The sequence below is a fragment of the Apteryx rowi genome, unplaced genomic scaffold (assembly GCF_003343035.1).
Source record: "Apteryx rowi isolate R43461 unplaced genomic scaffold, aptRow1 scaffold_333, whole genome shotgun sequence".
In the NCBI taxonomy this organism is placed as follows: domain Eukaryota; kingdom Metazoa; phylum Chordata; class Aves; order Apterygiformes; family Apterygidae; genus Apteryx; species Apteryx rowi.
This window is the reverse complement of record NW_020449786.1, coordinates 536,192-824,549: the sequence shown is the minus strand read 5'-3', so window position 1 is coordinate 824,549 and position 288,358 is coordinate 536,192. Positions and strand designations below refer to the sequence as shown.

Genomic DNA, 288,358 nt, shown 5'->3' with positions numbered 1-288,358 from the left:
AATTTGAAGGAAAGTGAATGTGAAGGTGTGAGGGTAGCAGAATAACTGATAGACTTCAAAACAGAAAACTTCAGTAAATACAAGGAAATTGGGAAGTCTTTTTCCCAAAAGGCTGATTTTCCTATCTTACTTCAGTTAGGTGCCATCATCAACAGCAGTGGTGGTGAGTGTGCATGGAGCTGGTTCATACATCTCTGCATCATTCTGGTGCACACACACTCAACTTCAGAAAGTGAGATTGAGTCCAGTGGGAGAGGTTTGAGCCAGCTCTGTAGCAGGTCTAGGAGGAAGTTCTAGGCAACATTGGGGAGGTAGCAGATGCATTCTTAGATGAAGGTGAAAAAGAGACCACAGGATCAGTTCCAGAAAGGAATGAGGAAGCTAAGAAGAACATCATCCTTGAGAGAGTAAAACCTTAGTAGTATCCATGGAAGAAGAAAGCCGTTAAGACTACAGCATATTAATCTCCCTACGTTGAACAGAACTATGTGTGTAGGAGTGTTTTTTGGCCAGGGCAGAATTGAGGTCTGCAGTTTTATTGCTTCATTAAGAATTCAGCACGGAAAAGGAACTTCATGTGCAGTCAKATGTGTCCGGAAGATTAGAATTTGATGTGTGTTTTAGTGAAGAATTTTGCCCTGGTCAGAAGCATGAGTAAGATTATAATCTTTTTTGAATTCTTCTCCACTGTAGTAGTGGTCATACTTTGAGAAGTGTTTAAATGTGTATTTCTTCCATGGCAACCAGACTATGATGTGCATAGTAGTTGAACAAACAGATTCTTAAGAGCATAAGGATTTTCATGCTCTGTTGTCTGTGCTTCCTGGGCAGTGGCTATGCCAATGTTAGATGATGATGTAGTAGATGCTTTGTCTAACTTACAGAATTATAGGCTCAGGCAGTGGCAAAAAGCTGAATGCATGAATGTTGGGGTCAGTCAGCTTACCTGAGGTTGGAAATGGCACTTGCTTCAACTGCCAAGGTAAAGGCACTTGACCTTTTTACTGGTAAAGCCTGGAGAACTTCTTGAAATTCAGGAAGGGGAGGTTTGCAGGGTCACTTGGCCTTGGTTCATGTAGGTGTTGAGTTGCAAGGAGCAGTTAGTTGAGGTTTTATCTCATCTACCATACTGTGCCCTTTAGCTACCCTTATCTGTTGGTGTGAAATTTGGGGTTTTATGGTATTATGCAGGGAGGTATTGGTGCAGGGAGTGTTACAGGAAGTTAGAGGCTGACAAGCATTTGGTAATATGGATAGTTATTTGAAAAGAGTGCTAAGATCGCTTTCTGTTATTCATAGATCCTTCCTGAAATCATTTTTGTTTCATTTATCTTTTTACAGTATTTTAAAACATTTAGGGCAACTTAAATGCGCTGGCAAAGTCATCACGTTAATGGATGTCTGATTTTCATCAGAAAGACTTGACCTCTTTCCCTTGAAGACTTTCAAGAAAAAATGGCAAGGAGCAGTTTTTGCCTGAGGGAGGATCTGGATAGCATTTGCTGGCCAAACTAAGTGTTAGAGAATTTTAGGAAACTTGGATTCAAGCTAAAAATCCATATTTGTGCACAGAATCGGGGATCCACCAACTAGATTCCAGTTTGCTGCAAACCTAAGAAAGTCCCTTCTTCTAATAGTTTAAATACCAGCACCTGTTGCATTTATCTAGAAAAGAGTAGCTACCTCAGTTTCTGCTGCATGGGTAGAGGAAAGACAAATTTGGTTAATTCCATGAGATTTCAGGAGAAAGGCAGGGCAGGGAGAGATTGYAACTTGCTCTAGTAGCATCCTCTGGTGCAAGGGCAATAACAATATAGTCTATAGTGAATTCATGCCACTCTGAATGCTAAGCCCTGAAAGAACCACCGTTGATCTGCCTAATGTCTCCTCCTGTTGCCATCTCCATTTGGCCACACATTGAAAGCTAGTGGATGAGGAAATGGAAGGAGAAATGGAAGTCAATCCATTTATGTCCTCACCATCTCTTTGTATTGTAAGTCTTGAAGTATATGCTCAGATGGCACCACTGGAATGTGATATGAAGCATCAAGAATAGTTACAGACGTACACAGTGGTGTGTGATTGCTTATGTGTGCATAGTCAGATCTTTTCATAGATGACAAAAATTACAAAAGGGATCTAACATTYGGCTGGGTATTAAAATAATATGGCCAGGTTCACAAAGCATGAAGATTTGGACTCGCTGGTCATGTTATATGTGTCATGCTAAAAGTGGCAGCATTCAGTGCAGCTGGATAACGCATGGCCATTCTTCAGAGGCAGAATATCTGATGTCAAGCTGGCATGCTTAATACTGTGCCAAGAACCAGAGGAAAATACCCAGTTCAGGCTGCTAGACCTTTAGTTCAGGAAGGAGCAGAGGACTGCAGCCTCTGCTAGACCAAGCCTCCTCCTCCTTTACCTAACACAGTGTCTGTCAGTACAGAAGGATTTTGAAATCCTCCGACAGTGAATATGTATTAAGTGAGACTTTTATCTGAGCATCAGATGCCTTTTTAATTCCAGCAGAGATATATTTATGGCTGAGGCTATAAATAAAAATAACAGCCTGCTTTTCCATTTTGCTACTTCAGTAGGACTGTCACTCCTTCATTTGTGTCAGTGTTCAAAAGCAATATGGAAAGCATGATGTAGGTCTTGGCTGAAGAAATAAACTTTTTTTGTTGTTTTGAAAAGAGTAGTTTGGAAGAGAGAATAAGTCTTCAAATATATACAGCTTGTTACAGAGGATGGGATAAATTCTTCCAATTGTTTATTTAGCAAAAATGCAGAACTGGCTACTTAGGGTGATTTATTTGTGTGGTTAACAACAGGTTAGTTGGAAGGCAGCAGGGATATTCTAATTAAATTACTTCCTCCCTCACTTTGAGGGATTGAGATAGAGGATGTTTTGAGGTCTTCCAGCTATGTGGTTCTTTAGTTCCTTGAGAATGTGAACTATTATAAAAGTTTTCTGTAACCATTGCTTTATGTAGCTGGTCTCTCTGCTGCTCATATTTAGCAGCAGATAATTAGTCTTCTAGGATAATGAAAAAGAAGGAAGTGAGAGGGAGCAGTGACGGTTGGCTGCTCCTCCTTTGAGGCCATGAGCCGAGCGTGGTAACACAGTCGGCAGGACAGGAGCCTCACCAGCCAGGGACTGTCCCACCACCCCCAGCGAGGGAACAGGACAGGCCCAGAGGAGCTGGGAACAGCCCTGGGTTTGGATCCTCAGGCAAGTCCATGGTGATGAGTCAGGTCTGAGGTCAAACCAAGTAGCTGAGTCAGGATCAGGACCGGTGAAGACAAACAGGGTCAGACACAGTCCAGTGATTGCCAGGCAGGTCTGTAGTGACAAAGCAGGGCTGAGTGACAAAGTAGTAGGAAGATAGTCCACAAGTCAGAGTCCAGATCCGTGAGGTCCATAGCCAGGTACAGCCATGGCTGTGATGGAGCTGGAGACAGTAGTTCTGTGAGGTGGAGACCAGGCCTGAGCTTAAGTTGAGCCCCTGAGCCCACAGGCAGGGGTGTGGGCAGAGGCCCAGGTAAGGCTGCTCAAGGCCATTAAGGCCTATTAGTGCCCCCAGGGCCCTGACAGGAAGTTGGAAATGAATTGTAACAGTAAGGCATGCAACAGTGCCATTAAAAAGCACTTATATTTATAATGTGCCTGTTCATTATGTTATGATTTTTGTCCATCTATTTTTCATTGAATTTGGTGATCTGAGATGTGTTTTTATTTGAACTTATTTTTGTTGTAATGTAGTCTTCTGTTACATTTCCTGTTTCAGCTGGGATTCTATGGAGACAGATGACCCCTCCATTTCATCTTGCACGGTTATTAAATCAGTAGTCTGTGTAAAGATAGTGGAATTTTGCTATCACCTCCTCGGGTTCACTTTTCATCAGGGTAAATAATCAGGGAACGTGTAAAGCAGTGGTGAATTGGCCCCAGTACAAGAAAAGAGGTTGGAATGAGGTTGGAATTAAGTAATGAAGTTAGATGTAGGCTTTGCGTCTTTTAAAAATAGAAGAAAATCATTAACTGCTTAAAAATGTAGAGCACATTTTTGGAAGACTAAGTCCCACTTGACTGATATTCTGTTCTTATGTTCAGGATGGATTTTGGGCAGACCATTCTTGTGAAAAGAAAATTGGCTACATCTGTAAAAGGAAACCCATGTCAGAAGCTCCTGCAGAAGAGGAAACTATTGACATGGGCTGCCAGAGAGTAAGTGACGTATAAGTTGTCTGAGCTGAATAGGCTGCTAAGAATGATTGAGAGAAGAAAATGTCACCTAGATGACTCTGGAAGAACAGAGAATAACAGAAAAATGGGTCTTTGTTGTCATCATCAGAACAGTTGGCCTTCTCATTTCCATGACAGATGTGATACATGTGAATAGTTCTAGGTTCTGACTGTCATTTGGCTCTTGATGCTCCCTTTCCTTTTCCAGAACGTAAACCAAAATTCAAACCTGTAGTTCCTGCAGTAGGCCAATTTTCCTTGCTTTGCAATCAAGCCTTCTTGAGGAATTTGCCTGTGTCAGCAGTTGTTCTTCTGCTGTCTACCATTTTCTTCAACGTTAGTCACAGCAATGAGGCTGCTTGTCTTCATAATGTTCTGCAGGCTGTGCTGTGGCCTCTGGCAGTGCTCCCTATTTTGAAGAATTTGTTATGAGTGCCTAAGCAAAATTAACTGATTGTACTCCTTCTGAACTGCCAAATATCTGTTGCTGATTTTGTAATGCTCACCTTCTGGTAACATAACGCTCAATCATTCTAGAAAACCTCCTACAATTTTTTAGGTTATAGGGAATCTGAGTTTTTTTCTTCCATGAAGTCACTGCCTTTCCTCCAAAGTCTGCTTTATACAGCTGCAGGGAAAGCTTGCCTGGATATTTATTCCTTGTGTTTGAAAAAGAGTACCTGGGAGCCTTACAAATATTCAATTGGTGGAGCAGGTAACACCCATAACACTAGGATTCCTTCATCTTTGCCTAGAGGACTAAGTGCATGCTGGTAGAAAAAGAAGTCTCTCATGGGTGAGAAATTAAAGACCCTCAGAAGGAAATGTATGTGAATTGTGGCTAGTTACAGCAAACTTGGCTAGTTACAAAATATGTAAGCATATTTCCAAGTTAATAGCATTTGATTAGCAAAACACTAGAAGAGAGTCTTAAAGTTAGTTAATAATTAACAAATTTGTCTGAGTTGTCAATCCTTTTCTGAAAAGCCATGCTGAAACTTGCGTCTCAGGAGCGCTCTCATGATTGCGCAATGCCTGTGTGTCAGGTGTAGTCCCATACTGAGCACTGAAGGCTCACAGCAAAGCCACATCTGCCTTTGTAAGTGGGAGACACTGATTAAAAAGTCATTATATGCCAGAAATCATTTCATGAAACAAAGTTTTAAAGAAGTTTTGTTCCTCCCTATATGTATGTAATATATACAACTATATTTATAATGTTAAGCCCAAAGATGTAAAAATCTGTTTATCGATTTGTCTGGTATGTAGAGATGATTCTCAGAGAGCTCAAGTAAAGTGCTTTATTATTTGCCAGCTTTGCCAGGAGATTCATTCTGAGTGCCTACAATAGGAAGTGAAGTCCATTTTTGTTGTCACAAATGTTATCTCAGTTCAGGAGACAAGCAATTCAACCTGACTTCTTTCCCCATCTCTGTATATAGTGAAAGAGGTAGTTGTCACTACTTCTTGTAAGTGGTTTCAACAAGCTTATTCTTCTTTCTGTGGAACCTATAAAAAGCCAAGATCTGGCACTCTGAGTAATCAGCAGTATCACTTGGTCATCTCTGACTTTGAACCACAGTAAGGACATAAGGCTATCATAAGCACTGCAATCCAAGGACCTAAAGTGACCACAGTTAAGTGACCGAACATTTAAGGGTCTGTGTTCTTTCATTACTGTACAGTTTTAATGTACATAGGTAATATATAAATGAATGTACAGTATTTATAACTTCTGCACTTTTAAGACCTTTTGAAGACCTACAGTGCTTTTCTAGAGAACCATATCCAAATTTCCCAGACCATATTTTGCTTTGCTTTCCCATCCAGGGAATGAAATAGCTGGAGTTACTTACTGTTAGATAAGCAGATAGAGAAAAGACAGATTCAAAGCCTGGTACTGACTTTGAAATGGAGGTACCCACAGGAAAATCAGTCATCACCTCAGTATTATACAAAATACTGTTATGTTTTATGTGTTACCTAGTTAAATTATTTTCCCTTCTGGCTCTTTCAGTTTAATTGTTTCTTTGTCTTACAGCTAGGTGATAGAATTATAAATCAGTTTTGGATTTATTTTCTTTCTTTTTTAAAGAAGTTTAGAAAAGCTGCAGCATATGTGATTGCTTAATGTTTATTTTGACAGGGCTGGAAAAGACATGGTTTTTATTGTTACTTCATTGGAAATACATTCGTGTCATTTTCTCAAGCAAATCAAACCTGTGAAAGGCATCAGGCTTTTTTAGCAACTATTGAAGACAGGTATGTAAAAGTCTGCTTGCCTGAGGGGATCACATGAGGGTCTAACATCATCTAAATATCAGAATAAAGATTCTGATCCAGAGCAAAATCAATGAGAAGATAGGTTTGAGAGGACAGCTGTCTGTAGATACTAAACTGCTCAGAGTTTTTGAATATATGTTCAAATCCAGGAATTCGGTTTGTAGTAAAAATAGGTGATGGCTGTGAAATCAATATTGATCTAGACTGTTACACTGAGGAAGAAAATAGATTTACTTTTTTTGTTTCTTAACTGTGCTGGCTTGAGTGAAGGATGAAGAATCCAATTTGATTATTAAATGAAGAGATATGGCTCTGAATTCCACCCAAAAAGTAGTTTCACGTAACAGCTCTTAGAATTGAGCTACGTTTTCAAAGTTTTATGTAAGAAATCAAGCGAAGACAGAAATGCCTTGTACTTGAAAATCCATTACAATTCAGCCATGGTTCAATATATGGTAAATTTCTGAGCAGCTGGTGCACATTATTGAATGTGGCATGTTGGGAAAATGAGAGTTAGGGTTAAAAAGCATGCCTGTGGTTGTCTCAGTGCTTTAGTTTCTCTTGTTTGTTTCTGTAATGTCTAAGTAGAAATGTTCTAGTACTGCAGATGTGATAAAAATGGCTTAACATTAATGTGGTCTTTAGACTATACCATTGTTAAGGGGAGACTTCTTTTATTTGCATTGATTTTGCAAGAACTGCTTCTTAAACACTGTAGTGAACTGTGATAGGCTTCCTCTCTGCATGGGTCTGGCTCTCAAGCATAACTTTTTCCATATGATCATTGACTGATTTGCAGTGCACTTTAGTTTAATAATTCAGTATCAGTACAAATCTGGCCTCTACTTTTCTATATTTCTCCAGTAGTGCTAGAGAATCCTTTTCCAGTTTTGGATTTGTCTGTAACGAAAAGTCATTAAAATACAAGGGTACTAGAAACTCTCAGAAAATGCAATGGTATTCTACTAAAGTCATGTCAGATTTCTTCCTTCCCCATCCTTTTCCAATTTCATGCCAGCCCACCATTATGTCACCTCCTTTATTGGACAGCAGAAGAGAAGATAGAATAATCTTGAATTCAAGTTTACTAAATAACTATTGGATAATGTTTTGTTGTTGGCTTTGTTCAAGTAAATCCATCTAAGCTACTCTTTCAAGAAGGTAAAAAGGTAATTCTGGGAAAGTAGCAAACCATTTAAACTTTTTTTTCTTTTCCAGTATAATTTAACAGTTGTGTTCTTTTGAACAGATATGAACAAGCCTATCTGACTAGCCTGGTTGGGCTAAGAACAGAAAAATACTTTTGGATTGGACTTTCAGATGTAGAAGAAAAGGGAACTTTCAAGTGGACTAATGGCAGATCTGTCTTGTTTACGCACTGGAATTCCGAAATGCCTGGTAGCTATGGCTCTACACTGTGTAATGAGTGCACAGCCCAAAATGCATTGCTCGTTACTTATATATTTTTAACTCATTCTGTAGCCCCTGCTTGGTGGTATAATGACTAACTGTTCTCAAAAGTTTCTGGCTGCTCTCTCAAGCATGCTGTAAGTGCTGTTGCTGACTTCCTGCTTGGTCCTGAAGTGAGTTTTTAATGTGAGCTTGTAAAAAAACTTTAAACTGAAAAAAAGTTTCTGATTTGCTGCTGTTGTGAGGAAGTCTGACTATGTCTGTACTGCTTTAGAAGAGCAGTCTCCGCAGGCATACCATGCCCTGCTTGCAAGTCCTGCCTGTGCAGCCATGTCTCATAGTACATTTGCTCACTGAATGTTTTGAGGTATGTGCATGAAGCCTGCATGAAGCGTCTCCAGTCTTAAAGAAGATCTCAGGGCCGCTTTCAGCAGGGAGTGCTGACATAGCTGCTGAGTGATTAGGAACAGATCTGAGGTGAAAATGATGTGGGTAGCAATTTATGGAGAATGTAATGTAGAAAAATTGTGTCAGTGTGTGGTAGGTGAGGACCTGGAGATGACTCAACAGTCGTTCACTAGGGCCAAAATAGATTGAATGATTCCTGAAGTTATGATCTTGGGCACCCTAAATGTTCACTCCAATTGTTATTATTTTGCAATGTGAAAATATAAAATCTTACTAGCAGTCTGCCTAAGGTCTGTAAGTTTTGTTAAATATCAGATTTATTTCATTTGCTTTAATACTTAACAGCCTTGCAGTGGTTTTGGTTCTGTCTGCTAGGTGCAAGTCATTTTTCTCAGAGGGTCTCAGAAAAAACTTAAAACCTCACTTTTTTCAAACTGCAAGAATGGAAAGGAGGAAGGTTAGTTGCTGCACAGGAGTCACACTTTCATAGAAGGAAGATAGAGTGGAACAGAACAGGCTCATCTCTGAGTCTCCATAGTGCAGGGTAGACATGAGAAAGTAAGAGAGGTGGCAAGCAGGGAAACATTCAACACAACTTTAGATCAGAAGTAGCAGGAGTATCTTTGGAATAGAATATCCTTGTCAAGCCTTGAAGGCAAAGAGAGAAGACAGCTGGAGGGACTCAGAGAGCACTGGGCATTCATTCATACTGAGAAGCTCCTAAGAGTTATTGGACTGAAAAATGGGATTGTAGGAAAGGACAAGAGGGCAAGGGAGTTTTTATTCATCTTTTTTAGTTAATATCTTTCCCAGAAGACTTGTGGTTTCCTTAATTGCTAAGTTTTGTTGATCAAAACTTTTCTAATGTTTTTGTGTTCTAATAAAACATACCTATCAGGGTAGGAAGCCTTTCCATTTCTGACACAATCGCATCACAAGGGGGATGCTCCCAGCTTCCAAGATTCTGGCACGTTGCATTTGCCTTTCAGGAGATCCTCTGATCCTCTTTAACTTTCATGCTTTAGATGCTGATTAGAAAGTGTCAGGTGAGGTGGTAAAGTTATGTAGACCATGAAGCCAACACTAGGTCCATACATAGCAAGCTCATTAGCAAAAATCTTAGTCAAATTAGACAAATTTGAGAACATAGCACTAACCACAGCTTCAGTTCTAGAGAGTTTGTTGGATCACGGGTAATGATGTTGCCAGAGTTAGCTACTAGAGGTGATTTGATGTGAGGTACAGTTCAGCATCTCAGATATGGATGAACCACTGGTTTTTTGGACTGTTTTCTCATGTATTAGAAACATTTTTGACTCTGTACAGACAAAGATTTAATTTCCATCAGGTTAGAATATGGAGTTCCCTAAGTTCTCAGTGACCCCTGAAATGTTGCTTTTGTGCATTCATGTTTACAAACAGGAAGAAAGCTGGGCTGTGTTGCCATGAGAACTGGCATTGCAGGTGGATTATGGGATGTAATAAAATGTGAAGAAAAGGCAAAATTTCTATGCAAAGTGTGGGCAGAAGGAGTGACTCCTCCACCTATTCCTACAACAACTCCTGTTCCCAGGTGTCCAGAAGGCTGGGACTCAAACAGTCGTATTAGTTTCTGTTTCAAAGTAAGTATGCTGCTTAGTTCTGAAGGTAGTCTCTGCTTGTTTGATGCACATAAATATAATAAAAATTTGTTTACTAATGTCTCTTACTGTTTTGTAAGCTTCTTTATGGATTATGTAGAGGTCTTATCCCCTCTTGTTAAAATACTCTTGTTTCTGACATCGTCTTTATTCCCCTAAACTCTGATCTTCAGGTCTTAATTTCCCCTCCCTATTCTTTTAAGATTAAAAGTGCTGTTCTCCTATGTATTGGCTTGCAGCCGATACTGCAGTCTGCTAACTTGGCTCAAATACACTCATATGAAACCTGTTTCACACAGGTGAACACTTAAAAACCCTGTGTACAAAGTTTCTGTAATCCCCACAGAATAAATGAATTGTAAATGGCTTTTTAATAGCTGGTGTTTCTTGATCTTGTGATCTTTATGGTCTATTATATCTGATTGTAAAACATGTTCTCGTTAGCCTTTTTCAAGAGGAGAGCAAAAGAAAACATGGCTTGAATCTCAAGAGTTTTGTCGAGCTATAGGAGGAGATCTGGCCTCCATTAATGGTAAAGAAGAACAGTATGTGATATGGCGTTCTATTGCGTGAGTATCTATAGTGTGGTCATCTGTTCACTTTAATTAGTGTTTTGATCTTTCTGAAGTGTTTGATTTCAGTTGTATGTTTTTACTTCTGCATAAGCCAGTCTGGATTCATTATCAGCATCTGTATCAAACACATAGCAAGAAAGCAGAGGTGATGAGATAGCAGAAGTCGTGTGACTAGTGGCAATTATGCAAGAAGCTAATGCTACAGAGAGATTGGCGAGATAACTTGTTGAGACTACATTTATGATCTGGTGTAAAAAGTTTTACAGTGGATTTGGGGATATTATAAAACTGCCACAGATGTCATTTGGTTCAACTTAAGTACAAATAGGGTAACAATCTTGATATAAATCTAGTCAGTGTATTGTTTGTTCCTCGCTTTTATGAACTAATCAGAGAGCGGAAGCACCTCCAGATTCATTTGTTCTGCGCAGGGAATCTAAATAAGGTTAGTAGGTCCCTGAACTGTAAAAAGTAAGTGAAAGATTTCTGAATGCGATCAAATGCTCTTAAAAAGGCAACACTTGCAACATGACCTGAGTAGACTGGATGCAGTGACCAATTACATGTCTGTCTAACTAGGAAGCCAGACTGTAACATGGCAGCCTTGCAAAATGCTGCAGCCATACTAGAATCCCAGCTACATGCCTATCATGAGGAAGTATCAGATGCTGAATTACAACATATTGACATATGAGTACATTCTGATAAATCCATAAAGCCTGTCTGCTCTCAGACAAGAACTAGTTTAAGGTACAATTTTTTTTTAAATGCAATTCAACTGCAGTAGATAACAAAGGTTAATGCATTTGGAAGCTATAAGTGCCTTTAAAGAGAAAATGGAGAGCTGACAAGTGGAGGAACGACGACTATGGGACCATTGAACAAAAGTATTGAGCCAGCTGACTGGATTTCCAGGAGTAGGATTGGATCTGGATGTTTTCTCTATAAAATGATCGGTATTTCAATCTGTGTTAGTTAATGGATACTATTGACAGCTAGAAATGACTGCATCTTAATTAGCTTGCAAAATTTCCTCAGTGTTTGCAGTTCTTTCTAATAACTTTAAGGATTATCTTTACAGAAGCTTATCAACTGTTGTGAACTGATAGGTTATAAAAATATTTTAATGTCCTTCTTAGCTTTGTTTTTATGCTTTAACTGCTTATAAATGGAATATTTATTTTTTTTGTTTAGGAACAATGGGTACTACCACCAACACTTCTGGATGGGTTTATATTACTTGAATCCTGGTGATGGCTTTGTTTGGAGTGATGGATCTCCAGTGAGTGGTTTAATTTTCACAACTGTTATTTGCATTCCTTGTGTTTCTCAAGTGTGTGTAGTGTATGTGTTTGTGTTTTTTATACTTAATCATAACCCTCTTGTTTCATGCTTTCTTTAGCAAAGCTTATGAATAACAATCTCATGTTGATTTTTGGCTAAAACATACTGATTTTTAATAATGAAAGGTGCATTAAATCAACAAGAAAACTAAATTCATGTTGAGTAAGAGGAAAAAGATTTTTTCGTGTCATTTTTTTGCTTGGCTGTTCTTATAAAATATAAGTTTTTAGAGGAAAATAGTCCGTCTTTAGTATTTATCTTCTTTGCTATTTAGAACTTGATCTGAAATGGCCTACATTCCTACATTCCAATTGTTTTACGCCAGGATGACTTGACTGTACCTCAGACTAAGATATAAAACTGTAGAAACAAAATTGGTTTTGGAGATGTGGATGTATTTTCCTGTAAAGTCGGTCAAAATTTATTTSGTGGAACAGTTTACCATACAGAAAATGGATTTAAACTGAATTTGCAATTTGTACAAGAATATTAAGATTGCAGTAATATTTTTGTGAGGAAAAATGCCAACATTTTTATTGTGTCTCAATAATATCCTAATATTTTGCTAATATAGGATGTTTATTTAATTTAGCATCAACACATAGCATACATTGTTATTGTCATCAGATGAATTTTACAGAATTTACATCCTATAAGAAATGTCAGTATTCTGCCAGTTGTGATTGGAAATAACTGTGATATAAGCTGTGGTCGGGTTGCAATCTGAAAACAAATTTGAAATGCCAGCATTTGCAGGGGGAAGTTCTGGTTTCCTCTCTTTTCAGTTTTTAAACTGATATTAGAAATAGACTGTGGGTCTGCGGTCTAATGCTGTCTCCTCCCTCTCTCTATTATTGTCTTTCTATACAACGGAATCATCACAAAACTTTTTCTATCATAGGTAAGGTACGAAAACTGGGGCTTTGGAGAGCCCAATAATTATCAAGGAATTGAACTTTGTGCAGAGATTAGTGGCGATTCCAGCATGTTATGGAATGACAGGCATTGTGATTATCTGTATGGATGGATTTGTCAGATCAAAAAAGGTAGTATTGCTTCCTCCTATACATACATATAGTAAGAACAGAATCACATTTGATTTTTTTTTCTTAGCTATGAGCACAACAATTTTCAAAGCTGTTCATCAGAATGGTACCCTGTGGATAGTGAAATATCAAAATGGTATAAGGATTTACCTGCCTTTGATATATTCAGAGAAACAGAGCCAAAGGTGCCCTGCTGGGACTTCTCACTGATCTTTATCTCTGATTTCAGAAAAGGAAATGTAATTCCTGAAAAACAGGAAATGGTAGTTTGAATATTCACATTCTGTTCTGACTTTTCATTTAGAGAAGTTCATGCCTTTTCCAATGAATTCTGTTTTGGAATAAATTTTTCTGAGTCAAGTTTCACATTTTTAGCAAATAGTTTGCAAATCAGTTCACATATTTGAGTTTTTAAGTGTCAAAACTTTTCTTTCCTCGCTCCTTTACTTGGCCAGATACTGTTTGATCAACTAGTTGAATCTATAATTGCAAGATGAAGCCTGATTTGGGGATGTTTTATATTGCTTTGGCTGGGTTTTGTATTCATTTGTTGGTTTCTTGCAATATCTTCTTGAGGTCTTTGTATTTTCTGAAGACATCAAGCCAAAGTTTCTAATTTAGGGAAATAGAGTTCCACAAGCAGCGTATCTCCTAACTTTGAGTATTTTAGAAAGTGTTCTGTTAAGTTTTTTACCACAGTCACTTATTGGGTTAGAGGGAAACAAAATGAAGATGCTTTATCAGCTTATTGACAACAAACTACTAGATCTGCTTTATATTGATGAAAGGATTTTTCAGGCACTCAGAGAATTTTTTCTAACATGCCCATATCTGTGAGATTATTATTTTTTAGCACAAAATAAATTGGTAACCCTATAAAGATCTCCAGAGAGATCTTCAGGGAGTGTTTTCCTGAGATACTAATGACAAAGTATCTCCATGATGCTGTAGCCAAAACAAACAGGGGAATTCTTTAGCATGAAGTCTTTTTGTCAGAAAGGAGGAGTTAATTTCTCGGGAGCATATCTGTTCCAGTGAGATTTTATCTAGGGAAATTTTTAAGATCCAGGATAGTAGTTCTTCTCAAAACCGGAGAAAGATGGGAAGAACCTCACTCTGTAGTAGCTGGGGCAGCATGGAAGAAGATAACCCATGCTATTTCTGGTTTAAGCCAGAATTCATGTATAAATGACCTGGGGAAAGGAGCGGGAGGGAGACACAGGGCCTGGCTTAACAGAGTTAGTGCTTTGGGATGTAAGGTATGCTGCATCCAGTGAATGCCAAATGTAACTATTCAGTTCAGTCGGATTTCAAGGTATTTTATAACTCCTTGCTCATTAGGAATAGCTTGGTTTTAGACCCTAAGGGAACAAGAATATGCATTTAAAATTGAAGAGTGCTCCAGAAATTTATTATTTGACCATAATAAATATTTTTTCTTACAGGGGCGAGTGTAAAACCTGAACCAACAGAATCTCCTGCACCCAGTAAGTGTATTTACTATTACTATTTGTGTTTGTGCATTTAAATGCACTTTTAAATTCTGCTAATGAGAGTATCTTGTTCTTAGGAACAATACATTTAGCTTACCCTTTATCTTACAGAGTATAAGACTACCGAGGATGGATGGATTATACATGAAGACAAACATTATTACTTCAGCACAGAAAGTGTTCCTATGGAAGAAGGTCGGGAATTCTGCAAGAAGAACTTTGGAGACCTTGCTGTCATTGAGAGTGAAAGTGAAAGAAAATTCCTCTGGCGATATGTAAGAAAAATCTTTAATGCTATGGAATAAATCATCCAGAATAAGTGAGCATGGGCACAAACCCTTTTCATCCTCATGTTCTCCCTGCTAGTTTTATGACAGTGAAGTTAGTGAAACAGCAGTAGCAGTAAGCCAGATTAGTACGAAGGTCAAATCAAGTCTTTTTGGGATCTTTTCAAAGCTGAGACAGGGACAGTTTTTGTTTGGTATTTTTTATAGTAACAAGCACAGTAAGAATTAAAAAAAACCCACATCTGTTTTTAACTAACTCATCATGGCAGTCACACCACATTACATCTGTATGCAACTGCTAATGCAGTTAACGTAAACCTAGTGTGTAATTTTAATTGATCTGTGGCTTCACTTTAGCAATAAGTATTATTCTCTTGAGCTACTCTGTTTCTGTAAGGTAGGCTGAGCTAACTGCAAGTAAAGGTGCTACAGCATCAACAGATAACAGATAAACTCAAGATATCCTAAGATATGGATCAAAACAGATATTGGCTTACATGCAACACTCAAACATTGGCTTTTGATCTTGTCAGTGTGGTCTGAGATGTGGTCTACCTAGCAGCCTTTTTTTGATCTGATTGACAGTTTCCAAGTTCACACCTTTGCCTCCTTTTCCCTATGGCCTGTAACATAGGGTAAGAAGAATGTGAGTCATGGATTATGCCACCAGAAAGAGCTTTTAGAGTATTATTTCCTAGGTGACTGGGCCTAGTTCCCTGTTTATAGTCTCTTGGAGGCCAGTTTTTTTAAAATCCGGAGTGCGTTTAAAGGTCAGATTTGAGCTACATAGAACTTTCCCCGAGCTGGCTGAAGAGTGGCAGTGAGATAACACGAAAGTCTTGCATTAATTGACATCAAAATTGTAGGAGGGCTTTGCCCTTGCAGGACATTTCTCAGGTGATGTCAGCTGCAGAGACTGTGCAAGAGGTGCTGATTGCAGTGACTTTCAAATAAGACTGTAAGAAATCGTGAGGTAGTAACCACACTTTTTGGCTGACAGTGAAGCTCAACTGAGGACTGACTGGGGCTGCTTTAAAATTTAGCTTTGTAGCTAAAGCATATAACATTTCACAACCTATGTGACTCAGTAGTAGATTACTCACTATTTACAGAATACATTTCTGTTATAAAAAGAGGAAATGTGTAAAATTTTAATTTTTACATTCTAGATCCTGAAAAATGGCAAAGAGGATTCATATTTCATTGGTTTACAACTGAGTGTTGATCAACGGACAAGGTAGGTCACCTAGAGTCATCAAGCTCACATTGTGCTTCAAAATCAAGAACAAATCCACTGAGCAGAGCAAGCACAATGAAGTACTTGAGTGAAATTGTGGTGTCTCAAAGCAGATGAAAATGTTTTTCTTCCAACTTCCTGGAACTAAAATTTCATGCTTAGAATTTTTGATTATGAAGGTAAGGTTGTAAAAATGTGTTCTGTAGTATCTTTACTACTTTACACACTTTATCCTAATATTTAATCCAAATTTTTTTGAATCACATCTGTTGCTAGGGATTCTCACCCCACTAATAATGCTGTTATTCTGTATTTTATTATAGCAGGAAAGAAGCTTGATTTCTATTTTGCCCTCAGCTGTTGTCTGCCTTGTTCATATTCCAACAAAGTATAGCTAATATAAGGAGTTAAAAAGCATTCCCTGTTGATATTGGATGAAATTCTTTATTCATAGAAGACCAACTCCTTTTAAAGTAAATGGCATTCCTCATTGACACCACTGGAAGCTAGAGTAGACTGATAAACCTTAAAATTGGACTTACTCTTTAGCAATATTAAAACATTAGCTTTATTTTTTTAAACTTTTCCGAAGTTGACATCAGCTCTGCTAGACTTGGAAAGTTCTGCTTTACTGTTGTAAGATTTTGTAGCTTGTAGCAAAGAATAAGTTACCTTGAAAGGATCTGGAGTTTCACAGGACATAGCCAGGTTTGAATCTTGATTTAAACATGGTTATATTTTCAAGTGGTTTAAGTCTGTGCTGATTTAGCTCCATGTCTAGATGATCCAAAAGGAATACTGCATGTTTCCTTAATAGTTTTCACCCAAAGCTGGCAGCAAAATTACAATGGAGATAATGTATTTGAGCTTTTATAAAAAAGTTATAATTTCTTTTATTCTCTGATTTATATTTAAAATACAAAYAGATGCCCCCACTCAAAATATGTAAGATATTTGGTACATAAAAACATTCTTCTTTTCCCTCCTTACAATCTGTTGGGAACAGACTGTATTTAAAGGGAAAATGCAACTGCAAGTTAGCAACAAAACTCCTATTTTCTTTTTGTAGAGCAAAGATAACTGCTGCCATTTTATAACTTAAGATGCTTGGTGAGGATAAGCAGGTTTTCTGCAAGCTTTTCTGAATGTCAGTATGCAGCACCATAATTTTTGCATGTGGTTTTTATTTAGGCATGACTTCATTTCACTTCTATTTGGATCTTGAAGTGCCTGGATAGATGCCTAGTAGTYCTTGGTTCTTCTTATAGTCCATGGTGAAAAAGATGCCCCTTCAGAGGATGATTAAGATATTAGCTGGGCCAAATCACCTTCTGAAGAAGAAGAAGAGAGGTGTCTCTCCCATTCCATTGTTTTTGTAGGGACCCTAAGATGAATATGCTTTTAGGTGAAGTGCCTTGCATATGTGCAGGAAGTCATATAGGGTGAGCCTAGGCCCCTCTGTCACTTCTAGTCCAAGAGGAATGTGTCTCCTAATAAATGTTTGGTTGCTTGGCTATGATTTTGTTCTCTGTAGTTTAATCTACATAGATGTACAGCTTTTTCAGTGTTCAGATTTTACCTTATGGTAAAGCACATTGTCAGAGTGATTGCCTTCTAGTTGGTTTGTCAGGCTGTCACAATTTTCCCTGTGCATGAGGGAATGATCAAGCATTTTGCCAGTATTACGACTAAAATCTCTTATCTCTGTAATAGCCACAAGGAATATATGACTTGGGGGAAATGATGAGCATCTCGGTTCTCTCATGCTGAAATGGTGTCTGGCTTTCATGTTGGCCTGAAAGATTATTTTGAATATTGTCCTATCAGCTGCAAAAGCATCAGCATGTTGCATAAATCCAGAGTAAACATAACTTCAACACTTATCTTGTGTCTTTGCAAAGAGAGTAAGTTTAGTGCAATGAGCTAAGCATCTGTTACTCCACACCAATATTCATGATTACATGGATACTATATTCTTTGTTTTTCCCATTCTTGGAAGGGTAGTTACCAGAGGTATTCTAAATTTTCTGGCAATAATCACACTGTCAGGTAAATTACTGGTTTCCTTGTATCTGCAATAGAAAATATTGCGTATGTCTCAGTTTTATGGGGTAATGCATTAATTCCATTAATATCAAAGTTTAAAAAAAAAGAGGAAAAAAGTATTTTCTCAATTAACTCATGTATTGTGGATACCTCTCAATTAGAACTGGTCCAAAAACCTTGTACACCTTAACCTGCAAATGGGCATATTAAACATCTTGCCAAATGACTTCTTGTGATATGAAAGCACTTCTATTTGTATGTTAAAGATGGGTTTTGTTGGATTGTTTCTCTTCAGCTGGATGGATGGGACTCCAGTGAATTATTTGGCATGGGCACCACATGAACCCAACTTTGCAAATAATGATGAAAACTGTGTAGTCATGTATAAGAATTTAGGTAAGTTTTATATGTTTGTTTCTGAATTTTGTTATTTGTGTGTTTGTGTCACAACTTTTTTTCCGAAAGGCACCTCTTTTCACCTTTTTTTTGTTCTTTTACAAACTTGTAGAAGAGGAACTTGATATTATATTCAGGACTTCATAGTTTGTACTCTTGTGTTTATCTTAAATGTAGCATGGAGAAGGTCTGGTAGAGGCCTGTGCTTGTGACTGCTATACAACTCTCATATTTTTTTATTAAAATTGGTCTAATGTGCTACTATAAAAATGAAATTTCTAATACCTGATTTAAATAGTACACTGCTTTTAATATTCCATAATTAAACTGGGTATAAAGTGGCACAGTTCTCATAGTTGCTGATATAAAATGATCCATAAACTAACAGACACTGAGGATTTGATATTCATTTGATCATTGTGTAACAATAATTGAAATTGATTTCTATCTAACCAACGTTGGATATAGTGTCATACAGTTCCCCATTTATCTTGCATTCAGGATTTTGGAATGATATAAACTGTGGTTATCCAAATCCCTACATATGTGAAAGGCACAACAGTTCCATTAATTCAACTGTTCCTCCAACAACATTTTCAACTCCAAGAGGATGTCATCCAACTTGGCTTTCCTTTCAGAATAAGGTACCATAACAAATACATGGCATGTTGCATGCTTGGTGAAGTATTAGACAGAAAGCAAAGGAATTATTTTACTTATTGTTTCTTATTAGAATGATTTTTCCTTTCCAGAGGGCTGGTTGAGGTCTGCACGCTTTTGTTTGTTTGTCCATTCACTATTTTGCAGGAAAAGTGTTTTTTGTTTTTTACACTTCTCATGAAGTGGCATATGAGCCTATCTGGCTGCAGTTTGTGAAAGTCGTTTTCTAGTCATGTCTTCAGGTCTTTTGATATGCATTTCCTAAAGGGTTAGCTGGAGTTTGTGAAATRTTGGTGTATTGATCTTGATGTATTTTAACCGAACCATATGCTCGTCCGGCACTGAGTGCATTTTGCCTTCCTTGACTTTAAAAAATGTGGTATGCTTTATAGAGTCAAATAAAAAAACCAGGCAGACTAGTATCAGTAGTATGTAACTTACCAGCGTTAGTTGACTGTCTACAAAAAGTCAGGTTTTGCTTATTTTTTAGAGATTTCACATCAAAGCTAGCATGTGTCTTGCTGAAGAAAACATTTTCRTGAGAGCTTTAATTTTACATAGAAAATGAATGAGCACAAAAAGCGCTTTTAAGCTGAATGCATTTTTTCAGATAAATGTGCTGTTTTACTGTGCTTTCTCCATCCTGCTTTGCTTAAAGCAGTGCCTTCTGATCTGTAAGAGGTATTGGAGTAAAGATAATATTTGGGAAATTTGTTCTTGTTTCAGTGTTACAAAATATTTGGATCTACAGAAGATGAACGTGTCACTTGGCATGCTGCACGAACAGCTTGCATGAATTTAGGGGGAAACTTGGCTACTGTCCCTAATGAACAAGTGCAAGGTACTATGTATGGTTCTGTAGCAACATTTAATCTTAACAGGCTGGCTGCTATATTTGCATGAATAAGGACATCATTTGAATAAAGACTGCACACCTGATTTTGGTCCTCAGACATATAATATTTAGAAATTTCTAATGAAGTCTGCACCTGAATCTACCAAACTCTAACGTAGGCTTAGACTTATGTCTGTATGTATATGTGTGTGTGTGTATGTATACATATGTGTATGTATGCATATGTATACACACACGTGTATGTATATGTGTTATGCACACACATGTTTGTGTATACATATATATGTATACATACATGTATATATATGTAAATTGTATGTACATGTATATTGTCTTGTTAATCAGTGTAATGCTTTTTCTGCCTATGAATGATGCCAGCTGGACACAGCAAGTTCCAATTAAGTGATGTAGTTTCACTAGGTAGCATTAACTCACTGCATGACTTTCTGTATTATCTCAGCCAAGCACAGTAACTTTGGGATCAGAACTTGCTGTGTCTGGGCACCTTGGGACAGAGGTTTTATGGTTCATACCCCTAGCTATAACTCAGCATGTAGATATACCATTTTCTTCACTAGGAGAGCTTATTATAATGATCACAASAGCTGCATCCCTGACTGGGGTAGATGGGCAGACAGAAATTATCCTGTGTTTGAATAAATATGGGATATGTTCAAATTAAAATTGGGGCAAGATTTTTATAGATGTTAGTAACACCCTCTTTTTAGAAATGCTCTTTTATACTATGTTGTTGAGAAACGAATACTGCACATGTACTGTTTGTGAACTCAAAAGAGCACAGAGAAAAATCAACCATAATGAAACAAATCAGTGTTGTACTCTGATAATTAACTACTTTAAATTCAGACCGCTAACATGAACTTTGCACTACCTGTGTTTTCTGCATGTGAGGAGATGAAGAATCAAACCTTCACTTTTCAAACATAGTTAAATTCTTGCCCAACATAATTTCTACAGTACAGATTTCAGGTGGTTCATGCACAGGGCTTGAATTTCAGTTGAGAGAGAAATGGATATAGAACTATTAGCACACAACTATTATTACTGGCAATGTAGGTATGTAAGGAAAGGCCTGAATTCCTGTAACAGTTTCTGGAAGAACAATGCTAACATTTGATAAAGAAATCTACAGGTTTTGTTCCTGGAAGGATACGTTGCATTCATTTTAAAAGACCAAAGAAAGGTGAACAGGTGATAGAACAGACAGAAAAAGCAGCTGTTGTTTGTAGAGAAGAAGGGTAAGGCCATAGCTATTACTGTAGCAGTTGGTAAAAGCTGTGATATGTTCATTTTATCACAGTGCTTGATATACTGTGGCTTAGTGGATTGTTGATTGCCAGCTGACCTAGCCTGCTCTACTTGTGAGCTAAGACACGCTAGCCTAAACCACCTTCCTTTACTGTGCAAAACTGTGGTAACTGATTTGCCTGTGATGAATAGTTCTACTGAGGATCATTTTAAGTATGTCTCTTCTGCATTCTGCTCCCTGCTGAGAGAGTGTAGGCAGTTGCCAAGGTATTCCAGGGAGAGAGGAAACACTCTTGTAGTTCTGTAAAAGAACAGGTTGGTGCTCCATTGTGTTTTCTGTATGATGCCACTGTAAGGTAACCAGTCTGGTGAGATTATCAAAAATTTATGCAAATTACACAGCTGGATATTTATGAGTCATTTGTAAGAATAGGATTTGAAAAATATCTTGAGAGATTGCATTCCTCTCATGCTTTTGGGATTTGTCCCAGCACCAGGTTAGATGTTTAGGTGAAGTATTCTGAACAAGGGAGAAGTTGTATATCTAGTTCCCTGTTCATTAAACTCAAAACTCACCTCTTTTTTATCTTACCTTTAGTTATTGTAAAATAAATAACTCTGGTGTCTCTGCTTATGTTGTCAACAGTGAAGTGTTCTGTCCTTCAGAGAAATGTATAATTCAACCTAGTCCAGATCTGGATTTATCAGCAGGCTCAGTGAGGCCAGACAGCTGGGTTCAGTTGTCCTTCATTAAAACTATTTCTCTTTTTCTCTTTTTTCACTCTAGCTTTCCTCACCTTTCATATGAAGGATTTTGAGACTGATACATGGATTGGATTAAATGATATAAATCATGAACTGAGGTTCCTTTGGACAGATGGAAAGGGAGTTTACTTTACAAACTGGGCCAAAGGCTTCCCATCAGGACATATGGATTTATACTCATATGATGGCCAGGTGAATAGAAATCACACAATGTTCACTACAATTTGCATTTAGAATGCATTTAGGCATTTGCTGGGTTTTGAGACATGGTACTATTGGATTTACTGCTTTCAGATCTGCAGAATTTAATAACAGCTTTGACTGGGGTTACATCTTGCACTGAGAAAATTGTTAATTACAAACCTTTTTATGCATGTCAAGTATAAATCCAAGTAGAGCGAAGGGCTTTCAGCCCTTTGGAAGTTGCTGTACCAGCTAGCTACAGCATCTGAAGTGCACTCATACAAACATTGGTTTCAGATTTCAGTTTTCTGTGTACATGAAGGCTGCACTGTGTCTGTGTTCATCCTGCCTTCTCTTTTAGGCTCTGGTAAAGAAGATGACCAGGGGACTCMTACCTTACAGCTTTTGCTGCAAAAATGCACTGAATGAGCACATCTTCCTATTCTTGTGACCACAGTTATCCTTGAATTTAGGGGTTTCTCAGTTTGCATGTAGCTTGCAAGGGGCACTTGCAGACAAACATTAYCCTCACACAGCCATATCTTACATGCAAGCACATGGATACGTTGTCAGTCAGATTTGCAGAAAGAACATGTTGCTTCTATAAAAAGCCAGCCATTCAGTTTTTCTGAAAAAAAAAAAATCACTTCCCCTATTTCTCTGTCATACAAACTGGTCTCTAGTGGCACATGCATAGATGGTACTGTGCTATGGAACTACAATACATTATAGGACTCACTGTGTTTACACGGAATACAATTTCCACTGAAAAAACACTTATTTTTGTGTACAATGGTATTTTTCCTCTTTTTGAAAGTAGCATTGCTGAGCTTCTTTTCTCTTATTGAGAGAGAAAATTTGGGAAAATTTGAAGTTATTCAGAAACAGCATGCTTAAAATGTTACTTTTGGGAGGAATAATATATATTTTTCCCTCTTTATGAAAAGTAATAAGGTTTCTATAAAGTCTTCTCTGAAAACTTAAGAAGTCTCTGATTTATAAATCTCAGATTTATTTTTAAATATACTTAACCTCAGCAAAAAATAAGTTGTCAGGGTTAATGCACAATACTGTGCAACTGTTCAGTTAGAAAGATTTAAATCTTAATGCATTTCACTGGCAAATGAAATGTTTCTTTGTGCATCTCCTCCTGGACAGCCAAAATAAATATGTAAGCAGAATAAGCTAAATATGGATGCTTCATTGCAAAAAGATATTTGTAGACATACAGCATTTTGCATTAGTCAATGTTTGTTTACTGTGTGCTCACATAGGTTCTGTCCAATGTGTCTGTCTCAGAGAGGTTGAAATGTCACCATAAGGGTGGCACCTGCAGATTAATGGCTGCCTTTGGGAAGGAGCAGATCTAATTTTGCTGTGTATAATATTATAGCTTGCAAGAATAAATTTGAAGAGGAGAGTGAGATGTCAGAACTGTTGCATTGCCCATTGATTGTCAAGCCATGGCATGAAGGTTTTTTTCTAGGGCAAAGTTAATTGGTGTTTTCTGCAATAGCTGCTTTACTTCTCTTTAAAGTGTCTGTGGCTTTTCTTCTCTCTATTCTGTATGCCTGGAGRTGGGAGGATACCAGCATTTCTTTGGTCTTCCTATCCACCCTGGTGTTGTGCAAGACAGAGCAACATTAAGAAGTTTGCAAAGCACAAGAGGAACAGAACCTCAGCATCATAAAATTGGAGCTACTAAATCTTACAAGGATATGAGAGTAAAACTGCAGTATTACTTGTGTCTGAAGATGTGAAAGGGTGACAAAAGTTTCTTTTTTGCTTTTTCTGGTAATATGTAACTGATCTTGTGTCTTTTTCCTCCTAGGCTGATTGTGTTGTCATGAGAAACAATCCTGTTAAAGAAGCAGGGAAGTGGGCTGATGAGAGTTGTGATAACAACAGAGGTTATATATGCCAAATTAATGCAGGTACTTGTCTTTTCAATTAAAACACAATCAAACCTAATGTATATTCAGGTTTTTGCTTGGGTGTTAAGTTCTGGATTTCAACATCATTTCACTTCCAATAAAGATATATCCACAAATTGTTTTTCAGGCAGGAACACAAGGATCATATGTGTCAAACCAAAGGTCCAGCTAGAGAGACTATCCTCAGCTGACCTTTCCCAGTAACTGTCATGTTACTAACTTCCTGGGCCGGAATTTGTATCTATATCTTTGTCTTTAGTAGGACTCTTGCTCTGATACTTGCTCTGTCATTTTGTCTACTCATTTTTTTCTAATCATTTTCTGAACACATTGGCTTTCAAAACATATTCTGGAAAACACTGGGTTTATACATGTAGCATAAACTATCTGGAGGGCAAATGTAGCTCATCTGCACTGAACTTGAGCTAATTCACCTAGAAAACAAAATTTAAAATCAGTAAAAACCTGCAATTAAATATCAGATTGATTTCTAAGGAGTGGTCTACTACAGAGGTCCTTTTCTCTATCTCTGAGAAATACATTTGACAGAAAAATTCTTTGAAAACAACATGGTCTATACCACACATTTGTTTTGGTGGAAAAGTGTTTCATTAAAGCAGTCGCAACCTACTCTAATCCCAGTTCATTTCAGTAATACTAGCCTGGAGGATTACGCAGAATGTTCCTTTTCGCCTTGTCAAAGGCTGCTTTACGCAGCTCTTTTCCTTTCCACCGCTCTGTAATTGATTTCTGCTACTGATGCTCTCTTAAAGAATAACATACCTAACCTATGCTGGTCAAAAGTCAGGGAATATGAGATGAAGAAAGGAGGCAGGTTGTTTTATCCTGTTTGCTACTGCAGTCAAATCATAAACCCTTTTGAATAACTATATGACATAAGCCTTTCTTCCTCCTTTATTTTATAGAATCTGAGTTTCTCCCTTCTACAAGTACAGTCCCATCCAGCATTATCCGCTATGGTAACAGTAGTTATTTGTTCATCCATACCAAAATGAAATGGGAGGATGCACGAAAAAACTGCAGACGTGATCAATTTGACCTTTCCAGCGTCTTAGACCCCTACAGTCATTCGTTCCTGTGGCTAAAGATATTAAAATATGGGGTGCCGATATGGATTGGTCTTAACAGTAATGTGGTAAGAACATCAAACCAGTTGAAAATGATATTGCTTCTTTTATGGACAAAACAGGAACTAGAAAGCCTTACTATCTCTTTATTGTTAGCTTATTAGTTTACATCTTGGTTCTAAGTGCTTGTATATACCGTCAGTTTTTACAGGTRGGGGTATATACTCTTCCATTACTCGGATTAAATTGTATATCTTTTACACTTATTCTCTGTGACATTCTACTCTGTGCACTTCCAAAGAAGACATTTTAGGCTAGCATTTTGAAATATCTCTTCATGTAGACAGTGTTTGCTTTGGGATAAAATTCTTAAGCAATACCTGATTTTCAGAAATAGAATAAAGTGCTGTTGAAATGACTTTTGGAACATTCTGAGGATAGTTGGCCGAGCAATTAGTTTGTTTACTTCATTTTTTTAATGTATTATTTGTTTCCCCTCTCCCCACTCTCTGATATTTTAATACTTTCCAAATATTAAAGTATACCACTCTTTCTTCTTGGCATAGGCACTTATCCTGAATTCCCTTCATTTGACTAAGCACACGAAAGAAATACAAACGAATGAATGTAAAACACATCTTCCAAAAAAAAAATTTTTCCTCAAACCTAACCAACAGGATGATCCATTGAGTTCATAAACTGTGGTGGGAGAATATTCAGTTTTAAGTACACTTTAAGTTAAAATAATCTGCACTTCTTGAAACTTGAAGAAAATTAGTACAAAAATTAAGCATCAGATATTCACTCCTACAAACTATATTTAGTGAAATTTTTATTTCCGAGTTTTATTTAACAGTTTTGTCAAGTCCAAAATGTATTCAATGTCACTTACTTTGCATTTCCTTTTGATGAAAAGTATTTGTTGCCCCACTGTACTTCTCAATGAACGGCTGCTGGTCACAACATAAATTTAAAAGATTGGCCCATTTGCATTTGTTATTGATTTCTAATGAAAACTTCTGGCATAAGCTGCTAGACAGACAGACATTTGACTCACAAAGCAATGGTTAATGCTTAGGGTTTAATCATTCCTGTTTATTCTGTGCTTAGACCAATGGGCGTTATGAGTGGATTGATAACTGGAGAATGAAGTACACTAAGTGGGCTGAAGGGGAACCAAAGCAGAAAATAGGTTGTGTCTATCTAGACATTGCTGGAGCCTGGAAGACAGGATCCTGTAATGAAAGTTACTTCTCTGTTTGCAAAAAGCCTGATGGTAAGAACTTGAATCAAACTGTTGCAATTATGATGATTTTCCTTTTATAGTTCATTGTCCTGAATGGTCTGCTGATATGTACTTAAATGCTGCTTTTTATATCAAGAACTAAATAGATAAAATATTTAAAATTCAATTGGATTGAAGTAGAGAGTTGATCTGAACTTAATAATGTGTTTGAAGAAAAAAAAATGCTTGGGTTCTTTGCTGAATTAGATTTCTTGAGTGTGATGCACAGCTGCAGTATGTTTTGTTCACCGGTTTCAGACTTTTTTCTATTATTGTGTTATAGTAAGCAGTGCAGATTACCAAGATTACATTTTGTTTAAGACTTATTTCAAGTGAATTTTCCGATGTTCAGTGAGAATAACCTATTCATGATAAAAGAATGTATAAGGAGTTGTGTCTTTAAACTGTGCCCTTTCTATTTTTTAAACCAGTTCAAGCTCCCACTGAGCCCCCCCAACTTCCAGGAAAGTGCCCTGAATCAGAAGATCACAAGTCTTGGATCCCTTTCCGAGGTCATTGCTACTACATTGAATCTTCATCTACAAGAAACTGGGCCCAAGCATCTTTAGAATGTCTCCGACTAGGTGAGTATCCTCCTTAATCAAAGATCACATCTTCCTGACTTGTTTTTTCTATCTGTGAAAAACTGAGCATGTGCTATATATTTTTGTAATTTCAAGGGTGGTACAAGGGGTGTTCTCTAGGACAGTTGCATCCAAATGCTGCCTTAATTTTGGAGGAGATGGAGAATAGCTGTCTACCAATGGCACACACTAACTCTTTCATGAGTGTGGGGCCAGGCATTGGAAGAGCTGTGTAGTATGGAATGGAGATGACAGAAGTGGAACCTTTGTCCTTTGACTCTGATAGGAGGTAGTCAACCTCATCCACAGCAGTTTTAATGGCTTTCCATATCATTTGCATTCCTGATCTGATTTACTTCTTGGTTATTCCAGTTTTATGCCACTGAAATGAAGAAGTTACAGCTGTCTAGGATGGATAATATATTAGTAAACTAGGGGTGTTGTTTCATTCTTGCAGCTTACTTCTCTGGGCAAGTAAAGTAAGATTCATCTTGCCAAACTTTGTATCTACAGTGTTGGTGGCTATATGCAACCTAGGTATCTAAGTTCCCATTAGAGTGCACAGAGACCTTGTTCATGCAGTCAGTGGAGCTGACTACTGATTTGACTTCACCAGAAATATACACTGACATTTGGTCAGGTGAATTGCAGCCTCAACTCCACTGACTATAAACCTACCACTGAAACCCATGTCACATGTAGACACCTAGAGCTGAGTGAGATGAATCTCACCCTTTCTGCCAGCAGTCAGGTTTGTTCTTGGGTTCTCAAGAGCTAGTACATWGACAGCTAAGAGAGCTTTTAGGATTTCTGAGGGAATGTTCAAGTTTTGCTATATGTTCTTTAAATCTTACTATATTCATTAAGGTTTGCATAATATTTAGATAGAGATTCTCGATTGTTTACTTTTAAATACAGAAATGTCTCAGAAATACAACTCTCTTGCTRTAGCTCAATCTTTAAGACTGTGAGAGTTGTCACAGTGTGACCCAATTCCATGGGTCTTCTGAGTTCTTTTGTTGGCATGGCAGATGCTTAGTCTTTGGAAGCTGCAATGTTTGTTCTTCTGCATACTCAAAAAGATCTTGGCAGCTGTGCAAATATCAGGAAAATTTGTTCTTTGCTTTAAGTGTTAGGATTATGATTTTGAACGGCTTATGCTAGAAATTAAAGAACACTTTTTTGTCTTCAGAAGTCTAAGTTTCTGAAACAGCCTTTGATTAAGAAGAGTGGGGCAAAGAAATGAAAGAGTCTTAAGGTGAAGTTTGAAAGGAATTGAGTGATGATGTTGCCTGTGATAGCAGGTGGCTCAGTTTAGTCCCCAGCTGCCCTACATCTTTGTTGTTGGAATCTGCAGTTACATCAAAATTGCTTTTTTGTGTTAGACTAAGATTCCTGAATAAAGGGACTGACCATTTCAGCCTGTGTGGTAAAAGACTGTCATTAAGTGCAGTTTAAAAGTTGCAGGGGATTATACACAGACTTCACAGCACTGACTTCCCCTTCAATGTTACCCTTAATCTTTGATGCAACCAAACATCTGACACCATTCAGCAAAAGAGGAACAATTAGAAAAACATAAAGACTGCTGCAAAAAAGAGGAACTTTCCATGCTCTGCTGTCCCTACTTGCACTCTGAGTTTTCTGTTTGCAGTTAGGCATTTTCTAATTACATCTCACCCATAGTGGAATTCTGAACCATAGTAGAATTTAGCACTAGCTCAGTAGTAATCCAAATGACTTCTATATTTTCATTCTCTGTAACTGTCTTCCTTACCTGAGGAAAAACACCTTCAAAAATTCAGCAGCCTAATCAAAACAGTGAAATGCCAGGCATAGCTATTGCTACATATCTGTTGACTGGATTCCAACCCCGCACAGAAAGAGAACAGAAGATGCACTTTATCAATTGTTTAATAACACTCCATACAAAGTCTCATTTGCTCTGCTGGTGCATTACAGGCCCCGTGCCACAACTTCTTGACCTTGCTAGAATGAATCATTATGGCAGAATGCCTAGTGTTGCAGTTGGATGATACACTAACTGGGCAACAGATGACCAAGATGATAAATACAGAAGACAGGGAAGAACAGTGCAAATATTGTCACCCCACAGTAAAAACTCAGGCTTCATGAAAATCTTTTTCCAATTTTCTCTGAGTGGAGCTAAATTCCCTGCACTTCTTCCATCACCAGGGGAGAAAGAGATTCTTTTAGAAGGTAATTCAGAGCAGGAACCTAATTTAGGTGCTATGAATCATGCTGTGGAAAATCTTTCTCTGTTGACTACAAAGAAAATGTGTGGAAGTAAACCTGGTTAAAGAGCATGCTTATGACTGTACCCCAGAAAATCAGCAAAGACTGTGCTATAGGCGAGTTATACAAAGGCTCAGAAAACATTTAATCATTAATGTATGAAGTTACATTGTGCATAGATTGAAGTTATGGCATTTTTTATTAAAAACTTGTAGGTGTTTTTGTTACTTGTTTTTTATTAATAACATATCAGTAGAAGTTTATATCGGATCACATATTTACCTGTTATATTTTGCCTTGAGTCATTGTTCAGTTGTGTTGCTATTTTCTAGTGGATGAGGAAACAAAATGCTAGTGCACTGTGATGGAAATGCTGAGAAATATATCAACAACAATGCAAGAGCCCTTCATAAGAAATTATCCAGAGTTTTTGTTTTTCATGTTTGCTGTGAAACTTGTGTCTCTAAGACATTTTCTTTTCCTTATGTTTTTCAGGGGCCTCTTTGGTGTCAGTTGAAGACTCAGCTGAAGCCAACTTCCTGGCATACACCATTGAACCACTTGAAAGGAAAATATCAACTTTTTGGACAGGAATGTACAGAAATGTAGATGGTAAATTCTTTACTTTTTGTAAAACATTTTTTCTGGTGAAGAATTGTCACAGGGTGTTTGATATGGGTGTTGAAAATTTTATGTGGTACTTGGTAATACATAAAAGTGAAATTTGGAAAGGTAATATAGTCTCATCATGGGGGAAGCTGTAATTCAATGGTAATCAAGCAATAACTGATAATATATAAAAGAAAGACCAGGCCCAGCAAGTTCATCTTGAAGCAAGAAAAGGAATTCAGGATGCAGTAAGGCATAGGGTGCATATAGCAGAATACAAACTGGATCATGTTGGTAGTTGAGAAGAGCCAAAGTCAAATGGTTCTTCTCAGATCTGGAGAGGCCACTGGGTTGATGTGCTTTTCACTGAGATACTCTAATTTTTATGCTAGAGAATAATGTGATTAACATTACATCTAGTCTCACCATCCTGAATGACCTATCTTTAGCTTCAACTGCCCCTCAGAACAAATTCACTTTGAAGTTGGAATTCATGTCTTTGGAATAATGCATCATAACTTTTTCTATTTTCTGCCTCATTGTGAGGAAGGAAAAGAAAGAGAAACAGGCAATAGGCTTATTTAATTAAATCTCACTTTGCTGATTATTGCTTATTCATTAATAAAATTAATATTCAGTTAAATAGTTATTTCTGTCTTAATAGACCTAACGGCTACTTCAGGTTTGTGCTGCTCAAACTAAAAACTCCAGTTTAATAATGTCAGAGGCAGGGCTGCAGAATAGTTCAGGGGACTTAGGTCAATTTTCTGGAGTTTTCGAAGATTTTTCCTATCACTGCCTGCCAGTTGAGGAGAAGACAAATACTCGATTATTTTACTTGAATCTTGGGAAAAAAAAGAAAGAAAAGGAAAGGTCTTCCATATAGGAGAAAAGAATTTGAATAGATTAATGATTTATAAACATAATACATATCAAGAAAAGCTGAGGTTTACCCATGTGGTTAATTGACACGCAAAAATGGTTTCTAAAATTAGTTCTAGGGCAGTTGAAGAACAATACAATTTTTACAGTAATCATCAACATGAAGCTGATTCAGCAAGTAGATGCCGTTGTATCACTAGATAATGATTATCATGATTTCAGCATAACTAAATTTTGTACTTTTGGAAAAGTGGTATYAAAATGTCATGCACTGACACGAATAGGGACAGGTATTAAAAAAATAACAAGTTAAAATATGAGGCATCTTGTAATAAAACATTAACTTTCAAGCTGAGTATAAGAATTTTCTTGTCTGAGTACAACTTAAGAGTCACAAGGGGCACATTTATTCTAAATAAATAACACTATTAAAAGAAAGAAAAAAAAAGGAACAGGAAGAAAGAGACAGAAAGTCCCAGCATTGTTAAACAACAATGATCACAAGATTTTTGAAGCAGATCTTCAGAAATGAAAATCAAAGTATGTAAGGTCAGTGGGAAGGAGCAGAAACTGAAAAATAAAGGGAATTAGAAAGACTTAAGGGGGGATTTTAAAAGAGTAGTAACCCCTAACCCCCTACAAATTACTTAGATAAAGAGCATTCTGTTGAAGATAAATTATGTGTTGACATCAATCGTTTCTATAACTGACTAAGTAATTGACATCATATCAATGCAGCAAGTTGTATGGGCAATACTTCTTTAAACTTTCTCTCCTTAATAACTTTACAAGTCAGACTGGCCCGCCATTTTCCAAAATTTGATGTTATCTCATTGACATAAAAACTTAAGGGCAGCCATAACGTGTCAGACCAAAAGTCCAAACAGTCTAATGGCCACAAAAGTGGCCACAGGTAAATTCCTTGGGAAGGCAATAAATGCAGAGCAGCTGTCAACAGGAAAATGAACACTATCTTGTTTTACCATATTCAATGTTTTTCCAATTAGGAGAATGGTTGTGGCTAGACAACACTGCAGTGAATTTTGTCAACTGGAATGTAGGAGAACCTTCACCTCAACAAAATGAGCACTGTGTTGAAATGTATGCAAACTCCGGGTACTGGAATAATATTTTTTGCAGTTCCTATAAAGGCTATGTTTGTAAAAAACCAAAAAGTAAGTGCTATGTTTATTAATTTATTTTATGTATGGAGAGAAAGTGCTTCTTTTTTGCTTAGTATTAATAGATAGCAGCCATACACAGTGCGTTTGAGATGGGTATTTTGTGGTTTTATAAATGGGAGGGGATGCACGTTTGCATGCCAACAAAAAGAGAGAATAACTCTGTCAGAAAGTAGTAGTTCTGACCTGTGCTCCAGAAATGGATGTCCCTCAGAGCTGTTTTGAAAAGTATCTGTAACTGTACCTAGTGTATACACTTGATAAATTTGCCTGTCCTGTATCAATAATTGTCCAGTAATCACACTGGTAGTGCTGCGTTTTGCACACGTGAGTTAGTCTCATCTCTTTGAAAATGTGTTACTCAGGGAATCTCCTCTGCTAAATCCAGGGAATCCTCTTTGCATATTTCCCTCTGGCAGGCTCACGTGTGTGCACTTTCTGAGTATGCAGTAGCACTTCTGTGAATGAAATATTTATGGATTGTGAATTAATGAACCCTTTCGGACCTTTTGTCTCTGTGTTGTCTGTTTTGAGAGGATGAATAAATGAAAAGCAAAGCAAATAACAGAATTTGAATGTACTAAAGAGAAAGTGTCCTGAAATAACTGAATGTGCAAATTTGGCAGCAAGTACATCTAGTGCATACATGTTTCTAAACGTCATCCTAAGCGTTTCTTCTAGCTTGTATTACTAACATTTACGAGAAGAGTGAAATACATTTAATAGCTGAATTATGCCTACTTCCTCCAGAAGATTGGAAATGGGAGAAATTCTGCTATCCTTTCTAAAAATCTGCTCTCAAATGCAAAATTATCCTGACTCACTCAGATGCTTGTAATGATGACTGTACATTGTACAGGAAATATTGCAGAACTGTCAGATATAACTATCCATTCAGAGTCTATTTCTCTGTCCTTTTACACTGTGATTGACAAATGAAAATGCCCTTTATTTTCCATTTTCTATCATCGGAAATAGTCGTAGATATACGTAAGAAGTATTACAATCAATGGCCATCCTATTTAGTTGCACTTGTGCAACTGCACCAGTTTGCTCCTTTCTGAAGAAGCTGCAAAACTCAAAGCTGGGAGTGAAGTCTTCCTGTAAAATATACCTTACTTTCCACTCCACTTGTTCACGTAATTTTCACCTTAGCGATTTGAAATTCTATAACAGGTCTATTCCATAAAAAATCTGACTTTTTTCCATAAACAAAGGTACTCAAAAGAAATGTTCAGCAGTTCAATAGGTGCTTGTTGATTGTGCTACAAATACTGGCCAGGAATATCATGGTCAAGGGTTCTCACTCTCAGTTTTCAGGAATGGTATCTGTAAATATAGTACTTGTCTAAAATGTAGGTGGTCTTAGCATATAGTCATCTTTCAGTAAAAAACAACAGTACATGGTAACCATGATCAGTGCTATACTAAGCCCTGGCAGTCAACACTTTCTGTGAGAAGCAAGGAAATGCCTCCGTATTCCAAAAATTTTCCTATCAAATTAAGCAATGCAGCCAGAAGATTGTTTTCAGAATTTGCATAATATAAATTATTTCCTTGTATTGTTTGTTACATTTGTGAGATTGTTTTTACGGGGTGCTTTTGGACATAAAATAGCATTGTTAGAGAATGTGGAGTGCCTCTAGCAGGCACTTCGGAAGCTTGTAAACAGAGAAGGCTCCCAGTTTCCCTGTTTCCCATGGATTTACGTACTGGTGTAATGCAAACAAGTAACAAGCTGCTTTTTATTGTCAGCAGTATTAATGGATGCTTATCTTGATAAAAGCTCTTGGAAGCATCCAAATAAACATGTTTCGTTTTACTTTGAAGAGCTAGAAATTGAATAATATTTGTCTCTAAATGTAAAACTAGCAGGACTGACAGAAGCAAGGATTATTGGATCATTAATGAAGTCAGGCAGCATAAGTTGGAGGAGTTGGTAAAATTATTTCATTTTCTGAGCTCACTTTCATCAAAATAAAAGATGATGGTTCAGGATTTACTATCGACTGATTTATGTCCACACAGCAAAATGTGGATTTTCATCTTAAATGATAGCCCCAACAAGCCTGACTTCATGGTCCAGATCTTAAATCTTAAATGAGCTGCAAACATCTTAGTTTGGATGTGGTCTCTACTAAGGAACTTTGATGTTCAGGACTGGGTTCAGTTATCTGTGTAGGGAGGGCTATTAAGGCCCCTTAGCAAACCCAATGTGTTTACACTCACTGTGATTATATAGAATACCAGCTACTGCAAGAATTTGTAATTATAGTCAGGATTATGTTTGAAGATCTCTGTCCTGCAAGATGCTCTGTAGACTTTCTTGTGGCTTTACACTGGTGTGGGGTCTGTCTCCATGGAGCTCGTTGATGGTCCTTTTTCTCTCTTGGAGTTTTTGCATCTGCTAGCATATGTACATATCTACTAGTATAAGGACCATTGTGCTGTGCCATTTGATAGGTGTATAAAGCTTTGTATGGACTAAACCAAGGTGTTTTAAGTATTTAGCGGTACGTATAACTGTACATTTCTTGGAATATAATTTTTATTATGCCCAAAAAACATTATTATTATAATATATAAATAGCAGAAATATAATAATAACATAATTCTTTTTCAATGTGTTTGAATGCCAGCAGCTGAAACACCACCAGCAGCTGAAATGCCACCAGCTGAAATGCCTACAAAGGGTAAGAATATTTTCTTTCAAGTGGATGAAAATAATCCCATGTAAGATCATAAACACAATGCATCATATTCTGTATTATGTATCTTAAATTTTCAGATATACCTGAACATCTGTTTCCTACAAGCATATTATTTCCTAGTAGAATATAATATACTCCATTCAGTGTTCAAATGCAGGTGTTTTAGAAAAAGTTTTGTGACATGACACGTAGTGTTAACCTTTAAAAATCAATTAATTTTATGTTACTACCTTTGTCACTCATTATCTGAAGCAAATGGAACATGTTTACTTAAAAACAGTGCTTTCTAAAGAAACTGCTTCCAGTAATCAGATAAGAAGTATGTATCATTGTCTTGATTTCTTTGTGTTTGTTTTCAGCAATGACAAAGGACGAGAAGGCTCCTAATCTAAACCGTGGTAAAACAGGAGTTGTAGTTATTGTTGTGATCCTCATCCTAGTAGGAACTGGCYTTGCAGGCTATCTCTTCTACAAAAGAAGAAAGAATCGCTTGTCAACAAATGACAACTTTGAGAACAATTTGTATTTTAATAGTGATGCAGTTCCTGGAACTAGTGACACAAAGGATCTTGTGACCAACATAGAACCGAATGAACATGCAACACTCTAATAAAATAAAATTTAATGTAATATGTAATGTAAAATGTAGTAAAATGTGCCTTGTTTTAATAAAATTATGCAACTAGAATTAAGCCAAAGCTATTTTCTCATGTGCAAGTACTGTAGTAGCCATTTTTCAGTGTGTGCATAGTATTACATACAGCAGTTACTTTATTTCATAAGCATTCCATATTATGTAAGATTTCAGATCTTATGATCTGAAGGCCCACACTGATGAGTGTGGGTCTTAAGAAAAGAGATAATACTGACTGATTATTAAATAGAACAATGGAAATGGATACAAAATAGGAAATAAAATGTAAGATAGATCTTACAAAGAGAAATGCTTCCAAGATTTGAAGTTTCTGCCCCAGATTTATTTTAAACCATGCTAATGCACAGATTCTCCAGCTATTTGACAAACATCTCTGTAATTCTATCAGCTTTCGAGTATTCCTTCTTAGCTACAGCAGTGTTGTAGTTGCTAGATGACAAGCTTGTATTTAAAGCACATCCTTTTTGAACCATGTGGAAAAATAAATCCCTTTATTTTATAATTTCAGTTCCCATAATTTCACGCACATAGAAAAGTAAGTATTCAGTTCTTGTAGCATATCTATTCTAGGATTTAATTAGGTAAAATGTGGGGGCAGGCCTCTGGAATGGAAAGGTGTAGTTGGCGTTCCCTCCCGGTATTCTGACTGGCCACAAGTGGGCTTGTCTGGGAGAGGTGGTACGGATGAGCGCAAGGCAAAACCTCCTGCTGTAGCAGGACAACAGTGACTGAGGAGGGGGAGGAACATTACCTATGCATATCCTGAAGGTTTGTGGGAGCACTGGATGGCTCTGATGGTGATCACATGTTGTAACTGCTCACCTGTACCCTTTCAATAAGTATCATAGCTTGTGCAGTGTGTGCTGGAAGTCAAGAAGGCTTGATCAGTTATATCAGTTACTGCTGATTTTATTTCCTTTCTACAATGGCTAGGTGTCGTGAAAGGAGTAATGTACTTCACTCCTAAGAGGGAAGCAGCTCTACGTTTATTGCAGTAAGACAGCGACTTAACAGAGCTCAATCATGAATAAGAATGATTTAACAAGGTTCAATTGGCAAGGTTCACTCAGTTATTTACTGCCTGAAGGACAGGGTCAGATGCGTGCGCAACGGAGACCCTCCCATTGAGTCACGAGGTTCAGACTGGACCCCCTTGCTTTCTAAATTCCTTCGGAGAGGAACCTAGGTGTGGCTGAATCCAGTCCTAGTCCCAGACTTGGTCAACAGTTTATGTCTAAAGGGGTGTGTGCAAAGGAGACCCTCCTGTTGAGTCACGAGGTTCAGACTGGACCCCCTTGCTTATAAACTCCTTTGGAGAGGAGCCTAGGTGCGGCTGAATCCAGTCCTAGTCCCAGACTTGGTCAACGGTTTATGTCTAAGGAATTATGTGCGCAATTAATCAGAGATATAACTCAGCAAAGTTTCGAGAAGTTCGCAGAAGTTCAGCATGCTATTAATCACTTATCGAGGATCTGTCGCAGGTAAGGAATCTCTCAGCCTCAAGGAGTAACCTTGAGAGGCGTCCCTGCTCAAGAGGAGGTTCTGCAGTGCAGCCCGCTGCTGTGCAGGAGAGCTCAATGGGCTCTGGGCTGCCCCCTATTTATGGGGGGGAGATGATTGACTCATATTTGCATACTAGACAGGCTTTAGTTGGTGCATGCTCAACTAGCCCCTACATATGTGCTGTTTACAGGGAGGTCATGTTGAGGGGGAGAGAAAACATCAGTGGGGGGGAAAGGAGCACACCGTCACACTAGGTCAGTTACCATTTCTGGAAATCTTAAATTCCCAAATGCAGAATTTATAATCCTAATTTTTGTAAATCTTGTAAAATGTAAATCATGTGTGAGTTCGATTCCTTACATAAAGGTGTGCAAGGTTTGGTTTGTAGTTTCAGATTTTGTTCTGTGAAATAAACAATAACTAGTTTTGATTTTTTAAAATAGTTTTGCATTTGTATAGTCTTGTCTATGTAAGGGTCTGTAATAAGTCAAAGTTAAAAAGGAGATTATATAGCCATATTCCATCTTGAACTGTGATGAAATAATATATATTGACCATATTTTCTTGTGTCTGTCCATGCATTATCTGCTTAAAACTGAGAGAAAAATGCCAGCTAAGTGATTTAGCAACAATCTGAGTTATTCATTCTCTCAGATAAGGGGAAATTTATTCTGGAATCCCATTCCTCCTCTGGCTCTGCTCCCTTTCTCCCAGTCCTTGACTCTGTTCCTGCTGCTCTTTCCTTTTTTAGTGACATCTTTACAGTTGTTTGAGCATTCTTTTCAAGGTGTAGTACTTTTAATGGTGATTCACCTCACCTCACGTGGCTTATAGGCAGCATCAAATTCACAAAGCAGAGGAAAATGGATGTGCTGCTACCATTTGCTTCTACTTTTGTCTTCTATTACAAAGAGGCCATTGAGTTCTTAGAAAAAATCTTTTCCAGGCAGTGTCAAGATTCATGAAGTGAAGAAGGCCTGTAAAATGAGAGCAGTAGGCAGCACAGATCAGAAAACCTCCTGACTGAGTCTGACTAATCGTGTTTACTAAAGAGATGTCGTCACTGGTTTCAAAAGTATGGAGAAAATCTTCTGTAGGAAGTGGTGCTGGCTAGAAGGTGAAAGGGATAGGGAAATCAGCGATGTCAAGAGGCCCTGACTGGAGTCCCAGCCTCATTGTGCTGGCTGGTGTGCAAACCACAAAGAGGTGCGGTTAGGTGCAGTTTCTGTGCAAAAGAAATTCAGTCCTGTTTGGAGGCCCTGCACAGCTTTAAGGCTGTGCATACTGAGTGATTCTTCCAGACAACATTTCATCACATGTATATGTGCAAAGTATTGTTGGAAAGAAAATAAAGGATGAGGAGATGTCTTATTTCCTGGTGCTTTGCCAAAATTAGCAGGTACAACTCTACCGCTAATGTGGGTCAGTGAGAAAACCCACCTCCTGGACCTTGGATTGTCCTGAACTCATTTACTCATTTTACACTGTCTAAAATCCAGCATCATCTTCAAGTTGAAGAGCATTAAAAATTCCATGCCATCAATAGCTAGTAGTAGGTGTAGCTGCTTCTGTGAAATATTCCATCTGTTCTGCTCTCCTGGCCAAATGGATACAGCAAAAGTAGAGAAAGTTCCAAGTCTGAAACTATGTTCTTAGTCTAAATATGGATTTAAATCCTTTGCCTGCTCTTTTTAGAAAGAGTGTAAATAAAGATATGAAAGAGATTCAGAAGAGGAAATTTAAGCTGCATGATTTACTATCCCTCTAATTGCAATGCAATGGAATTGAAGCAAATTTCTCATTTAAAAAGAGCAAACATGGAAGCAGTAGCATGTATGGCACAGGAAATCAGTAAGTTTCCATTTACTAAGCTTAAGATAAATTCCAATACTTAAGCACCAGTACAGACTCTAACAGCAGATTTCAAATGGAAGGTAGAGAAACCAGCAGACTTGAACACTGTAACCGGTATCTAATTAACGTGGGATTAAATAGAAGACTTCTCCATGAGGGCTTGTAATCGTAAAAATGGACATTATGGAATTTCTTCTTCTTCCTTTTTTTTTTTCAGCTAGTATCTTGCAGTGATAGAGACTCATTCATTAGGCATCTGAATACAAGAATCCAAAGTTTTTAACAACGTTATTCCTTTGGTCAAACTTGTAACAAAACTGGTCATACATTTTCAAGAACGGTTGATAGAGTAGTTCCAAAACTACTGTTCTCTTTCCATAGCCTAATGTTATTTCCATCTTCCCTGGACACAGTTGTAATGAAATGGTTTTACCTAACATCACTTGGTGATCTGGCATTATGTCCTGTTCTCCTGCTGTTAAATTATAATGTTCCTGAGAAGTAATTGCTACATAAAAAAATGTTTCTAAGATTGGGATGAGGACATTATCCTTGTTGCTCTATTTGATTGAATATTGGCAATGTTTCATACTCATATGGATGCCATATAATTTGTTACTTAATGTATTTTGATCCATCACCAATTCTTTCAGCTGTTTTTTCCTACCAGCTGCTATTCTTGCTTGGATCGGTCAATCATCTTAGAACTATCGTGTTGCTCTCATGGTCTCTTATTTTGTTTCCTCAATGGATGCCGCCACTTATGGAAGGTTTAAACCTGTATGTTGTATAAATAAACATTCACAAAGGAATTTGGATCTTGCTTTTTTGAAATTTTCTTGCTGTAAAAAGAAACAAAAATAATTCTTGATGAACAAGATGAAATGGAAGGGCTGGGTAGAAAAGCAAAGGAAACTTTTGACTGACCACTATAATTCATATCCATAATCCCCTGATTCTGCCAAGATTTCTTGTATTTGTTCTTGGCAGCTTAAATAAAAGAAAAGAAGAAAAAAAAGTTGATGGTGTAGTATGAAAATACAGCATGAAAGTGCAAGCTGCCTTACGATGCTCTTTCAATCTGTTTGGAGCCTATCTAGAAGAATAAAAAAAGATAGTTTGCTCACTTTGTTTATTTAGCCAGGAACATTATTACTCAGTTTTCCAGCAGTGTCTTTTGAAAAGAATTTTGTGTTCAGTTGGCAACTTTGTGATTGTGCTATATATGGGGATTCTGGGTTGAAATTTTGTGTCAAGTTATATCAGGATAAATAATCATAATAGTCCTTTCTGGATTTAATATCAGTGTTTTGTGAAAATGAATTGTTTAACTTCTGTAGGGAAGCATCTACTAGAACCTGGACTGGAACTACCAATTTATTTCTGTGGGCAGCTGGAGAATGCCATGATGGTGATGGGCTACAGCATGTGAAGATTTGTCTGTTTGCGCATTGCTATGCCTCTTGATAAAATCAAGCTTAATTTTCATTTCCCCTTTTCTCCAGAAGAGTTCAGACTTCAGAGAAAAGGTGGTGAATTGGCACACTGTGAGTGTAATTTCCTGCCTGAGAAGCAGAGATTGGCAAAGGAACAATGCTGAATCAGCATTAGACCCTGCAGCCTTTCTTCCTCACCACTTCTGGGCTTGCAGGCTGTGCCTTGCTAAGTGGAAGATGCTAGAGTACATCTCTGCAGTCCTCAGGTTTCCTTTCCCATTTTCTAGTCTGTGATGGGATCTGCTCAGACAAATGTACAAACACTAAGGTGAAGCTGACCATAGTATGTTTTGCTCTTTTCAACCTCTCTCAGCAGGTCATTGATAGCAGTCCTTCACCAAATACCAGCCTTTCTTCAGAACAGGACTAGATTCTCTTTCCCTGTTGTAATTGTATTTGTTCCCTCCCTGCAGCTTTCAAGATGCTGGGACATTGTGTATCCTGTCTGCATAGCAGAAACACTAGACATTATGTTTCTCCTGACAAATTAATAAATAAAAGTATTTTCTCCATCCTCACATCCGAAGGTCCCCCAAAAAGGATAGCAAGAATTGCGTTAATGGAAGGTTGAAGTTGCATAGTCAAGCATTCCCATGCTGCTGAATACCAGAACTTTTTACTCCAGACTGGATGTAGTCATCTTTGCATATGTGTAACAATACACTCAGTAATTGTCCATCTGTTTCTTTGTCAAGACAGTCCTAGCTTTTCTTTCAGTTTCCTCAGCTCTCAGTGTCTTTCCTAGGCTCCTTCTCTTTCCTAGTTTTTGGTCCAGCTCTACCTGCTGGCTTTCAATTTTTTTCCTCCTACTGCTCTAATTCTTATTCTACTCTAGTTCCTTGTGTACCTTTTYATACCCTGTAAGTTATCCATCTGCATCTGAGTCAGAGCAGTAGTAGAGGTGGGATCCCTGATCTTTATGTAGGTGTCCAGTGTTCCTGTTGCCTACAACAGCAGCAATTTTCAGGGAAAGTCCTGTTTGGCTTCCCTAGCTTATAAAGGACCTTAAAGGGTGCTCACTGCAAACTGCATATTGGGAAAATTAGTCCAAACCAGCCTCTCCTGAATCTGTAGAAACTGAGATTTTTCGAAGGCCTTTCATTTGACCATACTCAAGAATACAAAAACCTACCGTAGGAGTACTTCTTCTCCACCCCCACCCTCTCCATGTTTCTGATTTTTCTACATATCATAAAGGTGAGAGTTTTGTCAAAGAAAATATCAGAATTTTGTCATGTATGGCTGAAGAATGTGCACTTTAGGGGATGCTAACTTTCRTAGAGCAGAGATTATAAATGTAGGCACTAATGTTTATCAGTCTTGTTTTCCACTGTAGCAATAGTTGAAAATCTCTCAGTTTTCCAGTTATAATTTATTTTTGTCATAGAACTATGTGGCTTCTTTGCAGGGTTTTGCCAATTGCTGCTTTCAATCTGGGTACGTAGCTGTTGCATATAGCCAGAGATAGATCCAAAGAAGGGACAGATGCCTCCTTAAGAAGGCAGGCCCTTTTTCTACAGCTTTTCTCTTCTCTATGGAATTGCAGATGTGCGAAATTTTCATTCTTTCTAATTCCAAGGTCAGAGCTACTTGATTTGCAATTTTGTCCCAGCCAGTATTTCACAGTACTGCATTGCACTCTGCCTTTTTTCTTATTGACATGCAAAGCTTCCCCTTCTTTTCACCTTTTCCTTTATTTCCAATAAAGAGACATTCATGTCAAATTCTTCCTAAAAGTAATGATCCTGAATTGTAAGGCATATTTCCAGAAATCCACACTGAAATGTGACCTCTTGGATCTAGTATTTCCAAGGAAGAAAAGACACGTATATACAGTTGAGAAACCAGCTTAGAAAGCAAAGCTTATTCATTAAGGTATTATTTCAAAATTACTCATGTGACAAGATACACTTCCTTATTTACAGCCCAGAACTTCCCTGTATCTTTCAAGCCTTAAAAACCGAAAAGGATTTGCTAATCTGCTTCAGTGCAGAAAGGTTTTCCTGCAAGGCACAAATTTAGTCTTCAGCATCAGTTTGAGGTGAAGGAGAGAAGGAAGTGAAACATGCGGTAATGGCTGTCTACCTGCTCCTGATTTTTCTCTTTCCCTTTAGTACATGTCTTCAAGCGTCTGGTAAGTCTTTGTCTTCTGCTGACTATGGAGATTTGCAAGTGCTCTTTCTTCTGCCTTCCTGACGTTCTTTTTGGTGGAGAATGAATGTAGTTTTGATCTGTTTGTGGCATGTAATTTGAAACAGTTTCATTCAACTCTTAAATTTGGTAATACCTGTATAGGCATTGTATATCCTTAATCCCAAAAGCTAGTTTTCAAGGAAGGATATGAGTGAAAGAAATGTGCAGATAGAGGCGTAACCTATAAAATATTGATTCTTGAAAATCAGCTAGCTGAATGTGGACAAAAACTGGTCTAAAATTACTCTATTGGAAGTTAAAACAACTCAGATGTACAAGGCAGTGTCCTCTCATGATGCACAGAACCACTGGTTGATGTGGTGCATTGAATTTCTCAGACAGCACATGTAAACTATGGCATACTGATAGTTGCATGTTGTAATCCTTTTCCAAGCTGAAGGCTTTAAGAAGGACGTTAAAAGTTGCTGTCTGCTAGATTTCATATGCTCCTACTGCTGAGAGGAAAGAAATGCTACCATGTCTGCTGCAACTCTCTCCCTCAGGAAACTCCCAGCTAGAGAACCAGTGGGAGTCTGGTGCTATCACTTGATCAGGAGCTCACCAACACTGCTGATCTAATCCAGCGAAGAAGAATTTCTTCTGGGCACATTTCTGGGCAAGACCAAGCTGGCTTTAACTCATCCTCTGCCAACCTTGTGAAGCACTGCTACAGCAGGAGAGCTGTGCTGGGGGGATGTGATCTAGCTTGGGTGGTRGCTCTGCAGCCTTTCAGTGAGATGACACCAAGGACGTTCTAACACTCCTGGCACCCCTGAGATCTAAGGGGTTATGAAGCCACATTTAACTGTTTCACTTGCCCTTGGCAAGAAACCTTGGCAGCAATACAGCTCAATAGGAGATAAAAGCGAGCTGTAAGATGTTACTGTCATTTAGAGTGGGACCTAAGGAATACAAGGCCATCTGCAAAAATGGTCAAGGATTAGAACAGGCTGTAGTTAATGTAGTCCTCCTTTTTTTGAAGTTGGTCATAAGAAACAATCGTCTTAACTCTTTTGTGCAATGCCTCACATTTCTATTTAAAAGTGTTGCTATAAATGGCACTTTGGATACTTAGTGAGCTTAACTGCTCAGAACTGAACTGATGGTACTGGAAGTTGTGGTTTCCCTCCTAAGAAAATCACAAGTTGAACTCTGTGAACAGTTTATTCACAGTTGCTGAAAACTTCCAAACTAATTAATTAAAAATGAAAAATGCTGCACTTGTTCAAAGAGCTGAAAAACACAATGTGATTTTGGTCAAGTATAACAGTGATTGCATTTTGAGCATGTAAAATATTTTTTAATAACTCAAAAGCAAAAAGCACTTTTACTTGCAAAATTAAAGCCTGTTTAATGTGCTGTGTGATGGTGAAAATTTGAAGAACTCATGAAATTTAGTAGAGGTCATTTTTGAATGACATTTTGAGAACAGTGTGCTTTAAAGAGGAATCTGAAGAAGAACAATTTCCCTTGAATTAGCTATATTTTCAGTTTGTGCATGTATGCATCTTAAGAACATTTTGATCAATATTTGTAATAGTGGTGATAAATCTCCCTTGATTTCTTTCTTTATAGACTCTAAATATTCACTTTTTGATGTAGAAAACTGTCAAATAGCTAGTAACCAACCTATCTCCTATTTGATTTCTCCTCAAATATTTGAATTTTCATTTTATTTTATAGATAGCGGAATATTTTCAATATATAATGAAGATAGCAAGCTCTGTGCCCAAGCTCAAAACTCTAGCTCAGTCATAACTGCCACGTGTGAGCAGCACAATGAGTTCCAGAAGTTCAGGTGGATTTCTGCCACTCAGCTGCTGAGCATGGCGCTGAAGCTGTGCTTGGGAGTGCTCTCCCAGGATGACAACGCTGCAATCACTTTGGAAGCCTGTAACAAGACAGATCCATTTCAGTGGTGGGAATGTAGAAATGACACACTTGCAACCCAAGGCAAGGATTTATTTTTCAACTATGGCAAAGGAAAGGGAAAGAAAATTAGGCTGTCTGAAGGATCAGGCAAAGGGAGCAAGTGGAAAATCTATGGAACCACAGACAGTGTGTGCTCTCAGCGCTATGAAGGTGAGTTCTGAAAATCAATCTCTACATTTCAAAGTAATTTAGCTGCCTCTAATTTTAAAACATTCTACTACCTGCTTGTCATCCAGCAGTCCCTCTTTGACAGTGACCTCAGTAGCAGAGATGACTACAAATAAGAAAGTAGAAATGCAAAGCAAATATGACTTAATAAATTTGTGCCTAACATAAAGAGTGCAGTTCTGTCAAATAAAAGTATAAAAAGACAGAGGCCTCTGTTGTAATCTGATTGGGGAATGGGAATTCTGTTGGTACAGCAACACCAGGAGGAGATCTATGACTCTTTCAAAATCTATCTATCTATCTGATCTGTTTGTGGAAGGAGTGGGGAATTCTGTTATATTTAAATATTGATTGTTGAATGACTTGCTTTGACCATGCACTGTTTCTAAAAAGTTATGTTCTAGTTAATATAAATGTGATCCAGTTCTAACAGTGTTTACCTGGAGTTCCTCAGGCCCAGCAAGAAAAAAAAGTAATTCAGCATATGATCATTATTTAGTCATCATTTGGCCTTTAGATGAGAAAACTACGTTCAAAGATAAAAGGAAATTAATTTTATCAAAACTACAGTGGAAAGAATATCATTTAAACCTTGAGAAAAGATGCAAACTTTACTGTCCAGAAACTTGTCCCCGAGTGGATTCGGTAAATGTGAATGCTGTCTCAGAAAGCATACTCCTGTTCATGTAATAGGCTGCTAAAACCAGCAAGAGACTTTTGTTGTGCTCCTTCCTCTGTTTTCCAGGTACAAATTTTGGTTAAGCCTGGATTATCTGTGAAAAATATTGTTATAGTTCTTGTCATTAATTTAAAAGTTGAAATTATTTCAAAAATCTCTTTAGTATTAGCAATGAGATAGATATTCACAGCTATGCAGGTCAAAACTGAGGTTACACCTAAAAACATAACTTTTAATATGTGCTGTCCTTAACTACCCTCTGATAATAATCGAAGAATAGTGCTTTAATGGTTTAGAGTGCGATAAAGCCTAACATGCAGACAGAGGAGCACTAGAGAGTCAGATCTCTCTTTTCCTACATTGCTATCCTTCTTGGGTTATGTAGACTTGGCATCTAAGCTCAAGCATTTAATTTTCTTTCTACAGTGACTCTGGTAGGGTGGGAAGTTAAATAACAAGGGATGAAATGTTGGGCCTGCCCTACAACAGTTCTAGCTGGAATTAAGTTTGTCATAATTTGCTTCAGATAACAACAAATTACACTGCCTAGGGATGGGAGAGTCAATTCCCAGCAGAGTCACTTCCAAATTTAAGATGTAACTCCTCAAGAAGACTAACAAAAATATTCTGTTACATCCTCTCCAAGCCTCCTCAAATATACAAGAAAAAAAAAGACCCAAACATCATCCAAAAACAGGATTATGTATGCAATGGGAGAAGCTGAGTCATGAGCACTTCTGGAACACTGCTTCAGATAGCATCATAGCAAAATTAACTGGACAGAAATTATTCTGAGGGCCAAGTGAAGGTTGTTTAATTCTGGGCCTTTATTCTGAATATCTTGCCCTAGTCATATTTGATTGGTGCAACAGCCTTGGAAGACTTTATAGTAATTAGGTAATGACATGTTTTTTCCACATAAGCTCTTTCATAACTCAGCTCCGTGTAGCTGGAGATCTAGGGAGCACTAGGAAGCGCTGTCTATAAGCAGACACTGTGATCAACATTTGATACCAACTGACTGCTGTCGCTCCTCATTTCTGTCCTTAGATATGTTTACTCTGGGAGGAAATGCCTTTGGCGCACCTTGTGTATTCCCGTTCAAGCTCAATGGTAAATGGCATGCTGAATGCATACCTCGGAGTGATGATGCAGGCTCTCTCTGGTGTGCAACATCTTCAGATTTTGATAAAGACAAACTTTTTGGAAATTGTCCATTAAAAGGTAATTTAGTCATAAAAATTTCAGGAAAGGCATTAAGCAAAAGTTTCATCCCTTTTCATTGTCAAAATCTGCTCAGGACATGGAAGTAGTATTGGACAGCAAGCTGGATTCAGGCTAGTCTAGTTTACTGGTGAGCTGTGTAGTGAGAAAAGGGGGTATCTGCTATTGACTTTCACTCTTTCTCTCTGCAACTGAGATGAGGAGTACTCCTGCAGTACTCCAGACAGAGACCAATAGATTTGGGGAGCATGGGAAGAGCCATCACCATCAGATGGGATGGTATTGAAACCAATAGGACAAGGAAGAGAAAATCCTTAGGAGCAGGGGAGAAGAAAAGCAGGGCAAATGAGAGGCAGAAGGAAGTGCACTGGATAAGGAAGATATGATGTAGGGGAGTCAGAGGACAGTAATATATCATAGTATGGAGCAGCAAATGGGAGGGCTGGCATGAATGACAGGGCACAGGACACAGCCTTGGGGACCCCAGTGCTTGGGGACACCTGCAAACCACTGAAGAGAGCTTTTCAGTGAGAAAAGAGCAACCCCAGCAGAAAGACCCAAACCCTTCCCCCTGCTTCCCAGTTGACTGGAAATGGTTGTTTCTGTGATGTTGGCAGACAGGGAGAGTATAAGAGGGGGGCCTGAGGTAAGGTATCAAATGTGCAGACTGAGATTTTCTATATGGGAACTAGGGAAATGTGTGTGTACGGGTAGAATATATCAGTGAATGGGTTAATGTGGACTGAAGTGTGAGAGAAGTAGATGAGTTATGTAAATGAAAAGACCTGGAACAGAGTGAATGTAGAATAATCAGGTTTGTAAGGAGAAATAGTTCCTTAGATTATTAATAATAATATTGAACAAATAGAGTATATATAAATGGGTTAAACTGTGTGTGAAAGTTTAGAAAATCATACAGCTACATAGTTTTAGTCTGCATTGAAGATTTTGTTTTCCTTGTTTCCATGCAAGTATGACTATCTTGTCAAATTGCTGTTACCATATTTTATAGACACCATCCACAATGATGTTTGGAAAACAAATCCTTTGACAGAAACCTATTATCAGATAAAYTCAGAGTCACTTTTGACATGGCACCAAGCGAGGAAAAGCTGCCAGCAGCAGAACGCAGAATTACTAAGTGTCACAGACCTTCATGAAGAAATGTATTTATTAGGTAAAGTAAAAAACAAAACAAAACTGTGTTTGGTTAAAATGTAGGTCCAACCCAAGAGCATTCACATGGATACTTATAAATATTTATAAAGGTAAATACCTTGTGAAAATAGGTCTTAGCGGCATTCTTAAAAAGCTTGCCACTTTCTCACAAAATGTATTAAAATAGCAGAAAAATATATAAAACAGATATCTATTATGACACTGACCTTTTCCACATTTTAAAATTTCATTTCAAGTCTTCTTCAGTAACTTACAGAATCAGATGCATTTAATAATTTGCCTGCTCATTTCTTTTGAACACTTAGGACTCACTACTGACCTGGGTGTTAATGCTAAGCTGTGGATTGGTCTTTTTGGTGCACTTGACAGTGGCTGGCAGTGGACTGGGGGTAATCCTTTCAGATATCTAAACTGGGCTCCAGGTAAGTGCACTTTTCTGAAATGATGATCTGTATCTGGGCCAAAATTCTCTTCTGTTGTCCAAATTTCTGTTACCTAATTTCTTCAGTTTCATAGAATTGTCATAGGTGCTGGGAGAAGAGGGAAAACTAGGGTATTACAGTAATACAGATTGCACCAGAGATGGATTGTCATTAATTCTGAATTTCCCGTAAAAAGCAGATAGCTCATCCAAGAAAACATTTCAACATATGCATTTGCACCTCCTTCAGTGTTTGATTTTCCACCCACAATTTTATCATCAGGCATATTATTCAATTCAAAGAAAAAACTCAGGAACAATGAAATATGTTCTGAAGAGAAACATCTCATAAAATACATTTTCAAATTTTCTCCTCAGTTATTATTTATGATGTTTACTTGATGAACTTTGATATCTTAATAGGTTTCTGCTATTTTCTTAGCATCTTACTCACCATCTTACATATTTTCATAGTAGCTGTTGTGACTACAGGGAAAATCCAAAGCACAAACATTCCCATGGAGTTACATTTTTATCTCAGTTTCAATGTCTCAGTAAAGCAGGTTTAGTTGCTTGCAATACTACCACCCCATAGGAATTGTGTCTTAGCTGATCTTTTATGAAGTGTTTTTCTGTATGCTGCAGTGTTCCAGACACACTGAATTTCTCCTCAAGAAGTGCATGGGAGAAGAGGGGGAAATGTCTGAGCTGTCAGCTCTGTGGGCTGACTCAGGGATTCTCCCTCAACCCCTCTCTTAGGAATTCTCATTCTGAGAAATAATGCGACAAGGGCTTTGTGGGTACAAGAGACTTGCACATTTGTTCCTGTGGTGACATAAAAATTAACAACATTAACATAGGGATTGTCTGTATTTTGTGCCTTTTTCCTAAAGGAAATCCCTCTGTGGAATCTGGAAGAATATGTGGGACCTTCCAAGGTAGGAATGGCAAATGGGAAAACCAAGAGTGTAATCGGAAACTGGGATATATCTGCCAAAAGAGAAACGCCTCTTTAGATTCCTCCACTATTGCCTCAAGTAAGTTGATCAAAAATAAGACTGGTTTTGCAGTGAGTGAGAAATAATGGGAAGATGCCATTATTGCATATTTGAAATGACACTACATATAGCCTTCTGTCTTGTGTGTTGTCAAAAGCRTTACACTTGTTGACCTTGGTCAACATTCAGAAGACTTTCATTATCTTGTTCATTTTAAAGATGATATCTAGATATCGTTCAACTAAGGGCCATTTTGAAAAGATTCCAGGGTACTGAAGAAGGCAGGATTATTTGTTTAGTCATATGAACCAGATCATGAAATACTGATGAATATTCTGTGGTCTGCAAAACACTCTAGAGCTGTGCCCTGCAAAAAGGTGCAATCCAGAGTTCCTGCTCCACCTGCTCTCCCCAGCCCCTTCTGCTCTGTTCTGGAAGGACAGTTCCAGAATATGGGCACCTTTTCCCATTTGAGTTCCCTTTGGACCTGAGGCAGACTCACATCACATCTACATGAAGAAAATAGTGTGCAGTTAGTTCACATGGGAATTCCCAGCATGCTAGCAACTCTGCAGTAACTCCCTCAGCCACATCTATACTAATAAATAAGATTATTCTCTGGCTCCTAGGATGAATGGTATGTCATAGCAAGAATCCCTATACTCTTGCCCTCACAGATTGGCTGCATCCAAAACTGCTTACTGGGAATGGTTTCTGACCCATATTAACCTCCAAACCATGCCTGGACATTTTCTAGGGGAATGCAAGTTTGCGAAGGTCAAAACTATGTCTAGGGAGCGTGATAATGACTGAACAATGTAGAYGGTCACATGCCAATGCTTGGGCCCACCTCCTGCCCTCTTCAGTTTGCTAGTACAGGTGTAGATCATATGAGCATTCATCAAAGTGCAAGATGGCTGACCATACTAAATTCACACTGAGAAATAGCCACAGAAGGACGTGTGCAGCTGGTATTTCTTACACTTCTGATGCAACATGAATGTGCCTGGGCTCTCTGGATGTATGATCTAGGCAGCGCAGGAGCTCCAGTTGGCTGTCAACAGCTGATGTTTCCAGAGAAAAACACTGAAAATCTTCAAAATTCAGAGATAAAGTTCCTGGTAGGAATAGAGGCCCCATTCTGAAAAACATGGCTGTACCCCTCGCTGAAAAGGATTGAGCACAAAGTGGTGCCCTGCTATGCTGCATGCCAAATTACTTTGTATTTATTTCCTTCTGTGAAAGAGTTCTTGGGTAGCTGGTAGTGAAAAATAAGTGTGACAATACTGTGCTGAAAGGAAAATCTGTTTTGTATTCTTCATGATACTCACACATTTGTTTTTCTTCTCTACCGGTATGTGCTCCAATATTTCAAATACTTGTCAATACCAGTCATTTTCTTTTTGATTATCACAAAACACTGAGCAGGATTGCTCATTAATTGTTTGAAATAACTCTTTTTAGGTGACTTAAAGTCTATTAAATGCCCCAGGGAATGGGTGGCCTACGCAGGTCATTGCTATATAATTTACAGAACACCGAAAATATGGAAAGAAGCCCAGTCTTCCTGTAGAAAAGAAGGTGGAGAGCTGGCGAGTATTCATAATATCGAGGAGTACAGTTTTGCAGTGTCTCAGCTTGGGTACAGTGAGTATTCCTGCAGGCCATTCTTTCACCTGAAATTACAATGTCACTATTATTGATTTAATTGTAACCATGATCTTAAGGATCTTTAAAAAATATGATGGGAATCAGCTTTCTCGCTCATTCAGTTCTCATGGGTGTGAGATGTGGATGTTCCCTTTTAAGACATAACCACACCTACAATTACGTTTGTGTTCCCAGAGCCTGATGATGAGCTGTGGATTGGTCTAAATGATTTCAGGGTTCAAATGTATTTTGAATGGAGTGATGGGACACCTGTGACATACACCAAGTGGCATCAAGGGGAGCCAAACCACACACACAATAAGGCAGACTGCATCATTATGAAGGGAGAGGTAAAATTTTGTCGCACTCTTTCATGTTTTTGTCCATTGGGCCCTCAAAAAGGGAATAGTCAGTGAAAAAAAATCAAGAAAAGATTCCAGACTCTATTTTTAGGTTTTTAAGAACTTGATTTGATTCAGAATATCTTAGAGTGGAGGGAACCTGGAGACTAGATACAGGAAGATGTATGGTAGAGCACAAGAAGCAATGCACTGCACTGAGACTTGCTCTGCTCTGTAAAAATTATAACAAATCTCCCATCTGAAACTGATTGAAGTAACTCATCACCCCCACACAACATGGCTGATCATAGTTGCATAATATGATTCTTGGTGCAAGGACATTCATATGTTTCCCCAAACCACCTAACACATACGTTTATTAGAGCCAATTTGGAAGCTGATATTACTGGAGGCACAAAAAATTAGGTACAAAAAAATCTATCTTGTTTTATGCACAGTTTAAAATGACGTATCATAATACTATGGAGAAAGGCTTAAATAATGTATGCTTCGTATTTTATGTTTAATTTATCCAACATTTCCTTTCTAGTGTCTCACTACACTAGTGAGAAAGAATGGAGCAGAGTATTTCCTTACTGTTCTCATCAGCCACTGAACCTTTATTGCATGCTACACTAATTCTGAGATCTCTGAGGAAATGTTACCCCCACTGTATTGTATTCCCTACTTGGGGGCATTGGAGACAGTAGCAAGGCAAAGAGAAGAGCTGAAATGACCTCAGCCAAATGTAGAGAGATTTGGGTTCTCTCTGGGTTTGGTAAATGTTCATATTGGATCTGGATTTTCTTCAGACTTCTCTTTGTGCTCTCTTCTTACCATGCTCAGGATGGCTTCTGGGCTGACAGTGCATGTGAAAAGAAACTTGGTTACATCTGTAAAAGGAAACCTTTGGCAGAAGAATCAGAGGAAGCTGAGGTTACTTACCCAGGCTGCCAGAAAGTAAGTGTAAAACAAAAGCAGTGATTTATTCAGGTATTGCATCTCACTTTCACTCCCATGAAGGTTAAGCTGTATCTCAGAAGTCATTTACTTTGACTGCACTTGGTAGAGTCCTAGAAAATTGTTAATTTGTATGTACTGACACTTTTCAGACTAAAGGGGAAAATTTTATTATTTAAATAAAATTTAGGATGACTTCTTTTCTTCATTCCCTCATGTGCTCACTTCATCCAGTTCTCTTCCCTAAACAGAGCTGGTCACTTCAGGTCCCATAAAAACTACTCTCTGCAGAGCATGTCATTATTTTTTCGTGCTGTATCCCACAGGTTGCAGGTTGCACAGTACACTTCTCAGTTCAGTCTATCTACCACAGAAGGCCAGGGATATTTGCACAAATTATTTTGTAGGTTGTYTGTAATACAGCTTGTTGCAAAAGGTAGGGAGAAAAATGATAGTGCCACTAGAGTTACACAATGCAAAAGCAGACCAGGTTTTACACGAGGATCTGCAAAGCGCTCCTGAACATGCATTCCAGCTCCAAATCATAACCAAGGCCCATCGCTCATGAAGACCAACGATTTTTGGTCTTGTGTGTCCTTTATCAAGTAGGAAGAAACAGTTTTATGGTTACAAAGGCCATTTGATTATCCTCTTCATTTTTTCTCATGGCTTCTGAGATTAATTTTGACTTAGGATGTAGCATTAATGTAGCTTTTAGAAGTGCATAGCACTGTGCAATTTTACAAAACTTCCTGTGCGTTTCTGCTGTTTACATTGACAGGGCTGGACAAAGCATGGTTTTTACTGTTATTCCATGGGACAGGTACCAGCAACATTTTCAGAAGCAAAACAAGTCTGTGAAGTAAACAAAGGCTATCTGGCTACTGTGAAAGACAGGTAAGGAAACATAATTCTTGTCCTTTCACATGTGCAACCAGGATGGAAGGGCCAAAAACCATCATCACCTCCCAGTCTGCAGTTAGTAACAGTGTCTAATGTGACACTATTCCTTTCGCAGGAATATATATGGTAGAACTGAAGCAGGGGCTTTTTGTCATCAATACAAATGTTCAACACCCTGCTACTACACATCTATACTATTGCTGACCCCAGGAATTAAAAAATGGAGTCAACCTCCTCTCCCGCTCAGAATTGCTAGATTGTTTTAAAACTCATGGAATTAAAAATAAACAAATAAATGTGAAACTATTTATTTCTTCTGGTGTTGAGCTTTTTGGCTTTTTCTTTGCAACAGGGAGATCTGGAAACTTACCCTTTTTTGGAATAAAAGTAGAATTTTTCCTAGAGTAACAAGATTCAAATATCTAGATCTTATCACAAACCTCAGTAAAACACTGAATCACTTATTTTTATAGAGTAAATAACACAAATGCATTAACTCAAGTATTCTCTGGCTTATGCTGTTCATTGTAGAGTACAAAAGGAGAACAGAATCTCTCTAAATTATAAACATAACTTACATTATAAAATTATAATAAAAAAATTTACACAATAAATAGAATTTTAAGGGTAAGATAATTGCTCTTGTTTCTATCTATGCTATTTTTTTCACATATTAAGAAATCACTTTAACTTTACCAAATTTGGTATTATGAATTGTTTGAAGAAATGGACAAATTATGATAAAATTTTAGTACAACATAATTTTGGAACTTATTCTTCACAGATATGAACAAGCATTTTTGACTTCTGTAATTGGATTCAATCCAGCAAAATATTTCTGGATTGCTCTCTCAGATGTGGAGGAGCAAGGGACTTTCAAATGGGCTGATGGCGAAGCTGTTACATTCACTAACTGGAACTCAGGAATGCCAGGTACACGCTGTGGAAATGGGACTGAAGAATTTCTAGTCTGGGGCCCAAGAAGTTAGGTTTTCAAAACTAAAGTGCTGTTTTGAAACTATTCTGGCATAAAGCTGTAGAAATGAAAGTACATCTCTCCATTTGCACTAAAGAGAAAGGGGATGGTGGAACAGGCCATCCCCAATTCCCGATTGGCCGCCTGGGATTGAGTGTGTTTGTTGGTATCATTTTCTCTTTGTTATTTGCTCATTTGATATTTTGGTGCTTCATAGTGTAATATAAGAGGAATGTGATAAAGCTTCTTTATGACTTAATTGAAATGCATACGAGCTATTGGTGTCCAGACACAGTGGGGTCAAGCAAATTTCAAGTAGATAGAAAATGCTTTGAGAAGATGCAGATCTTTATCAATTAGGTTTGTAAATCTTATGTTTCATGAAGGAAGAGAGTCAGGCTGTGTGGCCATGAGAACAGGAACTTCAGCTGGATTATGGAATATTTTGAACTGTGAGGAGAAAAACATGTTTCTCTGCAAGCAACTGGTTCAGGGAGTGACCCCCCCCCCTCCTCCAACAACGACTCCTCTTCCGTCGTGCCCAGAGGGGTGGAAATCAGTTCCTCAGAGTAGCTCATGCTTCAAAGTAAGTATTTATCTTCTGAATGCAAATGCTTGAGATTTAAAATGTGAATAAAAACCATAAATGTATGAAAGATAGATTTTACCCTATTTACCTAATAGTTATTCTGCGGTAGCATGTTTCCAGCCAACCCCAGGGTGGTGTGGCAAGACCTAAAGGAGAGTGCCATATGTAGATGAAATTGCAGAATGGAGTCACAGGGACACAGAGATGACAGGCAATACAAAGTTGCAATGACCAAATTTGATAGATGACCACTGGCTTTGGTGGCACAGTTAAATGGTAAGTGATGAAACCACAGAGCAGGGGACCAGGAGAAAGAGAAGCTTTCTGAATTTCTGAATGTTTCTGAATTTCTGTAATACCTGACATAGGAATTAACTGTCCACTTTTTGCAGCTTTTCCAGAGGGGAAGGGAGAAAATGCAAACATGGTTTGGTGCAAGAGATTTTTGCAGAGCCATTGGAGGAGATCTGGCCAGTATTCATAGTGAAGATGAACAAAGTCTAATATCTGGCTTGTGAGTATCCACAAAACCCGTTGTTTAAATATAGGAGATAAAACATTAAAAAAGCTACCTTTCTAAAAGACATAAAAGATTTCAGATGATCAGTTTCTACTCTGCAAAGGTAATGTATATCTTTGCAAAGAAGTAAACAGGTAGAAAGAGGCGAGCAAAAGGGTTTCTTAGCAGGTCTTTGGGGAAGGGGTACTCTGTGTTGAAGCATCAGGGACATGTATAAAGAGAAAAGAAGGAACATCAAAACTGGTTTCAATGGAGTTTATTTCAAAAAGATAAACTTTATCTTTTTAGCTCACTTGTAGTTGATCAGTGGATGAAACACTCTTGATTAAAGGAATACTTTCCGTTGTAAAAGGTTCCTTTCCTTCCGTAATTAACAGGAAAAATTTGGAGACTAAGCAAAGCCTGACTTATTGATGCACTTATACATACGTTTAGCTCAAGCATATGAGTACAGSCAGGTCTGCATTCAGATGCCTAAGCTCCCTCATGGGACCAAGGACTTAAAAATATATTTTCATTTGATTTAATATTTGTGGTATCATGATACTTGTGATCCTTCCCATGAAGCACTGTTTCACTGCTTCCTATTACTTTCTATGACTCTGTTAAGTGATACTTCAAGTGCCACAACACTGAGAATGTAATGATATATAGCCTTCTTCTCTATTTTCCACTGTGTCTGATTGTCTATATTTGTGTGTAATCATTCAGAGACAGAAGTTATCTTCGCTCATCTTACTGGATGGGTTTAAATGCCCTGGACTCTGACAGAGGATTTATATGGAGTGATGGCTCACCAGTGAGTAAATAATTTCTTGTTCTAGCAGTTTGTCTAATTCTCCATATATATCTTGTCACACAACCTCTCCTATATCAGCCACAAATGCCTTTAAGTCTTTACTTCTCAATCCCACTCTAGGAATTAGTTTTTATTTTTTGATTGTTCATAATTATATGTAACAGTATGACATTTTGAATATATGCAATATCATCAAAGGTGATTAAATACTCGTCTCTCTTACTTAAGCAAGTCTTGTTCATACCAATCTCTATATCCCCATATTTCATTTACTGTTGGAAATAATTGTATATGTCTAGTTAAGCTAAGCTCTGTTGCCCTCACCCTCTTTAATATATCAAGGTCTGCAAGGCCCAAGTTAGTCTAGCAGCACATATGGATAGTCTCAAGTTGAAACATTAGAGCAGGATAATCAACCCAGCAGTCAGAGGATGGTACTTGGATGCTTCTTCTCAAAGCTTGACAGGACAACTTCATCTCTCCTGATAACAAGGAGGGCCACAATTTCTTAGCTTGTTAATGTCTTATAAATACATAGAAGAATCATTACTCTATACAAGGGCCATGTCTTTCTCCTTACAAGGTCTGGCACCAAAACATAAGACTGACCTTGAAATCAAGTGAAATGCATTCTCCTCTAACAGGACAGTATAAGACAATAGTTTTGATTTAAAAAAATTAGTAACAGAGCTATGTTTCCACTATAGGTAAATTTTGAAAAATGGGCAGGTGGAGAACCAAACAATTATGATGGGAATGAAAAATGTGGAGTGTTTAACAGCTACAATAATATGAAATGGAATGATTTATTTTGTGAACATATGAATGACTATGTTTGTCACATAAAGAAAGGTAAGGTGACTTTCTTCCTTAAAAAACTTGTAGAGACAAATAAGAACATCCTTTTCAGGTCAAATCACACCATCTGCATGTATGAAAGCCAGCTGTATCACCAAGCACACTGAAGCGCTTGACACTTTTCAGTTTAAATAAAAGTAGTCAAAAACTATGAATTTTGTCCGTGGGATATGTATGTGAGTTTAGGAGCTATATGGTGCATGATGAAGAAGTCAAACTGAGTAATCTGAAGTTATGCATAGTTTCTGTGGGCTTAACTTGTGATCACCTATGACGTGGTATTTTGCTGAGTGTAACATATTTTTTAACATATTCTGAAAAACTCTATGACAAAAATAAACCTACTGAATTATTCCTACAATTCATTTTATTCTTGGGAGTTAAAATGCTAATAATTATAAAAGTATATTTAACTGAGAGAGGACATCTGAGAGACATAATAAAGTCAGATATTGATTTATATTGCAGGAGCATCGTTGAAACCAGAACCTACTTCCACATTCAGTAAGTCTTGTTCTTTCAGTACCAGAAAGAAATTATCATATAATGATGCTAATTTCTTTTACGGATACTCTGCTTAATGTTTTACTTTGCAGATTATGAATATGAAGTTAGTGAAGATGATTGGATAATATATCGTCATAAGGAATACTACTTCAGCAAGGAACCAATGCCTATGGAAAAAGCCAGGGATTTTTGCAGGAAGAATGGTGGTGATCTTGCTGTCATTGAGGGTGAAAGTGAAAAAAACTTTCTTTGGAAATATGTAAGAAAAATGTTTTACATCAAAAATGCATTGTTCTGTGCAGCACTGAGGCACCTTTGTCAGCTGGCTTCTGATATGTTAGAAGGTGCTCCCTGTCATTAAAAAAATCAGTGCCACCTTTAATGGACTTATCTATTAAGAACTTTACCATAATTATTATTTTGATTATTTGCCACGTGTAGGCAAATCCTGAGCTTCTTTGCTAGAACACTCTGAGTGCAACTTTCAAAACCTCTTTCCTACTTAGATGCAAATTACAGTCACTGAGTATACTTTTTTTGTTTTCCACCTCATTCTTTTTACAAAATTCAAGGAAAGCTCTTTCCCTCTTTTATAAACTGCTGGTATTTTTCAGGTTTTCAGTAAAAAGTTTAAGTCAGAGTACTTTCTAAGAGGAGGTGAATAGCCTGATAATTATACATTCCTTTGGAAAAAGTTTTTATATTATTCAAAACAAATATGACTCCTTCCTTCCTCCCACATGAATAAGTACTAAAAAACAACATTTACTAGTAGTTCTTCAGAAATTCTCACTACGTTTTCCCAAAACTCTTAAAAATATTCCTTTATTTCATAGCCTGCCTAAGAGGTGTTTTTATTTTCTGAACATAGATTTTCCCTCCAGTCTGCTTTTCTTTTTACTTAAATACTGGAAATCAGATGAAAGTTTTGCATTTTGCAGATCAGGCACATAATCCCAGCAAYGTTACATACTATGCAAATTGTACAACTGAAACTAAACCAGTTTTGAGAGCTTCCTTATTTTATTCAAWAACTTTTTTCTTACATTTCCTTAAAATCTTTTTTTTTGTGTTTTAGAGTTTCTATAAAGACTGGGGCAATAACTTTTATATTGGCTTAAGTGTGAGCCTTGATAAAACATTCCGGTAAGTAAAAAAAATAAAAATAAAATCATATATTAAATGCAAATATTCAGTATGGCTGTCTGTAAGAGACCATTGAAGTTCAATGACTGACAAAACTTGTCTATAGCTGTATCTTGGCATAAAGCTTTAAAATAAGATTGTGATCCTTAGGGTAACACTCCTCCCATGATATTTGCACTCTCTGTTTCCCCTTCTCTTTGGTTCTAGGCTCTGCTTTTGTATTGGTGGGGCTGAGATGCTTGCTGGCACTCATTGCAGTGTCATCCACTTTTCCATGTTAGATGAGAGAAAAAATAGGTTCATGGTCTCTAGGGATGTTCCAGATGGCAGTATCACCTCACTTGCAGACATTATCAAGTATTGAAATGGTCAAAAACCAAACCAAACCAAACAAACAAAACAACCCCCCCAAGCCTGCAGTGAGGTATCATGGTGTTTTTTTAGAAGCTAAACATCAGTATGGGAGAGCTCATAGCCCTTACGTGGAAGGTAATTTCCAGATGGCTGTAATGTCAGATTCCAGGGCAAGACAGCTTCAGGCTAAGCGGAGTCATTGCTCTTCTATAAATGTCTTCAGAAATAAAGTGTTCTGGGAACACCCCAAATATCCATGGAGCCGTAGGTGAATTACAGACATGCTTCCCTTGCATCTGCAATGGTCACCCCCACTTTTCTCCCTTTCTTTAGTGCTGCCTCCTGGGATTTCAAGCTTGGTCAGATGATTCTCAGCCTCTTCGTCTCAACCTTTCTCCTGTCCTTTCAGGGTGTCTGTCCTGGCTGCAAGCCACAGAGAATGGATAGCCTCATCTCCTGGAACTACTGCTTCCTACACCACATCCACTGCTCAGAAAATCTGTTTTGTCCAGTTTTCTCTGCTTCCTCCTTAATTTCTCCCTTATCTCTGCTGGATGATGGTGCCACTAATTGTCTTTGTATTATTCCCAGTTTATTACACACTGTTTATTCCTATTTGGCTCAGTAGGAAGATTTGCAAGTGGAAACAGTTGGGCCCCACCTGTTGTATTCCTTATTTGTATTTTACTTGTAGAAATACGCATACGGTTGCTTAGTCTCCAAAACTGGAAACCCATTGAGCTGAAATTGTCTGAAAGCCCTTACCCTCAGCAGATTCCCCACATGGTTATCCTCCCCTGCAGCACACTGAGGCTTTTTTTTCACTTTGTTCTTGCTATTTTTTGAGAATAAATGTATGAATCATTAAAGTAGGAAGTATTTGTTGCAGAACTGAAAGCAACAGTTACACAATATTAAAGATTATCTTTGTTTAACAAAATGGCTCCCAGTGATCCCCTGCATGTGGTTCAAGGATCTTGCCTACCATAAAAGGTCTTAAACTACTGCTGGTGGTTCCAGAAAGTTACTAAGCTAACCTCAGGTTTCTGTTGCTGTGCTCCAGGGAAAGGCAAGTCCAGTATTGCACTGGTGGTTTTTTTTGTTTTTGTTTTTTTTAGTTATCAATGCTCAGGGACCAAGAAAGTTTGGAGCCACCAGTTGAGATTATTAGTGTAGACCTGGTCCAGGTCAACAGACTAGGCAGTTGACATAAAGATATTTTTTATTGATTCTAAGTGGGTGACCTTGTTTTTCTTTTACTAGAGAACAAAAAGTGTTTGTTAGCTAATTTTAAAATTGTATTTAAAATAAAAAGCTCTAATGTGTCCTTTAAAAAGAAATATTAACTTATTTACTAACAACTACTATTTCACAACATGATTTCTTTCAGATGGATGGATGGAAGCCCTGTGAACTATGTTGCTTGGGCACCAAATGAACCCAATTTTGCAAATGATGATGAAAACTGTGTGGTCATGTATGCCCAAACAGGTGGATACTATAACAACATTCTATCTACATGGTGTGATATAGGCTTGGGAGGCCGTGTGTGCACTACTGGGTAATAATGAGCAAAGTGATGACAGATAGAGGGTTTAAAAAGCTTAGGCAATAAATCATGTTGTCTTCTTTCATTTATGCCCTTTTAAAAAATTCGACTCTGTGTAATTACACATGATGGATTACATCTGCAATTTGATTCCTAGCTTTGTCAAAAATTTTCAACATGAACAAATCAGTTAAGTGTCAAACCATCTGCGGGTAGAGTCAATATTATTTTCTGCTCTAACTCCATTTTATTACTATTTCTCTAAGACATCCACTATCTGTTATCATTTGTGCAGTTCCTAACAATATAGGGTTTGGACATGACTGTGATTATTACTATGCAATCCTATACAGTATTTTAATGAAAAAAAAAAAGAGTGCAAGTATGCAAGTATTTTTTAATACAGGCAGATGGGAAGGATAATTATGCTAATTCTCACCAAGCACTTACTCTCCTTTGGTGCAATTCACCTTTCCTACTTTTAATCATTTGTAGTCTCCACATCTATAGCTGGGATAATCTTCCCAGGCTCTCTTAATGGTCAGTGGAAGGACATAGACACCTTTTGCAGAGTAGATGCTATGTCCTGTTTTAGATATCTTCTTTAAGACAAGAAGAATTATGTCCGTAACTTCATTGAACTGTAATGACAAGATCTCCATTGAACATCAGGTGTGATTATCTCTGCTGTAGATATCTACATAGGAAATATCTACAATTAATAAGGTGAATGCCTTTTTTCTCTCCATTCCTGATCTGTAAAATGGGGCTGGAGATGGTAATGTTATATTTTTACATCACACTCCCATGTGGAGAATAGGTACATGGAAGATTTAAAACTGGGAGAAGCTCAGGTAGTATGGTAACAAAGAGCAAGTACCTTATATAGAGAGACTGAATTTACAGAGAGTGGGTAAATTAAGTAGTTGAACTAAAACTCCCCTTTGGCAATGCCAAGGCTTTTCAATATTGAAATATTTCTCTTCTCAGACAAAATATTTCATATTTTGAATGTTGCTGGAAACCTGAATGTTTATTAGGAGCATATACATAAAAATAACTCATTATTTCTGGGGGAGAAGGGAGAGAAATACAAATACTGCAATCAGTTCTACTTCCTATAATAGATTTTTCTTATAGGAAAGGACATTTGCATCCTAATCTCAGTTTGATTTTTGTTTTTCTTTTATTCTGATTTCCCTTCAGGTACATGGAATGATCTCAGCTGCAGCAGTGTTGAGTCGTTCATCTGTGAAAGGCTCAACAATACTGTTCGTCCAACCATTGTTCCCACTTCACCACCACCAGAGGGTGGTTGTCCAGAAGATTGGGTCCTGTTTAATAACAAGGTGCAGTATGAAAGGCCAGTATATTATATTTTAAAAAGAACAGAATAAAAAACATTGTTGGTTCAGTTTTTCACAGTTGTAGCAGGGATTTGGATTATCACAAAATATGTTCTGACTGGGTATATTAAAGAATCTGAAAATAAACCTCCCTGAAATAGAAATGTTAACCTATATTGGGACCACAGCAGTTATAGGAGAGGTTATGAGCCACACAAGAGTTAAGCTTCATCTTATATTTATGCTATTATTTGGTGTTGCCCAAAATGGTTGAGCAACTTGAGACACAGCTTGAGAGCTGTAGTATGTTTTCTGTCACTGTGCTGAGCTCATCTGGCTGTCACAGGTCCCTTGGACACTTCTTCATCCCGTGGTTGCTATGCTACTGGCTCTTAAGCCACTGAGGCACCTTCTGTTGAGCAAACTTTTAGTTTCTCTACATAACCAAACACTTGTTAAGGTTTTTAAGTAATCCAGTTATAAGCATTGCCACACTTTATTGTATAAGATCACTCTTAGTCAGCCTTCTCAAAAGACAACATTTCAGGATAAGAGAGTATATGTATTTGAAAAGCATAGATTTTCCTCAATAAAATAAAGTTATAAAACAAGTGTGCAGTGCTAAGAATACAGCTAGCAATAAAGATAATCCTTATCTACTTCATTTGTCTCATCTAGCTCCATCTCTCTTTCTTTTGGCTAAGTCTAAATATGATTTCAGTTTGACAGAGCTCCTTTGTTTAAGGTGCCTGGCTGCTATCTTCTCTTTCTTCCCCTCTCTCTCAGTTATGGGGAAAAGAGGCACAAACTCAGAGTTTGTTCCCTTTTATGGTGCTCTCTAAAGCTAAAATGTCTCTCTCTTCCTTCTCCTGAAAGAGGAGCTCCTGGAGTCTCCTTCCTTGACTCCTCTCTGAGTATTTAGACACCACTTCTGACTGTCATGAAGATACCTTTCCTTTGCTGACCTTTTTTCCCCAGGTTGCCAAATTAACTTTTCTGTTGTATAATTTCAACAGCAAATTCCTGTTTTTATGTTGCTTGACTCTGACAGTGCTGTCTAACAACACCTTGATTAAACCTCATAAATCATATTACGAGAAATGGTAAATTCAGTTTTCTTACTAGTGTCAGAATCATTCTCTTTCTGTGGTTATCCTATGAAAACCAAGCATGGTATCACAAACAGGGCAACTGGAAACTGAGATGTTTAGCTGCAATAACATGTCTTATCCTTGTTGCACCTCGTTTGTTTTCTGAGGTCTTGTGCATTTCTCACACAGAAATGCTGAGGAACCATTGCTTTAGATTCATTTCCACTGAAGCTGTTAGACTGACATGTTCCTTCTTTTAAGTGTATGCTAAAATGTGAGGGTTTATACTAGTTTCCTAGGATATATCTTTTCTTTCATAAAGACATTTTCAAGCCAGAAAAGACTGTTAGATCAGCTGATCTCCCCTTTTGTTTAAAATCTCCAGTTTATCTTGGTTGTTACGAACTGAAAAGTTATCACCAGAACCTCTGAAAAGCTGTCTAATTACAGCCTTGGCACACTTCTGTTCTTCAGTGTTTCAGAATGTTTGGCCTTAATGAAAATGATACACTGACATGGCACGCCGCCCGGAACAATTGTAGACATTTCAGAGGAAACCTGGCTACTATATCAAAAAAGGAAACACAAGGTATAATGTACAAATTTTTTCCTACTAGATGAGGCATCAAGTAATTCCTGTGAAACAGGTTAAAACAAATGCTTCTGCAGTATATGTAATTATTTATGCCATAGTAATATCAAGTTATGTTGAATGAGCAAATTTTAAGTTTGAAAAAAAATATTTGCAGAGATATTAGTGTCTTGATTATTTTTTAAGATCATAGCTTTGGGGCTAATATTAGGACTGACATAAGAATTGTTGCTCTTCAGATATTAAGATTTTATACTGGGCCTTATCCTCTAATAAATGTCCCTATATTATTTTTTAAGTTTAAGCGCACAAATAAAATAACACACCACAGGAGTAAATTACTGTAGAACAGAATAAACAGAATAAATTACTGTACAGCTCGCTGCTGATTCAAATGCTGTGGGTGTCAGTGGAGGACGTACCCTCAGGCAGCAGATGGTCCTAATTCCAAAGTCCCAACTTCCCCCTTTTTTCCTTACTCTACTAGACTTGAGCCTGCTGGTCTTGCTGTTCAGCATGTTACAGTTTTTTACTGAGGCCTCATGCTTGCTCAGGAAATGTAACGCCTCAGGACTCCTGAGGACTCTGTGGACCATCATCTGGCTTGTTCCATCAGAGCTTAAGTTTTCTGCTTTTTCTCCACAGCAGAGGAAAGACAGTCTTTTACTGGAAAGTCGAGCTAGGCAAGAGCGAAGAAAAAAAGTATTTGGCCTTCCACCAAGCTGAGGTCTCAGTAACATACACACTTGGTTCTTACATAGTCTTATTTGTATTATGTCTCTTTAGAAACGAAGTTATTAACTCTGTTTAGCAAAGAAGTTACTAAAGAAGAAAATGAAATGCACGGTCTGTAGAACTCATTTTCTATGTGCCAAGTCGCAGTGTACTGAGGCTGTTAATCTATGTGTGTAATACCATCAAAACCATTTTATGTGCTTCCTTAGATGATCAACAACACAGAAGAGTGTGCACACAAATTCCTTAAAAAGATCTAGAGAGCCATTTTATGTTAAAATTTTAAGTTTAAAACTTGCCCATGCTTGAATTAGTAAATATTTTTTCTGATTTTAATATCTGAGGAATATCTATTCTTTTTATTTTATCATGAGATTAACACCTTATTAAAAAAAAAAAAGAGCAAAATAAAATGTACTGTCCTTGTTTCAGGTACCCTAGAATCTGCTGTTTGGGGATAGATGCATTTAGTTTTCCTCCTTGTATAAATTTTCTTTTTTCTTTTAGCTTTCCTCATGTCCCTCTTAAAAGATGCTGCAACTGATGCCTGGATTGGACTCAATGACATAAATCGGGAGCACTCATACTTATGGACCGATGGAAGCCCGGTTCACTACACAAATTGGGCAAAAGGCTCCCCAAGTTATTATAGTAAGGTAAACATTAATTTCTGGTTATCATTTAATCATCATAGCTTTGGTAGATGAATTAAAATGCATGTAGCCACAACTGTATTTTCTATAAGGTTTCCTTTATGAAGTTTTTTATTGATCTTGTTGCTTTTGAAAGCACAGTAATCAYGTTGCAGATCTACCTTCAAGCATTTTTTTTCAAATTCTGTGTTTTGTCATGATTCAGTATGAATCCAGACAGATGGTTGGTTGGAAGCATTGTGCAAAACTCAGACTAGTGAGCAATTTCCTCCGCTTTACCATGACTCAAGAGAGTCAAGAGACTCAAACCATATATGACAGTAACTGTATGATTTTGGGACACAGTGAATGYTATTTAGAATTGATGAAAATATTTGTAGAACTGTGTATATTTATATTTCTTGGCTCTGAACTTATTAAGGTAAATGAATTGAATTATACCACCAGAAGAAGGAGAATCTGGATCCTCCTTTCATATTTTTATCTTTTCCCTCTATGCCATCTATCAAATCTTCCTTGTGAAATATCTCTTCTGCATGCTTTAAAAATTTTATCACTATTATGCCAATTTATATTTAATTGCCAAACAAAATTGAATGTTGTTCAATAGTTTTAAAATGGCTAATGTAGAATACTGGTTGATAGCACCACTCCTGTACATCTGTTTAACTATCCTTGAGAAGTTGTGTTGAAGGGAGACATACTCACAGCTTGATACTGAATAATAAGTTGGTTTTAAATGTTGTTGCTATTTAGAAAATGCCTTAATATACTTTCATCCTACTGAAACAGGAAATAATTCTGTAAGGTCCAACCTCAACTGTCATCTAGGCTAGACCTGGTTTTGGGGATCTCCAACACTTCCCCATTTCAYGCATGCTTTCTGTAGGAGCCTGTGCCCATTTCCTAACATGAGGAGCTCATGTACACCCTCCTTCACTTACAGCCAAGACCTGGGCTACTGCCTTTGAGAAATTTCGGAGATATGATTAGGTTATGTTGATATGAGGGATGGAGAGCTGCTGCCTCCAGCCACAGACAGCTCAGCAGCAGCTTCTCATGCTGGGGAAGGCAAAGCATGAGGGTAAAGGACCCAAATCAAGGTGGAAGTGGTTGTGGGGGGTGAAGGGAGGGGGCCTACCAGATGTCATTTCTGATCTCTACCCCTATGCTGCTTAACTGTGGTGGCAACTTTGGTTCCTGATGCTGGACTGGGGCAGGAAGAGGATTTTAGCTCTTTAGGCAATCATCTTCAGTGCTGATGAATGCTTCCCCATGACCTCCAGGAAAACAGCAACTAAACTGCAATGTGCTGTGGGTCAGACCTAGCACATGCATGTATACACGCATGCACACATGCACGTACAAGCAGAGATGTGCATGTGTACATGGTCCCAGATGCTTGTTTTGTGCTGTACTTTGCAACTTCCTCTGTGCCAGTACAAACTCTTCTAGGGYTGAGTTGTAAATGGTTATAGTCATATTACTGCTTGTGACCATTGCTTGTATGAGTTCATATATATGATCTTCATTTATTCATTTATGCATGTCTGTGTGTGATAGGTGAGTCCGTATATCAAGCAGGAATAGGAATGTTTCTTATTAATTTACATCTTTTTTTGTTAATCTCATTTCCCTTCTAGGATGACTGTGTCTTTATGATGAAGAACCCTACTGAACAGGCAGGGAAATGGAAAGATGAAGAATGTAAAACAAGCAAAAGCTATATATGCCAGAAAAATACTGGTGAGTTCTCTTTCACCAGCTTCTAGTACAGCTGATGATTTGTTGTGGTTATGTCACACTGGTGTTAAAAGTGACTTTCTCATATTCAACCCTATTTTTAGTGAAATTAATTTGATAGTATCATGTGCACTAAGGAACATTTTAACAAGATGAACATGCACTTTATTTTCTGGAGAAAAGCTCTTAATCATTCCTATTTTAAGGACCAGACCAGTAAATTAAAAAACAAAATCTATGGATCACCATGTATTGTACTATTTTTGGTGTTTAGGAAGGAAAGAGATGTATCAGGAAAATATTTTGTCTTTACATGGACAAATTCTTCAAAATAGAACTTTTACTGTTATACTTAAAAGTGTTGCAACTTTTGCTTTGGAAAACTGCCCTGTTTGATTTCGATTACAGTCTTAGACAATTTCTTCAGCAGCAGTTATATCCCTCTCCTTGTTCACAGTGTGCCATTTTTACCCTCAGCTACTTATCTTACCCCATTTCTTGTTAGTAATTCAACTAATGCTAATATATCATGGAAGATATATTAGGGACCAGGCTCTTTTCAGTGGTGCCCAGCAACAGGACGCGAGGCAACGGGCACAAACTGAAACACAGACACTTCCATCTGAACATGAGGAAAAACTTTTTCACTGTGAGGGTGACAGAGCACTGGAACAGGTTGCCCAGAGAGGTTGTGGAGTCTCCTTCTCTGGAGATATTCAAAACACGCCTGGATGCAACCCTGTGCAACGTGTTCTAGGTGACCCTGCTTGAGCAGGGAGGTTGGACTAGATAATCTCCACAGGTCCCTTCCAACCTCAACCATTCTGTGATTCTGTGAAGAAGTGTGGGGGACTGTTCCCTTTAATGCCCTACACAGTTATGTTATACTTTGGGAATGCCTAGCGCGTACAGGCATGTCCCTGGAGGCGCTGTAGGTACTTATGGTAAAAGGCTATCAAAGATCATTCTGACAAAGATTAGAAATTTTTTTCCACAGAATATGGAACCATGACTTTCACCACTGTAGTGATAGTTCTGACACATCTTAATTTGTTATTGCAGCCTCTCAATTACTTGACTACACTAGTACAGTAGATCCTCTTTCGGTGATATGTCTATCCAGTATAAAGCATGTGGCTTTTSTTTGTTTGTTACAGACCCTAAATTGCATAATTCCCAACCCACAATTCCGGTCTTTGGCTTTAATAATTATGGTGATGACCGCTATGCAATCTTCAACAACAAAATGAACTGGGAAGAAGCACAAAAGAACTGCAAAGACCAATTTGCAGAACTTGCCAGCATTTTGGATCCTTACGTTGATTCTTACCTGTGGTTGCAAATGTTACACCATGGGGAGCCTGTATGGATTGGTCTTAACAGCAACACGGTAAGACCATCAAATACTTGTGCCAGTCATACCTGTACTCTAGATCAGAATAGATCTTCCATATTTGTTGGTCAGAGGTTAACAGGATCCAGTACTGAGGGCACTGTTTGCTCCTACATGAGTGCTATGAATCAGATCTGTGAATGAGCTACAGGCATCAAAGTCTTGCCGAGGTACCTAACTACCCTTGCCTTCAGGGGTTTTAAACTTCTAAACATCTGGCCATAGTATAAGAAAGAACTCTACAGCCCCTATTTCAAAGGATGTACCTGCAGTAAATAGTGGCTTCAGTGGTGAAAGCGGCTAAGAAGTTTCCAGTTCCTACGCTGTGGTTTGCCACACACTCATGTGCTAGTACAGTTAATTCAGAGGACACACTGAACACAGGCCACAGAAATAACTGTTTCTTCTTGAGATTATTTTTACTCATATTGTTTCTATTTACTTCCTACAAGTGCTTGAACTGGAACAATTGGGGAAGTGGCAAGGTGCAGCACAGAGGCAGGAAGAGGCATCTGGGAATGGGAATATCTTAGACTGGTAGAAAAATTGGTAAAAATTGTAGACAGCCTCAGTTAGTGAAGAGTGGAAAGCCCTTAAATGGGCACATGGGGAAGCATATATAAAAGGCATATGAAAAAGACATGAAAGAAGATGATGCAGTTGGATATCTGTGGAAATAGACCTGAGAGAAAACCAAAAAGCAGAGGTAGCGCTGGAGCCTGGTGGGAAGTGGGAATGAGAGAGGGCACGGATGCTGAGGAGAGAGGAACTGGAGCTGAAGTGAGAGGCGGCACAAGGAAACCTGGATTAGATGGAAGCTGGGAATAAACCTGCTGAAGGACTTCAAAGGAAAAATGATTGTTAAACTGGTACAAAGAACTGAATGGGAGCCTACATCCAAAGATTGAAAGAAGAAGGGGTCAGGTTGCACAGGACAGACAGGGTGAGAAGAGGAAGTTGTGTCTGTGTCTGTTGTTGATCATCCTCTGCAAATCATGGTGAAATACACTGAAAAATTATGTATGCTCAGCCTGTCTCTTGTAAGAGTCACATCCTTATAAGGGATAGAAACCTATTACAAGTGCTGTGTTCGCATGAGTGAGTGGCAGAGGTCCGTAGTATGTGCCTAAGGGTTCTAGYCCTGAAAATTATGGTCAATATTCCTCTTTAGTGGAACTTCTACTTTTTTTTTTTTTTTTTGCTTTCTAAATACATAGAGAAGCCTCTGTAAAGGGAACACTAACATTAGTTTCTCTGCAATCTTTATTTGATCCCTTTGTGCATATGTGTGGACCCCTGTCATAAAATCTTCAGTTCCATATCCACATTTGTACCACAAGGCCTTCTCCCCATTTACTGCAAAGATTGATGATGTGAATTTAATAATGATGGTTGCATACTGAATGAACGTCTGTAGGATCACTGCCTCATCTGCTGTATAGAGACTGAAAGTCGGACCAGACTGCTAGGTATTCATGACAGAAAACTAGTTAATCTTGCCCAAGAAGCTGTGGTTCTGCCATTTCTTTCTTTTAATCCAGTTCTTGTATGTGAAATAATCTTTATTGTCATTTGCTTTTAGAGTCATGGCCATTACCTATGGTCAGATAGAAGGAGAAGCAGGTATCAAAACTGGGCCCGTGGAGAACCAAATAAGAACACAGCCTGTGTCTATTTAGATCTGGATGGTTTCTGGAAGACAGCATCTTGCAATGAAACGTTTTTCTCTCTCTGTAAACAATCTGATGGTAGGTTGTGAATGGAACAAGTGTCATTAGGGAGCCTGGAATTTATATTTGTGGCTTTATTTCAATTTAGCCATTGCACATATGTAAAGATTGTGATAGACAGTGTGGGTCTTGTGATAAACTATTGCTTTAGTTCAGGAAGAATTCCCAGATCCAGTCTGTTTTACCTGAGTGATTTCCAAAGTTTTGTACATTACATTTCATTTCACAGGCCAGTCAATATATGCATGTCATAAAGTTAACTGCAACATTTCATGCTACAAGCAATTGATCTTTATTTGTACTTGTTTGTCAGAAATTGCAGAACTGGTCCTCTTTAGCCTAGCTAAAGACAGTTGCAGTTAAACTGCTGTAAATCTCCTTTAGCAGATTGGAGATTCAACCTCCACCAGGGTAGTTTATCATTAGTTTACCAACATTAATTTAATGTTTTATCATTATTTACACTATTACATTACATTACATTTATTTATCTATTTTATATTACATTACATTATTATCTCAGGTCTATGGGATGTTCTTTCTATTGGAATCATTGTCACATTGGTAGGGGCTACTTCTGGCACATGCTTCCCTTGACCTTTAAGACCCCATTGAAATCTGTGTCTCTCTAACAGAGTTAATCCCTAGTGAACCACCGCAACTTCCTGGAAAATGTCCTGAACCAAAGCGTGGTAGAGCTTGGATTCCTTTCCGTGGTCATTGCTACTATGTTCACACCACTTCTGAAGAAAGCTGGCCTGATGCTTCCATGACGTGTCTTCAGATGGGTGAGTGTCAGTTTTTATTAAGAGATTTCAAAAACTGTTCATGTCCAAAATAAAGATCCGGGTTGCAATCTAAATCTCATTGTTGTTTTACTTTTCCGTCTTTCCACCATTTCTAGTAAAAACTTAAGAATGTCAGAGATACATAGGCCAAGGGATTAATTCTTTGTGGATTGCCCATTAACACTTTAGGTGGCCTGAAAGCCCCTGCTTGCCTCTCTGAATCTCCTCCTGTTACAACTTATGTCTCTCCACTCACTCCACCGTTCTTTTGCTTTTCCTGTTCACTTTATCCCATCACTTTGATGGCTCTTCTGCTTTTTGTCTTTTCTTCCTCACCAGAAATTCTTAGCTCTGTCCATAGAGGGTCTGTGTTCTTAGYGTCAGTTTGGTGGAGTCTTTATCAGGTTAAAGTCAGGTCATACAAAGTAGAAGTATATAAATACATGCTGAACCTAGGGATCAATCAAATCCTGTGAATTTGGTGCTGAAGTCTGTAAACTTCTTTTATCATTTTTTTCTTTTTTTAAATCCAGAACTAAGAAATAATATATAGATGTGTGTATGTGTATCAATTATAAGCTACAACTAATTTAAAATTATTATCAAGCTTTTTAATAATATGATAAAGCTGATCATCATGAAACATGGCATGATTGCTGAGTGAGATAAATAATTTCTAATGGAAAATCTTTCTGAAATTATATTTAATATTTAATTGATATTTTAGGTGCTTCTCTGGTTTCCATAGAAGATTCAGCTGAAATGAACTTCCTCTTACTTTACTTGTCTTCAATTGCAAGTGACTTCAGAAAGTTTTGGATAGGATTGTTCAAAAATATTGATGGTAATTATTTCACATTGCATCTTGAGATAAAAATACCCAGAAGTAAACAGAGGGAAATCAACCGTTTATATATTAAATAATTAATAGATTTTTCTGCTAAAATACTTAAAAACATAAGCCATCAAGAGGTCTACATTTTTTGTATCTTTACTGTAATTAGAATATATTTCAATCTGAAAAAGGTTCCACCTTAGATCTGCAATAGTTGATTAAATGTTTCCTGTCACATTTTTATGCCAATTGTTGGATATTTAACTGCTGTTAGCCTTTTAAGAAAAATATTGTCTTGCAATTAAAAGCTCAGGAAGCCTTAAACTGAAATTTATTTCTAAACAACACAGAAGAATAGCAATTTATATTAATGGCCTAGCAACATTTCTTAATCTCATTTTTCAGTTTTCTTCCCTAAATTTTCCATGAATTTCATTCATCTATTGGTGGAATATTTTATCCAAATTATGTCAGCTTTTTACTTGTACTTGTGGTTCAAAATTTCCAGTGAAAAATATTGATGTTACTTATTGATATTACTTATTACATATTGATATTACATTTGACACATTCCCATCTGAACATCTCTGACTGTTAAAGAGTGAGAACTGAGTCCTCTGTTATGCTAATGTGCTAATTTAATCAAATAATAAATTCCAAGCCCAGATATAGTAGTGTCTGGTAGACAGAAAATGATTCCCCACTTCATCCACTCAGTAGTTAATACTTTTGATTTTAGGGGAATGGACATGGACAGACAGCAGTGCAGTAGATTTTGTCAACTGGGAGAAAGGAGAACCTACAGCATTTTATGAGGAACACTGTGTTGATATGGATGTTTCAAATGGAGTTTGGAGGAACTATTACTGCTCTGTTGATCACAATTTTATTTGCAAAATCCCAAAGGGTAAGTTCTGCATTCTGTGCACTGGGTTATTTTAGAAGTAATGGTTAATATACCCAGTGCTTATGCTTATGCACTGGGTACTCTTTACATATTAATGCTTATGCATGTGTTCCCTACTTGCATCAAAGCCAAGAGTAACTCTTCCTAAGGACAATGAAAAATAATGTTGGAGAAGAACCTGAAGGTCACTGCTTCCTCTTCTCAGTGCAAAAACATTTATTTCTTGGCACCTGCCTGTACCCCTGGGGCAGCAGAGAACATATCGCTTGGTGAGGGTGTAGGGGAAACCTGAGAGGCATTACGGTTAGGCTGCAAGTGGCAGCAGGTGATGAGCAGATGACCGAACCAGTGCTGAGAGGAAAGGCACACTCCTGATAGCTGAACCAAAAGGGAGCAGTGGAAAGTTATTGAGCTCCTGGAAAGGAATACAGGTGCTGTTGGTGGGATCAGGAGGAGTGTCACATGCCTGGGACCTGCTGGATGGCCAAGCAGAAAGTACAAGATGAAGGTGGGCCCAGTTTGTTTCTCACAGTCTTACTGACATAGGCACATAGGGAGACCTGCAAGGACTAGCAAACAGCCTAGTACATTTGATTTTTAATGTTTATTTATGGCCCTGTATTTTTTTTGTGTTGATCCATGAGAAATCCGAATATGTTACAGACTGGGGTAAAGTCCACTGTGTGCACACAGCAGTGCTGTGTAAGATGTGAGGTATGTAACTCTGCACACATATAGCTAGCGTGAGTCACCCTGCGCACATGGAGTCTCCAGTGTTTGCACAGATCAACTGGGAGACAGCTTGAGATTTGTAACATCCGCCCTGGGCAAACAGATCCACTGCACAACTATAACAGATGAAATGCGGAAGCAATTAAAACTCCTGCTTTTGGATCTCCAGAGGTTGGAAGGTTGGCAAACAAGTCGTCCACGTGCTCTGTAGGGCTGCCCTGCCAGTCCTGTGAGCAATTGACTAGATTGCACTCCCCGAGCAATGGAGGGAGGAAAAGGAAGTTGCCTAAAAATAGCACTTAAATGCTTTCAAGTACAAAAGTGCTTTTCACTTTTGCAAGTGTAAAAAATTGAATTTCTCAGTGTGAAGGCTAGATACCATGGAAGTGTGAAAACTTCTAATGTCTGTCTTCCGCTACCAAAAAAAGAAGTGCCCAAAGCAATTAACAATGAGACAAAAACTTTTTTTTTTTTTTTAAGAAACATTTTAGCAAGCATATTTGATTGATTTAGCCTGAATTGTCAGGAAAAGTATTTTCACATATTTTTCATCTCCATTATTTAAAATACCATAGGAACACAAAATAAAAGTTATGTATGCAATATTATTTACTCTTTGATTGGTTGCTCACAAACTCTATATAATATATATATTTTTTATTTTAAAGTTACTGCAGTTGAACCAACCCATGATTCATCAATCCATAAAGGTAGGTTTGCTTCTTATAAGCACATTAAATAGAAATTTCTATAACTTATAGGTATTTATTATTTACTAATAAAATTGTCTCCAGGTAAGTTTCAGTTAAATTTAACTCAAGCTTTTATTTTAAATTTCTTTAAATGGAGAACTCCTCTCTCAAACTGGTTGCCTTACTGAATTAAGATATTTTTGTTGTTTTCTGAATGAACTGTGGTGAATATAATGCTCCTTTTAAGAGGAACATTGAAGAGACCAAGTCCAATTTTGCATCATCCATCCAGAACTCGCACCAATTTTAATTGCTGTTATCATTGTTCAGTATTTTTACAGTCAAACCAGTTAGTTTACTTAGGGAAATGTTTATTGTATACAATAGCACTCTTTGGCCATTTGCGGTAACTTTTTTTTTCTTTTTAATTTTCACAGTATCAGAAAATGAAGCTACTTCTGCATCTGCGCATGGATTCGGTGGGATGATTGTTGTACTGATTTTTCTTCTTCTAACAGGAAGTGGCCTTACAGTCTATTTTTTCTATAAAAAAAGACGTGATCAGCAAACAATCACAGCCAGTTTTAACAATACCGTGTATTGTGGTGATGCTGAACCTGGAACTCATGAGTCAAACTGTCTTGTGACCAACATTGAACAAAATGAACATGCAACAGTTTAATGAGCAAAGTAAACTTGTGCCTGATTTTGAAAGAAATTAAAGCACAGGAATACAAGAATTTTTAAGGCAAAGTGGTTTTCTCCTATGGAAATTCTAGTCTGTTTTGCAAGGGGTGCTTCTTGTTTTATGTACTAGCAGGAAGAAGTAATCTTGCAAGCTCTGAATCTGCTCACAGACAGTAGTACCTGGAAGGACTGTTGAGTGTATACTTAAACCTGGAACTACACTGCATAAGTGAACATTCAGACAATTCCAGCCTCTACATGGGAACAGCATCACCTTTTGGCCAAGGAGAACTGTGCTCATTACAGGTAACCGTGAGAATAAGCTCCTTAGTCTGCTCCAAAAAACCACATCCCTGTATGTAGGAATCCTGAAAATGTCATGCCCCGAGCTCTAGCACAGACTGTCAGAGCTGTGCAGGCTGGACAGGATCTCTGGAGCTCACCTGGTCCAGGCCCCTGCTCAAAGCAGGAGCAGGCTGCTCAGGGCCTCATCCAGTCAACCTCTCTGGGCAACCTGTTTCAGTCCTTAGCCACATTCTTGGTGAATTTTTTCTCCTTATATCCCATTGGAATTTCCCTTGCCTTCCCAACTTATGACTCTTGCCTCTTGTCCTTTGTTGTGCACCTCTGAGAAATGTTTGGCTCTGTCGTCTCTATAATCCTCCTTTAGGTAGTTGAAGATAGCGATTAGGTTTCCTGTTGACCTAAAATTCTCCCAGATCTCTCAGCCTCTCTTCATATGTCATATACATATACATTGAGGCCCCTACCCCTCTCAGTGGTCCTTGGCTAGATTCACTCCAGTTTGCCAATATCTCTCTTTACCTGGAGGCCCAAAACTGGACAGAGTATGCCAGATGTGGCCTCACAAGTGCTGTGTAGAGGGCAATAATAATCTTGACCTGTTATCTGTGCTCCTGGTAATGCAGCCCTCAGTGCAGCTGGCCTTCATCACCTCATGGGCACAATGCTCACCTATGTTTGACTTTCAGTCCACTGGGACTTCCAGTTCCTTTTCTGTGAAGCCCCCCCAGCTAGCTGTTCCCAGAACATACTGCTTCATAGAGTTATTCCACCTCAGGTGCAGGTGACCACTTCAAATGCACGTGAACTTCATGGAATTATTTCACTTCACGAAACTTTGAACCATTGACCCTTTGAGCCTAGTGGTCCAGCCAGTTTTTTGCCTGCCTTGCAGTCCATTCATCCAGTCCATACCTCTTGAGTTTAGCTGCAGGGAGATGATGCTGAAAGTCTTGCTAAGTCAAGGTAAGGTCTTGCTAAAGTCAAGGTAACTGACATCCACTGCTCTCCTCTTGTCTGCCAAGCAATTCATTTTGTCACAGAAAGTAATCAGTTTGTCCAGGATCGATTGGCTTATGGTAAATCTATTCTGACTCTTCCCAATCACCTTTTTGATCTTTCTGTGCCTGGAAATGGCTTCCAGGAAAACTTGTTCCATAACCTTCCCAGGTTGGCTGAGGTGAGGCTGACTGACCTATAGTTCCTTCATTCGTATTTTAAAGATGAGTGTGATATTTGACTTTTCCAATCTCTGGGTGTCTCCCCCGTTCACTGTGACTTGTCAAAGATGATAGAGAGCAGACTCACAATGACCTCAGCCAACTCCCTGAGCATCCTCTCAAACTCATCCCATCTGGTCCCATGGACTTCTGTGTATCCAGTTTACTTTAGTCCCTAACTCAGTCCTCCTCTACCATGGGTACTCCTTCTCCCCTAAACTCTGCTGCTAGATACAGAGGCTTGGGAGGTTTGAGAGGTGGTTGAGGGCTTTGAATACCTCAACCTTGTGYAGAAGTAGGTAGCCTGCCCCAATCAGCTGTGGGCCTACATCTTCCTCTTGCTACTGAGATACTCCTAGAAGCCCTTCTTGCTGCTTTCCATATCCCTTGCTAGTGTCAACTCCAGCTGAGCTTTGGCTGTCCTCATTCTGTCCTGGTATGCCCAGGAGATACCACTATATAACTGCTGAGTAGTTTGTTGCCTTTCTTACCTTCCATACACTTCTGTTTGAGTCTGAGCTCACTCAGAAGTTCCCTGTGTGGCCAGGCTGGCCTACTGCCTTGCCTACTTCTTTTCTTGCACATCGGGGTAGATCTTTCTTATGCTTTAAGGATGCTTTCCCTGAAGATTAGCAAACTATCCCAGGCTCCTTGGCCTCTTAATCAGCACATTGTCACTGATTTCGTTTTGGATTTCTGTTGTATAAATTCAGGTCAGAAAGCTTCAAAATCCAGAGAGCATGTGTTCTCATACTGGGATTTTCTTTAATTCTACAACACATAACTGTAATGTATGAAAAATACAATATTCAGAGTTTTTCACCTCAAAAATATTATTTAATCTTATTTTTAGATCTTTCTAAAGTTTCAGTCTAAATCTAAAGTAAAGTTTCAGTCATATCTGAATTAACACATTTTCCTCCTCTACTTATGGCTGATAGAAAGGGAAGTGTTAATTGCTTTTCTTCTGCTATATAAGCAGTGAATATAAGCAATGAAAGATCAGGTATATTATGAGATTTGAATGTATTGTGAATAGAAATATTTTATCATTTAAATAATAGAATAGGGACCTCAAAGGATTCTGCCAAAGACAGGATCAAGCAGAATGAATTATACTTAATTCATAGCTGACTAAACCATGTAAAACTTACTCTTGAAATCTCCAATATCAGTGAAGCATTTCATACCTTTTTAGGCCATTAATTCAAAGCCTAAAGAATCTTATAGTGATAAAGGCTTTTCTAATTTCTAATCAAATTCTCCCTGTCCGAGTTTGTTTTAATCCTGCGAATATCCAGTCATTCCAGATTTCCATCATGATCTAGCTGATAGTACTGTGTTTCATATCAGCGCACTGTTGTATCTTCTGGGTTCAGAAAGCCTTAAAATATACAGTGTATTAACATATAGGTCATTTTTACTTTTCCAGTGTATTTTATGCCAAATGTAAACAATGAAATGACTCAAAATTTTTAGTTTCATGAAGGTCCTTATATAATTGGATATCTTAATCTTTTGTCAAATTTTAATCATGTTTAAATTAAAATATTTTACATAGTTATGAGTGGCTGAAATATATATAAATAAGTTCTTTCTTGTTCTACTTTGGTTTCATTAAAAGATTGGTTCTAAGTAAAATTTTGTATGTATTCTTAAATTAACAGTTAACCACCCCACGAAGCAGGGTGTCTCAGTACTTCTTCCTCCCTAACATTTGAAAATTCATCCTAATACATTTCTAATGAAAATGCCTCCTGCTATAATTTAAGACAATTCAAGTACTGTACTGGTCTAATACTTTCTGAGGCAGACTCTTACATATTTGATAGCTATTGTCATGTCTTCCCTCCATATTTTCTGAAAGTAGCACCAATTCTTCCCTTTTTACTTCACTAGCAATGTCTTCTAGATCTCTAATCTGTTTTGCTGTTCCCTTCTAGACCTTTTTGTATGTTATCTAGGTCCTTGCGATAGCACAATGCACTAATGTGGACATGGTATTCCAGGTGAGAGCCTAACAACAGTGAACACACAAAAAGATTAATCCAGCAGTGTGGATTAATCCACAAGTATGGATTTGTCATAATGTATGCTGCTAGTGCACACAAGCATGAGCAGTGGGTTGTATAATTCCGACCACATCCAAAACAGTGGTGGTTTCTATCTGATAATGAAAACCATGACCCTCTGAGGGACCTTCCAAACACCTACCTAGAAGCCACTGGAGTGTCAGCACAGCCCTCTGGGCCTGAGTGTATAGTTGGGATTGGCTCCAAACGTTGCTCCAACCAGGTAACTATGGTTGAATGTGAGTGAGAGTGAACTGTGTGAGTGAAAAGGGGGATGTGTGTTGCGAATAGTTATCTGCTATTTATAAAAACAGCTTGATTCTGTTAGTAACAATAGCTTAGTTGGGGGGGGGAAACTTGTTCTGAGCAATACTTGTGATCTGCATTTCCCTCCCACCTTGATCTCCTATCTGTGAAAAGTGAATTTACAACAAACTCGGTTTGTGCATCCTGCTATGATGCTTTTTATTCTTAAAGTTTTTGTTCAATGTTAAGCTTTTGATTCCTCATCTCTTCCTGCAGAACTGCCTGCTTAGGCAGCTGCCTCCACTTTGTGCTCCTGCGGTGGATGATGCCCTCATAAGTGTAGTGCATTGCAGTTATCCTTACTGAAGTAAGCCCTAAGTATTTCAGAACTTTTCTGCAGCTAATGAAAATTATTTTTAGTGGTAACCCTGTCTTTCTGTACCCACAGCCTTCTGACCCGGGGGGACAATCTGTATTCCTTTTGACTTAATCAAAATACTCACTGCAGTAAGATAAGAAAACGTCTAGCCTTGTTCCTAAGTCATTGGAGCCTGCAGCAGGGTAATTGCTCTCACTGCTGAATGGTACTGCTCCCTGTCCTGCAGCTACATTTCTAAAGGAAAACAGTGGCTGCGGCTGTATTTCATACTGGACCGTAGCTAATAGACCTGCTCTGAGAGTGCTCCTCAGACAAGACAGATGCAGGACTGCCTACTTTAAAGACACTGCTTATACTTAAGGTATGAAATAAATGCTGGACTGCCATGATTTGCCACATTAAAGTGCTTGGGCACATACCCAAAAACAGAAATAGGGGAACTTTAATGTCAGAAAGCAAGCTTTTAACAGTATCTAGGCACCTTCAAGTTTAGACTGCAGTAAAATAGGGACAATAGCACAATTTGCTGTCCAGCTTTCACATAGATTCTGGATTTGGGCTTAGGTGCAACATAATAGCATTTGTAAAATGCTTCTCCATATAGATAGGATGTGGAGACCTACTTTCTCAGCTGCTTACCCTTTCTTTCTTTATATTAGGGTAGTATTTGAGAGAGAATGTCCTGACTTTTCTCAAAATTTCACTGCTTCATACCTGTAACCTACAACTGCAACATGACTGAAAGAATAGTAAATTCTCAACTTGAACTTCTCACTGAGTGTAAAGCAGTAACTTCCTTTAGGGAAGTTCTTCTCTGTGGAAGAATTCACCATAGCAGCTTTCTGTAATGTCGGAAGATGACACAGTTGTGGCAGAGAGATGTACAAAGAAGAAGGGAACATTCCCTTCGTCTCAAAGAATACTAATTTACAGAGAAATTAGATGGTAATATTGATATCAGTAACCTGGAACAGCAAAGAAAATATTAGCTGCAGTTCCTTGTCTAAAGCAGGAACCTTGTCTATCTGAAAAGAAGTTTATGAATGGAAAGTATTTAATTTTGCCATTTCTATTTCTGAAGATAGAAGATTAAAATAGGATGTGAAGAGTAATTTGGAACCAAATGTAAGAAGACCTATAAATAGAAGTAGAATAGATAGACAGATAGTTGTGAAATGAACTGGTGCCCTCAGGCCAGATTCCAGTGGGCAAGAGCCAGATTTTCTGGTGTCAATAGGAAAAGATTGAACTGCTCTGTAAGCATAAAGTTGTCCTGATGTCACTGTATCTGGACACAAGAAAAGTTAGGGTTCAATTTTCTCTCTTCTCAGCTGTGTTCTTATTTGACATATCCAGCTTTCTCCCTTTTGTGACATTCTGCAAAGCACAACCTTTAATTTACTATTTGTTAAATAATGATAGCTAAAGCATTTTAAGAATATGTTTTGCCATTCTTCTGGCAAGAAATATATCTCTTATCTCAGGAGAACGCACACAGTGCAAGTATTATTGTCAATATTGCATTCTTGTCCACACTGTTGATTTAGACAGCTAGATGAAATTCATCTCAGCTACATTTAGAACTAGTTGACATAATTCTCCTTTATAGTAGTTAGGAATATGCATGTGAGGGTGCAATTCACCTGGCCTTGCTTAGATATCTTATAAATGGGATGTAGTTCCTCCTGTTGTGTGTTGCACAAAGGGAACTCAGAAGTGCCACAGGGCAGAGACAAGAGAACAAACCAGCTGAGAGAAACTGGAGTCCCAGGAGCCCAGCAACACAATTCAACCTGAGGAAAGTGTGCATACATCTGTGGAAGGGGGAGTGGCAGAAGATAGAAAATATTTGTATGCTCGTTCCTGATTTGTGTGGGTACTCTGTGGCCTTTTGGAAGGCTGTGACCTCAGGGAAGAAGCCAGGCTATCTCTTTGCCTTGCCCTGGCTCCTAATGTCCTGCACAGGGCAGCACCTTCTGGACAGCACCTTCTAGAGGAGACGGCTTCTTCATTGAGGGCAGTGAGCGTGTACTAGTTTGCAGGGGCACTTTGGAGCACTGAGGAGGAGCAAAGAGGATGGGAGGGAATCTGCAATTTGAGTGGAAACTAGGGTATTCCTAAGAGGAACAAAAAATGGACTCAGGGAAAAGCCTCAGGAGTGATGGAAAGGAGGCGGTTTCTGCTAGAGAAGTATACAGGAACTATATGGAGTGTTTTGCAACTCAAGAAACCACTGAGAGCAAGCTTACAGGCAAGGACTTTCCATGAAAAGAGACCATGGAAAGGGGAGAGATTTGCTTTTAATCCTGTTTTTTGATCTAGCTTTTCTCAGCAGATCTGAATTTTCTGCATTGCACAAGTGTGTCTTTGTTTGTGTTCGGAGAAAACATCCTGTTAGAGAATGAAAACCCTTTTGGTGTTCTGGGATGTACTCAGTTTGAGGAAAATGTGAAGATAATTCCAGTTGCTGGATTTGGCCATCTTGAGGTCTACTTACTAAGGAGAAAGCAAGAAAAACAGGGTAGGAGAAAAGGGGTGCACTGGTATATTGGGTATACCAGGCCTTTGATCAGTGAAGGGAAAGAGGGGGTGAATCAGCTGTGAAGAGGAAGGTGGAATAATAATAAGGATTAATTAGATGTCTTTCATCCCCTCAGAGTTATCTCTTGCACCCCATATTGCAAGAAAATTGCTCTTTGTTACCAGGCAGTGGGAACAGCAGCCTTGTCTCCTGGTGATGGTACTTTTAGTGTGCTACTTCATGGGGTGGTGGTGGTTCTTAGGTTGCTATCTCAAAATAAGATTCTGTTAAAGGCACGGTTTGCTGTGTACTCTGGCCTACTGATGCATTTGAAAACAAACAAAGTTTAGGAACTATTCAGAGTAAAATCTGAAAATTTTTAACAGGAAATGGGAAAATAGAAACGTGCAATCTTTACACATTGCAAAGATAACAAATGTTCTGAAAAGAACAAATGTCTTGCTTCTTGACYGATTATTTGTCAAAGCAGCTACCTCTAGAGCACATAACAGTGAAACTGTTCATACTGAGTTGTATTCGAAATGAAAGGGAATTGATTTTGCCACTAAAATCTGGCTACATTGTAATTACTTTATTAAGATGTGATATTTAGTGATATCAAAACTTAGCATAGTGACACAAAATAAGGAAGGAATTGTAAAAGAATGAGGAAGCTAGAAATGATATAAAAAGGAAGGAAATCCTTAGATATTGTATGAAAGTTATTTGTATTCAGCTAAAGAATCACAAGAGGCAAGCATAATCTGTGAATTGTCTTCCGTTAACTGAATATTTTCCGTTACTTGTTGCACACTTTTATAATTTCTTGGTACCTGCCAGCATTCTTTAAAGCACTTATTTAATAAGTAATTAGAGAAGCTGGGAGATGACTGTTTCTTAGAAAACAGTATATGATGAAATTAGCTTTAACACAGCACATTTTTATACAGTTGAAACTTAGGTGTAGAGTCCTGTTATTGTCAAAACCAGTTATGCTATTTTGTTTTAAACACACTTGAAAGAATCCACAGAAGCAAATCATTCCATTATCCAAAGTAGATGTCTAAATTTTATCCAAGTCTATTGAAGATGTGCACAGACTGTCATCTGCACAGTGGCAAGGAACAGCAGAAGAGGTGATGGAAAGCATATGTTGGACCTGTCTTCTGTGAGCCATTCTCTCCCATGCTGGCAATGTAGAGTCCTGACTGGTCTACACAAAAGTATGGACAGAGCTGTCTACTTGAATTAAGCCAGTAAATTTAGGTTGTACCACAGTTTAAGAGCAACTATACTGGGTCAGATCAAAGGTCCTTCTAGCCCGGTGTCCTATCTCTGATGATGCCCAAAAGAAGGCACCTAACAAAGAGTGTGTTTGGCACACATYGATTGGCAGCTCCTTAGATGTGTCTCCTGACCTCTTATCATTTGCGGCTCAAGCATTTCCTATGCCAGAGGTGGTATATTGTATTCGCCTGTATATAGAAATTAGTTTACAATTAACTTGGGTTTGAATTTTACAGTACTCTAACAACCCTACAGTAAATGCTCCAATAGCCATTTTTAATGTGCAGTAAAAGTGAGGTGACTGCTTTGTGCAACATAAGAAAAAAAAATCCACATAGACAGTTAATACAGGCTAGATAATACATTKTATTCAGTATATTTTGTTCCAAAACTTTCCTATATAAATAAGCCCTCAGAAAGCCAGCAGAGAAAAAATATAGTATTGCAATACTTTTTGTACTTCTATTTAGTATTTCTTCAGTATTTGTATTTCTTTTTTACTTCTTCCTTTTGAACCCTTTTGATACTGAAGTTCTGATACTTCACATGTATCAAGCCAGTTTCTGACAACAGTCCTCCTCATTATGGTTTACTTACCATTTCAGATTTTTCATTTCTTTTCAGATGACCTCATCCTCTTAAATGCCCCACAGGATGAACAGCTTAGGGCAGTGTAGCATAACTTACAGAGTATCAAAATATGGAAAGATTCTCTAACTTTCTGTAAATAAGATGGCAGAGATCTGGTGTCCTTGAATAGAAATATTGTTTTCTCCCTCACAGTTAAAGACATTCCATAAACCTGCTTAGTTCCTGTTTGCATGCCAACATAGCTTGACTCATGTTTTTTTCCACTGGTGATTTCTGGGTGAAAGCATCTTTCAAGAAAACATGTTTTTGTAAGTAGTCTGATGGTAGACTATTTTCATTTAGTTCAGAGTTTAACTTCAGTTTAAAGAACTAAAACCTTGATTTACACCTTTCCATGAAGAAGGTTGGTAGTTATGCATAAGTATTATGCTTTACTATTACTTTCATTAAGGGAAACTTTCTCTGACCAGTCTTTCCTTGCACAAGAATCTTCCAAAGATTTTTGCATTTCATTTCACAAGCCAGCTAGTGCATATTCTTCATGAAGTTTATTCAGCATTTCAATTTGTAAAGAGTGGATGCTTCCTGCAGTCCCTCTGTGCCCTTGTGTTTGTGTTTCAGGAGGAAAAATAACTGCTCAGAAAGTGCAAAATTAGGCCTCTTCTAAATATTTGTGAATATAGCTATTGTATGTTTTTATATTTAATAACAGTGGAAATGAAACAGCCACATCCATGCCAATGTGAGGAACAAATACAGTTACTGATAAAGAATAAGATGCCAGAAATCTTATGTATTTGTCTGTAGATAACATGAGCTAATGATCTGGTAGCACTGGTAAAGCCTTGGAAAAGTCCTGTGCAGTTCAGTGAATTCTGCAATACTATAAAGTGCCAGAGATAGTAGTGAAAGAAATTAATTCTTTAACCTATGTTTTAAAATATTCTTATGATTTTTCCTGAGTTTCCAGGAAAGCTGTCTGTCCATTTAAGTCATTGTCTGCTCTTGATTTTGTGATCAAGGAAGTCAGTGCCACTTTGGTATAACTTTGGGTCTGCCTGTAAGAGCAAGCATGGATATACCAGCCCCTTCTGCCCACAGATGCACAGCCAGAGCCAAGGCATCGCTCACCAGCATCCTTCTTGCTTTTAAAACAGACTAGCTCAGGCACAAGGCGTTGGCTTTCGGACAGGAGCGAGCTGATGCCGAGCGGCTCGGACCGTACAAGGACACAGGGTAGCAATGCTCCCGGTAGAGCTGCCACCCTGAAGGGTTGCAGCATTTCCTCTTACCACTGAGGGGTGTCCTTATCCGGACAGCAGACGTGTGAGGCTTGCCTCCCCGACCGGCCACACAGCCGTCAGCTCCGAGCAGCCTGGCTGCAAACCCAGTGCATAGCATCGCAGCGGGCAGCCCAGGGGCACCAGTTTTTATTGTGAATACAGGCCTCCTTTTTTGGACACCGTTGTCAAATCCATGACAGTGATTTAGTACAGCCACGTTTTTATTTAGCAACTGAGAGGCCTGCTTATAAGAAAATATTGATTTCAAAATAAATGTGTCTTTACCCATTATAGTGTACTGACATTTTCTTCATGGTCATGATTCCTATATTAATCCACTTGGAAGGCTGGGCTGACACTCCCATATATTCAGTTTCTATGGTCAGTTAGATGAGTGAATTTATTAGGATGCAAAAGTTGTGGCTGGTATTCAAAATCAAGGTTCAAATCAGTTGTGAGGCTCCAAGCAATGCCTTCAGGTGATAGATTAGTGTTTCAATGTAAAAAAAAAGTGATTGTGAGAGGAAAGTAGGGAGGTAGGAGTTGAAAGGAACATTTCTCTCTTCTTTGTATTTCAAAGTGACTGTGGATACCAGCTGTTTGTCATCCTGCCGTCACTTATCTTTTTTCTCCCACTACCATCTTCCTTCCCTTCGCTCCTATCTACTTCTYGGTCCTCTGTTTCTCCTTAGTACCTTCACCCCTCTACATTTCTAGCCAATACTCTGATCTCCTCGATAGCTTGACGTGAGATCCCGAATGCGACTGGTGTGCAGACACCCTCAGTGAGCTCTCACGAATCATGCCTCCATGTACCAAGCCAGGAGCAAAGCGAGGGGATACATCCATCCGCTTACCAACTGGATCCTAAAGGYGGGGGTGAGGACAAGGGGCTCCCTGCAGTGAGGCATACAGCTCTTCTGGCTTACCCACCACTTCAAACACAAATAGAGCCATGCACTGTGTCTGGGTGTCAGCTGGGAATTTACTGTCAGGATGAGCAAAGCTGTCCTGAAGTGGGTTTTGATCAGCTCCTGCATGTTCCTGTGTGGAGCCCAGATCTGGTGGTGTTTCTTGGGTGCCAGCACCCTACCTCGATGATGCTAGCTCAGGACCTTCTTGGTTGTCTCCTTCTCTCTGCTGTCCTGCCACTCTTTATAAGCTCCCAGGTGCAGGACTGATTTCTTCTGCCCAGCCAGGGGCTTTGCCATTGCTGCCACAGGCACCAAACCCTACTTCACAGTCCCTCCTGCCCACGGAGTTCAGCAGAGCTGCCCCAGCCCTGGGGCTCTGCACCTCCCTCTGAATCACAATGGCTCTCGCGTGCTCTGTGCAGTCTCTCTGCGATAAGCAGCAAAAGTCTTAGCAGTCTCCATCTGCAGTGAAGTTGGGAGGATGCAGAGTGACAAAGCTGGTGCTGAGGGACAGGAGGGGGCCACAAATAAAGTGGCAGCAGTGGAGAGTTATTAAGTTTCTGGGGAAGAAGGATGGGAGCCATAGGTGGGAAATTTGTAGAAAAAAAGCCATCTGGAAATCAGAGGAAAATCTTAAACAGAAAGGGAGTAATGGAGCAGTTTGCTTTTCTGATTTAATGTCAGATCTGCTGCTCCAGACAAGGGATTTTTCTGCCTATTCCGCAGGACTGTGGACCATCCTGCTATGTAAAAAATAGTCTCCCTTGCAGCTTGGGCAGGGAGTGGGGAGAAGAAACTCTTGAATGCTCTATGTGCCAAGCAGTGCCTAAAAATCCTATTGGATTTTTTAGTATATGCCTGCATCCATTAACAGGATAGACTACTGCTTAATTATGCCTCTTCCTGGGCTCAGTTTAATTTTAATTAATTTGCTGAGTTTTAATAGTTTATTAAGTACTCTTTTTGCCATTATTTAAGCAATTAAGACACACAATAGCATCAAACCTTTCTGTAAAACCCCACTCAGTACACTTTCCAGTTCAGCATACACTGCTAGTGACTGCTCTTTTCTTAGGGCTTGACTATGGTCCTTACTATCTTGTTATCTTCTATTTACTGATGAATAGTGCCATTTTCCTAGTAATTCAGCTCAGTCTGCCTGGTTTGTAATTCCTTGGCTCCTTTTTCTCATACTGTTTGTTCTTTTCCAACAGGCTGAGCCTTTGTCTTTTATCAGTGCTCAATGAAAATTGTAAATCTCTTAGAGTGCTCCAGTAAGTTTCCTAAGTATTAAGACTAGTAAGGTTAACCTTTTTTTTTCTTAAAAAAGATGTGTATAGTAGATGAAGCTAATGTATGGGATTGTCCTGCAACCCAAATATCATATTCAGTTTTGATCTTTAATTCATACTGTTGCTTTATGCAATGTTGTGCAGAACTAAGTAATCAATGTTCATGGTGTAGGAACTCATCTTGTAAATATTTGCTCATCTTCAGTTGTTTATATGCCTCCTAGTGAAGAGGCTGACAAAATGTTACTGAAATGAAAAACATACTTTAAACAATGTATGTATACACTTTGATATGAAGAATTATGTTCATGAATGCAGTGACACTACCCTATGTAAAGTAACAAAGAAAATGTATTCTGCAGTCAAGGTTTTCAGAACAGATTTAAGTTTGATAGACTGTGTTGCTATTAAAAAAAAAAAAGAAAAGAAAAGATTACTACAAATGTGGGCATGAGCCAAACTCATTTTAAATGCATATTGGCTTCACAAATACAGAAACTGAGCACTCTGTATGTGCAGTGATATGAACAGCATCCACAACTGTATATTTTGAATTACTGGTAAGGAGAGATAAACAACAGATGATGTGCCTGCTTAGATGAATGTTTAGAGATAGGTGTCAACTGAAGAAATTATGACATTTGCTGCAGAGGATGCAGCCTTTGATTGACTTGTAGCTGGGGACTGGCTGTGACTTGAGTCTGAAGTTTTGACCAAGGTTTACCAGCTTTTTACAGAGAATTTTTATTTTTTTTCTCATTTCTGAACTTAAGCAGTTTTTAATGCTATGTGTTGTGAAACAAGGCCTTATGTCTGAGGAGCTGAAACCATTTTTATAGACATCAGTTAGACGTTACAACACCCTACTTTTGTGTAAGCGTGTAAATGGGATGTAAGACTTGCTCAGGAGGAAGGAGGACCTGATATGTTGCATCAGGGTAGAGCCTGGAACAGAAACACTAACCTTTAACTTTTCCTTTGTATGAATATGTAGAAATCAGGGCAGCTTTGTGCACTGCAAAATTTTCTTACTCATCGTAGAGAATCTGATTTTGTTCATTGAAATCTGGCTGGAGACTACCAGCTCATTTCACAGCTGCCAGTCAAAAGGATGTTTCTACATATAGTTTGTTCCTGCATTCTTAATTATTTTTCACTTCCTCTTCCATCCTCCTAACATTCATTAGTTGCAGAGGTAGGAATGGCAAGATTCAGCTTTGCAAGTTCTTAGGCTTCCTCTTTCTCAATCTGTGCTTTAGTGAAGAAATTGCTAGGTTTTGGTTACTAGGGCAAAGGAACTAGTGATTTTTTTTCTGCAGTAGATAATTCCCCAGGCTATTGAYATCAGCAGGTGAAATCCAATCTCCCTATTTTAAATGTCCAGATTAAGCACTTTTTTCTCAGAGTTTTAGATGCCTGGGACAGGTTTAGCATAAGTAGTCTGTTGTAGAATTCCTGATAGAGATTGTGAAGAAAGGTGAGTGGCAGCAGTAGGCTCAGAGAGCTGATGGTATACCTGGGTGCTTCTCCCTCTCCTCCCATTTTGCTCAGCTCTCTCGAGAATAGCTCAGTCCCTTTTTGCTAGGTGTTTGCCTCCTCCATGAGAAAGCAGGGACACTATGAAAAGCATTAGATGTCTTCAGTGTTCTGGGATCTGGTCTGCTGATTTCCTCTTTAAGACTGTTGAAGATTGCTGCCTGTCTTGTTTGTAACGATTGAGGTGTTTGTGAAGACCAGCAGCAGTTAAAAGGAGTTGAACCTACACCTCTTCCAGGAGTTCCCTAAATGCTGTGCCTGGCTTGCCTTGAGTAAGGACACTCTCCACCCCTCTTTTAGTGTCTGTGCAACAAGAAGTACATGAGACAGAAAGAGAAGAGGCAAGAGGGAAGCTGGTCTGTCTGAGCGCTCATGGCCTGTGGGTGGCATAAAGCATGGCCAGGTCCCCAGCTCACTGCAGCTCATGTGGTTTGCATTAAGCGAGCACTGTACCAGCTAAACAACAAAACTTGTCCCACAAGCAGGGATCAGAGCCATAAATCCCAACAGTAACCATCACCTCAGTGGCTCTTTTCAGGCTCTTTAGTGGAGCTCAGGTGCTTGGCTGCCTAAACATGGATTGTTTTAGGCAAGAGTTAGATGCCTGTCCCTCCAAAACAGGTAATTCTGCACAAATGGGGATGACCCAAGCTGCATGCCCAGGGAATACTCAGGCAAAGCAAGGCAGTAGCTTCAGGATTAGGTAGTTCTGAGAAGCAGGAATATTGGACTAGTGACTGAGTCTTAGGCAAACCAATTCCTGCTCCTATAGAGTTATAAATTCAAACCCCCCCCCCCCAAAAAAAAAAAAGAAATAAAAGAAGAATAAATTGTATTGCAATGAGATTGTGATGCTCAGACTATGCCTGGAAGAGCTGCGATAGATTTAGATGACCTTCATAACACAGAAATCTGGAAACTATTTGAGATTAAAAGCAGTCCTTAGAGCAACTCAGAGAGGTCCTTTTACTCTATAGGAACTCCTGTGTGCAACTACTCAGAAAAAAGAAACTCAGCTGCACAGATCTTATTACAGTTTTGTAGTTAAAAGATTCCTTTGGTAACCATCCTTGTGAATATCTGCTCTCTCTATCTCCCTCTGTGCTGTTAATTATGAAATTTCCTTCGTCTTTCAAAAAATAAGTCTAATGCAATTGTAATTGGCAGGTGTGTGAGTAGGGGAAGAACTTCACCATCATTCATGTAGGTCAGTGTAAAGAAAATTCAGTAACTACAAATCTCTCATCCCCATAGAAGACTGACAGATAGGTCAGGCCATGAACCAGCTGGGTTCATCCTCCTCCTCCTCATCGCCAGCTGATGTTGCTCATCCTGCTGGTCTGCCTGGCATCATTCTAGTTTTGTGGAGCTAGCATTATGACTTTTTCAGAAGTGTCATATATCCTTGTTACCCGTGTTTAAAATGATGTTCTGAACCCCACCGATCCACAGGGAGTGGAGAAAGGAAATAACCTTAAATGTATCTTCTCTGCCAACCTTCCTGTTTCAGTAAGTTTCTCTTAAATATTCAACTCAAATGCTGCACTTAGATATTGAAGACAATTAGCATAAAGAAAAGGATTAGAAATGAGTAGAATATTGAAGTATTACCCCATGGTAAATATTCTGAAGCATTTCTTTCTGGAAAGTGATAAATATTTTTTATAAGGAAGGAAACACTGATAAAGCAAAGGAAGAAAACAATGACTCATCATAGAGATAATATAAAGAACAGGAATTTTTCCAGTTATTTTTATAACTACACACTGATATCCAGGAAGTACATCTGGACCAGCTTTTTTTTTCTTACAGAAACCATATATTTAAACAACAGTCCAAAGGTGTATGCTGATTAGTTACAATGTTTACTGAGGTTCTGGTAATGAGAAGCAGTTATAGGGTAGTACAAAAGGTTGATGAGTGTATCTCTAAGCCAGCAGTCAGGGAATTTCCATCTTGCACATCAGCCAGAATCATCAGAGGTTCAAATGCTCCCAGATCATCTGGGCTAATGATGTCTGCAGCTGTGACATGTGTGCAATCCTCCCAGACATGGCCCTTCCTGGGATGCAGCATCTGTGGGAACTAGCGCTAGGACCTCCTGAGCTCCTGCTGCTCCCTCTGACTTCTGTCAGGATGGTGATCACGTTAAAGAAAGAGTTTGCTCTCTCATTTTAGCATGTTACTTTCATTTTAACACATTAAAACTGTGGAAAATAAGGAAAGTTTTCAAGCAGTCTGCTGCTTCATCTCTCCAAGAAAAGCTTGGCTAGGTCTCACCCCTCCTTGTGAGCCTGCAACAGATATTGTGGGGTTGACCTACAGATCCCACCAAAGCTTTTTGGCCCTGACCCCCCCCCCTCCTTTTTATGAGGCACCTCAACATATTGAGGAAAAAAGGACCACTTCTAGTGGTTTAGTGTGTGGAAACAGCTCAGTATGGAAGCAGGTAGATTCAGGGATCCCAGGGGACTGGCAGGACGGCACAGCCAGGTGTGGGGCAGCACAGAGGCCGTTGCAGGCGCCGGTAGGCTGACTTGGGCTGTCGGCGAACCCAGCCTAGAGTCTCTCCTCTCCTGGAAGAAAACCCTTCACTTTTTCTCTCTCATGTCACAAAGGGTGGTTGAGTTTTATTTTTCACCAAATTCACCTGCTTTTTAAATTGAGCCTGTGCCCCTTTGGTTAAGTGACTGGGCTGAGGAACTACAGCCCCAAACTTTTCTCCAAGCTGAAGTAATCTTGGTGCCTCAGGGGGCTGGAAAAGCAGCTGCAAGGCAACCACAGTGGATGGGCCTCCGCTGGCCACCGGCAGCTTCTCAGCCACGGTCACTCATCCGGTTATCATGCTCATCCCCATGCTGCGCAGGCACCCCAGGCAACCTGTACCGAAAYGCACATCGATACCCAGGGACCTCCCAGAGCAGCAAACAGAACAGGTGAGATGAAAATCTTGGTCTGTCATGGACACCCAAAATGAGTGACAAGACTGGTTCCAATGAGGAATCACAAATCGAAGTTAGCRTGAATGTTAACGGTTGTACCAGATTAAGATTGCAAATCCATGTCGCAATTATTTTTCTTTTTATAAGGATAAATGAGCCTATCTGAGCGTTGAACTGAAACCTGGAAAATATTTCTCAGTTTCTAGTATTGTGGTTGGAAGGTGGAAGAGGCAAGCAGGCAGGTAAGGAATATTGGGTAGAGGGCACCGATGGGAAGGTGGGAATACTGCAGGAGGACTCAAGGGGAAGTGCAGTCAGATATTTTTAAGTCAAAGTATTTTTTATAAATTGTGACAAAGAAAGCAGCTGTAGTGACATGTGCTGTGTAAGGGACAGAACAACTACAAGTAGTGATAGGAAAGTAAACTGGAAAACTCTGAAGACTGCCCACTGGTGAAGAGAGACAAGTGAGTCTGGTTGATTTCTGACAACTGCTTTCCTATTTTGCTTTTAAAAAACTCTCTCACTAAATAATCTGTCCAACTACTTAATTCTGTTATCAAGAAGTTTTTTTCCTGGCATCTAACCTAATTCTCCCTTGCTAAAATGTTTCCATTGTTTCTCTTCCCGTATTTCTTGTCCTTTCCTTAGTGGATATGTAAAATAATTTATGAGCTTCCTCCACTTAGCAACATTTTAAATCTTTGCAGATTGTTACCGTGTCCTGCTCCAGTCTTCCCTCCTTTGGAATAAATTCTACCAGCATCTCCTCAGAGCTCGTGTAATTCTTTTGCATCTTTCTGGAATTATGGTACCCCTTTGAAGGAGAAAAATAAACAGATTTGACATTACTGGTACTTGAAAAATCTTCTCCCTCTATTGAAAGCTTTTTGTTAGAAGAATAAAACAGTTAGATTGCTAAGAGGTGCAGATAGTAAAGAGTGTTTTTAGTTTGCACAGCAGAGATAAGCATGGGACCTCTGACACAGAAGACCACATATGGTTTTATGATTGGAATAATAAAGTGGTAATGCCATGCTTTGATACGTTAGTTTGGAGTAAGTATAGGCAAGGCATAATGGTGTTCTAGCCTCAGGTGTCCTTACAAATTGTTTATGAAATCAGGCTGAACTGATATTTCAAGAAGTGAGGCTCTGATAACGGTCCAGCAGCTACCTTTATACTAATGTTACTGCTGAATGTGTAAATGTGCATCTCAATCAATAGAATATGTTACTCAAGGCGTATTATGGGGTATGCCACCCTACACTGTTTCAAAGGGAATATATAAATTAGCTAATTCTATGAGATAAAGGAACTTTTTGCTCTGAAACATTTCCTCCACTCCCCCACAAATGAGCTCATTGATATTTGCTATTTAACTGCCAAACCTAAGTTATAAGAATTGTTAAAATTCTTGCTTTAGTAAAATATTTTCTTGAACTGAGCAATAAAGAGTTTCACATTTATGCCTTGTTTGTTCTTGTTGTGCAAGCATAAACTGTATGTTAAGTCTGATAACTTTCCGGTGACTGCTAACAAAATAAGCCTATTAGCTAAGTAGGTAATTAATGAACTTCTAATCATATCAGCCAAAATTCCATGATATTTCTCACGATCTTTTTATCGAAGTTAGGCCGATCCTCATTTTACCCTCTTAAAACATATTTAATTTGTCGTTAAATTTGATTTAGATACATGTAACTGCTGTGTGAAAGGGAGGGACGGAAGGCCCTTCCTTATCTTTGTAATTTACATTTGCCTGCCAGAGCCCCCCTGTTTGAGGACTTTCCCTGAGACAGTTTCACAAAGTAAAAAGAATAAGATTTTATTAAAGCGACAGATACAACAGGTTTGGAATTGCCATTGATAAATGCACTTGCTGCTATAAATTTTCTTTCTATGAGCTCAAACTCACAATTAAGCTCTTTCAATAATGATATATTTTCCCGGTAACGTCCGACGTTTGTCGGAGGCACAAGTCTTACCAAAGAGGCGTCCCTGTTTGGGGGAGGGAGAAGGAGGCTCGCTCGTCAGCAATCTCCAGTGAACAGGTYGGYGGTTCAATTTTCTTCCCTTCCAAAAACTTTRGTGAGCTGTCCTCTCTTTTATAGCTGCTGAAGGTGGGATGTGGAAGTGCGGCAGACRTACTTCATTGGCCAGATTGCCATTTGCGTGGTTGTTGGGGGTATGCCCCCTTATTTACATATCGTTATGCAGCAAAGGGTGTGATTTTTAATATGGTAAGCAGGGATAATGAGGCTGGGGGTACTATAGGTCAACAGTTAGTCTGTGAGCAGCAATTATTTTTTGGGATGCAACCCTTTGCGGTCGGGGCGGACCATGATACCTCCATATCTCTCCCTCCTCGGCTGTGCAGCTGGAACAAGCTGTCTGGCCTTCACCAGCTAGTTTGTTACTCATGTTGTGAAAGGGTGGTGTGCTTTGGCTGCCACGGACTGTTTCTCCTTGGTGCCCCCTTATCTTTCTCCCTGAATTCTCTCCTGATCCCACAGTAACTCTTCTCTAGTACTCTAAGACCTTATACACCTTGCATCATTTTTTGCAGATTATTATTAATGATTTAGAGCTAGTATATGAAAAATTTCAGCCCTCCATTGTGAATATAAACACATAAGGCAAAGCTGATTTAATTTCAGTATGTATCCTTTCCTTGTTCTAATTTCTGTTCTTTCTCAATGTAATTAACACTGCTAACTGTCTATCACAATTAACTTTTTTTGTGAAGATTAAAACAATAAAAACTTAATGTATTTCTGCCTTCTTTACGCCATTCATTCTCACTAATCATTTCCCATTAAATTATGGAGCTATACTTTCTTTGGGTTGTTTTCCTTTTTGTTCTAGTATATTTATAGAACTCATGGCTTTTTCTTAATTTATAACACATTCTAGATGCCAGAACATATGGAGCAAATTACTTCTCCCATCAGAAATATTTATATCATTTTTGTAGACAGTATATGCCAATTGTATGATAATTGGCTTTTCATTACCAAAAAGATCTTGTTGACATTCACAATTTTTTTATTTAGTTAATTTAATGCTTCCTACTATGGATAATAATAAAGTGCAGAATTTGGGAGATGTTTTTTCACTTAAAGTTTCATTTACATTTGTTTGTTGCTAAAAGGACTTTTTAAGACACTGCTGTCCATGTAGTACCCACACACGTAGTCTCTGGCAGTGCAAAATGGCCTTAAGATGTGAAAATATTATAATTATGCTCTTTTGGGACTCTTTGGTAACTACTTATTTATTCAATACCGCTTATTTAGAAGGAATGCATATAAATCCTATTTCATATAAATTTCATAAAGAATTTCATAAATTCTTTAGGAACCATAAGTAAAGAATTTCCTTCCTCAGAAATGTCCAAACCTGTATTTCCCAAGGAAATCTTTCTGTTCTCCCTTTTATGGTGAAGTTCATGATGGTGTTGCCTTTCTGCTTGACTTCTCCTTGCTTCATGATTGCTTTCACCAGAAATGTACAAAAGTTGAGCAAACAAATGCCATAGCCACAGTATTTTCAGTCCATGGAAATGTTTCCCTGAAGTTAGTTCTTATTTTGACCTGTATGTTTAGTGGCCTTGGTGGCTGATATTGTTTGAACTGCTGCTAAATAGAGCAGCTTTAAACTGATGCCTTTATCAACCTGAATGAAAAGTGTTAGGATGGATGTCAGCCAGTACCTGCCCCCTTGCTAGGACCTGACCAGGCTCTATATCGAAATATACAACTTTTTGAGCTAACTGTTCAGGATTTGGCACAGAGGGACAAGTTAATCCTGGAATCCATGAGAGGGTTTGGGTGGGCTGTTGGTGCAGAAGTGCTGCAGCTGCTCTCCACCGCTGTGGCCAAGCGGGTGGCGAGCATTACCCCACTGCCAATTGCTCTTCCTGGCACATAGACCCCAAAGGATCTTTGCTCTTGAAGGATCCCCACGTGCTTTATGGACTCAGCGTATATGTCCATTTATGTCGCTGTAGCTCTCCATGAACCCCTCAGAGGCCACATCATACGGTAGATAATCTGCTACAAAGCTGCTGTTGCGTTTCCCCCCTCCTGTTATTCACTGAGACTTACCAGGTATCCTGATGTACAGGGCGCTATTCATATTGAGCTACTCGTTTTCTGGTAATCTTTGAGTGAGTAAAAGTGTAATGAACACAGTGGGATTTCCAAGGGAACCCTTAGCAAGTCAGCTTTTACGCCATTAAGAGTAATCTCTGCATGGGATTAGTGTCTAGGGCGTAGGTTTAGAAACTAATGCTGCAGCCACCCTGAAAATGCAGTAACAGAGACTAAATTAGTGCCAGGGACTAAGACTTCAGCTCAGCTCCTAACCCTCTAGATCAGGACTGGCCACCCGCACCTCTCCATGGGAGGCAGCTCCCCAGGAGCCCGTGCGCTGCTCCTGTGCTGGGGCACTGCATGCCCCGTAGTGCAACCAGTCCCGTGGCTGCTGGGTGCCCAAGCACCTGGCCAGGGGAAGCTTTTTAGCTCTAAAATCAGCCTGCAACTTGGACAAAGGGATTTCTGTGAAATATTTGTTTTTTCTTCAAGAACCAACACTTGTTTTACTGCTAGACTGTGCCTGGCTCTGAGGTGGTTCAAGGAAGAGGGCAAAATAAAAGGACCGTTCCCTGCTGACATTTTAATATTGCACAATGTCCAAGCAAGAAGAAAGTGGAATCCGTTTTGGCATCTTGTTGTACCAATTCCAAAATAAAACAAGATTTTTAAAACTCCTGATATTATAAATGACAATGTATCTTACACGTACATAGGCCACATGCCAATATGGAAATGCTGTCAGTCTGAGAAATGCCTCAGGCTTACCTCAGGCTGAAGAAAATTTTTGCTCTTTTCAGGTAAGATGTTTGGCTGCTGATTAAAAGGTCTCAGCAAAAAGGTGTTCTAGAAATGTCCGTTCAAGAAAAAGCTGTTGACTTTATAGTCTTCGTTAGCATATTTTATCACCATCTGAAAAGAAAATTGCACTAATTTTGTCGTTAACTTCCTGTACCTAGCAGTTCCTTGTAATTTCTCATTTCACAATTCCATTTCTCCCTTTTATTTTATTCTTGTAAACATTCTCGAGGAGCTAATTCTCTTTTTGCCTTCTCTTTCTGCTGAGTAGCCAAGTAGGAACAAATCCTGTACGTTGGAAATACTGTCATCATGGCATTAAACAGGAGGTGATGCCAAATGTCCTTGCTATCACATTTTCACTACAGGTTCTGAACAAATCTGTTATTGCACTTCAAATAATATTTTCACACCACAAATTCGTTATTCCATTTAACAGTTTTTCTAAACAACACTAAATATTTATATGATAAAAATATTCTGTAATAAAGTCAGGTCTTTATGCAGTTATAGGGACAGTCTATAGTGGTCCGGAGATAACTGCTGTTTCTGTCAGATTTCCACCTATATGTTTGCAAATACACAAAACTTGTGAGTGCTTGCTCTGTAATCTGTGTAAGAAGAGACACACGGCTTTTTGTGAAATTGTGGCTGGCACTTGGGACCACTGTCTGACAGGATTTACCTACTTCACAAGATAAATGGTATTGATTTTAAAATGAGCCATTTTCCAGGTAGTTTGGGGTGTTAGTCTTCTAGTTGCATTTATACAGAGATGAAGGTCAGTAGGACAACAGGAAGCTCATTTAGGAGGAAAGGAACATTTGTAGTGTCCTGCAGAGTGAATTCCACTGAAATGCAGCTCCTCTAAAATTGACTCTTCTCTCATCTCACGCGTGAAAACATGAGGCTTACATGCTTTCCTGATGATGTTGTCTCACTGCGTAATTAAGGTGTAAGATTTGAAAGCTGAGGCTGAGTTTCTATCTTTGATGCTTTGGTGCTGGTTTCACAGAATCACAGAATCACAGAATCACAGAATGGTTGAGGTTGGAAGGGACCTCTGGAGATCATCTAGTCCAACCCCCCTCCTCAAGCAGGGTCACCTAGAGCACGTTGCACAGGATTGCATCCAGGAGGGTTTTGAATATCTCCAGAGAAGGAGACTCCACAACCTCTCTGGGCAACCTGTTCCAGTGCTCTGTCACCCTCACAGTGAAAAAGTTTTTCCTCATGTTCAGATGGAACTGTCTGTGTTTCAGTTTGCCCGTTGCCTCGTGTCCTGTTGCTGGGCACCACTGAAAAGAGTCTGGCTCCATCCTCTCGACGCCCTCCTTTCAGATACTTGTACACGTTAATAAGATCTCCTCTCAGCCTTCTCTTCTCCAGGCTGAATGGGCCCAGCTCTCTCAGCCTTTCCTCATAAGAGAGATGCTCCAGTCCCCTAATCCTCTTTGTAGCCCTTTGCTGGACTTGCTCCAGTAGTGCCACATCCCTCTTGTACTGGGGAGCCCAGAACTGGACGCAGKACTCCAGATGTGGCCTCACCAGGGCTGAGCAGAGGGGGACAATCACTTCCCTCGACCTGCTGGCAACACTCTTCCTGATGCACCCCAGGATACCATTGGCCTTCTTGGCCACAAGGGCACATGGCTGCCTCATGCTTAACTTGGTGTCCACCAGCACTCCCAGGTCCTTCTCGGCAGAGCTGCTTTCCAGCAGGTCAACCCCCAACCTGTACTGGTGCATGGGGTTGCTCCTCCCCAGGTTCAGGACCCTGCACTTGCCTTTGTTGAACTTCATGAGGTTCCTCTCCGCCCACCTCTCCAGCCTGTCCAGGTCTCTCTGAATGGCAGCACAGCCCTCTGGTGTATCGGCCACTCCTCCCAGTTTGGTATCGTCGACAGACTTGCTGGGGGTGCACTCTGTCCCTTCATCCAGGTCATTGATGAAGAAGTTGAACAAGACTGGACCCAGTACTGACCCCTGGGGGACACCACTAGCTACAGGCCTCCAACTAGACTCTGCACCGCTGATGACAACCCCCTGAGCTCTGCCATTCAGCCAGTTCTCAATCCACCTCACTGTCCACTCATCTAGCCCACACTTCCTGAGCTTGTCTATGAGGATGTTATGGGAGACAGTGTCGAAARCCTTGCTGAAGTCAAGGTAGACAACATCCACTGCTCTCCCCTCATCTACCCAGGCAGTCCTTCCATCATAGAAGGCTATCAGATTGGTTAGGCATGATTTCCCCTTGGTGAAGCCATGCTGACTACTCCTGATCACCTTCTTTTCCTCCACATGCTTGGAGATGGCCTCCAGGATGAGCTGCTCCATCACCTTTCCAGGGATGGAGGTGAGGCTGACTGGCCTGTAGTTCCCTGGGTCCTCCTTCTTGCCCTTTTTGAAGACTGGGGTGACATTGGCTTTCTTCCAGTCCTCAGGCACCTCTCCTGTTCTCCATGACCTTTCAAAGATGATGGAGAGTGGCTTAGCAATAATGTCCGCCAGCTCTCTCAGCACTCGTGGGTGCATCCCATCAGGGCCCATGGATTTGTGAGTGTCAAGTTTGCTTAAATGATCTCTAACCCGATCCTATGAGTTCCCCTGATGCTTCTTCAGGGGTGATAGCAGCAAAGTATTGAAATATAACCTGTGTCACCTGCCTTTTTCAGGCAGCACAGTTTGCCCTCAGTTAAGTCATTCATTTCCAAAGGCAAAATTTGTGCTGTGTGGTCCTGTTATTTCAAAACATGACATGTGACAGAATATTTCCTTATTTAACACTCAGAGTTTTCTATCCAACCATCCAGTGTTTGAAAATGAGGAGGACGAGTCACTGTCCTCTCTTCTGAGGGTCTTTTTTGACAGCAACTCTCACCACTCACCTTTTGGCAAAAGGAAGCAAAGAATGAAGCATTTACAATGACACCTTCCAGGCTCTTGCTTGTCCTTTCTCTTGTTCGTGGTGCTTTGCAGCTGGCAGGTAAGTGCCTCCTGCTTCTCTCCTGTAAAGCTGTGCATGAAACCACTTCTKTATCTCATGACATTTGACATGGCTTTATGATTCTGTGGCGATGCCTGACTATATATTATTAGTTTGGGACATAGAGATGGGGAATCTCCTAAAGGAAGGCAACAGGCAGGAGCAGGATCTAGCAGAAGAGAGAAATGGATAGAGAAGGAAGCAAAGACTGAATTCTTAATGATTTTATTCATATAGATTTATAGTGGCGTTATTATTTCAGAAACCCCAGAACATCAGAACTAACAAAATCATAAGATACATTTAAATTTATTTWTTTTTTTTTTACTTCTGTGTTCTGATTTTTGAGCTGTTGGTGTCTGGGTTATGGTTAGCAAAATCAGGCAGGAAAATCTCAGGGGTGGTAAAATACCGAATTATTTGAAGGATGTTAAGATGTTCACAGATGATGGTTGTGCAATCCAGAGAGGCTCAGTGCTTACAAAACGGATTATTTTCATTCTGTTCATATTGTTTTGAACAGATGCTGAATTCATTGGTGCTGATCAGGTGGATGAAGTAAACTTTGTGTGAAATAAAGTTGGATTAAGTATGGAAAAGTTATTGTAGAATTGCACTGACAATATTATTGCTATCTCTTTAGCTGCACTTCTGCTGTAAATGTAAAATAGATGTCCTTTGAAGACCTGTATGTTTAAGGGTAAATCCTTTCAGCTTTGTAATTACTGAGTAGAACTGTTTATTATGGATTGTCTCAGTGCTTCTGCTTTTTTTAGCTGCTCATGGTATCACTGCAGGGACAGAATAGTTAATTTCTGTGTACTGTGTATTACTGACTAAATTGATTTCAACTTTTTTTCAGGCTCTCTATGAAACTTCTTGGGGTTTTTTTTTCTACATTTGTATTATATATGACATCCAGTGCTGACATCCATAAAAACGTGTGGGGGACCAAAATAGATTAGGAATCCCACAAGCTTTAGAGGGAAATAGAACCAGGTGGGTCACAAAGAACACTATAAAGTGGCAGAGCAAATTCGTATGCATGGCTCACTTTTGCCACTCAAAAACTTTTAGGACTGAAATTAGCTCAGCTGCTTCTATTTTACATTGCAATCAATTTTGCAAACCTAATCAAAGAAACTAAGTGGAGTTCTAGGGACTCAATTGCTGTTACAGGTGGACCTTCTGACTTCCATAGGCCTTTCCAAGCGGTGGTCAAATGCCGCTATTATCCAGTACTTGTTTCTTTCTCAGACTCTGCATTTTGTTTCCCAGTGTCATACCTAGTTTTACATCACTATGGTTCTTAGTAGATGCTGCAGGCCTTGTAGGTCAGCAAGGCCAAGGAGCCCAGGGTACCCTCTATGAGGTTCAGCATTCTTCTCCCAGATTTATATAGTGAAAAGGAAGGGAAATCTGGATTTTGGAGGGGGAAGGCAAGTGGCTTAGCAAAGATGACTGTGACCCACCAGGAGACCTGTAAGATCTTGCAGGGTCAGAAAAATTTGCAGAGTTCAGAGGTCTACAAGGTCATGCATCTGAGGACACATAGGAAATGGGGTAATGATCATAACAGTGAGGTTGAGGGAGTTCACATGACTAATATAAATCAATCCAGCAAGCTGTGCTTAGCTCTGTTGATGCTGCTGACTGCCACTAATCTACAGTATGGTGACACATAATAATGCACATATCCTATTGCCTACCTGATTGTTTTTTAATTGATAAAATTGAAATTGTACTTGACTCTATTCAAAAACATCATGTTTGTATCTGACTCCTATTCATTTATGTAAAAGGGAAGTAGAATCATGTCTCTGATGTCCACTATACATATATTACATATCAACAATATACTTTGCATTATTTTGTTCCACAGACAATGAAATATTTCTAATTTACAATAAAGCAAAGAAGCTCTGCCTTCAGGCTTCTGTTGCACAGTCAGAACTGCTACTTGCCATCAAGACAATGAATCACAAAAATTCAGGTGGGTCACCGATCACCAACTTATGAGTGTGAAACTGAACCTATGCTTGGGCATGCTTTCAAAGGAAGATCAGGCTGCGATCACCCTGTATCCATGTAACCAGACAAGTGAGCTCCAGTGGTGGGACTGCAGAAATGAAAGCCTTCTTGCAATCCAAGGAGAAGATTTGTTTTTCAGTCCGGGCAATAGAGAATATAATGTTATGCTAAAGAAGGGGTTGAGAACAAAGAATAATTGGAAAATCTATGGAACTACGGATGTTTTATGTTCCCATGGATATGAAGGTACAATTATGAAAACTGATTCTTTCATCTGTTGCACTATTTTTTTGTGAGGGTTACAGTGTTTTAAGTCTTTGAATATTCTAATTCTTTCAGTGACCATCAGACTTTTGAAAATTGGGATGCTGAGGGAGTTAGTCTTGAATTTGCTTTCATATTTATAGCTGTCATAAGTACTCGCTAAAGTAACTGTTGCTTGCCATGCTATGTCAGTACATTGCTAATAGTATAAATAACGAGAACTATTGTATACAGCAACATAGGGACAAAATTACATCCTCAGGTAAGAGGAACAATGTGGGTGAGCTGGGAGAGGGCTGGAAGTAACACCATAGGTGGAGGAAGTGTGGTTTTTCTACTCAGCAGTTGAGGATGACCACAGCATAATTATTATTAGAGGTGCAGCTATCCTTTGTGATTAGCTGAAGTCTGGTTGTTTCAAAAGGCTTTCTCACATCCAAAACAAATGTTCTGAAAACTATCCTTCAGGATATTTGCAGTATTAATCCTTCAGCCTTACCTATGGAAGCTGCTCCACTATATGTGAAATACTTAAATGGTCACTGCAATAAAGATGCAGAGAAGGGTTGTCCAACCTGATGTTTACTTTTTTTCAACAAGCAGGACATCTAAATATTAGTTCCTTCTATTGCACATATTACATAAATTGTAAAATTGTTTTAAATAGTAGTATCTTAAGGTAGAGCTGTGGGGCTTTATTAACAGTTTCTGAAATCATCTTGGTTAGAACAAAAATCTGGTTGTAGACCTCAGCTATGAAATATTACTTTACATCATAATAACACTGCTCTACAAAATACTACAGCAACTTAAGTTTGAAAAGCCATTGAAATGAGTTTTGCTAGGGTAATGAGAGAGGTAACGTGGAAGGCACTTTGAAGTGCAATTCACTCATTAACACAGACTTCACATTTTTCACAGTTTACATGAATTATTATTATTTTCCATGCTGTCTTTATAATTTTCTCTTCTTAGAGACCTTTACATTGCTAGGAAATGCTTTTGGGGCACCTCGTGTATTCCCTTTCATGTACAATAAGCAGTGGTACTCTGAGTGCACAGACGCTGGCAGGTCAGATGACTGGCTCTGGTGTGGAACAACTGCAGACTATGACACAGACCAGCGATATAGATTTTGCCCATTAAAGGGTAAGTTCTCTGTTCTCACACAGATTCCCTCAATGTGCTATTGGCAAACCAGCACTAGTAGACTATCAGTATCATTATAACAAAGCATCATTTACAAGGTGCAATTTTGCTATCTGATGTATTGCCACATCTGGCAGTGTTCTACACAAGGCAGTAATGCAACATGTTTCAGAAGGATGTGGAGAAAAACGTGATTAGAATAAAATAGCATGCAATTCCCACTAATCGTGGTGGTGTTGCTGAGCAGCACAATAATTTTGAGTTGTTCACTGTTTCCCAAAAAGGATGTGTGCTGTCACCATTGTACAACCCTTTTCTGAGAGACTCCCATTGGGATGTATGTGGGCACAAAAATGAGTGCTATAGGCAGCTTAATGATGAGGTTAACATTTCAGACTGCATGAATCCCATGTGGATCTTTTTTTTTTTTTTTCTTAAAATGGAATGTGTTCTTTCATCTGTCCTATTAAGCCCTCTTGACATCATTTGGAAAGCAGCCTTTCCATCCCTCCAGACGACTGCCTCCCACCCCAGCATTTCTCTACTACTTCAAACACTTTCTGGAAATTGTCTTCCTTTCCTGTGGTCATTTCCCTCTCCATGTCCCTTGATGGCCTTATTCCTGGCAGGTGAGCTTTGCTTTCAAGGTGTTGAAGACTCTTCCTGACATTTCTCAGTTCTCCCCCATCTTCCTTCTCATTGCTCTAGTTCAACATTACATCTTTTATTATTGAAATGCTTTGTTACTCCAGTTGATTCATAATGTGTTTTTGGCATGATTCAAATCCATAGTCAAAAGCTTTCCAGGTTCTTACAAAGATACCTAGGACACTGAGCCTGCATAGCATGTGAAATAAGATCAGTGAACAATTTTCAAAGCTTCTGAAAGCCAGTCCCAGCTCTCAGCTCTTCTTTTAATTCAGCTTCATACTGGCTTTTGTGAATAATCAAATACCTGATTCAGTTTTGTATCACGTTTTATTGAACATACATAGATCTACAGCAGATCAAAGGAAAAAAAAGATAATCTAAAGGAGTGAAATGTGACCTAGTAACATTGCAGTGCCCAGACTCTGAAGCTGCATGACAGACACATTCAGAAACACTTTGCAGGGGGGATTTATCTAAGAACTGTTTGATGCTAAATTCCATTCTAGAAATGATTCTCACAGTCCTCAGTGGGAACTGCTGTCCAGAAAGAGGAGATGTTGCGTATGTTTTCATAGATTTCACCTAGGATTTCTGCTGAAGCACTCCATTCAATATATTTTTCTATGCAATCACTTGCCTTGTAGAGCTGTAGTAATTCCTGAATTATGTATCTTCATATCTTCACTCAACAGGAAGCAATATTTGCCACATATACTTGTGAATTTATGGGCTTTAACTTTATACTTTCCCATGCTGCTCATAACATTTTCAGTTCAGTTCAGTTCAGCTGCTCTGGAAAGAGCAGCACAGTGACATTTAATGAGAATGTCATGTATAATGAGAACCTGTAACTCATTTTTCTCTGACCTAGTTACTGTTACCACAAAAATAATTATTTTCCCCACAGATGAAGACACCACTTGGACTACAGATCTTTTAATAAATGTCCATTATCAGATAAACTTGGAATCAGGTCTCACATGGCATCAAGCAAGGAAAAGCTGACGGCAACAAAATGCAGAATTACTAAGTATCACTGACATTCATGAACAAATATACCTTAAAGGTGAGGAAGTAAGCCAAATCCTGACTAACATCCAGGATCTTTTCAGTGTATCATCACAGCTAGGACTAGCTGATACGATTTTGGCTAAAGTCTATGTGCCTAAATATGAAGAAGCAAAATCTATTAAGATGTTGAAAATTCATATCAAAATCACTGACAAGTTTAAACAAAAATTCAGTGAAAGTACTGCAACATTCTCTAAGTGTAACATTCTAACTTTGTGTTTAGAAAAATTATTTTATTTTGAAGTTCAGTAGCTTTTTTAAAGAGAAAAATATTTTCTGAAAATTAAATGAAAATTTCACTATTGGCTAAAAACAACCTTTAAAACAAATTGAAAATAAGACAAAAGAGATATTTTGTGACAAAATAAAGATATGTTTTCTGTCAAATGCAATTTGACATCTGATTTTTTCAGTTATTTGATGAACTGAAAAATACCAGTTATTCTTAGATTCCCAAATTATGGCTTTACCTATCCATGTATATTTGGAGGAAAGCAGGTCCTTGTTATTTTAATGATGAATCTGACTTCTAAGAGCTTTAGTATGAGCATTTGTGCTTACACTGTGCAGATATTTCCCCTAGAATAATTCCAGTGCTGCTAAAGAATTTAGGCTATTCTACAACATTACTTCCATCCTGAATTTGCTCTGTGATATCTCACCTGTGCTCATTTTGCAATAGATGACATGAAGACTAAGAGGGATTTTTCTGTTTGTGTTCTACATTAATCAAAGCTTTGGCATATATCAATTTATCAGCTATCTCAGTGTCTAAAGATATTTGTAGTATTTTTATTTAAGAAGAATTACAGCAAACTTCCTAGAGACATTAATAGTGACTATTGCTTATAAAAAAGTGATTCATAGAATTACTTATTTTCTTTTGGTTACTTAGCGTTAACAGAAAGTACAGATTCTGCACTGTGGATTGGATTTAACAGACTAGATTTGAGGAGTGGATGGGAATGGATTGGAGGCAGTCCTTTCCGATATTTAAACTGGGCTCCAGGTAGCTATGACTTTCTTTGATTCTCTGTTTCTGAAGACAAAGTATACATACCTTAAATACAGGTTTGAATTCTATTATCAGATTATCTGGATATGACTGGAAGTAGGACTTTAGCATTAAGCCACCAAAACAGTACGTATTTTAGCTATTCTTGGGAGCTGTATTAATATAAACCAGAAACTCTCTGTATTGCAAAAATATTTTATCTTTGAAAGCAAAATTATCCTTCACATAGATATACTGTCTTCTATTTCTGGCCTATAGCAACATAAGCAATATTAAAAGTCAGAAGAATGAATGGGTTACACTTTCATGTCCACTTAAATGACACTATATTTACATGCAGATATGCCCACTACTGGAGATCTCAGTTCTCGCAGAAGCTGGGAAAGACATGGTCTTTGGGGTTGTCAATTCAGCCAGGAATGATTTCTCCTGCCCGTTTCAGAGTTCAGAGCGCTATTTGGTGTTCAGGAGAGTTCACTGTTTTTTTGTACCTTTTGTACCTTTCCCAAAGGAAGTCCCTCTCCAGAACCTGGAAAAATTTGTGCAGTTTTGAATCCTGAAACAAAAGCTAAATGGCAAAACTGGGAATGTGATCAGAAACTTGGCTACATTTGTAAAAGAAGAAACTTCACCTTGGTTCCCTCAGGTGTGTTCATACATGCTGGTATTTAAAAATAAACCTGCTATCTGAATTGTATGGCATTCCAGTTGACAAAGATGAGAAAGATAACTTCATTAGAACTAAAAACTATTTTCAGTCAGGATTTTCATAGAGCACATGCACTTCTTTTTATCTTGTTTGCTTTTTACAACTATTGCACCCTTTGTAGACTGGCTCTTCAGTCCCACAACACACAGAATGAAACAGGTAAAAGGAAAAGAACAGAAAACGTGTCCTGTCCGTCAGTGTTCCTGATAGCCAAGGCTCTCCGTTGCAGTACTAAGCATAAAAAGGGAGAACAAACTAGGAAATTATTTTCAGAAGAGGGAAGGAAGTAAAAATAACAAAAAGTAAAGAAAGAAAGATTGACATATTGCAAAGATAAGGACATTTTAAGTGAGTAACTATTTCCCTGTTGATGTTTCCCTGTCTGTAGATCTAGTTCTAAATAGACCTGGATGTTTCTTGCTCTATTAATATACTTTTTTATTTTAAGACTTCTTAAGCATTCCGTGTTAGCTGCAGATAACTTCTGATGTTCAGTCAAATGACAAATAGGCACTAAAGTAATACAGAAGCTGTTGAGATTAATACGTTAATGTATTTATTAAAGCAGCTTGAACGTATAAAAACCTTACAAGTTGTATTAAATAATATCTCTATTTGAAGGTCTTCATTTTACAAATTAGAAACACCAGCTTTGGAATCGTGTTTATGTTTAATGCATTTTATATCCATTGTCTCATTGTAATGAGAATTTCCAAAGAAAATTCTTAGTCTTAGAGCTTTTGCACAGAATGAGTGAGAATATCATCAGCGTCATTTCCTTAGCATTGCATTTGAAATCCTCTGAAACACTGACATTTATTTCTAGGTGACTTTGGGCCTATCAGTTGCCCAGATGGATGGGTACCATACGTAGATCACTGTTACAAGATCTTCAGGGAGACCAAAGCATGGAAAGAAGCTTTGACCTCCTGTCAAAAGGAAGAGAGTCACTTGGCCAGTATCCATAACCTTGAAGAGCACAGCTTCATAGTGTCTTGGCTTTGGTACASTGAGTATTTCCAGAGGGCCTTCTGCCTACATGTCCACATGCATGAAGTACCAGTTAGCTGGTAGAATTTAGATAAATTTAGATATAACAATTCTATGAATATGAAAGATTGCAGCTAAAGAAACACAAGGACCCAAAGGTTCGTCAGTGTTAGGATGGTGCAGCACTTTCTGTTTCAAAGCTGACACCTCCTCGTGGGCTGCAACTTGCAGACTTACTCTGCAGTTTTGAGATGTACTTTGCCTTGTATGAGTGCAGGAGAACGTCAGTCATCCCGGTAAGAAACTATCTCAGCAAAAGGATTTTGAAATATTGCCTCTGCTTTGAAAGAGCGCTTTTTATGGAAAATAACACAGTTGGACGGCTTTCTGTGCACACTGGGAACTTACCGTGTGGCTCTAAATCATTCCCTGTGTCTTTCTGTCACCCAGCACCCAGATCAGCAAGTTCATGGATCTCTGCAAAAGTGATGGAAGAAACCTATTAAAGAAAAGTTTAGCTCTTTACTCTGGCAAATCACCAAATGGGTGCGATCAGCAAAGCTAGCCAAGGTGATTTACAGGCAGCCAGCTCTGAAATTGCTTGGGCTTTCTGAAGAGCCGTACTCAGGTTACTGGATCTTAGCTGTTACCTTGATCTGACTGTATCCTTTCTAATATCCCTGACAGAAATGTGAGGAGTCTGCAGACACGTTGCTACTTTTTTGGCCCTCTTAACTGTTCTACATTTTTTATGGTTAGAGGTAGTAAAAGCAGTAATTAAATACAAAAAAGTGAAAGATGGTCAAGACAGAAAAAATTTCTTTCTTCAGCAAGAGTAATTTATCTAATTAGTGTCCAACCATCCTCACAAGCAGTTCCCACCAGGAGATACTTTTTGTTTCTTATAATTTTTGGTTCTGGTCTCATATCCTAGTTCAGTGTTTGCTGAGGAAATTGTGAATATCCTTCCAGTTTTTTAATTTTTATCTCTTATCTCTCTATTACATATCTCTTTCTGTCTGTCTGTCTGTCTTTCTGTCTTTTTCTGTCTTTCTGTTTGCCTGTTTTGTCTTCTTGTCTTTCTTGTCTTTCTTGTCTGTCTGTCTGTCTGTCTGTCTTTTTCATTTTGGTTGATTTCTTTTCAGTAAGAATACCTAAAATCAGAGAATCATACCATGATTTAGGCTGGAAGGGACCCCAGTGTTCATCTAGTCCAGCCCCTGCTCAAAGCAGGGCCAGCTTCAAAGTTAGATCAGGTTGATGAGGACCTTCTGCCACTGAGTTTTGGATAGTATTGGAATTTCTGTTTTAACTCTTTACCTACGGAAATGATCTAGGGCTTGAAAGTTGGGCTTAGGGTGTTTCTTAGCTTTTCTCATTTTGCTGAAAGAAATTTAAAACATTCACATCCCAGGTTAGATAAAACAGTATTTTAAAATCTGACCACAGAACCTAAAAGCATACTCTTCACACACTTCTATCGTATCACCATTGTGTATTACCATTAGGCTGGTAATTTTCCCACTGCTATGAGGAAGAGAAGTAAAATTTTTTGATTCAGTACAAGGACTATACTACAACCTAAGTTTCCAACACATACTGTCTTTATTCTAATATGTGGGTGAAAATTTTATCTTATAAAAGAACCATGTAGCCCACTAAATAAGTCTATGCTCATAAATTTATGAATAGGATTATATGTTCTAGAGCTTGAGGTTGCTGGGAAAAGGATTCAATGACATGAGAGGTCTTTTTTAGTTCTATGTTTCCATGTTTTAGAGCCAACAGATAAGTTATGGATTGGACTGAATGATCATAAGGTTCAAATGTATTTTGAATGGAGTGACAGTACTCCTGTGACGTACACAAAATGGCAGCTGGGAGAGCCATCCAGCACAAACAACAGGCCAGAGGATTGTGTACTTATCAAGGGGCAGGTAAAATTATTCAATATATGTTTGACTTTAATGTTGAAATTAACTTCTTAAAAAAAAAAAATAAAAGCCCACTATTTCAGCAGCTAGTTAGGGCCTGAAAAGGGGATATGAAGACACAGAATGAGACTCAATTATCAGCTTTCTTTCTTTTTTTTTTTTTTCTAAAAAGAATGCATTACTGCATTACTGGTGAAATTTTCTCTTTAAATTCAGCTAAAAGTTACCACTGAACTTTCTGGGACTACGAAGAAGGTCTCTGAATGTACTTTGGGTATAAACTCCTAATTTAACAACCATTTTCTTCTGGTGGCAATGGTGGCACATAGGGATCCCTGCTATCCCTTTTGCGCCTGCTCATTGACACTCCTGCTCTGCCCCTTCACTGCATGGCACAACTGGTGCTGTGATGGCCCTGTAAAACCCAGCTGGGACCAGCTTCAGCTGTAAAGAAGCCTGGAAACTCTGCACCCTCATCTCCTCTCAACACTCCTAGGAGTAGCTGTACTACCGTCAGCCACCCTGTCATTTCACTGAATGTGAGGAGACGTATTTTTATTATCAGCTAGGGGGATTGTATAAGGAAAAAAAATTCTGTTTCAAAAATTGAAGGAGAAAGAAAATGAAGTTTTCTTAAAACTATCCCTCTTATCTCATTGCTATTTCTTTCTTTTTCCTGCCACATAGGATGGCTACTGGGCAGACTATGCCTGTGAGAAAAAAGTTGGTTATATTTGTAAAAGAAAACCTATATCACAAACAGCTGGAGAAAAGGAAAGCACTGATGCAGGTTGCAAAAAAGTAAGTATTCAAGAATGGAACATTAATTTTCCAGATCAAATAGAGACTTTTTCTGAGAATCATCTAGAATTATTTGGAGGTCAAGTTATTAAATTTTATCATCAAATTTCTCCTTCTCTCAGTTATTTTAAGCTTTATTAAGACATTTATTATGACATTTACAGAAACTGCTTAGAACGAATCTGTAATTTTACTGCAAAGACTTGCTAATTCATGAATATTCATGATGATTGTACCTCATTCATTTCTAAATTGTATAGCTCACTTAACACATGGTATCACAATTATTTAAAACTCATGTGGAGATCTTACAATCATGTTACAGGGTTGGAGAAGATATGGATCCTACTGCTATTTTATTGGACATGTATGAGCAACATTTTTAGAAGCAAACAAAACCTGTGAAGGGGAAGAAGGTTACTTAGCCACAGTTGAAAGTAGATATGACAATGAATTTTCCTTGGCTTTTAAATAGGTAAAGGTTGCATGTTCTAAAATACTCTTGAATTACTTCTACATTCTAACACAGTGTCAAATAGCAAATTATCTAAATTACAGATAAGTTGAACAAAAAAAGTATCCTTTTTGTTTGATGATTTGTATAGAGTCAGAATTCCATTGCAAGGTCCTTTCCCCTGATCTGAAACAAAAACACAAAAAAGCCTCCGTCATCCATTCTGCCATGGAAAAGGAGAAAGAGATTCCTCATCAGATTAGATAAATACAATCTGGATAAATGATTCTGTTTTCACTTATGCTTATTATGACCCTTTTTACAGATATGAACAAGCTTATTTGACTAGTCTTGTTGGGCTGAGGCCTGAGAAGTATTTCTGGCTCGGTCTTTCTGAAGTGGAGGACCAAGGCACCAAGGTGGGCCAATGGTGAAGCCACCTCCTTCGCACACTGGGATGCAGCAATGCCTGGTAAGTACCAGGACAGTGCGCGGTGGGTGCTCCGAGCCTGCTGTCCTTATTTGGTTTGTATAAGTGATGTTCCCTGAATTTCATTTTTTAGCCTTTCAACATATTTTTTTCAGGAACTGACAGTTCTCAGAACTCATCTTTGAATTTCAAAGGGACAACTTGAATTTCGGTTTTATATTAGGACTTCGATATACTTACCCCATCAGATTAACCTTTTGGCTTGTCTTCACAAAGAGAATCATAATAAGAATATGAGCAATAAAACTTTTCTAAACACATCAAGAAAAGAAAGTCTGCCAGGGAGTCTGCAGTGCTAGAGGATGACCAGAGTGCAAAGGGCACACTTGGAGATCAGTCTGTAACAGTGAAGGAAAATTAATTTTTTCAGCTGTGTTGACTGAGGAAGGAACTGGGCTTTTTGTGCTGGAAACCTTCTTTGCAGGGGTCTGATCACAGAGTTTGTTTCAAGCTGAAATACCAGGAGAATAGATTGTGGAAAAAATAGAGGAGTTGAAGAGCAACAAGTTGTCAGGACTAAGCAAAGCTGTGAAGGAATCCAAGAGCTATAAAGGTTTCATTAAGTAACCTATTAGCCTTAATGTGTAACTACCTGTTGAAAACTGTCTTGACAGCTAAGAGCTGAAAGAAGGCAAATTTGGTGTCAACATTTAATTTGGTGCCATCCAGGGAGATGTGGGGAAATACAGAAAATTAAGTCATGGCTAGATTGGTTGAAACTGTAATAAAGAATAGATAAAGAAGATATATTGGGGAAGATATATAAAATTGTTTTTGTAAAGGGAGGTCATGCCCACAAATCTCTTGGAGTTCCCTGCAGGAGCCAACAAGCATATGGATAAGTAAAATCTAGTTAGTGTGGTCTATCTTAATTATCAAAAGCCTTTCAACAAGTTCCATCAGGCTTTAAAGAAACTAATCTGCTTTGACACAAGAAAGCTCTTAACAAGAATATAAAATTTGGTTAAAGATAGGGAATGCAAGTTAGGAATTAATGGCTAGTTTTTATGGGGGGAGAGTACTCACCATTCGAGTCCCATAATGATCTGGGCCAAAAGCCATGCTGTTCAACATATTTATAGACAATCTGGAAAAGGCTGTGAACAGTGAGGTGACAAAAATTTTCCAGTGATACTAAATTATTTCTGGTAGTGAAGATGTGTCTGTGAGAAATTGCAGGAGGATCTTGGGAGAATGATTGACTGAGAATGTTCAGTAAATGGCAGGGGAAATTTGATGCAGATGAAGTGTTGCTCATAGGAACAAACAACATTGAATTGACATATAAAATAATGGGCTCATAGCTGATCATTTCATTTCAGGAGTGAATTCTTGGCACTACAGTGGACAGTTCCATGTAAACATTGTGTCAGTGCTCAACAGGAGTTAAAAAGTAAATCAAATGTTAAACTAATTAGGAAATGAAGAAAGAACATAACTGTGCCATTGGATAAGTGTGTGTGTGTGTGTGTGTGTGTGTGTGTGTGACTGCATCTTGTGTGGGGTATGCAGCTCTGGTTCCCTCTGAAAGAATAAAGAAGAACTGAAGAGATTCGGAGAAGGAGAAAAAGAGTAATCAAATGTATGGTACAGCTTCTACAAAAGGAAAGGTTAAGTACGCTAAGATTTTTTGACTTGGAAAAGAGACAACAGTTTTAGGCGAGGGAGGTCTGCAAAATCGTGAACAGCATGGAAAAGATAAGTATGAGCTGATTGTTCACAATCTCATTGTGCAAAAGAAACACAGGTGACTGAGTGAAGGTAGCGAGATTCGCAAKATATAAAAGCAGATTTCACGCATCTTCATACAACATGTAGTTAAAGTATGGAGTTCCTTGCCATAGCATAGTGTGCGTATTTAAAGTTTACACATATTCAGGGAAAGAATGGACTAGCTCAAAAAAGGGAAACCTACCGAGGGTCCTTAAACACTTAGAAACCAGTTCTAGTCAGGAGGCTGCTGAACCACGAATGGTTGAAGACTAGGAAATACTCAGAAGAAGACAGCGTATGAGTTCATGAGAATATCATTTGAAAATCTGTTGCTTTCAGTTTCATATGTGGGTAGAATTTTCTGTTCATTCTCCTGGGGAAATTCATACTTATTCAAATTCTTTAGTGTTTCCTTGTTAAAGCAACATCACAGGATGTGCTTTATCACATCTGTGTTGATGCTTGTATACCTGCCCTGCATATGCACTGAAGGTTTGATTATGATTTATATGAAAAGCACTAGTGACTGAGGAAATGTTGCCTCAAGTGGTATAAAGCAGACTTAATGTAAGTGGGAATGAAGTTCTCACTTGTAAACACAGGTTTTCACTATAACAAAATAAGATCTACTTTATATCCATAAAATTTGTTACGAAGGAAACCAAAAATAAAAAAGAAGGATCCCAAACAGCTTGTGACCTCCTCAAACAGAAACTACTAGTCTTCAGCTGTGTGAAAAACATCTAAAATATAATTCTACTATTGAAGTGTCATTGTACTGCAAGAAGGGAAGGGGCACTGTCCAAAGTTTGTAAGTAATTTAGACTCTATAAAATACCCAGCCTGCTTTTTTTTCTTATACAGGAAGGAAGCCAGGATGTGTTGCCATGAGAACTGGACCTGCAGCTGGATTATGGGATGTTCTTGACTGTGAGACAAAGCAAAAATTTATCTGTAAACAGCGGGCAAAGGGTGCAACATCCCCACCTATGCCAACTACAGCTCTCGTCCCCACACGTCCTGAAGGCTGGATATCAAACACCCACAGTAGTTCCTGCTTTAAAGTAAGTACATAAACAGTTAAAGGGGGGGGAAGGCTTTGTAGTGCTTCATTTGAAATTAAAAAAAAGAGAGAAAAAGGAAGGGACTTGTTCATTTTGCAATATCTGAGATTGAAATATAGTAAAAAAAAAGAAAAGAAAAGAAAAGAAATTGCCAGGAATTATTTGTGAGAGGTGAGAATCTAAAGAAGAAAGATGAGATTGAAAGGACTTGACACAGTGGATGGGAGAAGGGGACAGAAAGGAAAATTAAGAAGTTTGTGTGAGGGGATAAAATAAATTGGAGCAGAAAATGGAAAAAGAAGAATATAAATATGCAGTCCCTGGAATGACATGAGGAAAAAAAAAAAGATGAAACAATATTTTCAAAGAGAGTGATGTCAAAATGCTGCATTAAATATCAGAAGCATCAAAGCTTGGCTGTTAGCATGGTTCTTTATATCAGATGTGATCACTAGGTTGTGCAAAGATCCCATATTTAGCTGAGATGCTGTGTGAAAGTTCAGGGAATGAAGTAGAGGAACAGTGAAGTCTGCCACAAGCAGGACAAAGCCTAAGGTTACACATAGAATCACACACAGAATGGTTGAGGTTGGAAGGGACCTCTGGAGATCATCTAGTCCAACACCCCTGCTCAAGCAGGGTCACCTAGAGCACGTTGCACAGGATCACGTCCAGGCAGGTTTTGAATATCTCCAGAGAAGGGGACTCCACAACCTCTCTGGGCAACCTGTTCCAGTGCTCTGTCACCCTCACAGTGAAGAAGTTTTTCCTCATGTTCAGATGGAACTGTCTGTGTTTCAGTTTCAGGTTTCAGGTCGGACCTTTCTACATTCCCACAAAATAACAGATAACACCTCAAATTAAAGGTTAATTAAACCAATATTTATGAAGCACATGAAGCACACTCAGTTATGAGGGCATATGAAGGGACTTTGAACAAGAAGTGCAGGTAATGTGCAAAGATTGATTTGGGATCATACAGAATAAAAAGGTGCTAAATAAATGTGAGATGTTAATATTTTCCATCATGTTATTTGCATTACGGAGTTCTTGTCTTTTTATTATGTTAATTTTTTCATTTCTTTCAAACTCACCTGGAACAATATTTATTTGGGCTCTGTCTTCCCCACCTTTTTATTCCTTCCCCCATCTTTTTATTTCTTTCCAGCCTTGATCAAACTTGTGCTCATTCTCTGTTAAATTAACAAACTGTTAAGACAATCCATTGCAAATGTGAAGAGAGACATGTGAATCACCATGAGATCATTCTTTTGCCTGTATCTTCAGACTCCTCTTATGACATCTTGTCTCTCACCCATAACCATTATCCTTTCCCTCCCTTTGGAGGGCTGTCCTGGGTCCTCCTCCAGATAAAACAAGTTAAAGCTGGTTGTATTCCCATATAACAATTCCTCTGCTTTGTCACCCCTATGGTAACTAGCTAGACCATTCTGTAAGTGTAAAAATGTTATGAGCAGTTAATGGTAATCCATGTTATTTCTCCTATGGACTATTACTTGGATTTTATGAAACCTCATTTATACATAAGAGAGATTATGTTTCTTTATTTTATGAAAACATGCAGAATATATTTTCAAGTATTTTCTCTCTAGTGTTTTCACAGAGCAAATATTAAAAAGAAATCATGGTTTGAAGCTCGACATTTTTGTAGAAAAATAGGAGGGGATTTGGCTACCATTAATAGTCATGAGGAGAAACAGCTAGTGAAAAAAGCAATACGGTAAGTATCTGTTCTGTGTTTATCATAGTAGATTTAAGAGATATTTAATATGAAGTATTATAAATGCTCTTAGATGATTTCTGAAACATATGGATTCCTTAAAGGCAGAAATACTCTGGGTTACTTTGAAATTTTATCTAATGATAAATATTTTTAACTGTTTCACAAAAAAAGGATTGATTATATCCAGGAGCTTCATATGCCAGTGTCATGATTAATCGATATCATTTAGGAAGACATGAAATTGCTGCAGTGGTATTTTTAGTAGGGTAGAAAATATGGCCAATGTATTTACTTTTGACTCACCTTTAAGTAGTTGATGCTTGAACCATTTTCAAAGGCAAGAGCCTCTCTTAATCTGTGAAGGCATTTCCTTTCCTAAGAAAACAGAACATTGCCAGTGCACAGTCAGCAATGGCACAATGTCAGTTGTTCTTACAGCTCCTTTATGGCGTTGATTATCTTATATAATCTTGCTTCCTTAGCCCCCCAATTACTAATACATTTTTAAAGACATCTGTTACATTTCTAAGTTAGTACAATAGTCTTTCCACAGTTCATGATCCAGAGCCAAAGCTTTGCAATTGGGTGCACTGCCAATGATGTGTTGCATCTGCACATTCAAACTGGGGATCCTAGCAGGTGTAAGCACTTGCAAAGTCCAGTGAATGCTGCCAGACTACATCAAACAGGCAGGTGAGGTGGGTAAGAGGGAGATAAGCATTAGATATTTCTATGAAGAGCTTTTACATCTGCACAGACTTCACCCAAAGCTAACTCGAGTCAAATGGGATAATTATTACAGCTTCACTGTGCTTTAGAATGTGCTCTACCACATTTAATGATATATTTCTAGATGTCATTTGCATTGATGTTTACACACTGCTCTGTCTTGTAATTCATGTTAGTGGCACTTGCTGTACCTTTGAAAAGATTTGGCTTGGTATGTTTTCCTTGAATCCAGATGAAGGATTTGCCTGGAGTGATGGTTCTCCAGTGAGTATTTTAATTTTTAAATCAAGTTTGTTTGTTCAAGATGTTTTGGGGCTTGTACATGTGCTTTTTGATTTCTTTTACTGTTCTCCTCTTCAAAGACAACACTAGTCCTGCAAGCATTTACATGGCTGTTAACCTTTACTATCATGAGTAAAACAACATCAATACATTTGAACTCATGGAAATCATCTGCAGCTCACCATCACTTAGTTTGGATCTGTATCTGTAGCTTTCTGCACACCACTCCAGCATATTTTCTTTTCCAAGAATATAATATGAACACACAAGAATATAAAACTTGGTCATATCAGATCTTGTATGCTGTCTTTGACAGTGGCCAGAAACATCTTAAGAAGTAAGCATACAGCAAGTCTATAAGATACTTTCCTAGTATAGCCCTGTGGCCCCCCCACCCCAGTAAATGATGGCTCAGATTCTTACAGAACCAGAGGTCTGATCTTTATACTTAATGTATTTTTTCTATGAATGTATCCAGTCACGTCTTGAACCCATGTAAATATCCACAAATGTGTGAAATGTTCCTGCAATTTATTACCCTGCATTTACTCCCACGCTCTGTTTCCTATTTCTTAAGCCATGAAAGGCCTTTTCCTCTTATCCTGTAGTACATTAGTTTCCTTAAAACTTTCTGGAGGGAGATCTTATCTTTTTGAAAATCCTAGTGGATTATATCAAATAGATCTCCCTTATCACATGCATGCTAGTTCCTTCAGAGGTAACCCCATTAGATTTATAAGACACGACTTCCCTTGCAAAAGCCATGCTGACTTTTTCATTTGACGTAGTTCCCCTTTTTGAAGCTTAGGGAATGGAAGCTGTGAATGTGGAATGGATGCGCCATATGGTCACAGCCACCGGATGGCTTCTTGACGGTATCATTTTGAACCAGGTCACAGTCAATTAAATGAACCTTACCTTGTTGATGCAGGAGCAGCATGAGGGGTGAAATTCTTAGCGACATGAAGAAGTCCATTAGAAACAGTCCGTTTGCCTGTTCCTATTCTGACTGCCACTGGGGGCTAAGGCGTGAACAAGAGCAAAAGCCCTCCATGGCAAGTGAGCCTGATTCCCTGACCATTGACATCATTGCTCCACTATAAAATTTCTTACGCTTTTGGTTTTCCCTGTATTTTCACCTCTTTTTAGTGAGAATTTCTCAAGCAAATCCAGTTTGTTCTTGTTTGCCAGTGGTGAATGTAACTGCTGAAACTGTCATTGAGATGAAAAGAGAAACGAAGATGATTTCTTCCATAGGTTTGGTACACAAAATGGGACAATAGTCCAAGAGATTCAGGAGGAGACAAATCCTGTGGCTTATTCGGTGGCGGATATCTTTCTGGTAAATGGTTTATTTGGCATTGTGAAGCACAGCATGACTGGATTTGTCAAATAAAAAAAGATAATTCATTCCTTTGAAGTAGGAAGCTTAAATAAAATAGAATTTTAAGTAGTTGTTTTCTAATGAGTAACAGGAAAAAGATACAAAATTTTGAAAGCTATACTTTTTGCAAGTGCAGGCAAAAAGAACTAGAGAACATAATGTGGGCCAGGATTTTTCAGTGTTAGATGATGAAATTAAATAAATGTATTTTTTCATGTAAATTAGGTTTATAAATAATCTGTGTGTTTTCCAGGGCCTCACAGATTGTAAACTTTTGTATAGTAAGAAGCTTTACTTTGTGTGCTTTTGTCATAGGAAGCACAAGCTGTGTATTCCTTACAATACTAGTATTTATACCTACATGGATAGGGCTAAAAAAAAAAAAAGAATAAAAAGAAAAAAAGTTTCAGAAAAAGTGTACACCAAATATATTTTTGCCTTGAGATTTGACTGGATTTACTATAAATTATCAGCAGTCAAAAGGAGTTAGAGGAGGTGGTGGGAGATGGAGAGAAGCAGAAGGTTTTGCTTTGCCTTCCAGCCCACTTATTGATGCACCATAGCCCTGTCGGCCCCCCTGGAAAGGTACTGAGGAGTCAGCTAGCTTGGGTATGTCTCTTGTTAAGCAGCCCAGACAGCCACTAACAGGAGGCATGGAGAGCTGCACAGCCATGGGACACCACCTTTTCTGCCTGAAATCCACCAAAGCTTTGGAGAGTATTAAAACATTTGTGTGGGATATTTTGGTTCTACCAGATCAGATGTTTTTCCAAAGGAAAATAGTTCTAATAGAAAATTTTCTACTGCCTCTAGACATTGTTATAATGGTCTGATCAGGAAATCATTTCATACAAGAAAAGTTTCCAGGCTCACTGMTGTTTTCATATGTTAGGCAGTTGTTGCCTAGGCTCGTCACAGCTATGGTGGTATGGTTAAGAACATATCTCATTTTGCTTATGAATATTTGGAACTGAGAGGTTTTTTTGATGGAGTTGAAGTAAACTTAATGGAAACTTTATCTTTCTTGATAAGAAGATCATGATCTACCCCTTTGGAGGGTTATGATCTGTTTACAGCTGCATCAGTGAAAGAGCTGTAAAACCAAAGCTAAAAATGTTTTAATTAACTCTACTGTTGCTTGCAGAATCTCAGAGCAATTTTCCTTTACATTGCTCTGTGCAGGAATGTAATCCAGGCAAAGCCATGACTTTGCTGGCATGAAATACAGCTTATGATACAAATGTAAATGAGCATGCATATTTCATGTGTAGCTGAAGTACATGGAAAAATGCACTTCTTTTCTAAGCAATAGCAAAGAGTGCAGAATTCTACTCTAGCTGTTTCTCAATCAGTTTTTTGCAGGCAATCATAAGTTATGTAATACATTTCAGAAGCACATCACAAATTCTGTTCTCTTCTGTTTTGCAGGAATGCCTCTAAAGTCTGAACCAAGTGACACATACGGTAGGTTTTTGCATATTCATCTTGTTCATTATTTTTTATTAAAATTGTTTTTCTAAAACAAATTTTTATGTTCTACAGATGAAGAATTTAAGGCTATCTTATTTATCTTCCAGAATATAAAACCACTGCAGATGGATGAGTCAAATATGAAGATAAGCTATACTACATCAGCAAAGACTGTGTGTCCATGGAAAAAGCCCAAGAGTTTTGCAGGAAGAATTCTGCAGATCTGGCAGTTGTTAACAGTAATAGTGAGAGGATGTTCCTAAGGACAACTCTAAAAGAAAATGTAAGAATCAATATAAACTGACAGCCTAAAATAGAAATGCTTTTGACAGTCTGCTCCCCAAAATTGAATTGCCTCAAGGGTAGAGCTGTGAGCATTTTCACTAATGAAATCTGCCTGAGATGAGATCTACGAAATTCCTCCCAAAGTGCCTTGTCCTCTGATATGTCAAACCGGAGTGTTTGTCCACACAGCCCTTTTGGTCCCTCCGGGTTTGTTCTGTCGTYCTCCTGCATGAGGCGTGCTGAGGTTGTAGGGCAGGCCAGCCAGAAGAGCAAAGTGGGAGGATGTCATGCTGGTCTGGGAAGCACTCAGTGTGAGAGAGTGACTCGAGGCTGGAGACAGACAGTGGCACAGTCCTGGAGAGAGGAAAAAAGACATCTACCAGTTTCTTCCTCAAGCTCTACTTCTCTCTTACCCCATCCCATGGGCCCTTAGAGCTGCAGGACTCAGCTCTGATGCTGCAGACAGTGCTCCACAGCTATGGAAAGCTGACTTCTGCTCCTGAATATCTAAACACATGACTGTACTTAATTATAAGCATATGCTTTAGTGTTACCCCTTTAGTGACTGTCTGCTCCATGCACCTAATCAACAGCCAGCACATTTCTGTTTGTTCTACTTCAAAGATTTTTTTTTAATTAAAATGGTGTCTTTCTGTTCTAGGATGAATATTGGAGTAAGTCTACACCATACTTCATTGGTTTAAAAGTGAGTCTTGATAAAAAATTTAGGTAAGTTAACATGAACACTGCAGCTTTTAACACATAGAAACAAATACTGCATTTTATGTAGCTGGAGGTAATAAAAAGTATAATTTTCAAGGACTAAAAGCAGTTGTATGTACTGAGTACAAAGCAGTATGGAATAGTCCTGGAATAGTCCAAAGTCCAACAGTCTTCTCCAAAAGGAAAAAAAGCAAGCAAAAAAGAGCATTTTTTTCTTGAATAATCACTTATCTAAAGAAAGGCTTGGCAGCTGTATTTCTTCGAGTACTCGCTTTCTCAAATCTCTTTCAAAGCTTTGCCTCATAAGCTGGAGGAATACCTTACTACACTGGATTTTATACCTATAAAAACTATAAACACACATGTACAAAATATGTTCCATACTATACAGCCTATCTTTCATATGCTTTTTATCAACATGTAACAGTTTCAGATAGGCCTTCCACAGTTAGGCATATGGTGACAATGAATGCAAAAGCTGTTTCTGATGGAGATTTTTAAGGTAGCCCCTGCATACTTCCATTTCAGGAAAAATATCAGCAGAAGCTTACACTACAGTTAAATTAACAAGTATTGCAAAAAAGAAAAAAAGAAAAAAGAAAAAAGATGAAAAATATGAAAAAATATGAAAAAATATGAAAAAATATGAAAAAAAGAAAGAAACCACCAAAACAAACAAACAAACAAAATCCCACATGCAAATAATCTCAAACCTGGAGTAAAAGCTATGAAACAGCAGGATACTGAAACTTTCTACCTTCCCATCTGATAGTTAGGACACATCTGGGAGGTGAAAGACCATACTTCTAATCCTGACCTGAAACAGGTTTAGAGGACTTTTGAATTTAACCTTTGCATTTTTCAGCCACTCTTTAGTCTCAGTAAATTACTAGCCTTGGAAAGAGCAGAAGAGGAGGCAGGAGGGGCGGGGGGGGGGACGACAACAAGTCTTCAGTCACCAGTGCCAGAATTTTTCTATTTTAAATGGTGTTACTGCTAGTGACTGAGCCAGTGCATGATTCTGACCTCCTGATTTAGGACACTAATTAGGGAGATGGGCCATTGCTTGGTTACAGTGAACATCTCATTTATTTAGATCAGGTGCAACACATCAGCAAGAGACAGAGGAGGAAGCTGAACTTGATTTCCCACTTCCAGATGAGTGACCTCAACTCTGAGCTATTGATTAAAATGCAATGCCAATGTCTTCATCCTACAATAGCAATTTATTTAAATAAAAGGAAGTAAATATAAGGAAAAATGTCAGTTTTGATACTTCAGAAATGGTGGTCCAAAAGCTGAGAGAATGCATATTAGTCTCCACGTGGCACGCTGCGTGAGACATTTGTATAGATCTGGGAGGAAACCTGACTACCATACCAAATGAACAAGTGCAAGGTATGGGCTCTATTGAAACAGATGGGATATTGGTTACCTCTCATAAAGTCAAATGGCAATCTCCTGCTAAGGAAAGTACTATCCTGTCCAGTGTAGATTATAGGATTATCTGCTAAAAATTGTTTATTAGTCAGATTAGTTCATGCTTGGTTTTAACTCCAAAGTATGAAAGGTTAGCTAAATTGTTACACACAAGAAATAAAAAGTGTTGCTAGTTCTTTCAGCATTGCTCAATTTGCATGAAACTATGAAACTTGCAGTCTGTCTTGAGTGATTCCCTCAGTCTAGCAGATATCTGTATTCTTTCTCACTCTTATGGTGATATGGTTATTTAAAATATTATGTGTGCATACATGTTGGGGAAGGGGACATTTTCTCATTTGCTCCAGAGCTTACTCTGACTACTTTTTCAGCCTTAATGCTTGCATAAGATATGTTCCTGTAGGTGCTAATCTAAACATTTGTTAGAAGGCAGATGGGCTCTGTTGTGGGAAATGTTATGTCTTTAATATGGCTCCAGTTCTGGGCATGTGTACAATTTTTCTGTTTTGGGTAAGGCATGATGGGGTTTCCTTAACAAGAAATCTTTGCTTCCCTCCAGCCTTCCTCTTTTATCATTTAAAGGAAGCCACAACTGATGTTTGGATTGGAATGAATGATATCAACGTAGAGTCGACCTTTCTTTGGACAGATGGAAGCACTGTTTCCTACACCAATTGGGTTAATGGTGCACCAGAAGAGAAACAAAATTTCTTTGACTTTTATGACTTCCTCACGTTGATGGACAACACTGTGGAGGTATTGAAAATTTAAGTAACCTAAATATCTTAGGCAGCTAGATTTTTTTAATAGGATAGCAAAGTGCTGAAACAGGTCCTTTCATAAGCAGCATGGGACTTAGCAAATCACCTGATAGCTATTCCAAATATACCAATATATTTGGCAGAGATTCTGAAGAAGAGGGACTTTGTGCTTTCTGTCTGAGCCATTACAAAATATGAATTCTTTAAAATCCAAAGAGGCATATATTACATCAGTTAGATGATGTACAAGAATTACAGGAACTACATTACTGCCAAAATTAAAGCTGCAAAGCTGAACTTAGAAAAGTTACCATAAATCAAAATTAAGGTTGCTGTTGCAACATCAATTTGTCTCTCTATTTATATGTTCCATTCCTGGACAACATGTTCCCATACTGTTATACTAGTTCCTGATGGTATAAAAGGATATCACCAATATAAGGGCTGTCACTCTGCTGAAATTCAATCTCTTTTCCAAAGGAAAGACACTTGCAGTTTCTGAAGAAATGATAATAGAATTTAGTCACTAGAGATTTTTAACATCTACGATCAATCACCTTGCTTATGACTAAAACTTGTTTCAATCAGTATAAGAGAGAAACTTGGATGAAATGCTGAAAGCCTGGCAGGGCCAGTCTTGAAATCAGGAAAGCTATTGGAAGGAAATCTTGAAGCAATTAAAAATAAGGAGCTAAAGGGAAATCTTGTTTTTTACCAAAGGTATCTGATCATGATAACTTGATAATGACTACAAACCATTGGTACAGAGTGCATGGCCCAGCTCGGCTGGGTGTCCCACAGCCGCCTGCCCCGCAGCGGCATGGCATGGCCTGGCTCAGCTGGGCATCCCGCAGCCACTGGTCCGGCCGCCAGGCTTGTGCTAGAAATATGGGAGATAGAAATGCTTCCTCTATGCACGTGCAAGTTGCCCGCCTCACCACCTCCTCATTGCCTCTTCTAGTGACAGTGTATGTCCCCTTTCCTGCAGACAGACTGTGTCTTTGCAATAAGGACAGATGGGAAGCGGAGGGACGATAGTTGCGACAACAAGAGAGGCTATATATGCCAAAAAAATTCACTTGAGTTCCGTTTAACCAGTCTCCTAAATCAGATGAGTACCTCAGTTAAATAAGATGAATATAAAACACATTGTGAACAGATGTGATTTTTTTTAGCTTTGTTTGAGCCTCATTCTGAGTGTCTCAGGCTTTCAGAAATCCACCAATCTTAGGGCAAGACTATTTTAAAAGTACAGTTTGTCCCACAGAGTTTACTAGAGAGGAATCATTATCTTAATTGGGATTTTGTGTCTAAATCATGAATAATACTAGACAATAATAAGTGGAAACAGATTTATTTTCAGTGGAATATGAGGCTTTTTGCATTCTCTTTAAGTGCATTGTAAAACCATGCTCTTAAAGTGATCTTCCCTGGCTATCTCAGAGCATAGCAGATAATCCTTTCTTAACCCTCATCCTGAGTATCTTATAATGTCTATTAAAACGTACAGTCTCTGGGCTATTTCCTCACTGTTGAAGAATATTGAGGTTTTTTACACCAAAATGAGTAATAAATGTTGACTCTCCTGCTGTAAAATTCTCATTACGCAAATCCCTGCAGCCCAGCAGTAGGATGGAAGTGAAGAAGGCAAAGCGCAGATAATGAAACAGTGTTTCTTTGCCTTTCTTGTACCATTAGTAAAGATAACCTGTCTCCTCCCTTTAATCAGCTTGTACAGCCTGCTTACTTTCAACGTAGTTAACTTGCTTTTAAGAAACCCACTGCACAGCAAACATAGGGGTTTAGGAGGGCAGTTGTATTTTCTTTAGTCCCAGCTACTGCTGTTTTTAACATATGACTGATCCCAAGAATAAAAACAGATGCTCAAATGTGGGAAGAACATTCACACCGCCTTTGCAGACAGGCTAATGACTTTGAGTCAAGCAGCGATTGGTAATCAGTTAACATCAAGTATCAAAGGCTCAGGTTGTGATAATATAGTACATGAGTAAATACGCTAAAAGCCTAGCCCACTGTCCTTTCCACCAGTGATCTGAAATATGTGTATACTCAGATATCCAGATTTAGGCTAAATATATTAAAGAACAGGAGATCAAATCTCCAAATTAGGAATAAAAAAATTGTACTAGTCAGGTCTCTAGCAGCTACATTTCAGGGTAGCTAGGATTTCAGTCTGCTTTCTATATTAACAAATTTTGTTCATGCTTTGTAACAAGATTTTGTTCATTAAAAAGTTGTTCATGAACTTAAATAAGATTTTTACTCACTGTTAATACTGTACCTTTTGTATTTTTTAAGAGCCTCTATGTTAGAGATCAGTGGTGTGTTGTAAATTCCTGTGTTCAATTTTCTCTCCGTAGTTACTACACAATCTAAAGTATCAACAACAAATCCATCCCCTGATTTTGCCCATTATGGTGACAGTAGCTATTCAATCATCTCATCTGAAATGCAATGGGAAGAGGCCAGAAAAAACTGCCAAGACAAATCTGCAGAACTTGCCAGCATTTTAGATGCCTACATCCATTCATTCCTGTGGATCCAGATATTGAAATATGGAAAACCTGTATGGATTGGTCTTAACAGCAATGTGGTATGAGTGCTGGATAGACGGGAGGTTTGGGTGCTTGGTGAGCTCTCCTGCTCTTTAGTGGTGTGTTGGTTGCCACAGTCATAGCAGTGATGTAAGAACTGTCCTCTGGATGGATTCGTTGTGCACATGCGTGGGTTTCTAGCGGTCCTGCTAGAATTGCTCAAAGACTACATGCAGCAAATGGAGTGGAAAGAGAGACAGAACAGCTCATGCTGGGAAGCAATACATGCAAACAGAAAGCTACAGAAATGGTAAAAGAAATAAAGGTGAAGCATGTGCAGCTGTTAGTGTGTCGCAATTGTCAGCCAACCTGAAAGTTTAACTCTCTGCCATATCTATGGCTACTTAAAGCTAATATTATATTAATAAAAATATTATGAGTATAGAAGAGATATTTTATAGATGATTTTGAGTTTTTAATGTCAAGTAGTCTTTACTCACCAAATTGGTCACTGACTTAATAAAGCAGAGCAGAGAGGATGAATTCTGTATAACTGCTTCTCTTGATTCAGGATTTGCTAAATGATCTAAGACGGACTTGTCTGAGGGTCTTGCAATGTTCTGGCACAATATAAGGCTGTGCTACTTCCAGCTCCCCCCTTACTCCCACCTAATGCACTGTTGAACACTATTCATACATAATTCTTATGTAACTCATACATTCAGCATACAGTGACATTGCTTAGTACAGTGAATGGTGCTTAAAAAAACACGGCAGTACAAGCCTTTTTGGTGAAAAACTCAAATAAAAATAGGACATTTACAGGACATTTATGTATCAATGCTTTTTCTGTAACAATATTACCAGAACATATTTATTTTCAGACTGGGAGCTATTACAAATGGACTGACAACTGGAAAACTAGGTACACTAAATGGGCAGCGGGAGAGCCAAAGGAGAAAAATACTTGTGTCTATCTAGATCTTGATGGTACCTGGAAAACAGCATCTTGCAACGAAAGTTACTTTTCAGTTTGTAAAATATCAGATGGTAAGCAAAAGAATTTAACCATTTTAATGACACACTTTAATTCCTTTAGTCTGCTTAATCCTGGGGACTTTGCTATGGATTGGGCTAAAACTCTCAGAAGAGTATGCTTCAAGATACTGTCTACTTCCCTGCAAAATTTGGTATTTTGCTATGGGATGATATATGAATGTCAAGGCTATGGCACACGAAAGCCTCTTGTAGTACAAATGGACACAGTTACACTGACTTCGTGGTAGCCATAATCGTGTGCATTAGATGAGTCTCTGTCTTCAAGGTATTTTCTTCTTTCTGAGATGTGAGCATAAATCACACTTGAGACCGTGTGTAGTACAAGTAAGTGCTGGGAACATGCGCTGACTATCTGGACAGCAACAGCTTCCTAAGTTCACACGCAGGTGTCACTAACAGCCAAAATACAGGCACAAGTTTCACTTCCATTCATTGTTACCAAGAGTATTAAGAGATAAAGCAGTTCTGATGTAGGTGCAAGAGCCTTGGGAATGTGAGTGTTACTTTAACTCTTTACAGAGGTATGCCAGAGGTACATTTATCTGTAGATTTTGTAGAAGTGTGTTGTTTTCCCTCCTTGAGGTTTTAAGGCTACAGAATATGTTCTGTTCTTAATGTGGGATTCAAAATAGATTTTATCACTTGAAGATGACTTCTGAGTCAGATTTTCCAACCATATATTTGGTCTGCATGTGCAGTGTAAGAAGTGTGAAACAATAAAAGCAAATAGGAGTTGCACACATGATAAGAATCTCTGATTTGGCACTTGGATGCTATGGTGATGGCTCCTCTGAATAATGTGACCGCATATAGAGTACAGGCAGCCATACAATATGGATTCAGTATCAACAGTTCATTAACCTACAGAAGTCTTCTGTGGTATGAGAATAAAAAATTCTAGCTGTATATCATGTTCAGGATTTGCTTTCCTCACATTATTGTCAAATCAGTTAGGTGTTGCAGGATGTGATTTGTCTCCCTGCCCTGAGAAATGTGGTTGGAGAAATGAGATGTTGCACGGCCTGATTGTCTGTCTCTCCCTACAGTCTCAACTGAGGGCTTGTATGATTAGTCAGGGGTAGAGGTCTAGATAGTTAAAGCTGGGTGAAAGAAATCCGTCTCTATGTGTGTGTTTGTGTGTACATATACATATATATGTATATTCTAGCTCGGGCTAATCATTAAAAAGTAACAATTTCAAACCACATGGCTTCTTAAGTTATAGCCCCTATTGACTCTGCTCAGATGCCTGGAGACTGCCCTGAAGCAGAGGAACTCCGAGCTTGGATTTCTTACCACGGCCACTGCTACTACACTGAATCGTCAGCTAGGACAAGTTGGGCCCTGGCTTCCCTGGAATGTGCCCACTTAGGTGAGAGGCTTTTTTATTGACTGACAAGATTTATAAGAAAGTTTTATATAAAATCACATATAAAAATGTAGAAAAGTTAATAAAAAAATCATTAGGAATACTTCAATTACCTAAAAAGCTATTTTAAAATCAGATGCAATGAAAATAAACTGACATGGGTGGCTTTCTGCAGCACTCTCTCCTCGTCAAGAAGGAGGGACGACCGGATGAGGAGAAGGGCTGTGACCACAGAAAGAGCAGCGGCTCCACATCAGCTGCCTGCTGCTGGGGCAGGGCAACCTGGGGCAGCGGGCTGGGAGCCATCCTTGCCTAGTGCCTGCAGGGCTCTTTTCTTGGTGAGAAGCAATGACGAAACTGGTGAAATGAGCAGAGAAGTGTGCATAAAACTTTCCAAAGCAGTTGTTTTGAAAGACTGTAAAGGACAGGTTGTTCCAGTAGTGGCTCATGCACAATACTGTTATTTGCTTCTTAATGCCTTTCAGGTGCTACCTGGGTTTCAGTAGAAAACGTGGAAGAATCTGACTTTCTAACGCACACAATACAGCTGCTTGGAAACAAAGTAGGGGGTTTCTGGATAGGATTTTACAGAAATGTTGCTGGTAATGTCTTACCTTCAATATTTACTTTAAAATACTTTCAGAAGAAAAGAAAATTAAGGATAACCTTATCTCTTTTTACAAAAAGATAGTGACAGCACCTATTTTTACTTTATTTTAATGCATAACAGTAATATATATAGACAATAGGATGGCCCTCGGTATCCATTACAAAAACCCTATGTTAGAAGTCACCTTAGTTGGCAGATAATTTACGCTAATGATATGAAGTGAACACTATGGAGATGCTTTTGTCTTCAAGTGAACTTCATTGAATACTTTGGGACAAAGTAATGACTTTATGATTCAGCTATGATTCAGAAGGAAAAGAAACATTTTGTCTCTTTGGCACAATCTTCAAGTATTAGTCACCAGACTAGTTCTGAGTTGTGCCCAGCCCAGGATGTCTCTGCCAGGTTGCTAATTCCAGTCCTTCCATCATGAAAAATGTAGATAGTTTAAGAAGACAGTTTCTCATAATTGGGCTGAATCCTCTGGCCGAGCCCCAGATAAAGTTTCTCACAATCAATCACCCTGGAAATGCTAGAACTTCAGACGCAGAATGTGAGTTAAACTCAACCCAATAAAGCCTAAGAGTGCGAAATTGTCACATTAATTGTTGGAAGCTGTCTCTGTCTCCATGAAGAAAGCTAAGATGTTACAAGACTCAAAAAATGCCTATGTGTACCTTCCTGTAACAACACTGTTACTTGACATGGCAATTTTATATGTCCTTGAACAGCAGCGGCCTGTCTTTCCTGAGATAACTGAACAAGTGAAATAGCTATCCAAATTGAGATGATTCAAGGGTCCTCTTGTAAATTCGGTTAATATCTGCATAAATACCTATAAAATATCCCTCTCTCTCTCCTTCTCCCTCTCTCTCTCTCTCTGCCTCTCTAGATATATACGTAATCATACGCTGTGTTGATCTACGATCTCCTTCTAGTGGTGGCCAGTAGTCAAGTGTCTGCGTAGATCCTGGATCCAGCAGCATGGGGCATGAGTGTGGATTTTTTAAAGCACCAAACAGAGCCTGCCTGTGTATTCATAATTTTCTGTCTGGCTGTGCTGGAACATTTCTCATTTAGCCCAGTATCACTCTTATACAGGGTGCTGCATATACTTATGTCACAACTCCTCTTCAATGTATATGAACCCTTCAGGGCATGTGGTAAGGATTTAGAGTGTTTTTGGTGAACTAGTGATAGCCAGATAGACGCTCTGAGTGGAGGGAATCCTGGACTTGGTTAATTAGTAAGTGCTATTACAAACATCAAGGACCTGATCAATAGCAAACAAATATTCCCAAGCAAATTTTATCCAGATACAATTACATAATAAACTTCAAACAGATTTCTAGAAGGAGTATATGGGGAAAAATATTTATTTTACTGTTATGCAGTTTTTTATTGAATAATTTAGCTGTGAAAATAATTAAGCCGATTCTTCTTTCATAGTGATAAATTCTTTCTTCTACAATAATCCACTGTGGTTTTATGAAATCTGTTTTCACAAATCTGAACTCACAATGAGAGCTGCTAGAATTCTAACAGAGTAGCATTTTCAATATCCCATGCTGTGGCATTACTTTTGTAATATGTGCTACCTAAACACTTTCCAGAACTCAAATGCTAAAAAACTTTTTTCAGTTGTAACTTTAACAAAGTCTCTTGTGCTCTGGGATTTCTCACTCTGTCTATAGCTTTCTTGGATGCAATTTAATGAATGATAGTTATACCTATAGTAATTCTGTACAATTTTGGTGTAGCATTTCCTGAAGCACCTTCCTATCACCAGTCTTCTAGGAAGAAAAATTATGTGGTCTCCTACTGGAAATGGATTACTATTGCATGTTTTGAAGCCACATGCTGAGCTAAGGAGTTAAAGTATCTATCCATGAGATAAATTTTAAAATTTGTTGTTCAATATGTTGCTCTTAACTTCAGACCAGTGGTTGTGGCTAGACAGCGCTGCAATGAACTTTGTCAACTGGGCGGAGAAAGAGTCCATTGCGGAGCATCGCTGTGTTGAAATGACTGCACCATCCGGTTATTGGGATAACACTGAATGTTCTTCTGAAAAGGGATTTATTTGCAAAAAACCCAAAGGTAAGTTCTGTGAATAGTGACTGAGCAGATCTGTTTATTAATAGCTGTTATAGCCCTTTTGTTACCATGTGTGCTGTGTAGCATGTAGTATGTGCATGAATAATGCAACATGCATTTGTATGTATGGACACACAGGAATCACTAGGACTCAAAGGGTTGTCTCAAATCTTCTCCAATTGCCCTATACAATCCCTTTCATCATCTTACCAATTTCTATCTTAAAATACTATTCTATTTGTTCTTACTCCCCCTACCTATGATTACACCTTTGCTCTGATGGTTTAAAACCTTTTTCTGACTTCTGTCTTATGACAAGTATATACCATGTTGTGCTTTTCCAGAACTTTCCATGTCTGTATATTTACTTAAACGTCAAGGGGACCCATGAATCTCAAAATTACTCCTCTCTGCACTGACCAACATTGGAAAAGGGAGATCTCCCTCCTTAATCTTAATCTGGGAAGAGCAGTGGAGGAGCAAGGGGATTGTGAGACCCCTGAAATCATTCTAGATACTAAACAAACTTTAAGGTAAAAGTAAGATGAGCTTGTTCTATTGAAGAGTAAAACTTAAGAAAACAGTAACTGTATTTTGAGGTAGCCACAGAGAAGTGGGAAATAACTTGCTTTATGACTTTAATTGGCCTTCATGGTGGTCTTTGCATTCGCTCCAGAGCCTCAGATTGAGCTAAAGCCACAGATATTTTGTATTTTGAAAAAAAACAAAAAACAAAAAACAAAAAACACCCAAAAAACAGAGCATGGACCTGATACTCTTAACTAATTCTGTTTTCAAGCTTTGTCTTCTCTAAAACAAGTGATGGCTTATATCATTTTTACATTCCCCTTGTTCAGGAGGATTTCCAAATTTGGCTCATGGGTTACTACTGAATATAATTTCCCTCTTTTGCCACCTTGCAGCCCTCAGTTCCGGTTCATTCAGTTTGTGACTCAATTTATCTTCTAAGTTAATGGAGTCTCGTCAACCCTCACTGTGAAAAGTTGTTTCTGTGATGTCCCTTTAGTCCCCTTTCTGTTGTGACACCTAAGATTTTGTAACAAATATTGATTAGTTTAGAAGATATTTTTATAAACTGTGTCTGGAAGTGTTTCCTGACAGTTTAGTTTGGCTTATCCCATTTTTCTAAACATTTGTAGTGCCTGTGTTTGTAGGCTCTGAGCTCTTCACAGCACTGTCTTCACTTGTATGTGAACACAATAGCATGCTGTACTCACTCTCGCTTGAGACTGAAGCTTTCAGAAAACTTTTGAATACCTAACACAGGCATAGTATGGCACCCATCAAACACTTGTGCAAATTATGACTTTTCCAGGACCTAAATATTGTCAAAATTATTRTATCCTTGCAAGGAAGAATTAGTCTGAATAATCAAGCTTCCTTTTCCAGCTAGAAATATTCAGAAATTATATTACTGCCCAGTATCAATAACTGGCTTCATATTGGGCCTGATTCGAAGACCTTGAAAGTCAGTAGTGCATCAGGGATACCAAAAGGTCAGCTGTTTGATTTGCAATGATACTATCAGGAGTACTTCCCTATTAAGTGAAAAGTTCATGAAAGTCTCTACAGAACCTGACCCATCAGCATTTCTAGAAATTTTCATGAAATTCTGAATATGCCAGACTATTTTTTCAGAGAAAACTAACACATGTAGTGCCACTTCTTTGATATTCCCAAGTGGAGATACATAAAATATAATTGCCTTAAAGAAAGCACTATCATTCCAGTCTCTGAAGTTAGGGGCTAGAATGAATCTTTTCTAAAAAATGGTAGGTTGAACCATTTCCTTTGTAGTACCTATGAGATCAGGTTTAATTTTCCAGCTTTTGTATTCTACTCTGCTATGGGCATGGTACATAATGCTGCAGGGTCGGTTGTGTCAGTCCCAGTGAAACAAGGGGAACATATCTGTAGTCTTCTATGCTGAAAACCTCTTCTTCTGCATAAAATAAATTTTCAAATTATTTTGTTCAGCTGAGAAGTTGAAAGCACACAATTTCAATACTGAAGACATAGCAAGACATAGTAGTTCTCAGATAAACAGTTGGAAATTTGAGGAAATTTTTAAAATCATTTTGCAAGTATAGTCTTTAATAAAAAAAACAGACTGAAATGTAAACAATGAAACAGCCACCCCCCATATGTTCTTAATTTCCATATTTAAATAAGCACTTGCCCTTGGTATTAAATCAATTTATCTCCATAAGGTATTTACTAAGAACATCTGAACTATATTCCAGAAATTAAGCTATACCTTTCTTAGTTTTGAAATATACTTTTTTTATATGTAAGTTGGTTCTGTATATAAATGGCCAAAAAATTAATGATATGAATAGTTAGCCTCCTAGTTTTTGTGAAGAAATGTAAAATAAATATTATCAGCAAATAAACATTAACTGCATATTTTGCCTAAATAGTACTGAAGCAATAAGGAAGCACTAAAATCCATCTATTGAGCCATCAGATGGTCTAATATATATCTATTTCCTGCCTCTGTAGGGATTGCTGTTGCTTTGTGCTTTTATTTTACATTCTGTTCTGATTTCTTCTTTTCATTTTATATTTTGTTTTGTTAAGTTATGATCTGAGTAGCTACGTTTCCAAACTGTAATGTATAAGAACCAGGAGGAGAACTATTTTCCTGATAACTTTGGAAGTCCTGATTCAGGGTAATTTTTTCTTACTTAATAAGAACATCCTGCATGTTTAATTATACCTCTTTTCAAAATGTGAAACATTTTTTGCACCTCTTGCAGAAGATTTTATAAAAGTCTGGTTTCTCTCTGTCTCTCTGTTATGTTGACAGTAACAGCAGGATCCAGCTGGACATGCAGAACTTCCTAAAACATGCTATGTGAAATTAATCTCCAGTGTTGTATATCACATTCTTAGTAAATTAATATTTGAGGGAAAATTGGGAAAAGGTATTTGTAAATGAACATAAGAAAGATTCAGTATTTGAATGTTGGTTGATATAAAAATAATATGAATATTATAGTCCAGTGATATTAAGTAGGAAGGTAGAGTCTTTTTAACTTGATTTTTGCCTCATTTGTAATTAATGCCACAGTAATCCTTCAGGGTTTTTTGTTCATGTATAATTTTAGTGAAATAGTCAAACTTTTATGGATTCTGATGAAGTGTCATATTATTTCTCTCTGATATTCATTGAAGTTGAGCCAAGTGGGAGTCCTCTACATACGAAAGGTAAGAGTTTTCATAAGAAAGCTAATGAAAATCTAAATACAAAAAAAGCTTAAAATGAATTTTCCTAAACCATTCCCTCTTAGAGAACAAGCCCTGCTGACAGTTACTGGGATGCATGGTTATTAATCACTCAGGGTAAGCCCACACTGTTTTACACATGCATGAGCGCTCCCTCTTCCACATATTTGGTCAGCTGGGTTGCCTCAGGGCTAAACCTGAGCTGATGAGCTCAGCAATGACCTAATTTGTGACTGACTTCAAGAACAGGCACAGAGAGCTTTAACTTCACTGTTAAAACCCATGTAGATCTAGATGGAGGCGTCTCTGCAAATTTGTTCCATAGGTATTATTATTATTGTAAACATTCTGACATGAAAATATTGTAAAACTCTCTTCCAAATAATTAGCATCCCATATCCATGTCTAAAGAACGACTGTTGAAAAGATGGCTCTCGTAAGATCTGCTCTATACGGACCAAAGGTCTTACTTGAGGTTGGAATTTGCCCTGTTTCTTCAATAAGGCAGCAGGAGATACTGCAAACTTTCTTCCTTGTTTTCCATGCATTACATGCTGGCCAAGAACAGCGATAGCCACCAAACTAGGAGAACATGGGAAATTTTCTTATCCAAGCTCCTCAATATTTTGAAAGCTACTAAGATGATGCAAGATTCTTGTTCTCACATTGTTTCACTGTCTTATAAAGGACTGTATATCACGAGACTGGCAGTAGAAACAAACAGGGTATAAAAGAGTGTATGGACTGAGGATGCTCTTTAGCCAGTGTGGGCCAATGGGCAGGAAAGCTCGGTGTGACTCTTTACATAAGCAGAATATTGCCCTTACTTTGATTTCCTAATCACCTCTATTTTTCACCTAGTCAGAAGCAGAAGTAATGCCATGCCATGGAGGTGACCAGTCATGGAGCACAACTGTTGAACAATGAACAAGTCATAGATGGGTACATTATTAATTGAATTCTTATGAACATCCAGTGCATTCATAGATAGCTTTGTATATCACCATAATCCAGGTTCATTGAGACCAAATATATTAGCTTTAGCAAAAGGAACCTGGCTACTAACCAGCAGCCATTCAGAGTTCAGGTCTACACCAAACAGACTCCAAGTTCAGACTGCAGAGAACATCTCCATCTTGTTTCTCATGTCTTCTGTGGAATAAAAAATTAGTAAGGTTTCTTACAGTAATATGCCTTCATTTTCAGACAAGGAAAGGAATGAAGAGACTCATCCATCTGTTCATCTATCTGTTTGGCTACTGGTTTTCTTGGCCATTCTCACTCTTCTTGGAGCTGGCATGTCAATCTACTACTACAAGAAAAAAAGACAAAACCAACTATGAAGAGAGAGTGACAACGAAACACTTTTAAATTGCAGTGTCAGTGATTAAGGAATTGGTGAGAATGGGTCCTGTGGCACATATCAATTCAGAGGAACAAGCTGCTTGCTGAAATTAAAGGATGTACCTGTTAAAAGTTTCCAGTGAGGATACCTGTAATCTTAAATCAAATGCCATTTCTTTTTTGGCAATAGCAGCCTCTTTTGTATCACATTTTACAAAATCAGAATTATTGACTTATGTTATAGTTTTGTAACAGCCAGGTTGTTCTTACATGTCTTAGCAAACATACTAGTGTAAATTACTCGTCAAGAACAAATGAACATAGTGAAAAAGAACTATAACAGTCAACTAGTGAGAAAAAATACTCAGTAAAGTGTGATTCTTATATAGAACTGGATTCCCATGTCCTTGTGAACATTGCAAAGAACTCAAAAAATTCTGCCTAACTCCGTTGCCATCCTGAACTCCTTTTGCCCCACAAGCTTCACTCCAACAATCCACCTGTTTTATTGATTTTTTACAGCTGAATCCTACTAACTTTATTTTAAAAATGTGGCTTCGTATACTAATCTCAGATAACTTTGGCAGATAAAACCTTGCCATTCTCATTTTCTGTTACAGAAAATGCAGTTCACAGCAGCAAAGGATATTAAGTTCAGGCATGTTTTTTTTTCAGTCTGATAATACGATTAACWTTGTAATATGTTCAATGTATGTGAATTAAAATATTGTCATCCTTGCAAAAGTGACAGTCCTTTCTGTTTTACGTACTGTTAGTAGTTACCGAGTGACATACAGCTTCGCGTCCCTGGAAGTAGATGGGTCGTTTCCCAAGCATAACACCCCACAATGTCCCAGTATTTTCCTTTCCCATAGGCCTTGCCTTGCAGCTTTCCATGCGTGTGTGACAGCCATGCCTCTATTTTCATTTTGAACATCAGTTCATTGTGCAGGATAGAGACAACTTTTGTCCCCACTAATCATGTCAGGCACTGGTGGCCAAAGACTTCCCCTGAAAAGTGTTGCAATATTAAATAGAAAATGAAAACAAACAAAAGTGTGTATGAAAATGTGGCAACACTTTAAATATAGGCTCAGCTGTATGTTGCAGAAACTTACCTACAGGCAAAAGCACCAGAACAGTTACTATTACTTTTTATTAGTCATGCAGACTCAGCAGAAAACCACAGCCCAAGGGAGCAGCTAAGCTGCCAAAAAACTGTTGTGCCTGAGAAAAGTTCCTGCAACGCACCTGGAAGGCCATTTGTGAAAAGAGGAAGGGAGGGTGCTCCTGTCTGTGCAGCATCTGTTTGCAAATAACAAGGAGGGCTTCTCTCCCCACGACTCCAAATTCAGCTTTCCATTTTTAAATGCAAAAAGAGGAACTGAAAACTCAGGAATGCAAGCAGACACTGTACTAGGAATCTGCCCAAAGGCAATGTTTAACACATTAGAAAAACAGAGTGAAAAGCAATGCAAACTAGAATTTCGGTGAGATGCAAATACAATTTAGGCACTAATCATTTGGGGGGAATAGCGTTTAGATGATAGCCGCAGCACGCAGCCTGCTTTGTTTAAGCTGCACAAGGGCTCCTGTGCAAGCTGGAAAGTTAATGAAATAAAAATAAAAAAAGGAATAAAGGTTTCATTTTAGGTACTGGACCCCAGGGTTTTTTCCATAAATCATACCAAGAATCTAACACACTGGTGAGACCGGCCTCTTGCACCAGTGAAAATTCAACGTGCAGGACAGTGACCATCCAAGGTCAGTCACCAGCGTTGAGCTCTCCAGTTGTGTGAAATGCGCAGCTGCAAAATGCTGAATTTTCAGTCCTGCTTTAGTCTACCCCTGCCAGCACTAATTCCCGCCCCCCACACACACCCATCGCTCTGCAGCCCTGGGGAGGTGAAACCCCACAAATGTCCACTTATACGAGGGGATCTAAAGCTCGGTTCGGACTGGAGTGCGGATGGCGCTTACCCTTCATTAGGTACAGGCAGGCACTGGGCAGGAATTGTGTCCTCCAGGAATTTTCCACAGGGATTCCCTCCATCAGAGCTGTTGCACTTTGTGATTTCAGATATATTTGAACTACGGTTTTGCTCTTTAGACTCCGCTTCTATTTCTCTCCTACCTCATCATTTTTTGTGGCATCACTCAGTTTTGTTTAAGACTTTGGGTCAACCTTGCACACCTTGCTGACACCCAGCTGTCCCAAAATGTCATCTGCAGAGAGATCTCCAGTTAGCTCTAGTTATTCTTGCATAGCTTTATGCTTTCCTGACCCAGCTTTGCTTTTTCCATACAGCAGCCATCCACAAAGAATGAGAAAAATTTGTTAGCATATTTTAAATAGTTGCGCAGAAGAATTCATGGGCTTACTACAACAAGAGTCATATCACATTTTGTATTTCAAAATTTACTAAAAATGAAATTCTGAGAGTGCTTTCATTTGCATAATTGATAGGAAGGTCTTTTCTTCTTTCTTTTTTAAAGCTACTTCTGGGGGAATTTTGAATTTTACAATTTATAGCACTGTAAAATCTCACCTGAAGCTGGCTGAGGCCTTTAGGAATTATGATAATGTAAATATTGTATAATAACTAGCTATAATTAATGAGTGAAATTGATCACCTCATTAGAAAAAGTTGAGAGGGAAGCAAACTTTTTTTCTTTCTCTTTGAGTACTTTGCTAACAGCCAAGTCAACAGGTTTGGCTAGTTCTTTCAGTAATTTTCTTTACAGCCTTATAAACAGAAGCAGACASAGTTGTTCTTCCTCTGACATCTGCAGTTCAGCTTCTGTACATAATATCTCGCCATGCATAGACTGATTATTACACTTCATGCTTTTTTCCATTTGTATCACAACTTCTTTTAACTGCACTCATAAAAATAAACAGAAGAAATGGTAGGATTTGCCTGCATATGAAAATTTGTCAATAGAGCTATATCAGGACAGTTGCACCAAAATCCCTTGCCAGTGGAAGTCTTCAGGCAAGCACTTTGGTCACAGATTAAGAGGACCTTCTCCAATTTAGCTTACTTTTGGCTTTATCTTAGAACACCTTTGTTAAGAATTTCTCAGGAAGGCAGATACATAATTTTGCTTGACAAACTATTCCAGGCAAAAGTTTAGTTCTTACTCTGTTACAGAGGGGCTTAGCCAGTAGCATCAAACTTCTTCACTTTCAGATTTTTGACCAGTAGTTATAAACAGCCCAGCCTGAAACTGTGATCAAAGCAAGCAGAGTAATTAGCGCAGAACAGAGGCAATTTTAGCCCTCAGAGCAAACAATAATGCATAATGGACCGAATACTGCAGGTTCTGTTAAATACTCTCTTCTGGTGTGGAGCTGCGAGGCTGAAGCAATGTACTGGACCACTGGGGTTTGTCTCCCTCTTTCTTCAAGATATTAAAGCTGAGGTTGAGTTTCTAATCTTTTATATTTCACTGCAGGTTTCTTGTCACCACTTCTCAAGCCACTTTTTTAGAGGTTTGGCCTGTGTGACACCCCAGCAGCTGACCCCCTATGAAGTGTTAGCTAAGTCCCAAGAAAAGATGAGTGTCACCTTTCCACTTATCACCTCTAGTAATAAGGATGGAGACTTGAGTTTTGGAAGTGACTAGCGCTTCAGAGACAGTAGTGTTTGCAATGTGCATTCTACTTATTTCAAAATGCCACATGTGACAGGATACTTCCTTATTTAGAGTACAGAGCTTTATCTATCAACCCTCTTGACACAGAGAAGAACCYGTCACTATCCTCACTCAGAAGAATTTTATGCATTGCAAATCTTATAGTCTGATAAAGGAATGAAAGGAAAGTAACACTGGCAATGACTCCCTCCAGGTTCCTGGGTTTTTTTTCCCTCGTGCATTGTACTTTGCAGTCACTGGGTAAGTTTCCTGCTGTTGATTTTGTGTTAAACTAGATATGAAAATGTTTTGCCTTGGGCAGCTTGACAGTTTTAATGCACAGATTGCCTATTCTGTATATGTTACAAGATTTGATATAGGATATAGAGAATATGTTGGGTATTATTCTGGCAGTTCTGGATACACAGAAATAAAGAGGGGAGATATAAGCTTGCTGGGGGAAAAAAATGAGGTAAGAAGAAGAGGATCTTCACATTGAAATTTCTTTCTTTGGAGATACTAAATCAGATTATTGATGGCACTGTATGGGAGAGCGATGGGAGAAGAGGAAACACGGAGCTCTCTCCATTTACCCTCCCCAGCACACCAGAGGTGCAGTTATCAGTCTCAAGGTTTTAAAGTCATTTTTTCATGTTAACTGTACAAGCTTCCCTTTCTACCGCAAGTTGTAAGGTATGAGAAGAAAGAATTGGCTCCTCCCCTCCAGTCTGACCGAAACAGAAGAGTTCTATTTTAAAGACAGATACCACTCATTGTGTATAGCTGCAGAGAGAGAAATGTTAAAGCAATAACGCATGTAGAACCAAATGGACCAGTGTGTTTGCATGAATGTGGGATTGAGAGCATATATCTGAAATTTCAGGATAAAATGACTCTCCTGCAATGCAGTGATAACTGAAAAAGATGAAGCATTGCTAACCTTGAAGAATGAGTTGAGTGCAAAGCTGCAAGACTGCCAAACCTCAACAAGTGCAGAAATGCGTAACTGAAGACTAACGTTTTTGCTGTCTAATGATGTCTATCACAACCTGATCCGTATTCTCTTTGGTCAGCTATCCTTTTCAGCCATTGTTTTTTTCAAACAGTAAATTTAAAAATAGAATGATAGAATGAACCTATTGAACTACAATGCAGTGAACTCGTTTATGTCTGAGAGCTACTTGTGGGAGCTCTGGCACCAGGAACTGTGATTTATCAGCCGTTTATCATCACAGGTGAGGATTAGACTTTCCTAAAAGGTGTGTACACCCTTCAGTGTTTAGACCATCTCTCTGAACTCTAAATATGGCATTTAAAATCCAAATCTTACTAATATAACATTTTATTGAATATCTCTAGCTACATAAGGGAAAAAATTATAAAAGTGGATTAAAAAAGATGGTGCAACCTCTCAATTTCAGATAGCTAGATGGATTCAGGGATAAATAGATAGATAGATCTATTATTAGAAAATCAGATTTATCATTTTATGATCATTTTCATATGTCTTCTTAACTCTTTCTTCTCCCTAGATACCTTTACATTACAAGGAAATGCCAATGGACAACCTTGTGTATTCCCTTTCAAATATGAAGGTAAACAGTACACTGAGTGCACTGATGCTGGTAGGTCAGATGGCTGGCTGTGGTGTGCAACAACTGCAGACTTTGATGCTGATAAATTGTATGGATTTTGCCCACTAAAAAGTAAGTCCTGCATTTTATTTATTAACTTGTCATGAAACATTGTTGAGAAAACCATCTATTGAGCTATCAGATCCATTATAAGGTTCCAGCTACTCACCCTCATGACAAACCTTGTCAGAGTAGCCCAAATGAAAATCATCTCATTGAAAACTAACCCCAGAACCCAAGTGCTCCCTCTTTAGTGAGTGGAGAAATAAGCACCTTCAGAGTGTGATTTAGTCCACCCAAGTTCTGATTCACCTACCGGAGGTGGCTGTTTCTCTTCACAGACCAGAGAGGTGAAGACGCTATTAGACATCTCATTTATGTGACTAAAGTGCATGGTAAGAACAGCATGCATCAAGGCTACCTTCCTTTCCAAAAATTCCCATTGCTCTTTATTCCTCAGGCCTGTCCTGTAGGTCAATTCACACTTAAATTGTGATATACTGGTTTTTTTTTCCCTTAACATACATTTCCTATTGTGTTCTTGTCTCCTATTGCTTCTATTTTGTCTAAGCAAAAACACTGTTGATAAAATTATCCTCCCCTTTCATCTCTGTACTATCTTCCATGCTGCTTCTATGTCTGGAATTCCACCACCTTGGGACACAGATGATTTCACTTTCCTCACAGACTGCTTTCCCAATAACACAATGGTTTCACAAGTTTTAAGAGTTGTTCTGCAAGCAAAGATTCCAACTGGTCTGAATATCAGTGCTACACGAACTGTTTCTATAGCTCCTCAGGCTGTCAAGGGCCAGGTTCTGAAGTTTTTGGACAAGTTACTTCTCTTGAAGATGAGCTAACAGGCAGTTCCCTGTGAGTATGAACAGCCTCCAGGGTCGTAGTTCATCTACATGCTTGCTTTCTTTCTTTGACTTCAACCAGGAATCTCTTTTTTTTAATAATCACGTATACCTAGTTTACCTAGTACTACTTTTGGTGGATAAAAGCAAATTTTAGATACCCATCCACTCCCCCTACAAACTTAGAAATTTAAAATAATGTTTTTAAGTGTAAAAATTATACATTTAAAAAAATTATTCCTAATCTGATTACAATTTTCTAGGTGCTCATGATACCATGCAGTTAATGCTGTGCATTGTTAGAGATTTTGCATTACAGAATATCACATACTTGTTATATTTTTAGTTGGTGCAATGTCAGTTGCCTAATAACAGTGTTCAATTTTACTTCCCCTTCCAGATGACAAAGAAAGATTTTGGACAGAAGATGTTTCAACTGGCATTCACTATCAGATAAACTCAGAATCAGCTCTAACTTGGCACCAAGCAAGGAAGAGCTGTCAGCAGCAAAATGCAGAACTATTAAGCATCACAGAGATACCTGAGCAAACATATATGGGAGGTAAATGACAGAGCAACAACACCTGAAAATATGCTGGGGAGTTTTCCTACCACAGAGCTTTAGACAACTCGGTTAGCTGCCTTGTCTTCCTACTCACTGAAGAAAGACAAGCAGTCAGCGGGTCATTCGGCAGAAGCCAAAGCGAGGTGCCCCAAACTGCCCTTCCTTTAGCTGTTTTTTTGTTGTTGCTTTTTGTTGATTTTTTTTTTAAGTGAAGGATTGGTCATGAACCTATTCAGGGAGGGAAATGACTTCATCCCACCCGTGTGCTGCAGGTGGAACCTAGGGCATCTTCCACGGCCCATCCTGGGCAAAGGCATCCTTCTCTCGCTTCCCCTGCTGAGTGTTCACATTCAGTGCGCTCTGTTCCTCAAATTAACCTTTTTCCTCTGCATTTCAAGGATTATTAATCTTTCTAGGAGAACATATGATGATGGCTAGCTTTGTCCTAACAAGAGCACAGTGCATGCATAGGCTCCAAACAACTCCAGCGGGTTTCATGATGCAAGGATCATGATATCAGTTTGGTTACAAATGGCAAGAAGGAGGCTTTGAAAACACTAACATAGAAAAAAGCCAGGAAACAGATAATTAGGGCACTGTCTTCGTAATCTTTTTGATGAGTTTACTCCATGAAATCTATTACAGCAACATTTTAGCACAATTCCTTAATGAAAAGAGTGGAGGTTTTTTATATCTCATGTTTTAATGAAATGGGACTTGCTGGCAAAGTGAGAGAAGTGAACTGTTATTCAGGTGGTGAAATAAAATGTTGATTTGCCCTTTCCATGAGCCAGAAGAGATCTCTGCCACCTTTACATTTATTCATTTACATGTTTTACATGTTCAGTCTGTGCACTTCAGTAGCGTGGAAGGAATATTTTTGGACTGGTTTAGACTAAGAAATGTAAATTCCTTATTTCTGGCATTCTACCTTGGTAATAATGAGGATAGTAAGCTACCATTGACTTTCTTTTCTAATTTAGAGCTAATTAAAAAATTCAGTTTTGCTTTCTGGATTGGATTGAACGGTTTGAATTTCAACAGTGGACGGCAATGGGCTGGGGGCAGTCCTTTCAGATATTTAAACTGGTCTCCAGGTAAGAACTAAATCTATTTCTCTAAATAAATTGTAAATCTATTTTACAATCTTTGAATGGATTCTGATAAGATGCCGACTGATAAAAACTACCCTAGGTACTTTTAGTTCAGGGGGCCCATGCTGTTTTGCAATAGCTGAAGATCTAGCCCTTTATTTTTAAAGGTACACTTTTCAAATATCCAAGTTCACTGTGGATATCAGCTGTAGCAGGTTCTTTTTTTTTTTCCTCATATAAGCAAAGAGCTTGTTTATGAAAGGAAAGTATTATTTGGAGTGAAATATTACCCTAGAGATCAGAGATCAGAATTTTTCCATAACATATTATCCAAAAGTACAAATATAAATCAAATCTTTCAAAAGTAGCAAAATATTTAGAAAATAATGGCACTACGTCTTCTGGAAATATTCTGAATATTATTGAGAGCCTTGCAGAGCAGCTCATAATTCCTCGGCAGTGTATGCAAAACTGCCCTGGGCCACCTCAAGGCAGAGAGACAGGGCCAGCCTGTGGCACTCCTCCCGTGGGGAGAGCAACTGCGTGGTGAGGAGGAAGCCTGGCCCCGGGGCCGGTGGCCGCGGGTGGCACAGGCATCTGCTGGCGCCAGGGCAGCGAGGCAGCAGCCTGGCCTCCGGCCGTGGCCCCCCCGCAAGCAGAGGTGCCCCTGGCTCGCCCGCCCGGCTCCCGCGCCACTCGGCAGCCACAGCTCCATCGGCCGAGCGCAAGCACCTTGCCTCCTGCTGCCCTCGCCTACATCTCCAGCGCCCGTCTGCTCGAATAAGTGGTGTTACAGCCAAACCCTCCCTCGTGTTTGCTGGGAGAGAACGGGGCGATGCGTTYGGGCACTGCGTTTACTGCACTCGACGTCAGCACCAGTGCAAATAAAATCATCCTGGCATTTCTTTTCATCTTTTCTTCTTTTGGAGTTCAGTGATTGCACTGTCTACAGCTTTTTGGTTCCCCTGTTTGCTTGTTGGTTTTTCAATTCCATGTTTTCTTTGTGCTACCAGCCTTCCCAGATGCCCCCAGTTTTGAAAAAGTTACAAGGTAGTAAAGAAATAATGCAAGTCTGCTCTAAGTTTTCAAAAATTCTGTATCAGGCAATTTCCTCTGCTGCTTAAACAGGTTCTTTCACACCCCAACAGAAAGGAGAAAAAAAAAATGTTTTATAGGAAAGTACGATTGTGAAATTGTTGATACAGACTAAATGGATGCAATTGTTTAAAATGGAATATTTTTAAAGTTAACAAGTTTTTGACACAGGAAAAACATCTAGCTTCAGCTGTTCTGTCTGTGTGTGCCAGGATATCAGGCAAAGAACTTAGGAGTTCCTAATACTGTCCTGGAACCAAAGTAATGGAGGATCATCCATCTCACCTAGCTTAAATAATCCCTCCACCCCAAAGCAGAGACTGAAAGCAGCATCTTCCAAGCTACAACAGCAGTTATCCTACGGAGGAAGGCATTCTTCATAACAAGCATTAAAGAAATCACAATAAGTTGATCTTCTCACTGATAATGTGATCTTTTGGTAATTCTTTTTATTTATTTTTGCTGTGCTTTTATAGAGATTCTATTTTCTCTCTTACTCAAAGGAAGTCCTTTCTTAGTCCCTGGGAAAATCTGTGGAGTGATGAATCCCAGAAAGAATGCTAAATGGAAAAACCAAGCATGCAATCAGAGACTCAGCTACATCTGTAAAAAGAGAAACTTCAGTTCAAAGTATGACAGTATACCCAAGGGTAGGTTGATCAAATAAAAAGAAAGTTTTTTGTCTAACTTTAGAAAGAGCAAATTGTAAAAATCTGCAAAGGATACATATGGTGCAACATCAGTTTTCAACAAAGATGTTAAAAAAACTTTGAAAAACACAGCTATGCATCTATTTATATTTATGTATATACATGCACACACACTTTTATATATTGCTTGTCACAAAATGTCCTCTCACTGTATATTAATCATCCATAGGAGATTTTTTTTTTTCCATCATTCTATCGTTCATTCTAGCAAGACAGATAGAAGCTGCTCTGTGACGGTTACCAGGGCCAACAACCAAATTTGCATAAGTATTGTAGAAATTTTATGCTTCTCACTTGCTCCAAATGAGCAATTACAGTTACTCTAATATTAATGTATGCAACATATTGGGTTCATATGAGCAGAGCAGGAGCAGCAGCCGCATTCACACCAGCTACGTTTCATCCATGAGCCACCCAACCTAAGGCCCCAACCGACACAACAATGTGGTTGTGAACATGTAACATGCAGAAGGGATCTGCTAGTGACTGTCATCTGGGAATGTTATAAATGTTGCTTTTAAAAGAGGAGTTATATTAAAGAAAGTAAAGAGATTATTTCAGAGAAACTTTACTCCAGTATTAACCTTAAAAAGAAATGTGGGACTCTCTATTTTTAAAGCAAGCTTATGCCAAGCTTTTAAATATATTTAGGAATCTAAGTAATAAAAAGCTGCTGAGTTCATATATATGAAAACTATTGCACTAGTTACGTTGATTACTGACATGCAGTTACCAAAGAATTACATCTCAATTTGCCATATCTGAAAATCATATGCGTTTGCAATAACAGACATTTAACAGGAGGCAGGGCCTAATGTTAACCACATCACGCAATATGGGAGACCGTGACACACTGGCCTTACTGCTCCGGGGGGAAAAGTGGGAAGAGACTGAAGTCTGCACCGATCCCTCTTTCCTCACAAAGTATCATTTAAAATTGTGTCTCTGACACAATTTGGACAATTTTCAATGTTTCTCTGCTTAAAAGATTTATCATTTTATTTGCATATTTAACATACTGTGCCTTAATCATATTTGGTTTTCATTTGAATGTATTTGCATTTCTAACCTTATCTTATGTTTATTCATATAGTCCTACTTTTGTAAAGAATGCTAGAGAGATCTCATTCTAGGTTCCTTACTTTCCTCTTTATAAAATTGCTCTGAAACAGTTGTGTTTTCATTTTAGAGAAATCGAGACCGATTAAATGCACTGATGGTTGGTGGCCATATGCAGGCCACTGTTGTACCATTCAAAGAGAACCCAAAGTATGGAAAGATGCTCTGACTTCATGTAAGAGGCAAGATGGAGATCTGGCAAGTGTCCACAATATTGCTGAATACAGCTTTCTAGTGTCACAGCTTGGTTACAGTAAGTATATATGAACGTCTGCTTTTTGTTTGCACCATCTGTAGCATAAAAGCTGGGCTTAGTATTAACTATTAAAGCGTCCTCTGAAATGTCACAAGCCCAAGGCTGGATCTAATTTATGGTGTTCTTTTATGTTGCTGCTGTTGCATATACATGGAAGATATTTATCAAGATATAATCTATATTCTGAAACATTGAAAGTGTTAAAATAAAAGAAAAAACATATATTCCTAACAGAAGCACATAAAGATCTTTAATAATTGCATCTTTTGTGTCTTTATTCTATGTTCAGTATCCTCAGAATTGTGCTCCAAACCAACAAGAAATTTAACCTTTGCTCAACTTTTAGCTCTGCAATATCCCCACTGAAAACAGTGGAAACTGAGCTAAGTGCTCGCAAGGATCAGGTTAGGTAAAGAACAGGTAAAGAGTATTGCACAGCAGGAACTCTCACTAACTGTTAGTCCCCCAGGTAAGGGGATGTATTGGCAAACATCTTCATGGCTTGCCTCACCTGATAGGAGGAAGACACTTAGCCATGGACTATACTAACCTTGGTATTAGGGATTATTTCATTGTTCTAAGTCACAGATGCTCAAAAAGTTTGCAAAAAAATTCTGCCAGCCATAAAGAGACATATATTTACTAAATTCAGGATTTCTGGAAGGAATCTGTGGCCTTTTTAAACTGCAGGTCAAGTCAACTCTTACTGCAGATCCTAGAGGGAACCAATATTTTTGATAAAGCACAAAGACTTATCTTCTTGCATAGCACATCCCAACTTTTAGCCTGTCCCTGTTTGCTCCAGATTTGAAAATGCTCACTGTATTGCATAGCATCTTGCATATTTCTTTTTATGCTTCAGAGCCAACAGAAGAGCTATGGCTTGGTCTGAATGATCTCAAGGTTCACTTCTATTTTGAGTGGAGTGATGGGACTCCTGTGACATTCACCACATGGCAACGCGGACATCCCACCTACCCAAATGGTCCAGAGAACTGCATTGTCATGAAGGGGCAGGTATAACCATGTGGGCATTTTATAGTAAGGCAAAGGAATAACTACCTCAGGCTAAAGTTACTTTCTGTTACCAACTTGTCTAGGAGCCATTTCATATTTCAGCTTAATATAGCTTTTCTTGTAAATGGGCATCAACCAGATGAGGCTTTCAGAGGACAGTAGAGCTCAGAAATAGTGAGGTAACATTTCCCTAGTGCTACCTTTCAAAATTTCTTATCTGCTGAAAAGTCTGATCCAAAAATTTTACATTAGCTTTATTCTAATGGCTGCAGCAATGATTGATTCACAACTTTTATTGTCTTGCAGTATATAGGTGTTTGGGTTTTAGACACATTTATATATACACACACAAACACACATGGAGTCATGAATTTGAAAAGAAACAAATTTAAAATGCAGAAATGTTATAACATAAAATAATATTGATATTTTTCCAGTATTAGGCATCAGTAGAATTGACCCTAAATCAGATTTTCTGGAAAAAACAAAACAAAGACCCTATTTCAATTGTACTTTTTACACACTTCGTTTCTTAAAAAAAGTTAATCATTTTCACAGAAACTTCTCCTTGATTGATGAAATAGCCACATTTACTGTGATACACTCAGACCTGTATTATCTCTGTTTCATTGATCTCTGTCATAAGAGTAGTGAAATAATACTGTAGTAAATGTGGTTTCATTAGTTCCAGATGAGGGTATCTTTATAAACTCTCTCATGAAATAGATAGTTATGGTAGCAACTAGCTGAGACTTTAAGACTTCATTTATTTCACTCTTTTATCTCAAAACAGCATCCAATGTATCTTAAATCATTCCTGACAGATGTGTCTATCTTTTTTTGTATATCTCCAGCAATGATCCTACAGCCTTCCCAGGTAACATATTTCTGTGTGCTTATAGTGAGGGCAGAAGAAAATACAAGTTTTCTTAGGTTTATGAATGTCGCTCTTTTTACATTCCTTTCTTCTCTGTATTATTCTAGGATGGATACTGGGCAACTGATATTTGTGATAAGAAACTTGGCTACATCTGTAAAAAGAAGCCTTCATCCCAATCCCCTGAGGAAGAGAAGATCAAGGACGCAGGCTGCCAGAGAGTAAATGCTCTCTCATAAATAAATTATGTTGGGAAGCCTTCAGGGGTTTACTGTTTCTTGCTTTTTTAAAGTCTTTCTGTTTGTCTGTATCTTCTAGAGACTCTACTCCCGAGGAAACCCAGTCTTTTCCTACGAACACATTACTAATATATTTAATATAATTTTTATTTTTATTCTGCAAATACTTAAGAAACACAGTCAAGATTCATTCACAGGTATACGAATGCCCCCTTTCCCTCCATTCCCAGGAGATCCACCCTGTACAAAATCACACATTTCTTTTGAATAACAATTTCATTAATATTTTCTCTGTTTAGCCTCTTAGCCAAACAGTACATACAGAATTACCAAAAGCCACTTTACTTCCTATCTCAGATCTGCTGTTTATTTGAAGTCTTTACTATAAAACTATAGCAACTATTGTAGCAGCTATAAAAGAAAGAAAATGCTTTCAAAGCAGAAAAGACCATTTTTTTCTGTACCATGTTCCTACCAATGGACTGTTTAGTTGGCCTTTGATTGCTATCAGTTTTGCTATTTGCAAAACTAGCAAGTTTTGCAAAAAAATCACCTTATCAAAAGATCATTACATTTGCACTGGTCAGCATAAACCTCTCTAATAGCAGAAAGAAAAAAGGTTGTTTTAGTGATATCCCTATTCTATCCTCCCCATAACCAAGCACTGACTGGATTCCTCTGGGCTCTGAAAGTCTCCTCACCTGTTCCCTCGAGTTGGCCATGGCGGCTTTGGGGAGCTATGCTTATATGTGAACCCACTTCAGTACTGAAATATTTTTGTTTTTACATTGCATTAGACCCTGCAACTCTGGAAGGCTGGAACTGCGACTTCCTCTGAGTGGATCGCAGGAGCATGGGGAAGTTTGCATACTCCCAGCTTTACAGGGCACTGGAAAGCTATAGCAAATAGCACAGTCAAAATTTTCTTTGAAGTCACATACAAATAAAAGAGGGAAGTCAAGAGTAAGATCTTAATGGCACCCGTTAAATGAAAAAAGGCCTTCTGTGGGAGCAAACAGCAACATAACCCAGCAACTTTTGTTTGTTTATTAACGGATCTGCCTAGTCTCATCTTGTTTCTAAACTTAGTTGCGGCAACAAATTTAACACCAAATATTTATATACAAAAGAGCAGAGCTAATTTCTATACTGTAGTCTCTTACAATTTCACATTAAGAACCTTATGTTTTCAACAGGGTTGGAAAAGACACAGTTTTCACTGCTATTTGGTGGGCTCTGCGTTTGTAACATTCTCAGACGCAAATAAGACATGTAAACAGAGCAAAGCATATCTAACTACAGTGGAAAACAGGTAGGAAAAGTATCTTTTTTTTACTTCCAAATCTATGCTTCTGATGCAGAATCTTGCAAAACTTTTTAACTTTTGTCAAAGTGTTTTACTAGGGCTTTTCAGAAGTGTTCGGTATAGTAAGCCAAGTAAAATGATCCATGCAAGGAAAAAAAGACTAAATGATTTAAGGCTTTTTACTCAACTTATTATAACAGTTTCCATTTTTTTTTCAGGTAAGCCTAAATTAGATTGAAGAAGGTCACTTGAGTCAGAGTTCTCTCTCATCCTCCAGTTCCTAATTATAGCAGCCTCTGTTTTATTTCCGTTTTTCTGTTATTGGTTTTGGAAAGTGGTTAGTTCTACTTTCATTTATTTACTGATTGCTGTTAGGCCTAGAGTATTATGGTAGGAAAGCTTTAACAAAACATTTTGCTAAGCGACCTTCTAAAGCAGATGCTGTACAAGGGTAGGAATTCTTCCCTGTGACCTGCCCCACCACAGCTGGAGCTGCATCATCTCCAGCTTGCTTGTATTTCAGTCTGGCTTCATGGCCTCTGAGGAGCACAGCTGCCTTCACAGGTGAGAGGTGACAAAGCTATCAGTAATTTGGTCCTGACTGGTGGTGGGTTTGAGGCAGCATAAAGTCTTGCAAGGACCAGCTTGTCCTTGTAAGACTTTATGCTGCCTCAAACCCATCACCAGTAGTAGACTACCACCAGAAGCTTGTGTGAGTTGAGCAGTGACCTGTGGTATTTCACAGAATAGGGAGGAAAGGAAGAAAGGATGATGCCTTCAGCTGAAAGGAGAAAGTTGTCCTTCGCCAAATTCTTCTGACCTCATTTAAAAACTTGCTGAGGTTTTGCTTGAACTTCATTCAGGAGGTGTTTCTCTGGAGTCATTCTGGCATGGCAGGGATACCTTCACTTGCATCAGTCAGATTGACATTGCAGGGTAATGTTTTGGTTTTGAACATTATTTTCCTCTTCAGAAATGAGCAAGCCTTTCTGATTAGTCTGACTGGAGTGAGGCATGAAAAATATTTCTGGATCGGTCTCTCGGACATAGAAGAGCAAGGGACTTTCAGGTGGACCAGTGGTGAAACTCCTCTCTTCACACACTGGAATACAGCCATGCCGGGTATGTACCACAGAGGGCTATTGCCTGTGATTGGAGTCCTGCTGAAATTTGAGTGCATTTCTACTTTTCATCCTGTGGTAGATTAGAAATAAGAGTAGGAACTTTCTTCTGTGCTTACAGATGTAGATGACTAACATCATCAGACCTTGTGTTTGGCTCGAGTGCAACAAATGCAGTCACAGCTGAGTATCAGATGTTGTGTAATTCAGTCACCCAGCAAGTTGTACAAAAGCAGATTTTAAATGGACAAGACTGAAGGCAGGGTCTAACAAGATCTAGGGTCTCATTTTTTCAGCTTTTTAATGCCAGTTAATAACAGTTCATCAGCCTGAGGAAAAACAATTATGGACAGAATACTGGGCCTGCAACGCGTGTATGTGAGAAAGGTGCAGAAAACTTCCAGCTGTTTTGTATTGCAACAAAACAGAAGTGTCTGACTGAAAACTCCTGCCTTGACACTAACTAGTTATGTCTTTAAACAAGCTTGTTAGGTTTGATATTAGTTTCTCTGAAACTGAATCACCTAAATATTGAGAACTGTAAAGTAGTTGCCAGGATATCTGCTACATATGTAAATAAAATCAAATGCTCTTTGCCTTGTCATCTCCCCAGGCGGCAAGGTAAGGAAGATTTATGTTCTAATTCTGTGAATCTCCATTTTTGGCAAAGCTGTGTCTGTGAGATTTATTGGCCCACATCTGGGCTGTGGTGGTAGGTATTCAAAATAATTATATATCCATAATGGTTTTTAGTCTGCACAACCTGCACTTCCCATTTCACAATTGTAATTGAAATTGAATGGAAGCAAAGGTCTGATTTCTTAGGGAGCAAATGCRTTTTGGTTTTACTCGTTTCTTTTATATATCACAAAGGAAAAGAGCAAGGCTGCGTTGCCATGGAAACTGGAGGTGCCGCTGGACTATGGGATGTTGTCAGCTGCAAGAAGACAGCAAATTTTCTTTGCAAACAGCAGGCTGCAGGAAAGCCAGCGCCTGCTGCTCCAGCGTGGGCGCCCAAAGCCACTTGCGCCGCCGGCTGGGACGCGGCCCCCCGGGCGGACGCGTGCCTCAAGGTGAGTGCGCAGCTGGGCACCGGGAAGCCCTGGCCACCTGCCCCTTGGTCACCCCCTGCCTGCAGCGGGCTCCCACTCCTGGGTGCTGGGTCATTGCTTGCGAATGATCTCATCTGTGGTATTTAAGTACAAAAAAAAAATGAGACAAACACACCAAATATAATGAAGCTCAGCAATGAAAAAGCTTAACACAGTGAGAAAAGAGAGAGCTGGGCATATGCTTTCCTTTATTTAAATGCCAGGTGAGATTCTCACCCAGGAGYTTGGGACTTCACAAGAACATGGTGTTGTTTCTCAAGAGCTGGCAGGTTCACTTGCATAGGACAAAGTTTTCTAAGAGAAAACTTATGGGAACCTGGCCCTATGCCAACCTTTCCGCACGGAGCACATGATATTTTCAGTGATACTTTTAGRTCTAGATTAAGTTTGACATTGGTGACACTTCAGCAAGTAGAAAAAACGTTGTGTATTCTCTTGATTTAGCTAAAAAAGCCTAGAAATGTCTCCTTTTTGAAAGGAAAAAAGTTAAGGAAAAGCAAAATAAATCTAGAAAAAGTACATACCAAACATTTCTATTCCAGATCTTTACTTAAGTATCCTCTTGCTTTGTCTCCTGAGACTCTGCCTGTTGGATGGACAGAGATGTTTTTAGCCCTGTATTTATAAAGGTCTCGACAGTTCCCTTACATGTCACGCTCAGTTAATTATTGTTACTAACATTATTTGTTCTGCCATTTACCAAATTGCTATTTCTGAGCTTGTACCACCGGACAAAAATCTCCTCCTCAGTCAGGGTCACTACCCTGCCAAATGGCTTTTTCTGTCCACACTATTTTTTCTATTCCGATATATTGATTTCCCCCACCATCCATTTCTCAAAAATCTGCTTTCTACTGCATGATACTGAGACTTGGCTATTTTATTTTTCCTTTAAGCTTTTCAGTGGTCAAACTTCCAATTCAGTTATGAATTATTTTTTTCTTCTCTGTACCTTGTGATATCTATTGGTTCTCCCAGACTCCCATGCTACTCTTCCCTTATTATTTTATAAGAGAGGATACTAACAGAAAAATACATATAATCTACATTACTAATGCTTAATATTGTAGGGCTTGATGAGTGTTATGTTGCCTCAATATAAAATGGGTGCTAGTGTGACATTGATTTTAATTACATATGCAATTATATCTTGTTATATGTTATACTTTACATGTTATATGTAGTAATTTGTTATTAAATATTCTCTTGTTAGTTTTTTGTTAGGGAGGGAAACCAAAAGAAGTCTTGGTTTGAAGCGGAAGAGTTCTGTAGAGAAATAGGAGGAAATCTGGTTACAATCAAAACAAGAGAAGATCAAGTTCTAATATGGCAATTAGCATTGTGAGTACTTGCACAACAGTTCTTTTTCATGTTAATATGAAGTCAAATAAAAATTCCTTCAAAATATATGTGGAACTGGCCAAAAGACTGAATAAAAAATTCACTTTGTAAGTGATAACTGAAAATTTTCATTTGGAAATATCAAACTGAAATGCTGAATTTTTCAAAAAATATTTAATCTTGAATATTTCAAAGTATTTTTGACATTTTTGAATTTTTCATCACAGTGTTTTATCAAAGTTGTTCTCCAGATTTGATCAACTTTATAATAGTTTGTCCCTCTTCCAAAAGTGACACTAAAAATGTTCAGCTCTAATTATGTCTTTTTAAAAACTGTTATATTCCAGTTTAAAATTGTTGAGTATGTTTTCCATGCAATTTGTATTTTAACAGATGCATTCAAAAAACCCTTCAGCTATAGTATAATGTAAATCAAAATGCAAAAAATACAATAACTTAATGTACAGATTTTCTAACTATTGACTGAAGACTCCTGAAATTTAATCAGAATTCATTTCCATTTATTTATGCTAGCATTATAGATGCTATATTCTACCCACAATGTAGCAATTACAGCATTTCCCCCCACAAATTAGACCACTATGTTTTGGTTGCATTCTTTAAGAGAGTATCCCAAAGTGCCAGTGGCTGCTGTCTGCCATGTGCTTCCATCTCCAATATGCCTGTCATCTCCCCCTTGATACAGTATGAAGACATCTCAAAGACATGTAATATACAGATAGTTAACAAAAGTTGTGCTTCAGATAGTGGTGAATCCAGGATTAATTTCTCGGACAGATTTAAAACTGTGATATAGAAAAGTCTTTGCCATCTCTCCCTTCTTCATGCTATTATTTATTATTGTGAAAAGTTGAATAAGCTTTGTTTGTATGTTAAGTCTCTGGGGAAAGAAATCTTTCTGCTAGGCAGTGAGTGAAATAGGACTCTATTTTACCTGGTCCATAGATAGGAGGAGATAAATAGCGAGAACTTTTAAATATACTTCATAAGAAGTGCCAAGAAACAAACCAAAGCAGCTGAGAAACAATTGTCACTATTTTTCCTTAGCTAAATTATATCACAGAATCACAGAATGGTTGAGGTTGGAAGGGACCTCTGGAGATCATCTAGTCCAACCCCCCTGCTCAAGCAGAGTCACCTAGAGCACATTGCACAGGATTGCGTCCAGGTGGGTTTTGAATATCTCCAAGGACGGAGACTCCACAACCTCTCTGGGCAACCTGTTCCAGTGCTCGGTCACCCTCTCAGTAAAGAGGTTTTCCTCAGGTTCAGACAAAACTTCCTGTGTTTCAGTTTGTGCCCGTTGCCTCACGTCCTGTTGCTCGGCACCACTGAAAAGAGTTTGGCCCCATCCTCTCTACACCCTTCCTTCAGATACTTGTACTCATTGATAAGGTCCCCCCTCAGTCTTCTCTTCTCCAGGCTGAACAGTCCCAGCTCTCTCAGCCTTTCCTCATATGAGAGATGCTTCAGTCCCTTAATCATCTCAGTAACCCTCTTCTGGACTCATTCCAGGAGCTCCGTGTCTCTCTTGTACTGGGGAGCCCAGAACTGGACACAGTACTGCAGATGTGGCCTCACCAGGGCTGAGTAGAGGGGAAGGATCGCCTCCCTCGACCTGCTGGCAACACTCTTCCTCATGCACCCCTGGATACCATTGGCCTTCTYGGCCACAACAGCACATTGCTGGCTCATGATCAGCCTACAGTCCACCAGGACCCCCAGGTCCTTCTCCACAGAGCTGCTTTCCAGCAGGTCAGCCCCCAGCCTGTACTTGTGTATGGAGTTATTCCTCACTAGGTGAAGGACTCGGCACTTCCCTTTGTTGAACTTCATGAGGTTATAGCACACTATTTATGTTTTACTTTTGCTAAAACCTCTTTCCAGGAACTACTGCTTGTAGCCAAGAGCTATGCTGCAGCCATGCAGAGGGGTGCCAGCCCGAGATAGTTCCATACCACTTCACCTGTCCTTTAAATTACATTCAATACAACAAGTCTTGTCCCAACTGCAGACCTCAGATGCAACCCCTTGACAAAGGGTGCAGGCAGTGGCCCTGGCTATGGGACAATAGTGAACTTTTAATGGGGTGGAAGACCAGCTCCCAATTCAGATGAGACAGAAAGCAGCATGTTTGCATGCTTTCCAGCATTTATATCAGAGTCTCTCTTTCTACACTCAGGCATCTATATTGTGTGTTTTATTTTAGGGATAAAGGACCRAACACTCAGGCTTTCTGGATATGTTTATTTCACTTAAATCCTGATGAGGGATTTACCTGGATTGATGGTTCTCCTGTGAGTACTTATTTGTTGGATAGTAATTGCCTTTCTGGCTTTTATAATACATAGATTTTCATCTTTTTATGGCTTTTTTCCAGTCTCTTCTAAACTTTTGCYAGGTCCATGGCAGCACTTTATCCATCAGCTGAACAGCTGCAGTGCTAAATGATGGCACTGTCTTAATGCTCTAATGGAAGCACAAAATTGCCTCTGCCTCTCGTCCCTGGGACAATGCCATATCCCATCTTCCACTGTCAGTGCTCTTATGTTCTTCATAGCACCCCAGAATGGGGCRCTGCTTTGTGTCAGTTAAGAGAAGTCAGGCTGCCAGCTCTGTAACAGAGAACTAAAAATGACTTCTTCAGCCCATCAGTTTTTCCTCCATCAGACACGTGCTTTTCTATATAATATGATCTTTTCACCTTCTTCTGGGAGTGATGGAGAAGGTGCGCCGATCAGCCTTCTGAACTCCCACTGATCCAACAAATGAGGTTCTTGGAGGATGAGACCCTGAAATTGTGTGACAACAGCAATCTCAATTACTCCCACTCAGCTCAAAGCGTGTAGTAATAGAGATGTATTTCCAACACAGGTAATTTATGAGAACTGGAATGAAGATGAAACCAASAACCATCAAGAAATTGAACATTGTGTGATGTTTAATAAATCACCCCAAATGCGCTGGAATGACTTGAGCTGTGAACATTTACTTAATTGGATTTGTGAAGCGAAAAAAGGTACAATTACTTCCCCATTGAATTTGAGTAATAAAGACAAGTTCATAAACAAATTGTATGGATTTAAACAAATTGAAAAGAAGAAGGATACTGAGAATTGTTCTTTGTTTTAAAACCAGAGCAGTGGAAGGCAACACATAAAACAAGAGGAATGAACTCAGATATTTTAATTCTACTCAGAGATGCAGGAGGTTAAAGATATCCCTATTATGTTATCTCTGCCTTTATCTCATTCTGCCATGTGCTGAATAAATAAGGCGAAGATACTCATCCCATTAGCAAGAATCTCTTTCCTTTTAATCTCTTCCCTGTATTTCTACCTGCTTTGGGCTTACCCAGGAGAGCCAAAGAGGCAGGAGAAAAGAGTTCCCTGTACAAAGGAGAAAAAAGCTTTGGTTCCTGCTGAGAAACAAATAAAAGGAACCAAAGAGTTGATCAGTTGCTGTAGGAACCAGCAAGTCCACAAAGAAGATCAAAAGTAGAGAGGCTGGTGCAGCCTTGAATGACTCGAGCTCTGGGGAGGTAGCAGGGCCCTAACGCCAGGTCCCCGGCACCTCAGGGCTGGGGCAGTGGGGGCAGCTGGGCGGCTGCAAGGAAGCCCCATCAGGGCACAAAAGGGACCTGGCTATGTGCCCTGGGGGGCCTGGCAGTGGGGAGAATCGAGGACTTTGTGGCTAAGGAACCCAAGTGACAAATGATAATCAAATAACTTGTTTTGCTTACTTGGTCCTACTTTTGTATCCCTGCTTCCTCGTTGTAAGTTGGATTCTTGTATCCACCTCCATGGAGCAATAACTAATGATGTATCTGAAAAGCTACCTGAAATTAAGGCAAAGTTGGATCCATGCACGAGACTAGAAGAAGTCACAATAGGGAGGGGAAGGGAGAATCAGTTACATAAACAGCACTGAAACAATCCAATATTTGACACTTGTGCTAACAACCAACCATCCTTAAACAGTGAGCAAGGCACTACATTATCATTGAAAAATTTCTTACTCAAAAGGGAGGAATCACTTTTCCTTTGTGGGTGGATTAGTCATACAGATGTGCCACCAAAACACCGACACCAGCAGACAAGCTTGAAGCGGTACATCCTGTGCTGCCCTTTTCAGCACGCTGAGCATGCCAGTTTGCATAGATGTGGCTCTTGGCTCTTGAAGAAGTTCAGAAACTCTGAGATACAGACTCTGATCAGTTTATCTTGATCCTAGATGACCTTTCAGAAGTTAAAAAAGAATAGAATTAGACCTTGTTATTCTGAGTATGGATTAGACGATGATCACAAATGCTCAGCTGTTAATGCCCTCATTTTTAGTATGTAACACCATTATCCGGCCTGGTGTGCCTGGAGGTCTGTGCATAACATTGCTCGCTGAAAGTCTTCACATGCTGCTCCCAAAAGGAGGAGTTGTGTTGGGTGCGTTTTTGACAAAATCTCCACTGCTAGTCACCACCACTGGATTGCAAATTCTAACAGGTGAATGGCAGCACAGCTAGAATGGGAGACCAGCAAGGGCAGGCGCTTCCTGTTCGTTTCACAGGGTAACAAATGTCCAAATCAGCATCACCACCAAACCCGCCAGCAGTGCTAATCACCTGTAACCTCAGGTTAGCTGCCTGCTTTGGGCTTCTTGAAGAATTAAAAAGAAAGAAAAACTTTTCAAACTATCATTTTGTGACAATTTTATTAAGGTATCTTAATTAACATTCGTATTGAAGTCTTAAATCAAATTTTTGTTGAGATGACAATATGGGTACATATTCAATTAAAAGATATTCAATTTTGTGCAAAAAATGAGGAATATTATGATTAAGTTGGGATTAAAAAAATAAAATCCAAACAAGATGAAGTATGTAAATTCCTCATGAAGATATCTGAATAATTTTAATTCTATTCTTCATTGACTGCTTAAGGAGAAAATATTGAAAAGCTCCCCACAGAAAAATTTAAATTCTTTTTCATTTGTTTGCTTATCTCTCATCCTGTTCCTGTCATTTCTTTAATAATATGTTCCTCTCCACCAAAGCGCAGAAGAAATGGAGAAAGATAACATCAGAATCAGTGGTCTTTGTGAAAAACAAAATAACGGAATGAAAGCAGAGCTACTTTCGAGGGGCTATAGCTGGTTCTGGGTCTAGCAACAGGTTAATTTCCTCCTGGTCCATCTTGTAATATCATAACTGAGGTTTGTTATCTACTGACTCTCCACGTGTTTCCTGGCTCTCTCCAGGACTCTCTTAAAAACAAAATTTTCTAGCACAAGCCAAGCTGTCAGRATAGTAGGAATCAGTCCAGACACTGGAACCAATGTGTGATATTAATGAAATATCAGCATTAAGCTTTCGGTATTTGTGAACAGTTTACCATTATGTAGGTGAGCTTGAGAACTGTATATATTGAATGGATTATGCTGCCTAGCTCTAGTCCAAAGAGTATGAAAGAAATTATTAATAGCATGCTAAGTAAGAATATGAAATACTTTTGAAACTGATGTGGGTTTCATCTGCAAAGAGTTTTACTGCATATCCTGAATCATTGTAGTCCAATGCTTTTGGAGATAGGTATGCAAGTTTTAAGAATGTACATTTTTCAGTAGATAGTTGTTTCTAAATCATAAATATTTTTTACTTTAATCCTGTGATGTATCCTCCAAAATCTTAAAAATTCATTAGTTAATCCTTAGTTCCTTTTTCTCTGTTTTATGAAGCATTCACAAGTGCACAAAGCAAATCTATCTGCATTTGTGTACTTGCAATATTGCTCATGGTGATATTTTGTGTTACAGGTATATTGCTAAAACCTGAGCCAAACAACAGATTTGGTAGGTTTCTTCATCTTTCAAAGGAAAGTTCACTGTATAGTTCTCAGACCTTGTACAGACTAGTTATGTATGTAATGTACATGCTCCTTTGTTTCAGAATATGAAGCCACTGATGATGGATGGATTATATATGGAGATAAGCAATACTATTTCAGCAGTGAACATGCCCAAATGGAAAAAGCCCAGGGAATCTGCAAGAAAAACTTTGCAGATCTTGTTGTCATTGAGAATGAAAGTGAAAGAAAATTTCTTTGGAAATATGTAAGCACTCAGTCTATTAATTATTGGCTGAGTTCAACACAATRAGTATAGGTACTTTTGAACCCATGAAGAATTTCACTCTGTTTTACATCTGTTCACTATTCAATAAGGTAGATTATTTCATTGCTTTTGTGTTTGTGCTTAAGATTTCTTCTCAGCAGCCAGTACAAAACAATGATTTCCGCCTTGTCTGCTCCAGCAATCCAAGGGCAGTGGAACTTTGACCAAAACCTTCCTGTTGGGTTGGCCCATGTGATCAAGATCAGCAGCCACCAATGCTGATGAGACATTTCTGAATTCTGAAGCAGAGCAGCTGATAAAAAAAAGAGAACAGTCTAACTACTTAGACTATACTCCTGAGCTATTGTCCTACTTTATTTATTTAAATAGTGATATATTAGTTTGGGACTTCTAAAGAAATTATTTTTTTCAGGTRGAGAAAAAATGCATGTGAATGTTTAAGATGTAGGGAAGGCCAGTGGAGGTCCAGGTTCTCTCTTCTAAGATCTGTAGACTTCAGCACAGTCACTATTCCTGTCCTCTCCAGAGGATTCCTCTGTCCAGAATGTTCCCAGTATCTCTGTTTGTCTGCTTACAACCTGGGTCTAAACCTATAATATTCTTGCTTGAGGCTCAAATCCTGGAAAAAAAGCATCACAGACATGGCTAAGAGCCTTCCAAGTTTTTTTGCTTGATATTAAGGAACTGTTTTTATTAACATAATCTCGTTTGTTTTAGATTTACAGGAAAGGTGAGAAGAAATATTTCATTRGCTTAGTTGTCAGCTTTGATCAGAAATTCAGGTGAGAAAAAGAAGAATATTAGAACTGATAATGGACAACAAATGATGATAATTTTATCCTGCTCTATGGGAGCATTTGTGCATGCTTTCATTTTGCAAGTTAATAACTTGTGCAAGTGACCTCTGGACAGATTTCAGGAGAAGCCTCGGATCAGAAGTACTAAGTTTTTMTATATTTGAGCAAAGTAATGTGTTTTCCTTCCAAATCTGAGARAGCAAAAGCAATAGAAGTTCATGTGTAAGACTCATCTCAGTGTCTTACAGTGATCTGAGACCTGAGTTAATCACCCAAGCAATCCTTCATAGGAAGTGAGACAATGGATAATTTTAGGATGTTATTCACCTGATCCATGTTAGACATCATTCTTAGGACAAGATTAACTCTCTTGACTGGATCTCCAATGTCTGTGGAGAGAGTCCAGGATGTTTAGATAAAATGTAGATGCAAGCATGTAATCAGACTAACCCCCTAGTTCAAGTTCTGAGAGCTGGAGGCAAGAAGCACGAGCAACATCTCACCCAACAGCTTTCTGAGATCCCTGTTAGGGAACCTGTTTTAGAAATCTGTTTGTAGAAGGCTTTCAGGAGGACACCTTTCTGGATGAAAGGGAAGTCCGTGTACCGGTGAGAACTTGGGGTTCCAGTCTTTTGCAGAGTGCAGGAAGGCTCTCCTTGAGTATGACATTGTTTATACAGCCTCTGGCAAAATGGGTCATTGATGGGGATTTAACTGGGCTAGGAGGAAGCAGATGAGAAGCAGTAGTAACATTGAGAATATATGCTCTCCAGTATATGTAGAGCTTTTGTCCTCTAGTGATTATTGATACTTTTCTTAGCTCTTTTGCTAAACAGTCCTAGTAACTCTAAACAGCTGGAGACACCTGTCTGGCAACCACTGTCCCTTTGTTTCTTTCAGCTGGCTGGATGAGACCCCTGTGAACTATGTTGTCTGGGCTCCAAATGAACCCAATTTGGCAAACAATGATGAAAACTGTGTGATAATGTCAAAAGATTTTGGTGARTAAAATAGCACCAGGAAATATTTGGTTGAGAATTTTAAGAATAGGGCATCAGAAGCTAAAGTGTTCACCACATATTTAAATTTGAGGCTACCCCATAAATAGGTTGTTAAACAATAGTGAAAGCTTTTCATAACAAGTATGTCGCAGTTTAAAACTACTTGCACCATCATTATTAGGAGGCAAACTCCCTGCAAGGGAAGGAAGACTTAATTTGGGCAAGTAGTGTGCATAGCAACTGTTTTATCTGCCTTCAAGAAGTTTCATTTGTGTTTTATGAATATTGTCTGGGGCTCAACACTGTGACAGAGATTTGAGAGTTTCAGTCAGACAGTGATTCTCTGTATTTCATTTTTTTACAGGCTTTTGGAAAGATATAAGCTGTGCTGTGAAAAATGCCTTCATCTGCGAAAGGCACAATTCTACTTACTCAGGGTTTGCTCCTACAGTACTTCCACTTTTGGGAGGATGTCCTGAAACTTGRCTTTTCTTTAATAATAAGGTGCAGTAACAAATCTCAACAGTATTTAGCAGATCTGCTATATGTAGAAAAAAACAACTTCTACATCACTGTATGAGTTCGCTCATCTTTTACCCCAATTTACTAGTGCTATTCTAATTAGCAGTGTGGCCTATTTTCGTGGTGTCAAGTCTGTGTTTAAATCTCAAAGGAGTGAACTTGAGTATTTTAAATTATTATAATTTTTGTGAATTGCAGCATGCCTTTAGCCACAGTTACTTTGTCATTTTCTATAATTTTATGTTTATTTTAGACTTATTTACTGCAGGGAAATACTGTTCTGTTATCCTGATCTGTAAGTGTAACCCCCTTTTTCTGAGTAACTCTGAGTAGAAAAAAATGAAAGGTCACACTTTTCATACGTAATCAGATATCATAACAATTCATCTTAAGTTGAGTAAAACAAACAGCAATAAATGTCAGATCAAATGTGAAAAACAAACATTTTTTTTTGCTAAGTTAAGCAGAAGTACACCTGGCCACAAAAAAAAAAAAAAGAAAAACAGAGAACAACCCCCTGATGCAATGGATAGGAAAATTTTTTATTCTTTAAAAGGGGAAAAAAAAGGGAGAAGCAGCATATGCCAGTTAAAAATAAATGTCTCCAGTCCCTCAGAACTTACACAACAATAGAGACAATTTTTACACCACTATTCAGGAAAAAAAAAAGGGGGGGGGGATTCTAATATCCTGTGCAAAAGAGCAGTTTTTCTCTATATTGTTCTAGTCATCCTGAATGCTTTCACATGCTCAGATTTTAACACTAAGTGTCTGGCATATAATTGAAAGAATTTGACCTGAGAGATATCTGCTATGGCAGCAATACCAAAAGTGCACTACATAACAGTTTCGCTTGTTCACATCAATTTTTTAATTCCTTGTACATCCCAACTAAAAATAACAAAATTCTCAGTTCATCTCTGGCAGACTTTCTATTTGTGTACCTAATTATAACAGGTTTATGACAGCATGAGCGCTTTTGTCTTTTGAATCTAGGTGACTTATTTTAACTAAAATCAAAAATAGAAATGAAAAAACAGTATTTTGTAAGGAAGCACAGCATGTCTCTTCTCTATTACATATGAAGGAAATGTTTAAGTACATCTACCTCAATCAGAGCACAGATTCTTCAGAATATAAAGTGCATACAAAAAATGTGCCCAAAATTTTGTTCCCAATCTAGAAATAGTTTCCATCCCTCAAAAATTCTTTTTTATCAATGTGACCCAAAATTTCCATCCGTACATCTTGGAAATCTGCTTAATTCATCAATAGCTTTTGGAAGCTGCCAGCTCTGACCGTGGGTGGCCCATGTGTTTGTAAGCGCTGCACACACGAGCGCTGTGATTAGCTGTATCTCTTTCTGGCTGGCTGAAAGTACTGGCATTTCAGGAGCTTCCCCATCTGCTGCTCTTTACATACAGGGACTGGAACTGAACTAACAAAATCCAGCAGCTTGAATTCTCTTGACACCTGAAATGTTGTCTAATCCTTCACTGTCCCCACAGCGTTATAAAATATTTGGATACAGCGAAGAAGAAAGACTGACCTGGTATGCTGCAAGAAGCACGTGCGTAGAATTAGGGGGAAACTTGTCCTCTATACACAATGACCAAGTGCAAGGTATGACATCTGAAACTTTTGGTGCCAGGTGAGAAGCCAGATAATTTCACCAAAAAGATCATCATTATTATTTAAAATTACAACTGTGGCTGCTGTTATCAGGTATATTCCTCTCTGTGCTTCACAGTTTAGACATAGGAACACATCAAAATTCCTCTGAAAATGATATAGCTCCACTACCTCCTTTGTGCTGGATCTCAGCATCCGGCCACCATACRTGTTGATTACAGTGCATAGACCATCCTGGGGAAATAATTGTAGAATCAGTCAAGGTAGTGACTGTAAAGACCACATTGCAAGATAAACTTATTTCCCCACCATCACCTTTCTTCTTCTATTCCTCCATTTCTGATGTTGGGAGTATCTACAGAACCATGCTGTCACTGGTCACTAATAGTTATTCAGGGAAAGGATATACAGAATGGGATTACACAAAGGTCTGTCTTGGCTGCAGTAATATTCAATATCTTTTTAAACACTCCAGCCAGTCATATAAGCATTACATTTGTGGATGACATAATGACACGACATGATGGAGGGCAGGATTAGAATATGAAATATTCTTGACAAATCGGAGAAATCTTTTGGGGGAAGAAGAGAGATGTAATTGAATAACGTTACGCACAAAGTTCTGTACCTGCCCAGGAATAATTATCTGCACAAAAACAGGATGAGAAGTAACCAAAAAAAGATCTGGAACTGGACTGCAAGCTGAACGTGATTCAGCACTGTTAGGCTGTTGCAAAAAAAGGCAAACATCATACAGTTATCTAGAAATGGGCGGATAGTCTGCGTTACACATGAAGTAGCCCTTCTGCTCTGCTACGCATTGGACTGCTGGAGCTGCAGTCAGAGCATGGGGCTGACAGCTCAGGGTCACCTGGGCCCTTGTCCACCTATTCCTGTTGCCATCCTGCTAGCAGAGCCCCCAGGTGCCCAGTCCAGCCTCACACTGCCTGCCAGGCACACATGGAGTAGACATGGGTTGTCTGGGCAGAGGGAGGAGGAGGAGGAGGCAGCAGAAAAAGAAACCTGCCATCCATAGCCCTCAGAAATCTTAGCATCTCCGTTCAACCTCCCTTGCGCGCCTTCACCTCTCCGGAGCACTACTGACTTTTGCAGCACCTTTCCTTTTCCTCTGGAACTTGTTCTTTGTTGCCACTAAAAGGAATTTTGCCTCACCTAAAGATGAAGGCAAAATAGCCTCCAGACCTAAATAGCATAACCTATGAAGGATGACCTGGAGCTGCTTCATGCAGAGAAGAAAAAACTGAAGTGATATTATGACACTTCTCAGCTCTCAGCAAAAGAGTAATGTGGRAGGAGCAGAATAATCTGTTCCCCATGGCCATGGAAGATAGGATAAACAGTGATGGACTTAACCTGCCCACAGAAATTCAGGTTAGACAGTAAACAAACATCCATCAGAAATAACCTCTGSATTGTTGATCCTATCTTGGGGAAGATAGGTCAAGACCTTTTGAGGTCCCTTCTAGGCCTAATTTCCAAGAAGTCTATGAGTAGCATTTTTACACTGAAAACTTCTCCTTTTATATTTTTAATGAAATCAAACTCCTTCAGTTAAATTAGACATTGCATTGTTTCTTTTCACTTTTACCAGTAGCCTATAATCTAAAGATACTAAAATGATATTTGCAATATTTTTGAAAGTTGATTGGTTGTTTTGTTTGGGTTTTGGTTTACTCTGAATTTGAAGAATGGCAACTCTTCTGCTACTTACTCTTTCTCTGATTTTTTTTTTTTTKGGGGGGRTAGCCTTCTTCACCCTCCTCCTAAAAGATATGTCAGATGAAACCTGGATTGGACTGAATGATATTAACAATGAGGGTACATACCTTTGGACAGATGGAAGCTTATTTGACTATTCAAAGTGGGGAAGACAATTCYCATTTAGAAATAATTACATTGAAATTAACTGGAATTTTTTTATGATACAGGTAAACAGAACAATAGCAGAAATTTCATAAGTTAACATATTCAGGCTTAGTGTAACCAGCTTGACCTCTGTCTCAGCTAGGTTCCTTTTATTTCAATGGCTTAAAGTAGAAGGCAACAGAATAATATTGCAGGAATCAACTTTTTAAAGCTGTGCCAACACATTAATAGGTTTGTTTAAAGTCTATATTTATTTTAATTTTTTTGTAGAAGTCTAGAACTGCAGGAGGGCTGTATTATAATTACTGTTGGTATTAACTGGAATTATTATCAGAATTATTAGAATTTACTGAAAATATTCATTATTCATAAATGAGTTGGGTTTTTATTTTGTTTCATTGCCTCTCCTTATGCAGCATGAATACAAATGAAAGCTCAACAATTCAATATGGATTACCATACACTATATAGTAAAAGTAGCTGTGGTGCACTGTAAGAAATTTTAATAAACTGACAAAAGTTCTTGCACTAATCTGCCAAGGTGATTTCATTTGCCTGAGATATAAAACGCAAAACATTTCTGTTCTAAAAAATGATAAACGAAATAAGAGCCAAAAAAAGTCTTTAAAAAAGATCCTTAAAAAAATCCCACCCAAAATTAGAGAAAACTATTAACTTGGCCTCCTAAGATGTCTCTCTATTATTTTGCCAAGTATTTTGCACTTTACCAGCTATAATTTTCTTTTTAATTTTTTCTTTGACTGACTGTATTGCAATGATGAAAAGATCTGAACATGAAGCAGGCTACTGGGGAAACACTGACTGCCAACATAACAAAAGCTTTATTTGCCAGGTGGACAGCAGTGAGTTCTGTTTTTCCCCTTCTTTGTTAGAGGACATTTACTGACCAATCTGAATTTGGAAGTCCTCAGTTTTAACCGGAGTTAGCAACTGGGGTTAAGGAAGTTCAGCTATTTTCCCAGCTCAATCCAGATATGAAAACAGTTCTGGGATAAGGATTATAGAAAAGTTCTTGTTTTATGGCCTCTCCCCTACCAGCATTCACAGAGGCTGAATTTACCTTAACTGTAGACATCTACCCTTGAACCAGCTGCCTGCACGCAATGAGTAGAAACTTTGAAGGCAAGATTCACCTCACCTGAGGTGAATGTCCGAAGCAGGTCAGAAGAGGCCTTCAAAGTGCCTTTTTTGTTTTTTATTGACAGCAAAAGAAGTTTAGCCAACTAGCACAGATGTAGGTATCTGAATTAGGTTATTTTGTAATCGTAAAGCATAAAGACAAATCCATCACCAACCTCCACCATAGGTATCTTAGCTGCAACCTCCACCCCCCCCAGACCTAAGCCCTTTTCCACCCACCAAAAAGCCCCCACACATCCTCCCCTGGCACGGCTGGGTAAGGTGAGTTAAGGTGGTTATTTTGTTGTACGGTTTCTGGCAATGCTTGTTATAGCAATACCAGCAATAATCAGAAGGACAAAACTGCTAGGTTTCTTCTTATATCCTCAGGGTGGGAGACACATCCAGAAAATATTTACACTGCGCAGTCCACAGGAAGAGAAAAGGGGAACTGCTGAGCAGCGAGTTATGTACTGCAGCTAGGAATATAGGAAGAAGACATATCTGGGCCAGATGTTTCAAGGCTCTGTCCCATGCAAGTGCAGAAAGCTGCATGAGGGAGTCACTGACAAAAACAGTTGCCAGGATGTTCTTGAGACTGTWTGAGCAAGAAGGCAGTTTTTGTTCTTTTTCTGTCCTAGTCTGCAGCTCTAGGTCTTTATGCTTTCTACTTGCATACACACCATTTAAGGCAGAATTATAGTTTCATTTTTTACTTTATCTTAAATGTGAAAGAGGAAGGAGCACATATATATGTGACTATATATGTAGGCACATATTTTTCTTAGAATGAAATTCATCCTGAYTCTGAGGCTGAAGTGATCTTGAAGTGACATGCAGAGAACCTGTACTGTGCTTCTGCTTGGGGGAAATTTCACCCACATTGCGGGAGGGGAACCTAGAGAGAACTGGAGAGAGGATTACTGCATGACCAGTATTCACATAATTTTCAGCTGGCGATAGTTTATATTTATAGATATAAATACCAAATTCTCTGCCTCTCCCTATTTCTTGAGCACATTATTTACATTGTAGTTAAAAACAGTTCTAAGTTATCTTTAAAATATGTCTTCTGTGTTTGAAATAAAAAATGGTTTTACTTGATGCTTTTGTTGCCACACTGTATTCATCTGTTATTCAAAAGTAATACTGCTACTTGGGCAGCTAATAGTTATCACTGTTTTCTCCTCCTCCTCTTTCCTCCTTATCTCTTTCCTATAGAGCCTGAATTATTTCATTCCACACCTGCTCCAGAGTCCGAGTTCATCCATTAATATAACAGTAGCTATTTAGTCATTCCTTCTAAAATTAATTGGGAAGAAGCAAGGAAAGCCTGCAAGGAGAAATCTTTAGAGCTCACCAGCATTTTAGATTATTGCAGTAATATATTCCTGCTGCTGCAGGCAGCACAGTATGGAGAGCCCCTATGGATTGGTCTGAACAGCAAAGTGGTAAGATAAATACATTGACGTGAGATGTGGTTAAATGCTATGATTTGATTACTGTTGGAAGGTAGAACTGTAGCATGAATAGACTTAGGAAACTAGGATGGGAAGATAGCATTCACTTCCTTTAACTTTATCTATTTTAAAAGCATTAAACTCCAACTTAGGGAATGGAAATGCACATTCAACTGTGGCTGAGTCCTTGTGTGACAGCCACCCTCTGCTCTGCTCTACCCGAGCTCTCTGCAGTTCTCATGTTCCTCGTAGTCACATTGCTCTTGGGGGTGACCTGACTCCTCCAGCACAGGGATTGCTTCTCACCACACTGTCTCATAGGTGACTGGGCACCACCAGCACTTGGGCAGCATCACTTGGCCTTCAAAAAACCTTCATGGGCTGTTACAGCATGGGAAGCATACTATTGTCCATTACTTTCACATTGCTGAGTCCTGATTTGATCAGTATTTTAACAGTACTAGCACAGATATACAAACTGAGCTTTACATATCACTGGGAAAATGTGCATTTGTATAAATCCTCTTACCTGAAACAGAAGATGGGAGTGTAGAAAAATTGTATTGAATGTCTGTTTCAATTTTAGAATGGGTACTACAGATGGATGGATAATAGGAAAATCAATTATTCTAAATSGGACTATAGTGAACCAAAACGGAAAATAGCCTGTGTCTATCTAAATCTCCATGGAGCCTGGAAAACAGCATCCTGTAATGAAAACCATTTTCCTGTCTGCAAAAAATCAGATGGTAAGCTATGATGATGCTAACACTTTAGGTTTTAAGACAGAAACCTCACTGAATTTGCTTTGACTAAAACACATATTTCTAAATATATATTACGGAATAACGAGACTGCATATGTAATGCCAAGACTCTTATTTTTGCATCAACATGAATTTATTTTCATGGAGTTGTCATTCATCATTAGAAATCCTGCAGTTTTATGGGACTCAGGAGGTAACTGCAGTAGAATTGCAATGTTGCAGACAGACAGAACATACAGACTGTGGGAGTACTACACTTTTAACTTCTTTGGAGTCTACAGTGTGAATCTTTTTGCTGACAGGGATTTTGTGGGAAGGATTATAATCAGTAAGGTCCAATGCGTATAAAATAAATTCTGTGCCCTCAAAATAGCAGTGTTCATACAGTGGTTAAAGCTTCAGTGTTATTAGATTCTAACAACTGGAGAAAGGAGGAATAGTTGTATCCAGTTATTAATGTGATCAGCAGTTTCTGGTGACTGTGGCTAATGTATTAAAGTGCTGAAAAAGAGAGTCTATTGTTTATTGGCACAAACAGAAGTTCATACTTCATAGTGTTTACACGGACTTCAATGAGGAATACTACAAATTATAGCACATACTGGCAAACCTTAGGATAGGACTGAACTTTTGCTTCCTCGCTTGTACAAGAACAACTGCTGTTGGCTGTAGCAACACAAAGATTATGGACAGTCTGAGTTTCCTTTGAATTGGTGTTGTGTAATTTTGCTTTAATTTCTTTTCCAGATCATGTTCTGAACTTGATTCGTTTGCAACTTCTACTTCTTTTAGTTAAAAATGCATGTACCAACTGGCAATGTTACTAGTTCATGCTCTAACATTGTTGCTTGAGGAAAGTGTGGGGCCACTACACAAATATTTCATGAGCTTCAGATTATTCCACATRGTGTCAGAGTTAAAGACATTCAGAAATTTTCCGTTAGAATTATTATCTTGAGGAAAATATTAAATTGAGAATTTCCATAATAAGTAACAATTTAAAGGATATGTCATTTAAAATAAAATTGTTATTTGAACCTCTTGAGGGTTTTCTTCTTCTTCTTCTTCTATCTTTTACTATACCTTTCATTTATACAAAGTTGTCGGTTATAGAAAATACACTGGAACGAAAAAAAAAGTTCAGATTCTCAGATTTTCCTGAGACAGTCCAAGTTTGATTCAACTGGTAACACTGAAGAGTGTGGCCTTATATTTTACTGCTCATCTATGACTGAGGAGCGCTGTTCCTCATTGTCACTCTTGACATATTCACTGATAATTCTAGTAATGTGTGATGAAGATTATTTTAAGTACTTTTAAGAAAGGTGTTTTTTAAACTTAAATTTTATATCTGAAGAATTACAATCCCCACTGACAATAAAATCCATAATATCTCATTTCTTGTAGATGTAGCTCCTTATGTTYTTCCACAGGAGACTGGCAAATGTCCTGAATCTGATCACATCTCTTGGATTCMTTTCCAAAGCCACTGCTATAACTTCAATGCCAATGAAATGAGCTGGGCTCAGTCTGTGACTGAATGTGTTCAATCAGGTAATTATTTTTATTATTCAAAGATAGGATTTCAATTTTGACCTAAGAATTCGCTTTTGAAAAGCTTTAAATACTAATGCTGCAAAATCTACACAGATTTAAAAAAAGAAATCAACATCTCATTTACTTTTCATCATTAATGCTGTTTGCTGTTTATTTATGTTGATACTAAGGTGATCAGTTTTCCTTGTTTTTTTCTTAATCAGCTGTGTTTTGTTCTTGTTCTGTTTTACATCTTAGTTCACAAAATTTCTACTTTTAGTGGGATTTTAGAATGGTTTGACTTGATCCCAGCCTTATGCACCTCTCCAGCCTTTTCAGTAGCTCTGTGTCAAGAACAGAAGTAAATATCACAATAATAATCAATTATTTTTCACATGGSGTATGTGATATAATAGGGGGTTGCCTGTACTGCCTGAAAGTCCTCACTCTAACAGCAGGACTCCCTGCAAGGCAAAGGGAAGGCAAATGCCTCCCTCCTTTCTCGAGGTTCTGGTCCCACAGCCAAACCCACGAGCTCCTCCTTGGACCTCATCCACCGACAGTGCTCAGCTGTGAGGTAGCTCATCAACGCTTTGCTAGGCAGCAAACAAAAAAGGAAAGCACTATACTGCTCCAAAGAAATTGGTCCTTTTGTTCCATATCTCATTAGTTCCTCTCAGCCCTCCCTCCAACACTTTCAGTTTGCCACTGTTGCCAGAAAAATTAATCCTTCCCTTTGAATCCCATGTTTGTTTGCTGCACAGTTTTACATGCCACACAATATCCTGTCAACTCCAAGAAGAAAAAATAATCATCAGTAAATTCTAATTATGAAAAATATTATGCAATCACTTGAAAATAATGTGCTGTTTGCTTGTTTTGATAGTTTTGAAATCATCATCTTCACTGTGCTGCAGTGAAAATCATGTGTCTTTCATTTGGGACATCACTTACAAGCTATGCTGTTCCCCTGACGTTGAGCATTTCTTTCTGGTCTCTAAATCCTTGCTTACTCTCTACCAGCAGAAAGAGGTTTTATTCTTAATCTTATCCTGTATCAAAGTCTTTAACTACCACTGATTTCTATGGCAGGAGATACTTCCATCATCTTTGGTTTGTTTTCTAATGTGTTATAGGTGGTACTTTGGCTTCCGTAGAAGATCTGGCTGAATCAAACTTTTTAGCATCATGCAGACTTATTCACAAGCAAGACAAGTGGTTTTTGGATAGGAATATACAGAAATGTTAATGGTAATTATTTTAATTTCTATACATAATCATAAATAGCCTTCATTAAATTGATTGAAATATGATTAAGATATGTTTTTATTTTGGGGGAAAAGATTCAGGTACAGTAGCAATTATATAGAAAATTTTCTGAAGTAGTTAAAAACAAAAAATAGATACAAAGCATTTGATTTAAAAAATCTTGGAGGTTTAGGGTTTTATCCAATAAGTGTGAAAGGCTGTGGAAAATAAATTCTGCTTAGCTTCAGTTATGGGTCCTGGATATTACATGGGTCAACTGAAAAGGCTGCAACCTTCTGCCAGCATGGAGACAGGCTCAATGCAAATTTCTTATATTCTATATCTAGCTTAGTAACAAAGGTATGGAGAGGTGATAGGAATCGCTCTCAAGAGGCACAACACAGAACAGACCCATCCTTAAGAAAGTGGGACATCATGTGTAATTTTAGCTGTCCGTACTGGGGCAGTCATGGGGGCTCCTTTCTAAACTAGAACTTTCTAAACTAGAACTTGGAATTGCTGTTATCTATAATTTTGCACAGTTGCTTCTTGGCTGCAGTATAAGGAAGAATTCACAGAGGTCCATAGTCCAGGACAGGTACCATTCCTCCTCCCCTCTTTGTGGAGCCCTCACTGAGGACATCAGCAATTCCTGGCCTGTGGGAGAGCATTTTTCTATCGGGTCTGCTCTGTCACCTTGTGGGGACCCTTTCCTGTGTGCTCCGGCCTTCTCATGGCCCAGCAGCTCCCGCACAGGGCTGTGGGGATCCAGCTGGAGCCCATGGGATCACACCAGGCACTGTCATTCCTCTCTGCAAGGAGAAAACGAGGCTGTCTAGAAAAGGTTCTTTTGGAAAACATGCAAACAGAAGAAAACAAGCCTAGCCTTAGTCCACTAGCAGTCATAAAGGTTGTTTTTAGACTTCTTTTGATTCATTGATACATCAATATTTTTATTTTAGAAGCAAAAAGAAATAAGTTTTAATTTTAGCTAAGTGTGTGCTTAAGCTTTACAGTAAAAGCTGCTTGATTTTCAATGAGTGTTGCCAAAATAAGAATTTAGGAATTAAAAAAAATAGCCTAGCTTTATCTATTTTTCATTTTGAAGCACTAGTCCCCTAGACAAAAATATGGGAATATATAGATAAAAACTTAGTTATGAGTGTCAAAGCTATGACCATAATCTGTAAAAATAATATTATTTTTAATAAAAGATTCAAAGGAAATAAAATGTATTAGAAAATAACCACAGCYGGGTTTTTTTGAAGAAAGTAATATTGTTTTATTAGACTGAGTATAATAATAAAATTAGAGAAAAACTAATATTAGTGAACATTTTTGCTGAATTAAGTAATAGTCCTACTGCTAACATTTGCCACACCAGGGAAGCTGCTCTGGCAAGACAACACTGTGTTAGACTTTGTCAGCTGGTGTGAAGGACAACCTTCAGACGATCAGCTTAATTACTGCGTAGAACTGTCTGCATCCTCTGGGTACTGGAGTATCATTCCTTGCTCTTCCCAAAGGGGATTTATTTGTAAGAAACCAAAGAGTAAGTGACTTGTTTGATATTTGCTTTTGACATTTACGGTTCTATTTTAGTAGTAGCAACACAATATGGTCATTTCAAAAAGAGCCACATTTTATGTCACATAAAATGCYGTATTTACAAACTTTTCCTTATCACCTGTTTATAGGATTCAGACAAAAATAATATGCATATTTAGAATTATCCTTCTGGTCTGCCATAAGACCTGTTGTGTACTATCTGTACTGTTTGTGTTTTATTGCTTCCTAACTTCAGATATTCTTGCATTCTGTAATCTTTATTCAAATAATAACAAAGACTATCAGTATTTTCTGGAAAAATTTTAAATTCTCTTTTGATTTTGCTCCCCCCCCAACATACACACACTTTTTTCTGCTAACATTCCTGTTCCCTTTTTATGGAACAAGGGCTGYCTCAATAATTTGCTTTTCTTCCTCTTGCTGTGCTATGATACATGCTGTTCCAGTGAGGGATGGATGAAGCAATTCCGTTTAAGTAATAACAGAACGGAAGCATGATCTAGAGCTTGTATAGTGACCTTTGAAAAACAGTAGAAGTGTTTTGGTTAACATTTATTTTTTTTAATATTGTGTTTCTGTGCAACTGAGCACCATCTGCTTTGGTCAGGAAGTAGAAATATCAGAATATCATGAGCCAAGTAGCCATGTGGTATTTTTGAGTTGAACTGTAATTCTGCAGAAAAGTATGATTTCCTGTCCTATTTCGCAACTCAAAGGTTCTGAATGTTTTGAGGTTCTCTTATGCTCTGTCCTTTCTCCTACCAGACCAAGCTGCTGGTGGGGAAAGCAGATGTTCACATATGTATTGGCATCAGAGCATTTTCTGAAAAACAAAATTCTCCTTTTAGGGCAATTCCTAATTTTATTTGGGTGGTTTTATTTGGCTAGAGCGATATACCTTACAGAAAGCTATTTTTTTGTTACCAGACGTTTCAGAAAGCACAAATTCAGCATCAACATATACTTTAGTCATCTGAGTTTGCAACTTCCCCCAGTGTGCAATGCCAAAGTGTGGAGTATATTTCCTGACGCCCAGCTCTCCAACAGAAAGGTTTTTCAGAGCGAGCAAGCAGTATGTTGCACTGAGTTCTGCATCCTTCCAAGGGACAATTTAAGAGGCGCATTAAGAGGCGTGCTCATGAGCACGCCAGTGTTTCGTGCGTTGCAGTACTTCTGGCAGAGCAGCAGGCTCTTCATGGCTTCCTGCCACGCTGAAATGTGCACTCTGCCTCTCCATGTGGTTCCCACGGACCATACCRAAAATCTGTTCTTGCATTAGCGATGATCCAACTTGCACCCAGCTGCTGCCCAGTGCGCCGTGAAAAATCTTGCAGACGGCGCCCTCTTTACACAGCCAGCAAAACTGCATACAAAAGCTTGAGCTTAGATGCGAATGAATTACAATACATTAAAAATCTGCTGGATCTCAGAGGAACTGTGTGTAGTTGTCGGAGGACGCCGGAGTGGGAGGCGGGCCCGGAGTAACGATGGAGTCTCAATATGAGTATGGTCGTTCTCCCTTTATTAGAGTTTACACAAAGTATATATATGGATAAGCAATGAGCATGCGCTAACAATAGTTACATGATTGGCTACATTTTCTGTCCACGCGCATAAAGTGGATACATGATTGGTGCAAGGTTGCTGTCCACGCTCCGTCAACATTTATGGAACCTAGTTCCGTTTAGAYTTGTTTACCAGTTTTGTGAATACCTTCTTTTGTAGTGCTCAAGGCCGCTGCAAGGCCGCTTTCAGGCTCGCTTGCCTTGGCCTAGATTCCTTCCTCTACCCTGAAGACGGGATTGCTCATCCCAATCAAAGCATGCCCTCTCTCGCTTAACCATTCCCCTAACCATTCCTCCATCATTTCCCCCTCTTGTTTTTGAGCAATCCAGGCRTGGTTCACTACCTTTAGCAGAGCGTTCTTAAAGCAGCTTAACACTACACATAAGCACAAACTGACAACTACAAGGATTAGTAAAATGCGTAAGCCTTCAGTAAGCAACCCTGTCAGCCATTGCGGTAAATTTCCAAACAGGTTAGTTAGCCATTCGTCGAATAGCCCATGGTTCTGACGGATCTTGCTTGTATGTTCCTTCAACCACTGCAATTGTTTGTGAATGGATTCACCATGATTGGACAAATTCATGCAACACATACCGTCAAAATCCTCACAACCATGGCCTTGAGCTAATAACAAAAAATCAATTGCAGCTCTATTTTGCAGAATAGYATGTCGCAGGCTATTTTGGTCCTCTAATAGGTTAAGGCGTTGCCTGCTGCTGCCCCAGGCACGAAGAGGGATAAAAATACTCTTTCGGTAGCACTGCATAGGGTAACCTTATCATCACACTTTGGTGAGAGCCTTATGGCTGCCCGCCTTCTGCGGATGGCAGCCCCGCACCCTGTTAGCTTGCTCCACCAATTTTTATTGGGCGCTAGTAGTGTCAATTTGCCAAGATAACACGGACCACCTATTACGTTTCTCGGAACTCCTTGCCAGGCCCTGTCTCCACATATCAAGAAGACATCTGGCGGCAGGGCCTCTGAGGTACCATTATTCCAGATTCCCTTTTCCCCTGACGCAGCCCTGAAGGCAGAAGTCTTGTTTTCGGAGTCTCTGGTATCATTGACGCCGCAGAAACCGTCTTCCGACGAGTGGTTGTAAATCTCTGTCTGGAGAGAGGTCCGTCCATTTCCCCCGTCCCGAGGAATCGCTAAAAGGCATACCGCTCATTACAGGCTTCCCGAAATAAAGGCACGTTTGAGTCCAATTTCCCGAAGCATTCCCAATTTTCATTGACCCTAACAGGTTTAATTCCTGTGGGTCCCATGGCAGTGTTTTTTGCAAGCCTGTAATGAGTGCGATACTGCAGTTAGCGGTCGACGGACTGTTGCTGCAGCTGCCCGTGCTGTACTCCTGAAAACTGGTTACAGTATAGCTGGGGACCCCTATTAGGCAGGTTCTAAAAGGTTGAGTAGCGGAAGCTAGGGACAAACAGAAGGCCTGTTGCCCTGTTTTGTTCGCCCAGGCAACCCACATATTTTGTCTGGGTTCAATCTTGTGAATAGTCATTACCACCGGGAACAGTATTCCCAGAGTCAGGATCTCCATCTTCTTGTCCACTAGATGGGTCATGGTGAGTTAAGACAGGCTTGACGTTCTTGCTGGGTACCCACACTGGACCACGATCTTCCACTATGGCTTCTTTAATAATATCACCCCAGCAAGACTCCCTTGGAAGTCCAGCGGAGGGGTTCATGAAGCAGGGAGGGACCTCCCTCTCCTTTTTCTCTTGCGCCTGCAGCTCCACTTTTTTCAGGCGTTCCGATAGCTCCTGTAGCACTCTTACGGTTTCCCCTGGTGACGGCGGTGCCCTCCTCTCGTCCGGTGCTCTATTTCCCGAAGGCTCGCAGGGCGAAAGCAGCGGGGGGTTCTCTGATGGAGTCTGATGTGAGCTGGTGGTTTCATTGCAGGGGGGGATAGGCGGCCGCTGAGGTGGCACAGGCAGCGGTAACGGTGGGTACAGGGGATTGTCGCTAGGCAGCGGCGGGGGGGGAGCACTAGGAGGGGGTCGGCCCTCCTTTCCGCCCGAGTCTATGAGGTCAGCGAGGGGCGTGGCCACCGCCCCCTCCCGAACCTCCTCCGGGTGCACGTCCGCGTTTGCCTCAGAGCTCGGACCGACCGGCTCTGGGGCAGCTTCCGCTTTCTGGGATACAGCGGGCAAAGGTGCCGGCGGCGTTTCCCCCTCAGAGTCCTCCCGCACCCTTTGCAGTACCTCCGCGACAGACCGGCATACCGGCACCGTTGGCCCTTTAATGGGGAGTGGTCCGCCGAAAAACCGCGACATCAAGCCTGACTTACTCGGGGGAGGGGGTCCGGTAACGGAGGCTCCGGGGCTCAGCATTTTCGCAGCCGCGGACGCCACCTCCCTCCATCATGTAGTAGAGTAACTGGAACTGGAAAATATCCTCAGCATTTGGTCATCTTGCCCCAACACCTAGGTGGTCTCTGCGCAGGAAATGCAGGCTGGCATGGGGAGCCAATAAGGGGGGCAAGATTTATTAGCAAGAGTAGCAAAGACAGTCCTTCTATCACAATCAGAAACTTCTTGTGTTTGGAGATTACTTGCTTTTCAATAAAGGAGAAGGAAGAAGTCTTTAATATGCAAACCACCACAGTTTCATTGCAATGAATATCAGGTTAAGGTCAATTGCATCTTTTCATCTTGCTAATTTAGTAAATGTGTTTCCAGAAGTGATGAGGTAACCTTGATATGCAGCATCATATGTTTTGCTGACCATGTAACTGTAGGGATGAAAATGTGACCTTTTAAAATTGTAACTAGACATTTTTCATTATCTCTGACAGCTATTTTTAAAGCAATTTCAGTTACTCCAGCAAATGTGGAAGGTAGGCACTTCTCTTCCTTCCTGTATTTTAAAAGAGACAAGAAAATAAATATTGGGGTTTTTATTAATTGATATTTATAATTTAATTGATTTTTATATATTTATTTATATTCACTTAATTTATTTAGTTGCCATTGAGTTCAGTCCCAGCATGATTTAGCRGTATCTATGAGATAATTATGGCATCTCAGGATGGCAGCCCATAACTAAATGCATTGGTAAACTCATCATTGCTCATCTTTGCTCTTTCTTTCACACACTAAGGTCTGTGATGGGACTGACAGAGAGATTCTAAGATAGATTTTTAAGAGAACTCTCACTCTGAAAAAGTATATGAGAATATCTACATTTTAATGATATCTTCTTTGCCCATAGTCCTACCCTTGCCCCAGTGGAACCATGGAAGAAGGCAGGAGGATGCTGAGGTTATACTCTGTTGTCTTCATAAATGGTTCCAGAGTCATACCAATGTAAATGGGGGGGAAATTAGACAATTTTCAGTAGTCTTCATATTTATTTATGGCTGTAGTAGACTCACTTTTAACTGCTTTGTATTTATTTACAGATGCCAAAAAGGACAAACCACATGGTCACAGCATGATTTGGATGCTACTTACTCTGGTCCTGCTTATTTTAGTAGGAATGGCCTTCATGGTTTATTTCTTATTCAAGAGCAAAAAACAAAGCAAAACTCAGAGAGAGGTGAGGCAGTGCAGCACACTGCTAGAATACAGCAATGCTCTAAGTGCAATGGGCGATGAAAGTGATTCTACCAAAGACAAAGAAAAAAATGAACACAGTGTTGTCTAATGTGGTAACACAGCTAACCTATATATTTATGCTTGAAAAAAACCTAACTAGAACAAACGAAATCTTAGTAAAAGCTACATGCACATAACACATATCGTACACACTAAAAGTAAATATTCTTCATTTGATAGGAGCTGAGTAATATTGCTCTGTGCTGATAAAGAAATATTCAAAGGACTAAGACTCAGAGTACTGTACTGGGCTAATTAACCAAGCAAGGCAAATAGAAGAACTAGTGAGAGTTTAAACTTAAAATATACAGATTAATGCTCTAGTGTACCCACTTTTTAGACATTTGTGCTACCATCACATATGGAAACAAGTACAGATATATAGTGAACACTCTGCAAAGCACTCAGCCCAAAAACTGCACTTTCAGAATATATCTCACCACAACATGAAGAGTCTAAACTGTTACTTCAGTCAAATGGTGTTTAGAGTATCTAGTGATTTACACAAATTGTTTTTCCTCATTATTGTCCCTGTGTTACAATCTTTCTTGCTCAAACTTTGAATATATAATATGCAAAATATACATCATTTTAAAGATAATATTACGTGTCAGTTGAAAAAGCTTCCTTGCCATAATATCATAGCTATAAGTAAAATGTAAATACTTGTACTTCATTCATGGCTTCAACTTGAATTTTGCAACATAAGTAAATCTCTGGAAATCACTCAGTCGTATTCTATGACTTTGACTATTTTGTATCAATTATATGAAAACATATCAATAAAATCTATATATTATACAATACTTCAGTACTGATGAATTAGCATGCAGAAATGTTATACAGTCTGGTGATCACATGAGTCATTTACCTTAAAAGAGAGGCTAACAGGAGGAAACATGAAGATGGCATATGTCTAAAAAGAAACATAAGTAAGCTATAAAATAAAGCGGGTGCCAAATAAAGCTGGAAGAATCCACTCCTGTTCTTACTTCACTTGGTTGTTCATTTCTGGATGCCTCCGCCCCATCCTCCAGCTCTCTSATAACTGGACCAACAACAGCATCCTGTATCAATGCTGCAACGGAGACGGCATGCGCCAGTGAGGCAGTGGGGTGAACCAAAGCATCTAGTTATGTGCTGCTTTACAGGTTTACTGGATTGATTCGGCTTTCTATATGTTCAGTGTTGTCTATGCCAGACTGAAAAGAGAAAAAATCTCAAGGACCCATGGGAAAAACAGACCCTAAAAAGTGCATAAGAACTGCATAGGAGAGGAGAGGGGAAGAAGAGATTCACATACTGTTGGATTGCTGGCTTGTAGATATTACATTCAAAAAAAAAATTGCATAGGATAAGGAAGGAAGGGTCTTCTGTTCTTGAGCAGTTTTTGCTCACAGTCCCCTTGATCCTATGCCTTTTATTTTTTCTTCATGTGTGTTACAACTCATATCTGTGTTTGTCTTCTTGTAAATGCTGACACTGAACTGGGTCCAGTGCTGTTTGATGGCTAAAGACAGAGCCAAGGCAAATGAAAGGTGCAAACAGATGATGAAGAAAATGTATCTTACATATAACAAACAATATAATTATTTATAATTTTCATAGTTTATATAATTATTTTCAGCAGATGATGAAGGACAAATAGAGAGACTTCCATTGCCTATTGGATTCTGGAATCAAGCCTAATTTTGTTTAGCTCAGGGTGGGGACTGGAGCAGGGATGTAAGAATATTTTTAATTGGTAACATAGCTCTGAAAACCCAATACTCTATAAATAGCTTTCTTGTCTCAGATCAAATGATGTTTCACCCTTGCAGAATATCTTGTGAGATATGGTTTCATAATGAAGGTATGAAAAATCAGCAAAAATTCTCAAGGCAAATTCTGCTGAATTGTTTCCCCCTTTTCCTTCAAAACAAATAAGGATTTTTGAAACATTATAGCTGAAGCTGATTTCCACTAATAAAGGGCTGCAGATCATTTGTAACGTGTGAACATATTCCTCTTTGCTTTTCCTATATGTGGTGCAAAAGAAGATTTCTTTAAATATGAGAATTTATTCATTTATTACTTCATGGATTAAATAGTTTTGAAGGGCAGTTTTTCAATATGCTTTGTTGTTGAAATCATCTGTAACAGAAAGATCTATTTTTAACCACTGGATGACTATTTTGTATTGGTTCTCCTGAGATAAAATTACATGAAATTTTGGCACACTAGTTTTAACAGTTGATAAACTAGAAGTCAGGTGCATATATAGTGCCCAGCTTGTCAAGTTTCCATGTAAGATTAAATTGTCCTTGCTTTGTTAATTTTTCACCTTGCTATAGCTGATTCTACTTGGTGCACCTTTTGTAGCAGTGAGACTCTGTCCTCTGGTCAAGAAACTTACATTTTTTTTTCCTCTGAGTTTCCCAAATATGTACATATGAGATTTAATGCATACCTATCATATTCTGAACACTCCCTGCTACTTTGACTTTGGGGGCCATAAACTGAACCATCAATGAAACGTAAAAATCTTTCAGCAGAATGATGTTGAACTGTTCATACTTTTTCACTTGCATTAGAATGGAAGGAAACTTTGCTTTCAGACACAAAGTTTGAATTTTGTAATTATTTATAGATTTCAAAATACCACATGTGACAGGATATTTCCTTATTTAGAGCCCAGCATTTTCTCTTTCTACTAAAACGCTCCAGAACTGAGGAAGACCTAGCACCCACTGGTTCCAAAAGGATTTTTATTGCAGCAATTAATTTTGGTTCACCTGTTTGTGAAAAAGAAGAAAGGAATGAAACACTTGAAATGACTTTTTCTGCATTCTTAGTTTTCCTCTCTTTCGTTAATACCACTTTTCGGACACTGGGTGAGTCTTCATTCTTTATCCCCTGCAAAAGTGGATGTGAAAGCTGGCATTTTTGTTCTCTTGCTTGTTCTCAGGTGCTTTAAGATTTTTCTGCTGGTTGACCATTCTACATTTCATCTTCACCCTAACTGGAGTAATTTATAGAAGCTTAAAAAAGATGCAGATACAGAGATACTGGCTCATTTTTAAAGAGAGGGGAAGAATCAGGATAGGGCAAACCAGGGAATCAGAAATCAGGACAGAGTGATGTATGGCAATAAAGATTTCTTTTTGGATACTATTTAATGACTAGTTATGCCTATTCTATGAAAGAGATGCTCTTTGCAGCATGTTCCATAGTCCTTGTCCGTATGACGTGACTGTGGATATGAAAAAATGAAAAAGGGTAAGGTATGTGTATCTCCTACCCTTAGGATGAGGTTGCGAAGATGAGATAGAGCTTGTGGATTGGTGTGAGATGTCACACTGTGGCTGAGCAGATGCCAGTGAAAGTTTTTTAAAAATCACAGAATCAAGACTGGCCCAAGAATAATCACTAGAGCCTTTAGTGTGCAGACATGAGGCACAGTTAAGGCTCTGAAGTTGACCACAAACTCTACAGACGGATCATGGCTGGCCCTCCCTTGTAATGTTAGGATGGTGATAAAGGACATTTTTTCTGTATTCTTCAATTCATTATTTTTGTGGAGGAGTCAGGTACAAATCATAGCTTCTGAAGGCAAATACTGTTTCCTATGAGCTGTACCAGTACAAGCCATTGGAAAGTACCTTCAGAGCTGGATCTGCGCTCTGCTCTGCAAGCTGCAACCCAAACAAAGGCATGTGCAAGCCACAGAGCGAACCTCACAGTTCCCTCACAGTTACTGTTATTAGACCCAATAATATTCTGAAGGGCAATAGTTGAAATTAGGGGCAATACACTAAGCTCTTAATTAGCAAGCAGTAAGAACTAAAAGATCCAACAAGATATAAAACTTACTGTTTAAATGGACGAGGAGAGAAGAAACTGCGTTATTTCCAAACTTAGGTTTGAAGAACTGAAACTTGCATAGATTTACTAAGCTGGTCAAAGTTGCACAGAATCTTTTTGGGAGAGCCAGATGTTAAATCCAGATATCCAAAATCCTGGGTCCCATGTCCAGAGAATTGGTCACAAGAACTATTTTTCCTGCCACAGTTTCATTAATCAGAATTTCTCAGATTCTTTCTATTATATTCTTTATTCAACACAAAATGTGTCCTAACATCCTACCCTTATCTTAGGAATTTATTTTAATGTTTGAAACTGTGTCCTTTGTGGGCTCACGGTCCCTTATGCAGTTATTCTCTGAGAAAGGATAGGGGGTGGTGCTACACTGTGTATTCACAGGTGGGAAACTGAGGCACGCAGAAACGAAGTGCAAAGACTTACCCTTCAGTCTCATAGTCCTATTATATTCAACTTTAGTCCGAATCTCACTCCCTCATGAGCCAAAGTGAGTGGGAGCTATACATTATTTGACATTTTGGAAAGCAGGCATTTCTGCTCATAGACCAATACCCAGCACTGAATGAACAGCTTTACACACCAGCAGGAGTAAAACTGCATTAATGTGCAACCCTTCTCAGCAGGTCTGACTTGTCTTCTTTGGTGTGCTATATTAAGCTGCCTGTAATATTTCAGATGTGTTAGCTAGCTTGTTTAGCGTTAGCATACTTATTTTTTCTTAGCAAGACACAGGCATATAGAGACTTACCAATAATACATTTACCTCCAAATATTCCCTGGTGTTGGTTCTTGTGAAAATTTGTTTGGGATTTGATTGTGTGAATTATACTGACTTCTTATGATAAATGTACTAATGAGAGGATACTGGAACAGGGCATGATAGCAAGCTATTGTTTAATAGTTTTTCATCCTAAAAAATAAAGAATAACAGAACATGCCAAGTACTGAAGGAGCAAGGGTCCTCTGAGGGAGAAGGCTCAGTCATTAGTTGTTTTAAGTGTACATGCAATCCAGTGGAGGCATATAGAAGACAAGCTAAAGCTAGAGTGTACAAAATGATGTTAAATTTTGAATCTTCAACACAGTCTTTTGAAAACTTTCTTAGAAGAAATGTATATTTCAGGAGAGATTTGGAAAAAGAAAATCCATAATATTTATGAAAATCCTTTACACTGATTACAGTTTTGAAACTATGGCATAGTATATTTTATGTGCTATTATTCCTCTGAATTGTATTTACACGAGGCACACCTGTTTTTCCCTCCCCAAAGGAAATAAAACTCTTGAAAATGCTGTCTGCTCCTTGTGAAAGTGACTCAGACCTACAATCTCCTGACATGAGGAAAGAGATGAGCCACACAACACATCTCTTTCCTTACAAGCTGCCCCCACCATTTTTTCACCATAAGTACATTAATTCTGACTATTTTGTTTTACAGGCAATGAAATATTTTTAATATACAATGAGAATAGCAAGCACTGTATAATTGCTCAGAGTTCTCATGGGGTCACAACAGCTGCTTGCAAAAAGACCAGTGAGTTACAGAAGTTCAGGTGGGTGTCTGATCACCAGGTGATGAGTGTGGCATTTGCACAATGTTTGGGAGTGCCCTCTAAGCAAGACCAGGCTAAAATTTCTTTGTACGCCTGCAACAAGGAAAGTGAATTCCAAAAATGGGACTGCAGAAATGCGACCTTGGCAATCCAAGGGGAAGATTTGTTTCTCAGTGCTGGCAAAAGCAAAAAAGATGATATTGTGCTGAATACAGGATTAGGTACGATGAATAAATGGAAGATCTGTGGAACCACGGATGACTTGTGCTCACAAGGCCATGAAGGTAAAGTCTGAAGATTAATCTTGATAGTCTCTTGTACTCACTTTTTTGCCATCATGGCTGGGGCCCTTTGATTTCTGTTTCCTTTGGTCTAACATCAGTAGTTCCCCTTGAGGCAATGGTCAGCTGGAGGATGGTTAGTTCATATATTCAGGTCTTCATTCCTCAGTCCTGAAGCTACAAAGGTGCTTTGCTTCAGACAGAATGTAGTATGCCAAAAAAATGCAATTTTTATCTTTTCTTTTGAAGCAAAGGTGGATCTAGGCTATTTTTAATCATTAGCTTTAAGCTAAGTGCTTTAGTTTATTTAACCACTGAATATGTACTAGTATAATTGTATTATCATTGCTGGATGAAAGGCAACAGTCTTCAAGCTTAATGCCCYGATAGGAAATGCAAGGAAATAATTCTATGAACAATACCATTCAGTTCCTCTATGGGAACTCAGATGACAAAAAAATGCATTTAAAAAATAAATCAATGATCTTTTTTATGAATAACTGAAAGTTAAGCTACATGAAGAACAAAATAGTGCTATTTAGAGAAAACTACTTTTAAACATATGAGGTGAAAAATACCACACTTTTCTTCTAGTTCTTGACTGTTATATGAAATTACTCTATTTCTAGCTGTTATAGCTGGTGATATCATAAGGAAATGGTAAATTACAAATTTACCCAGAATTTCCTTGGATGACTCTGCTAGTGACAGTGGGTCACCAGTTACCATGAATGTAACACTTTCACCACTTACTTCTACAGTATGTACAAATACGCAGAGAATTGGGTACCCCAGACTCCCGTGCCTATATTTTCATTCCTCTTTTGTCCTCTCAGATCTGTTTACACCGTTAGGAAATGCCAATGGAGCGCCATGTATTTTCCCTTTCAAGCTGAGTGGCAAATGGTAAGCAGAGTGCACAGACGCTGGCAGGTCGGATGGCTTGCTCTGGTGTGCAACAACTCCTGACTTCAACTTGGACCACATGTATGGGTTCTGTCCATCTGACAGTAAGTCCTGAATGCTGCTATAGATACTATAACAAAATATTGTTAGGTTAATACATCAATACTGAGATACTGTGACTAGTATTGCCAGGGAACGCCCTTGTAATGATTTTATTTTACTCAAAAATATCTCTTTACAAAGCCATAATATTGCTTACATAAGGAACAAAAAACATTTCCCCTATGAGTCTCCAGTCAAGCTAAAAGTTGCCTGGGCTGTCCATCAGAAGGTCACACCCAGGAAAAGGCCAGTAGGCTTTAAATGTGATTGCAATCAGCATAAAATCATCTGAAAAGTGACATGCTATTTGCTGTGTAACCCCCCTGCCTCATTGCTATTTCTGGTAACAGTTGTATATCCTTTTCTACCTATGCAAATCCCTGTCCTGGATCACAAAACTGGCCTATAGCCTGTGGGAGGGTGTAGTTTGTCTTCTGAAAGGCATAAAAGAAGGAAAAGACTGGCTCAAAGCTCTTACTGGAATAGCAGTATAATCAGCCTTTTCCTTGTAACATTTCCCAAAGATCATATGGCTTTCCATCATCCTGCTTCACGTTGTACTGAAAGCCGCCAGAGAAATGTATGTGCACCTGAGGGCAGAATGAAGGACGCCAAACTCTGATGTGACTGAAGATAATGCACATGCTATCTCAGATCTAATTTTTCAGTGATGTGCCACAGAATCACATTTGCTGTTTTGATAGGAGCACTGCTCTGGGAAACCAGGTTCAGTCCATTATTCAATCTGCCACCAGTGTCTTTTCAACTGACATTGCTGAAAATCATTTCCTAGTGCAATGCTGCATACAATAGTTTTAATAAAATCCCTTATTATATCAACAGGAAAACCAGAAGTATTTGGCATTATATAACTGCTGGGACACTATCACTAGGCTCATTGGGTCTACAATTAAAAAAGAATGTTAAAAAATTTGAAGGCAGTCAGCAACAAAGGAACAAACTAAAAATCTTGAAAACATGTCTTCTCATGAATGGTTCAAGGAATCCTCTCTCTTTTCCTTAACAAAAGACAAAGTTAAGGGAAGTCATAATCACAGCTTATAAGCACACGCCTGAGAATCGGTTTTGTTAACAGAGAGTTCCCAGAAGACAATTTCTAAGCCCCAATGACCAAAGACACATTCAGATAAGGCCTTTGAGCCGCTGAACAGGATTGCAGAGTAGATGATGACCAAGGTGCAGTTTTGCTTTATTGATCTCTTTGTCCTACTTTTTTTCACTTGAAAATTATCAGATTTGATAGGGAATTTGATGGGAATCCCTCTTTGACTTAACAAAGATCATACTAAGAGAAAATTATGTGGTTTTGTGTGGGGATGGGGCTTTTCTGCTTCAGAGCAACCTGATTTCACAAATAAACTTTTAGATAAACTCTATGATAAAATTTTACCAAAGTTGTTTATAACAGACTGCAATATTGCATCTCCCTTCTCTCACACAGACAGTGGCAATGGCAGATTTTGGACTACAGATCCTTTAACAGGAACCTGCTACCAGACAAACTTCCAGGCAGCTCTCACATGGCACCAAGTGAGGAAGAGCTGCCAGCAGCAGAATGCAGAATTATTAAGTGTCACAGAGATACATGAACAAATGTATCTAAGAGGTGAACTAACGAGTGAGACTCAGTAGAGTGCCCTTTTTTTGACTGATTACAAATGTTTCAGTGCTTTAATCATATCACAATAAGTAGCTTATGTAATAATAATATTTGTACTGCTAGAGAAATGTCACAAATACTGTAAATTAAGCTTTTATAAGTGAGTTGTGGCATTATCATTTGAAATTATTATTATTGTTCTCAAAAGTAAGAGAAGAATTTCCAGCTAATTAAGCAAGAATTGGATCAGGCTCAAAAAACATTAACACATCAATTTTAGAAAGGGACCTTACAAGGAAAAAAGCCACTATTGTTGCCTACTATTCAATATATCACTTTTGTGTTAAGAAATCAGTGTTCTTCATGTAGAACTCATGTAATAGACAGATTTTTTTCAGATATCATACAAATTTTATACAAGATGCTAGTAAAAATTTTAAGACACTGCATACATATGGGTAGGCTCTGTAGAATGAAGTTACAGTGTTAATTGCATCAAACTTTCAGCAAACCTGTAATATAGATACTAACAATAGCAATTCGTTGTTTCAGTTTTCAGCGCCTATTACTTACATACAACTGTAAAATAGCATTGCGCTCAGATAAACTAATACGCAAACTATTCTTTTGCCATTCTGTACCCTGCAACTACAGAATAAACTCTCTGAGTTTATTATTAGTAAATATGGACTCTGTACTGAAATTTGGAAGTCACTAAGCAGATATTTATTATCCTTCTCCAAACTTTGAAAATGCAGAACATTTTATTATAAACATTATAAAATTTAAATTTTTTTGATTATCTAGATTTGATTGACAACAAGAGATCCTCTTTCTGGATTGGGCTTAACAGTTTGAATCTCAAAAGTGGCTGGCAATGGAGCAGTGGCTTTCCTTTCAGATAATTAAACTGGGCTCCAGGTAGTATACATTTTTTTAACAGATGACTCTTTCCTGCTAGAATGTTGAATGAATATTAAGTACAGTACTGCAGTATTCACCATGAACATATGGAAACGGGGTTGAAAGACCTATGAGATATATCATTGGTATGAGACTAAAAAGCTAAGCTTTTCTTCAGTGAGTTAGATAAACTCATATCCTATCAGAAGTAGTTAAAATGAAAAGCAATAGTTGAGCTGTAGCATGCTAAGGATGACTTTAAATCAGTTAAAATTCCTGTGTGGCTTATGAGAGTCCCTGCATATTGCGGGGGCTCAGCTATGGGGCTCAGTGGGCATCAGAGATCATCACACTGGCAGTTTATCTTTGAAAGTCTCTTAATAATTGTCATGGCAACAAGATGGTGTAGTGAATGCTGAATGTTATATTTGTTTGTTGAATAAATGCACACTTATTCCATCTTTTGGTCTTCATCAAGTTCCAGAGGTCCCTTGTGCCACCTGCTTTTATCTGGCACAGAGACTAGAACAAAATCTTGAAGCTGCTTAGTCTGATGGAGGGTCTTCTATCTTTTCTGAGCTGGCCACACTTCTTAAGCCTTGCAGACAAAAGGAGCAGTTGGTTCTCAGGTCTAGCAGCCTATACCCATGGAGTTTCTGTATCCCTGCAAGGTGGCTACTATGATGAGTTAATCTACACATTTCCAGTTTACCGTATAATTATTGCAAATTGTACCTTTGGAAGAAAAAAGAGTGGCTGCACTGTGGGTGTTTGGGCCTCTTTGAGAAGAGGGAGACCCTGCTCATGCCCCGAAGGTCCTGGATAACCTCCTGGAGTGAAGAGTGGGTGAGGCAGCAAGGGAAGAGGCATGCAGCAAGCGCCAGGGCATGTCAGGAGGCCCTGCCTGCAGCAAGGAGCAAATCTGCAGCCAAGTCCCTGAGGTGACATGTAGAAAGAAGATCTGAAGATCCTGAGTGGACTTATTTCATTCCAGCAAGCCACTGAAAGCTGCTGGACCAGAATGTGACATAGAAAGAAAAGACCCACCCTGCAATGGCACAGCAGAAAGAGGAGGATTTGTTTTTACACGTTGTGATTTGGCTTATATCTTCCAGCAGATGTGCCTTATTTTTAAAGAATTCTATTTTATTATTTTTGTGATCTAATAAACACATCTCTAGAAACTAGAAGCCTTTTAGTACGCTTCCATAAAGAGGAGCTGACCTTGGCAGGCTTTGACCAGCCTAGATTCCTGTCACTCCCTACCCAACTCTTAGACAACACACCACAGATTGGTGATAWTTCTCTTTTGTCTCGTAATTTTAACAAATGATATTAATTCACTGAGCTTGGTTTAGCTCTAAAATGCAGAGCTAGAATTCTAGTTTTTGCAGTTTTTGAAACCTCTTTAATGATTAGCAGCTGATGATATTTCTTCTGAAGAACTCTCTTCTCTCTTCACATGGCTGTAAAATTCCTTGTCTGAATATAAATTATATTAAGAAAGATGTTGTGGTATTGCATTCCTGCCCAGAAATATTATTTCAAACTGCATCCTCTGATTTCATGAATGCAAGTGAGAGCTGGAAGTTCATTATTAAGTTGTCATATTAGCACAAATAGGTCCTGACTGGAAGTCATACATAAAACAAAATTTTTCATGAGTTGTGAAAGTGTCAGCTCTGATTCTCTAGAGCTCTGTGTCCAGCATCTCTTCTGCAGCAGTACCAGGTATCCCTTAAATGTCTGGACTCAAGTCCAGTATCTACTGACTGGGCAAGAAAGTCAGTTGTGCCATGGCTGGTTGTGAGCTGCATACATCCTTAATGGACATATGACTGACCCCTCTGCACATGCTGATTAAGCAGTCAGGGGGGCAAGGGGAACTGAGGACTCCCTGCAGCCTTTCCCTCAGGGCGTTCTAAATTTAGTCTATCTTCTGTACAAGCTGACAATTTCCACAAAACTTGTAGGAATATCTTATTTTTGAAACAGCAATCATGCAATCAAATATGGCAGAAAGTGTGAGTTATGCAATAAGCATCTAAAGAAATATTATTGTTTTGATGGCTACTTTTAAATAACCTTTTCTTATCTCCAGTAGAAAAATAGCAATAACAATGAAGTGATGAGTTCATAACTGATGCAGGAAAAGGCTGGAAATAAATTGTTCTTTTAGCTGCTGATATAAAACCTGTGTTACATAAAAATAATTTTGTTTTCATTTTATGAAGGAAGCCCTTCTCCTGAGCCCAAGAAACTTTGTGCAGTACTAAATCCTAGAAGAGGTGCTCAATGGGAAAACCAGCAATGTGAACAGAAAGTTGGCTATATCTGTAAAAAGGAAAACTCCATGCTGGATCCTTTCATTCTTCCCTCAGGTAGATCAAACAAACAAAACACTTACAATGAAGTTAGAATTTTTGTCACTAAGATGAACTGTCATAGTTATTACAAAAGAAAAAAAAATTTCACTCTTTTTTCTACTTTGCTGAGTGGCACAGAACAAAACATGCTGTTATGTCATTAATCAAGTATGTTTAAACACTGGAAAAGTTCCTGGAACCCAGAGACGACATCAGCAACTTTTATTTCATGTTATTTTTCAGGAAAACAGAACAATGATCTAGGCCATAGACTATCCCAAAAGTGCCTTGAACTGCACATTCCAGCATACAAGAAAATAAAATTAGAGATGCTTCACCCTTCCTGTAGTGTATGCTAACGAAAAGGCCGAAGGCTTAGAAAGATGGCACGTACAGGCTTAAACCACCTTTTCATGGAATCACAGGTAACCTACAAAGATTGCAAAAAGGAGTTCCTTCAGGCCACTTTTCAAATACAAAAGTGAGGTTTTTGCCTCTGGTGATTTATTTGATGTGATTTATCATGGAAAGCTATGTCCTCAGAGAATTACTTGTGCTGTAGTAATAAGGCATTTATGAAATATGCAAAACCAAATTGGATGTAGTATGTTGTCTGAAAACATTATACATGGAAGTTTAAAATATTTTTCTGTCAAAAAGTGAACATTTCACACTAGTGAAGCCCAGTTACTACTGGCTCCATTGTTTTCCCCTTTTTTAAATACAATATTATATTCTGTAAGAGCAAATAGACTACGATGTTTATACATATGTGGAATGAATAGAAGAGCTGCCTATTTAAAATTGCTCTATTTTCATTCTAATTAATTAATTACTTAATTTCAAATGTTATTGCAGTTATTTTAGACTTCAGCTTGAATCATTTTAAAACGTGAAGTATTTATTTGTTTTGAAGGGGTGCACAGCCTGTTGTATGCCCAGAAGGATGGTTGCCCTATGCAGATCACTGTTACGTGCTTCACAGAGAACCCAGAGACTGGAAAGAAGCCTTGATTTCCTGTAAAGAGAGCAACGGCAGTCTGGCCAGTATTCACAAAATTGAAGAGCATGGCTTTATACTGTCTCCTCTTGGGTACAGTGAGTACTTCTATGGGGCAATGTTTGGTACAAATGGAAAATTATAATATTAGAAATCTTACAGGATTTGTAAAAAGCCCATTATTCATTTGAGATGAATATTGACAAGGAAGCCCACAGATAGATAAAAAAAGCAGGACAAATCATTAGTACTTTCTCTTCATTGCAGTTTTTCATTGCAAGAAATCACTTGAAGGAAACCACAGCTCTGGTTACGGCAGTAGGTGGGCTGGTGGTTATCTTCCTCAGACACTTTGTAGCTGTAGATATGTAACAGACTTTTACTGATAAAGCTCAACARTTTCATTTCCTGCTGGTATCTCCATTTTAACTTCTCGAAAGAAGAAAAGAATATGAATTAGATCTTAAAATAGACTCCACTGCCATTTAACCTAGATGAAGTTGTATTGTAACATAGTGGTTTCAGCTCATCTCCATAAAATCTTGCTCTTGTAGACTGTTACAACTGAGGCACTAACACAGGGAATTTCTCTTCCTAGAAGCTACTGATGAGCTGTGGATTGGTCTGAATGACCTCAACACTCAAATGTATTTTGAATGGAGCAATGGGACTCCTGTGACATATACCAAATGGTTGCATGGAGAACCAACCCATGCAACCAGTGGGCAAGAAAATTGTGTTGTTATGGCAGGAGAGGTAAAATCATGTCATATTCATGCAGTACTATACCATTTGATTTTTGTTTCCATTTTTAGTTAATTCATGACTGAAATGTAGAAATAAATTGAGGAACAGTATCTATTCACTCAAGAAGATGGTTGTTATAAATTACAGAGATGATAACTGCATAAATTCATATCTGATTGTGAATGTACACTATATAATAGGCAATCCTTAACAGTCTGCCTCTGACAATTAGTCCAACTTAACATAACCTGGACTTTAACCACAAATTGTTGGAATTCATTCAAAAAATAAGCATCTTTATTTTCTCAATGAAGCACTATTGTAAAAAAAGAATGAAGAAAGTTTGTAAATGAAACAGATCCATCTGACTGTTTTTCCCCTCTTCCCAAACTGCATCTAGGATGGACACTGGGCAGACAGTGCCTGTGATAGGAATTTAGGTTACGTTTGCAGAAGACAGCCACTGCAAGGAGTTTCTGGGACAGTGAAGACTGATCCTGCCTGCCTGAAGGTAAAGATAAAGGGTAACTAAGACTTTAGTTAACAAAAATCCATTGTCTTCACAGTCTCCACTTGACATTGAAACTACCCTTTTACTTTTTCCTTACAATTGTGATTGCAAACCAAATTCATGGTGATAATTTTCAGGAGAGACACTATGTTTCTTCATTTAAAATAAAAAGTATTTTTAAAATATTTTAGTTGAGTTAGCCCCATTATCTCTCAGAGCTGTCTGCAAATGAGGCTGAAGCCTTGTGAGGGTTTTTTTTTTTTTTTTTTTTTTTTTTTTTGTTACATTGTTCTACCAATCATGTGGTTATCTAAGATACAGAAGAGACTGGGCTACATTCTGGGCTTCGTGACATGATGCAAGATGATGCCAAAACTCATTAATAACAATGAAGCCAAAATCAAATCAATCAAACTGTTGAGTGAAATTATTTTCAGAATGCTGATTTGTATTTCTACTGTTTTTTTCTTCTATTTTTCCCTCCTTTTACTTTTCCATTTACTATTGTTCAATATTTAATAACATTTCCCACAGGAAACAGAGCAGAGGCACGTTGCCCTAGCTGGAATGAGGCAGAACCAAAATACTGAACACAGATGTTTTTCTGCCTTTCCTGGGTGCAACAAGCATATCTCATGCTGGTATAAAAGGGAAAAGTGACCTGGAATTCAACCACAATTTTAAGGGTGTTGCTTTTCAAGAGTTTGTATGATAAACAGACACATCAGGAAATTTGAGTCAGTATCTCACTATAACACAGACTCCTCTCTTCAGTTCTGAGCAAGGAAGTATTTTATTTATTTGCTTATCCATTCTGTGTGCCTCTGACTTTTTTTATCAGTTAAAACTTACCAGTTATTAGTTGTCAGAAGAGATGGATTCATATGCATTAAAAGTCTCCTTTTCTGGATGTTTACTAAGCTCAATTACCACTGGCCCACTGGATTTCAAATTAATGTATTATGGCATTATGTTGTATAAACAATATGATGATTTAAAAGTGTACATTGAAATTCAAGCACTGTAACACATGCTGTTATATATGCAAGTGTGCACCATGTGTTCTTCTTTACAGGGCTGGGAAAGACACGGTTTTTGCTGCTATCTAGTYGAACATACCTCTGTAACGTTTTTGGAGGCAAAGAAAGCCTGTGAAAGGAGCAATGGTTATTTAACAAGTGTAGGAGAGAGGTATGAAAAGAGTTGTAAAACTGTCCTTTTGATGGACTATGCTTGGAATTTTATAAAATAGTTGAGAACTTTTTGGAAAAAAATATTAAACCGGGATTACAAAATGTCCTTTTCAGGAAAAATTATTCAGAAAATACAGTGTGTCTTTTCTAACTAAATGCATCTTATATCTTCACGTTTTCCAGTACTTTATGCTGAAAGAAAAGGCCATAGCTGCTCTGTTCTGTAAGAAGCCTTTTTTCAGCATAGCAGAGCTTCAACTGCTACTGAAGTTAGGCCATCTGATTAGCTAGTTTAGTGAGGTATTTTCATGTAAAAGAAGAGACTATATAGGAGAGGAGACTATAAAGGAGACTACATATAAAGGATATATATATATATATATATATAGGAAACCCCATTCATGCTATGATTTTATAGCTTAGGATGCTGAGAAATGGCAGACTAAGGAAAAACTAGGCTTAATCTCCATCTGACTCTTCTTCTCATTTCAGGTATGAGCAAGCTTACCTGACCAGCCCCATTGGTCTGAGCCCTGAGAAATACTTTTGGACTGGGCTCTCAGATATGGAAGAGCAAGGGATGTTCAAGTGGGCTGATGGTGCAGCTGTGCTGTACACAAACTGGAACTCGGCAATGCCTGGTACTCTTTGCCATGTGCAGTCTCTGTCATCTGAATATGTGTTTTAGAAGCTGGATCTTCAAGTCCTATGCTGGGGAARAATGACATACAGCAGTTACCAGTTTTCAAATGCTACTTAGTGAATGGTGTCACGGTTAGAGAGTCAGATGTACTTTTGCATCCTCAGTGAGCTCTCTAAGAACACTGCTCCCTGTCCCCAGGATGCCAGGCTGCATGATTTTACACATTACTGAGTGAATTTTTGTGGTTTTGCTGATTCCCCTGCCCAGTGTGATGGCATTCAGCTGCAATTCTTTCTCTCAGCACCTAGGATCAGTGATGCACAGCCATGATAGCTGCCTTCTTAAAGTACTGTTTAATTTCACAGAGAAAAAGACGTAAAGAGACAAAAAAACCTGCATACAAGTCTGTCCTTCCCTTTGTCTTCTCACTGCTTACTGGCAGCAAGGACAGACCTACACACTTTAGACACATTCACTGAGGTCCCACATTTTATTCTGTTCTTCCTCGCCAGCAGCTATTTACTTTAGAACAAGTCCTTTCTGTAGCCCTGCTGCGTTTCCTTTCTGTCTCCGTGATGCTGCATTTAACCATCCCTGGTCAAAGGCAGTCTTGTAGGTTGGCAAAATCTTAACTCCTGATAGTTATGCCTTAAGGTTTTGCTCAGAGGAAGCTCTTCACGCCTGTTTTTCTGAGCAACTGTCTGAGTTGGTCCAGTGACTCAAAACATTTCAATAATTGAATCAACACAGAAGAGTCATAAATTATTGTTGGCTCGTCACAAATGTGCCTCATCTAGTGTCCTTTCTAGTTCTGGGATTGCTTCTGGACTGCCCTGAGCCATTGTGGGGGGACATCAGTTTAGTCTGCTATGACAGGACCCCAAGTCAGCCAGAGCTTGAGGTGGTCCGCCAGCACCTTTAAGTAAGCATACCAAGCACCACTGGGTTGGTTGCTTCGCTGTTTGTTTTTTTTTCCTAATGCCTGCAGCTAGTTTTATTTAATGTACACTAGAAGAACCAGTTTTTGAAACAGGAAATTCAGAATGAGACAGGACAGAAACGAAGGGTTGGCAGACAGATTTGCCCTTGTGCAGCACATGCTGGTAGGCAGCTCATTTCTTGCAGACGGGCTCTGAACCCAGTGCTGTAAGAACTTTCTAGCTTGTAATAGCTTCCACAGCCCCTGGGTCCCTGAAAAAGTCTGTTTCTTTCCATAATGGCTGAGGCCTGCCTAATGTACCGGTTCTCTTGTCTGTCTGGCGGACTTGAGCGCTTGCTGACTCTCTCTCAGTTCTGCCTGCTCCTTTCCACACCGCAAAACTTTTCCTCCCAGCTGCAAGTACCCGGTTTCTATCAGGGAAGAAACAGTTTTCTTTCCCTACAGAGAGTCCTACCAAACCTCTACAGAGCAGCCAGGACGTGCCAACCAAGCAGCTTTCTCCCCTCTGCCCAGCTGTAGCCTCTTAACGAAGCACAGCCTGGCACACAGGAGTGAAGCCATCTGTCACACCTACCAAAACCCACCAAAACAGAAACCAAAACCCCAGAACTTGGTATCTTAAACACTCTCCTGTTATTAATGAGCAAGTATTACAGGCCACCAGAATGCACTGTCAATTTTATTTTCCTCTGTATAACCATTTACTCCACCGGCAAGTGAACATTAAATATTCTGGTTCTGATGGGGTAGAATTTTACATCCATTTTTCACTGCTGCAAAGAAAAACACTGTTTTGAACTGTGAGCTGCAGTTGTCTCATTGAGCCACCATGTAAGGTTCTCATAGTGTTGTTCTTCTGAAATGATTTATGACATTAAGGAATTTTCTGTGTTGTAATTCCAAACTGTTTCCCAACTAGCCAGTACTGAAACACATCCATAATGATACATAAGGACATTCTGCCTTTGCAATATTATCTAGGAGTATCTTTCATATATGGTTCCACGAGCATACTTATTTACTGACTCCTTGCTTTCAAATTACTTACAAGTGCAAAATCAAACTAAGTGGACACGGGGAAAAGGATGGAATTAAAGAAAACACATGGAAAACAATCTGAAAACTGTTTTTAAACTCTACAGACTTCTCAGCCTCAGATTGTAAAGATCYTTTTGCTGCTTCAAAGTAACCTCATGTTATTTCTTCCAAGACCATATTGATTCATCCATATTATTCCAACCTGTATTTATTGTTGGATAACTGAGGACATGTTGATGACATGCAATGCAGTGTCRTGCTGGAAGTACCCGAGCTGGCTCCCAGCAAGCCATCGGAAGCTTAATGCAGCATCAAGCCAAGCTAACATGCTCGCGTCTGGAAAGCAGAGCTTGAAAGCTGTGTAAATGTGCTGCTATGCTCAGGCTGATTTTTTAATTTCAGCACAGTGCTGGCACAGCTACATGACTTCTGCTACAGCAGACAACTCATTTGATTTGTGCTCAGAAATCTGTGTGTTGTGCTTCATTTCACAGCTTATTGCATATCCATAGACGTTTAGGATGGGATTCATCTCATTAAACTTAAACCACCTAGAAGTTAAATATCTGCTCTACAGTAGCAGTCAAATCTACCTGTTGTGTGATTAGAAAAAAAGAAATGTGATGAATTTTCTGAACATGCACATTTGGAGACTATACAGAGAGGGAATCTAACAATTGGGTTCATCATAAGCTTAATGATGAGGTGGCTGAAGTGAGCTGAGGTCTCACCTTAGACATTCACATTCTCTATAAGTAATACAGTAACCGTGAGGGTATTTCAGAAGCTTGTAAGTTCCTTGGTGGCTTCAGATCGCTTCTAGGTGACGGGCTGCCAAACCTTTGCAGTGACTGGAAAGAGAGAGGCAGCGGGGTGCTTATGCACTTGAGTTTTAAAGCTTTTCAAGGGGGGAGTGAAGATAATGAAGGACTCTGTCCGCCGCTTTCCTCTCTTTACAAAGCTCCTTCTTTGAGCAGACATTACACTTTCTATTTCCAACAGTCTTTTAAAAAAGAATCACATGAGCTGTAAAGACAGCAGGGGAACCACTTAAAAACACATTTTAATTTTGTTTTACATCTCACAAAGGGAAGAAAGGAGGTTGTGCTGTCCTGAGGACTGGAAATACAGCTGGACTATGGGATGTTCAGAACTGCAAAGTGAAGGCAAAATTTCTCTGCAAAAAACTAGCTGAAAAAATGACTCTTCTTGCTCCTGAAACAGTTTCAAATTCTGAATGTCCTTTGGGTTGGAATACAAACAGTAGCACTAATTCATGCTTCAAAGTAAGTATTAATTTTTCCAACAATCCTGCTCATGAGACAGGAGTACCAAATAGATAGAAAGTCTAAATTTCAGAGAATGGCACATTATAGTACAAATGTAGTAAGCTTTTATACAGACTATTAATGGAAATCACTTCAATTATCACTGTATCAGTGATATGTAAGATTAGCTAAGTAGCATATTTTTTAATCCATATTATACATGCATATTTATAGTTTACTCTCTTCCTATATTGCTTATACAAGGCAGTCAGTTTTACTTTTAATATTAACAATGTAAAAAATGTTCTACTATAAAATTTATCTATAGATTTTTGTGAGAGAAGGAAACCAAAAGAAAACATGGTTTGAAGCCCGAGATTTTTGCAAAGAAATAGGAGGAGACCTGGCTGCCATTAAAAGTGAAGAAGAGCAAAACCAGATAGAAAATTTAATAATGTAAGTAAACATCAAATAATTGATCCTTTGGTGTAACAATACATTATATAGGAATAAACAAAAATATTCTAGATTCTTTCCTGAGATAATTCATTTAAAATCTATTTCTGTTTATAGTTACTGTCATAAGAATTGAAAAAAACATTCATATGGGTACCAATTTCTAAATACTTTTTTGGAATTCCTAAAATTGGTCCTTGCAGCTGTATAAAATACATTTACATTATTTGTTTCAAAGCTTTGAATATTCCTGTAAACCTCTAATAAATGTGTTATTTTCCTATAGAACCTGTAAAATTTAATGCAGCTAACCACATGCATCTTCTTCTTCCATAATACCTTTTTTCATACTCTAGAAACAAATCCCCATCATTTCAGCCTTTCTGGATAGGTTTACACTGTTTGGATCCTGACGGTGGGCTTTCCTGGAGTGACAGATCACCAGTGAGTGTTAGACCCTCCCAGTTTCCTTCTAACTTTTTCATTGTTGGAGCTGTTTCCAAGACTGGAAACTCCTTTCCTTGTAAGAGAAGAACAAAAATCAGTGCTGTGTTTCTACTGTAGGTGAGTTACAGGAAAACAAGTTATTTTTACAATACTGGATTTGAATATTGTGGAACAATCAATGAAGAGTCTTCCATGTCATGGATTAACATGCACTGTGAATACAGTCATGACTGGATTTGTGAAATAAAGAAAGGTAGGCTACTTTTTTTCTAAGCTCACAGTAGAGGTGGTCTGAGAAATTTAAGTTGAATCACACTCTACCAAAATAGGAAGTTCCTCAAGTTATATGCTTTGGAAAATTTGGTTGATTTCACAGGAATTTTGCATAAGGAAAAATGAGTCAAAATATAGTAATACTTTCAGAATACAACGCTTCAACTGTTAATTATAATTTGTTTGTTTTTGCCTTTCTAAAATTTTGTATTATTTGATAAGTTATATTGAAAATATACTTGCTTATATAATTATAGAATCTAGAAAATAAAGGGAAAGCCACCTCAAGGGCTCATATGGTAAAATCCATCACTCTGCCCAAAAGCAGATTTTGCCTAAACAGCAGCTTTGACTAACATGAAACTACATTTTTCTTGGAACTTTTACTTGGGAACTTCCAAATTGGAGGGTTGAGGGAGAAAGTGAGGGTTACAATTTGCAAAAAAGATTACTTGAAATCTCAATATCCTGTGTGAAGTGAAACTTCTGTTCTCCACTCAGGTGCAGCTAGGACACCGAACGCAAGTACAAAGTAGTTACCTGGTTTATTTCAGACAAGACTACCAGTATATTAGAATCATTGTCTGCGTAAGATGACATATAAAGAAACTGAGATAATAACAGGTTTGCTATAATGAAAAGACAGTAATCCCTTTTCCCGGGATGGCCACCCCTAGCTCCTCTGAACAGTCTGAAGTGCAGTGACACATGCAGATTTGAAGCCACTGCCAGCATAGCTCTGCTGACCACCTACCACATCACGCTGCCGAGCAACACAGCTTTTCAAAGGCAGGTTTAGCAAAGGCCTGGCCCAGGCCAGGTATTAAAGCACTGGGAATTCACTGTGCTGCAACACATAGGCGCTGCCTATGCACTGCTGCAGCTGGGGCTTGGTGGTGCACGCCGAAGCCATGGCAGGCAGCATGCGGACGATTTCTGAGCACRGCTGTTTGCTGCTCAGGGCTCCCACCGCTGCTGTAACCCAGCTGACATAGCCACAGACCCTCCCTTCTTCGTCACACTACTAGATGCTTGCGTTTATTATGCGTGGGAAAGGAAATGAAAGGAGCAGAGGACAGGCAGCTTGAGACACTAGAACAACACGGCTGCTTAAGAAGAAAATTTAGATTTATTTACTAAGTACCAACATATTTATACTAAATTCTTCCTCCAGTCTTCCTTGTTTCTTTTACAAGCGAGAACATGAACCAACTCTAAAAGCTTTGATCACACCAGTAACGCAGCCAAAACTAGGGAAGCAGCAGTAAAGATAATGAAGCAAAAGTGTGTGATATACCGTATTTACTTCAGTTGTGGTCTTCTCTGGTGACTACACAAGATCATTTATACAATATGTATTCATTTATTTGATTTAATAGTGCAAAAATATTTTCTTCATGTGAGATAACTACAATGTAAAAGCAAGCACTAAGTGAAAGTATATCTTTTTGGGTAGATCTTAAAAAATGGCAAGCTGGAATCATATCTCATAGGATTAATTCAGGATGCTGATCAACAATTTAGGTAGGTAAACAAGTTGCACTAAGATTCATAACATTCAGTGCAGAAGCTTTTTACTACTAGAATTATTTCTGAAGGGAACACTGCAAGGGAGTTAAAAGCAGTTTCAGAGAGTTATATTGCATATTGAAATGTGTGCTCTCCCTTGGTTTATGTACATTGTAAAATCACTATATTTTAAAGGCTTTTTAATTAGGTAATATACATGCTATGAATACATAGATAACCACTGTTAAAAATAAAGGTATTTTTGTTCTTTGACTTGACACACTGTGATTTCATTATCTAAGGCATTTTAATCCCAATGGAAATTCAACTTACAGACAGACATATTCAGCCGTAAATATTTTTAGAAAGGTAGTATTTTTAGCAAATGATTGTTATGTTAAAATAGATTTTTCTCAACTGTTTCATGAACATTATCTGACCAACAGCTACTGTGTTGTTTCTGTTTTTTTCAGTTGGGCAGATGGAAGCCCAGTTCACTATGCAGCGTGGGCACCAGATGCACCCAACTTTGCAGCTGCTCAAGAAAATTGTGTGTTCTTAAATAAAAAAGATGGTGAGTTGCACAACATTTTAGAAAGAGTATTTTTATCGGTATCTGTCTTCTCCCATTTGTTAACATGCCTTGCCCACTTTAATCCATTCTTTCCCAGTGATTTTGTGAAAAATTCCCACAATAAAGTTTAGTCATTATATCTGAGGTTAGTTCAGAGGCAATATTGGTCATGAAAGTGGAATATAAGAAATTATGACTTTCGTGGGGAATGCAGGGGAAGATTGGAACCATAATTTTTCAGCTGTACAAACAATAAGTTCCCTTCAAATCAATGGCAAATTGGTCTTTCAAAAAATAATTATAGTTAGCCAAGAACCAGAATATATACCTAAGGACCTAACATGCATATGGAATTTCACGTTTAATTGTGTTTTCACTGATAAATTGTTGCTTTACACTTGCACTCCTGAGTGTAAGAAAGGTGTTTGTGGGTTTTGCACAGAGGTTAGGGGATTGCCATATAAGTCATATTATAAGGCTTCTGCTTCATATAGCCTCTACTCCCACAGTCACAGCAGGATCAAGGTCTGTCTGTAAGCAGCGAAGATGGGATGGAGAGCTGAGCTGAAGCATGCCAGCACTCATGCTAACATTGCCAGACAGAGTGCTTAAGAAGCTATAAGCATGGAAGTCCATTCATTTTCCCACAAATTTCAACCTTATTCAGTGTTTCCTTATCTAAATTTAAATTGATTTCAGGATTATGGAACGATATCCACTGTGGTTTTTCAAATGGCTTTATCTGCGAGAGGCACAGGAGTTTTATAAACACAACACTTGATCCAATGGTACCTCCACTTCCAGGAGGATGTCCTGAAGATTGGCTTTTATTTAAAAATCAGGTATGATAACATGCATTTTAGCACAATATGGATCTTTGGCAAGGTATGCAAAGCAATACAAGAGGTCTTTTGTCTCTCAGTTCTCTTTTGACAGTGATTATCCAAAGTTGCATTAAAAATTGGACCAGCTAGGCAACTGTTGCAAAATGATGATTTTGCAGTTATAGATTTTTGTTTTCCTGAAAAGTGGTCATCTGAGACACATTGACAAAATTGTTGCATAGTATATACCTGCTTAAAAAGAAAAGTTCAACTGAATTCAACTAAAAGCACAACTATTAGAATGTATAAGTGTAATTCAGTCATCTGAGCTGGAACAAACCAGAAATAATGCCTGATCTTTCTAGAAAAGCTTCAATTTAATGTTTCCCTCATCTCCAAAGGGACAAACTCTGATGTGCATATTAAGTCATGGTTCTCTTTTATATTATATAGAAAATTGTTACAATGGTGGTATTTCAGTTTTGGTATATTTGTTACAGTTGTCAGAGATATTTCTCCACAAACTACACAAGTCTTGTTCTCTGACAGTGCTACGGGTATGCCGCAGAGCAGAGGGTGCCCTGGAAGCGTAGAGGGGGCACGCTAGGCACGCTCATAATTACCAGAACCATTTCAGAGTTAATGTCTATTGGTAGTGTGGTACCTATGTATGTTTTAAGAAAGCATGAGTCATATATCCCATTAATAAAAGAGCTACAAAATGAGAAASGCTGAAAAAACACAGAACAGCTCCCTGACCATCAGCTACAGGTCAAAAATATTGCTTTTCACAAAGTTCAGATGATCCCATGTGCAATGCTGTGCTAGGTTTTTGTTTTGTTTTGTTCGTTTTGTTTTGAGGAAGATACAGAGTAAATTTAAAATCTGCAAATGGAATATCAGAGCTGGACTCTGATATGACTTAGAATCCTTGTTAACTTTATAAAATTCTTTTCTGGATCTGAACTGTGCTAATTTCTACTAAAATTAGTGTAATTCAAACCTAAATTCCTTTTGCTATCACTCACTAACAGTCTAATTTTTTCCTAGTGTTACAAAATTGTTGGCTCTGCCTATGTATATTGGAGTATGGCACAAAGAGCTTGTATCAGCCTTGGAGGAAACCTGGCTAGCATACATAATGAACAAGTACAAGGTACAGTACAACAGCTCTTTAGGTCTCAGACAGTATTTATTCTGTACACAGTGGTCATTTCCTGCAAAGAACATGGCAAAAAGAGGCAATATGCAAATATGTGTATTTTATAATACATATACTCACGTGGGTTATACGGCCATGGCATAAAGCTTTTTTGGAAGAATTAAAACCAGCTGTCTCAAGCAAGCTAGTGATGCCACAGAAACTGATTTATTTATTTATTTATTTATTTATTTATAGGGTATGAATTATCAGCATAGAAAATCCAGACCTGGTGTTTGTAGTTTTCGATAGAGAAAACAAGGAAGTCGTGGTCTGCTCCTGACAGAAACAGAAAGGGATCTATCATTATACCTTTCTGAAATGATTGCCCCAATTCTGCAAGTTAATGCAGCTGCAGCAATGTCACATGAAGACACATTTTCACCTTGACTGCGTTCCCAGGCTTCCACTTGCAGCTAAATCTAGCTACCTGTGTAGCTTCTGTCAGTCAATCAGCTCACTCTGAGCATTGAAATAGGTGAATTCAGTAGATACCATGATGGTCAGGCAGGTATTTTTTCTTACCTCTTTCGGAACTAGTCTTGCTTAATAGTTACAAATACTTCCACTCTTTGAGACTTTTCACAGGCAAAGGCTTGGACCCTTGGTTTGCCATAAACAAATTGGGTACAATTCCAATCAAATACTAATTAAAATGTATTTACAAGACTTTAAAAACCAGAATACTTAAAGATTTATGTGCTGATGTCTTGACTGACGACATGTTAAACTTCCTTTCTGTTGCCTTTTTTCCAGCTTTTCTCACTTACCATTTGAAGGATGTGTCAAATGACCCCTGGAYTGGCTTGAATGATATACTCAGTGAACTCAACTTTGTTTGGACTGACGGAAGTGCTGTTTTCTATACAAACTGGGCTCCAGATTGCCCCAAATTTATAGAACCTGTTTTGCCACAATCTGCAACAGGTAAATATTGCTTATAGTTTATCATCAGGTTAAATCAAGAAAGCAATATCACTTCAGGTAAGCAATTCAATTTGCCACAAACATGCCTCACCCTTTTTCCCAAGTCGTTCATTTATCTTGAAGCTGGGGCTAAAGATACAATGTTTCAATGATTCAGTCTTACTCTGGGACGTCTAACTAGCTCAGTGCAGAAGAGGATAAGTCCTTACCACAATTTTGCAGAAGAATTTGCAAATATAGTGGGACAGGCTGGCTGAATAAAGTTTTCTTCTTTGTAGTAATTTGCTGTTCATTTTGGAGAAAATTTAAATATAGCATTCAAATTTTAAAAGTTAACAAACATTGGGAGCATTTTCACATGTTTGATAGGGAAGGAGAAGAGCATGCAACAGGAAAGAATTAATTTTTTCCTATTTTTTTCTTCCTTCTTTAAAATTGTAACTGAGATGCAAGAGACCAACAGAGGTCAAGTGCTTTCTAAACCAATCAAACTCTCACCACTACTAGTACTGAAATTAAACCCTAGAATGCTGTAAATAATACAGCCTTCTAAACCTTCAGTCCAATACAGATTGATTTCCACACCACATTGCCTTTTTCCCATTTATTTCCATATCTTCCTTTCAGAACTTGCCTTTCTCATTCTGTATCATCCTACTCACTGTCCTTCTGCCCTTCATTTTGTCATTTACACCTCTAATAAAATAAAAAAAAATAAAAGCTCTAGAGAACCAGTGTAATCTACACCTCAGCCAATGCATACTGCTCTTGCTCATCTAGTTGTCCAAGGTGTGCAGGAAGACACATATGACACAGCTCATACATAGCTAAATTTTACTACAGCTCCAACAACTGGGAAATATTCCACAAAAAAAATATGTGCAAGGCTACATTCTAATTCTCTCCTTTGCCTTGAACTGTCTCATTTGGAGAATCTTTTTAAAGGAGTCAAATATTATCAAAAAATTACTCAAGCTAAAGAAGCAATTGCCCATCTTCTCCACTCCTGTTTCATAATCAGCTTTCTTCATTTCTACCCAGTCTTCTTCAAAATAAGACCATAAAATTCACAAAAAAGGTGTTTCTAAAACTTTTTGTGGCAGCTCCATAGGCTGTTGCAGGCTCTAACTAGCTTAAAGTTCCACCTTCTTAAGCACTCGGAAATGTATCCTGTCCTGCTGTTGCTGAAAGAAATATTGCAATTGCTCTGCAATTAGATGATTCTGTCAAGAATAACCACTATTTAAATGTCCCTTTGCAGGCCATATACAAAGCTTGACTTCCATTCATTTTTATTTCATTCTTATTCAAAAATCTAGCTGGGAGTTGCTCAATAGTCAATGAAACAAAAGGTGTGATAAAATGTTCTTGAAAGCAGTAGTGTCTTTCAAGTATGTCTTCTCAAAAAGTAATCAAATGAAGAAGCAGGCTGAGCTGCAGCAGCAGCTTTGCAAAGATTTACAGAAGAGTACCAAGTAGACACTCTCCATAACAAAGGAGGCCACAAAGGAAGGTGTTTCCAGAGTAGTAATTCAAAACCCACAATATCAGAATTCAAAGAAAAAAGGAGTGAAATGTCCTAGGTTTACAGTACTTTGGTTTYTAACTTCTAATATCAATGTATTCATACTCCTTCCCTTCCTCCAACAGTTTGTGTTTCTCTGAAGAAAGGTCATGCTGATGACACAGGAAAATGGAGTGATGAAGAGTGTTACCAGTCCAGAAGGTATATATGCCAGAAGAATAGTGGTGAGTCCTGTTTTGCTAGTCTTGAAATTTATAATATATTAATTAAAATCAATTCTCTTGTTTAATATGATTTAGATCACTGTTCTAGATTTTTTTTAGGTAAAGGACCAGTAAAACTTTAGAAAAAATCCACAGCCCATCTTGCATCTCAGTACTGCCTAGCAGTGTTTTGGAAAAGGGAAAGATAAATACTGGAATTTAGGAACACAAAATATTTTTATTTTACAATAATGTAATTTAACAGCTAAAAAAACCAAGCTATTTAATGACACAAGTTGATAATGACCTACATATCATCATAACTGGCAAGTATTACATTTATCTAAATAAACTTGATAGCCATACTACGCAGCAAAGAACAGTTTGAAAATACACAGAGTTGGTGTGCTGTTTTTGACTTACTGCTATGAAAACTACTGTGAATTCACTGATTCAAAACTGCCAGAGGCTGAGAATGTATTCCTTTCATGCAGAATGTTCACTGTTGTTTTGCAATTATCTGCTACTCATAAATAAGTAATGAGAAGTGTTCTATTCAAATTAGCAATTTACTGYTTGGTTTGTAAATAATGAAGATGTTATTCAGTTGCTCAAGTCAAATATGTGTCCTCCAGATTTACCTATTCCTGTTTTTTTCCTTCTCCCTTATTCCTACAGATGCTAAATTCTTTAAGTCATCAGCAACACTGCTGGACTTCACTTCTGCCCATTCTGATGGAATTAGCTATTCTGTCATCCATTCCAAAATGAAYTGGGAAGAAGCAAAAAAATCCTGTAACAGCAAAGCATCAGAACTTGCCAGCATTTTAGATCCATATAGCCAATCACTGTTGTTCTTACTCGCACAAGAATATGGAGAGCCTCTATGGATTGGTCTTAACAGCAACATGGTAAGAACACATACATTACAGATAGTCAAGCTTACACTGCACCTGTCTTACTCTTTGTTTAAAAGAATCTTACTGCATGCTTTCATCTTGAAACCTGTAAGAATTTCTGTCAGTGTATCACTGAAAGCAACAATTTATGTCAGTACCATACCCATTTAATGCTCGAGTTCAATGAATATGAGCCACACTTGAGATTTTAATGAATTAAGAACTCTTAAATGCTTTAGCCCAGGGAAATGCTCCTGCAAACCAGTACACCACAATGCTGTGTATTGTTTGAAGTCATTTAAAGGGTTGACAACATAATGAGTAGTATCTCCCACATCATGAGTTTGCTTTAATTTAAAAGATATTCCAATAATCAACATGCATGAATACATCCCGCCCTCCATGTGTTTATATATCCCAGTGATTAGTGACATCATATCTTAGTTTGCACACCTGAGATCCGGGAATGTATTTTACATGTGTGTTTATGTTCACACATATCCCCCTACAGTAGTCTTATTTATGGTAGCAGCAGAGAAATACAGTTGTGGACAGAAACAATGGCAAAACTTATTTAAAGGAATCTGAAGCCTGTATGATACGGTACCTGGACATATGGACCTATGCATATATTCTTTGAAAGTGCAATTGGTGTAATACTCCCCATTTAGAAGTTAGAATATTATGGAGGAAAATCTTTTGTCTGTGTGATGTCTACTTCAGTTGTATGACAGGGGAGAGGAAGGTAAACATTTGCCTTGTGGGTGTGTTTTGACATGCTATACTCTTCCCTATGAATCACAGTCACAGTAACTACAACAAAAGTGATGGCTATTGATCAACACTTCCACCCACACAGTCATTCTCTGTGGAGGCCTTTGGGTGGTGGTACCAACATGATGTCTTATTTGACTCCCAGTTTTGTGCCTTCTTTCACGTTCCCTTACTTTTTCCCTTCTGTTTCCCAATGCTTGAAAAATGTTCTGAATTCATATTAGATACTTTTCTACAGGGTATAAAAAAATTATTCTATGTTCATATTCTTGTATAGCAGACACTGTACATCTCATTGCAATACGTATTTACAAGCATAAAAATGTGGCATTATTAAGCACATGATTCTACACCAGTTTTATGAAAGTCCTCTAAGGATCCTGTGTACGTCACTCTCACTGATCTTGAAACTACCATATAGATTTTACTTCCAGACCAATGGCAAGTATCAATGGATTGACAAATGGAAATTAATTTACAGTAAGTGGTCCAGTGGGGAACCGAAACAGAAATTAGCATGTGTCTACCTAGATACTGATGGAACCTGGAAGACAGCTTCATGCAAGGAAGAACTCTTCTCTCTGTAAAAAATCTGATGGTAAGCAACTGAATGTAAGTATTTTAACTGCAGGGTGCGGAGATTTATCAGCTGAGCTAAATACCTCAGGAAACTGGAAAAATACTTGCTTTATGGACTAGTATATAGGATGACATAGGCAGCTAACTAGTTTTAAAAATTTACATGAATTCTTCCCAGAAGTCAATCCATTCATACTAACCATCTCCGGAACTCTGAAAAACATAGGACTGATTACTCAGTGATTTCTTAATTATTCATTCTAATAGGAAAACTCATTCACTGACTATGAGATCTGTTTTGATATGGAACATTGTATCCAATTTGGGGCACCAAAGTTTGAAAAGGATGTCAGTCARCTAGAGTTTTCAGATAACTAGGAAACAAGAATTGTAAGGAAAGATTATAATTGGGATTGGACAGTCTATAGAACAAAAGACTAAGAGAAACCATGGTATCATTTTAAATAATGAAACACAGCTCTAAAGAAATCAAATTAAATTTTTCCCTATATCCCATGCAAGTCTGATAAAGAATAACAGGCTTAAAATACAGCAAAAGAGATCTATGTTAGATAGGAAAATCTTCTAAATGTACAATACAGAAGCATTTAATAAACACATTGGACAGGTCAGGGAACCTCCATCACTACAGGTTGTTAAGAACAGATAGAACGAACTTGTTAGAAATGGCATAATTATACATCTACTTGATGTCACCTATGAGCACAAGAGTGGACTAGATAACCCCTTGAGGCACCTTTCAAGCACAAACTTCTACAGTTTCTATGCAAATAACGAAAACTGTGATTTCACAATTTAGCTAAATATTCTAATGCTTTCAACTTTATGAAAACTCTTGACCCATTAGAAAATTAAAAATTACGTGCAAAACATGCGAACTACATACTAAGATGCATGCAAATTACATGCAAAACTACATATTAAGATGTAATTTGAAAAAAGGCCTTTAGGTTGACATGTAATCTCTCTTTCCACTTTAATATTCTGGAAATCTAATTTGAGAGCTGAATGTTCCTCAACAGGGAAAGAAATTGACTGGAAGACTCATAAGAAGAAAATGTAATTTGGCAGAACATTTAATTTTAATTCCATCTGCATTTATCTTCACATTTGTAATTTTCCTATTATATCAATCACTATGGAATCTATTCAGGATGCAGTTTAATAAAAACACCTGCAAGCCATGCTGAATAATGCCAACACTTTCATTCATATTCACAATTTCTAGTATAAGGTTTTGATCATCAAAAAAATCAGTGTCAGAAGCCATTTTAAAAATAGCAGTTTTAACTAATTAGGCAGATATTTATGCCAAAAATCTAGCTGGATATTTTATTGACTAGAGTCATTAAAAAATCATCATYGGACAGAATCTATACTTCTTAAAAATTAATGTATCTTTTTAATCACCTTGATTGCTAAATGTGAAATAAATTATGCTCTCAAACACAAAATCAAAACAATATCCAAGCTCTTTTTAGAATGTTTCATTTCTTTTATGATTACAAGCCTAATACAATTGTTTAGTTTTGTCTTACTAGTATAATGGTAAAAATGAGTTTTATAAAGTAATTGGACACAACTACCTGATCTCTTATCAGTAATAGCACCTACTGAGCCCCCAGAACTCCCTGGAAAATGCCCTGAATCAAAAGGACACAAATCTTGGATACCTTTCCATGGTCACTGCTATTACTTTGAGGCCTCTAGGAAAAGAAGCTGGTCTCAAGCTTATCAGGAATGTACCTGACTAGGTGAGTGTCGTGTTTTAGAAAGACTGAAGATGTAATTAAAGTCATAAAATAGTGTGTGATATTGCTAAGAAAATCTTACTTAAAAACTTCAAACTCAATGCTTTTTAGCCTGTTTTTCTGAGAAAACTCTATTTATGTTGTTTCACTATAAAACTAAATATTTTTGGAGATAGAGGTATTGTTGATATCTCAATTACCAGCTGAGCTATTAGTATCTCAAAAATATTAAGTTCCTCCTAGTTTTATGAAAAGCAATAATTGCGTAGAGCGGAAAAAATCTATTAGTGTCCCGCTGAGGTGAAGACTGCAGTGTTATCTTTTCCTTTCTTAAATAAGAGGGAATCCACACAAAATGTAAGCTACAAGACACAATTCCCTGGGAAAGCCGTCTTTGTTAGTTCCAGGGCTCTGTTTAATAATTGGATTTCACTGGCTGGACAGCAAATGAGAATGAATGAGCTCCATTATTTAGCTTTCCTGAACTGCCAGAACACATCCAGTCATCCAGTCCCTCCTCTGGAACACTCCACTGTGTTGTCTACTGTTTGAGGAGAAGAGCTGTATGTGGATTAGAGGAGAGGAAAAGACGCTCTACTTCACATCTCTGATTTCTGTTGAGTGTCAGCCAAGAATTCCTGAGATAGAACATAATTTCAATGTCTTCTAACAGCTTTTTTATGAGGAAGAATAAGCAACATATTATACCTCAACACTATATTTCTGACTAATTATTCTCTTAAGATGAAGAAGTAATACAGCGATTTCTAGTAACACTTCCTCTTATGTATTAAGACACTGGCCTACAGTTGAGTAAACAAAAAAAGTAGCTTTGCAAAGGCATTTTACTTTACAATTGAGTGACAATAAAATTCACAAAATAGTTCTATAAAAAGATAGATCACATAACTACTAGAAAAAGCATTACACTAAAAAGCAGAATGAAAGATCGTATCTTGACATTGGTCCATATACTAAATTCCTAAGCTTTTGCCTACACTCTAGCTAGACCAGGTCAGGAAGGTGGTTATTTCTTGATGACCCCAACGCAGCTTCTGGACGTATTCATGATTCTAATAGCACCCCATGTCTGGTGTATGGCAGAGCTGTAATGGCAGGATACATGGTGCTGACTACATCACATGTATTACTTTCTGCATATCAGCATCACATTTGGGGGTGTGGTTGGACCTATCCAAAAGAATTGCAGGAGACCATTTCTTTTTCTCCAAAATACTAAAGGCTAACCTGAAATCCATGTCTTAGTGCTAACTTGCATCCACACAGGTCACAGCCATGCTCAAAATGGCTGGACAGGATACAATAAACATAATGAGACTAGTGAATATTCTGTGCAAGAATATGTAATTTCTATGTTTATTGACTGGCTATTAAGCTTAAGAAAATGAGACATTGCAATGTGTTCATTAATACTTTTCAGCTGCTAACTTGGTATCAATAAGAGACTACAATGAAGCAAACTTTCTGTCAGACAGCATTAAGGTACTTCATGGAAAATCACTGAACTTTTGGATAGGACTGAAGAAAAATGATATAGGTAATATCTTAAATATTTAATCACATATTATCAGACAATACAAAATGATGATATAAGTTATATTAAAAAGAAAACAACTTTTTATACTTGAAAGTATATGTATCTATCAAATACACAAAGTATATTTCAAGGCATGTTTACATATGCAATTGTAACTGAAATATTTAATTATCTATTCACGCTATAACTTTTTTGTTTTCCCTATCACATCTTCTATCAGCCTAAAACATTGTATTTTATCCATACATGCTCATTTTAAACATCAGAAGAGTGGGTGTGGACAGACAAAACTGCAGTGGATTTTGTCAACTGGAATATGGCAGAGCCCTCAAACAACAGGCATAAGCAGTGTGGAGAAGTATGTGCATCAACTGGGTACTGGAACAGCAATGTCTGTTCTTTCAAAAAAGGATATATCTGCAAAAAAACAAAAAGTAAGTAATATTTATATTAGCTACGGCTAATAATGCCTCATAATGTATCTAAATTATATATTGTAAAGCATATGTGTGCATACTGAAAAGAATGATTACAGCTATATGTGCAAAACCAATAGCAGGATTCAGCTGCCTAAATACTAAGGCTTCAGGTACAGTTGGGTATCCCACATGGCTTCCAGGTGCTTCCTCAGAAGCCTGCACGCCCCATAAGTCCTGTATAATACCATCAGTCCCATGCAGCTGTCTTGGATACTTCAGTCACCTATGTGTAGGAAACTGAATAGCTAGAGACCACTCATTTTTCATAAAAAGTGGGTTTTCAGTAAAGCCAGAATTTTCCCCCAAAATCACAAACCTAAGTTTGAAAGCAACAAGTGTCGTTTCATGTCAGTTGAATATATTACCCCCAAGAAATCTTGTTCTGATGAGTGCAATGAAAACTCTGTCTTGTATAAATGCAGGAATTGGTGATTCATTACTGTCTTCTGTACTGATGGACTAGAGGAATATGATTGCATACATTTTTGTGGCACTCTTTACCTACAGTGTGATAGAATCAGGTTTAACGGAATGCTAGAATTTTTTTGATAGCAAAATGATCATCTGAAAGAAGATTCAAGGGTTGAATTACCAAATGAGATTAAACTAAAGCAGTCGAGAACTTGAATTGAACATTTTGTTTCCTTAACTCTGCATTTCTGTTAATCTTTCTCTTACCTAGTAAGTTTAGGAAGCCCAGTTACTAAAGTATTCTGTTCATTCCACAAACGCAATCACAAGGAAGGGCTGCCTTCAACAGAAGGCTAAACTCACAGAAGATTCTTTTCAGCTCAGTATTCCTGTGAATAAAGATGCTCATGAGATATTTCCAATATGCATGAGACCTCCATTCARGAAAAGTTCCCCATTTCAGGAAACACCTAAAAATGAATTTAGGTCCAACAGGCAGTTTCTCAAAATAAACACATTTGTAAACACTTTTAGAAGATACAGAAATCTTACTATATTCTCATTTCTTGTTGGGTAACTTGACTGAGGAGGTCAAGTTAGAAGCTTACACATTCTTAGCTCCATCTCTCAGGGGACTGCAATTATCATCAACAGGTGAGCATGCAGACTTAGGAACTTTGAAATTTTTCTAAGTGCCTTCAAAATAAACACTTTCTTTTCTTTCTGAAAGCTACTGAAAACACAGAGATATCACCAGAAAATAAAGGTAAGCATACTTCCTTTAAGTAGAATTAAGGAGGTGCTCGAATATAACAAGCACATAATTAAGTAGTTTCTAAATATTAATTCTAAAAGCATTTCAAAATAAAAAGTCCATAAACTTCATTTGTATCTAGATACAGTAAATAGATGTAACTTTGTATTTTTTCTTAATTAGTTTTATTTTATGTATTTTTTGTTAGTAAAATAACTGGTTGAACTGAAAATCCATGTGAATATCACATTTGTCTGAATTCTAGTCAAGTAACCTCACTTATTAGTGGATTTCGAAATCTCTTAAAATCAAAGGTGTTGATTCTATTTTAACCACTTACAGGAGAGAAAAAGGAGAAAGTATTTTCCACCAGCATCATTTGGCTGTTTGTTGTTCTAGTTCTTTCTATTGTTGGAGCTGGAAGTACAGTTTATTTCTACCTGAAGTTCAAGAAAAAACAAAACCAACTAGATATTTCAACCAGAATGAGAGGACCAGAAGCATCTGTGGATAGCCAAGAACAAGATGCACATACTGGCATGTAATTTGACAAAATACCTGTATGTTCTAGATAACAGAAATCAATCTATGCAACTAGAATCAGTGAAATCTTAGGCCAGCTTTGCTTTTTTCTATGCAAATAATAGTCTTCTCCATGCACAGATATAAAGTTCATAGATTTATATAAACACACACAAGTACATATTCCCTTCAAAAATTCCTCCCAAAGAGCTACAGACTTTCTGTTGTTTGTTTATTTGGGAACTACATATACATGTTTCACATAAACGAGCATGACTGAAATGCTGGCTCTAGAGGTATCAGAGCAAAACTCTTAGAGTTTTTTACTATGTGCAATTGTTTTATTTAATTTAATGTAGGGATTCTTCCATTTACATGGAGAGGAAATAATTAGCTACACCTTTACATTAATTTTTCCTACCGTATTGCTTCAGTGTTATCTAGACTATGATGGGAAACACTGATGATTTCAGATTTTCAGATTCAGTTTATGATATAATCTTTTCATTCATGTAAAACCTACTATAATACCCAGATCTGTGAATTAAATATATTTTCCTTACTAAGATATAGATGGATAGATGAAAAAATAATTGAAAAGACTTTTCTTTATTCCTACTTCTAGTCTGAATTTTGGGAATAATTATGCCATTTTCTACAGCCTTGTACTATTGTGTTGTTCTGTAAATATTAACATTTTTCTACCAGGTTCAAATTAGTAAGAAAAATATGACAGTAAATGAGCATTGGGTATTACTTCAATAATGATGCTTTCAGTATGCAGAGATGATATTTTTTAGATATCAGCATGTATAACAATGACTATCTACACACTGCATTATATAACTCTCCAGTTTAGAGAAATGTAATCACTAACTCATTTTTTTAAATTAAGTTTTTCCATTTTTGTTTTAATTTCATTTGACAATGTACTTCATTAGATTCCTTTCAGATTTTAGAATTTCAGATTTTCTTCAAGTGTACACAATAGCAGTGTTTGCCTTAAAGGACAGTTTATCATTCTGTCTATTTTAAGAAATGTACCATCTCTGTTGAGATATGCAAACCTTTCTCTAAGCTATAGGAGGACGCCTGGTACTAACTGGCCCCAACAGAGAAGCATGCAGAGGAGTAGGGCTGGAGAACAGAAGCTTCTACAAAATATCTGCAATGGGAAATAGATTCTCTCATAGGCCATTTTGTAGAATTGCAGTCAGAACTTCTTACGCTGTCCCAATGCTTAAGGTCTCTGAATGAAAAAAAGATGACAGAATACTAAAGCTCTCTTCTAAAGAGAAGAGAATATCTGGGATAGGTTCTATGTCTGGAATAGATTTTCCATGCCTACGTCTGATCAGTTTGAGACACCCAYACAATACACTTATCCTACCTCTAGTATTTGCCTTTGTCTAGATACCCAGTAAACAATAAAGGCCCCTAAGTAAAAATGTTAATGATGGTAGCTTAGAACGGAAGTAACTCTTTCCTTTAGGAGTGCTTCAATAGTTTTATCAGGGGTTGCCTTAAAACATGGTGCACTAATGCTAACATACCTTTCCAGTTGAGCTGTCATTTTTTTCCTTGCACTCCTTTGCTTGATGGACACTTTATACACTTCTGGCTGAGTTTGTAAGGAAGTCAGGCTCCAACCATAGATTGCAGGACTTCTAAAGGCACTGCAGATTGTACAGCTTTCTGCTTTCTGGTAAGCGTGTATGACATTACTTAACCACGAGACCTGTTTAAAAAAACAAACAAAACAGGTTTAATTAAAATAGAGAGAGAACTGAAGTAAAACAAAATCAGTTTTACAGCATGTCCTTTGAACACTTTGTAAAACCCAGAGGCAAAACCCTCAGATAAAAAGAAATTTCTTATATTACTCTCATAAATCCATAATCCCAACTCCTGTGATAAAAAAACAGTCACTGCTATTTTCAGGAGGAAATAGGAAATGGCTCAGAGAACTTCGGACAAAACTGGAATGAGAAAAACACCACCTGCTTCCCATGGAGATGAATACAGATATAACTGTTTCCTGCTATGTGCAACAGAAATCTGGGAATACATAGTTATGCTTGCTCTTTGGATGAGTAAATAGTGGAGGTGTTTTTCCTGTTCTGTACTTCCCAAACAATACAGGATACTGGATCTTTCAGTATATATACCCATCTCAGTGAACCTGATAAAATAACCTTTTCCCAAAAGAAAAAAACGTGTTTTCAGTAAAGACTTAATAATTTTTTTWAAGTTATTTATAAGTGTCATGGCCTGCAACTGTAAAAATGGGAAGCTTATAACAGAGGTGCTCTGGTGACCAAATCCAGCACAGCCTAAGAAGCCCAGAGGAGGAGCCCCATATTACCACCATGCAGTTAGCAAGGTTAGCTGAACAGTCAGGCTTCTTCGCATGCCATTTATACAACAGGCCATAGGATCTGTGTTATTATATGGAAATCTTTTGATGTAGATGCATTTGTATGTACAGATATTTTGTAGTCAGAGTCAATTCAACATAATGTCTGAAAAAGAAATGGACAGAATCATAGGCTAGGCATAAGGTTTGTTGCTATCCCCCTGTAAGAGTCTGAAACACTGGCAAGGTTGATCCAAAGGCCTTGATTGTTATGGAAATAGCAAAGACAAAGAGCGTGGTGGTAAGAACAGTAGTGGTAACAGGTGAGGGCAGAGCAGGTGTGCAGTAAATGTAGTGGAACCAACACCTGTGTACAGGACCGAAAGGAAGGCCTAGCCTGGACCATACATGCCTGTGTTAGGAGGGCACCGTCACAGTTACCTACCTGTGGTGAGGGACAGCACTGCCACAGCAAGGACAGGGGATGCGGCCTAGTGAGTCTCAACCAGCTCAACATCCACCGGGAGAAAAGAGACTAAAGTGTCCGAACAGTCTGACTCCTCTGTATTTGTCCTGTGAAGTGGATATTGGATACGACTAAGGAAAGATTTTGGCCTTGTTAATCACTCAGACGCAGAAGAGGACTGGGTTGCATTCAGTTTGAGTGCACAGGGCAGCAGAGAACTGTACCACTTTCAATGCTTTATCCCAGTGTTTCTGTCCAAGTTAGTTTTTGGCATTTCCCTTTTATTTTCAAAAAGTCCTATCTACTTAAAACCACTGTCAGTTCAATGCTTGGGATAAGAAAAATACTGCTCATCATGAATGAACATTAATCACTTTAAATTAGTTTCAGAGTGGAGAACAGAAGACACAGTCGTTTAATTTTTCTTGGAAATTTCCTAGCACTATTGTTAAATATAAGTGTTTACACCTGTGTGTGTGTTTGTGTATTATTACTCATTTTCATAAAGAAATCACACCCGATTTACCTCACCAGTTTCTGAAGGATACAGCACCTCCTATGTAACTAGGTTGTGATCATTTTGTGACAGGAAAATGTAATTCACCAGTGGGAATACAGAATCCTTAGTTTTCTTGCAGCCAAAGGAGAAATTTTACTTTTTAACTGTGGCAGCAGAGGAGTTGAAATGTTACGGTGTCTGAAATGCCAGAGTAAAAAAGAAGGATGCATGGTATTACAACTAATTTGGTGCCTCAGTATTACAAAGGTAGCATTCTGAGAATTAATCTTTTCAGTTTTCTGTGCTCATTTCTTTTTGCATTTGTTACAACTTCTTCTATCTGATACTACTGTTACTAAACTGCTGACAGAATGAAAGATTTTAGCACAGACATTAGGACTGGCCCTGCTGGCACTGGTTATCTGTGAAACAACACACAGGAAATAGTGCAGTCAAATAGTGAACACTGATGATGAAAGGCATGCTATGCTACTATAAATACACAAGAAGGAATGGATGTACTCTGCAACAGCAACATGTAGACTCAGTATGTCTGTGCCTTTTAGAGCATTAGGGCATTACATTGCTTTTAAGTTTCGAAGTTGTGATCAAATGAAAGATCATACAACTGTCATAGTGTCACCAGTAAAACTAGTCACAGCTGACAGAAATAATCTCACTCAATGCGTTAATGCTTGTGGAATAAATAAGAGTTCAAGAAATTACACATAGTTTTGTCACTGTACAACAGTCAAAGTGTTTAGAGTTTTTGAGGACTGGTATGCCTTGACAAACAATCATTATTACATATTTTAAATAAAGCCCCCCTTGTTCTCTACTCCTCTGCTTAAAACAAATCTTTATAGGGAAGAAAAAACTTAGCTTGTCAGACTTTTTATATTGTATTAAAGATGATCATAGGTGTCCTTTCTGGGGAAAAAGGGAAGTTATCCTACATGGGCTGCAGCTGCTGCTATTCAACTACATTCCTGATTGCTTTAAGACAAGACATAAACATGCCCACAAAGTAAAAGCAAAGAAGACCAGATACAGAAAGAGGTACTGCATATAATCTGTAATAGATACTTCAGGAGCTGACAAATCTGTCCTACCAGTTTAAACCATTGCTTTTACTTACCTAACAACAATATCGCAAAGAGATGCTGTCTTCATTTACTGAAGTGGATTCTTTCTAAAAAATGCCTCGTTTCAAAGCTAGGAAAGGGAAGAAATATAATGGAGAAGAAAAAAACAAACATAAGTAAGGAGATGACCTTAAGGGCAATAATTTCACTTTCTGGACTGCACTTAACTGAGGCCAATGGAGGCTGATATCATTTCAGGCTCTCTCTCAATCACGTTCAGGTCAGGACACCTCACAAGAGAAAGAGACACAGCAGTGTTACAGTGAATCAATAGACTTTGGAGATGGTAAATACAATACCCAGGATGGTAAAGCTTATTTCTCTCTCTCTCTCCACCCTTCTGGTATCTGTAAAAACAACAGATCCTAAAAGGAGTGATGAAACAATTCATTTTCTTGTTATTTTGTCCATTACATATGCAACTAACTTTGATTAAGAAATCTCCATTTTGCTACCTGTGCTTCATAATAGCCTTTAGATGGTATCAGAAGACCTACTTTTACCTTTGCTGACCTTAATATACTGCTGTATGTAACAGCCTGGATCAGATCTGGACAATCAGATCTGAGCCCTATGACATATCAAATGACTATGTGAAGAATAGATCTGGACAAACAATATCCAAGGAGACTGTGATTAAAAGGGTGTGAATGAAGAACTATTTTTATTATTGTTATTTTTTGTTTTATTATTTATTACTCTCCTGAAGCTCAGTAACAGCTTAGGACTTCAGAGGAAAAAATAAATAAATGAAAATTGAGTGAGTAGTGCCAAATACAGTGACTAGTTGTTCTGTAAGAGTTTTAAGGAAGCATTTTTTAAAAGACTGTGGCTGCTTTGAAAATGATTGCAGGAATGAGATGGAGAATCTGCACATCTAGACATGACATGAGATAAACTCTGAGTCCCTCAGAATCCAATTCTTAATTGATATATTTTGTAATCTGACACAGCACACCTGAACAGTTTTTTGTTGATTACATTTAATGCCAATTCATGAAATAGCTGAAGGCTATTTCATAAAACAACCACCAAAAGCAGTTCTAAAAGATCTTGTTTTTCCTTGAAAAGCATTACTTTTGGAAACAGAACTTCTAATTCTAAATTCAAAAATTTCTTTTGGCTTGATTTTCCATACTAATACAGAATGGAAACTGAGCAAGTAGTGTTTATTAACAGAATATTAGCATTGCCAGGAGCTCCTTGGCCCTAACCGCCAAGAAACTGCATCTAAAATAAATTTTCAAGGAACCATCTGCCTGTGTACTCTCATTAGCACTTCCCAGCCCAGGGCCTTCATGAGTGAGAAATCAGTTAGGTGCGTTGGGTTACACTGCTGATACAATCTCTGTATTTAAGATTTGCACGACTGTGTTTCCCTAAGCAGTAGCTGATGTGTAAAGCATACCAGTGAAACCTTGATAAAGTTTTGCCCGGCATCATAAATGAGGGCTCTGCTGCTTCTATCTCCATCACTGATGCATACAGCTGAGGACAACAACCCACATATAATACAAAGTCCAGTCTAATAATCAAGCACTGCATGCTAAAAGTTCCCTCTTCTCTTTTGTGCAGACTGACAACATAGAAGAACCAGGTAAGGTTTATGCCATTAAACAACTGCAGCCACTCTGGGAACACACTGCTAATATTTATCCTATTCATTTCCATCTTCATGGACTTAATGCTTGGCTACAATAGGAACCTGATATTTTTGATTATCAAGCTGATAATCCATATTTACTACAGATTTTTCAAATTTTAGTTCAGCTAAGTCTGGACTGACTTTAATTTACATAACCCCTTCTTCTGTTTTCAGTATCAGAGCTTTAGCCACAAATAAAGCATGAATATCACTTAGTCATCACTACAAATGAAGATCTTATATCTTTTAGCCATTTCACCCAACACTGTCCTGATATACCTTATGAAATATTCCTGAATTGTGTGGTATTATTTTCCTAGAGGTTTCAAACAATGCCATATTCCACTGGTAAAAAGTGATCAGAAATTACTAATTACTTGAACTGGATTAATAAACCACTTTCAAAAGAACTTATTTTGCATCTTGTTGCCTCATGAATGTGTCTCGAGCACCACAAGGTCTCTACAGACTACTCCCTGAGCAAGCTCGCTTCTTGCTGTGCAATGGGCACTGGCTATTCAGAGATTCCAGAAACTCTAATAACTCGGCTCACGGACGCTTGCACAGTGCAGTGGCAGTCTTCCCAACGCGGAAATTGTCTTCTCTCTCTCCTCTTCTAGATACTCATAAAAAGTCTCTCGTGGAAGCCACTCAGTTGTAGTCCAGGGAGACACTATCCACATCAATCCAGCTGAATAAGGAGAGTGAGACAAAAGACCAAATCTTCAGCAGAATCAAGTAAACCGGAGAATCCATTTATTTTCCCAACTTAAGGAAAGCCAGTGCCATTTTTATAAACTTTGCCTCAACAATTATTTTCTCAAAGACTTTCAGAGCAACACTGCCTGTTTGTTTCTCAGCTTCCAAAAACTGTCCAATTTAGCTTTTAGCAGATAACTACTTCCATTTACTGGTCACTAGTGAGAACCACTAATGTGTTGGTTATTTGCTGTCTCTTTAAGAAGCACTCTCTCTTCATCCCCTCGTTTTCTGTCTCTGTGAGCTTAATATTAAGTTCCAAATTCAAACCTTAGAATGAGATCAATGTATTAAATCACAATTTATCAATGAATACCATATCAAGAGTTTATGTTAAAGGGAATGGACTGGTTATTACAGTTACCTAACTGGTCATATATTTGTAATATTCTCTAGAGGAAACTCAGTTTATTTCCCAAGATTACCTTATTACTATATACAAGTTTGAAAAAGACATATGAAAAAGTCATTTAAATTTAAGATCCTGATGTACAAATCACTTTTCTAAAATATTTAAACTTTTGCAAAGTTTTATAGTTGAGAAAGATTATTTGAACTGAAAACAAACATTACAGTTTTATGTTTGTTAGTGTACAAATACAAGCAAACAAGATTTTTTCCTAACTGAGCATCAGATTTCTCTAGAGGGTTTCAACAGTTCCCAGCTGCTCCTAACTTCACAATTCTTTTTTTATAAGCTTGCTAATTGTTCAACTTCCTAATTTGACCCCCTCTTTAACAGAAACAGAACTTGCATGCTTTCAGTTATTCTGAATTTTGGCTGAGTCGAGTTCTGTTGTTTTTTTTTTTTCCCCAGAAACTACAAAATGGAGAAACATTTTTCCTATGAGATCATGAAGACTTTGAGATGACAAGTCTGTGCTGGCATCCCAGTACTCCATGAGTCGGGGACTGAAGACAGCGGTTCCCTGCAGACCAGCCACGGCTGAAAAGTTATTATTTCTGCCCCAGGGAACACCAGAACCACCAAAGGCCTGGGGGAAGGGACTCTCTCCCACCCAGCCCATTTGCTACATGTCCCCATCTCTCTTGCCTGTGGCTTTACAAGTGCCATCCATCAGAGAGTGTACCTTCAGCACGGTGAAAAAGCTCAGACTTGGCGAGTGCCTTCAACCCTGGAAGAGGTTGCCCAAGCAAGTTGTGGAGTCTCCATCCTTGGGGACACCCAAGGGGACACAGTTGTGGGCAAGCTCCTGTGGCTGACCCTGCCTGAGCAGGGGGTCAGACTGGACAGTCCCATCCAACCTCAGCCAGTCTGTGATTCTGCGATTTGGCCACCCCCTTTACTGCGAGGGGGAGGAAGGGCACACAGGCATGCTTGACAAGGTAGGTCAAGCCTCGCAAAGACAGCAGTGCTCAAAAGTGAAGGGCAGCTTCCAAAAATCCCTCTCCTGCTCTCCACTCCTCCCTGGCAGGCACAACCCATACACATAAGGGACAGCAGCCTGTTGCCCTCCGCCTTGCTATTTCGCAGAGCAGCAACGCTGCGAGGAGCTGCTGCCCAGTCTGAGGGGCCGCTGGCCAGGCCARGTGCGCGCAATGCGGCAGGGGCTGGAGCGCGCGCTGGGGCGCCGGGGCGGCCCTCACTGGGTGCCCGCCGCGCCCTGCCTTCCCTCCCGCACACCGGCCAGCGGCCACGCGACCGCTCCCGGAATGGCGTCGAGTGCGGGGGGAGGCAAGCCGCCCTTCCCACCCCATCCATTCTTCCACTGCCACGCTCTCGGGAGGAGCACCGCCTGGCAGCCCCGTTCTGGGGGATTACATGACACAAACTCCCCTCGCACAGTTTGCCCCCACACTCGCAGGGCAGGCGCAGCCCCGCCAGCAACTTGGCCTGCGGCTCCCGCCACAGGAGGGGAAGCCTCCTCCACTGCCTCCGCGGGCGCCCTCCAGGGCGCCTGGCCTCTGTGGAGCAAGTCAGACTCACTGGGCTGGGGGGATTTTTTCTTGCCGCGCAGATCAGAGGGGGACAGATCACAGCGATGAGAACAGTACAACTGTAGGCAGAAATACGCGGTTTACCACGGAGCTGCCGAGCTCCTGCACGGCTCTCGGCGCAGAACCGCCGGCGGCCGCTTCCCCCGCGAGATGGCGGCCGGGGCGCGGAGCCCAATGTGGCGCGGAGGGCGGCAGTGACACCTAGCGAGCGAGGAGCAGACTGCGGCCGCAGAGCGAGCTCCAAGTTGGGTCTTTGTTTTTGTTTTGTTGTTGTTTTGTTTATTTTAGATATAGTAAACACTGGCAGAAGCTCTGGAGCCAAAGACGAATTTGTGGCATGGCCGAAGAATTTATTCTCTGCAGTGCGATGAGGCGACATGTGAATTACCTCAGCTGGAGCTGTCAAGGATTTCGCTCCAAAGAAAGGTAGGCTGCTTTCTTTGGTATGGGGGAATGGTAACCAGGCAAAAAAATCTGTCCAGTCCAGCTGGACTTACTCAAAACAAAATAGGTCAGACCCTGCACATCACTCAGAGGCAGAACCTTAAGGCAAATAAGTGAATTACAGTGGAGATAAGAGGGAAATGATTCAGATTTCATAATTAATTTTTTAGATGATGAATGAGATAATGTCCTAGTCTTCTGTTTCCAGTTAGAATAGTCTCTTTTTATAGTCAAGTGTAGGATTTTTTTCTCATAGCTCATATGCTTGACTTAGAAATGAACCAAATGTAGTAAGATGCAAATCATTGTCTTCTGTTTCTCTTTCGTTTCATTATTGGTCTCTCAAGCCATGTGGAGCCATCACTTCAATGTTGCAGATAGACATTTGTCCATCATAAATGCTATTAGGATTAGTATGCAAAATATTAGCAACAGAAGAAGTGTGTGTGATTCACTGGTTCATTCTGTTCATTCTGGAACATTCAATCAGTTCATTACGTGACAAATCAAAAACTGTGCCTCAGCTTCTCCCTCGCCAATAAAGAGATAATAATGTGTGTTTATCTCACAGAAGCATTCTGGGGATCTGTTAATTACTTTTATATCTTAAAATTGAAAAGTCTACAAAAATGTCAAGTATTACCATTAGCTTATTATCATTAATGGCACAGAACTGACAGGAATTCTCCTGGCTCGATTTCAGAAACCTGTTTACACACCAGACTTGTCCCTGTTGGGGTTATTTAATGGCCACTTTCATTTCCAACATTTTTTTCATACTGTCAGGATGAAGATATTTCATTGCATCACAAGTCTTTCAGTAAATGTCCATTTACTGGCTTTCAGTAAATGACTATTCTGTTGTTTTCACATTTTTCCACACTTTCATTGGGTTCATTTTTTTCTTTGCAGATCTTTCAAAAAGGTGAAATGAAATTGCACTTAGAAGCAATGTCATTGACACATCAGACAGCATCAGTGTAATAGCTATCAGTGCTTCATCTCTCCTTTTTTGCTGTTTTTTGTTGTCTTTTCCACTGTTCACTAAGATGGTAGTGACCACAACAGATTGAAAGCGTTCAAACAGAGAAAACAAAATAGCAATGGAAGATTTCAGTTACCTGCAAATTGACTTGTACTTATCATATGGGGTATCATGCAGACTGCACACTTACATATTTCATACCTAACTATGTTTTGGAGCACTTTTTAAGAAAACCCACAACAAAAGGTTAATCTCAAAATCATAAGACTTTTTTCAGTATATTCAGGATGACAGTCACTGTAATACTGACCATATTCTCCTCAAATTTGACATCCCTGAAGAGAAAAATAAAGGAAAAAAATCTCCTAGAAAAAAAGGAGCAACATGAAGAGGAAATTAGTTAAAATTAAATCAGAAAGATCAGCTAAAATGGTAACATGCTTATAGGTAACAAGGAGCTCATTTAGAAACACAATCAAACAGTTACGTACACTGAATTAAGAAGCAATCCTCTGAGAATAACACAGGAAGGAGGGCAAGACAGGGAAAGATACCCAGGAAAGTTAAAGATCAGAGTGGAGGAGACTTTTAGATGTTAAAAAAATACCCTTCCAAAATTGGAAGCTATGTTCAAATGAGGAAAATTGAGAATAGCAGTAGCCTGGTGATTGAATGTAAATCCATAAGAAGGCAGATCAAGAAAAGGAGGAACAACAGTAGAAGCTTAAAAACAAGTCATTGGAGTAGCAAATTATCAAGGAGTTAAGAAGAGAATGTCACTCAAGAAATCTCAGCAAAAAAAAAGAAGCCTAAATGAATTATTTCCATGGTGTTCAATTTATTTAAAGTGAAGGAGACTTGTACCTTGGAGACTCTCTCTCTACAGAATAAATCTGGGGAACTGCCTTAAAATGAAGTGCCGGTACAAAATAGATGAGGACAGTCAGTGTTTATAACAGATTGATACCCTGATAGCAGTACAATACGCGTACTAGATGTTGTTCAACCAATGGTTCTAAAAGAATTTGAAATTGCTGTTTGCTGTTATGCATAACCTGTTGTTCAAAAACACTTCAATGCCGAAGGAGTAGAAGGTGATAAATACAACATTGGTTGTATAATCGAAGGATTATTCAGGATATGCGTGGTTGTATACTTCTCTCCTAAGCATCCATTATTAGCCTCTGTAAGCGATAAGACAATTTATTAGATGGACTTTTGGTCTGAGCCACTGTAGTAATTATGTTCTTCTACTTCCGTTGTTACTTGTGACATAAAGTTGAAGAGAACTGAGCTTGTGATTTCTAAAACATTATCTTGAGCATGGCTCTGTGACATACCTTTTAAATAAATGTTGGATGTGTGAAATATTTCTAAAAGGTTCATGACTCTCTCAGCTATTGCTTTTGTGCCCTATTTTTGGAAACTGTAGTGTTTGAGCAACAGACTGTTTTCTGCATCAGTGTTTTCAAAAAAGCGGGTGTAGTGTCACCAGCTTTTGAGATACACAAAGAAACTAAATGCCTAACACTGAGTATCTTAGAGGGCTATAAAATTTGCTTCCCTCTTTTGCATGTGTCCACAGATACAATTCCTCCAAAGCTTTTCCTCTACTCTCCTAAAATAGTCAGCTAACTTTTCTTTGTCAGCCATTGAGGAATTCTGACAGTTGATGCTAGTGTTTAATTCTGTCCTGGAAAAGAAAATGTAACTTTTCATAAGACGTTGCCATGTGGATTCTACTGAAGAAAATATGCCCTCAAAATTCAATGCTTGCTTACTCAGTGTTTTTCCAATATTTCAGGGACAAACCTGAATTATGATTTGCATGGAATAGTTCCATACAATATTATTTGTATGGAATGGTTCTTGGAGACAGACCTCACTAACTAACCAGAAAACACTTTAAGTAACACTAAGAGCCAACAATATACTTTATCAGCACTTAAATCTATCTTCATTTACTAAGAGCTGATCTTGAGGAATTCTGTACCAGTGCTCTAATAGGAGCTCAGAACATGAGGAATCCATACAGATGGGTGTTCTGAAAAATGTTGGATGTCTGTCTTTCTCATACTTTAAGATACTGATTTTCCATTGATTCAGGTGATTGGCAAGTATCTAGGGCTATGACAAATTAATTGCATTAAAAGGAATTATTTATATAGCACAGGTGATTCATAGATTAGAAGACCAGAAAAAAACATTCTGATTACCTACTTTAATCAGACACCAGAGACTGTAAGACTTTTCTGAATCAATTCTTGTTAAGCTGTTCCTTTATCATATCTTCTGATTATTTTATAAAAGAGTGTACTTACATTCCAACCACCATCAACAGTAGAAAGAAACATCAAACAGCTTCCTATCTTATTTTTGTAGCTTTGGCTTTGTTTCAGAAATATGCTTTCTTATATCCTGCAGGATTTTTTTTCTGGTGCTTTTATTGCTTCTCACTTAAAAAACATCCTTTAATCTTTGCTCTTGCAACTAAGAAGTGAACCTCCAGCACCATCTTAATCTCTGAACCATGCTGGCAATACAGAGCAGCTTAATTTCTCCTTTAAATTTATTGAGAAGGAGACTTAGAATACCCATTGCTTCACCTATGAAGACCTATCACAGGGCAACCAGTAATGCTTTTCAGCATCGCAGCCTTCTAATCACTGTACATTCAACCATCTTATCACTTATTCAGAGACATGCGTCTTCTGGTTAGTTATCTGCTGATTTTTTTTTCTTTACAGTTTTCTGCTGTTCTGTCATCTCTGTCATTTCTCAGTGTTTGCAGGAGGAAGCCAGCTGTCTTGTTAAATCAACAGTCCTTTCAAAAGGAAATCAACCTCAGCTTTCTTTTAACAGATAAACCTACAACTTCCTGAAATAAACAATGTACTCTGTATCTAGCTACGTGACTACAAATGCTCTCCTTCTATTATTGTCATTTATTGTAGAAATGAGAGATATCTAAATGATGGCTGTGTCATCAGAAACATTGACTGTTAGCTCAGCACTTCTGTTTTTCTTTCCCCACAACTGTAGTTACAGGGCAGAGAGCAGCTGAAGAAAGTTTCCTGCTCTTACAGAACAATATAAAGCGGAAAGTATAATATTTCATCTAAAGCTGCTAGTGGAATTGGAACAAACCAGTTCACAATATTTTCCCTCACATTCCTCCCAAAAATATTTGTGGGCTTTAGCCTCTAAAACATATATTGGGAAGCACATTTAATAGTTACTTACAGAACTATAAGCTTATTTCACTGGGAGCATAGTGGACTATCAAGAAGGCTTTCCAAAGAGTCTGGTTCTACCTTGCCAGTGATCACCATTTAAAAAAGGTTCCTGGAGTTCAGTATAATCAGTCATCCAGAATTTTAACTATTCTAAGCAAACTCAGGCTCAGAAATGCTAGTGTGTCTATTCCCTTCCTAACATGTGAAACGGCATTGTGACTAACATAGGTAGAATCTCTTAGAGAATCTTCACTTATTCCCTTAAACTGAAGTTGTTCAATTACTGGGTATTCCTGAGTCTTATTGAAATGATTGTTTTCCCTGAAAAACTAAGAAAGGATATTTAAACGAATTCTGCTTAAGGTGATATCCTTTCATTTGGCTGRATCGTGTTTATTGAACAGGTTTGAATAAATATTAACATAACTGATTTTGTCACAGCCAAAACAGCCAAGACAAAAATAGACATTTTGAAGCAAATCAGTTGTATTCCTTTAGATGTAAAGGACATTTTCCTCTCCTTTGTCTCACTAGTACTTTGCAAGTTATTTTTCACTTTAGATACCAGATATCTGTTATTCAATTCAAGTAATTTGAAAATAATATATTCTTATTGAATCGAGGACAATTTTATTAGAATAATAGGAACTTTTTTAGTGAGTCTGCTAACTTACACTCTTAGTTTCATGTTATTTCTTCCAAATTGCAAAAAAGTATCATATCACATTGGTTTCATTTTGAGTAAACAAAAGTTTATGTAAAGAAACAACCTGCATGTTTTCAATTGTTTAATAGAAGCTCTAGCATTTGCTTTCAGGGAGAATTTGCTATCTTATGCTATAGCTAAATGATATGTTTAGAATCAGAATCAAGCTTTCCTACATACCTGTGGCAATTTTTGCAATATTACATGATATTTTGCATTTTCTAAAGAATATCTCTTCCCTTTTGTATTCAATGCTTATAAATTGAAAATTTTGTTATAAAAGAAAAATATGAGGTACAAATAGGAAGTTTACAACACTTAAAGTTGCTTCAAATTCACAAAAGGAGAGAATAATGATTTCAAATTTTGCTTGTATCCTAAGAATGTAGAATGTCCTGGTTTGAGTCGTCTCCCAGTATCACTGCAACAGATCTTCAGTAGACAATCCCCTCCATTCTAACAGTAACAGGTAAAAATCTTCAGAAGGAAGAACCAGATTTCAAAAGGTAATTTTATTTCCTTTTTACAGGTCTTCTAATCCTTCTATTTCAGGAAAACAGGAACTCAGTTATAAAACTCATCTCATGTTGAATCACGTCTAAGATTGAGCGTCTTTTTGCTGACATGATCAGGGCCTAAAATTGTCATCTAGGCATTATCCCAAAGTTTGTAGGTGTTTAAGGTAGGCAGAACTTAAAACTAAAGTTATAGCTTGATCTGTTTGATATGTTTATTTGTGAAGGTGTTTAGATAGGCAATAACTAGATAAATTGAAGGAGAAGGAATTTGCAGTTGGACTTGTGGAGAAAATTAATAGAGAAAGGCTTTTGCAGGAAGGGAAAGAAGGTTTGGAGTAAGAGGAGTGTTGGAGAAAACTGTAGGGCAGCTGAAATCTCTCTGTAAAGAAGCATAAACTGGAAGGTTGGAGGAGAGGGGTGCTGATTATGGGAACAATACTGGACCCTCAGTCGCCACTTACTTCATAGCCTCCCCCCTCCATGACTGCCGTTTTCCTGATGTGCTTTTAACTGCATGGCTATGAAACACAAGTCATGATGCAATTTAAAAGGCAGCTGAGTCCAGTTTTTAAATTGCTGAAGAAAATGATGCTTGTACRAGTATACTAGTAACCCACAGAGCAAGATTTTAAGATTCTATTCAGCATAAATATATTTTTGTGGGTTTATATTTTCTTATATTGATAAGTGTTTTGTAGCTGTCAACATTTCTATTGTGTCTGTAAATGTCAAAGAAAGGGTGTCTTTGAAACAAACAAAAACTCCTCTAATGGTATCCTCCCTTGCTCTCACCTGCTATATTTTTCCTGCCTGGGAACTGAAAAAGTCCAAGAATGCTGACTGTAGCCCATCATAATTAATTTCAGATTTTATCCTTGTCTGCTCAGTTGAATCAATTATTACATTGGTTCAGTCTGCTGCGTAGACACCCTCATATTCATTGAAATGTAGCTTGACTTTCAGTCAGTTTAAAATGAATAATACAAGGTTTCTTTACATCACAATAAATAATATTCCAACCTCTTTTTCTCCAGTTTAGCAAAAACAGTTTAAAAGTCCCATTCAAAACTGAAATCAGAAACCTAAATGTAAACAAGTCTGTAACTGTGTACAGCTGTTCCCTAAGAAGTTTATTTGAAATTCACTACTGCAGAAATGGAGGTTTATAGGTTTATTTGTGCTCCTATTAGGTTCTGCTCACTCTAGTCAAGTGCTCTGTGCTGCACATCATGCAATGACTGGCAGGATTAGAGCTTTACATAAATCTGATAGATGAGGTGTATTGAATGAATTCAAGTACAATAATTTGTGACTATCAGGTTGATATACTCTAGCTATTTTTCCCTGAGAAAATGTCTCAGGAATTGAGACATCTGTTGTGATGGATTTTGCATGTCAAATGTCAGCCCCAGCCAGTGATTCTTGATATTTAAATTGCTCTCAGGTTTTGGAATGACATACATTGCAGTTATACCAGTGCTTTTATCGGTGAAATTTGCCACAGTTTTATAAATTCAGTAGAGGTTTCAGTTATTCTATCTTTTGGACGTGTCCCACAATGTATGATTAAACAAAACCAACTTGTGGTTACAAAGCTATGGTAACAAATATCTATAATGTTATGTTTGACAGATGAGTAACTTACGGACAAGGAAATCTTTTCAAATTACATAATTTAAAGCACTCATTATTTAGTTGTGCATTTTTATTATGAGTTGTTTTGATAATAAGCATTAATCCACTGCTTTATGCTAAATCCATTAAGAAACTAATCTAGAATTATTGCCAGCCAGAAGCAATCATTACACAGAAGTAGTCATTGCAGTATTTGATATGTTCAGTAATTTTTCTATTTTATCTTTGTTTTATGCTTGCAGTAGAAAAATAGTGAGCAACTACAAGTGCCATTTATTTAAGCAGAAAATACAAAGCTAGTTCTCTCAACTGTGATACACCAGAGAGAGATTTAATTAATATAGCCCTCTAAATGATAAATCTCTTTTGTGGTCACTTGCTTTCCCTGTTCAAAAAGACATCAATTTAAGTCTGAGTGGTGTCTTCAGCATAGTGTTATATTTTTGCATGGGGATTATAAGGCAGTATGCAAAGAAGGGAGATTTACACACTCTATTATGTTTTTTTTTTGACATTTTCTACTAGTCTGGATTTTTATGGCAGTGTTGGAAAGCACAGAGCAGAGAAATGAACTGAAGAATGGCTGCAGGTTTAAGATCAYGAATATTCATTGGCTCAATTAGCAAATTAAAAATGGAAGCTTAGTAGGTTTTAGTGATGGTGTTGCAGCTGTCTTCCTTTTTTGTACAACAGTATGTAATCAAACTCTAAATGAATTCTTGATGATAAAATTTCGTTATGCTGTTGTCATCCTTAATTTTTCATGTATGGTCCTCTGTGGAACTTCATGAAAAAGCTTCATTCTTATAAAATTAAACTCATTCTTTATTAAACTGACTACTTGTGAAAATGTTTTAAGTTTCAGTTTAAGATTCTTACCCTGGGGTAATATTATCCTGGATCAGTTACCATTTGTGTTATAACCAAGGCTAGAATTGGAATTTCAAAGATACTTACTTCATGTGAACATGTGAAAAAATGTCATGGGAGAATTGTCCAGGTGTGCCACTCTTCCCTCCAGGTTCCTGACTAGAGATGAGGTCAGGATTCCTCTTTGAGCTGCTAGGATRATGTGCTATTAAACATCTGTCTAGGTAATAGCCACCAGAACAGATCCATCAGAATTAAAAGCGTGAATGGCCCTTTTTTGAAGAAAGGAACCTTAAAAATCATCAGTGATGACTGCAGTCCGTCCCTGTCAAACAACAGAGTATTTTATCTTCCAGATGATGAGGATCATGAGTACTGCAAGGGAAACCATCAGCCCATGTCTTCATACAGGTAGAGATTACATTTAAGGCTGGCTGACAGAAAAAAGGTTGGCTATGTGGGCTATACATTCAAATTTACCACCCTCAAGCAGGTAGATGTTAACTAATTTTGCTATAATTTCCTCCTATTGTGGCATGTAGTGTTATGTTTACTTTTACACTTCTGCGAATCCCCATGACAAGGCATGTGCCCATAACTGCACGGCAGTGCTTCAAAGGCTTACAGCACTCATTGTGTCCATGAATTGTGAATGTCTTGGTGCCTGTCAGTTTAGCTATCCCATACCTGGTAAACAAAAGCTGGAATTCATGTTGACAAGTGAGAAAATATAACTCAAGTCTACCAAGGAAGTTAATGTATTTATTTAGTCTCCACTCGTCTTGACTCACTAAAGCAGCTGTTCCTGAACTGTACTAATAGTATAAGTAAGGTATTGTATGCATTACCCTGCTACCCTGCTAAGATAGGATGTGCCTATACATATGTTCAGTATTTCCTAGTTTAGGTAGTTCCTATTTAGGTACAAACACAAAGATCATGAAGAGTGTAAGACCTGCCATATCTAAATCAGCTTTAATGTATTCTTGAAGCAATGAGTAACAGCTGTAAACTCTATTGGACAGTGACTCCTTTATTTGTGGAGCATTTCTCAACCCTTTGTCAGCACTGTATCACTGTTCTAGATGTAAAAAAACCCTCAGTACATTATTCCTGTGTTATTACTGGTGTGTTAACAACAACCTGGAAGTGGTGGCTGCAGTCTAAAAGCAATACACTCGTGTTTCCCATGAGTCACCACATATACTGCTTTAATATCTTTTGCTTTTAGGCTAATGGTGTTCCCGAGTGACTTGTATGTAAAAAATGAGCTATATTGCTAAAAGAGCCAGAAGGAAACAAAAGCAGATAGTAGCTTGTGTGGAGCTTGCTGTAACCTGGAAGACAGCAACTTACAGTGAAAATTACTTCTTTATAAACAGCTTGAAAGTAAGCAATTGAATTTAACAGTTCCAGCTTGGGGACACGACATTTTCTTAAGCACACCAAAGAATGCATATAGCAGGTTAGATACATATTAACAAGGAACCTTTGGAAAAATACAAACTTCAAGAGAGGGGGARAATTAAGTGATTTAGCTCTTTGGAGAGCAAGCATCAGTTCCTTAGGAAAASTGGAGAGAATACTGTCAAGTTCAATGTGTCAGTTTTCAACTCTAAACTTTATCCTGTAGAATCAAATCAGTTTGCACTCAGTCTAAGATCACATTTCATTTCCTTTTTAAAAACCATGAAGTTCTGTAGAGAACTTCTGGACTATAAATCGTTATTTTTACAAAGCATTCTGCTAATTTTCCTAAGGTCTACTCAACGCAAAGCGATACCAACTCTGACTTTTCTGAGCTAAACGGATGCTGCATGTGGTCATGATCACTGGGAATTAATAGTGTTCCCTGAGACACAAGAAAAGGTAAGAAGCAAGATTTTCTGCATGAAAGCAGGAGACTGCTCATCTGCAACTGCGGTGAATCCAACCAACACGTATTTGTAATTGAGATCTGGGATGGAATTTGTCATTTGAGTAAATTACTTTAAAAAGCTTAAATAGTCAGCTGATGAAACCATATTTAGAGCATATTCTCATGTTAGCAATAAGAGGCAACTCCTTTTAGCTTTCCATTGGAATGAACTTGCCAAGGGATATGGTTTTCTCAGCCCTCAGCTTCACTAGTCATCAGCTTTACTGAATGTAATAAGATACTTATCTACCACCACCACCACCTCAACACACATTTTCCTTGTGTTGATTTATGGAAAAAGCAACTTACACAACATGTGGGAGAAGGGAGAAAACACTCTTACAGATTATTGTCTTCACTCATCAGTACCAATGTTAAGATGATCTACAGAACAGTATAGTGATCCCAGGAGCTATGTTATGTTAATGTAGCTAACTAAATCAAATGCCTGCTACCAGTATTCTCTAAGACATACATGAGGAGGTGAAAGGATTCTGCTAGTTCTGCTAAAAAATATGCAAGTGCATTCAGTTTCAGTTATATAAGACTGTAGTGTACTACCCACATCTTGAGTATTGTGTGCAGTTGTGGTCTCCGCGTCTTAAAAAGGACATGTAGTTAGAAAAAGTATAAAAACAAGTAAAATGGTTAAGAGAGAGAGAATCTGCTTTATGGGAGAGATACTAAAAAGTACACAACTGTTATTGATCAAATCCTACAGTACACTTATTGAAACTGCAGGAGATTGGTTTAAAACAGATGAAAAAGAGTACTCTTTTACACAGTGGATAATGAATTTCTGGATTTTTTTTTACCTCAGGATCTTGTGGAGACAGACAGTGTCAGTAGATTCAAAAAGGGGTTATGTAAATTTGTGGAAAACAGGTTTATAAGTATATACTAAAAGGAACAGTTACGGTTGTACCCTCTAACATTGTTAATTCTAATGATGGTGTATTCTGGGGAAGTGAGGGGAACAGACCACAGATAGCGCCAGACTTGAAATAGCCTCTCCTGTTGTTGTGACAAAATGCTGAGCTAGATAAAGCATTGCTCAGAGTGAGTAGGGCATTTCTTAGTCCTTATGGTCTTCTGCTCTGGATGTCTTTTTGAGTATTCCTTTGATTTTACTTCCCATCCTTCTCTTCACAAGATTCACCATGCAGTTTGATACTCAATCCAGCCAAAAAGTAAGCCATAGAACTTTTCAGGGTTTCAAACAAAATACTTGGAAAGAGAGAGAATTATGAGAGAATTAGAGTCAGTTATGACTAAATTACTGATCAGCCTAAGCCAGGCTTTGTGCTGGAAAATCGAAAAAGATAAAAGTTTTGGGGGAATGTAAGATTCTGTAACAAGCATTGCATGGTTGTTAAGCTTGTCATTAGCTAAATGCAAGGATGTTTTGATTTATATGCATCTGAAGATATACTTGCAAAGGAATGACTTATTCATGACAATATAATTGGGCTTACCCTGCAGTAAGAGTTAAATCTTCCCAGAAAATATTTTTATTATTGTTGGGAGTATGGCATATAATGAAAGCACTTTCTCCTGAGATGGATAGATGGACAAATGGATGGATGAATGGAAAAAAAAAAAGAGAGAAAGAGAAATATTGGAGACAAGCTCTACCAAGAAGTTTTGTTAGATTTTATTCTGTTTTTATGCCTCCTCATTTATARTGTTCACTGAAAGATGACATTTAACAAGACATTAGCATTAATGTCATGGGTATTGCAGCATGTTTAACTGAGTCAAAATATCTCTTGAAGTAAGTCATTCTACTTTACAAAAGAAATTTGAGAATACATTTCTCCTCTATATCAGAACTGATACTTTGGTAATAGTTTTAACTCGTTAAAATATACACATAGCTCTTTATTGTTAGATAAACATCATTTCAAGTTAAAGGGAAATTATTTGAATAAGCAAAATCAATCTTGTCATATGTACTGAAATGTCTCTAAATATGTCCCTAAAACTAATTGTTCACTAGCTAAGTATGAAAAAATACATACACTTGGAAATTGTTCTATCCAGCAGGGGGCAGCAGTGGTAAAAATGGCATATTAAGTAGATGATTACTGTATGTCTGCTTTTATCATCTTTAATATAATATAGTTTTAAAATGGTAAAAATAAAAACTGTTAAATAAACCCAGGTTGAAATCTTTTATCTCAGTTTTCATGCTGATATTCATGTCAGCATTTATTTTCATTAATAAGAGAAATTCTCATACCTGGTTTCCAAATTCAGGGCCAGAAGTACTGGTATTTCAACTTTATAGAAAGGTCACTGAATCTTCTACCCTATTAACTTTGTTCTTTCTTTGAACAAATGAAATAAAACCTGGTTCTGAATGACCGAATAAGGAATTTTTTCCTGAGATTGTAAATTGCTTGTTCCACAGATGCATTTTATTATGGATTGCTTCATTACATTCTAGTGGGCAATATTGTATTATATTGCCTCTCAGTTAGTGAATTCTTTTTCATAAGTCTAAAAAAAGTTTGGAAAGTCATTATAAATTGAACAAGTAGCAGATCTAATGAAGACTGGTTGTGTCCAATGGCTTTGCACCTTTTCTTTGTATGCTTTGTTTTGAATAAGATGGTTGTGGCATTCATAACATTTCTGTTAAGGTTTCTTTCATGTCTATAGCTAAATCTTAGGTCTGCTGCTTTCCTGCAAGTGGATACTAGTAGAGTGTCCCCTCTAGCCCAAAACTTGTAGGCATTAAATATCTTTGAGATTTGTGCTCCTCTGTCAAATATATTCGAAACTGGCAAAATTGTTCAAGTCTTACTGGAGCAGAATGGGTGGGGTTATGTGTACAGAGACAGGGAGGGACTCAGCTGACAAAATGTAATCCATGTTATAGATGTCTGCAACAGAGACAGTCTCTCCAGGCTCTCTTAACAGTCAAAGGAGTTAGCATAAATATAATCAGAGAGACTAGAGTGCAGTTCCTCTCATCCAAAAGTAGTCTTCTAGAACAGGACAGATAAATCACCTCTTAAAATGCCTTTTTGACTTGGCATTGACTATATGCCTGTTTGACTTCCCCATTGACTATATAGGGAGTCTAAGGGTGACTAACCCAGATAATTACTTAAGTGTATCAAAACCAAAGTAAATTCTAGCCCTAGTGTAAGTAGTGTGTGTAATACTAAGGTATCTTGATATACCCTCTACTTTGTCAAAACTAAGCAATTATTTAAGTTAAAGGTTTTTACATCTGCCAGACAGGGTAGCTTATACTTAAGAATACTAGAAGAATTGGCTACAGAGCACCATGAACCATTAATTTTGATTTTTTAAAAACACAGCTTGGAACACTGGGAAATTCCATGGAATGGAAGATAAGCTAAACAGGATGACTGGGTAATCATAGGCCATTTCATTAGACATTAATCCTAGCCAAGAGCAGGGAAAGGCCACTATAGAATGTTGTCAGTAAAGAGATTAAAGGAGGTAGTGTAATTAATACTAATCAAGATGATTTTATGGAAAATAGATCTGGACAAACAAACTTTAATCATTTCTTAGTAAGACTATAAATTTGGCTGATAAAGGTAACAATGCAGAAGCTTAGGCTTCTGTGAGTCTTTCACCTGACTCCTGAATAACACTGTGGTTAAGCAAAAATCACTTTATGGGATTCCATAAAACAACATTGACTGAATTAAACCTGTAGTGCTTGCAAGGAGTAAAATGAAGAGAACAGGCTTTCAGGAAGGTGTTTTTGACGCAATGCCATTCAGTATTTTTCTCAGCACTAAAAAGTATATGTAAAATCAGTAACAAAATCTGTAGATAAGGCAGAAATTGATAGGGCTGGAAASAATGGTGGAAACATTGTACTCTGTATAAGGCATTCATTGAGCAGTCAGAATTTTAGCAATCAAAGGAAGGCACTCAAATTCAACAAAAAAAAGTAAGGATCACACTGACAAGATGAAGAACAGTATCCTGGAATGCTCTCCTGCTGACATAATAGATAACTGGCTGAAAATGAGTTCTCAGTATAGTGCTGTATTTGAGATGTTGAACAGAGTTTTTGATACAAAGACAGAAGAGCAGTAAGTAGGAAATGGTGTTTTCTTTATGTGTGATCTTAGTGAAGACTATCAGTGAAATAATGTGTAAAAATTCTAAGATCCAATAAGATGTGTGGAGTATATTCAGAAAGAGCTATAATAGTCATTTAGCATCTTGGAAACATGTCTCATTATGATATTAAAAATTAATCTTCTTACTTCATCCAAGAAAGGGTTAACATATAATGATAATATGTGTTTATGTTTGTAAGAGATTTTTTTACTGTATTGGATGCTTAGTCATGCTGAAGATAAAGTAAAAAACATAGTACCTAAAGCTAAACAAATTGACACTGGAAATAAGACATATACTTACTAAAGGTGAGGATAACAAAGCTCTGAAACAGCTTACCTAGTGATAAGGTATATCCTCAAATTAAGTTTTTGATGAGGACTGAATTTCATATTTAAAGTTATTTTAGTATATAAACAAGCTATGAGCTAATTTCTGAAATTCCTGGGTACAGTTTTTTGTCATGCTTTAACACAATGATTGTATGATTGTAAATGATCCCTTCTGCCCTTAAAAGCTGTGAACTGGAAGACATAGGCTGAAATCTTTCCTCATAACTGAATAGAAGTTATATGTGCAACACTGAGAAATTTCTTATTGCAACTGTATAAGGGAAGCTTCTAGCTTTTGAGTTTTCTGAATGGCATGTTGTTTTCAGTGATGAATGTTTTCAGATTGAATGTTTTTCAGGTATGACTTAGGCTTCAATAAGAGTGGAAGCCTTACAGTATGGAGTATCTTCAAGATAAACAAGTGGCTTTTGGGCATTAATGTTCAAAAATTGGAAAGGTCCCATTTACTTTCAATCTTCAATTGCTGTCTTGATGAAAATACAAGTTTGATATAGACATGTTGCAGTTTCCTACATAAGAGGTTATAATTAGAACTAACTGAAAAATTCAGGCAAGCAGTTCTTAGAACAGTATGTGGGAGAAATTACAGGTACTACTGATTAGTACTAGATTGTCTGGATGGTAAAAGTTCTAAGTCAGTAATTAAAGCTTAAAATATCAACCAAACTCCAGTGAGGGATGTTGTTACAAATACTTTTACTTCATCACTTACAGCTAAGGATTATAAGGCTTTCCATGCTTAATAAAATTCATGGCCCACCAGTGTGATACCTGTCCCACTACCAGGTGATGTAGAGAAAGTTCTCCTCTGGTACCTGACAATGTACCTGGCTTCAATCTTGAAACCCAACATTCTATATTAGTTGCAAAATGTATCTGCCTCGCTATTGTTTATTCATTTATTCCTACTCATTACCATTATGTTCTGGCTAAGATTCCTAGATACATCTTACCTAGTAAATTTAGCAAGGATATCTTCACATGCACATCAGTAACACCAAGATGACAGTAGTAGTGAACAGTTTCATAAAACAGCATTCTGATATCATAAAAATGCCAACATTATGGTTGTAATAATGACATATGGTTTTATGTATAAAGCTAGCTTCCTCGTGACACAGTTTCAGTTCACCAAATGAGAAATATGGGTGTTTCGTAAATTGTTCTGTGGCTGATGAAAAGAAAATATGACCTTCTCTTTGTGATAGAAATGGAGTTCTGTTCAGATTGAAATTTGCATCCCTGCCATTTGACATCACCGACGAGGAGGAGGGGTATTGTGTAATTGTGCTGACTCTTGATTACTGAAATAGTGGGATGAGCTACACATTTTTATTTGTGTGGTTTTTGTCTTCCATGAAAAACCTGATGGATGTCTATCTTTCAGAGAATGATGAACCATTTCAGAATGTGTGGGAGAGACAAGCATGGGAGGGGAAAGAGAGTGTTGGGAATTGAAAATAGTTGTCTAACATGCTTTATTTTATATTTCTGTGTATCTTAGCACACTCTGATGCTTGAAGAAAACAGAAATATCATAATATTGCGAGCAGTTTTGATACTTCTAATTCAATAAGTACAGGAAGAGTTCTGGAAATCCTCTAAGACCTGATAGCCAATATCCCAGTTAGACAGGACCAGATATTGTTGAATCAGATTCTAGAGAATTAGAATTCAAAAGATTTCACTGAACATCCTCATGACATAAAATGTCACCAGAAACAGTGCAAAGGGTCTGCTGTTTTGGCATCAGAAGCATCAGGATCCTTCAAGTGAGCTCCCCATTATTCTTCATGATACAAGAATGGCATCAGTTGCAAAAAAATGTATACCATACCTTGGTTCATYTTCTGGGTTTGGCAGAGAGTGTTCAGGCAATGAGCTGAGTTTTTTTAAGGTGAACAACAAAGGAGGAATCAAAGGTCCATGCTTGAAGTTTGCATTCCAAGTCCAGCTAGTATCTGCATTAACTGATACCATCTGTTTAGTTCATAAGTATGGTCAATGACCATTGTAAATAAGTTAGATAAAACAAGTAGAAACTGGAAAAAGCATTTGAGAATGGAGCCCTGGTTATGCCAGTGTTGTTAACTTCTAAACTTCAAGGACATGAAATTAACAAATTTGTATTTCTTAAAGAAAGAGCAGTCTAAAGAGAATTAAAGCTTTCCAAATAAGTAATGTATCTAACCTGTGCCTTTGTTTTGGATTGGAGTTAACTTCTTCAGACTTGGCTGATTATGTATATATTTTTAGTAACTTCCATCTAAATTTGCCAGAACAAGTAAAAATATGTACCTGGACACTGTCTGAATACAATAAAAGAAGTTGAAAAAAGTGAGAAAGTTTTTCTTCTCCCAAGTGTTTTGATCCAGTGTCATTGCATATTAAGTTAAAGGCTTTCTTATAATTTACATCTCCATTAGTTTTGTTTTTTCAATACACCTTCACTACTAGAAAGGATTTATTCTGTATTTTTGTTAATTTCTAAATTTATGTAAAATAAATGTTTATAACTGAAAATAAGTCTCTCATCGTTTTCCTTTTGAAGGTTACTGAAGAGGAACTAATTAAGAAACTACTGGGAAGGAAAGATTGGACATTTTTTAATGATTGATATTCTGGATAAAGGAGACACAGTAGATTGGATCTCTCAGGACTTCGTTATAACGTTTGTGTTGTACCAAGTTGGAAATTACTTTTTAAACTGAAAAAGATGGAAAAATTGAAGGTGAGTAAAAATCTAGAGGATTTTGAGTTGTTTTGCAAAGGGATTTACTGATCTAGAGGAAAATTACGAGGGGGATCTTCCAAGATTTGAGTCTTGGGACCACTCTTATCTAATACTTTCTTAAATGTCTTTGGCATATAGTTTGCTGATGGCATTGGGTCAGGAGGCTACAGATGATAATTAGGATTTCATGCGAAACAATTAGAGGCCTGGAATTGTAGACATGGGATGAAACATAAATAGCACATAATGAACGGGTGCATATTTAAGGGTGGTAATAAGAATTTCTCCTTAAGATGGGGAATAGTGGAGGGAAATTAAGACCTGGATGCACCACTCACCCGCAGGACCTGTGAGGCATGTAGACTGTGCAACCATGAAAGAGGCAAATGCAATCTGTGCATGCATTTGACCAAGGATTTTCAGGAGAGCTGTGAAAATCCTAAAATTATGGTAAGTCATTAAGGATACTTCATCAGGCATAACAAATACGGTTATAATCACACATACTCAGCAGATGAATTCAAGTATGTGGAGAAAAAACCTGTAGTGATGATATAAGAAACAGAATAAAGTAGATTTCCTAGTGAATTAGCCCTGGTTTTATTTATGCTGCTTCATATTCTTTGGATGTGTTTCATGTTCCTTGTATACCTTCATGTACTGAGAACATACACACATAGTAAACTGCTTATGTATTTCAGAGAAGAAGTATTATTGCCCACCATGAGAAGATCTTCCATATGTTTTAGTAACTGCTTTGAATATTCATTTACAGGAGAGGAAAACAATGAAGATGCGCAAATACCTCACCTCAGTACGGTTACTTATTCTGGTGATTCTTGCTATAATAAACACTGAACTCACAATCTATTTCTTCCACAAGGACAAAAATCCAAACCACACAGCCAATGACAAACAGATGCTAGATTCATTGACGTGTTATTAAACTGCAGCAATTCTGTTCCAGGAACTAGTGATACAAAGAATTCTGTGGCCAAAACTGAGAGGAATGAACGGTGTGTCCTCTTGATGAGAAAATAAGAATTGTTCCTAAATTGGATAGAACAATGCTACAACAATATATGATGTGTTAACTCAAACTGTATTTGCAAAGTTAAAATAGTAGTTGATTTTGTATTTTGGGTATGTATTCTTGTAGGCTAGCAAAACCCAAGCATTTACTTTATAATTTAAGGGTTATGTAGGTGCATTCCTTGTGAATACTGATATGTAGGTTGTTTATGGGTGTACTGATAAACAACTTTTAAAAGTCAAAAACTTTTTTTCATAATGTGTGACCAATTTTTAAGATAACAAACTCCTCTCTTTTCCTTTTACCAAACCTTCAAATAGTGGATATAATGCTGGGTTACATGGGGAGGTACTTGTAGGTCAAGAAAGAAAAGTGGAAACTAAGCTCACTGTAATGCAATGAAGTTTGTATTTGGTTAAATGTAATTGTTTTCTATCAATACTAGATCTTCATTGTCCTTCCATTGTAGGATTTTCAATTTAAAAATGTTTAGTTGTTTCATTAGACTATTACTTGCTGTTCTATACTGTAATACTGTGTGATATAATTCTTCATCCGGGATATTTAAGTTTCTTATATTCAAAAATGTATAATTGGGGCATAAATGCTTTGGACTAGAAGAGACAGTCAGTAAAATCAACTCATGTTTTTTGAGCCTAGTATCTGTAGAAACCTAAAGGGATAGAAACAAACAGTACTACATAATAGATTCTGATAAGACTATAGGACATAACCCAACAATAGCTGGTGAAAAGTTCAATAACTCGCTTTCTGCATCTAATTCATTTAAAAGCAGGTGAGATGGGTGAAGCTGATATGATGGCCTTGTAGCTGTACTTGAATGTTTTGATCACTTCAATAAAATTAGTAGGCTACTGAAGTTCCTAAAGATGAACACAAGAGCATGTTTTTCCCATATATTTTTGAACTTTCAAATGAACAATATAGTATACATCTTTCTGAACCCTCCTCTTTTTCTTACCCCAAAGATACTCCTGCTGAGACTGAGTTCTTGTCAATAATTATGTTATTGTTGAATATCTTGACAGTTGGCTCTGCACTCTTTTTTTTTTAATGAACACAGCCAGATATTCAGCAATGGAGAGATTGTGTGAGGCTTTGCTGGGCTGGAGAGGAAGTAATCCATGAGTTCTTTCTTTTCTATTTTAATATACCTAGATTTTAAAATCTTTCCTAGGAAACTTTCTGCTGACTAACAGGTGAATTTAGCAATCCTGGCCTAATACAGGGCTTGCTCCAGAGATATATATTAATATATATAACTTAGATAATAATTTAATTAGCATTCCTTTATTTTAGTTCATTGGAAATCTTAAAATAAATGATATTGTTAGGATTGACATGTGAGGCCTGAAGCTGAATAGACTGTGGTGATTTTAAAGCACTGACATTTTGTATTGTAGCACTCCAGCATTCATTCATTGGCAAAGGTGCTTTATATATTCAAATTCTACACAAATTGCATGCAAAATGAAGTCCTTTCATATGTCAGTATGCTGCCTATGGCTGTAATTATAGCAATGTGCACCCATCACGTTAATAACATGGAGGAAATCTGCAGTGCCACAGGATTCTCTTCTATTTGCCATAATTGCTGCGATTAGTAAAAGGGCAGAAAACACATTCGCTTAGTCCGTCAAAATAAGTTATACAGTATTTAAGAAATGAGAGTTATACATAGCTGCATTTCTCAGTAAGCTGTGAAGTTCAGCAGGGGTCTTGCTAAAATGATGCCTATAGCCTCTCCCATTCTGCTGTACAAATAAAATTAAGCTCTTTGCCAGGTTGGTGGAGGTCATAGGAATGTCCTTGTCATCACAGAGGTAGTTGTATAAAGAGTTTTCCTATTCCTACACCATTTATTCACTGATCCTTTGAAAGACAGTAAGTTGAAGAGTGCAGTCATGACATTTGTGAATGAGCAACTTGCTTTTGTTCTCCCATCAGGTGCGTGGGTGGGAGAAACAACAAGATAAACTGCAGTAAAGTCTTATTGGTTCACTTAAAACTAAAACCAAAAAAAAAAAAAAAAATCTTGTAACCAAAGAGGGTTTCCTGCCTGTGTTTATCATGTTCTGTGTCTGGTTATGCCATGTGTAAATTGCCTTCACTCCTACTCACTGCAAATGAAAGTTAGGGTATTATCCTAACTTGCGATCATATTGAAATTCAATTTGTGTGTGAGGAAAATTGAATATGCACTGTCTGCTGTCATGACCCCAATCATGCAATTACCTAAGAGTTTTGAGAAGTTCCCATTTTTATCACTCTTTTTTTTCATCTTAGCAGTTCTGTTATTCATTTTTCCTGGGACGTGTACCTGTGTCTGCCAGCAACCAGTTACTGTCTTGCAAGTATTCCTCCATGGTGTATCTGTTCAAACTGATCTAAAATGATTGTATCTACAAATCCTTGACCTCAAATCCTTCCTCCAGTGTACCAAGTTATTTATGGTGTAGAATGGAATTAAAAAAAAGTTTTGTTTGTTTATTTAATCAGGAAGATCATCATACCTCTAATTTTGATGTATACCATCAGTCGTGTTAGAATGATAAGCTGCTTTGATTTGAGATATCCCGGTTCTCTAATACCTCTGAGGGCTTTTTCTGGCACACATATTGTAATTCTGTAGTAAGTAATCACTGGATTATGAGCATTGTACAGAGTTTCTATGCAGACCTTGTTTCCCTTTACTAAAAACCACAGAGAGACCTGCAATCAAATTTAAGCCAAAATGTCAGAAATCATTGTAATAAATGAGGGAATAATAGTGATAGCTGCTTCTTGAGGTTTTGAGGTATTAAACTGTGTCAGTGGATCTTTTTCTGTCCATGTATCTCAGTAAAATTCTAATATGTTTTTAACTACATGGCTCTGTTATTTTCACTATCCCATTTTATCAGTTGGCACAATGTCAGCATGGGTAGGTGGTATAGGAATAGCACTATTAAAGAAATGTTTGAAAAAAGAGTTAATAATTGGTTTTACAGATTACTTCAAAAGCAGTAATAGCAAATAAAAACCTGTATAGACAGAAAAAAAATCTATGATGATGACTGGATGACTGAAAATAGAGGTGATGCTCTGAAGTCGGGGTAAAAGCAGAGATTTAAACTTGAGTCACCATCGGTGATATTGCCACCACCGAGAAACTCATTTACGAGTCAGAGAAAGAAGTTTGCAACAGTTAGTCTTACAAGGGGAAGTCAATTCTGCTTTGAAATCAGCCACAGTAGCCTGTAACAATTATTATCTGTTGCTTTTTAATACACTATACATTTACTTTTGTTATCATCACTGTGTAGTATAAATGTTAATGTAAGATATTGCCAGGATTATTATGTAAATCAACAGCTTTCAATGGTTACAAGTCATCAAATGTGTATATTTATATGTTAGCTTCTCTCAGCAGGTTGAAACAACTCACTCTTTGTTTGTACACATGCTAGCTGGATAGAATAAATTCTTAGTTTTAATTTGTAGTAGGATACAAAACACCAAATCATATACAGATAAACCTATTCTATGTTATTTATAGATTAAGCAATCCCCAGGCTTAAATGCTGGAAGCTATTCCCTCATTAACTAATTATTTTTTATTAGTGGAACAAATGTGGATGTAGTTAGCTTTGTTTCACAGTGGGAATTATATGGAGGCTAGATGAGATGCTTATAGTCATGTGTTTCTGCCTTTTTGGTCTTCGTATGGAAAAAATAAAGCAAGGTTTTGAGATGAAAATTCCTATACTTCCTGTTTGCATAAAGATGAAGGTTTAGCAATTTTAGTGTGATAAAAATCTTATGTAATTTGTGATGGTAAAATAACATGTTTTGATAAAATTGTCAGGGTTTCTTTGCACTTGAATAACTAATAATAGTATTGTTTTTTAAAACACTCAGCTTTGATCACACAAGAGTTCGTAAATACTTCCATGTGCTGGTACCTTATATTTGTGAGAACATTTGTTTGCATTTTGCATTTCACTCAAGCTGTTGTGCTCAGTTTCATTTTTGTTTATAGTCAGTATCATTTGCCAGTTCTCAGACTTTAATCCGAGATGGTTCCCTTTGAGCTTACCACCTTGTAGGAGACATTACTTGCATTTTACTACCAGCTTTTTGTCAATCTAGTTTTAAAGAGAATTATAACATTTCCATTGCTATTAACGTAAGCTGGCTTACTGCTACACAAGATTTGAAGAGCCAGCTGAGATGATAATTCTTCTTTACTACACTCAAAGTTTGGGAGATGGGAGAATGATACATCTAGTGTATCTGTTGCTGTGAAATCCATCAGTCATGATATTTTTCACTAAATTCCAATGTGAGAATATTATAATGGCATGGCAAGATAAATCTCAGCTTTGCAGCAGAATCCCTCAGCAAATCTGAGTGGGTGGAAAATATTTTTTTCACCACAGCCTGAACCAGCTGATCCCAGCTTTTTTAATCATTGCAGATGTGGCACAGAATGAGTGGAGATGAAAGGGCCTGTTCTCTATGGATAGTGTTTTCTTAAGTRCCATTTTTCTATGGAGCTGCTTGAAAAGGTTTTTATTCTGTTTTCATATTTGTAAAAAGAAGTAATGTTTTGATTAAAAAAATTGTAATGTTTTGATTTAAAAAGAAATTCAAGTCTTTTATAGAATTGCTCAGATAATGTAATAAAGTAGAGAACACTTAGGGTGCCTGCATGTATTATCGATCATAGTGAAATAGATTTTTCAGTAGATGTTATACATCTTGACATCTGCTGAAATAAAGTGGGAACTGTTTACATAAAATGATAACTACTAAAATAATTTGCTAAATACATTCAATTATGTGATGCTTAGAACTTGCCAAGAAGAACATGTACTAATTCCTATCCACCTCCATTGTTACCTTAAGAGCAGCTCTCTCCATAGCAACTGAAAACTTTTCAAGGCAGCAATAAACTAATCCTCTCCAGCTTCCAGAGAACCATCAAGGAATTTTAAAAACATTGGACTTCCAGCAGCTAAATATTTCTGAGGATTCAAAAGGCCACAAAGCTAGAGATACACAACCATTCTTTTCTCCTTACAAAAGGTAAGAAAATAATGTTTAGAAATAAATGCATCCCCATAACTATGATATATATTCCTAACTGCTAACAGCAAAATTTATCTAAACACCAAAACTTTTCCTAGCATTTAAAACATACTAATCTTTCTCTGAGTGAATGCCAGTGTGAATTCAGCAGTTATTTTTTTCATTTTAAATAGTCTGTTAGCAGAGTTTTCTTTAAAATGTTACATACGTATTATACGGCAGTTAAGAGAAGCTGAACTTCTGTGTGACTGTTTAACGTGTGCATTATAATCAGCAAATTTATGTAGCTGCCAGCATCTGCCCATCAACAAAATGAAAAACTCTTGGTGGAAAACAGAACTTAAAGTCTTCTATCCTTCTTGTGTTTTGATACTGAGATACATATTGTTAAAGCAGAGTGATAGTATCTTAGGAAGGATATTGTCAAGACAGATTTACAGTACAGAATGTCTTTTGCATCTAGGATTTTAAAAAGTTAAACTGGTTGCTTCTGGTATATTTGTCTTGTTTATTCACTGAGTTGTATGAATGAACTTATTACCTCAGTCTTGTAACTCTTTCATCTGGCCATAAAGTATCACTAGTTTTTAGGCACATTATGTTCATTCTTGTTTGATGTTGTATAGCTAAAGTTAAGCAATGTTGGTAAAGTGTTTTGAAAATAAAGCTTGCTCTAGATCATTGCTGTGTAACATAATTACCGCACGTTCATATCAAAATTACTCTAATAATCTTTATTTACACCTATTACTGCTACTAAAAGCCTGTTTCATAATGGCATGAAAGTGAAAGCTATCATATTTTCCTGTTCCACCAAAGAGGATTATTAGTGAATGCAGTCACATAACACTGAAATGAAAACCATACACTTCACGTTTACGAGAGGGAAAGGTAGTTTGAGTGAACCTCTTACTGGTAATTCTACAGAAGTTTTAAGGCCATGGTCGTCTTAGTTTCCTGGTGTTCTGGGCTGTAAAGTCCCTACAGGCTCCCTGTTGTTCAAAAACAGCTTGTCACTGCAAATCAGCTTAGCCAACCAATTAATAAATCCTTGCAAACATATTGCAGTCACACTAATTAAAGGGCTGGGGTTTTTTTCCCCTTTACTATTCAGATTCTTCAGGTTTCAAGTTTAAGCTGTGAAGTGCAAACATCAACCGAACATTCAGTACAGATCACACACGGCAGGAAGAGGCGATGTGTTTTCTGACCAAGCATCCAGCTCTTGGGGTGGTATGTTCTGCTTTCATATTCAGCGTGCTCATTGCTGGAGGACAGTCTGGGGAAGAGCGTGGGCAGGATGGCAGCTATGCTCCCAGCCGAGGCTATCTGATGGAAGTTTTACGCGTTCTTTCAGCTGACAACACTGAGCTCCACAAGAACCACTCACGAGAACTGGTCAAAACATTACTGGAGAGAGCTGAGTGCCCACAGCGGATTTATGGCATGCAAGAGGATTGTAATCTGGTTAGTGCTTCAATTAATGAGGGATACCTTTGTAGGGTAGTCAGTGAGTTCTAAAATTATTTCTTAGACTGACACCCTCCTGAATACAAAAGTAAACATGTAAAAGGCTTCTCTTACAGCAAAAATGATAGTCCCTGCTTTAACTGTTTTATTGTAAGTTATGAATATTTCTTGTTTGATCTCATAGAGATATTCCAAACATGACAGGTATACATACCTTAAAAACTCCATGTTCCTTTCACATAAGAGTAACAATTTTCCTTTCAAAGTTTTCATAAGTTTATTTTCTAGGAAAGATTTTTCTACTTTTTGCTAATCTAAGTTTAAAAGTTAGAGCCTGAATTTGGGACACAGAGGATTTCCACTGTAGAAAGACATCAGTAAAAATGGGGGAGCAGTTCTGTCATTTTTTTGTTCTGGATTTTAGTTCATAAAAATAAATCTCAGCCAGGATTGTTTCAGATTCATGTGCCACTTCACTGAAGTATCCAAGATTTAGGGGATTTTTTTAAGCAGTTCGGGTCAAGGAAAATCAAAGGCAGAGCAATGAATCTGCAAATACAGATTTGCAATAGTGCAGGGTACAGCTTCACAGCAGGTTCAGTTGTTCAGCTGAATTGAGATTACATTCAGAACTGACTCCTGRTTTGACAGGAAAGGAGCAAGAGAAATGAGATCACAGGTTCCGGTAGGAGAGAGGGAGTGGTAAGAGAGGAAGTTAGATGAAAGGGACTACAAAGGGTTTGGTCAGTCTTGGCTTTAATTAACATTACTCTAGCTCTGGTTTGGTTCAGTGACCTTCATACAGCAGATTGTCGCTTTGTATCAGAATTATGAGGGGGCTGATAAGGATACATGCTTTGAGACTATACTCCTCTTGGCAATCAGCCAAACCAATGAAATGGAGATTTTTTTTTTTTTTTTCCTGTGCAGTGGACGGTTACTCACTAAATTGGCCCTTCTAGCAAGTGCCCCAAATTTTGTATGAGCCCCAATATGAAATTTCATAGATAAATAATGTAGGGATCTGTCTTCCTAAATGGGTTGTTGCTATGAAAGAGATTGTGCAGGAGTTTTTCTCAGTGCACATAGATATAGAACCAGATCAAAAGCTGAGAATGTATTAAACAGTAATGAGCATAGAGCATTTCTAAACTTCGCAAAATAGCAGTCCAGACCTTCTTGTTCTCCCTATTTGTTTTACTTCTCTGGATAGCCTTTTTTTTTCTTGTATTTGTGATCTGTATGTGGAGAGCATAACTATGTCCCTGGATGGAGGAAATCTAAGTGAAACTTTGCTGGGTCTTACTTTGGTCAGGATTTCCACACAATTTAGATTTCATTTTGGAAATTTACTTAGGGAAGAATTTGAGGACTTTCACCATTTCCAGTGTTTCTCAAAGTTGGATGTGTCAGTAACACTGCGTACATCCTGCAGTGCCAGGGCCATGTGAACACAGTTCTCTACAGAAAATCTGTGAGAGAGATATGACATCTTCAGCCACATGTAGTCCATACTTGCTGTGCTGAAATCTTACAAGATGATTTAACAAGATTTGGTAAGCCAAGATAACAAAAACTATGTGAGGAGCACTGTCCTGTAAGATGTCCAAAATTTGGGACAGAATGCCCCACCTCAGCTTGGCATTTTCTTTCCCACAGTAGTTGGGAATAACTAATTGGTTTCAGTCTCAGCTTTCCCCTTTAATCCAGGATTCCAGTAACACTGGACCACTTTGTTTTCAGATTTTTTTTCATTTGTAATGATGTCTGCAGTGGAGATTTAAAATAATGCGGCAATGTTCTAACCCTTTTTTAAACCCTTTTTTGGTTTGTTTTTATGAACTGGCCCCTTAGAGTCTTTGTGCAGGGGCTAGCATCTCTTGAACAGCATCTGACACTCTTTTGTCTCCCAAGCAGGCAAAAGGCATATATTTCTTGCAGTGGCAAGAGATTTTTCTTCTAACTCCTGGTCGCTTAAACAAAGGAAACTCAGGGTTCTGTGCCCAGGTTCAGAGCTAGGCTCTTTGTTATAGCAAATAAGCTTTTCTAAACATAGGCCATGCATATGATTGTACCTCTAAAATACTAGTAACAACAAAATAACCAGTGATGAACCAATTTATATTCTCTTGATATCTTCTTATGGGCTACCCAGATACTGTGAAATAACTGCATCTTTTACAATGTGCTTGCTTCCTTCCAATTAGCAATTTGCTTTTCAGTCATCTTCCTTGCTAGAGCAAACAACAGCTTTACTGATTGCAATTCATCCTTACTGGGTCTTGAAATGTTATAAAAGTCTTTGAAAATCTTCTGCTACATGGCTGATGTTTACTATACTCCTTAGGGTGTATTTGAAAAGGCTGGTTGACTAACTTGAGGCCTCTGAGGGACAGAAAATGGAATAGCTATGCTCCTCCAAGCCCAAATAATAATACTCAGAGACACTTACTAGAAACAGTTAGAATTTTAGATCTTGATAGACRATTTAGGCAGGGTACAGTGGATCTGATTCTAATCTAGTTAACTTACCAGTGTAAATATTTAATTTGGCAATTACCATCCACAGTTCTTTTTTTTTTAGATTGAATATTTATGAGAATTTTTTTGTTGTTGTTGAAATCATTTCTGTTATAATGTGGCAGCGCTCTCACTTCCTCCAAGGAACATTGGCTTCTGAGCACCACAATATATGTTAGATTCTACTGTGGGTTTGTGTAGGAAAATGAAGTAACATACAAGGTAACCTGACTGACTGACACATCATGTATGTAGCCATAAACAATGTAATCTGGCAAACTAGGTTCTGGTTGGACTTGTAAATAAAAAAGTTATCAGAGTGTATTTTGAACCTCCTGTGGTACCTTCATGTGTTGTAATTTCTTACAACAAATGTACAGTCCTTTCGCTTTACCATAATATTTCAGATTAGCTGATGTGCCTATAAAATACTTGGAAAGAGCTGGTTGGGAAAAAAAACTGACACAATGAATGACAATAGTTACAGGATCTCTTTAAGAAAGATTCTTTATTCTGGAATTCACTCATCTATTTCTCATAGCCTGACAAACTGTTGGCCTTCTGGCCTAGTTTTTAAGACTAACTTTTGCCTTAGGTGACTGTAGAAGGTATCTTTGTATAAGGAGAAATGGAGTCTTACAAATATTCTTCCATTAAAAAATAAACTTCCATTTGCATACCCTGAATTAACTACAGTCTACATATGGCCTTTGTCCTATAATATAAGTTTATGGAGAATATGCAGGTGAAAATATGATCAAGGACAAGCCATAATCTAATGTATTTATAACCAGAATTAAAGTCTGTTGAAGCAAGTGGAAGAGTTTCAACTCTCTACAAAAAGGTTTTGATCAGAATTACTTAAATCCCTTGGATACTTGACATTTGTTACAAACTGAAAGGGCTTTGGGAAAAGAGACAGTGTGGTCTTGCAGCCATAGTACAGTGCCAGCAACGAATTACTTGTGCCTTCCTCCTGTCATTCCATCAGCCTGCATCTGTGCGGACTTAGGTCCAGTCCCTTAAATATAAGAACTGAATTCTCCTAGTCTTCTCTCTAATCCTGATTGCAGATGACTAGTAGTAATTTACTTGAGTTGAATTTCTATTTATTTTAATTTATTCACAGTGCCTTGAACCAGATGCTTTGTTACTAATAGCTGGTGGAGATTTAGAAGACCACCTCAGTGAAGAAGTATTTGAGAGAATTTCTCTTATTCTTCTCTACTATATTCTTCATCAAAGAGATATGTGTTCTTCAGAACTCAACTTGAGTACTAAGGACTATAAATTTTACCTACACAGCATGCTTAGTTTAAGACATGATGAAGATTGTTACTATTTTTCACAGAATGAAACTGAAGATATTTTGGCTGCAGTAAGACAACATTTTAAAACTTCTGAAATCCAGGTAAATAAATAATTAAAAATAACTTAATATTTATTACTGATATAATGTCTATAAGCAAGGTAGTTCAGCTGTCACGTCAATATTGTGGTTCTTCAGGCAGCTTGTAAATAAAACAGCGTGAGAAGACAGGCCTGAGCATTGCTCAATTGTTGTACATACTGTTTAATTACCAGCCTTCTCCTTGACTTGCTTTTGGACTGTGCTACCTAGCACTTCCACGCACAGTGTTGGCACGTCTGGGGAGATAGCACATATCATACCATTCCCAGGAGGTAGTTTAGATGCAGCTACTCTGCTTAGGGCTGAAGGAAGAAAGTTAAGCTGGGTAGACAGGAGATCTTGCTTTTGACCCAAGGACAGAAAATACTTTCTCACCTCTTGTATTTGTGAGTGTAAATATATTACCAGTGATTAGTATAAAGAAGAGCAGCCCCAAAACTGACCTGGCTGTAGAACAAAAATGGTGAATCATCCTGCTGTGATGAGAATGCCAGTCTTTGCCAGTCCTGCAGTTCCATGTCCATCCAAAGTAGGGTGGAATGAGAAGTCTGTCCAAAGTTATGGTGGCTTTCTTCCATTGGGACAAATACACTTGAAACTAATTTCCTACCAGCAGGAACATCCCTTCTAGTAAGACTGCAACAGATGAGCTTAAACTTAGATTTGGAACAAAAGTAGTATATTAATTATATTCAGCAGAAAACATCCTTTTTAAGTCAGGAAACATGCAGTGGGTTTTCTYACCACTATTTATTATTATTTCTTATCTCAAGTAGGCCCTATAAAATAATAGAATAGCATTCTAGAGCTCACAATCTAAAAAAATCTATTTGCTGTATAATGGACAATAAAAGAAGCTTTTGCCAGATGAGATAAGTCCTAAAGTTACATTGACCCGCTGTGAGAAGCTCCTTAGATCTGTTCATAATATATAGTTAAATTTAGTCTATTGCAAACTTTGAAATTGCCCTTTTCTTTTTCATTTCATTAGATTAGATACTGTGGTAGGAGTTTGCTACACAAACAGAAGATGGCTAGGAGTTTCTGGCTGTGCAGCAGAATGCCAAAGGCCTCCGGTTCCTCTTTCTGTGTTTTTGTGTAATTGTTTCCCATCATAAATTATTCATTGACTAGCACTTTTGGTTCTAAGTCTTGGTGAACGTGCTGATTTCCAGGAACTCAAATGGTATCTGAGCAACTGTAAAGAGGCATTGGTGGGTATTTGGCATGTCAAGATAGAATAACAATCCGTAAAGTGCTTTACTGTGTGGTCTGTTTGTTTATGCTGGCAGTATGATCAATTGACAGGCCTGTTCAGTATCTGAGACTTCATCACTCACTGACATGAGGGAAAAGAGGGTTTTTCTATGAAAGGTACTCAAAAAATTGTAGACTATCTATCTAATGCTTAGAATCACAACACTTGGGTTATGGAAAAGGGTTGACAGTGCAGGATAGTAATGGAAGAAAAGCATTTTTGGCCACTCTCTCTGTATTTTTGTTTTAAACTTTCTTCTTCTCTGTCATAGCAGCTAATATATTATTAGAAATGAGAGACRAAATTTGGGGTTGTAGGAATGCAAATGTGTAATGGATTTGACAGGAAAAAAAGCTAGTCTCCTCTCTACAGTGTTTATGGCATATATATAGAGAGATGAGTATGGGTGAAATAAAAGATTCCTGTATTGGCTCATCTAGTTGACTTTTCAAACTCAATTTAGATAAAAAGGGAAGAGACAAATGAACTAAAATAATTTTGGCTGTTTTTGTTTGTAAAAACAGTTGGCCAACAGACTATTATCAACAGCAGAGTCATGAGATTATTTATCTATGTCCATTGTCAATGTAAGACAGGCAAAGCAATCAAATCACTAAAACTTTGAGTCTGCAATGACATGAAAATTTAGAAATGGGAAGTTCGTGTGCCTACACATGGACTCTTTTGCAGCTCTGTGAGCAAATGTTCATCTTTTGCTGCATCAACACAGGCAATGACTGTACCAATACCATTGAGAAGTATTTTCCTAAAGCTATGAGTGCTGGTTTTTCAGCAATAGACAAAGGCACCCTTTTCTTCATATTTATCTCATGTTTTATCTTATACATTTGCTTCCCTGACAACCTGTACTATGACAAACATTTTTTTTTCTCTCAAACCCCAAGTGTTTGCAGTGAAAATATACAAGAAAGGCAGAAATGGAAAACACAAGGGTAAGTTTACCAGGTAACTAAGAGAGCTGTGCCCTGCTCTCTCACTTTAGACCTGCACACATCCACATAAATAGGCATACACAACTGTTTATTGGTTGGTCACCCAGCAGGGAAGTGACCATATATCTGCAGAATCATGGCTTTCCATATTATCCCTAGATAACTGCCCCATAACAAATTATTGGGTCTATTTAATAGATGGGGAACTAAAAACATTAACAGAATTCTTCCTGAAATCTGAGATAAAGAGTTAAGTCTGTATTATTTAAGTCAATGTTTTATGTGTTAACAAAAATTCCACCTTCTTTTGCCGCTTTCTGGAAGTAGAAGTAGAGGCAATTGAGGAGGGGGCAGAAATAACAAAACAGCATGAAAAAAAACCACTAAACAAAAATAATACTGAGTATTGAATGAGTTACTGTACTTCTTTCCCCTCAGAAACTGAGACTGAAAGTACTACCCTACTATCTTTTCCTGTTAAGCTTTCAGCCTTTTGTATTCCATTCCTGTTCTGCTGGCACTGTCCCCTGTTTCTCATTTGCTGTCCTGCTGTCAATTACAGCTTTCAGATTTTTTCCACCCTGGCTGTCTGTGAAACTGTTCTCTCCCACTTCTCCTCCTGTCACTCTGCTTATTTAAATGGAGGTGACCGAGGCTGTCTTCATGCTGTTCTCTCCTGATTTCAGTGTGTTGATGTGAGCACTCTGAAGAAAAATGCTGATATAATGGACAAAGACGGTGCTGATGAAAACACACTTCCACGCCTGGCTGCTTCAATCATTACTCTGGCTCTCCAAGGAGTCTGTATGGGGAAAACAAGTTTACCCTCCCCAGAATTCTTTATAAAATATATTTTCAATTCTCTAAACAGTACCACTGAGCTCCAAGTGACAGGTAAGGTATCTGTTCATCTCTAGTTGCCTTTTGCAACACGCATTCAGTGTAAATTATCTTTAAATGCCTGAAGCACTTTTTGCACTTTATTTTAGATTTAAATGTCATTTCATTTTAGAGTTGTTAAGTAGACTCTTCTAAACATAAAAACAAGAATGGAAAATAAACTCTTTAATTTTGAAAATTCTCTGGGACACATAAAACAAATTGTTACTGTGATTATTAATATGTACAGTCACTGTAATTTATGATTTATTTGCTCAGTACAGTCTGAACTACCCCAGAGAGCTCTGAGGGCAACAATCTAGCTGTGAGGGCACAGAGTTCACTGGGGCCTAGTTTACACTGCTTCTTAATGCAGATGCTAGTGTAGCTGCATTACAAGACTCCTTTAGGGGTAGATGAAATAATTCGTGCAGGATAGCCAGATTAGATAGATACCCTTGTCACTCACACTGCAGTGTACCCATACCCCAGAAGAGATGAAATAGGTACAGTCCACTCTGTTTTGACCAAATGCTCTCATATCTGCCAGCTGCAAATAAAAACATCGTTTTAGTTTGAGTTTCCCTACCCACTTTCTGTTGTTAGTACCCATTCAGTGAGTCTGAAATATGCAAAGTTCATTTTCTTAAGAAATTCCGTTGCTGTTTTACTAGACCTATTAGAGATGCTACTTAACTATAAATAAATAACTACAGGAGGGTTCTAAGCAGTCCAAAGTTAAAGAATTTAGAAAATGGAAGTGTTGAGCACTCAGCAGCTGCTATTAAGTCCTGTAAAAGATTCTAGATGCTTAGCAGTTTTAGAAGCTAAGCCATCAATTCAAGGCCCTACTGTAGATTTAGAAGGTTAATATAAGACATCTACTTTTCTTTCTTTGTGGTTATTGCTAATAGCAATACTTTACAAGAATTTCAAAGCGCTGTAAAAAGTTATATTGAGCACAGGTAAAAACAGGTTAAAAAGTTGCATTAAGCATAGGTAAAAACATTTTTACCATTCTTAGGTTACATAGAGTACATTGAATCACAGAAGTGAATCATACAGAAAAGAACAAAGTCCTCAGCCCTAAACATGGACTCCTGGATTGTACTTGCATAAACTGATTCTGCAGCAAAACCCTTTCTTTAAAAATGCCAGTGCAGATCTTATGAAATAATTAACTCACAAGAATGGATGGAGCCAGCTGGGCACAGTGCTACTAAATAGCTATATATGGTGAAATCCAGGCCCCAGTGAAGACAATAGCAAGACTTTCTTGGTCAGTGGAATTAGGATGTCATTCAGAGAATCTAGAAGATATTCTTAACCAGTTTGTTACAGTGTAAGTATATTTTAAGCCTAAGCTAATTAGATTGCCCCTTTAAATTTATTTAAATTCTCAGTATTATCTGGAAGAAAGAGCAAGAAACTGGCAGCATGTAAAAGGAAAATTAGAGCTGACTACGCTTTGAAAACAAATCTAGCTTCAGCTCTGTTCAGAACTGTTTCCTTAAGACAAAGAAAGTAGATAAACATCTTAGTATAAGCTTTTTTTAAGATTAACATTTATACCATTTACTTTTTCTGAATAGCATGTTAAAAATAAAGGATTATCATGTGGAAACATTCTTAATGTCTTTGATCTAAATTCCTTTGAAATTAATTTGTGGACTGCCTACCTTCTCAATGGACAAACTCAGGCTCTCAGAAACTATCAATATGGCTTCATCTTGAAAATGCAGGGGTGAAGGAAGGTGACTAGACTGAAAAAAAATGAGGGGAAAAATAAGATGGGATGCCCCTCATATAACCAGCACACCTATTGTGCTAAGTTATGTCATGGGATACATCCCCTGCCTTGTCTTAGAAGATTAGAACTGCTTGGCTTACGGGTCCTGGCTCCCACCTTTCTACTTTACTGCTGCAAACAGGCATGTTTCCAGAGTAGCAACTTGACCAAAAGACAGAAAATCCTTCACCCTGTGTTCCAGTTCTGAAATACAAAGGGTAGAGTAATATCCTGGAGGATGCTATCAGGATACAATGTCTTTCTGGACTGGTAAAATACCATACCTAGCTACGGTATTTTAGCATAGTGTTCCATTTACAGAGGATGAAAGGTGATGAAGCTATTTAGCAGTAATTTGCAGGTGACCTAAGCAGAGACCCAGTATTAAATGGGAGATTAAATGCCTTTCARTCACGTCTCTTTTTCTCTCAGACAATTGTAAATAAAACATATCTGTGTAGCACTGCAAAGAAGTAACTGCTGAGTATCTAGGTGACCTGTTAAGCTGAAATTACCTACAGTACCAAAATGAGAAGAGAAAAAAGTATTAAAATGAGCAGTCAAATTATTAAAAGTAACAAAATTTTAACAATTACTTTTGTTTTTGTCTTTTAAAATGTATATTACCATATGGTAACATTTCTATTTTCTAATAAATTACTAGAACTAGATCAACTCCTAAGCATGCTTACAGCCAGAAAGACCTGCACCGTAAATGGACAATTCCACAGTCACAAAAGAAGACGTCATCGCATGACAATCAAAGATATTGGAACCATAAATATTCCAGTCAAAGCAAACCATACAAATGGAGACTATGTGAAAGGTTATCCTGAAGATCGTGAAAGGAACAGAGATTGGAATCAGGTTAATTTATTTTTATATTATTATAGCCTCGGTCACAGAATTTCAATGATAAAAGTTCAAGCTGGTTTGCAAATACTGTATCATTTCTGAGGTAAAAGTTATGAATTTCAAAAAGTCATGTAGTTACAGAATTATACTTTTATATATTTATATTTATTTAAATGTTAATTGTCAGAAGAGCTTTATGACTGCTTTGTATTTAATGAAAATAGGATACGAAGTCCTGCGCTAGGCTGACAGAATGATTACTATTAGGCAGAATCAGATGTTCCTTCAAGACATAGAGGACTGTGGTATTATAGCTTCAATGTTTGCATGTGTTTCTTGTGCTCCTATGTCTGAGAGCTTCTAGGGCTGCTTTGTGTGACCTGGCAGAAAGAAAGGTTGTTCTATATTAAGAAAAAAATAAACCATTTAAGGTTTCTAGGGAAGTTGTTTCTAAAAGGTTTTTGTAAATAGAGGACTAGGTATTTCCAAACACTTTTTATAGCCATCTAGAAAACGTGTAGAGTCTGTGGAAAAGAAGTTTAGCTGCTACCCAGTATCCTCTTTGAGAAGTTCAAAGAACAGTGGCTTATTTCAGGTGACTTTATACCTTGAAGTCCATTAAACATATACTTATCCTAAATATTAGAAAATAAATAAACTTTGTAACAATGATTAAGATGGTAACTGACTTCCATCCTTTAGACTGAAAGACATTCCTTAAACAAAAAAGGACACTTCTAATAAAGTAGGTATTTCTATTGTTTTCAGGTTTTTACAGTTTAAATAAACTCAAAGACAAAGTTTCTCCTCCCTTGAGTAGAGTAAGAGACGTGAGATTGACTTTTGCTGAGTGGTCGTTTTATGATGTAGAACTGAGGACTGCCATCTGGTTAAATGCCTTTCTGCTAGGTGTTTATCTGTGTAATTTTACTGTATTTGGAATACATATCCTATCTGTATCATTATTTCATTCCAGCTGACCACAAAAGAGAATCATGCTGATCAGCTGACATTTGGCATTTAAAGCAAATGGGGCCTCAATATAATTTTAGTGGATGTCATTTTAAGACTATTTAATATTAATTTTTAATTATGAAGGTCAGAAATCAATAGTGATACTATCTGAACAAGAAATAAAATCATTTTCAGGCAATCGGAGAATTTATGAAACAATTTTTGATTTCTTGAACTTCGACTTCTGAGACTGACCATAAATCAAAAGATAAGTGTACAGAGGAGTTATCTGAGGCTTGGGATTCAAACTGAGAGCAAAATATTCTGTATAGATGCTGAAAAATTACAAAGGTACTTCTGGAGAGAAGAGATTTTCTCTTCTTTTCTGATTCCTAGCTTCTACTTTTTATTCCATTTCTCTTCTTTTTGCCTATGTCTATTTTCTTTGACATATCATTAGAAGGATTTGTGTTTCAGTGTTGTTGCTAATTTTATCTCTTGCTTTCTGCACATATCCATGATAGCCTTTGTGCTCCATTAGTAACAGATGCTGCTACGTATGAGGCATTGACTGGTTTATGGCTTGCATTTGCTAGATACATTAGGATCTGTAATTTGATTTTTAGATAGGAATTATATTTTGAAAACCATCACAGAAAAAAGGGTCATTGCTTTCTTTTTAAGTCATCATTGCCTCTACTGATTTTTAAAATGCCTACAAACTTACGTAAATAGTACATGATCTAAAAAGAGTAATAATATTAAGTCCCATTAAACTAAATCACTAAATAGCATTGTGTTCATTTATGATTTCTCATTAAAGAAATATGTGTTTCAGAAAGCAAAAGCATCCATGCATCTATCCAATTTTTCATATTAGGAAATGCAATTTCCATTTACCTGTTTTTTCAGTATCATCCTCCAGGATTACATGTATAGTTGCTTTACTAATGAAGGCCTAGTACTCTCCCTCCCTATGTTAAAAAACTTAAAAAGCTGTGGCTTGCAACTGGAAAAGATACAGGTCCCCATGCCTCAAGACTTACGAGAAGATTCTACTAAATGAGTGTTAATTTTTTTTTTGTGTGGACAGTTTACTTTCCAGATGAGTATTTTTCCTTTTCATTTGAAACTACTGATCATAAAATCACACAAAAATTTAGGTTCATAGGGACCCTGGATGTCATCTTGTCTAACCTCCTGCTCAGAGCAGGGCCAACATCAAAGTCAGACCTTGTTTCTCAGTGCTGTGTCCAACTGAATTCTGACTGTCTCCAAGGATGGAGATTCCACAGTCTGTCTGGGAAACCTGCTCCATAGCTTTATAATGCTCACTTTGGTAGGGTTTTATTATAACAAATTGGAATTTCCCTTGCTGCAACTAATGCCCATTGCCTCTGATCCTTTTGCTGTACACCTCTGAGAAGACTTTGACTCTGTCTTTCCTATAACCACTATTAGGTAGTTGAAGATGTAAGATCTTCCCTTTCCCCACTTAGCCTTCTCTTCACCAAACTGAACAAATCTAAATCCCTCAGCTTCCCCTTGTACATCATGTGCTGCAGGTCCCTAGCCGTCTTGGTGGCCCTCCACTGGACTCCCCCTAGTTTGCCAATGTCTTTCTTGTCCTGCTGGTTATAAAACTGGACATAGTCCAGATATGGACTTATATGAGCTGAGTGGAGAGCAATAATTATTTCCCATTAGCTGTTGGCTACACTCTTGCTAATGCAGCCCAGCATGCGGTTAGCCTTCAGTTGCCACAAGGGCACACTGATGACTCATGTTCAACTGATCATCAGGACTTCAACAGTCTTTACTGTAAAACTACCTTCCAGTCAGTTTTTCACAGCCTTTATTGATGCATGGAGTTATTTTGTTTGAGGTCCAATACATCTGTCTTTGTTGAACTTCATGAAGTTTTTGTCAGCCTATTTCTTTGGCTTGTCAAGATCCCTCCAACTACTTGTCCCAGTCGGGTTTCATCCATGAATGCGATAAGGGAGCACTCCATTCCATCATTCAGGTCATTAAACAATATCAGCCCCAGTACTGACCACTGATGAATGCCACTCATGACCAGACTTCCAGTCATTCCATACTGCCTGTGGATGGTGGCCACTTTTAGAGTCAAGACCCTGGCTAGAATAGACAGTCTGTAGATCTTTTCTACTCTAGTTCCTGAGTTCTCTTCCCACTGTCCTTCTTGGAGGCAGAACAGAGTAGATCCAGGTAGCAAGATCATCTGTTATCCTGAAGACCTGAATGTGGTATTCAAGATAAATGTATAAGTACTCAATTCATTCAGTTTCTTTGTGAGGTGTCAGGCATATTTTACTTTAATAAATGATTAATGGGATGAACATAGGCAAGAAGGTTTGGGGTTTTTTTGTTAGGCTGTTTAAAAGTGATGATAATTGCAACTTTTTCATTTAAACAGTAATTTTTTTTCTAAGAAACCTAAGCATTTAATAAGCTTCAATGATTCGAAAAATAATATTTAGGAATCACTGGATTCTCTGTGACAGACTATTTTGAAGAATGAAACAAATATTTATCTTTGAAATGAATCACAACAATTTAGATGGGCCTAATAATGAAGATAATTCCTATAAGTAAGACAGCATAGTTTGATCTGGACTTCTTTTCAAAAGTTCTTGACTTTTAAAACTGCCGCTAGAATGATGCTAATGATAGCTGGTCAAGTTTTAATGAGAGGTTTCCTCCTGGAAGTGAGAAATCACTTCTTCATGGAAATTTGTCAAAATGTAAATGTTCCCAAGAAAAGTTCCTTTTTTGACAAGGAGGCATTTCTTCTAATAACAGCAGAAAGTTCTTGAAATTCTTAAGTCCCTCTAACAATACAATTATCAAGTAATCTTTAAACCCAATTTAGACTATGACACTCCTAGTGTGCTGACTTTAAAATGACAGACCATTGTTAGGAGGATTCATAAACCCACTTAGTTCCATATGTTACTGAAGATGCAAAGATGCAGCATAAGGACAGACTGCACCTCAGTACTGCCTCTAAACTTTTGTGAACTGATACAGGGCAAGACATGTAATCTTACATCAACAGCAAAGAATACCATTTCTATGTTAGCAATAAAATATTTATTGTTAGCACATATACTAGTAAAATATTTAGAGATATTATTGTGTCAGATCCTCAAATGATGTTAACAGGCTTCAGTGATAATTGTGCTACTTCGTACCATAGATTCTGTTTTTTTCTGAAATAAATAGTGGCATCTGACTTTAATTGTCAAATAAAAGAATTAGAATCTTTAAGTAATTTAACCAGAACAATATATATGAAAAACAAGTTTTTCTAGCCTGTATAATTCTATGTCCTTCTAAGACTCTACGTTTAACCTCAGCATTAAATACATGTAGTCCATATTTAGTAACTGTGTATACTTTTCTACATAGGCTTGTTTTTCTGCCAATGAACTCGTGAAGATATTTTTAAAAGCTAGTCCTTCATCCATTTCTAAGGAGCACTTCAAGCAAATCAGTCCAGCCATCATTCAGCAACTGTTAAGTTGTTCATGTCAACTTCCTGAATCCAAGCAGACAAAGCTTCCACCAACAACTTTGGAAAGTGAGTTATGTTGTTACCATCAGTATAGTATTTTGCAAGTAAATTCAGGTGAAGGGGTGCAAGGGATTAATTTCTGGAGACTCATTAGTAATCTTAAACCAAAACAAGATGAGATTTATGCAGTAGATAATTTCACAGCATACATATTAGAAAATATTACTATATTGAGTATAGTCAGGGGATTTAATGGTTTCATTTTTGTATTAGACAGAATTCTCTTTTAAGTTACATTTTCTTTATTTCCTAGAGGACTGTGGTATGGTGGAAGGTGAGCCATGACAGGCCCTTGCCCAGTGCGTTGCTGGGCAGCAGTGGCCTATCTTGTGAAATCTGTAACAGGTTTATATTGGAATCATTGCATATTTTTATGTAAAGACTCAATGGGTTAGCTAGCATTTTTTACGATGATGTGATGAGTGCTTAATATAGATAAGTTCTGAGAGCGATGTATGAACACTGCTGATTTTTCATGTTGTGATATTTCACAGCAGAGAAGCTTTGTGGATACCTATTGTGAAAAGAAAAACAACCAGCAAAACCAATCACATGAACAGCAGGAGCTGTATGATTGAGCTGGAACAAGAATTGAGTTAGAGTACAATTGAACAGATTGTTTCCAGCTGCAGTGGATTAGAGGAAGGCAGTTATAGCCCTCACGTGCCCTGCTTCCAGAGATTTCTGCCCCATCAGTTCTGCTGGCATAATTTCTCCTGTAAACACTCCCTAGTCCACCCTATTAAAAAAAAAAAAAAAAAAATCTGGTCTGACCTAAGTGCTTCATAATGGTGGCTTTTTTTTTTTTTTTAAACCAGCAGCTTTTTTGGAAAGTGGTTTACCACTTTTGATGCTCACTTAGAAGAGCTTTGCAGGCTACAAATCAATGTTTTCAGTACCTATAACCTAACATTTACTTTGCTAGCCCTAGATCCATTTCGAGCTAGTAAAGTTTCCCAACATCCTGCTGGCCAACAATCCTTATAGAACAGTACTTTCAAAATCTAAATTATATCTGTTCTTTAAGCTGCATACATTAGGTTGCTTCTGGGAATGAACTAATCTATAATTTCATATTGTACAGGTGAATTGAACTGTGACCAAGAATTAAATAACATGTTAGGTAAGGGCATGGAAGGAGATTCATGGATGTTCCAGGAACAGTTATAGGAGAAAGAAACATACAAAATAGTAAGAAACACTAAAGTTCTCCAGAAGGTAGCAGTCCTCCTTTTTCATGTTCTCTCTCTCTTCATTTCCTGAGCACCTTGCAGTCTTTACTGCTTTTATCCTTACTATGATACAGGAAAGTTCTTTTGTGCCCATTTTTCAGATGGGAAATGAAGGGAGAAAGAAAGTCGGTAACTTATCCAGGTCACATAAAAAGTTCATGGCAGATTTGAGGTTTAAGTGAGTGTCTCCCAAGTCTAAGACCATCTGCCCTAACCACTGGCATTGTAGTAATCTCATAAAGGTGAAAGATCTGTGTGGATGAGAAGAGTCAAAGTACTGAAACACAAAATGGAATGTTTATAAGCCCTTTCTGCAGCACATGCTTGTAGGTGAAAGAAGATTTCTATAACCATAAGGATATTTCTGATGGTTTGGGACAGATAAACAAAGGACCATGTTAGACCTATGTGTGACTTAATGAAATGAGCATAGGCTCATTAACTTTATTCTCAGTTATTTTACTGACAGGTTATGCTGTTTTAGGTAAATCACCATGGCCTAACCTTCCAAAAGTATCTACTATACCTTTGTATTTGGATGTGCAGTCTGTGAAATTTACTGTCTGATTTTATGAGCTGCTGAGCGCTTGCAGTGCTATTAAAGTGTGAAACATTAACTGAAGCTTTTGAATATTTTGGCATTAGTTCCTTTATGTCTGTTTCTCATCAATGTTTTACCTCCATCATAAGACTTTCATGCACATTAATCAGGATTCATGTTGTGCAGAAGGTTGGAAACGTGAGCAGCATACAACTCATAAGAATTCTAAGCGTAACTTTCAAAATGTCCCTGTAACCTGGGAAAAAATAGCTCTGTGGTCCTGATTTGATGTCTGAAGGAATGTATGTTCACAGCACATTTATAAACATAATTTGGACCAAAAGGTTTATGCTTAGATCCTAAGTTAGATGCCTACATACATATGAGTTTAGGCCTTGGTTTGTTTACTGAATATGATTTGGCTAACAATGCGGTGTTAATTGTAAAGATGCACAGGTGTGGCCATATGAGGACACAGAATAACAAGCACGTATCTGTTAAAATAGGAGACAGCTACAAACCAGCCTTCACTGTGCTGCCCTGGGTTTCTCTAAGCTGCACAGTCATAGTGTATTTAGCTCTTTAAGGCCTGAAATTTGGAGGTATTAGACTGTATTACCTGTAAAACTTCAAACGATGAACATTGTTTAGGCTTCAAACTCTGTCACTTGTATCTCTCATGACTACGAAAATGGATGTAGCACATTGAATCATTTCTTGCCTATGTGCTTGCACACAGAGGTGGGAAAACATAGTCTCAATACTTAGATACCAGATGGTTAAAGGTGCCCTTGGTTTTGTTGTTTCCTTTTCCCCACAGAATATGGCTACAGCACTGTTGCAGTTTTACTTATTACTATTGGATCTATGTTTGGTACAACCCTCATTTTATTTAACTCCTGTCAAGAAATCTATACACTCATTTTACAGCTGTTTGTGGGTTTGGCTGTTGGGACCCTTTCTGGAGATGCACTGCTACACCTTATTCCGCAGGTAGGTAATGTGCCCATTTGTGTTTTTAAAATGTTCACACATGCACACACACAGTCTCATTTAAGTCTGGCTAATGCTCAGCCATTTAAAAAAATAAAGCTTTCCATGAAATCTCAGAACCAGGTATCCAGCATTCTAATTATGTTTGCACTTTGTAGTTCAGAGAGAGTTTCTGAGTTAAGTACTAAGAAGCAGAAACCAATGAATGATGAATTCTGAGAAAATAAGGTTCTTATTTTCATAAAAACTTTTCAGAAAACCCACAAGTCCTGTGAAAACCAGGTTCACTAGATGTGTATGAGACTCTTTCAAGAGGCAGATTATGTAATACATTTTAGAAGAAATTGGTTAGAGTTTCTATGAGGCATCCACAATCCCCCATATAAAAAGGTTCCAGAGTGATCTCTGATATGACAAAGCTGTTAAAAGAGTTCAGCTGGTCATTTAAAGAGAGCTTCATGCCTTCTCTTGAGATTCTGGTCAAAATGCTCTTCATACTCAACGCGAAAGGGACTACTTGAAATGCACGTTCCTGTTTCAGGGAAGTCAAATGTTTCATAAATGTTCTACATATTTAAAATGCTAAATGCCACAAAGAACAATTATCATCTCTGGAAGTAGAACTGCGAGAGTGGTTTAAGGAAGGCAATTCTCAGTGAATGTCACACAAGTACATTCTTTTAAGAAACACCTTTTGAGTTTGAAAGTCTTCTCCCTCCCCATTCTTTAAATGATGTATCTTTTAAAGTGCCTGCTTTCAGATGAAGAGCAAAGGAGGGCTACCATGCTCTGCCTCCAAGGAAAAACTGGAAGCATGCTCACCAGCAGAAAGCTTTATGAATATTTTTCAATATGAATTGTACATTTGTAGATTACCCAAGTAACTTTTTAAACTGTAAGGATCAATATACTCCAAACAAAATATACACAAAGGAAAATGTAGAAGGGACAAATTCATAAAACTCTCTCTAAAAATAATACTGCTTTCAAAATTGAGCAATGAAGAAGTGTAACAGAGGTCCCTAATAATTAATTTCATCCATCTATTATCCAGCTAATTAGCTCAAAATACAATTTAAATCAGAAAGAGATAGCAAAAGAAAATTTTGAGAATAAATTCAGTTTACATAGTATAGATTACACTAAGCAAAAGTCAAAATATTGTCATTTTTAATATTTTACTTTTTTTTTTAGACTCTTGGTTTACATAAACACGAAGCACAAGAGGTAGAACATTTCTATGAAGGGAAAGAATATATTTGGAAGCTTTTGGGAATAGTTGGAGGAATTCATGGATTTTTTCTGATAGAAAAGTGTTTCTTTCTTTTGGTAACACCACATGACCAGGTAAAGCTTTGGACATTTTATCCTTTTAAAAATCTCTTTTATTTTGAGATTTTACACTGCACAAAATATTTAAATGATTGTGGAAAAATAATTATCATTTTTATGTGTGAAATGAAGCAAAAAAAGTTGCTTTCCAAAGCAACAGTTGCTCCTTGACCTTCAATTTCTATTTTGCTTTGCTCCATAGATTTTGTATGCTCCATAAATGTGCTTCATATATTTATAACTCAAAAAAGGAAACAGTTAACTGAATTAGTGTTCCATAAGCCGACTCTCATGACTAGCAGTGGAGCAGGTAAAGAGTATGTATCCATATGAAATAGTAATGACAGTGTTTACTCTAGGCTCTCTTTGAAGAGCAGAAAGACATAGTTGTAAGTGAACTCTATAGAAGATATATTAAAGAATATCTTAAAATTTCCAAATTGTTTTTTATTCCTATCCCAGTGGATTTAGAAATCTAATATAAATGTTGTGCTCAGTAGAACCCAATCTTATATTAATAACGTCTTCTTGCTCACGGCCATGTTTTTAGTAATTCTATTATTTCATCTCAGTGTGGCTGGTGCCTGAAAATGTGATTATGCACATGGATATAATGTAACGCAAAGTGTGGTGGCTCATTAAGCTTCTCAGCATGGGAGGCTATCTTAATGTCACTTAAGAAGGCTAAGCCTTTGCTTGTGGTGTTTAATGACTGGTCTGATTTAGATATGTTGCATTCCCTCCCTATTCCTACTACCTTTGAGTCAGCCATAAGAATATTATGTAAAATTAATAGAATCAGAATATTTTGATGATGGTGATATTTTGATGGTTTCATAGTAAGTAAGTAGTTCCTCATGTAAATTACTTCAGAGAGAAGGGCTTTATCATTGTTCCACGAATGTTTAAACGTATTCTGCTAAGGATTAGATGAATTCCAAAAATTAATTTTTTTATTCATCTCAGCTTCTCATTTCAATCTTCAGTTTTAAAACAAAATAATTTTCCATGAAGCATTATGGTTGTTACTGATTTATCTGATTCACTTTTTAGTTTTTTTAATCAAATAAGCATTAGGAAACGTTGGTGCCAACCAGCAATCTTTTTCAACAGTTTTTGTTTTCAAAATGATAATTCTTATAAATGCTAAACTTTCACAAAAGGCTGAAGAAGCTTGCACCTGTGTTCACTGGGCTTCAGAACTAATCTGCAAAGCATCTTCATTCAGCAGGGTCCTTCTTTAGTTAATGGGCACTGGAGACATTCCCATGATCTTCCAGTGGAGTCTGAAATAAATGAACATTCAGGCAGAGGCAAATCTACTTCAGCCATACAGTTGGTAGGTTACCAGTATGAAATGCTTTACTGATTTAATTTCCTTCTTTCTCTGTTCCTGAAAAAATGAACCCAATTAATATAATAAATCAATGTTATTTTTCAGTCTTTATTGATTTGTCCTTTATTACATGACATGATTTTCAGGAATCTGTAGAGAGATTACAAGCACAAATCTTTACAATAACTTTTCTTAAGTGTGTATCAGATTGATATGATGATACATTTTCCTATACTACCTTTTTATGAGAAAATTCTTGAAGATATTCCGTCATTCTTTTAAAAAATATATCACATGTAAGGGCAGACTCTCCCACTGGAAAGACTTCAGGATATTCTGCAACAAGAGCTAAGTGTATAATTAGTGGACAGATGAAATTTTGGACTGTTCTTGGGCTTTTTTCCACAAATTTGAAGAGTAACATAAGCAAGGTGAATATCTGAGAGTAGTGCTTGCCTATAAGGAATTGTATAATTTCCTCTTAGTCTGTGGAAAGTATACAGACAGCCGTGTCTTTGCAAATTAAATTGACTCGTACCTTTCAACCTGTTTTCTCTTTTTCCAACCAATCTGTCCAGTTTATATATAATATCTAGATACATAGTTTACTGTTTATTTAAATCAGAGCTCTCCACCATTTCCAGAATGTGAAATACATTTTAATAAAGTAGTTGTGATCAGTAAGAGCTTCATGAGCTGCTGCTAATCTCTCTAACACAGTTGGGAAACTATCAATTGAATGTAGAATAAACAGACTAGTGAAGAATGTTTACTAATTTGTGAGCCATGTCATAGCTTCCTGTTTATGCTAATGAACAATCTAGTCATTCCTTTCAGTTGCAAGACCATCCTAACATTAGGTATAGATGCTATGAACTAGTCTGGCTTAGCTAGTTTGTGTAAGAGCAGCCAATTTTTCAGAATCACGTGAGTAATATTAAAACAAACACTGCTTGACTAAGAAAAGCTTATAAATCCTTCAGGTCAGTGATTAGTGTTTGAGTTTTGACTCAGAGTTCAAAGAAGTGGCATGTGAATAAATAATATAAGAGAAGTGGAACAATTACTGGAATTCAAATGACTGGCTGCAATCATGGGAATTAAAGACTTTTTTCCCCCTTAAAATGTAGAATTTAAAACCCAAATTCTTACCCTTCCCTCCTCATGCCTCTACAGCACATATCCCACATCACAACCAAGCTAATACCAGCCAAGAAACATATCCTGTTTTGCAGCCAATACACATTGCTGCCATAGTTTTTTTAGAGTGGTGGCTGCTGACCCAAACAAAGCACTCTCTCCTGCTGTTGTTGACTCTTCACTGGCTGCCATAACAGCTTTAGTATGTTTGTTGGCCAGCAAAACAAAAGATAGAGATTAGAAATTCAGCTTTTCTAGTCTCAAAACAAACAAAAAAAGTTTTTTGCCATATCTCCTTCTTGCACAAATCTCTAATAATTTCTCTTCCCATCTAGGCAAGAAGAAAAGCCTTAGGAAGCTAGAGAGAGAAGGCGATTCCTCATATTCTCCCTTCTCTCCCCACAGTTGCAGTTTTTGATAGTTAAACATTAGGGTAGATGCATCAAATTGACTTAAAGGATAAGGGAAAACCTATTGTCTCTTTCTTCACTTGGAATAAAGGTAAATTTTACTAATCACAGTGGAGTGTACTCACATGCTACTATGCCTGGCCAGTGGTGCCTGGTGCTGAGACAAAACCCTAACCAAAGACTAAGAGACAGGGCACTGGAGACTGCACAACCCTAAAGGAAAAATATACTTTTGTAACTTTTTTTTCCTATTTTTCGAAAGGGTGTTACAAGAATTGTCTTTGACAGAACAGTTTTCATTCTGAATGTAAATTAAACAAATCCTGTTTAAAATGGTTTATTAATTGCATCTGCTGCATTTTTTTTCTGTTAAACAAACAGCCTTACTAGCATTTTCTATGGCAGCAGCTGTGGCAGGGGAAGGAGAGAAGAGAAGGAAGACTTAGCCACACTGCTTGCAGCTATTCTGAAACCTACCTGGGTTCATCTTATTTAGTCTTGTGTTTTCACAGAGTAACTAAGAACATGAACTCAAAGGAGACTTTGCTCTCTACCCATTTGTCCTTGAAAATCCAGTGGACTACCCAGTAGGAAACTACAGTCATCCTGTCATGACAAAATTCAGAGAGATAATCTGAGTTACCATGTCCTTTTTAGTCCTGCATTTGGCTCAGATTTTTGTGCATTCAAGCAGAAATATGATTTTCCTGGGGTACAACAACACTTTTGAAAGTCTTTCTTCCTACCTGAATTAGACTGTAACCTCTTCTGGACAAAGGAGGCTTCTTTTTTTTTATGTGTTTCTGCTGTACCAATCACACTGACAGTGCTCAATAAATAATCCTAATCCTATGTTTGCAGATAGACACAACTAACTTTATTTTAAAAAGCATGAATTTTTTGATGTTTTCCTCTATTATAGCAGCAGCTGGAAGAGCCCCTTAACACTGATCTATTATCTTTCCTTTTAATTAGAGAAGCCCAGAAGATTCTGAGTCTGCTGAAGTTCCTCCAGACAATAAGACGATCAGCAAAAAAAGTTAGTATCAATAAAAAAGAAAACTAAACAAGCAACAGGAAAAGCCTTAAGACCTAAGATGGAATAGAAAGTGTGAAGCTGGCTTAGCTCTGTGTTTGCTATGTACTACGTCACCACATCTGATGGTGCTTGGCTACATAATTAAATCTCTGCTTAAAGACCTTTCCGGCTGCCAACCCTGTAATTGTGAAGTTTGTTAATCTTATACTGTCCATGCTTCAGTGTTTGTTTACTCACTGTTGCAAACTATTTTTCTAAAGCTTTTGCTTAAAGAGAAACATCCAAAATTTAATACAAAACAGATTTTTATAGTTGTAAACTTTGCTTGGGCCTTTATTTCTGAAGGTAGTGAAATCATTGTTTTTTTTTCTTTTTTTTGGCTCACTATACTAATATAATTCTGCTTCTTTCTTCTCTTACATGGTAAAGCAATATCTTCTTTAAACTCATAATGATTTATTACATATATGGAATTCTGGGCTCTTGATGGCACTCAGTTTTAAGATAAACTGTTTTCTTCAGAGAGTTTTGAAGTAATTCTTATCTACTCTGTTTTGCTGCTGTTTACTTGAGGAAATAGGAAAATAGAGCATAAACCAAACTCTGCCTTTGACTGTACCTATGTGGCCTCGTTGAACTTAGTAGAGTTGTAGTTATTCAACTGAGGGAATAGCATTTTATTTGAAATCAATTTATATACTATATACTCCCCTTTATTTTGTGATCTCAGATCTCAGGTCATGAGCTCAAGTTATTTAACAATTTCACTATCTTTCTACAGCTTTTTATTGTTCTTCTCTGTTCTAATGGATTTCATTTCCATTTTGAGGCATGAACTTCACTTTTTGAAAACTAGATTTCCATTTCTTGAGTCTCACCTTTCCATCAGTACATAATCCTATGCCAGTTGCATAGTGTGACCGTCTACTCCATCTCTGCATGTTTCTATTCCATCCAGTCATCACTACCTACTAAGCATAAACATGTTTCTAATGATCTCAAAGTTAGTTGTTCCAAATGGAGTATAACTAAATTTGGGATAGTTTCTTAGTAATATTCTTTGTTTGGTTCCATTTTTTTGGTAATAGCTCAGTTCTACCTCTATATTAGAGCTCTGAGTGAAATTGTTATAGGGAGGGTGTTTTGTATTGTTTTGTTTTGTTTTTTGAGTATACACATTTTCAAAAGTTTTTTTATTGTTACAGTTTTTACTAAGAACTGAATGCATTAACATTCTTGGGTACCTTGATACTGAGCTAAACTTTTAGGTGGTTGTTCCTACAATGGAATGGATCTGCAACTCTAAAATGGAAGCCTGACAACCTTGGAAATGCCAGACTTCTCTATAAATGCATGTTGAGTAGGACTGGAAGACCAGTCAGTCACTTTAGCCAGTGAAAAACTCAGAAAGCAAGAAGCTACTGGAAGAGAAAGACCTCTCCACTGGCCCTTTCTTTCTGGTATATCTGCATTTGCCTTTCTATCAGTATCTCAAAAGATCAAAGAGTAGCATTTTATATTTGGTATTCTCAGTGACACATTATGTTAACCGGAAATATTTTTGCTCTATGAGTAGTGAAAACATTGAAAAAAAAAGATCTATTTATGGGTAAATGTTTGCTTAAACCCTGTTATTCAGAGCTTAACAATTGTAATCTATGGTGGGAATCCTGCTCCCATTAGCTTTATGAAAAATTATGGAATAGAATCTGTTATGAGTTCCAATCCTGTATTTAAGCAGAGAATCCACTAAAATTATCAAAATGAATATGGGAGTTTCAGAGGCTTTGCAGAAATATTTAAGGCAGTAAGTTAATAGTTACGGTTGCAGCAATATGATGCAATTGCTAGTAACGAAGCTTTACTTTAAAATAGATTGAAAATAAATGAAGAAAAGCATTCAGATTTGTTTCTGAATGCATCTTCTTAATTTTCAGTCAAGTAAGTTCACAAAGCTTACATTTGAAAATGCTCCATAATGTTGACCTGACCCCTATGTTACGTTATAGACAACATACTGGAATGAATTCCAGTAATTATGCTATGTCTTTTTCAACAATCAGATACTTGAATATAACACACTAATAATATCTCAGGGCAGGCTGTGATTTCATCCTCGCCAGTGCTTATTACAAATCACAAACTTAATGTAGTGGAGCAATCTATCATCTCTGTGTAACTCAGGCCCTGCACTATTGATTATAAACTGCCCGTAGTGTTTAGAAAGAGCTGGGCAAGCTGGGGACATCCATGTCTGACTCTGTAAGCTGGCAGGGAAATCTCACAAGCCTGCCAATATTTCTGAACCCGCAGAGCTCCCAGGCAACTGGGGAGGATTTTCTGAATACAGTTGTTAGGCTTTTATGGGCTGTGTGTTTTTTTTTATAATAGTCTGAAGGCTTCAGTTCTAGCCAGTTTATGTAAGAAAAACATCTCCCCCATCACTATAAAATGGTCTTCTTGGGAAAAATGTTACTGAAGTAAAACCTTGTAATAACAATATTCAGACAGTTCTGTGCAGCTCCACATTAGCTCCTTGGACTGTCATGTTATGTCCATGTGGGTTCAGCAAGATCAGGCTGCTTGGGGCTCAAATCTTGACCCGGCTGCTTCAGGCATAAAACTAGCCTTTTGCAATGTTTTCTCTCCTTGTTAGATAGAGAGGAACTGGATGAGTTTCCTGGGTGGCATGTAGGAGATCCTGCTTGTATGATAATGAGTGTGGATAAAATTGATGGACCAAAGTACAGGATAGGTCAGTCTGTTATATGTTGCCAAGCCTAGACATTGAGCCTAAATACTGAGCTTCATTGCAGCTTGAAGAGATAAAATCCTTCCCCATGAATCCACCCAGCACGCTCCCCACCGTCTGGGCTACAGGCTACATAAAGAGACTGTCCCTAAGTCCTGAGCTTGGTTCCAGTACCTGTATCACCAGTACTGCCTTTCCTGTCATGTCAAGTGCCTGATCATGAACATCCACTCTGCTGTTCCACACTGAAGCAAGGGCACAGAACAGTATGGGAAAGAAAACAGCCACCTGCATCCACGAGTGATGCTGCAGACAGGAATACTATGAGCATAATGGCCATTAATTCATTGGAACAAAAGCTGGAAATGAGCATGCTGCAACACTGTACTAATAGGGATACTCAGGTTTATTGCCTTTCATCTCTATTTTTCAATGTAGTACAACTGCATAAAGAACAGACCCTGAAATATTGCTCAGTATTAAAATGCCTTACAGTATTAAGATGATCAGCTGCATGAAACTAAATATTCCTCTTCATTAGAGCTGTGCAATTCTGTGAGTGATGGTGGAAAAATTCCCCCCTTTTAAGGAAAAAAAACCCTGAGACACAGGAAAACTTGTGTGAATTTCAGCAGCCAAAGAAGGATTAATGGGAAACCCTTAGGGCATATCATGAGATTGGACTCAAACCAAACTCTAACTTATTGTTTAAATAGTTGACCTAGTAAAAAAGACCCAAAGGAAGTCACTTCCTGGTATTTGCATCTCTGAATTATTCTGCAACTTGTCTTTTGCTGTCAAGTGTATTGAAAGCAGTGTAATTAGGACAAAACAGTCAGATGCTATTGTCCTCTGATTATTGTAGCTTTTCATAGTATTATCTGTAAATTTACTGAAAAAAACAAGTCATTTATAAAAGCAAAAATTGCAGTAATCATTCCTGTTATAACCCTGGGGCTTTTTTGTTTGTTTGTTTCATAGGTAAGAGAATTAGCTTGTTAGCAATAATGGTTCTGGTGGGTGACGGTCTTCACAATTTTGCTGATGGCTTGGTAATAGGAGCAGCATTTTCATCCTCAACAGAAACAGGTGTGACAACGACTGTTGCTATTTTATGCCATGAAATTCCTCATGAAATGGGTAAGAAATATATATGTGTATTTTTCCTGACTGGCTTTGTAATTCCAAATTTCACAAAGAATTCTTTCCTTTATGACCTTAGTAGGACTTCTTCACACTCTAGCATCACCAACTATAGCATAATGCATGAGGATGGATCATATGAAGAGGGCAGGAAATTCTCTTTCCTCTTCACAAAAAAAAGGGAAATTCCTGCCCTAATTATTGGTCGCCATCCCATCTTACCTTCTTCAGGTGTAAATGCTGTCAGGTCACAGTGGTCTCTTATTCCCTTGTGTACAGACACAAAAAATAGGTGAGCTGAGGACAAGAGCCATGTGTGCCAAATGGGCATGTCTGGCACAATGGGTTATCCAAGAGTTTTAACAACTTATTCCTCATAATGCCCTCATTCCTGCTACTATTCAGGAACAACAAGATAATAAAAGAAGATAAATGAATCATGGTCCTAGCAGGTGGGACAGCAAGATAGTTCTATCGAACATTTTTTCCTCCATTATCTCCGTGTTGTAAATCTTTCAGTATGGCTGCAGTTGCTCCTTACATTGTATTGATGAACATACATATGCTGGCAAGTCTGAAATGAGAAATATGGATTCTGGTTTCCTTTCTTAAATGACTGGTTTAATTTATGTGCTGTCTGTATATATAACTTCACCAACCAAAAAGGTGGGATGGGGAATTCTTACAAAACTGGCAGAATTCAAGTTTGTGTGGAAAAGAAATTACCAGAATACTGAACAGCTAACTCCAAAGACAGACCTACTTAATTCTGGTGCAGTAGTGCCTCTGTGTCCAAGTGGCATAGGAAGCAAATCAATAAATTTCCATGGTCACAGAGAAGAGTTTTAAAAACCTTTTGCTCTGGGCCTGTCAGGAAATGGTTTATTTTAGAAGAAAAATCTTCTGTGATAGGATTTTGATCTGTTATTTACCAAATGTAAGTATGTCTGAAATCAGTGGAATTAAACTTTCAAACTGGAATCAGATCAGCATAGGTTTTTCTGCCTTGCAGCACCTGTAAAACACTCAAAGGCCATGTTGCGAATATACTCACATGATTTTAACTGGCAAGTTCCCAATCAAGAAAGATTTAGAAACTCTGGGAAAGCATGTGACTTCACGTTTGCGTGTATCCAAGTTGGAAATGTCACAGAACATCGAGAACTAACAGAAAGCTACTCCTGTATACTGTATGCTATCTTTAGGAACAGCTAAACAAATACAAGTGGATATGTATTTTTTTTTTTTGCACACAGCATGCGTTTATAACAACTTCTACAGAAATCTAAGGGCAGTCCTCCAACATTCAGTGTCTTCTTTGTGCATATCTTTTCTTCATGTTTTATTACCAAGGAATTTTGAAAATATGTTTATCAGATAAATAATAAATCTTCTGTCGTCTTTTTCTCTATCCAGGAGATTTTGCTGTGCTGCTAAGTACAGGGCTCCCCACGAAGATTGCAGTTTTGATGAATTTTATAAGTGCACTAACAGCCTTCTTAGGGCTTTATATTGGCCTTTCTGTATCAGCTGACCCATGCATTCAAAACTGGATTTTTACTGTTACAGCTGGAATGTTCTTGTATTTGTCTTTAGCAGAAATGGTGAGAACGTCAATCTATTGTTATATTTTCCTCATTTTCCTTTGAACTTAGCAACATCACAAATGAGTGTCAGACAAATACAGGGGGATAAACTTGGAGAGAAAAAGAGTTTTTAGGCTTTTTGGGATGGACCTGTTTTCTTCTCTGTGTCTGTACAGTGCAGTATGAACAATGGGAATCTGTTCTGTTTGGTGTCACTGCCATAATAGGTATAATTACTGAAATAAAGGCTATAAAGAGGCTAATGTATGAGAAAGGCATAAAGGACTATTTACTACTTGTAAAAGAGGAAAGGTAAACAATATATTTTTAGTCCTGGAAGAGTTACTTAGGATAAGAAAAGGAAAATCTTGAACCTGCAGGTTTTTTAAATCTTGAAGGACTTGGTTATTTTTTTCCTTTATGTTCTATATTCTTTATATATTTTTCACCCATTGTTTCAAGAAGAATTTGCTCTTTCTGAACTAAATAGAAAATGCTTATCCTGTGCTCTTTCTAGCCAGTCTTTCTATCTCAGAGAGGTTTGGATGAGTTCACAAGCAATTCAAAACCCACCAGATCATCTCATCTTGCTGACATTTGCCCATCATTTTTCATATGCCCAGATCAATAGCAATGATCTAACATTTAGAAAAATAAAATGTAAAGGTATATATTCAGAGAAAGGTCTAAGGATTGAGGAAGAATGTGACTGAATCATAATTCATGCAGATACTTCAGGCCACATCATTTATTGAAGAGATGGCTAAATGTTGCACTCTTACCAATGCAAAAGTTAATTACCTTGCCAGCTTATTAGAATTTCAAGTGTCACATGGCTCTTTAACTTTATAACATGTACTAATGTTAAGTTGCTTGCAAGCTTCTGAACAAAGACAGACTATTTTGAGTCATTAGATCCAAAAGGGAAAAAAAGAGGTCTGTCTCTTCATAAATTATTAGTATGTTTTTCCCAAGCCTGGCTGTCTCTCTGTTTTGTTCACTACCACCCCCCATCTCGTGCCTATAATTTCATTACCAGGTTCAAGCATAATGCTTGAAATCTGATATGCCATGTCAGTATTATAACCTGTTTAAAAATGTACTTGTAGCCATGGACCTTAGACCTTGGGTGTATTTTAATCTGTATTTACTACTGTAACAAAAGTAAAGTGAACATACAATACTCCTCAGAGCTTATGAGGAACTGCCTAAGGATTTTGAATGTGTCAACAGTCCTGATCTTGTTCTGAAGCAGAGAAATATGGAAGTGAGGCTGAGTACCTACTCAATATGCATGGATTTATTGAGCTGGCTAAGAAGAATTTAGGCCTATCTTTTGCTTGCATGTAGGATCAGGGTCCATCAGGGATTCACAGGCTCCCAGAACAACATCATGCTTCTCCCAAGTTTTTCAAAGAAATGTGCCATCTGTAAAATCCAAGAGAAGACACAGTGCTAGGCAGAGACAGGACACACATGTTTTTCCTTGTCCTCAGCACCTCACTGTGGCCTTGCTCTTGACATGAGAAGGGGAAAGAAGAGGGGAGAAATAGGGAAGGAGTTTCTCGCTCTCATCTCCTTCTTACTCACAATGGGAATTGCAATCACACTTCCTCTGCATTTTGTCAAAAGAACTACTCTTGTGTTGCTCACCTATGTTTGTCAGAAATGCAAGTGTCAAATATCACAGGCATACATTATTTCAGAAGTATTCGTGTAACACTGTAGGAACCTATAGATCTTAAAAGTTTCATACACTTATGTAGTACATCTAAAATTAAATCAGCTATGTTTTGTATATTTTTCAACTTTCTGCACAGAAATGACTTCTATTCTTGGCTGTATTTTCATCTACAAACAGCAATCATCAGTGTTCCTGTCAATGGTCTACAAAAAAGTTGCACAGAACTACTTCTGTGGTTAATTATAGTTCTTCAGTTTCTAAAAATGACACTCTAGCTCCATTAACAACCTGGGTAGGCTATTCATTTTAAAGATCTAAGGAGAAGGACAAAGGATAAAATAATTCATAGCCATTACCATTTTTCACCAAGAAATTCAGCAAATCTTCATCTTCCCACTAACTGGGGAAGGTGGAAGGGAGGAGTATATTGTCTTGCAAATGTGTATGCACATGTGTAATATTACAATGTAAATTGTTTGGTGGTTTCAAGAGATGCATGCGAGTAAGCACCTCTAACATTGTGGCTTTAGTTGTTGTTTAACGGATATTAAGTCCCCTGAAGAACAGCTTTTCATGAGCAGTACAGTGAGATTTTTTTGGCATGCTCTCTGTTCAGAATGAGAAGAGTTTTATTAGCTATAAATACAATTATGATTTGGACTATTTCCTAAGATCCTTTCTTTAATAATATACCTTGTCTTTAATATTATTTCCAATATGAACACATTCATTCATTAATCTGAATCAAAACCAAGAAGCCAATATATGGAAGGGAACAGAGCAAATCACTCTAATGAGTTGTTTCTTTGACAAAACATATCATCTTTTTTAGTTCCCAGCAGGAATAATCTTGCAAATCGTTGATTTGCCTCTTAAATTAGTATCTATGTAGTAATCATTATGGATGAATATTTATGAAATCACATGCATTGTATTAAAACCTAAGGACTGGGATATCGGTTCTGAGTGATTGTACAAATGGTTTATATGGTTCCTGACCAAAAAGACTTACTGTCTAATTTAGCGAGAAAAAGAATAGAGTCATCCAAGAAATATAAACTAACCAACCACTCCCTGAGGCACCTAACTGAATTTTTCTCTGACTAACCTCAAAAATACTTCTGAATTTGGAGAAAAAGGGGTATTATTTACATGGCTTATTGTGCTGTTTCAGCCCAGCAGCCATGCCATATACGCCTCAGACTAGCAGAATTCTTGTTTAGCCAGCACATAATTAAGCATCCTCTGATGCTTAATTTTCTTTCCACATAGTGATTGCTCTTTCTTTATATCTTTTATGTGCTCATGAGCAGCAGTAAGTATATGGTAGCCCCTCGATTAACAGTAGCTTTTTGCCTCCAACAAACTTCAACCATTAGCAAGTGTGATGGTGTTAAGCACCTTGGATATAGTGCTATATTCCCTTCCTTTGTGAAGTGCTATGCATCTGCCACGTGATTATACTTATACTTCACAAGCAGGCAGCATTTCTCTGCTGTGCTACACACATCTGTGTACAGACAGGTTCACCAACAGTTTGAGATTCATGGCTGATACTGTGTCAGCAATCAGCTTTTATTTTCAGAGATAAGCAGGGGTGCCACAACAGGTAAAGCTATCAAAATGATCTGTGCACTTGATGATATGCACATATGTTAGGCGGACGGAGCAGAGATCTGCATCAGACATAGGAATGATACTACCTGTTGGGAATTTCTTTTTTTAAATGTGCACTTTCTTAGCAACCTGTTTTGCATACGTATATATCATAAATAGGCATTGACACTGGCTAAGAGAAAATACTAGTTTTTGCAGTGGGAGGGGAAAAAAGTTTCCTATTGTACTTCTTTAGTGAACATGTTTGACCATGCCCTGGGGAAGAGGATAAAATAGACTGCTTACAAGGATAAATTAAAAAGACTGAAGGTCTAGACTGGAATCCTGGATTCAGGCCTAGGTCTTAATTAACAGTTTTTACTTATATACAAAACAAAAACCACATGCTCAGAACATGTAATGTTGTCAGTTCAAATTTTGATTTACATCAGAATTTTGAGGTGTTTATATTTGCTTTAGATTTAAACATTTCTGTTGATCCTTAAATATAAATTCAATCTAGCTACACAAGTTTCTAAGATGCAAATTTGTACCATAATTGAAACCACTGCTTAGTTATTGCAAAGATCTAGGATTTGGGGGGTTACGTGTTCCCCCCCCCCCATAACTTTAGACAGATTTTTCACTATAGAGTTTTCATTTGGGCCTGTATCAACTTTCAGAGAAAGAAGCAGACCCAGAGACCCAACTCTGACAGAAGGAAGGACAACGATAGCAAATAGATGTAAACATATGCCATTAGCCTCCTTCCCCAACACCACTCCACTGTCTCCCAGTGGCTAATGTTGTTACAGCTTGTGTGAGGAGGCTCCAAAGAGCAAAGGGAAGAAGTGGATTCATTCAAGTGCAGGCTGTGAGTGAAGCAGGAAGGCAACATGATGGGAGAGTGCCAGGACCACTCACTACAACTTTTAAATATTTTATCATGTTTTGAAGTTCACAGCAAGTAGATTAAAAAAAATAAAACTCAGTGCAAGGCCATGACTCTATATTTATTTTCAAAATTGATGCAACTATACTAGCAGTCACTGGTATCTCCTCTGGTGTGTATAATCCATCAAGCATAAAGACTAAGAGAGTCTGAGCCTGAAGCATTATTTTCACAGGCTCTATTGAGACATGCATTTTGTTTAAAACATTGATAAAAAGATCATGTAGGGTGGATGATCAATATGTAAGTAGCTTATAATATGATTATAAACAGTTGGTGTTCCTTTCCTGTTTGAAAACTTATGGTGAAAAACATTAAAGGTAATTTTTTCAAGTGTATTTAAGAAATTCTGTTTTCTACTTATGTGCTTATTAAAGCCCAAGTAAATAGCAGTGTTGCCAATTATATCAGTGAGAGCAGGATTGACCCTATATATAGTACAGAAAGAAAATAACTCAAACTACTTTATTCCCACAAAAGGGAATCACTAATTTTACTAAATAAGCATTTCCTTACATTCAACTGTATAAAATTAGTAAAAACTACTGAGAAGTTAACAAGTTTTAGAATCTCATTTATAATTCTTGTTGGTGCTGGTAAAAGAGACAAAATGGGTAGAATTTGATTAATTTAAATATTTCACTGTCAAAATCTGTGATGTTATAATGTACAGAACATGCTACAGATTAATAGCTATATTCAGAAACCCAGGATTTTGAAAGCCTTTTTTTTAATTAAGTTTGTCTGTTTTCTCATAAGACTTTTTTCCCAGAGATGAATATATCTGGCTCTCATTCTGGTGTCTTATTCTTTTTTTAGCTTCCTGAAATGACTCATGTTCAGACACAGCGACCCTGGTTGATGTTTCTCCTACAGAACCTTGGATTACTATTAGGTTGGCTTTGCCTCTTACTTTTGGCTATATATGAACAGAAAATTAAAATATAAGTTTTCTGTTGGAAATCTTGAAGTACCACTTATGACAGTGGATAGCATTATTCACAATTTTGTCATGTCTGCTATAGTGATATATAAATTAAGTTGTCAGGATTTTTTTATCTGAAACACAGTAGGTAATTATTTCACTTTATTAACTTATTGTTCAGATTTTGTGATTTTTTTAAACATGAATATTTAGAATTATGTTTTATTTGTTACTGAGTTTACCGAATCCCATGCTCAAACTCACAGGAGCTTTTGATTAGTTTTTATTGAGACTGTTCTAGTTGAATGCTCTAAGTGATCTCTGCCAGTCTGATTGAAGAAAAGAATAAAACACTTTTATATGCAATAATTAAACTGGACTGACCATGGTTGAATAATTTGAAGCGAAAAAGTTTGTTGCCTCATCATACAAAGAATAAATGTAAATGTAAATAAATATAAACTGAAAAGTACAGCAAAACTAAACTGTTAAATTGCATACTGCAAATTGAATTATAGTATAATCTGCACTATATACTTTGTCAACATAATGGTACTCATATCATGCTGGTCCACTGCAGCAGGGAAAAAATAGCAAGTATAGATTTCAAAGTTGGGATGGTTTAGACATCTTATAGTCTAGAAATATCAGAATGTCCTTTTCTGACTGTATCATTTTTTCTTATACATGTGACAGAATCTGTGACAGTCCAGCATTGTGTCATAGTAACTGTCATACTTAATCATCCAAAAGTTTTCATTATGCATTAGCCCACCTCTGACAGTTGCTCATAGTAAATGCTTATGAAAGATTATAAGAAATAAATTCGAAGTAATTTTTCCCGAAGACTCCTTCCAGCTTCCTCAAGTCAAGGCCTTCCTTGAGCCAATACTGCTTTTGAACCATCATGTTTAATAAATACCAATAATCACTTAAAAATGCCTTCCAGTCAGCAGTTAGCTTATTCATACAAATACCATATGCATCGTGGAAAGAGCTGTTTCAATTGTCCAAAATGCACATAGCTGTGTTCCCTTACAGCCTCACTGTAACTCCTTCTAACTTGAGTGATTTCTGTATAATTAGTCCTCCTGATTTCAGGAGAATTCTGCTTAAGTTAAAGATGACTCATTTAATTTAGTATTGCACAATCAAGCCTGAAACAAATATACCAATTCTGTCCTGATTGTGAGGTGCTAAGCAACTTCCAGGAGGTACTGAGTAACTCTCAGCTATTCATTTTCTATTACTTAGATGCTACAGTTTTTGGCATAAGAAATTCTTCCCCACCCAATTTATCTTTTTATATGTGAATTGAGATGGGTCCTTTCAATGTAGAAATATTTATCTCCCTCCTCTGATGAGCTGTTGAAACAGGGAAAGCAAGTTACAGAAGAAACATATATTCTTTATGCAGACAAATGTATACTTTTCTTCTTTGTCTAAATGAAGCCTGAAATAAGACTACATTACCATACTATGACTGTCTCACAGCATTTCATGTGTTTGTTTTAACAGCTACTATTGAAGGTAAAATGACTCTCATATTACAGAGGAGAACAGAGATTACTCTACTAGAGCACTGTCGGTTCTCAAAGGTTCCACTGGCATCATACTACTTTACTATCACAATTTAAAATAAAAATAATTATGAATTTTATTGATTACAGTAGGTCAGTTTCGTGCACTTTTGGACCCCTAGTTGTCCACAGACTATCCTTGGAAAAAACATTTAAAGAAAGATATTTTAAAGGTATATATACACCCATTTTCAACGCCTGTTAGTTATGAGAGTCTGTACCAAATATCCCAATAAGCATCTAAATGTATATCTAGGCATTTACATACCTTCAAAAACCTTGCCCCCAAAAATTTATCCAAGGTCACACAGAAAGTCTTTATCTGACTAGAGAAATGAACTGAGTTGTTTCAAGTCCCAAAGTAAAATCCTAGCCTGTTTTATTTAAGTGCACAAATATTATGACTGCTTTTTTCTGTTGGTTTAACTTTGAAATATGCCTGGTTAGCTGAGAAGCCATGGCTGATACTCCTCTATGCTGAGTTTACATTTTTCAGGAGTTAGTGTTTTCTTTTAGAAAGGTAAGATTTTTAAAAAGTGGCTTTTTCATATTTCATCTTTTTGTATTGGCACTGAGTCACTTCATGACCTTCAGCTGTGACAGTCAATTCCAGCTAGAGCAGGACACCACTGGATGTAAGCAAAATCTATTTTTGTATCAGAGGGTGCAAATGAATACTGGAAACATTTGTTATTTCAAAGAGCAGAGCTACTGTAGTTTGAATGTTTTTGTATGCTTAATGTTCACTACCAGAGAAAATAAGGTTACCAATATGATCACAGTTTGGCAATATTACTGTATTTTGAAATATTTTTCTACCATTGTCAATATGTCTGACACAGAGGAAGTGTATTTCTGATTGTGTGTTGTTTAATGTTGCACAGGAGCATAGGTTCACATCCTGGCATGATTTGTGAACATATTGTACCTGCATCTGTTTAGAAATGCCATCTTTTGGCTATATATTTATGTCAGGTTTCCTGATAACATTTAACAACCAAGTATATTTATCCAGCCTCCACCATACGCACAAATCAGAATGCCAGTTAGTCCTTATTTCCGTCACAGAGATTGTATGGTTTTGTGATATCTGTCAGTAAGCGAGCAGTTCAGTCACCATTTTGAATCAGTGTCAAGTCTAAATACCTRAAGTCTCATAAGCATCCAAAAGTTTGAATTCTTACGGTACCTGTGAGAGAACTTACCTCACTACTTGAAGTTGGCGCCTCTGCTATAATTTTCTTGACATTAGTATCTTTAAAAAGATACTGAAGATGGAGCTCTACCAGGAGTAAAACAAGGCTAAACTGTATCTCAGGAGCAATGCCTCATGCAGAGTGCTGGAAACTATTCCTATAGGTCACTGAAATAGAAAACCAAAGCACTTTAAACCTGAGGAGATCCATCTGCAGGACTGTGACGTGCCACTAGAGGGGCGCCTGGGGTGCTTTCAAATTTCGGGGTTAGCTGCACTGAACTCAAGAGATCATCATTTGTCAAGTGTGAGAGTTTATTAGAGCTAAGAGGTTATAACAAAGCTAAAAGTATAGCAAAACTAGAAGTAGAACAGAACTGAAAATATATATACATATCAGAGCTCTACAGTTCAATCACGGGTGCACAGTACAACGACCGCTCTCGCCCCTTATGAACCACCCCTCCGGTATAGTTTCCCCAGTTTCTCTTCATCACACTGTTGACATCAGGATGATCCACTGATGAATGGGTCCTCAGGTCTGCAGGCCAGCTGATGGTTGGTCCAAGTCCACACCCAGGTATGTGGCTTACTCCCTTTTATACGCAGTCAGAACAGTGCCAGCGCACAGTCACACAAAAGCCGCTTGGCTCTAGTCAGTGGCAGGGTGCACATCAGCAGGTGACCTGGTGCTCAGCCCACAGCCCTGCTCGGTGGGTAACAACGCGCCCATCAACAGGTTGTTCTGCGGGGAATGGCTCCACAGCACCAAGATGTCTATGGTGTGGGTCTGCGGGGTCACTTTGCCTTTGCTGGGGCTGGTCAATCATGGGGTCGGTGGAGGGTGCGCCCCCAGGCTGCAGCAACCCCACAGTGTGGTGGCTCCAGCTGTGGTGCACCCGGGGTTCGTTAACTCTTGGGGAGCACCCCAGAGCAAACCCCTCTTCTAGGGGCTGCACCATTCGGAATCCCACGCTCACCTGTGCAGCACCTGTCAAGGCACCTTTATGTCAATGATCTCTGAAAAGCCTGAATACGGTTTTATGTCCTTAAAAGAAACAAAAAAGTGGTGCAAAAGTATTCTTATGATGCACTCACATTTTGTTTGTTTCAAATTCTGTAGAGTTTATTCATACAGATTTCAAATGAGACTCTATTTAAAGTCAGATAGTTCTTTCTGTTCCTCTAAACCTAACAGACAGAGAACAGAATATGCCAACGTTTTCATTGAGTCAAATCCTGAGTAAGGGCTGCAGAACTTCATCACTTGCAGCCCTTAAATCATGACTGGATATCTTTCCAAGAGGTATGCAATTGCTCAAACAGATGTTATGTGCTTGATGGAGAGATTACTTGGTGGGGTTTTACAGCCTGTCAGACTGTTCTGACTAGATAATCATAATGTTCCTTTGAAACCCTAAAATATGTGAATCTATAGATACATGAATTTTACTGAGATAAGAGGGTTAATATTTCTCTTTCATCTATTTTCAGTTTTCAGAAGCTCTTAAGATGAAAAACAGAAAATATCTCGCTTTCATACATACACAGAAAATGAGAGAAAATGAAAGAGAGAAAGAATTTGTTTGCTACAATATTTTTTTCCTGGAAGTTAAATGGCAAAGGGCTTCATAAAAAATACTTCCAATTCCAAACGAGAAGGGCTCCTAAGCATAAGAGGGCTGACCTTGTACTTCTCTTTTTTGTATATGTTACACATTACCCAGTGACTCCTAAAATAAATATTACCTTCTTTTCAGCCAGCTATCCTAATGCCCTTAGAAAGTTTCTGGAGCTCATCTACATGTTTTAAATACTGCCATCTATTCCAGCACTGTATTTTATGCTTTAAACATGAATGTGACATTTCTCCAGCAACAAAAAATGCCTTTTTAATGTAAGAAAACATGGTTAATTTTGATATTACAACCTGTCCTTAATAAATGTATTTGTGTTTGTTTTCTTTCTCCTTGCAGTTGCATTTGAGAAAGCATACTGTCATTGTAACAATTTTTAGGCTGTCTAGAAACCAACAAGTTTATATCAAAGTGAGGATTAGAGATGAGAATTTTGTAAGGGTAGAATGTACTTTATCAATGTTGTTAGTTTTCCTTGCTTTTCTGTAACCTTTCATCAAGTCTACCTCTCATCTTAAAAGTAACCTGCCTTCTATTGTGATTGTAGCCTTAGGAATGTGACTATAGAAAATACAAGCAGTAGTTACACAATGGCTTTAATCAAAACAAAAAGTCCTGTAATTTATTTTACTGGAGCCACCTTCATTCCCTTCTCCCCAAAAGAACAAAAAATCCACATGCAGAGCTGTTGTGCTGGGTCACGTAGGAGAATGTAAGAAATGCCTTCTTCCTTTTTTGTCTCTGATARTAGGGCCAAGAGCAATGGGAGACGCTGCAAAGAAATCTGATTGTATTGAAGTCACTGCCAAGCTCGCATCGACGGCAGTGCAGAGCAACATCCTGGTGGATGGGGGTGTAGGAATCCCAGAGGGCTGATGCTACTTCCTTTTGCAGAGATGACAGGACACAGAGAAGGCAGGGTAACTCCAGAGCTCTCACTGAGAGACCTTCCTGAAGCTCCCATGTACTTTAGTGCACCACTTAAATAATTGTAGGGAAAGGATCAAAGGTTTTATGGCTGTCTCTGTATTGTATTGAAGGAGCTCACCTCAGGGCTGTCAGATGGTTTATGTTTTCTTGGCTTTGCATATCAAGGATCTCATGAAAGCAATCTGGTTGATAAGGAGGTGAGTGCAGGCTCCTCTAGTGCAATCCACAGTACCCCATCAGTTTGGCTGACTGAAGGGAATGTCACTTCTCTGCAGAGGAACCTCCTATGATAATAGAAAGTCTGCTATGTTAATGATGTTAATAGGAGGTCTCATTAGAAAAGGACAAAGCCTGGAGACCTTCCTCCACCTCCAGATTATAACCACAGGGCACCCAAACAGAGCACTGTATTCCTTTCAGTCTTGGCTTCTAGATGTGGCAGTCCCTCTTCCCCAGGGTCTCAGCTCTGATAGTGCCAGAGAGCACAGGATTACCTGGCAACCTAAATCTGTCTAGCTACTACCTGTATATTGGCCTTAGATAACACCGACCAACTACAAATAACCATTCAGTACTATAGACACATCTGTATGTGACATCATTTTGTCCCACTGAAGCTGGCTTGGGCACCCTCCTTCGTCTCTTTCCCAGGGATCAGCAGAAACTAGCCCAGCCTGTCCCAGATAAACCACAAGAGATGGGTGTAAGGGTACAGACCAGGCAATTATTATGACACATTCCAGTCTTAATTTAAGATGATGCCAAATTCTGCTGTCTCTCCACAGACTCTAATATTGCAGTGAGGGCACTAGGGTAGCTTCCTGGGCTGTCCTCACCAGGGTATACTGTAGGTGAGCAGCAGCCATATCTCAGGCCTGACAATTCTTTCAGAGTATCCCAGGTGTCAGTATCATCGCATGCAAGATATGGCATCCACAGGCATGTCACCTCACACACAAACTCTTTTTGGCATTTATGGCAAGGCCTTTCTAGCATTTRTCCTGCCACCTGCCAGTCTGCACTATGCAAATATCATGACCCATAGAATAGTCTTACATGAGGGGCCTTACCTGTTGTTCTCCTTCACTTTGGAACAATCTTTTGCAACTGTCTGTGACTTGTGAAGTTCAGAAAGGGCAACAAAGACTTGGAAACTTCACTGAGAACCACACAGAAGGAGAGACTATCATCCATACTGTGGTACCAGCACTCTGGCTCTTTTCATCTGAAAGGCACTGCTACAAGTATCAGACACAAGCACAAGTAAATCATTCTGTTATATTCCATGTGTGTTGCTGTTGTCTTGGTGGTGTTGGGTGGATTTATCAGTAGCAGCTAGTGGAGAAAGCAACTGGGAGTGTGTCCTAATTTCAGGACCTGAAAGGTCATCTTCATATATCTGCGCAAAGGTTTGGTACTAGCTCTGGAGGAGGAGCACGCCTACTTTCTGGCTGCCATCCCAATCCAAAAGTGGATGGGTACTGCACTGTGTGAAGTGTATGCGTGAAAGTCATCTATATACATGGTAGAGCAGTTCAGCAGTAGCTAGTAGCTGTAATTATCATCAAATTCAGAAAGGCATAACTGGGCAATCTACATTTGGCGGTCTAGTAAGTCCAGGACAGCATAACAGCATTCAGAAAAGATGACATGTCCAACTGAGCCAGAGCCATGAAGACAACTCATTCCCYCAAGTACTATCCACCTGAGCAGATCCATGAGTATTAGAATCATTGTTATACTCCAGGACCTCACTGATCATAATTTTTTGTGCATTCTGCACAAGGCTTCAGAAGAAAAGATGTAATGGAGAATAAGGCTGCTTCTGTAATTTGACAGAGAAGTGAATGCAAGTGGCAAAACGTTCTAAATTGCATAGTGATTCATCATCCTGCACCAAGGCAAAGAATCTCCCTTTCTACTTCAAGACAAATACAGCAAAACAGATACATACCAGGAAAGCCAGAACAAGAAAGTGTCCAAGGAGAAAGCTCTTGTAGGTGATAGTGTAAATGCCAGAAAAAATGACAAATATGTAAAGCAAACCAGCCCCTCCTCATTGTGGCTCATTCTCATTGGCAAACACAAAACCCACACAATTCTCTGCAAATGTTGCTGGAAAATATCGTGTCTGAGAAGTAGAGTTTCAACACTGGAAATAGTTTAAATATTACAAAACAGATGACTTTTAATAACTCTTAAACTTGAGACATGCATTGAAAATACGATCCATATGTTCATAGCCATATATTTTGGAAAATACATATTCATAGTTGATGAAATCAGTATAATCCCATGTGCAGGATTTCAATTCCATCTCAAATTATAAGAGTGTAGTTCTTCTTCTAACATTTCCTTTTACCAGAAAACCTGCTTTTTAATTTGGCTTTATATACTTGCAATTAGCAAGAATATGCTGTTTGTCTAGACARCAGAGTAGCTGACTGTCTGGCATAGTGCTGCCTGGCATTATTAGGGTGGCCTAAGGAAAGCACATGACTATTTGTTGTAAATTCTTTTCTAGCATGTAATTTTTTAATATGCCATGAAAATTCTTGTGTTGGATTGTACATAATTAACCCTCTATCCTCGACCTTGATTCTTTCTCAAGGAGCTGTGTATTTAGAAGTAATTACAATGCACTTCACTTGCAGTGAAGTGGGTCTTCTTGTTTCTTTCCTTCCTCTCCCTCCATCCCTTCCCCTCAGCATAAGCTTTACTATGTGTTAGTTTCAGTATTGGTGGAGAGAAACTAATTTGTCAGAAGATCATTTTCCAGAGGTTTCATAATCATAGCAAGAGGGCAAGAGGGACCTCAGAAAGGATATTCTACATTCTAAGGAAGCATAACTAGAACAAGAGCAGTCCTACACTCTTTATCTTGGTAACAGAAAACACACTCCAGCTTAAAAAAMAAAAAAGTTTAAATGACTTAGTGCAAATACCAACAGTGATATTCACCAGTCAGTTTAAGCCAAATTGCAAGTGATCGGATCTCCTGCACTTCTTTAATCAGTCTTTTCTGAAGTTACTGCTTCCCAGCTGACACATATTATCAGGCACTATGCATGTGCCTAATGTTTTGAGAATTCTAAAYAAAACAGTTGCTAAGCACTTTCACTTTTACAGCATATAGTATTATATAAGGGCACAAAGAAAAACAGTTTTTAATAAATCGATAATTCTTTGATTTAGGCAACATTTACTGAAAATTCCTAAGGACCTGAAGCAGATACAGATGAACTTGCAATTTGCTCTTGCAGTTTATAGTTGGGTAGGAATGTAAACTATAGTCTTAACAAGAGTCTATTTTGATTCTCTCACATCTGTCATACTACCTTTTCTTCTTCCTTGGGAATTCACCACACRAGAGGTATCTGAGATTCAAGACAGTAAGAACAAAGTTACAAGCCTCTAGCTTTCTCAAGAATCACTTTTCTATTTGTTCAAAATGGCTATTGGAATAGTAAAAAGGCCCTTTCCCCTCTTCTGCCTTTATTTATGCCCTATTTATGTCAGAAATGGCTACATTTGACAAAAAAGTGTCAGATTTGCTCTCCAGCAGCCAAAGTTCATGAACGGTGTCAAAGAACCACCTTCCTGTGGTGAGAAACAAGCAGTCATAGCAGAAGAGACATTTATGTTCAGTATATTCACGTTTATGGAACAGCATCAGATGTCAGATTCAGACTTAGCTTTCTAATCCTCTTATAATCATCTAAACTTATTTCTTAGCATGTAAATGCATAATCCACTTCTGAAATCTAGGATACTTTAATATTAATTTTTCTACTGATGAAACTTTATTAAAAGTGATCRTTTCTGCCTTATGCCTTTTTAAACAAAAGAAAACCCAGACTTTTTCATGGCTTGGTAACAAAAAAAAAGGTCTGTACAGTGCCTCTATTGCTCTGATCTGCATGATAAGGACATCATCTGAAATACAGCCGACAACCAGCAGTTTCTCAAGTACTGAAAGTTCTTAGGCAGCATGTTTGATGAAAAGCACATTGCGTGTTCATTTATCCCCTATGTCTATTTAAAATGTGAGATATAAACATCTCTTCTACAAACATACTCAACAAATCTATATCTGCTTTACATCCTTCAGTCATCACAATGACATTTTGTTAGCTAATCCATTGTGCAACTGATTTTTAGCAAAATAGAATCAAACTCTATTTGTTTTGTCTAACCTGATCATGCGATACCCTTCCAATGTGTCTACCACTATGTTATTGTCTTCTGGTGACAGATAGGCTGGCTCAAATACATCTACTGTAATTAATCTACTCCAAGGGGAAAAAATGAACTGAAAGTAAACTTCTAAATACTGCACCTTACAGTGTAAATGGATCCTTGTGATCTAAACTTTACCTCTGAAATGGTCAAATAAGATAGAGCAAAACCCCATACAATGAAAGAGAAGAAAAGTGTTTGAAGCATCTGTGAACGTAAATAATATTCATATATTCATTGATCACAGCGTAACAGTTTCAGCATTACATGGCTTCTCTGTAGCTGTCTGTTTGCTACATATGTACTGTTAACATTCTGATTGTCCAATGTTTCATGTTATGTATTTAAATGAAAAAGGAATTGATCAATCTCTCTCAGGGAAGCACTAATGAAGAAGAGTTTCTCCCTAAATAAKATTTTCCATGACTTGTCTATCACACTGTCCCATTAGTTAAGCTCTACAGAAGGGGAAGAGCATGGAGAGACTTCTATTAGAGTTCAGTGGAAA

At 38.0% G+C, this 288,358-nt stretch overlaps 5 protein-coding genes and 1 pseudogene across 6 annotated transcripts in view; all 6 read left to right on the top strand.

Moving 5' to 3' along the window:
- The window catches only part of LOC112969089 (macrophage mannose receptor 1-like), a 59,813-nt gene extending 24,492 nt beyond the window's left edge, over window positions 1–35,321 (top strand). The window contains exons 9-30 of the mRNA XM_026071964.1: window positions 4,118–4,231; window positions 6,396–6,511; window positions 7,782–7,930; window positions 9,773–9,972; window positions 10,435–10,559; window positions 11,760–11,847; window positions 12,811–12,955; window positions 14,401–14,442; window positions 14,560–14,723; window positions 15,905–15,972; window positions 18,314–18,414; window positions 18,916–19,058; window positions 19,801–19,915; window positions 21,987–22,156; window positions 23,979–24,081; window positions 25,008–25,237; window positions 26,280–26,445; window positions 26,886–27,038; window positions 29,790–29,906; window positions 31,793–31,960; window positions 34,606–34,659; window positions 35,037–35,321. Of these exons, the coding sequence (XP_025927749.1) occupies window positions 4,118–4,231; window positions 6,396–6,511; window positions 7,782–7,930; window positions 9,773–9,972; window positions 10,435–10,559; window positions 11,760–11,847; window positions 12,811–12,955; window positions 14,401–14,442; window positions 14,560–14,723; window positions 15,905–15,972; window positions 18,314–18,414; window positions 18,916–19,058; window positions 19,801–19,915; window positions 21,987–22,156; window positions 23,979–24,081; window positions 25,008–25,237; window positions 26,280–26,445; window positions 26,886–27,038; window positions 29,790–29,906; window positions 31,793–31,960; window positions 34,606–34,659; window positions 35,037–35,287 (2,982 nt within the window). The 3' untranslated portion in view covers window positions 35,288–35,321. The remainder of the gene's footprint in view (window positions 1–4,117; window positions 4,232–6,395; window positions 6,512–7,781; window positions 7,931–9,772; window positions 9,973–10,434; window positions 10,560–11,759; window positions 11,848–12,810; window positions 12,956–14,400; window positions 14,443–14,559; window positions 14,724–15,904; window positions 15,973–18,313; window positions 18,415–18,915; window positions 19,059–19,800; window positions 19,916–21,986; window positions 22,157–23,978; window positions 24,082–25,007; window positions 25,238–26,279; window positions 26,446–26,885; window positions 27,039–29,789; window positions 29,907–31,792; window positions 31,961–34,605; window positions 34,660–35,036) is intronic.
- A 6,842-nt stretch (window positions 35,322–42,163) lies between these two features.
- Window positions 42,164–74,108, top strand: LOC112969087 (macrophage mannose receptor 1-like). The gene is made up of 30 exons (XM_026071961.1): window positions 42,164–42,319; window positions 44,062–44,460; window positions 46,208–46,381; window positions 47,394–47,558; window positions 47,866–47,982; window positions 48,875–49,018; window positions 50,444–50,626; window positions 50,825–50,979; window positions 51,817–51,930; window positions 52,712–52,827; window positions 53,618–53,766; window positions 54,196–54,395; window positions 54,791–54,912; window positions 55,630–55,717; window positions 56,425–56,569; window positions 57,044–57,079; window positions 57,172–57,341; window positions 58,161–58,228; window positions 59,973–60,073; window positions 61,338–61,480; window positions 63,043–63,157; window positions 64,403–64,551; window positions 66,192–66,294; window positions 67,449–67,681; window positions 69,267–69,432; window positions 70,050–70,202; window positions 70,930–71,046; window positions 71,777–71,944; window positions 73,345–73,386; window positions 73,806–74,108. Exons 1-30 carry the CDS (start codon window positions 42,259–42,261, stop codon window positions 74,048–74,050), a joined length of 4,341 nt encoding a protein of 1,446 aa, XP_025927746.1. The 5' UTR covers window positions 42,164–42,258; the 3' UTR covers window positions 74,051–74,108.
- A 24,356-nt stretch (window positions 74,109–98,464) lies between these two features.
- Window positions 98,465–134,009, top strand: LOC112969081 (annotated as a pseudogene).
- Window positions 134,010–137,725: 3,716 nt separating this feature from the next.
- Window positions 137,726–177,105, top strand: LOC112969090 (macrophage mannose receptor 1-like). The gene is given in 30 exon segments (XM_026071965.1): window positions 137,726–137,862; window positions 139,134–139,307; window positions 140,496–140,657; window positions 141,644–141,757; window positions 143,353–143,499; window positions 144,749–144,931; window positions 145,797–145,951; window positions 146,936–147,049; window positions 148,264–148,379; window positions 149,347–149,495; window positions 150,368–150,567; window positions 151,820–151,947; window positions 154,178–154,265; window positions 154,843–154,987; window positions 157,777–157,812; window positions 157,910–158,104; window positions 158,825–158,876; window positions 159,792–159,892; window positions 160,257–160,396; window positions 161,923–162,037; window positions 163,814–163,979; window positions 164,693–164,796; window positions 166,295–166,524; window positions 167,120–167,282; window positions 168,707–168,853; window positions 169,972–170,017; window positions 170,019–170,086; window positions 171,468–171,635; window positions 176,037–176,066; window positions 176,631–177,105. Coding segments are annotated over 30 exon segments (3,942 nt in total). The 5' UTR covers window positions 137,726–137,801; the 3' UTR covers window positions 176,876–177,105.
- Window positions 177,106–179,638: 2,533 nt separating this feature from the next.
- LOC112969080 (macrophage mannose receptor 1-like) lies at window positions 179,639–221,654 on the top strand. Its single transcript, XM_026071942.1, is given in 31 exon segments — window positions 179,639–179,699; window positions 182,127–182,525; window positions 183,359–183,532; window positions 184,993–185,157; window positions 185,959–186,072; window positions 188,289–188,438; window positions 189,339–189,518; window positions 190,019–190,176; window positions 190,568–190,678; window positions 191,754–191,869; window positions 192,364–192,512; window positions 195,582–195,778; window positions 196,089–196,216; window positions 196,573–196,660; window positions 196,781–196,916; window positions 198,376–198,460; window positions 198,919–199,019; window positions 199,719–199,861; window positions 200,894–200,999; window positions 201,801–201,971; window positions 203,622–203,720; window positions 204,378–204,610; window positions 205,807–205,952; window positions 205,954–205,970; window positions 207,574–207,726; window positions 209,165–209,281; window positions 209,548–209,715; window positions 210,902–210,937; window positions 211,268–211,466; window positions 220,565–220,702; window positions 221,633–221,654. Coding segments are annotated over 31 exon segments (4,260 nt in total).
- A 22,069-nt stretch (window positions 221,655–243,723) lies between these two features.
- Window positions 243,724–278,840, top strand: SLC39A12 (solute carrier family 39 member 12). Of its 2 annotated transcripts, XM_026071957.1 has the most exons (13): window positions 243,724–243,915; window positions 245,033–245,385; window positions 249,038–249,319; window positions 252,217–252,424; window positions 254,863–255,065; window positions 259,443–259,614; window positions 262,202–262,374; window positions 263,569–263,721; window positions 264,935–265,045; window positions 267,568–267,631; window positions 271,365–271,523; window positions 272,943–273,130; window positions 278,164–278,773. In XM_026071957.1, exons 2-13 carry the CDS (start codon window positions 245,116–245,118, stop codon window positions 278,290–278,292), a joined length of 2,112 nt encoding a protein of 703 aa, XP_025927742.1. In that variant the 5' UTR covers window positions 243,724–243,915; window positions 245,033–245,115; the 3' UTR covers window positions 278,293–278,773. The 2 variants fall into 2 exon arrangements, with proteins under 2 accessions (XP_025927742.1, XP_025927744.1); XM_026071959.1 differs by lacking the exons at window positions 264,935–265,045; window positions 271,365–271,523 and having other exon boundaries at window positions 278,164–278,840.
- Window positions 278,841–288,358: the final 9,518 nt, after the last annotated feature.

Bases quoted from the DNA above. Each gene is read 5' to 3' on its own strand.
- SLC39A12 (XM_026071957.1), top strand. From the start codon at position 245,116: ATGTGTTTTCTGACCAAGCATCCAGCTCTTGGGGTGGTATGTTCTGCT. The intron at 262,375-263,568 runs GTAGGTAATGTG...TTTTTTTTTTAG, and splicing joins TGCTACACCTTATTCCGCAG to ACTCTTGGTTTACATAAACA. The intron at 265,046-267,567 runs GTAGGTTACCAG...CCTTTTAATTAG, and splicing joins CTACTTCAGCCATACAGTTG to AGAAGCCCAGAAGATTCTGA.